Source organism: Anastrepha ludens, chromosome 3, assembly GCF_028408465.1.
Source record: "Anastrepha ludens isolate Willacy chromosome 3, idAnaLude1.1, whole genome shotgun sequence".
Classification (NCBI taxonomy): domain Eukaryota; kingdom Metazoa; phylum Arthropoda; class Insecta; order Diptera; family Tephritidae; genus Anastrepha; species Anastrepha ludens.
In genome coordinates this window covers 48,908,117-49,196,474 of record NC_071499.1, presented here as the reverse complement: position 1 = coordinate 49,196,474, position 288,358 = coordinate 48,908,117, and the positions used below count along the sequence as shown (strand labels likewise).

The window sequence follows — 288,358 nt, the reverse complement described above, 5'->3', positions numbered from 1 at the left end:
TTATTTCAAATATATATTAGCCAATGGGTGACCAGGAAACACGGAGACGTTGACTACTATCTCGCTCAAATACTGAGTGGCCACGGCTGTTTTTTGGAGTACCTCCATCGATTTAATCTGGAGAACACCCCGTTCTGCTCAATATGCAACAACGCGATAGAAAGTGCTAAACACGTATTCTTCTGCTACGATCGTTTCTGAGAGGAACACATAACGCTTGAAGCACTTCTGGGTGGTAAGCTGTGCACGGAAAATCTAATCACTAAGATGATCGCATCAAATACTTGCTCGCACCTTTGATGATGTTTCTGACATTTTGATTTAACCGCCTTAAAAAAAGCATAACATAACATAACATAACATAAAATAAGATAAAACTAAATAAACTGATATAAAAAAAATTTAAACATAATAAGATCAGGTGAAGCAAGATAAGTTACGCATTACGACATAACAAAACATAAAATAAGACAAGATAAGATAAGGTAAAATAAATTAAAGTTAAATAAAAAACAATAAGATAAGCTCAGACAAAATATTGGGTTAGCGAATAAGTTCGTAGCGAGTTTACCGAAGACTTTTATTTAAACAAAATACAATAATTAAGTCAAAGAAGATACGGTGGATGCAGAAGGATCTTCCATTCGAGCTCTTGGAGTGCGGTTTTGACGACTTCTGCAACATGGGGTTTGGCGTTGTCGGAAGGAGTATGGCTTGACTATGTCGATCAGGTTGTTTCAGGTGAGTAGCCTCATTCACGCGGTGGAGTTGGGCAATGCAGAGTTCCTTGTTGACCGTGGTATTCTTTTCGAGCAGTTCCCAGTGAACCATGCCCTCCCAGTCCCACCAAACACATATTATGATCTTCTTTGGAGGAAGATCCGGCGTGACTCTCGGCCTTCGCGTATCTCTGGTAGCCACCTAATCCTTTCTTTGCTTCATATTGATGTACATATATGCACCATTTGTCATCTCTCGTGACGATTCGGTACGAGATGCGGAAAAGCAAATTGCGGGCGACTGTCTTTGTGTTTTTCGTTGAGCTTCTGAGGCACCCAGGCTCCCAATTTTTGATTGAGAATCTCAAAGGTCATTGAGAATCGTTTTATGATCGCAGTTAATTTTTTTCGCCAATTCACAACTGGTTTGGCAACCATTATCCTTCAAAAGTGATTTGAGATGCTCTTCATCAAATTCAGAAGCCCTTCCGCTGTTTGACGTGTCTTCGATGGTTGAACTTTGCAAACCTTTTTCGTGCTGTAGACTCGCCTATGACACCTTCTCCATACACGTCGCAAACGTTCCGAGCTGCTTAGGCAGCCATTTGACCTCGATGAAGAGCAAAGAAGAGTAGGTGTCGAAAATGTTGATTTTTGTCTTCCGGGTATTCCATTTCTAAGCCTCAAAACTAATAAAAAATGAAATAACTCAAAAACTCAATTAACTCAGTTTTGTAGAGCAGAAAGAGTTCTAGGGATTAAACTCTTACCCTTTGCTTTACAGCAAACAAATCGTTTTAAAATAAGAGAAAATATAAACGCTTTGAACTTAGTAGTAGTGCGCAGAATTATGTGATGAGTTCCGCTGGGTGTTTTATGCAAAGCTTAACTTCTTTCAAAAGTAACTATAAATCATCCTAATGTTATTTTTTATGTGTAATAAATCGAGTTAAAAAAATTTATTATTTTTCCTGAATTCACCAAATTAAATTTAACAAAACCTATATTGATTTCTTAAGCCTTTTCGTTTAATTACTTACTCGATAGACAGCTTACAATAAAATCTATCCCCTTCTGTTACAAATTCATTCGTTTCCATTAATTCATTTTATTGTTGGTTGCAGATCATTAGCGTTCACCGCAATTTAAGCAACTCAATTAGAGCATTGACTTACAATCCTGCAGGAAAACTGTGCTAATGAAGCTAAATGCTACTCGTGTATCTCTCACTATTCGCATTTTTTCCTGCAGGGTATGTTTATGCGTAGCGATGCGAATATACGAGTATAAGTCCCTACAAAGGCTAATTGTTGGGAGAGGAAATGAAGGGAAATGAAATAAAACTATTTGTAAGCTTTTATTGAAATAAGCTCCTCATACAAATACATAAACACCACATGTAACAACAACTTCTACGACAAAAATGGGTGCTATATTGTGGCAGTAGTGAGTAGTGAATGGGGTATCCAAGGAATCCGAAGATGGCAACAAACACTGATTGTAAGCCAATGGAAATTGCACATTAATTGAATCTTAACTGCATTTGGTTGGCTGTAAGCGTACAAATACCAACGTATGTTTGTTCGTTTGACCTGACGGTGTGTGCGTGTGTGTGCGCAATTGATAAAACAGCTGCATCAGCATGACTAACCCCATTAAAATGACTGCCGGAATGCTGAATGAGAGTAATTGTGGTAGGAGGAGATAGTAAGAAAGGAAAACAAACAAAAAATATAAATAAAGAAAATATTATGAAACCGATTGCTGGATATCAGGAAAGTGGTAAGGAAACAGTGAAGAAGAAGAGAGTAGCGGAAAGTATGCAGGTAGTGTTAAAGTGAGAGCAAATGCTTAGAATATGAAAGAGTCACGCTGATTTACACAGACTAACCACGTTTGGTGGCGCAAATTAAATCTGTATTAACAAAAACAACAACGAAAATATGTACGGAATATCAATGAGCCTAATTAAAAAATGACAGCGCTGGAGCTCAAGGAAGCTACTTAAGGCACATACACTTATACATACATACATATATGTATGTATATAGTGTACATGCGTTGTGTGTTGCAAACAAAAGTGACAACAATACACATATAAATAAGATGAGAGACAGCCATTAATGAAAGCGAAAGCGGTCGTTGAGGCATCAAGAACAAAGCCAAAGTAGAAAACACGACAGAAAAATTCACCAGACAATACCCTAAATCGCTATACATATATTGGTGTGACAGCGCCCAAGTAGAGTTGAAAGGATACTGCAGTCAGGCAAGACAAAAGAGCAGCCAGAGCACCAGTGACAGCGCCAGTGGCTGCTAAAGGACACTGCCATTTATGCGAAGACGAAACAAATGGCAATGCTGTCGATGCTTCGTCGAGCAATTGGTGAACGTTGACAACGTGACCAACAAATCCCACAAGCGACATGGTGCGCCAGCCACTTTTCAGCAGTATTGCTTAAATTGGCTAAAACTCAAAGCGGAAGCAGCTGTACAGCGAAGACGATGCACTGTGGTAGTTTGGTGGCAAAAAACTAATTTTTTGGTCAATGAATTTAAAAATATGTCAAACTAGCTGCACCCGGCGCGCGTTGCTACGCCAAGAACTAAAATAAATTTAAGAAAAATAACTTTAAAGAAAAATCAGTACACAAATATTCAATTCATTTTAAGCCATTGCATTGATTTTATTTATTTCGAAAAAATTGTGATATTACAAAGTTTAGTATCAATGCGATGTTTATTGAAGGGCTGTGGGATACACAATATTTCTTGTTTTTCCATCTGGTGCGTAGACGAATAAATCAGAAGGTTTTCAGACGCCTGAGCAAGCTACATAGAGCTGTCCATGTGAGAAGCATGGATTCTCCAAATTTAATCCACACACTTGCAACGATTGTCCTTGTGCTTTGTTAATAGTCATTGCGAAAGCGAGTCGCACCGGGAACTGTAAACGTTTGAGTTTACAGTTTATTATCAAAATTATCATTGGGATACGTGGCAACAGTACGTCTTCACCTTTGAATTTTCCAGTCAAAATTGTTGCCTCGATAACATTGTTCATAATTTTCTTGACCGAGAGTCTGGTTCCGTTGCAAAGTCGTGGTGGATTTATGTTTCGAAGAAGAATGATGGATACGCCAATTTTCAATGTAAAAACGTGCGGCGAAATGCCTGGTAAAGCAAGTGAATTCAAGAATTCAGTTGGATGGTTGTCGCCTTTATTCTCCACAGTATCTATAGACTTATATGTTGTCGTTTCACTGGGTATTCAATGCTGAATGGTGAAGTTGATGGTATTGACGGCGATGTTTTTGGCTGGTAACATAGCACGTGTACTGAGCCACTGGTGGTTTTTGTAGTTTTGTGCAATATTTGGGAAAACTTTTTGCACCAATTCGTCAATGTTTTCTGTGATCTTACAGAAGTTTGCTGGCAGGGTGATACATTGTGTAGATTCATCAAATTCCATTGAAATTTTGAAAAAAAATTATTGGATATTGGAAATGGTATCCAATAATTGTTTTGCATAATTTCCAGCCGATGCATCCCGTTGTAGTTGTATACGCATTTTAGTTTTCAAAGTCAATTTCTGTAAATGACGCCATAGAACTGATGATTTAAGACATGCATTAAGTTCATCAGCGAGTGTTGAACGTGGTACTCGTATAATGAGCAGCGTTTGTCGAAAATCACCAGACAATAATATGAGTGCGCCACCGAAGATGCGTCTATTTGTTCTCAAATCTCGCAGTGTACGATCAAGCGCTTCCAATGCATTTTTGTGAGACATTGTACATACGTTCCATATGATAATTTGACACGTTTGGAGTACTTTTCTCATTCCAGAGTTTTAGCTGATGTTGCATGTTGGTGCCTTAGTGTTTTGCAAATTCAACGGCAGTTTCAATGCTGAATGCGCTGTTCGGCCGCCATCCAAAAGAGTTGCCGCACTTCCAGATGATGCAGTAACCAGTGCAATATCATTTTGTGATCGTATGGTTGCCGAAATTAGTGAAAGAAGAAAAGTCTTGCCTGTACCACCGGGCGCATCTATGAAAAACAGTCCACCGCTTTGTTCTGTGATTGCACGCATAATTCTGTCAAACGCAATGCGTTTTTCTGGAATCAGCTGCGGAAGATTTGTTCTAACGAATGTCCCCAGTTAGTCAGAATCATAGTGTGTTTCTCGTTGCAGTTCACGATAGAAAAGGTTGTTTTCAGATCGGTTTGAAACAGGCACTCCCAGTTGCACCAGTGCCTTATTAGCTATTGTCAAACATTTGTCTTCGTTCCCTCTGTGTAAGAATACATGGTCATACTCATTTTTATGACAATCGGGGGACGGGGCAGAAGTTGCTACTCTGCAGCGCCACCTGGTGACGAGTGGCGTGAATGAGCATATTCTACAAACCTTCTCCGTGGAAAAATCCATATCTATACCAATTTTTATAATAATCGGTCAAGTAGTTTTTGACTTCATCGATGACATACAGACAAACATTCATTTTTACATTTTTTTTTTAATTTTTGTTGTTTTTATTTTTTGGTATGGCCTTTTCTTCGCCAGGCCTCTTTTTTGAAGTGTTTCAAAAGATGCGCACGAATCAAATGTTAATTATAAAATATACCGTCTGCGATTTCCATTGGGTAAAGTAAAATAAGTTGGCTCGGTCTTGATCGATCTTCTTACTAAAAGTAAATAATGGACACCAAAAATATTGGTCGGTCTAAAATATTTAAGACATCAAATTTGTATAAGCTATCAAAGTAATTTTTATTTTATTTTTTCTTCATTAAATCGTTAAAAGACCGCATATCAATTCTCTTTGTTATAAAGAAAATGCACAATTTAATTCTAACTTCTCTCACTAGGCGATCAGTTTTTGTTATAGTATCTGTTGCTCTCTGCCAATGCATTTTAAACTGCTACTCATTTTTAATTCCTTTGTGGTTTTTAGCAATTTTCTTTTAACAATTGCCCAATATTTTTCAATGGGTCGCAATTCTGGATAGTTTGGGCAGTTGTGGCCCCTTTGTAATATATAATATTTACCTCATAATTTTCATACCAGCTCATGGCAAGACGTCTATAATGACACGATGCTAAATCGGGCCAGAACAGAACTGATTTTGTATGTTATTGTTTTTGCAAACCGCCTTCAAATAAATTTCGTGAACAGTACTTTATAGTACCGGTGGAACGTTTTGATTTTCATACCACACTGACAGATGGCTTGCCAAATATTTTTAGCGATATTCTCCAGCCTTTTTAGCTTAAATACACCTGAGACTCCTCCTCTTTTCGTTGCAGTACAAAACTCAGCGTACTCAATCTAGGTACTTGTATTTAAAGTCTGCTGTGGCGTATTTCGTGTCCATATTTAGGGAAGTCTTGACTGTATAGTTTTCGCGCATGTGTTTTATCACACTTATTTTGTTTATCATTTCGATTGGATCCTACCATCTTTTCGTAAGCCTTCACTTTTGCATACTTCTTAGACGTATCCCTCCGACATATGGGTCTATTTTGTAGCATGTGGAAGTGAAAGGTTACCTGTTTTCGAAATAATGGCACCATTCTTTGGTTTTTGTTTCCGACGCAAATCCTTTTTGCTACCATTGCTAAGCCTTCGTTCCATCGGAAAAGTTTCATTAAATTTTTTTAACATTTAAGTTGCCTTACTTTTCGGACTATTTAAGGTTTTTGCTATGCCACTGTGCGAAAAGTGAAAATTTTCTTGCTTTTTGCGCACACTTTTCTCGGTGAGCTCACATTTAACCGAACACATTTTGAAGAATACGTAGAAGTTATGAAAAGTGAATACGCCTATTAATAACGTCAACAATGTGTCAACAATGAGTAAGCACAAGCGTATAGTTTTTTTCGTGTCCATTCTTTAAATGAACAGTGAAATACACAAATAGGCGTGGTAGTTGTCCGATTCCGCTTATCTTTAATGCCGTCATTATTAAAGAAAAGAGTAACTTATGTACAGATTTTCGTTAAGAAATTGTCATTTATTTCCGCTGAAATTAAAATATGTGTTTAGAGATTTTTACTGCAGATTCAAGTGGAGGTACCCCTAGAGAGTGTCCGATTTCATACAAAATTCCATCGTCCTATAAGCATTACTTCTATTTTTGGCAACATAATCTACGAAGCCATGCCACTGTGCGAAGACGACAATGGCGGGCAAAATGCCACCATGAAAACAGTGAGCGGTAGTTGATTTAATCTATGAATGTCCACGTATATATGTGAATGTGTATGGGTGTGTTTTTGCTGTACTCTAATGGGTGAGGGGTGATGGATTTTCCTTCGCCGCAGAGCGGGATTTGTGATAAGATATGAGTGGAGATGTGGCAAGCTGAGCGCACTGTGTTGTTTTTAAATTAATGTCGCTTACAGCAGCCGGAGGAGTATCTTTCGGATGTTTATGGTGCTAAAGTGCAGTGATTTATTCATATGGATAGAAAGGAAAATATTATTTAAAATCAAGAAGGACCAGCGGATCGACTCTTTTCAAAGTAATTTTTCGCATAGTATACGTACCCGTATATTAGCAAAAGCAGATAGAGAGCATTTTGCGTATTTGAATATAACTAGAAAAGTTAATGAAATTCAATTATTGAACTTTGGAGAAGTACGGGAACGAAGAGTAGCTATGACATGTTTTTATGTTTTTCACGAATGGCAATTGCTTCTTTAATATTTTTAACAAAAAAGAAAAAAAATACCAATAAAATTTCTTTCTAACAACCGTATTTTTTCCAAAAAAATAAAAACAATTTTATTTGTAAAAATTAAAAAAAAGGAAAATATTTAAAAACCAAGCACCATACCAACCATTTTCAAAAACAAAATCTGAAGGAGGTGGGGACTGTACACTTTTTACAAATCAAAGTTTAACAGGTGTTACGAATGAATGGATTGCGCTATCCAGAGATGATTAACGAATTTGTATGGCCGGAATTGGATGGGATTAATCTGGACAACGTTTATTTTCAACAAGACGGCGCTACGTGCCACACAAGCAACGAAACCATTGATCTTTTGGGGGAAAAGTTTCCGGACCGTGTTATCTCTCGAAGAGGTGATCACAATTGGCCAATTCTTTCCTTGGGGCAACGTTAAAGAGAAGGTCTACGCCAACAGCCCAGGGTCGATTCAAGACCTCAGAGATGGAATTCGTCAGGCTATCGAGGACATAGGCAGCCACTTTGCAATTCGGTTATTGAAAATTTCATGAAAAGGATATTGTCCTGTAAGCGTGGTCGTGGTGGTCATTTGCCTGATGTTATTTTCCACTATCAACGGCATACCTCCTCTTTATAGCGAAATAAACATCCGATCGTTTATATTAAAAAATAGCATTTTTCGTTGAATATCAAAATAACTCCTCTAATTTTAAAAGCCTTTACAAACAAAATTGTTTCCCAAATATTTTTACCAAAAAAAAAAAATTTTTTTTGAACTATAGTATTTTTTCCTAAAGAAAATTTAATATTAAAAAAAAGAATAGAAAATACTTAACTTCAAAAACTCCACAGTAAGACAATCGTATTTTTTCTAAAATATAAAATTTTTTTTTTAAACAATCCTATTTTTCCTAAAATATAAAAATTTTGTTTTTAAAGAATCGTATTTTTCGTAAAATATAAAAAAAAATGTTTGCTTCATAAATTTTAAGTTGCTTATTTTTTAGGATAAAATGTAGATGTTAAAAAAATTAAAAAAAAGAAAATTTAAATTTATAAAAAGAATCACAAATATTTAACTTTGAAAACTCCACACAAAAATTTTTAAAAACATAGCAAACAAGTTGGAGGGGGGTATCGAACTCTTTTAACAAATGACTTAACAAAGATTTTCAACAAAAAAAGGAAATTTTTACAAAAAGAAAAAAAAATATTTTTAAGAACCGTATTTTCGTATATGTTCCAAAAAAAAAATCTTTTAAATTAAATTTATCCTAAAAAATAAAAAGATTTAAGTTTATAAAAAAAATTAAAAATATTTAACTGTAAAAATTACACACCAAAATCTTCAAAAAAAAAAAATGCAAAAACATCTAGTCTCCCTTACCCTTTTCACAAACTAAAGATTTTCACCAAAAAAAAAACGAAATTTTTACAAAAAAAATTCTCTTCAACAATCGTATTTTATCCTAAGAAAACAAAAAATAGTGAAATATTTTCCATAAAAAAGTTTTTCTTAAAAAAAGAATCGAAAATATTTAATTTTAAAAACTCCACACCAAAATTTTCAAAAACAAAATCTGAAGGGAGTGGGACTGTACGCTTCTTACAAATGACAAACAAAATTGTTTCACAAAGATTTTTTACAAAACAAGACTTCTCTTCTCTCTTCTTATATTTTCTCTAAGATTTTCAATAAAAAAAAGGTTTTTTTATGAAATTTTTACATACAGTAATAACAGTATTTTATCCTAAAAAAATAAAAAATTCTAAAATAATTTCCAAAAAAAGTTTTTTTTATATATTTGATCCTAAAAAATAAAAAAATTAAATTTATTAGAAGAATTGAAAATATTTAACTTTAAAAGTTCTACACCTAAATAAAAAAAATCTGAGGGATTGGGAGGGGCGACTATACATGTTTCTTAAAATGGCTTTTCAAAAATGCAATTTATAAAAATTATGAAAATAACTGAAGATACTTAACTTTAAAATATGACCATCGATTTTTCAACTTTCTTTAACGACTATAAATAATAAATACTTGGATAAATTGGCAGGGAATAATTCAATGGAATTATGCATTTCTCCCTCAATCAAAGTTTTCTCAAGATTTAGCCACCTGCAGCTGTTCACTGTGTTTTAATTATGAAGAGATGGCTGAGTGGCAAGGGACTTGGTTTGAATCAAGAGCTCATCACTCAAGTAATGCCGATTTACAGGGTCTAGAGTAATCTCATTGTAAGGGGGGAAAATAGGAAAATGTCCAATTTTAAAGTATATCGAACTGGTCACCATTGAAGTATACGACTTCGTTTTGGCAGGAGAGTGCTTTAAAATAATTTTTATGGACTTTAAAATAATTTTGCATGGACAACCTTATAGCTGTTTTCAGATGTAATTAATTTTAAAATCATGCTTAGAAGTATCCAAATGCAATGACGCTGTTGCTTTCATGTTCTAAATACAAAAATACTAGCAACTCAACACACAACAAAGTTGACCGAACAACAGACCAGAGCCTGGGTAACCCACCAGGCCACATCCTCAAGCAATAAGTTGATCGAACAACAGAGCAGTACTGGGCATTGCCCCAGCAAAATATCTAAAACTCACAATGACAGCGCATGGGTACAGCTTTATGAATTTAGCCTTAGCTTGAGAGTTGAGACAAATTATTAGTTCAGCTTACAGGATTAAGCGCGTAGCTTAACTTAAACCAAGTTTGATTGAGTTGAACGTATTCGTACCAATTTGGAGCTAGACATACTTCCTGAAAATGGCTCTGATATGACAATTTTCTAAATATCAAAAAAAAAAAAATCAAATCTTCTTTAAGTTCATGGCAGCCAACAGATTTTCGTCTTTACTCGCCAATATGGCATATATTTATTTCATATGCTTGCATCTCTCTCAATTGCGCTCGGTTATTAAAAACAACCGTTATATGGTAAAAGTTTAAACACCCCAGAGTACTAGCGCGCCGGGTATTGTAAAAAAAAGCCTGAATAAATGATCAAAATAAACAAGAAAAAGTGAAATAACAACGCATCAGCATATAACCATTAATCACGTATACGCCATGGTTGCCAAGCAAAGCAACAAGACAAAAAAAAAGTACACAAAAAGCCATACAGCAACAGCCAGACTTTGGCGTTGAATTAAACCGCGCATATGAGGAGCAAAAGCAAATTGTATGCTATCTGCCCTACTCACTTGCTCGACTGCATTTTTTTGCACGGCCACTCTCTTCTTCACCACTCCTCGGATCTGCTGCTATTTAGTCGCTTCTTTTCAGCTGCAACTTTCAGTGGGTTGCCTGCTGAGTTACCCTCGCCGACTGCCTGCTGCGTGAAAGAAAAAAACAAACCCCATACTTTGGCGGTGCCAGTGGCGTGCACCCCTACAGAGTGCGTTTGCTGGTGTGCCTGTGTGCTTCGAGGCCACCTACGGTGTTTTGTTTGCGCACAGACGTTATTGGGCCCCCACTTCGACGCAGCGTGGCTTTTCGTCTTAGTTGCGCGGTAGATTATTTTAATGATTTCATATTTTTTTGTGTTTTTTGGTTTTTTTTATTTTGGATTTTTGTTTTGTTTTTGTTGATGTGATTTTGCGCATTTTTTTGTTACTTTGTGATGGACAGAAAATTTATGACACTTACGTTATGTGACAGCATTTATGCCATTCACCACCGATACACGCAATTCACAGCTGCTGCCGCTGTTGTTGCTGCCACTATCGTTTGTTAGTGGCGCGTCGCCGTTGATTGCGTGTCCTCAGGCAATAAGCCAGGTTTTCAACAGTGAAATTTTTCAATGAGTCAAAAAATTATTTTGAAAAACTCTAATTGAAACGGCATGAAATTAGTGCAGGGTTCTGCTTAAATGAGGTGTGGCAACAAACATACATAGGCACATGTAATGGGGAAGGCGTGCTTTTCAAAATATATTTATTTATAATAATTTGCAGGAAAAATACCTGGAATTTTTCGAATGAGTTTCCGCTTGACTTTACTTAGCGCGCAATAATGCATGAAATTTGCGTGGGTAGTGAATTTCTTGAGGCGCTGATAAGTCGCTTGCTAATTTTAAATGGAATCTGCTTTAAAAAATTCCTAGGTATGTTTTTTTTTCTGTTGCGTTCCTTATACCTGGCGCACAATAAAATTTCAATTCGCTGTGAAATCAAGTGTAAATAAAATTTCGATTAAAAGCAAATCAAATTAACTGCTCTGTGATTGCGTGCGTCAGCCACTCACCTACCCGTGGCCTGATACGAGGCATAGATAACCCACCCACCTGTCCACTCAGTCAATCAGTTGATCCACCTACTGTTGGCACATTACTGTTCCCAACGTGTCAATTCGCATTTATATCAATAAACTCACAGCACAATATGTGACATTTGCTGAAGTGACAGTTGTCGCCGCCATTGCGTGTAAGTTTGTGCTTGGCCGCACGGTTGGCATTGTTGTAACTGTTAGTGTTAGTGTTCATGTTGGTGTTGGCATGGCGCGAGATATTTCTGTTTGTGGTTGCCTTGGTGGTGGTGATATGTTTATTTCACTGTACGTTGTAGTTTTCACCAGGGAATATCAATTCCATTATATCTGGGCGTTAAGTGATTGCTTTTATTTATTTCGTTTTCCTTATGAATGATTTTGTCAGCCTTATTGCGACCTCTTTGTGAATGGGTATTTTAATGAAACACTTAAATAGATAAGAATTCACACTCTGAAATTGCTAGGGACTTTTTTTAAGTAAAAAGTGAATTCATTCTTGGTATGTCTAGAAGGAAAATCTTTTGAGAAATAAATTAAATGGTTTAAAACTGATTTGTGCTCGATCTTTAGCTCCTGAGCGATGCTAAGATTACTAACACAATGGTAAACTTGGATTATTTCTGTGATTTTATCGATACTTTCAACATTGTCTTTAACATCGAAAATGCCTGAACGGAATCGATGAAACCAAAATTGCACGTAATTACCTGTTACAGTATCGACCCCATAAACACCATTCACAATTTCAGCGGCCAGGCTTGCATTGTCGCCTTTATCAAAGAAACACTGTAAAATGCACCAAATGTTGCCTTTGTTGACTTTCATTGTTAACAACCTGTAACTCATAACTGAATGGAACAAAAAAAAAAAGAGCAAAATAGGTTTTTAGTGCGAAATCTAACCTGGACAACGAGCATAAACTTTAAACTGTTTATTCGATACTTCACGAGATATTGATCATTACAGCCAGCTACCGAGAAAATAATGGATATGTTTTCCCTTATTTGATGAACACATTTTGTAAAAAAATGGGTGTTTTAACTACGCCTCAACTACTAAGAATTCATGCGTTACAGTGGCAGTTGTGAAGCTGCTGAAATAGAGCTGCAACATCGCAGCGAATTTTTCTGAGCTACCCCACTTTCTCGACGCTAAGATTCAAATGTTCTACTTCAGACTTACCACCACTACTGGGAGCCTCCTCCTCCTATTTGTGGCGTACGCCTTGATGTTGTTCCACAAATGGAGGGACACACAGTTTTAAGCCGACTCCCAAGGGCAGATATTTTTTAAGAGAAGCTTTTTCATGGCAGAAATACGCTCAGAGGTTTACCATTGCCTACCGAGGGGCGACCACTATTAAAAAAAAACATTTTCTTCATTTTGGTGTTCCACCGAGATTCGAATCTACGTTCTCTCTGAATTCCGAATGATACTCATGCACCACACCATTCGGCTTCGGCGGCCGCCAAAGGCTGAGAGCCACATAGTATTGATAATATCTCAGCCCAGGAATTTTTTCATCTGCTCAAAGTGTTAGACAATAACAAACTAAATGAAGTTGCAATTAGGGCCTTATATGCCCTCTACTCTTCGCAGTAACTCATAAGCACCCACTTCTCTCAATAAACCTTGGCTGACACTAGATTGGGGTGATCGCATGTGCCTCTCTTCCGGGCGCACCATGCCGAAATGGTTATCGTTTTCGGTAAGAAGGCATAATGGGGTTTCTGCATATGGGTCGCAAAAACGACGAGGAGTCATTGAACTACATGACTGGTCTGTGCATATAGCTATAGTAGGCTGCGCTACAGATATCTGTTAGAATGCCCGTGAGCATTCTCGGTTTATGTTTCGGAGGTTTATGAGGTGCTTAAAACTGTTTGTATTACATCCCTGTATAAACCTAGGCTGGCGCATAATTTAGTAAAACTTCCAGTAAGCTTCCTCTGGACAGCAATCAAACACTCTCTCACTCCATTAGAACACCGGCGAAGCGAATACCGGTGCAGCCACTTCGGTGGAACTATTTTGGTACATTAAACTTAATTGCTTCCCAACATCTGCCGCATTTGTTCACCAGTAGGATCGGCAGGCCGTATGCTCTACGAGGAGATTGGGATAGTAGTAGATAAGTAAGAATTGGCGCTTACCAGGAGTAAGTAGTTACACGTATTCGTACTAAAACTCTGAGTATTAGCTTGTGCGCTGGCCCTGGTACATGCCACATAAAATTAGCCACTAATCAAAGAATGAAAAAAAGATCGGATTACGAACTCTGCAAGCGAAGTGAGCCATACTGCTCATTAGTTTCTCCTCCACTGGTATTTTGGACTTAAAGAGGGTCTGTACCGAATACATTTACAAGTACCAATTCGAGGTCTTGATATTGCCTAGTTAGTTAGTGGTACTGGGCCAGGGTGTACAGCGAACTCTGATGTAGTTTAACCGCGAGTCTATAGTTGAAGGCTTTTTATAAATTTTGGCAATTCCTCGGACATTTTTTTCTATATTACTAACGGATTTAGAGTCCCACCAATTAAGTGCGTGAATTTTCGTCTTGCGAGAGCTGCACATTCACAGGAGATGCACTCTGGTGCCTGATTGCCCAGCTCGCAAAAACGACAGGCGCTTGATTCTATTAGTTCTAGTAGTTCTAATGATAACGAAGACTACAGCACCTCATATGGTATCTAATGAAAGTTCGTTAGTCCTCTTCTTCGCATTTGAAACTCTTCCGGAAGGAAGGATAAATTGTTTTGCCTGCCTCTGTGCTGGAATTTCCACCCAGTGTTGAATGAATTCCATGTCTTCACATCTTCCTGAAAGATTTTCATTATGTTGGCTTGGTGAGCGCGCGAAAAACTTCTGGTTAATAGAATTTTGATGGGGCACTAGTGAAGATTTTGGATCTTCGTTGGGCGGTATCTCGGTAAAGTTCTTGCTCTACGAGTCTGCATAAGTTGTCTCGCATACCTTTTGCTACGTGGTTAGGCTTATCAGAGTCGTGACTCTTGCTTTTTTAAATTTATCAGAAGTTCCATTTTCGCTAAAACACACTCCAGCCTTTTCAATAAACGCTTAGTTATTGGTTAATATAACGTGACTCTTTTTAGGTCCTGGTGCCCATTGGTCGAATTCCAAAGATGAGTGCGCAGGAAAAGGGTCTGACAGAAATTTTAGTAATCGAGTTCAAGCATTTAAGTCTCTCTAAGATGTCTGCTTTCACAAGTTCGGGTGGAGGCTACAGCTTTCATGAGGACTGACTAATCGGGTGTGAAGGACTATACATATCAACTTCTCACAGAGTATGCAAGCAGCTGCCCTGAACTGGTGAAGGATGGCGTTATAATCGCGTCCATGTAGATGAGCGACCTCTATTAGAAAATCCTTTTTTTATAGTACGTTTCAATGGATTTTAGGTGTTAATGCTAGCTTTCGAACCAGTAACCAAATGAGTGCTTGTTGTGCTCAAACCCACTTGACTACGGCAGCTGTGGACCTATTTATAAATCTGTCTATTCAAACCATTTCTTGCCCGTTTCCACAAGGAATCAACCCTCAACAGCCACACACTGAATTCTGTCCTCCATCAAAGTTGTTTCTGAATTGATTTTAGTGAAGCGTCAGTGATCTCTTTAAACAAAATCCACTATTTTTACTACTATTCTGCAAATTACGTTTACCCACATTCTTGATGAGATTAGTACGAACAAAATCAAACTACAGAAAGATGGAATAGCAGTACGTAGCTGTGCTGAATTAATCAAACAGAAAAGAAGAGGAGATCACACACATACAAACATACATCGAGGTATGTGGCTGTGGAAATATAGAAAAATGCCATCCAGGCTTACCGAAATTTGTCAAAGGAAACTGTCAAAACAAGGAGAACAAAGGCGGAACACATGCTGCTAAAACCTTCCTACATAAATATAATACCTACAAATGTATACGTAAATATGGTATGTACTTCATGTACCCAGTAAACCTAGTAAACATTCTTGTGAGTTTTTTCAGATCACTGAAGATGGTTCAGTCTTCAGATTTCTATATCTTCGAATATTTGGCATAAGCAGATTTACTCGAAAAATACTCTTTCAGTAAATGGGCGAGTTGGCATAAGTAGTCATTCGCAATTCCGCCAAAAAAGTCAAGATCCCTTATATCCCATAAAAAAGGTTCTTACACGCTTTCTTGTGCGTTTGGCCGAGCCCCTACTCCTATTTGTGGTCTGCCGTTGATGTTGTTCTGCGAATGGAGCGACTTACAATTTTACGTTTAATCGAATGGCAAATGGTGTTTGGAAAGGAGGTTTTTCGGGAGGCGACCGCTTTAGAAAAAAACTTTTTTATCATTTCGTGTCTCATGTAAAGAGACCTTTGCGCTTAAGGAGGGTAGTCAGGCCTTTCGGCTATAGCGACCTTCTTTATACAGTACAGTAAGCTATTGAAGTTCTACTAATCCCTTCATTCTACTGATGATTTCACATTGTACTAAGGTGATTCGACATCATTCACCTGACAACTGGTGCGAAGAGTATTCAAAGTAATGCCCAGTCTCACTTCTTGTATGCCTACGTGTTTCTATGCCTGAAAGTACACCGACAATATTTAAAAGCTGCGACTTATTTAGCCTTAAATCTTTGCTCGAGCGCTTCCTATCCACGCGTGGCGAGAAATTTCTCGTGACCTTGCACATTGGTGTACTTGTCCAGCATTTGCTGACTTGTTCGGAAGCCCAACCTTTCTGAAGCATACCATAGGTAGTGAAGGAGAACCCAATCCTGTCGTTTCCCGGGAAAACCAGCTCATGGGTTCCCTGTTTCTCTAACTTATCAGCTCAGTACTTTCCTGTCTTTTTTCTGTGATCAGGGATCCATATAAGCCTAATTTTAAAGTATTAGGTTTCAGTTTGTATTCCTCATGAACTGAGAAAGGCCTTTTGCATCAATGTTCGCTACCTGATATAGAGTCTCTAAGAAAGGTTTTCCTTTAAACCTAAGTCCGAATTCGTGTGGAAAGTGAGAAAATAAGACATTGCTTTTAAATTCTTGCCAGTCTCATAATTTCTGTGTATTTTTCGAAGAGGCACAACCAGCCCAGATGCATGTTTCCTTACGAGTAATCGGCTGTGCCCTTTAAGAGCTCTGATAAAAGCATATAACTTCCACTCCAAGCTATTGATGAAATTCACCAGCTGTGTGAAATTTAAACCTCCTATTTTCGTAGCTGTAGCAAAAAAGTTAGAGCCCAGAAGTCTGAATCTTAGCTCGACCAGAGCAGGGCAGTCGAGTTGAAGGGAGATGATTCTACTTCTTCCTCCAGACAGTTTCTGCAGAAAGGAGTTGAAGCAATCGCAATTCTCACCGCACGGATATCTAGGGGACAGTGTCTGATAAGGATACCCACCAAATTTGAGAGCTGTGGCTTTTTCAGCCTTAGAAGTTCTTTTAAGCGCCCCCGATCTACCCGTGAGTAGAAAGATTTCATGACTTTGCTTGTTTGTGTATTATACCCAGTGCTCGCTCAGCGAACTCGAAACCCACCTGTCCAGGGGTAGACCATAGGATATCAACGAAACCGAAATCTTTTCATTTCGCGGTGGAACCGTTTCCAGGGGCCCCTGTTCAGCCAGCTTATCAGCCCAGCAGTTTCCTTCTATGCCATTGTGACCGGGAACCCGGAATGAGCCTAATATCGGAGTATTCAAATGCCATTGAGAGAAGACTAATTCGACTAATTTAGAACGCATGAAAAACGAGGCCAGGGGTATAATTGGCGCCTGACTATTAGAGTAGGTATTTTTGGATTTTATAGTAGTTAATTACAGAAATATGAAACTAATCTACTGCCTCCTTAGTTGCGGCTACTTTCACTTGAAAACACTACAGTGCTCCGGAAGCCTACATTTCAGCTTAATGGGGAACTACCCGCAGAATACTCCCCCAGCAACTATTCCATTCAGCTTCGTGCTATTTGCCATGGCGTTTTTCCAAAAGTAGTTCACACATATTGACGCAAAATTATAAATACATTATACACTACAATTTTTTTTTATATAAAAGTTTCAAACTTTGTACAAAAATTTAAAAAACTTTGAAAAATATAAAATTAAATTAAATTTACCACAACAAAGCGAAAGTTTCAGGTGGCTGTTGAATACCGCGGAATTTTTCTTTTCGCTGATATGTCATGCCATTTCTTCCATGCAAAGTCTTCTGATTAGGGCGGGTCGATTTAAAAATCGCTCATTGCTCTGTGAAAATCGTATTCTAGGGATCAAAATAAGAAACTTTGCCGAAAGAACCATACCTTTAAAACGAATTCTGATGTCCCCCAATTTGGGTCGAACGAAAAATCCCACTCTGACCCATTTAAAGTGCTCCAATTGAGTCCAAATGTATGACCGACCCCCACTAACTTTGGACGCCCGATCCATCCATGCCAGTGGCACACCCCCGGGAATTCCCCTGGGGGGTTCCCCATACAATCATTTCAAAATATCACCATTTTTGGCCTTTACATGAGAAAAGAAACTAAAAAGTTTGACCCAAATTGGGTGACATCAGAATTCGTTTTAGAGGTATGGTTCCTTCGGCAAATTTTCTTATTTTGATTCCTAGAATATGATTTTCACAGAGCAATGGGCGATTTTTTTGCCTCCCCACAAATTGACCCGGCCTAATGCTGATACTCTTATTTTTTTTAATTTATATTTCTAAATTGGCAGCTGCATGCTTTGTTTGATTCTATGACTCCTCGTAGAGTATGACTCAGATAAAGATTATTTAGCGCTCTGCATTGGCTACGAAGAAACATCAAAAATAGTCTTTCGTTGGATAGCCGTGAGCCAAAAATCGTTCGTCGCTTTTGCAAGAAATTCTTGAAATCATCTCTCATTTGCTAGCTGGGTGTATAAAGTAAACACACGCGCATTTATAATTTATATTTTGTGCGTGTGTCAATTCATGATTCCCGCATGGAAAGACATACAAGTCTATGGGCAACTTCCTGTCAATGAAGAATGGCTCAAAAAAATCGTTTCTTGGGTAAAAGCGTATGCGTATGTATGTATGTATGTATGTATGTATGTATGTATCTAGGTATGTATGTGTGCCTATGTTAGAAAAGCGCATCAGCAAAAATAATGAGGTGGCGCAAATTATTGTAGAAGAAAGGAAGCGCCTTTGTCAATCGCAAAACAGTAATCACAGTGACAGCAAGCAAATGACGTCCATATTTGTTTTGAAATTTCGCATACATACGCACATATAGTTATATTATATTTGATTGTATGAGTGAACACCGCATGCCTGGAAGACCGATAGCCGCTCTAAACAACTTTGTGTTCTTGGCAAATGTCATTTGGTTGCTGTCACTGTGACCGAGATTAAGAAAAATGTGTCTGCGTTAATTCAGATTTGTTTCTGCGTGATGTATACAAATAAAATTGTCATTACGTTTTTATTTATTTGGATGGAAGAGGAAAGAGTCCGACAAACGAAGAAATTGATAAGATACAAAAGTTGTATTGTCTAAATTTCAGTAACTTTTGAAAAATAAAATAAATTGAAATGAGCAAAAGTCAGTTTTTCTTGGTACATTTTACCTTTATGAGAAGTAGGAATTATTTTTATTATTTATACGATTCCGTACATGTGGCTGATTCGACTGGAGTCGTGCATGCAAACCAAGTTTAACGAAATCTTGCTGATGGCTTACCGCTCTCTCTCACGAATGGCTCGGATGATACTCGCTTTGGTGGAATGCATTGTTTCTGTGTTGTCATGCAATGTATAAACAATTCACGAAAAGTTAATGGAGCTGCTCAAAATTTCTATTGTTTAATAGGATGTGCGGCATTCTGATGAAATTTTTCCAGGGGATTTCCAAAAAGTTGTTAATCACGACTCAATGAGTGCAATAGGCCTCCCAACCGTTTTTTTGAAAAACACAAAAATGGGCTAAGTATCAACTTCAAAGTTTGGAGCGAAAATGTAGTGAATTTTATGCTACTTCACAAGCTCGTACTTATTTGAGATGAATCATTGGCATGGCAGAAGCACAAATATTGGCTTAAGGGGATCCGGTGGTCTAGAAATTTCAAAAAATCGACTTTTTGTTTTTTCAATATTTCAAAAGTATAGTATCTTCAGAATATACTGTGAAATTTTCATGCTGAAATTCCCAGTGGTATAGTTTCTACAGCCCATTAACTAGGTTGAGAGCGGTCCGCGCGCTCCTGTACCTCAAAAGTTAAACTCATTTATCTCGAAACTATTTTTTTTCGGCCCGGTGTTGTCAATAAAAAAAATTCTTCAGACGAATCATATTATTATTTAAATTATTTCATATTTTTTTTTATTAAAAAACTGAAATAATAATCCGATTTTTAGAGTGTCAAAGTCAAAACAGCGCCCTTTTGTCAATTTTTTTTCATTCTAATGCGGGACATAGCTACAGTTATACTGATTAATAATTTGTTTGGTTTTTGTGTTCCACATAAATAGAAGAGTCAAAATGGACAACACCGTTCAGGTCCAATTTTTCGGGAGGGTGAAATTAAGCACCATTTTTTAAATAATTAAAATTAAATAAATTTGATCTTATTTTCATTTTTGTAATATATTATATATAAAAGAAGATAAATAAGAAGTCTAAAAAATTTAAATATCTTTTTTAATTTTTTCAATGTAAAAACAAAAATTTCTGCAAATACCCTAAATTTTCGAGCTCTAGACAACCGTGACCCCTAAAGAAGCAGAACGGAGAAGTGCTCGACTGGCCGCTGAGTCACCAGGGCAGGTAGAAGTTAAAGTCAGGTGCGAGTACTTGGTTTTGTCAGCTCAACGTTGAAGTCTTAAGAGTGGGTGCTTAAGAGTTAAAAAAAGGCATAATTATAGCAAGAGTTTTTTATAGAGTGTTTTTAGGCTCATGGCTCATATTGTGAGCTCAGGAGATCCACTTGAAGTAGTTACCTAAGCGGGATACATGTATACTAAGATGACGCCAAAGAGGCATTTAACCCAGCAGGTATACAAAAAAGTTGTGTTGTAAATTGTTCGACTGTACATATATAAAGGGTGATCAATTTAGAGGTATCGGATTTTAAATTGAAATAAAACAGCGATAATTGAAATTGAATGCGCAATCTTCATAACTTTTGTGTAGAACTATTCATGACATTTATTTCTTAGAGATAATCCCTTTCAAATGTTGGCCGCAAACTGATCATCCGTAAATACCACATTTGAATGATTCGCGACTCGTTGGAGGATTTCAGCCGGTTGGCTAACTTTAGTAATGTTGGTTTTCAATGCCCCAATCGAAGCTGGTTTATCCACAAGCAATTTATCCCACAAATAAAAGTCCAAAGGTGTGATATCATACGGTTTTGGTGACCAATCCACTGGTCCGAGACGAGAGATAAATTGCTGACCGAAACGACGATGCAGCAAGATGGCAAGATGGCTAAGGCGTCTTGTTGGTATCAAAAGTTGTGTAGATCACTAACTTCCATTTCCGAGTAAAATTGTACGATTTGTAGACGTTGTTGAGTCGGACAAGTTCCGGTGCAACAGATGGCCACAGTGCATTGTAGTCTCGATAAGGTCCTCCTGACTCCCACTAGAGAGAGTCTACTCATCCAGACCACTGATGCATAGGTGATAATAGGTCTTATCATAGCCGTGTAGATCCATAGGACCTTGCTAGGAGAAAGACCCCACGTTTTCCCAAAGACACCTTTGCACTGCCAGAAAGCTGTCAGTGCTTTGGGTGTCTTTGTTTCAACGTGTGATTTCCATAGGAGCTTACTAACGAGGATTACTCCAAAATATTTAATTTCCTTGGATAGCTGGATTGTGACTCCTTTTAGCTTAGACAGAACGAGTCCATTAAGCTTCCTCCTTCTGGTGAAGAGGACAACACCAGTATTGGCGGGATTTGCCGATAGCCCATTCGCACAGCACCAAGTGTCAATCCGATCCAGAGTTTTCCGCACTTTCTTGCAGATGTTCATAAGCGAAGGGCCTGTTACCAAACAAGCAACATCGTCCGCATATGCTTGTGCGTAGACTCCCGAGTCGTTTAAGGTGGTGAGCAGAGGATCGATTACCATGCACCAGAGCAATGGAGACAGCACACCGCCTTGTGGGCAGCCTCTATTAACCCCAGATGACACCAGCAGATCTTCCTCTGTTCGCACCGAAACTACTCTTTGGGCCAGCATCGAACGAATCCAATTTACTAGCACCCGGTCTACGCCGTGCCTACTAGCAGAGCTACACATACTGTTAAAAGTGGCATTATCAAACGTCCCCTCTATGTCTTAAAAGATGCCTATAGCGTAGTCCCTCCTGTCGATGGCCAGCTCTACCCTAGCAACAAGGTTTTGCAGTGCCGACTGGCAGGATTTTTCACTCTGATAGGCATGCTGAAATGGAAACAGAGGGTGAACCTTCAGCGACCTCTGACGTATGCGCAATTCCACCAGTCGATCGAGACTTTTCAGTATAAAAGAGGTCATGCTGATGGGTCTAAAGGTTTTGGGGCAGGTGTAGTCGTCTTTTCCAACCTTTGGGATGAAAGCGACCCTCACCATCCTCCAAGAGCGTGGTATGTAAGCCAGTGCCAGACATGCCGAGAAGATTTTCTTCAGGGCTGCTATCACGGACTCTGCGCCTTCCTTCAGCATGGTAGGATATATGCCATCTGGTCCGAGCGACTTGTAGCCGCCAAAAGATTTGATGGCAAATCGAATGGCGGCCTCATTCACCACTGATCTGACAACGAACCAGTCATGCCGAGAAGGTGTAACATAACAGGTAGTTGTCTAATAAAGGGTCTAAAATACTCACCATAAGACACAATCATGCGTTGAAATGTTTTGCAAAAACTGCTACTGAAATCTTATGCCAAGCTTCAACAGCATTGAAATCCCTTGCCTCTATCTATGCAGCTTATAAGTATGTAAGTCGAATAATCCAACTCAAAATTATTATAGTTGCTGCTTCTCGTACAAGTATATCTGTGGGTAACGTGAACACCTACATACATATACACATATGAATGCACAAATACATACCTATTTACAGGGGGGGCAAGTAAAAATGCGAGTAGTTGATATTAATTGCGTCCGCATTCACATGTCTTGCCATCAAAAAAACATCCGTTTGCCGCCTTGTGGTAAAGAGTACGTATTGGGAGGAAAATAATGACTCTGCATGTATTTGTTTGGATGAACATCGAAGCAATTGTTATACCTATGGAAGTAAGTTCACAGGCTATGCACGTTGAGTGCCACAATGACTTAACGCTAATTCCGCCACTGATCCTGATTGATGACAGGTCGTGTCGACCGGAATTGCTTACATTTCCCTGTCTACTCTTTTGTTTGATTGTTCCCATTAGCTTCCCATTTTCCCGTTTCCCCATTTTTTGTGGATTCTCCTGCACATGCAGTGGTCATAGATGTAAATTTATCACTTTTCGTAATAATAAAGAAAAAGAAAAGAAGGCTTGTCGATAACCCATAGCAGAACTGGAAAAAATATTTTTGGAAATTATGTTTATCCTCCTCACTGTGGTCCTCAAATCTGCGTGCGTGGACTCAATTCAATCCTTGCAACTGCTCTGCTTGATTTCCATTTTAGTAAACTAAAGTTTATTTGAGAAAAAAATTTCGCATAGTCCACTGTGGAAGATAAACTAGGCCTTCACCTTACAGGGTCAAATATTTCCACTAACTTTGCACTTTTTCAACCTGCTTGCACCACGAAATACTTATTTCCGATCCACTTTAAGACTTATTTAACTTTGTTTGCGTGTGATTGTCGTAGGAACTGCTCATAAAATACTAGACAACAAAATAAAAAGGATAGCATTCTTTAACGAACTCCCACACCTTTTTTTCTTATGCAACTCGAACACTAAAGCACGAAAATCGATAAAAAAATGTATACTGGTAAAATTAGCCTTTATGTTTTTCTAGATTTTCTTTTTTAATTTTTAACTTTCGTTATCCATATCCAAATTTTTTTACCGCTATCCCTTTACCAGGCTGTTCAATAAGTTTTGCGGTGCGATAAGAGAGGACGTTGCTAACAGCCAAAATGTTTTTTGTTATGTTGGTACACTCATCATATGAACGCAAGTAAAGTTTCATTTCAGTCTGTCAATTCATTCTTTGTTTACAAGCCTTTTAGGTCGACGTGTCACAGTATTTTCTACAGTGAAAAAATCCCGCATCGTGCAGAGAGAGTTTTTATTTTTGAGAGGCTTAAAAGCAAAGGAGAATGTTGAAAGTGTGCAAGGACTTTTCGCCGTCAATTAGTGCAGTAGAATACCAATCTTTCTGAGTTTAGATGTAGTCATACGAACCTTGAAGCCGATCCACGTCAAGGATGTCTAAACAACAGCAAACAGCAACCACACCAGAAATTGTAGAAAAAATTCAGTATATCGCATTGGAAAATCGTCGAGCGACTGAAATAGATTTAGACTGAAATAGACATGAAAGCCTTAGTCATCTCATTGGGCAATATTTTGATTGAAGTATTGGGTTTAAGGAAACTGTGTGCACAAAACGTTTTTAAAAGAAGGTTTCAAAATGCCTTCGCACTTACAGCGACCGTCGCCTACAGCGTCGTGTGGTGTGGCTACTAAAACAATAGCTCCCCCTCTTTTAGGGAGACTTCCTTGCCGGAACTACTTTCTGCATTACATCGGCAGGGCCCAGAACGACGCCCATAAAATGCACCAATTTTATTCACTCACGTCTGGGTCCACCATATTTGTGGCCAGCTTGATGCTATTGGCTCGTCTTAGAGACATAACTGTCTGTGAGGTTACGTTTTGTTGTACAGTGTCGTGGTTTATCTTTTTTTCTACGTAAAACGTCTTCAACGTATCTATTAATGGCATTCCAGTTATCTTCGCGTTCAAGCATCGCGCCGATTACATTGGTCGGCCTCATGTCGCCAATCTGCTCCCTATTTTCTTTATGGCATTTCTTTCCATGAACCATCTGTCGCAGTTAAAGAACAAGTGTTCCGCGCCATCGTTCGGTACTTCGCCACTGGGGTTAGTTACCTTCGTTTTTTTTTTAACTGCGTACATGAATTTGGTCGAGTTTAACAAAGCGCACAAGTCGCTTTTTTATTGTGCTGATCGGCGCCAGTTGGGCACACCAAGTGAAATCAAATTCTTCTCCGCCTGATCATTCTAACGCAATTGAGGCCTTCTTCTTCCTCGGTCTCCACTAGCTGGTATAGTATCGAATACTTTCAGAGCCGGAGCGTTTGTATCCACTCGGACGACATGACCCAGCCAACGTAGCACATCGCTCCATCGCCTGCGATATTCGCCGTCGCGATCTGGGAAAGGAACAAAAATCTTGCGCAGAATCTTTTTCTCAAACACTCCAAGCGTCGCTTCATCGGATGTTGTCATCGTCCACACTTCTGCGCCATATGTTAGAACGGACATGATGAGAGTCTTGTAGAGTGTTAGTTTTGTTCGTCGAAAGAGGACTTTACTACTCAATTGCTTACTTAGTCCAAAGTAGCGCTTGTTGACAAGAGAGATTCTACGTTGGATTTCAAGGCTGACATTGCTATAGGTGTTAATGCTGGTTTCTAAATAAAGACTGTTTGTTTGATGACAGGAGGTACTTCGTTTTAACCTCGTTCACCACCAGATCAGTACCACCAGTTCAGTTACTTTACCCATGCGGTATAGGTATTTCCGGAAGTAGCCGTGGCTGGAGAGGAACTGAGTCATGAAATAGCCCACTTCCCCGAAGCTTCTTTGAACCCATTTAGCTATTGTAGGAATGAGCTTCGCCGTCCATCTACCACTCGACTCAGTATCCCATCGGCTTTGCCACCGCTGCATGGTTTGGCATGTCCGTTCCGCGGCATTAGTGGTGGTGTGTTTTTTTCTAGAGTCACATGCATCCGCTCGTTCTCGGGCCATGAGGTCGATAGGTATCTGACCGCTGATCACAAAAACTGCTGCCGCCTGAGACAGTGTGGTAGGCTGAAGCAACTCGGAGTGTCTCTGTTCGTTGTACAGCCTCCAGTGATTTGCGCTTGGTTTTGTAGTTTAGCGCATCTCCCCATATTTCGCTGCCGTTTTGGCTGATTGCGTTTGTGCTGGACATGATCAATCTTCTTTTAATCTGAGTCGGTCCACTGATGTTCGCCATTAGTCTGCTGAGCATTCCTGTGATCTTCGCTGCTTTAGTAATCGCGTGCCATATCTGGGCTCAGAACGTAAGCCTGCAATAAAGTTGAATGCCCAGGTATTTCATCAGCTTTTTGAGTCACTAGGGTTGAATCGCCCTGCTGACTTAAAGTCGCATGTGGCCTGTCATGTCATCAGGACTACTTTGGTTTTACATTTGGCGAGTTCCCGGCTATGGTACTCAAGCGAGTTTCGATATGAATCTGTTAATCTATTAGCGTTCGCCCTTGGTGGCATATATTCCGTACTGCTCCGATTACTGCACATGGTCTGCCTTTTAAAAATTATAAAAAATTACAAAAAGGGATATAATAAATCAGCAAATCATTTTACCATTAAAAATACTCTTATTTATTAATTTTCCTAATTTGAAAATCGAGCTACATAAGAAAACATTGTGGCAGTAAACAATAAAAGTTGATGCTGTCTAGTGTAATCGGTTGTATACCACAGTAGATATAAGAATACTTTCACAAGTAATATGGCAAAGGACCACATTTACCTATACATAAACATGTGAGCTGTACTTTCACCTAATCCTTGTTTGGTCAACAAAACTTTTATGCCGCTAGATTTAGCACAGGTACTTACTTATACAGCTGCAGACATACTCGCATACTCATATAACTTTAAATGGTCCGGGTAGGTTTGTGGAGCAGCGCCATCGCCTGGTAAGCTCTCATGGCGACCCGCTCCACCTGCGTTAAGCGTTAAGCGGAAACGAATTTACGCACTTCCGCTAAATTGAATAAACTAATTTTTCGTGCATTTGTGCGTGCTCAAGCGTATGCTGGGGAGTTTGTAACGTAAACGTGTACGCTTGTGTATGAGTGTGGGCGTTTATTTACATATAAGTGCCCTGCAGGAAGGCCATTTAAGGAGTGGAAGACGTACGTAATACTGGAAATTGTCAGGGAAGTGCCTTTCGACTTCTATCTACATATCTTGTCAAGCACGGGGCTTTTTATCCCTTTAAACTTTCTCTATTCGTGATTTATGTTTCTATGAGTGGTCAGCTTTTCAACGATAAAATTAGGATTCCTACCGAATTAACAGGTAAACTGCGTGAAAAGACCTAAGCACAGGGACTTATTGACAAGTTCTCACAACTTATTTCAGACTCAATTTATTTTAACAATTTCTTATAATAATTCTTCTATTATAAAAGTCTATAAATAAGAATTTCAAGCTTCGTGCAGATTAACAAAAGAAAAAAAAACTCAAACAAATTTCCATCAACATTTTAAGTTTTAAAAATTTTCGGCGCGAGTTCGAGGTTGTAGTTTTATTGCAATTTAATATTTTTTAGATTTAATTAAAAAAAAAAAAATATTTGCTGTTTGTATAGAGTGTTTTCTTCCATATAACAAAATGTCAAGCATTCGTTATATAAAAAATGTATAACACCGTCAGCAAGAAAAAATTGCCAAAAATCTCTCCAAATTTCTGTGAGGTCTTCCACAAACCATGTTCTTCAATTCTGACCACAAACTGTAGTCGAATAGATTCAGATCTGGACTTACAGACGGCCAATATGATGTGGCTATAAACCCAGGAATATTGTTTTTTAGCCACTGTTGGATGGTTTTTGGTTGTTTTTGATTATGGGCTGGCGCGCAATCTTGCTGGAAGATCCAACGATTCGCATTGCAAAAAGTACTGCTGAACTGCTTCACCATATCTTCGAAGACATCGCTCTGGTACACTTTTGCCCAGTTTTAGCATAGACTTAGTCGTTTTGTTTATTAACAACTTCTTCAACAGTAAATATTTTCTCATCTGTGAGAATAATATTTTCATGGCCGTTGACCGCGTGCCACCGAAGAAGCTGCTTACATCTGTCGAGTCTAATTTTCTTCAAGCGCTTTGTCCTAAGAGGACCAGTTGAGCGACGCAAGGCTTTCATGTCGAGTTCATCTTTAATTAGTTCTGGCATGGATTTGGTCGATATATTAATTTCCCTGTACATGATTTTTTGCTTTCTAAGGTGGTTTCTGTGAATTCTTTCTCGAACGGCTTTTATGCCTGCGCTGGTTCGAACCAGTTCGAACGCGAGGACGACCACTTATTTTTCTGTCTGACTTCAGATGTTGAGGGGAAAACGATTGATCATGCGGTAAACAAACGTTCTTGAAATATTCAGTTTTTTTCAGCAACTCGTAACTCTCACAGTAAAATTTGCCACTGAATTTGTGGCACACCTATACAAGGTCCGGCACTCGAAGTGTAACCAAATTCAGACCGCTCGCCCAGCTAAATGACAGTTCAGAGTATTGTTTAAAAGCACGTGGATGCATTTTGCCGAGAAGAAACGCGAGAATAAAAGTGTAGTTGCATTATATTTGGCTTTAAAATCATAACCAGCGATTGTGCGTGAGCTCAAGCACCTTAAAGTAATCAACATTTTTGTTTATCGCCCCATTACTCGTTACGATGATACTGGCAGCATCACCAAACGTCAGGGAGGTGGTCATCAAAAGACTGAGAGACAAAAAAAATGGTGAAGAACTGATTTGCGCGAAATCCCCGACGAAGGGCCAATCAAATGGCACAAGAACTGAAAATATCTGACTGTAGCATCCGCCGCATACTGAAAAATGATCTCTAAGTTAAGCCTCACAAGATCCAAAAGCCGCATGATCTTACACCAAAGCAGCAACAGTCAGACTTGAGAGAGCGAAGGAGTTACTTCGCTTGGCCGAAAGTAGTCAATTTCCGAACATTGTGTTTTCTGAGGAGCAAATTTTTCAAATTGAGAAATTCGTAAACTCCCAAAACGATAGGGTTTATTTGATTGACCGTTCATTCGAGAATTTTAGTCATCAATTGGCCACCAGAAGGCAGCACCCGCCACAGGTGGACCGCAGATGAGCGCTCTTCAATAGTTTTCATCGAGCCTGGCGTCAAGATAAATGCGAAATATTATCGGTAAAGTATTCTGTAAGTTGCTTTGAAGTCGAGGGCAGACAAACATTTCGGTGGCAAACCATGGCCATTTCAACAGTACTTGGTAACGTTTCACAAAGCTCGAGTGAACCAAGAATAGCTAAAAAACAAGGATCCGAACTTCATAACGTGCACACAATGGCTCTCAAATTCACCAGATGCGAATCCGATGGTTTATTCTCTTTAAGCATTTTGGGGAGCAAGGTCCGAACTATAAGATTCACCAGTCTCGAGGCGCTGAAAAAAGCCATTGTCCGCGAGTGGGCCAAAATACCTGCAAGTCGAATTCGGGCAGCTTGCGATTCGTTTCTGGACCATCTCAAGGTCATAGTCAAGGCAAAAGGTGGTCAAATCGAGCAAATTTAAATTGATTCTTAATTTTGTATTATTTTCACACATTTTTTACTTTGAATTGAATAAAAGTAATTTTCCAAACTAAATTTGTGTCCTTTTTAATTGGTTATACTTCGAGTGCCGGATCCTGCATGCATATACGGTTTCCCAGTTTGGTAACCTTTTCGCTTTACGCCACTAACTTACCATAAAAAATCACTTTATCGCTTTCCAGCGCACATTTAATTCAAATTATAAAAATACCCCAACCACCGCCCCCGCATGTGCCAACATATGCAATTTTCTAATACCGACTTATCGATCATTTACAGTGTCTGAGTTGGAGTCATAAAATGGTAAATTACACTACCGGACACACGTTTTCGCACGCCTCCTTTAATGGCTTAGAATTTCCACATTAAAGTAATTACTTGCGCCTCACCTGCATGGCATATGGGTAAATACGTAGATGTATATATGTATGTGTGTGTGTGTCACGGCGACCGAATTAATAAAACAAAGTGGGCATATGAAATGGACACATGCACATCATTTCCTTTTATATATGTGTGTGTGTAATTTTCCGTGCAACACGCAAACCGCCGATCCAGCCATTCCTTGTGGAAGGACAGTTGAATGGAGTTGAAGTAAGGAGGCAGGTGGTAAGCGTGGTGAATAGTTGTTTTTGCTTTTGGTAGCGAAAGCGACAAACTTAAATGTCAGCAATAAAACTTTTATCACCGTAGTTCTTTAAATATTTACGGCGTTACAGGAGTACTAAATAAAATAGAAACCACGCACGCACACAGACACCGCACATGATATGTACATACTCGTATGAGTATTGTGTGTGTAGAGGTGTATTCAGTGGTGAAGCGAAGCCACATAACAACACTTGGCGCAGCGCTGCAATAAAAGTAAAGTGATGTCGTAGGTAGCTTTTTGATAAACTTTTATTAGCTTAAGATGGGCTTGTGGGCCCGGTAACTACTGGAATTTCAGGTGATTGCAGCGCTGTAATCCAGACGTGGTCATAATCATGATTGTGTTGTGCCACATGGGTGATTCGTGTGATTTATAATTTCTGTTGGCTATTTTTTTTATTTTTATTAGTAAGCAGAACTTTGATAAAGTTAGGATGCGTAAAGAAATCAACTAAAGCCGCCTTTAGGAAGCTGGAATTATTTAGTTATACAAATGAAATGAATGAAGCAAGAATAAGTGCGTGGGAGTGAGTTGAAGTGCACGGACGAGGGTCTGGAAATAGTTGAAAGGTGAAAAACAGTGGATCACTTTACCAATAAATAATTGCTCATGAACTACAAGATTACCTTAAAAGGGGTGGTCGATTTTGTTTTAGTGGAATTTCATTTCGAACACATTTTGCCGTGGTAAAATTAGAGGCTGTTTGCCATACTGAGCATTTCGTGCATCAAAAAATCAATTAAATACGTGGGAATAAGTTTCCGCCCTCGTAAAAGAAGTGTCGCTGCTGATACAATTTTTGTGTTCGCTCTGGTAGTATACTGGTGATTCGAAGGTTTATATGTGAGGTCTCGATCGTAGTAGTTGATATTCGTTTGAAGCGTAAAGATCATTTTTTATCTGACGTCAAAAATGTATACGTTCGTCCTGAAAAAACAGCATTTACGGGAAGTCAGCTGCATTATTAACTTTTAAAGAAAAGTGCAGCTCAAACGTCTCATATATTAATCTATATTTACGGTAATCACACTCCATCAAACACAACTTGTAAAGAGTGGCTTCGACGCTTCCAAAGTGAGTGTGGAAGATCGCGAAGGGGCACTGAAAAAAATTCGAAAATACTCAACTACAACAACTACTGAATGAAGAAGCATGATACGCTTGATGATATGTCTAAAGAGTTGGATGTTGACAGATCGACCGTGGGTAAACGTTTGCACACAATGGGAGTGGTCGAGAAAGCAGGTATTTGGTGCCACATCAATTAAAGATGAAGCATATCGAGAGACGTTTGGTGACGTGTGAAATGCTTCTTGAACGGCAGAAAAGAAAAGGTTTTCTGCATCACATCGTCACTGGCGATTAAAAATTGATCTATTATGATAACCCTATGCGTCGAAAATGTTGGAGCCAGTCAGGTTAACAAGGTCCATCGACCGCAAAAAAAAATCCTCATGCTTCAAAGATTATGTAGTGCATTTGGTGGGATCAGAAGGGTGTCATCTATTATGAACTCCTTAAACCATCTGAAACCATCAGAGGCGATCGTTACCGACTGCAGTTAATGCGTTCGAATCGAGCTCTCAAAGAAAAGCGACCGGAATGGCACGGTAGACATGACAAACTAATTTTGCTGCATGCCCTCCCGCCGTATTCCCCGGACATTGCGCCTTCGGATTATTTCGTTGTGGATTCCGATCAAGGCAGTCAGTCTTTATTGGAGAGCGGTTCACTTCTTGCGAGAGCATCTCAAACTGGCTCAATGAATGGATGAAGTCAAAAGAACTCGAATTTTTCGTCAGAGGAGTCCGTATGCTGTCTGAAAGATGGAGTAAAGTTGTAGCTTCCAATGACACACACTTCACGTATTATCATATAATATTTAATTATTTAAATAATTGGTAACTAAAAAAGGATGGAAACTTTTTCCCATACCCAAAAGTGCTCCTAAAATGCCAAAATTTGAGATGGATTGGTCATACTCTGCGCCAAGACGAAAAGGCACTGGAGTGGAATCCTCTTGCGAATGTTGTCTAGTGGACCAAGGGAAGCTTGGAGACGAACAGTCGAAAGGGAGCGAATTAAAGTACATTACCAAGAATCGCACAAGAGGTCGCGCAGGCGTGGTTAATGCCATATGCCCCACGAGGGATTGAGTACAAGAAGAAAGTGAAGCAGGTTACGGGGCACTGGAGATACCGAATGGTCCTTTACTCTCAGATTGTTAGGTATTTAAAAAATGCTAAAATGGGGATGTCGCATTTTTGCAGCTACGACAAAAGTTGTTAGTGGTGAAGCTCAATCACTTGGTGTGAGTCCGAAAAGGCGGTGCTTTCTAATAATAGTATTTTATAATGAGAGCTCTCGCAAGACGACTGGAGAAGAGCTTGGTGATTGAGGTTACATTTATTCTATAGCCCATGTGAGTTGCCTCGCCCATCCATTACTTGTTTATTTAAAGAAAATCGTTCAAGTGCGAAGTCATACCGTTGAATAATGTTGGTAGTGTAGTTCATTCCTTTCCACGCCATTTGCGGCACAGTTTCCAGGGATTTTCTTGTGTCTGAGGAGCCATAAGGCGTTCATGACATGCTTCACAACCAGTTCATTAGCTACCATCCAGCAGGTGCTATTACAATATGGGAAGATTAAAGGCTTTCCCGGAGCGATTTTTCATTGCATCAGTTCCAGTTTAACTTCATATCGAATGTCATACCAAGGACCGCAACATTTTCGACAATCAAAACTACAGGTATACAGATATAAATACTTTAGAAGCAAAGCACAAAATGTAATAGAAAATATAATAGTATCAACGAATTACCATTAGGAAAGATGTCAATGAAAGTATTATAATCTAAAACAAAACAAAGCAACCCATTTTATGATTTGATGAGCTCACGTATTTAAAATTGAAAATTTCACTTTACTTTTTGAGAAAAGAAATGGGCAAACAGTGAATTTAGTGTATCGACAACAATTCAGGATTATTTCCTGCTCCATAAAGAGAACAACCAGAAAATAATAACTTTCACAAATACATAAGTATATACATACCTATATGAACATATCTATATAAGCAAACGTGTAGCCAACTAGCAGTGAAACCTCCAGTAGCTCCGGACTACTTTCCTACCAGTTTGCTTCGTAGCTGAAGTAGTTCGTTCTATGTTTTTTGAATGCTAGTATTGGGTATTTTTAGCATGGCAATATTCGATACTAAATGTCAATCATCAGCCTATGCAAGGAAATTATTACCATTGAGCGAACTGCTCAGCCACTACACCGGCTTTATGGCAGTCAACCGCCAATCACAAGCCAAGGTGAGCGAAAAAAAGTTGACAAAAACTTAGTGAACAATACATTTTGGTTCGGCTTAAATATTTTTTAGGAATTTTTTATATAATTCCTGTGCAAAAATAATTGCGTACAAATTTTGCTTACACTTAAATATAATTTTTTTAAACAAAAAATATTAAACACAAAATAGGAATTTGTTTCCAGTTAAATATTACTAAAAAAAATTGTTTCAAACGCTTTAATTGTGCAAAATTTCGCTTACGTGTAAAAAAAACTTAAGAATTTCTTTAAACAGTTTCTAGTAAATAGTTTTTACTACGCAAAAATTTTATTTTTAAGCTAAGACTATTTTTAAATATGATAGAAAAAGGACAAATAAATAAAAAAAATTCCAGTTTTTTTAATAATTTTGTTAAATAGTTTTTATAAATAAAATAAAGTTTTATTAGTACGTAAGGACTATTTAAAAAAAAATAAAAAAAATTAGTTCAGTTGAAAAATAAACGTTTTTTAAGTGGATTTCATTGTAAAAAATAATTACTATTTGGTGAATAAAAAAAAAAAAAATAAAATATAAAATAAAATAATATAAATAAAAAAGTAAATTTTTTATTGGGTAAAAATTTAATTTGTTTTCGAAAACAAAAAAAAAAAAAAAATGAAATAAGAAATTTTAGTTCAGTTAAAACAATTTTTTCGAGAATTTTTTAAAATAATTTTTGTTGCATAAAAATTTGATTAATACGTAAGGAGCATTTTTAAAATAAAAAAGATTATGTATATTCTAGGTATAGTTCAGGTAAACAGGTTGTTGCATAAAAGTTTATTTATACGTTAGTACAATTTTTAAATAAAGTACAATTATATATCTTTTGTTCTGTAAAAAGTTTATTTACCGTAAAGTCAATTTTTTGAATAAAAAACAGATAAATACACAGAAAAACTTTTTTTATCTTGTAAAATATTTATTTGAACGTAAAAAAAATATATTTTAATACAAAAAAAAAATAAAAAAGAAATTTTTCGTTCAGCTAAGAAATTGTTTTAGATTTTTTTAAATTACATACATATTTTCTTTATAAACCAGGTCTTTTTTTTTTAATAAAAAAAGGATAAGTAACTTATAATATAACTTATATAAAAAAAAAATATTATTTTAGTTAAACACTTTTTATACTAATATAATTTTGTTATTTAGTTTTTATTGTATACGAATTTACTTAGACGAAATACAAGGTTGCCCATATTCGACGGACCCGACGGATTTCGATGACTCTTTGGGCCCATTCCAATCGACGAGGCTTGTCCGCAGGCAACAATCTTTGCGTCAATTGAAACTTATACGGGAATAAATGCAAATCAATGCGGATAATTCATTGTAAAGTGGTCCGAGCAATGCCCAACTGCTGAGAACGGCGATTTTGGGATGTCCTTGGGTACGTCTCAACACTGCCCCATGCAAGAGCTATATTCTCATCCGATCGCATTAGAAAGAGTATCACCAGTCGAAAATCTTTCGTACAACGTTCAATGGTGTTCTTAGAAGGCGCACTTTTCACATTATTTAATTTTTTATACGGACGTTGAGTTTTCACAATTGACTTCTTTTGCTGAATGTAAATTTCAACAATTTGAGAGAACTCACGTGGCATGTACTGTTCCATGGTAAAAATCTGCTTGGACTGACGCTTCCAACGCGGAATGCCATTAAGCGATCTGACGTCTCTGTCAAAAGATACAGGGTTGTCAGATTGGTCCGTCGAATATTGGCAAACCTGTACTACTTTTTAACTTAAGAAACACTAAATCAAAAACTTTTTTTCAGTTACAATATATAACAATTTTTTTTTAATAACTTTTGTTTTGTAAAAATTTTACACGTAACGAATACGAAAAAGTATGAATAAATAAAATGAATTCTTATAGTGTAAAAATTTTTTTACGTGTAAGACTACTTTGGAATAAAAAAATGATGTAATAAATTTTTAGTTCAGTTAAACAAAATCTTTAAGAATTTTTTAAAGTAGCTTTTATTACATTAAAAGTTTAAACTTAAGTCTCTTATACGTAAGGACAATTTTTTAAATAAAAAAGGATAAATTAATAAGAGATTTTTGGTACGGATACATTTTTTTAAGAGTTTTTTTTTTAAATAGTTTCTGTTGCATTAAAGAAAACAGTTTTTATATAAAAAGATTAAATAAATAGGAAATTTTTAGTTTGGTTAAAAATAAAAATAAAAAATTTTTTATTGTGTAAATTTTTTGTTATTAAATTGGGACTCAAACATTTTTTTTACTAAAATTTAGCAACTCAGATATTTTTTCATTAAAAACCGAGTGTTAGACGAATTAGTATAGAAGGCACAACCAAAGTCTTTATAACTTTAGAATCACTGTGAATTAAAAAATATTTTTTTAAACTGGTGTCATCTCTGGGATACACTAAAAACTGAAGGCTTAACGAATTAGTTCATAATGGACAAAAAAACACATTAATGGACTAAATCCACATTTATAAGCATTTTTTTTATCCCTAACCTTTGGAGCATGACGTGTATTTACATTAAGAGAAGAATATTTATTTCACATGCACCTAGAACGGGTAATTTTGCAACTGGTACAATTCTAGTCCCTTTCGTACTAGTATGACTTCTTCCATCAAGTCCTAACTAACTGCATTGTATATATAATATTTGCGCATTCATGAGCATAGAACGGGCACGCCTGCAGGTCACACAATATTGACTGAGACCACAAAAACACAACAGCAACGGGGGTATGCACAGACAAAAGTACCCCTGTACGTGGGAAAATATTATATTAATTAACCAATGGGAACTTTCTGCACCTGTAGCGGTGCAACCAAAAATTTTGACTAACAAAACATTTTCCACAAAAGAACTACTTGCTTTCCGGCCTCCTCACACACCTAAATACACAAACATTCTAATTAGCATTCTCTAACTCTCTCGTTTTGCCTCTTCTTTCTTTACAGCGTGCGGCGTGTCTGGACAGCAGTTGAAGGGCAACCAAGAGGATCCGTGCAAGGTGAAAGGACGCGTGGTTGGCGATGAAGTCTATTGCGACCGTTACTGGGAGTGTGTTAGCAATCAGCCAGAGCTTTACGATTGCCCCAATGGACTCGTCTTTGCTGGGAAGCATCGTGGCGTTACAGAAGGCTGTGATTATCCGTGGCGCGCCAACTATTGCGAGGGCAAGCAATTAGCGAGTGAGTAATGGGGTGGTGCAGAATAGAGGGGCGGGGGACAGCGAAGAGGCATAACATTTAAGGGAGGTGGCGCATAATGTCAGGTAAATGGCGGCTTCATGAGTGGATGTGTCGTCGTTCGGTGAAATTTTATGTTTACTGTTGACGCTGTTGTGGTTGTCACACACACACACACACCCGAACATACACGAAAATTCGCCGACCAACGACAACATACGCATATGTTGCATTGGATCCACTTGCTACACGCGTCATTTGAGTATCACTATGTGGCAAGTTGTTTGACGCCGCTGCGATATGCCACTGCTTTGCTTCGGTGCTACTGCGCTTTTCCACCGGCGGCAAATATTCTGCTTATTAAAAGTTTTGCTGCATTGTTGTGCAAAAGTTGCACGTTGTGCGCTGTTGCAACATGCAACTCACTTAGTTCAACGGTCTAAATGCGACAACCCAAAGCAATCGATGCGAGCCAATATCGATGCACACACACACGCGCACATACCTACAGTTGCCAGTTGTATGGTAAGCAAACAAGAAGATGGCTGTGTGTGTGCGCGCACCTGAAACACTGTTGCCCTCGATTGTGGTCGCTGTGCGGTTGTGTGCGTTTTTCCGGTGTGGATTCCACTTTAATGGTTTCGTGGCGTTTTGTGTGCGGCATTTAACGCAGCAACCAACCGGTGTGCAGCGGTGCGACGTGCGTTTTTGTGCACCGGTGTGGCACGCTTTGTGGCAATGACATCCGCACATACGACTGGTAAACACAAACTGCAACATGCACTCGCACACACATACACACACACATGTTGAAATATACATTTCATTTTACATATTATCATGTTTTGTCTTGTTTGAAAAGTTTCGCTCACAAAACCGCAGCGACGATTTTGCAAAGTTTTAGTTGCATATTGGAATTTTATTGTGGCATAGTTGAGCTAATTGCGGCGGTGCATGCGCGTGTTCATGCACCACAACAATGTAACAACAAATATGAAAACACAGTTATACTCCCGTTGAGCCGACAATCACCACTTTTGCTTCTGTTATGTACACACACATACATGCAAATATGTACAGTTATTATTATTATTTGCTAGCTCGCTTTGCAGGGGTAAAGTCCTGGGGTAATTGAAATGTGTCGAAAAAGGTGTTTACTGTTTAGCAACAACTGACAAGAGTATTTAACGCCACTGTTACAGTTAGTTTAATAAAATTTGTTAATAAAACGAATAGCAAATGCATCCATATTTATTTGGGAATGAAGGGGGAAAAACATTTTTTCGAGCAAAATATTCAGACTAGGCTCTCGCACATTTCACCTGCACCTACTGAAGGGCGTGTCAGCGAAGCAATTTATTTTACAAAATGTGAATACATGCCGATTTCATTTGAAAAGTAGTGGCTTGTGTTATTTTTATTGTAATAGACGATTGTGTCGTTACGTTAGTTTATTCATGCAGCATCGAAAACAGAAAAAAAAGCTTCCAAAACAGAAAAAATGCTTCCCAGCCTCCATGTAAGGACTTCCTCTGGCGTAGCCCCACATATTGGCTCCAGCTTTTAGCTCGTAGCCTTAGATCTTCACTTTTTCCTTTTTGATCCTATGAAGCCTTTTTAGCAACGCGGCTGCATTGCCGGCCTCTCTGGCCAATGCATCTGCTACTTCATCCACTTGACTTGTGACCATGAATAATATTTTTGAAATGCAGTTCGCTTGCATTGAGAATTTTAGATCAATAGAGAGTTGCACGAAACATAAATTTTTTGTTATTGTATTGAGTTTTAAAAATCAAAAATTAATATTTTTTATATACCACTTAAAACGATTATTTCCTAAAATCTGTTAAAATTTTTCAAGCTATTCATAACACCGTGTTACACAGATTCTGTCCTATGAACCAAATATACTTTTTCGGAAAGGGGATAAAAAATAAAAATATACGTGTATCGGCGATATATAACTTTAAACGAGCAATTCTTGTATGCATATCTGTATAGCCACACGATCTGAGGATAAGCTTAACGGATTTGAATGAAATTGGGCACACAGATAGTCTATCACATTTCTAGACTTTTCACCTAGGTGTTGCCACTGACAATGTTTCACAGGGTTGCCACCTGTTCGAAATTAAAAAAAAAATTGCATGAGATATGCCGATGTGGGTATCAAAAGAAAGGTATTTCACTCCGCATTACAATAGAGATATAAAACCCCGAATTGTTTTATTAATTTTATTATACAATATTAAAATTAAAAATTGTTACATTAAAAATTTTAATGATTTTAAAGAAACTTAGGCCTTTTATTTTTGCGTTTGTAAGCATTTGTGTCAGTGTCGCGACAAATAGACCAACAGTATTCGCCAAGCATATGCGTAATGCCTTGTGCTTTAAAGCGCTTTTCAATAGCCGCAATGTCCTGATAGAACCTTTCGCCATGTTCATCGGTACAAGCTCCTAAATCACCAGGGAAACAATCTAAATGATTGTGAAGGAAATGGATCTTTTGCGACATTAACATGCCCATTTCGCCATATGCCGAAATCATTTCTGCAACAATATTTTTATAATTGTCTGCTCGTTTGTTGCGAAGCCTATCCATGCACATTGTTCTAAAGCGTTCAATTTTGATGAAAATTCATAACTTGCAACTATTTTTTTTATCTGCGGACCACTGAAAACACCTTAAATTATACACATCATTAAAAAAATAAAGTTACTAAAAGTCTTCGTAAAAAAAATACATGAATGAATCTTTGCGCCGCTCAGTTTCGGAAAAATATTGCGCAAACTTGCAATCGCCTCGCCCTCACGATCCAGTTTTTTAACAAAATTTGATACGACACCGAGCTTAATGTGTAGTGATGGTAAAATGATATGAGATGGCTGCACTAATGGTCGATTTTCTATACTTTCCACGCCTACTTTGTAGCATGTTCGCATGTTCCACTTAAATTCAGTGTAATGCTGATCTCTTTTGCGACCTTCCCATGGTGGGCATGGGAGCACTGGTGGGCTCTATATTTTATATAATACATAAAAAAAAATTCTGACGTTCACATGAAAATCGCCGATACACGTGTATTTTTATTTTTTCTCCCCTTTCCGAAAAATTATATTTGGTTCATAGGACAGAAAAAAAGTTCGTTTTTGTAACGCAGTGTAATAGCTAAAGTCTGCTTTACCTCAATATCTATTTTTATTTTTCTTAATATTTAATTTTGCGTTAAAGGAAGTTGGATTATGACTAGTGCTCGAAGAATTGTTCTTGAGTAAGAACCGAATAGGTTAGACTTGAGCGTAATCGCCTACTGAATGCAAGGTCTCCAAAGCGCTCTGGATCTTAAAAAGCTCTATTGTCTGCATGGATTCAACAGAACAACTACCAGCATCCTTATAGGTGTTATAACAGGTCAATTATCTGCATTTCATGTAGAAGTATCAGCATTTTTAACAGGCGGCATAGGTGACAAAGTAGGAATATGAGTATGTGCAGCAGCGTTAGCATAAGACGACATATTTAAGTTGATTGCAGTGGAGTGAGCAGTGCCGGCCCTCACAGCAGACTGCGAAGGTAACGACAGAGCTGGCAGAGACGTTGAGGATACAGTAGCAGAGCTCAATATTCTTAATACACCAACTACATTAGTATGTAATAGCAGGGACTACATTAGCAGAGCAGACAGAATGCGAAAATCAACTCTCACTAGCACAGATACCACTAGCAGCGGCAGAATTCGAGCCTGCCTTCGCACTCTCTGTAACAGCGATAGTAGTCGATCGAGACACAAATGCAGCACCATTAGCGCTGGAAGCAGCGGTAACCGACCAAGCGTAAGCAGCATGTGAGGGGAGACTCGCACTAACAGCAGACAATGCGCAAGCAGTGACAACGACAGTATATTTATTAGTTCGGATGTTAATAAGGATATGTTAGCTTCACTTTTTGCGAGTTTGATATGCATTGAAATTGTATGTGTGCTTGCAGGGCATCGAACTTTTGCAGTAGTGGTTGCTTATCTTCATGCAGAGTTGCAACGGTGCATTCTCACTCCGAAGAGTGGAAATTTCTTTGATAACTGTAAGCAATGTAACTTGCTGCTTATTAGCAATGATGAATGTTATTACGATTGTGTTGTTTTTTTGAGTGTCGGATGAAGCAGTGTTGGCGACAGCTTTCCCAACTCACAAATTTGATGAGAAAAATGAGCGATTAGAATAACTGCGCTCAGCCATGCAGATTTTATAAAAGAAAGGCACACAGCACCTTTGATTTATTTCGATCAACCTTTTGTCCGCACAAGCAGGGCTTATTAATTTGTATACCACCAAGCAACCAATCAGTTAATGTCTCAATTTAAAAACTCAACACCATACTTATGAAAATAAAGTAATTAGAATATTAACACTCGGTAGGTAGGTAGGCGAAATGGTTGAGGTGTCACTCTGGCACTCCTCAAGTAGCACCAAAGCGCCATTTTGATACCATTATGAGACCTCCAACAGGCAGGTATTTACAGCCAACCAGAGCTGTTGATAAAATGGAGAAGATTGATGGGACTTAGCTTGACGCACTGCCCCAGGTTGTCGAAGAAAGGAGCACCCAGTGATCTTATTCGTCTAGCTGCCAAACCCGGACATGTACAGAGAAATTGCTCAGCAGTCTTCTTCTCTCAAAGGTCCCCACAGCTTCTGCAATGGAGGTTAAATGGTAAACTTAGGTTTTCCGCGTTTGTGCCGATCATCAGTGACCGGTAAACAGAGCTACGGGTATGGAAATTGAATGGCAAGGAGTCCTCCGTATATTGTATTGGGGCCAAAAGGCTTTCGAAATAGCACATGAAGAAATGGGGTTCCATCTTTTCTGCGCTTTGCTGAGAAATAATTTGTGCAGTTCCACCTTAACAACTGTCAGGGGGATGCCGATGTCCAGGTAGGAGGTCTCTGAGGCGAATTCAGTCCCCTTCCTAGCAAGCTCATAAGCAATTTTACTTCCCTGTATGTTCCTATGCCCTGAAACCCAGATCAGAAAATGTTACTTTCACACCCAAGATATTTGATCTCCTCCTTACAGGAGTTCACTAGTTTAGACCGGCCCCATGGTGCCATCAGAGTCTTGATCGCGGCCTGACTATCGGAGAAAATGTTAATATCTACGTCGCTTCCACGCTCCTTAAGCATTTTGCATGCCTCCATGGGTCGCAAAGACTTTTGCTTGAAAAACACTAGCAGTATTCGACAACTTAAAGCAGATATGTAGATAAATTGGCTGATTTAGAGAAAACCATTTCATCTTGCAACCACCAGGGAAGACGGCCCAACCTTGCCTATTTGGAAAGATTGCCCTAGCACGACCCTCCAACTCTAGTTTACGGATATAGAGATCTGTTCGAAGTTAGAATAAATACGGTGTTAACTGTCCGAAAATGCCCTTGAGAGATTGTCTCCAGAGGCCAACCTCCTTTAATTTGAGCTGCGATGGAAGTAACGTAAAAGTCTATGGCAAGTAAGTGCAAAGGGATATTCAGGGCAGCGCTGTGACAAGTTCTACATGCTCCGGTGATGCCAATGCATGCAGTCCTTTGCACTCTCCCCAGTTTAGTGATATTATAGCCCTTCTGAAAAGCTGCCAACCAAACCAATCATCCATACGTTAAAATTGACAAAATCACTGCGTTGTATATCCACAGCACGACCTGCGGCTTAACAGTATAACTCGATCAACAGTATCACTCGATAGTCGCTACTGAATAGTAACACTTGAGTATTAAAAATTATTCGCAAACGAGCGGATCGATGAAATGAACACCTCCGTACGTTATGCCAGTTCACTTCACATATAAGTGAATGTCCTGCACTTCAAAGAAGCCGTGGATCTGGAAAATTTGCAAAATGTCTCACTGAAATAACTAATTACCAAGATCTATGTGGCTTAAGCAACTTAGTTAAGGGACGCAAATCAAATGCTAGTATCACAATGAGCCTTAGGACCATCGAATGTCTTGCGTTAGACAAGCAACCTGGCTAATCTAACCTAAGCTAGGAGACGAATATCTGCTATTTACTGAATATACCTGCACGAATTCTCATTTATATCACACTGTCGCTGCTGGCATATTGCGAAAGCAAATTCTTTGAAAACTTAAAAGTGAACGATTTTTTCTGTTTGATTCTTTGAGTCCGCAACCATAAATCAATTCGAGGTGCAAAACCAGCACAACAGCTATAATTACATTGCAGCCTTAGGTGTACCACACACATTGATTTGCGTTTTCAATTTCCAAGTTTGCTTGTATGATTGGAGCGCTCTTTTTACGATCTGAATACGCACACAAATCTTTCCGTACGCTTTCAGTAATCCGGTCAAACACGAAGAACCACTTATGATTGCATTTTTCACGTAGCTTTTCAAAGGGAATGCCAACTGTTTACATAGCTATGTGAAGAAACAGCAATAACAAAAACAAAAATAACAAAAAAAAAGTCCAAATACCCAGTTTAACAGCAAAAACCAATTTATGAGTGTGGAACACCTAAGCAGGACACTGAATGTTAAATTCTACACTACAATCGTAGGAAAATGTGTGGTGGAGGTGAAAAGTGCAGCACAAAATTGATATGGGTAACGGTACAATAGCTGCTCCGGATGCATAGCGGTGTCTAAGAGCATCGAATTACCTACAGCCAATTCATTAACGAAAGCCGAAACAAGCTCATTCGGTGATATGCTGGGGCTCTGGTGGCATTCTGTGTGGTTGGCTAGCAGCCAGACATGCCGGCCGGTGGTGCTGTTGTTGCTTTGTTAGCCTCTTATTTAGCAATGTCGTTCTAGGCGTGCGATGGTTTCATAAATGCCACCAATTACTCACGCTTTATGGCCTACACGCACGAACACTTGTTTTTTCCAAACTTTCATTCAATTTTTAATTCCCTTTCTCACTTTCAGATGGTCCCATATCGACAGAGCATTGCGACTGGTTATATGGCATCTTCGGCCATGAGACATCCTGTACACGCTATTGGACTTGCTGGAATGGTACCGCTACAGAGCAGCTCTGCATCGGCGGTTTGTTGTACAATGAGAATGCCCACAGCTGCGATTGGCCGGAAAATGTAGATGGTTGTCAGAAGCATCGTAAGTATACTTACTTGAGTATTGAAGTGTTGTAAGGAACAGAGGGTGAGTAAGGTATACATATATGGTGTGTGTATTCCTTTGTATTTGCTAGCTGAGCAGATTTGATGATGTTCCAATGAGCATTTGCGTCCGATCAAAAGAGTGTTAAGTTTTAAATGATTCTAGCCGGTAGTGGTGTTGCAAAGGCGTTGAGAGTAAGAGTTCAATTGCATTCTCAACACTGCCGGCACCTATGGCCAATGCAATATGACAATAAGGCAACATGGCAACGCAACAAGCAGGCAATTAAATGTTTCCCAGACCAGCCGGTATTGCTTTGATATCCTTTGCTTTGGATTTTCCTTTGCCATAGCGAATTAGCAAAATCCAGCTTGATTAAGAAACACTTCTGTTCATACATATGAACTCGTATGTGCGTTTATGGTATATGCGAAGCTGCTTAGTTGGAGTGCGATTCCCCTCGATTTTTAATTCTGTTGCAAACATTGTTCTAAGGTCTAATACATTGGACCATAAGGTAGTCGCCTTATTTGAAATGGTGTTTAAAAGCGTGTAAAACGGAAACGAAAGAAGATTTTTGAAGTGAAAACTTCTTTAGAATCGTTGGGAGTGATTTGAGACTCGATGAAACGAAAAAGCGACACTAAAAAGATACATACATATAGATCTTATAGAGATGGCTCATTTTTCGTGCATCCATATCCATAGGGAGTTTTTCGGCGATAACGTAACTCGCATCGTCAGAGACGGTCCGGAATGCGCAAGCGACTCTTAGTGTATTCCATCGTCATGCCTGTTCCAAGTGTCGTATGTTAGATGGTTTAGCTCACGTCCAAATGAGAGCAGCATAGAGAACAACAGAATCGACCACCTTTGGCAGGAGGCGTTTTCTTATAGCTTGTACACACTCGATATTTGGCAGATTTCTTGAGAGCGCTCCATTTATTGCAGCCGCGTTGGAGTTCACAGTAGTTAGAAGCTGGTTAAAGCTGATTCGTGCATCATTCAAGACATCCAGGTACTTAATTGCCTCTTGCGACAGTATTTCGTGACCGCCAATCCGCATTTTCATCTGTTTCCTGACTTTCCGTGCGGTAACGAGGACCGCTTCCTTTCTTGGTGTTGCTAGCTTTAGTCCTCCGTCCCATAGCCAATGCTGTGCTCTTGCTGCTGTTCTTCTTCTTAATTGGCGCGATAACCGCTTAAGCGATTTTGGCCGAGTTCAACAGAGCGCGCCAGTCGTTTCTTTCTCGCGCTAACCGACCCCAATTGGACACACCAAGGGAAGCCAAGTCCTTCTCCACCTGATCTTTCCAACACAGAGGAGGCCTTCCTCTTCCTCTACTACCGCCAGCTGGTACCGCATCGAATACTTTCAGAGCTGGAGCGTTTGTACCCATTCGGACGACATGACCCAGCCAACAGATCCGCTGGATCTTTATTCGCTGCGCTATGCCTATGTCGTCGTAAAGCTCATACAGCTCATCTTTCCATCGCATCTTGCTTCTGCATCTTTATATTTGTGCTGCAGATTATCTAACCTCTTATCCCTCACTACTAGCGCGATGTCAACGGCATAACCTAACGGCAATGCTTCTTTGCTTGGCAATTGTATCCTTCGCACTCCATCGTGCATAGCATTCCACCGCGTAGGTCCTAGAACTGATCTTTGTGGAACGCCACCGGAAATTTTGTATGTTCTTAATCCGTCGTCTGTATCGTACTGCAGGATTCTGTCGCTAAAGAAGCTACTAATTATGGACATCAGGCAGCCAGGTTTTTTAAGGGACTGCAGTATGTTCCGCCGAGTTGAACGCATTTGTGACGTCTAGTGTGATGACTGTAGACAACTTCATTCGTGAGTCTAATGGTTTCGCGTGCAATGTTTGTCACGATTCTGAACGCATATACTGTTAGTCTTGGCCGTCGAAAGCCATATTGTCTGTCAGACAGGCCAGTTGGATATGCCAAGTATTCTTGCAGTCGGTTGCATAGAATGCGCTCAAACACCTTGTCTACTTTATCGAACATATAGAGGAGCCTTTATGCTGAGGGTTAAGTTTCAGGTTCCTTATTTGAGATACGCTTCATACACATTCGCAAACGTATCAAGTTTTTCCTGTAATGCTGTCTTAAAGACGATATTGGGTGCGCCATCTGGTCCAAACTTCTTCCGGTGTAACAGGCGGCACTGCATCGATCGTAGTCCCCATAGCCCGTTTATTTCTTTCTGTTGGGGGAAAAGCACAATCACTACCTGTATAAGCAACGAGTCAGGCAGGTCGGTTGCGGTGCATGAAAGCCTATGTACGTATGTATGATCCCATGCCATTACATATATATGGAATATGACATAGTTCAAAGGTTCCCCGCAGCTTCACATGTTGGGGCGGATGCTGGACCTGGTTTGGAACAAAAATAGTGTTGACTGTAATTTCGTTTTCAGGTTGCTTGCAATTGAACAATTGAAAGTAATGAAAGCTGTTGTGCAGAATTATCTGCAGTAACATTCTTCCTATACCCATTTGAGCAGAAAAATTCCTGGTGGACACGCCTTAAGTGATCTACATTCTGTCAACAAAGAAGTACCGGGAATCGTTCAATAAAACGCAAAATAATTGTTTAATCAAAATTTATTTTGTTGCCTTCAAAATAAGCTCTATTCGAAGCAATACACATATGTATGTATGTCAACGATTAGTCCAGTCATCCAAGCACCTTTTAAACGCATTTGAAGAGATCTTCTTCAGCTGCTTCAGCGAATTCCCCTTAATCGCCTCTATCGACTCAAAGCGCCGTCTGCGTAATGGCAATTTAAGTTTCAGGAAAAGAAAAAAGTCACGGGGGGCTAAATCCAGTGAATGCGGTGGTTGCTCGATGATATTTGTCAAGTTTTTGGTCAAAAAAGTGTTCACAATATGAGCCTTGTGAGACGGTGCGTTATCGCGGGGCAAGACCTATGAGTTTTCTTTCCCAATTTGTGGCTGTTTCCTACGCACATTCTCTCTCAAACGTCGCATAACTTCCAAATAATATTCTTGATTTAAGGTAGAACCATTTGGAATGAAATCCGAGTGCATAACATCACGATAATAAAAAAAAAAAACGAGTAGCATGCCTTTCACTTTTGACCGACTGTAACGTCGCTTTTTGGGTTTCGGCTCATATGGATAGCGCCATTGAGCCGCTTGTGGACTGTTGATTGTTGTGGAAATTGATTCGTGAGACACGCTAAGGTCAAGCGCTACCTCCCTCAAACTTAAATGAAGGTTTCCAGCACCATTTCCTTGACTTTGTCGACGTTTGACGCTTTCATCCGTTGTAGACGTTGATGGGCGACCAGATCGGGGCAAATTTTCCACGACCCTCTGCAAAAGCTTTATACCACGCGTAGACCCGTGTGTTTGATAAATCACACTCGCCATAGACTTTCTGCAACATTTTCAACGATTCGGCACACGAAGTCCCGTTCAAAATACAAAATTTAAGAGAAATTCATTGTTCGATATTTATATCCATAGTGAAAATCGCAGAGCACACCTGTGTTTGACTGATATAATTAAATGCCAAAAAACAAGCTAATTGACAGATTACGCTCAAACTCTGCGACACTATAGAGGACTGTAGGGCAGTTGTACCAACATTCCAGTAAAAAAATGTAGACATACTTTTATGTGTAACGCGCGCTTTTTAAACGAACAATTCCCGATATTTTTTTCATAGAATGTATATTCCAGTAGTTCCAACAGTAATTGCTTCCTGACTCCAAGCAATGCAATTGTGATGCTAAGAATTAGGAGCAGCTGTCCCATGGCCGGCAAAAAATGGCTCATAATGGCCCATCACTCGAAGGCAGACCTCCGAAGGCAGAGGCAAACCACCTAACGAGTAGATATACTACAAATATATACATTTTTTGGACGTTTGCACTTTGTACATCACCACATTGTCTCCCTTTACATATGAATACTCTTACCATACAGTTGTCACCCATGCACTGGCCATCACCACCCGTTTGGCTTAGGTCTAGTGCACATCCATCCGTAAATGTATTTAGTAGTGCTTATTGTCATTAACTTGTTGCACCCGATCTAATGATTTCCATTTTTGTTTTTGTTTTTATTATTCCACAGCCCTCTGCAACGATGATGCCAACGGTAATGTCCCACTGGGCAAATCGTGCAACCGTTATTGGCAATGCCAGGGCGGTTATCCACGCTTGCAACGTTGTCCCGCAATGTTGGTATTCGATCGGCATTCGTTGCGTTGCGTCGTACCCCCGACGGAGGAGTGCGATATACCCACAACGCCAGCGCCACTAGATGGAGAGGGAGAGAACAATAATGTCGGTGGCGGTCAGTTCTCCAAGGACGAGCAAGAACGGAAGGTAAGTTTTAGTAGTGATTTATGAGTACGGGGTGATATTTGCATACAGAGATGTATGTTGTTGTTTTTGTTGTTGTATTTGTTGTTATGTTAACATGTGCATGCTTGTGTTAAGCCAACGGCGACAGTATGACCACTGAACTGCACTACTTTTGGCTACTCAAAATTGTTGGTTGCTCACAATTGTTCCGTGGCTGCCCTGGAGTGTACCAACATCTGCAGTTTTATGGAGTTAAATTTGGTTGTTGTTGGTGGTGCTGGAATTATGTTTGCAGGCTTGTGTTTGCTTGCAGACAGCACATTTTGTAGGAATGCATTAGCATATTTTGCGTGCAACCAATGATTAATTGTTCCAGCTGGTTGACTTCAGTTGCGCCCAATACTTCTGAACCCCGGCCATCGCTGCACGCCAGTACAGTTCAATATTGGCTGTTTGGTGGCGAATTATGGTACATATCTATCTACCGCTGTAAGAGTAAATATTTTGCAATTGTGTCCACTGGTGTCTCTCAAGCGTGATTTTCGTTGATGGACAATTTAATGGGCTTGTTTGCCAATCTGCATGCATGCAAATGTGTCTCTGTGCATGTGTATCCAAATTAGATGCCACTTTCTGCAGTGGCCGAGCGTGAACCAATTTGATGTAATCCAAAAGTTATTTGTTCGAACTATTTAGAATTTTTTTTGGCTAAAATTTATGCATTACTATAATTGGCGCTTACACTATTTTGTAGTGCGCGTCTTGATATTTTTGCACAAATGCAGGGAGCTATAGTTTTATGTCACCTCCGCCGTATAGCAGATCGAATCGCAGATGGATTTTTATGAGGGACTTTTTCAGGGCAGAAATACTCGCGAAGGTTAGCCATTGCCTGCCGAGGAGCGGCCGTTGTTAGAAGCATTTTTTTCATTTGGTGTTTCGAACCCGAATGGTAGTCACGCATAAACCCATTTAGCTACGGTAGTTGCTGAATTATTATTTTGAATAAAACAAGGCTTAAGATCTTCTAAAGCCCCATACAGCTTTGAGTTTCAGTCAACAGAGTTTTATACTAGCAAAAAATGTTTCCGTATGCGCCTAATGGCGTGAAATATTTTGAGATTGCTCTAAAATACCAATTCAATAGCTCAACCGAGTTTTTGTTCATATATTTCATCTCTCTGGCTGGTTAATAGCAAAAGTTTCAGTAAAATTTCTTAAAAAATTTCCTTCTCTACCTGATCTTTCCAACGCAGAGGAGGCCTTCCTCTTCCTATACTACCACCAGCTGGTACCGCATCGAATACTTTCAAAGCTGGAGCGTTTGTAACCATTTCAACGACATGACCCAGCCAATGTAGCCGCTGGATCTTCATTTGCTGTGCTATTCCTATATCGTCATAAAGCTCATCGTTCCATCGCCTGCGATATTCGCCGTTGCCAATGTGCAAAGGTTGAAAAATCTTGCGCAGAATCTTCTAGTGAAGATAAAACCTAGAAACCAATAAAAGGCCACTGGTCAACTGGAAAACAGTTTTTGCTTAATGCGGAAGTACGCGCAGAGAATGGGTACGCAAGTACATGAATTCTGCAAAACCTGTCCAGATAAGGAAGAAACAATTAGGCACCTTCTGTGTCATTGTCCTGCTCTTAGCAGGCGTTGGTTTCCTATTTTAGGTAGACAAAATAATTGGAAAATCTCATCCCTGCGGAAATCAGGGATCTTCTAAATTTTTGAATATATATAAGGACTTCTTACAATACAACTAGGGCAGCGTTTGACCCAAGACCCTCAGTTCTTCTGCGATTTCCGTTTATGGCTTCAATTGACTTCAAAACGTTTTCCTTGATGTGGTAATTTTAATTAAAAAAAACGAGGAGAAGTCACACGAGGCCATGCTTAAAGAGATTGGTGCTTGGGCGATTAAATTAGTTAAGTTTTTGGTCAAGTACTCTAACACAATGATGGAGCGATTACGCGTTATCGCTGTTTTGGAACCAGTCGAAGAACCACACGTTGCATAATATTCTGAATGAACTTAACAGATATTTGACCCGTTGAACCAATTTTCATTGACTTATACGACGACCTTTGAGAACAAGCTTCTTAATTTTAACGATGTTTAAAAACGACCAAAATTAGGCAAATCAACTACCACCTCTCGGATCTCTTTGAAGGCTTTATACAATCAAATACCTCTGTTTTTGCCTACGTGATTGCTAGTATTTTTGTGTAAAACTCCTTTCTTCGACCACTTAGTCCTTCTCCTCAATTGTAGTACGAAACCTTCTCTCCCAATTAAAGTAAGGAGTCATGTAGTCTGTGCAACCTGAACTCCACTTTCCTCAGCAGGGGGGGGCACTCCACATTGTCAGCAACTTTGGCTAACCTATAGAATTCATGTACTCTACGCCTTTGTGCTCCTAGTTCCTTGTTCCACCAAGGAGGCTTCACCTTGCGTCTATTACGTGTTGGGGGGCAGGATATTTTTGTAGGCTTCAAAGAGAGTAGTTGCAAACAATTCAATCCCTTTCTCAAGTGCGGCGTGCGACCTGTATTTCCGTGGTATCATTGGTGTTTTTGATAGTATATACCGATACAAGTCCCAGTTCGTATTCTTAGGGTTTTTAAAGGATATATTTTTGTGGTTTGAGCGGAATATAATCTGCAAGCTTATGTATATGTGATCAGAGAATGAAGGCCTACTAAACACTTCCCATTCCTGTAACATGCTTGCTTGTGTAGAGTGTTAAATCAAGTACATCCTTCTTGGTTGGCCCAACGTATGTTGGTTCTTCACCTCTATTAGCTATTTCTAGACTACTCTGAAGAATATAGTTAAATAGTGACTCACCTCGGTCGTTTATGCCTGCACTACCCCAGACCGTGTGAGCGCAAAATCTTCTAGTGAAGATAAAACCAAGAAACCAATAAAAGGTCAACTGGAAAACAGTTTTTGCACTTGACATTTTTTTGTTGAAAATTTTAGTATAAAAAAATCCAATTCGAGCTCTTGGAGTGCGGCTTTGATGACTTGGGCAATTTAGGTATGAGTGTGGTTTGACCATCTCGATCAGGCCTTTCCAGTCGAATAGCCTCATTCACGCGGTGGAGATGGGCAATGTAGAGCTGCTTGTTCCCCGTGACATTCTTTTCGAGCATTTCCCACAGCACCATGCCCTCCCAGTCCCACCAAACACATATCATGAACTTCTTTAGATGACGATCTGACTTGACTCTCGGCTTCGGCGTATCTCCTGGCGCCACCCACTACTTTCTTCGCTTTATATTAATGTACAGGCACCATTTCTCATCTCCCGGAACGATTCGGCACAAAAAGCACTGCTTATGACCGCGTGTTGCTCGACCCCCACCAATTCTCTATCGATAGATTGAATGAGTTCAAAACGTTCAGTATGCCCTTTCTTCCTGAGCTTTTCTGATCCTGTCCCGTTATATATATTACATCTCGGTTACTCTTCATCAATCTGAAACAGTTAGAAAGTAGCATAGAAAATCGTTTTTGTCGCTGTCTTTATTTATATTTATATTTAATATTATCAGGGGGAGATTGACTGTTCCTTTCTTCTAGAAATTATTAAGGTCTTTCCGCAATATCCGTTCCGTTTTAATCGGTGCAGAACCAATTATGTCTGCAATGCTCCTATTGCCGGCTCTCTTCATGAACTCAATGGGATCTCGAATTCTACTGAATTTGATTTTTTAATTTTTTTTTTTTTGTTTTTTTTTTGTTAAATGTACTTTTGTAGTAAGTGATCAATAAGAATAATCGTTTATTGATTTCAGAATAAGTAAATCACAATCAAGAGAATACAAAAGGTTGCGTTTATCGCGGTACCATTACTCGGTTGGCGGGGAATTTCATTTTATTTTTCATTATCATTCATGTTTCCATTAACCTAACCTCACTATTCATTTTTATTTACAAAACACTTTGATATTCTTAAACTCTCTTCTTACTCCTGCTCCCTATATGACCGCCAAAGTCATGCTCATTTTTTCACTTTAACCTACGAGATTTTGTGTTCTAACATTCTTGACTAAATATTCAGCTCTCATTTCTAACAGTTACAGTTATTGGATTTTATGCTGTATAAATTTCCCATAAACATTAATTGCAATTAGTTCTGGTACATTAAAATGGTCGAGACGTTCAGTACATAGAGAAAAGGAGCGAAAAACAACTGTAGCTTTTAATTCACTGAAGCTTCCGCTTACAAAATTCTACATGTTGCAACATGCATACACTAGTGCTCACATAACTAAGTCACTTCATCCTTTTACAACATTTGCAACATTTTTAATCGGAATTTTTTTCCTTAATTTCTTAGCTCACAAGAAAGAAACGACTGGCGCGCTTTGTTAAACTCGGCCAAATCGCTTAAGTGGCTATCGTGCCAATTGAGAAGAAGAAGAATTACTTATCAAAATATATTTCTTTGTATAATAAAACCTTATGAATCAAATTTCCAATCTCTGTACAAAAGCCATAAAAATGTGACAAACTTCCGAAAACTAACCTCAAAGCCTTAAACTTTTTAAGCAGAATTTTCAAAAAACTTCTCGGTATGCAGTTTCATATCCCATTCAATTGCAATATAATAGATCGCGTAGATTTTTGACAATTTTTTTTTAATCCGCCGAATATGGGCTTTATGCGGAATCCAAAAAAATTTTGCAAAAATCAGCCCCTAACTAATGGACAAACTCTCAGTATTTCATCCAGCCCAAAGTACTCAGCAGTATTCTTGGACTACAGCCTTAGTTGGAAACTGAACACTGAAGAACGGGTAGGGAAAGCAGAAATTGCTTTGCATGCCTGCAAATGTATGCTTGGAAGAAGATGGGGTCTTCAACCTAAGTATACAAGTAATATATATTATGGTCGTATTAGCCGGTTATACGCCCAATTTTGTAATACGGATCGGTAGTTTGGTGGCAAGCTCTTGGAGCTCTTGCAGAATTTAAAGATTAGGCTGTGTAATTATGGTAGCTGGGAGGCTCATATCCTAAGGAGGTTCGTAATGCACTGACACATGCTACTAGGGTAAATCTCCATTTAGATAAGATGGCTACCATGAGTGCATTTAGGTTAAATGAAGCGGGTTGATGGAGGGAAAGAACTTATGGTCCTGACAGTCAATTATTGCGAAAAACTCAGTTCACTTCGGGGATGACTGATTACTTCATCCCAATGGTGACATTCAATACGAATTTCGGCACTCTCTTTCCATCTATCGAGGAATGGAGTAAGGGAGTTTCTGTAAACAACTTCGGCACCACAGTCTACACAGATGGTTCAAAAGTGGATTGTACGTTTGGAACTGGTTTATATTCCTATAGACTAAAAATTGAAAAATCGGTGCGCCTTCTTAAGACTTGCAGTGTCTTCTAAGCGGAGGTATTGGTAATAACGGCAACTTGTAGGCTACTAATTGCAGACTTCTCTTTCAAGAGGAATATTGCTAATCTTTCGGAGAGACAAGCTGCAATCCCGTGACTGAATTCGGTTACAACAACCTCTAAACTGAGGGAACAAAGCAGGAATAGCCTACCACTTTGCGTGTAAACCATGAAGTTATCTTAATCTGGGCTCCGGGTCATTGGAGTATTGAAGGAAACGAAAAAGCAGACGAACTGGACCCACAAAGAACTGGGTACAAAGAAACTTCGGAGAAGTAAACTACTTCTTAATTCAGTTCCGCTCGGACCACGGATACTTCCGAGATACCTATACAGCATGGGCAAGGTAAGCGATCCCAAGTGCATATACTCCGAAGAGCCGAGTGATGACTCTGAACACACGCGTTTTAGATGTGACAAATCGCGCGGCGTAAGAGATGCTCTCAGGAAGCAGATTGCCGATATCGCACCGAACAACATAATCAGCAAAATGCTCGAACGCGAGGACAGCTGGAACGCGGAAAAGAAGTACATCGAGAACGTATTACGAAAAAAAAAATATAGACCTCGACACCGTGCAACATAGCGAAGCCGCACAGATAGAGACTCAGGAAGACAAGCCTATAACATGAAAGCTGGCTACAAATATGGTGGACCCAGATGGGGGTGAATAGAATTGGTGCATTTTATGGACGTCCTTCTGGGTCCTGCCGAAGTAATATAGAAAGTAGTTCCGGGAGTGGTGTCTCCCAAGAAGTAGAGGAGAAATCGTTTTAGTGGCCACACTACACGACGCAGTAGACGGCGATCGCTGTGAGTGTGAAGGCATTTTGAACCCCACTTCGCCCACCAAAAAACAAAAAAACAGTTAATAAACTAAAATTTATATAAATTAACTAAAAAAATTTACAAAAAAAAAAAACAAAAAAAAAAAAAATCAAAAACAATTAATTAACTAAAATTTATATAAATTAACTAAAAAAAATTACAAAGAAAATAACAATTATAAGATGATAAGAGGCTCAATGTGGGCACAAGTGTACTTATAAAGGGTGGTTAAAGTTCAAGAGCCTATGTTGAATGTGAACCACACCTAAACGTCCACGACGCCGTTGGACTTCTTTCTTTGGGGTTATTTCAAAGAAAAGGTATACGTCGATGTGCCAGTAACAATTCAAAGGATGAGATAATTCGGCACATTAACGGCATAGAACTTCAATTATGCCTCAGCGTCATCGAAAATTAAGATCATCGGATGGAGGTGTGCTGCCAGGGCCGCAGCGGCCATGTGGCCGATATTTTGATCCATGCGTAATTGAGCTATACCAATACTATCATAATAAAGAGAAATGAGAATAATTTCCTAAAAAAGTTGTATTTTATTTAAAATCAACACCGGCCCTTAAAACTTAACCACCCGTTATATTTCATGCCTCTATGTAACGATTAACTACTGCCAGTCGCATTGTGAATATGTTGATTAGACGCTTCAAAACAGCAGCGAGTGAGATATGTATGCCGCGAAGCATGTTTACATGTCTGCCGCCGATTATAACTGCTTTGGCGCAAATTCTCAATTCACATTTAAATTCTTCCGCATATTCGCATCCACTGCCAGACCAACGATTGTGCCCACAACAATAGAAGAAACGGGGATGAGTTATAGGTGAAAACAGCAACGCAGCACTGTTCTTTGCGCGCCAGCAGCAGTGATGTCAACGCCAACGATTCGCCAAGGCTGGCACAGCAGGTTTCCGTTGTGCCAGTCGTCTGGCAGCAACAGCTGCCACACTCCAACGCTTCAATGGTTGCGACAGCGATTACTGCTAATATCAGCATTGCAACATTTGTTATTGATGACAACCGACTTAAGAGCGATCGAGGGCATACAACGTGTGCAACATGCAACGTGACTCATACATGCAACATGCCACACGGCACATAGCATATTTCCTGGCGGCTGTGATGGTAAAAGTGAGCACTGAAAAGTTGAAAATAACTGATTCCATGCTGTGCAACAATTGGTAATGCCACAGCGTAAATATGCTTGTGGCTGTGGGAGTACCTATATGTGCGTGCATTTGTTGGGTATCCCGCTGTCATCTATGTGTGTATGTTTCTTGCTTCCTTATTTCGTGTGTGTATTTGTGTGTATGCGCTTGTGGATGCTGTCGTGCCTTTACTTGCGTTCACTGTCGCATTAATCGACGTTTAATCATGTCAAATACTGGAGACGACTTCAATGGCAAGCAACGGTTTGCAGAGCACAGAATTACATACGAAGAGTGAACCGTAGTGGCAGCAGCAGTAGCAGAGGTGGGGAAGTGGATTAGGAAATTACAGCTACGTTGTTTAGGTAATACAGACCTTCATTGCACTTGGGCCATTCCAAGGTAATCAGTGATGCATATCTTGATGTATTTGTGGTATGCACTTTTGGGACACATTTTTGTATGTATAAAAATCTGGTGTATAATTGGAACTATGGGAGTAAAATTGACTTTTTGGTTGGAAGTAGATTCCAGCGAGTATATTTGAACCGCGCTGAGAATAGTGCCGGAAAATATATTCTGGCCGGAATAAATAAGGCAACGGGCGCATAAGCAGAACTACGCCAAATCTGGAAGTCACAACAAATATCCATCCAAACAAAACTGAGACTATTCAAACCAAACGCCATTTCAGTACAGCTCTTTGGTTGCGACGCCTGGCTTGTAATCGACCATCTAACCGGGAAAATACATAGCTTTGTAAACAAGTGCCTTCCGCGTATTCTTAAGTTGTCATAAGCAACGATGATTTATATAAAAAGTGCAGCTTGGAACCAATAGACAACTCCAGCAGATTACGAGAGTGGAGTTGGATAGGCCACGCACTGCGAAAGGATGCTACGGAAGTCTGCCGGCAAGCACTTGATTGGAGCTCCCAAGGAAACCGCAAAAGGATCCGTCTTAATACTATATTACAGTACATCGTTACCAACAGAGATCGTTGAATGCGAGAAATCGTGTGACGAATGAAACCAGATCCAGGTGTGAATTCTTCATTGAGGCCATATGCTCCAATCGAAGATAAAGGAAATGATGATGATAACGTTTGTTAGTCTGTTACGGATAATTTCACAACCAAGGTTAGTAAATTGTTGGTATTTTGATAATTTTCGTGGATACACAGATGAGCTGCTAAAAAGTAGACAACTATCAACCATCGAAAATTCGGTTCCAGCAGGAAGTTCTGTTCAAATTATTAGTAGGTACTCGTACTTGACCTCGAGTGAAAGCATAAGTTCCAACTGGTTTAAAGGAGGTGATTTGAAGTAAGACATTTTTTACTTTCTCCGGAAAAGTGCCGTCTCGGTCTTGCCGGGGTAGACTCGCTCCAAAGTAGATATATATATAATATATTAGGCCAGGTCGATATGTGGGGAGGCAAAAAAATCGCCCATTGCTCTGTGAAAATCATATTCTATCATATTCATCAATCGTCTTAATATTTTCGAAGTTACATGCAATTTTGAAGAGACGTTTCAGAGTGCTTGAAAGTACAAAGCCGGCACAGCGCTTACATGGAACTCTGTCCCTTTTATGCAGGTGCCTATTATAAATGTTCCCTTCTAATGTATTTAGATGCGTAAAACAGTATTGTGTTAATGTTGTTTATATCTGAAAGGTAAATTGTACTTAAAACTAAGACATTATACTAGGCATGCATGGAAAGCAGTCAGAAATGCAACTATTCCTAAAATGTTTGCTTATTAGCTTAACAAATCCATTGTTGACTTCCTTTTCAGTCTGTTACAGGAGGTGGGATTGAGTTTCTGAAAATTAATACAAATTTGGAAATAAGACGATTGTAGACAGGAGTGCACAACTTTCCAGCTTGTTCCTGGGCCGAGCTCCTGCCCCAATTTGTCGAGTACGCCTTTATGTTGTGATACAAATGTACAACTTAATGTCAGCTCCGAACGGCAGATGGTTTTATGAGAATTCTTTTTATGGCTGGAGAGCGTTTTCATGGCCTCATTATAGACCATCATTTTAGCTAGAACGAGAAATGAATCCTGGGTTAGCCTGAAATTAGTCCTCAAATGGGCTCTGTGTGATGCGGCATGCAACGAAAAGTCCAATTCATCTCTGAAGATAATTCGTGGCGTCAACAAATAATATTAGCTTTCGTATCTGCGCTCAGTTCACTTAAAAGCAGTTCTCAGTTCACAAAGAAGCATAGTAATCTTTTCCTCTATAGTACAAAGCTATGACATTGTAGATACCAGTCATCAGTTTTTGGCACTTCTTCGAGATAGTAACACCTCCTAAAGTGATTGTGGAAGACCCCTAATCGTTATCGATCTTTGCCTATAGAGCGTTTGTCCATACCAAGAATCACTACATAAGAATTTGACCTTTTAGTAACGCCATGACTGCAATGATATTTCTCCTCGACTCTGGGAGAGCAGCTCTTGCGATTTTCTCATGCTTCACTTTAGCCGTAAGTGGTTCCCTGTGTTGCCGGTACTAACATTTCTTCTCTTCGTATACATTGCTTTGAGTAAAAGTTCCCTAATTCTGATTGGAAAATAAGCACTCAACCTGCCAAACCTCTTCCAGATGAATGAAAGTTGCACGAAAGTATTCGTTCTTTCAAACTCATTTGCCTACTCTCCTACCAGGTGTTAGAACCAGATCCGCGTATACTGGAAACCTAACTGCTCTAACGTCTCGTTAAGTAATCTGAAGCAGTTTGCTACTATTTCCAAATGGATCACGGCATAGTGAAGCGCTTTGTATGCCTTTTGGAGGTCTGATTGTTTCTAGATCTTATTTGCTGTAACAACTGTTAGTCGTAGACTGTCAGCAGCTTCTTAAATTTTCACTAGATCGGCCTCAAATACGTTGCAGTGATGTATTGAAGGCGAACTGCCGCTTGTAGCGCTAACTGCTGAGAGTAAGCATCTCCGCCCCCACTGCTCCTTAGCTTGGATTCATTATTGAAGAACTGCATGTAGCCATCAGATCTCTGCAGCTCTCCATCGTATGACTTGCCATTGGTTTTTTCGCTCCTCTCTTCTTCCAAGTTTGTCTCACATTTCGTGACCTGCCTTGTTGCTGTGCCATAGTTCCCTCATCAGGTGGCATGATAGTGCGCTCAATGCAATCCGTAGCAAGAACGAGGAACATCTCTGAGCTTAGTATAACTGAAGTTACATTTTTGCATAAAATGGCCCATAAACGTTCGCGCAACAGCAACTATTAGCTTGCCACGTCGCGACGCCTACAACCCCAGGCGTGTTGAAGCATTGTGGCTTATAAATAAAGTTGTTGCGCGCGTCAGTGAAATCTTCCACTCACTGCCTCTGTAGCTCTTTTTGCTTTTTCTTGCAACTCACTGATTGCGGCGTCTCGGATGACTTTAACGAAGATGAAGATGACGATGCCGATGACGATGAAGACATAGCTGGTTAGTGGCATGCCGCTGCCTTTTTATTGCCTGCAGCTATCGCTCGTCTCGTCTCACTGCGGTCGCAATTTTTTGTTGTCGTTTTGGCGCTGAATATGAAGAGAAATTGAATTTAGTCGAAAAGATGCTGCCAAATGCTACCGGCGTGTTTGAGCGCGCCAAAGCTTTTGAGATTTCAAAGCGTCGCTTCGCGTCACAGCGTGCCACAGCATAGGACCTATGCGAGTAATAGGATTTCAATTGTACAAATGGTAAGCGGAAGTGCAGGTAAAAGGAGGCTGAAGGAGCAATATGTATCACTACCTGAAATACATACATAAATATAAAGGGTAATCAATTTGGAAGTATCGGATTTCCAACTGAAATAAAACAGCGATAATTCAAATTGATTGGGTAGCCTTTATTACTTTTGTGTAGAACCATTCATGACATTTATTTGTTAAAGATAATCCCTTTCTTATGTTGGCCGCAACTGCACCGTAATTCGACCATCCGTAAACACCAATTTCGAATGACTCGCTACTCGCTGGAGTACTTCGGTCGCTATCTCGTGTGTAACTTTAGTAATTTGGGCTTCCAATGCCTCAATCGAAGCTGGTTTATCCGCAAAGCATTTGAACTTTACATACCCACACAAATAAAAGTCCAAATGTGTGATATCACACGATCTTGGTGGCCAGCCCACTGGTCCGACACGAGATATAAATTGCTCACCGAAATCCATTGTTTCACGGGCTGTATGGCAAGTACCGCCGTCGTCTTCTTGTTGGAACCAAATGTTGCGGAGATCACGAACTTCAATTTTCTTCTTCGTTTATCATGGCGCGATAGCGTTTGCCATTCTCTGTTACATTGGCGCCAGCCTCGTCTTTGGGGAAATATGGGCTGATAGTTCCTCCAGCTCATAGGGCGCACCAAATGGTTGTTTTCAATGGATGTGATGCTCTTCTTGAATGGCTCCGGGTTGTTCTTTCGCCCAAATACGGCAATTTTGCTTATTGACGTAGCCATCAAACAAAATTAGACCACGAAAAGGGTCCGTTGTGAGCCGCGGGGGCTGGGCTACATTTCCCTGTCCATATTAAACAATCCTGAGCTTTAGACAAAACGTAAAAGGTTGTTGATACCTAAAGTGTATAGATTCTCTATATTCGTTAAGAAATAGGATTTTAAAAATCGGTTCCTGGCTCTGGCTAGAGCTGGGAATGTGCAAAAAAAGTGTTGAATTGTTTCCAATTCCTCCTCATTTCTGCAACTACGACAGAAATCATGCGTGTAAACGCCTAATCTCTTTGCATAATTTCCTATGAGACAATGTCCTGTGAGGGCCCCTACTAGGGTACTGATTTGAGGCGAAAGTCTGTCCATTATGAAATGTCAATGAATACTGAAAAAAAGTATGTAATTAGATTGATTAAGTAGTCACGCGTCATCTGTCAAGAAATCCCCCCTTTATCAAAAATCCCAAGTAGCTTCAATCTGATCACCCTTTGCATACACCAAATCTCGATTTGTATGCATTTACTCGCATTAGTGTGCCGGTTGTAATGCTTATGATGATTGTAGCAACAACATCAACTCGCGATATTATCGCATCAGGTGAGCAAAGCAATAATTTCACAGTAAGACTTCCACGTAATCTCTGCTTCTCCGTCTTCGGCTCGCACTCTAATTCTGTTTGGTTGGGCGGTCTGATACTCAGCAAGAGCATCGTGCAAGGCGCTGCTGCGTAGCAAAAATAAGAAAATGCATAGTTGTTGCTTGAAGGCAACTGCAGTTTATATGCATTACTCGCGTCTGAGCTGTCTATAGTATTACGTCGTTACTTGCTGTGAGTAGCAGAGCTTCTCGCAACCTTTCATTTTGTGAACAAATTTGTGATAAATAAACGAAGCTGGTAATGGTAGTTAGAAGGAGTTGCTTATAAATTCTTGAAAATCAGTTTTTTTTCGTAAGCTTTGCTTGCATTTTTCATATATTTTTTTCTAATTGCCATTGCCATTGCCATTCTTCTCATCATCATAGATTATCCCAATGTGTGTTTGTTATTATCCGTATTTAGAGTCAATATGTATTTATATTCCAATCTGTACACGCATACTAACACATGCACTTATGTTATGCTGCCATCTGTGTTTATATTCTGTCGGCTTTGCTTCGTTGCTACGCAAAAACAAGTACTGTGCCATTTTTCTTGAGCTGGCCTGCTTGAGTTTCTGGCTGCTCTGCCAGTTGCTACGGATTATTTGTCGGTACTTTTGCGACTTATTCGTGAGACTAGCAAATTTCAAAGCACGAATTGATTTTATGTCACTGTGAGTTTGAATAGAAAATGAAGATATTTGATATCAAGTATAAGGATTATTTATGGTAAATGTACGGTAGTATACCGGTGAAGTATTAAATCTACTTATGCAGTTGCTATTTATGGACAATAGAGAAAATACAAAGTGCTTAAAATGCGTTTGGTGATATGGCGGCATATACCAACCAACCAAAATATCCTGAAAACGGCTATAAAGTCAACAGTGCATATCTGCATATTTTTGGGATAACAAAATTAATGAAATACCGTTAAGGAGTTGTCAGAATTCGAAGCGCTATTTTTTTAAAGAAATTTGTTAGGATACCCATAGTCACTTATGCATCCTTAGCATGGTCAAGCAAAGAAAATCAGTAAACGAATTAAACAAACTGCATCGCCTGATATGTGTTGGTATTACAGGGGCTATGAAAACATGTCCTACTGATGCATTGGGTGTGCTACTGAACATACCACCGCTTCCAGTCTTGATTGAAAGGGAAGCTCGCTCGAGTGCCTTAAGATTAAAAGGTATATCTAAACTTAAAAGTGGGGATATGAAAGGACATTTAAAGATCTTAGAAGACTTTCTACATAGTCACATTCTTCACAGGGATGATATACGATCACCCAAACCAATACTCTTCAGAATCTTCCAAGTTATAATTAAAGAACGCACAGACTGGAGAACTAATTCTATCACTTTCAAGCCTGGCTCCCTGCTATGGTTTACTGATGGGTCCAAATTGGAAAATGCTAGAAGAGGGGCAGGAATCAATGGGCCTCAATTTAAAAAATTGATTACGATGGGACTCTACCCAACAATATTCCAGGCAGAAATACATGCCATTGAAATATGTGTGAGAGAATGTCTTAGCAGGAAAATGAGAGGTACTCACATCTACATACCTCAACATAGTAATACTAGGCTGGATTCCGGGACATGAAGAACATAAGGGAAATGAAATGGCTGATGACCCTGCCAAACAAGGAGCAAATATGCAACTTACTGGTCCTGAGCCTTTCTGTGGACTCACAAAAAGCCACATTAATGAATTCCTTAGGAAATGGGAAGAAAGGAAATTTGCTGCACGCTGGTTAAACTGTGCCGGTCAGCGTCAAGCCAAACTATTTGCAACATTCAAAAATGATTTTGCGATATGCATGGGAAGCTCGTCCCGATATCTCCCAAAAACAAATGTGATTGAGTGAAATTTTTCTATTTAGAGCGCTCAAACTTTGAAATTAAATAAAACAAACAGCTTAAGTCATTTTGCGGCAACCTTTTTGTTCCTTTCTCTATGGTATTATGTGAAGAGTATGATTTGGGGTTGGAAGTGGCGTATCCTTGTGCGCCACTTTTGGATGACAGCTATTGACAGCGAAGGCGGCTCCTTGCGGATCTTCGAAGAAATAATGACTGATGATACCGCCGTTAAATTGTTTTGAACGAAAGATTCTATGAAACAAATATGTGGACTTGTACGATTTGAAGACGTTGCTCACCGCAGTCGGTACAACGACGAGCTAGACCCACTCATCAGGGATGCAAATGTAATTAGGTACATCAAAGCGCAACGGATTCGATAGAACGATCGTCATATTCTATGAATGAGCAACTCTAAAGCTATAAGAAAGCTCTGCGAAACAAATCCACAAGACGACAGAAGAAGAGGCTAGCCGAGAAAACGTGGAAGAGACGACATTGATGGCGAATTTGAAGCAATGGGCATAGCTGATATTAAACGAAAAGCTGATGACCGAGTGGCGTGGAGGCGAATTGTAACGGATACCCAGTGGTTTACCCCGAACTGTGATGTTTTGATGATGATGATACCGTCGAATTAAAGTTCAGAGCCAAAAGTGATTCATACTGAGTGTACAGGGTGAACGATATGAAGTGTTACCTATTCAAAACACCATACTTTTTTTGTGTGAAATTAGTTTTTATTGATTTCAAAGACAAAATTGTTCAAAAATGATTACAATTTTAACATATATTCACTTTAGCGCGATATGACCACCTTTTGCCTTGACTATACCCTTCAAACCGTCAAAAAATGAGTTGCATGCTGCACGAATGTGATCTTGAGGTATTTTGGCCTATTCTCGCATTATCGCTTTTTTCAGCGCATCCATATATATATATATATATAATTGGCGCGTACACCCGTTTTGGGTGTTTGGCCGAGCTCCTCCTCCTATTTGTGGTGTGCGTCTTGATGTTGTTCCACAAATGGAGGGACCTACAGTTTCAAGCCGACTCAGAACGGCAGATATTTTTATGAGGAGCTTTTTCATGGCAAAAATACACTCGGAGGTTTGCCATTGCCTGCCGAGGGGCGACCGCTTTTAGAAAAATGTTTTTTTTTTTTTTTTATTAATTTTGCTTTCACCGAGATTCGAACCAACGACCTCTCTGTGAATTCCGAATGATAATCACGCACCAACCCATTCGGCTACGGCGGCCGCATACTTTGGGTAAATATGTACAATACATTTTTTTTTTTTCTTAATTTTGGTGTTTCACCGAGATTCGAACCGACGTTCTCTCTGTGAATTGCGAAAGCTAGTCGCGCACCAACCCATTCGGCTACGGCGGCTATACTGGCATATTTTTTAGTCCTCACCTTGCTCTCCAAAATGGACCAGATGGAATAGTCCATCGGATTTGCATCTGGCGAATTCGAAAGCCATTGTGTGGACGAAATGAAGGGTGGAACATGATTTTTTAACCATTCTTGGTTCACACGGTGCCGAGTCCTGTTGGAACGTCCATGGTCTACGTCCGAAATGTTTGCGTGCCCACGGCTCTAAAGCAGCTTCTAAAACATTTTCCCGATAATAAGTCGCATTCACTTTGACACCATCCTCGATAAAAACGATTGGAGAGCGTCCATCAGCGGTCACTGCGGCCCAAACCATTTCTTGCGATGGGAAATTGCTTCGAGTGGCCATACGTAGGCTCAAATTCTCGTATGAGCGTTCGGTCAAGTAAACACGATCGTTTTGAGTGTTTATGAACTGCTCAATTGGAAAATTTTTTTCATCAGAAAACACAATGTATAGGAAATTCGCACGTTCGTGCAAGCGCAACAACTCCTTTGCTCTTTCGGACCGAACTTTTTGCTGAGGTGAAAGATCGTGTGATTTTTGGAACTTGTAAGCCTTGACGTTGAGCGCATTTTTCAATATGCGTCGAATGTTGTCTTGCGATATTTTCAGTTCTTTGGCCATTTTTCTTCCACTTCAGAGTGGATTTGGTTCAAGTCGAGCCTTAACTTTCCGAACCATTTCTGGTGTAGTGACTGAGGTCACGAACAATGGCTGGTTGTGATTTTCCAGCCAAATATAACGCAATCACACTATTACGTTTGAATTCCATCACAGAAAAAAAAATTCAACAAAACTGAGACGCAAATGCTTTTGATGGCTTATAAACAATTTATTGAACTGTCATTAGAACAATTTTGACGTTGATGAGCTGTTTCACAAATACAAGCAGTTTGAAGGTGGTAACACTTCATATCGTTCACCCTCTAGAGGCAACTGATGAGTCTCCCTTCGATTTTCGTCACTTCAAATATGGCAATTGTGTTCGTTTACAAAGCAACCTAACCCGAAATTAGCCTAATCGCTAAAAACACTTTTCATTAAGTGCGTTTGGCGGATAAACCACTGATTTTGAAAGTAAATTTTAATAATTTCAAAACCTCTGTGAATCGCACAGCATTGCATTATTAAATGTCAAGGCTAAATTTGGTAGTTCTAGCTTAAAAAAATTACGTCTTTATACTGTCAAACTTCGAGTGCATTTACTTACAAAACCATTTACTTAGAGATGTTATTATTCTGTAGTTATTCTAGCCATTCTTGTTATTCAAATACCCTTCGATTATTCATAATTTCGTGAACTTCTACATTCAATTTTTATTCACTTTGATATTTTCAATATTTTTTGCTTTGAGTATTTGCCCCACATTTCTCAAGAGCTTCCATCATTAAAGTTCTACTTTGTCTTTATCTTAAATCTAATGAAGCATTGACTGCAGAGATGAATAAAATATTTCCTTTTGTGAGCTCATGGTAACCTTCAACTGTCGTTTTGCATGAACGAAAAAAGTTATACGTAGACAAGTGCAGTGAATAAATAATAATAACAAAAAAATGAGAAAATGTGTCAAGCGACAAATACTTAGTTACAAACAGCGACCTGAAACCTCATATATACACACACATATATGAAGAAAAGATGAATTTTTTTTCTGGCAAAGCAGACAAGCGGGAAAACTTGTAGAGATTAGAATAAAGAAAAAATGCGCCAAATGCAGTAAATGAAAAATCAAGGAGATAATAACACGAACATGAGTATAAAAGTATTTATAAATAACTACAGCTGTATTTAATAGTTGGTTCTAGAGAGAGAGATAGAGAGAGAGTGAGAGAAAAAGAGCGAGAAATGGGGCTGAGCATACATGCAATGCACCCACCCACACACACACCGCTCATAAATGTAAGCATTGGCCGTGTGGTAAGGCTACTTCCTTCCATGCGAGGTACTTACTGCCCTGACAGCCTACCGATCGGCGCACAGCATTCACGTTTTCGCTCGAATAAGCAAGATATTGCTCGCCGCCACCCGTATACGAAATACCAAGGAAATATGTCAGCATGGAATTTCCTGCATTTGCCGCTGATTTGAACGAATCAATAATTGAATGAATGAGATGAGCGTATAAATACACAGGGGAAGTGGAAAATGTGAAAAAATTTATAGAATTCAACTTTTCAATTCAAACGCACACACTCACACACACATATATATATAAGTGTAATTGTATTGAGCATTGCATTGCTGTATAGAAATCCAGAATTGCAACGATATTTACAAATATTTCATATTGAATAAAATGAATGCCTTTGGGTGCTGGCAGCAACATCAAGCGGCAGCGAATACAAACAAGGGCAGTAGCTGCCCTGCAAGAAATTCTGATGCGTTTGTGCTCCTTTTTCGTTAATTTTTATTTTAATATAAACCGTGAATTTTATACGGCGAGGGGCTAGAAAATATCCACTAGCAGCCGGTTCCCATGGCAGCCGGGTCTACGTTACCGAAATGACTCGGGTTTTTCCCGACCAAGGACTGCCGCCCTAGTAAACTAGCCGTGTTTACTGAACAGTATCCATTGTCGCATGCATATTTGGCTTGCTCCATAAAATCTTTGCATAAGTACAACGAATTATTCGTACAGTAGGTAGGTGAAATGGTTGAAGTACCAGTCTGGCACTCCCCAAGTAGCACTAAAGCCGTTTTGAGCCAGCTAAGAGCTTGGAAATTGAATGACTGGAGTCTGTAAGACCTTCTGCGCCTTGCGGGGGTCAAAGGGTTTTCAAAATAGCACACAAAGAAATGGAGCTCCATCTGATCTGTGGTTCACTGAGAAATAAGTTGTGCAACAACTTTAACAACAGTCAGGTGGGTAACGCTGACCGGGCAGGAAATCTCTGAGACCAATTCAGTCGACCCCTTCCTGGCAAGCTCATCAACAATTTAATATCCCGCTATGTTCCTATGTGTTCCTGGAGCCCAGTTCATAGAAATGTTACCTGCACACCTAAGAGACTTCATTTCTTCCTCACAGGAGTTGGTCAGCTTGGATTTGCAGAATGACGTCGTCAGAGCCTTGATCACAGATTGACTATGGGAAATAGTAGTGATATCTTCCGTGCGCCCGCGTTTTGTGCAAACACTAGCAGTATTCGGCAGTTTTAGGGAAATAAATAAATTGGCTGATTTAGGGAAAACCCCTGCTTCGACTCCCGATTCCATCTTAGAGCCGTCAGTAAATACAGAGGAACCAGCATCGGTACAGATTATCGTCTCGGTCGGGCACGGCCCATATACTCCTTATTTGTGGATAGAGAGATCTGTATGAAGTTCAGAGAAATGTGGTGTTAACGGCCTACAAATGCTACTAAGCCACTTGAGAGATTGCCTTCAGAGGTTAACCTCTTTCAATCTGAAATAACGTTAAAAGTCCATGGAAGGTAAATGCAAAACGCCATTAAGGACAGTACTGGTACAAGTTGTAAATAGCAGTCTTTTGTACTCTCCCCAGTTTAGTGATATTATAGCCCTTCCGAACAAACCAGGCATCTGCACGTTAAAATTGGCAGAACCACTCCGTTGTACAGTCAAAGGACGACCTGTGTAGAAAGCTATGCTGATCTTTTTTATCCCATTTTCAAGAGCCATTCCAAGACAAGAATCACTCCAAGATATTTAATTTCCGATGAAAACGGGGGATTATGGTTATTTAATCTTGGAAGTCTTAAGTGTAGAGGTTTATATTTTTTGGTGAGGGGCACCAGCTCCGTTTTATCAGAGTTGACTCTGAGGCCGCAACAGGCAACCTTTTCAAAATCTCAGCCATGATTGAGGAAAACGGCTCAGCTACCATTAGGACCAAGTTATCGGCAAGTGCTACTACCTCAGCCCCATCCTTATTTAACATTATCAGAACTTCTACCCAAAAAAGAGACAAAAGGACGCCATCCTGCGGTGTCTACACGTGTATGAATCTAATGACTTACGACCCTCCTACCATCAAATTGAGTTCTTCCTTCAATGAGTGATGAAAATTGAAATGGAAATTGTGCAAGCGATTGGCTTTAAATACACGAGAAAAAAATAGTAATAGGAATCCGAGGATAGAGTTTGGTAGAGAGGCAAAAATAAGATGTAAGTGCATAGGCAATTTGAAAGTCCACGCTTAATTTGTTTTTATGGGCCATTATACGAGTAGTTTTCATCCTCTTACACATTAGGAAACATTAGGGTAGGAAACTGTGTTATTCCAACATTTTTGTTATGTGATGTGTTCAGCAATTCTACGAAAAACATAACGGAGAACACTTATATGGGAAGATTTAGCCCTCTAACACTCCTTAATAGGTGTATCTTTCTTGTCTCCTTTGTGAGTGAGGGCAACAATCATGGCAGTGGGATGTATGGGTTGAAATGTAATATACAACAAAAATGTTTGCCACACAAATCAATCCACTCCAGATTCTTCTTCTTAACGAGTTTAACAAAGCGCGCCAGCTGTTTTTTTCTCGAGCTAACCGGCGCCAGTTGGACACACCAAGTGAATTCAAGTTCTTCTCCACCTGATCTTTCAACCGCAGAGGAGGCCTCCTTCTTCCTCTGCTACCAACAGCTGGTACCGCATCGAATACTTTCAGGGCTGGATCATTATTTGCTGCACTATGTCTATGTAGTCGTAAAGCTCATACAGCTCATCATTCCGTCGCCTGCGATAGGACCAGAAATCTTGCGTAGAATCTTTCTCTTAAACACTTCAAGCGATGCTCCATCGGATGTTGTCATCGGCCACACTTCTGCGCCATACATTAGGACGAGCATGATGAGAGTCTTATAGAGTGTTAGTTTTGTTCGTCTTGAGATAACTTTACTACTCAATTTCCCACTTAGTCCATAGTAGCACTTCTTGGCAAGAAAGATTCTGAATTGGATTTCTAGGCTGACATTGTTGTTGGTGTTAATGCTGCTTCCTAACACCAACTGCTTGACATTCACCCAGAACTGAATTACAGAACCTGCCTGATTGCAGTCACTTACGTCACTCGTGACATCTGTGGCGAAGTGGCACGCAATTGGCGATATTTTACTATATTAGTTCTGAACCAGACCTTTACTTTCACTACTTTGTACAGGTTTTCTCTGCAGGCTATGCTTGCGAGTGTAAATGTGCGTGTTGGGTGTAGAAAGTGGGCGTTGTGGTGTTTGGAGGCGTATCCAGTTTGTTGGCTGTGAGTAGCAGGAAGTTGCAACAGCCTTAGCTAGCGGCGCATTTGTTGGAGGGGAGGCCAATACGTCAGCCTGGCGCTCTAACTGCCAACTTTGCTACTACGCCGCCAAGAAAGGTTCTGAAATGAAAAAAAAAAAACAAAATAAAAAAACTGTTGCCTCACGCCACCCGAATAGTTATATCGTCTTAACCCTACTAACTGCTTTCCATGTATTGCGATTGTTTGCTTGTAGTTGTTGTTGTTGGTGTTGGTAAAGCCTTTCTGTACTTGCCACCATTACATGACAATCTGACAGCATTTAAATGTTGCAAAGAAGTAAAATGCAATAACAACAACTCACTTAACTGCCTTTCCTAGCCTTTTGTGACAGCAATCGTCGGTGATGGCGATAGTAAGCGGAAAAATTTCTCAAAAGAGAAAATTTTCAATTTCCGCTTCAAAGCAACGCTTATCACCGATTCTAGTTCAATTTTCTACTCTATACCAGATTGGATAGAAGTTCGGAGTAGTCGGAAGTGAGCGAAATGCATGGATATGTGTCAAGGGAAGCCCCAGGTACAATACGGATTTTAGTTTTATAAAAAGGTAAAAAAAATGGAAAAACGTATGCGTTGCTGGTGTTGACAGAGGGGAGGAGAATTAAAGGTGAGATTGGAAGCCAGGGTCATGTTCGCATAGGAGTAGCAATAATTTGGGTCGAATGTTTTCAGATGCTAACTGTACGAATCGTTAGTTTTGCTGCTTTTCTGAAAATATTCTTCTATACGAAACTTTTTTTTTTGTCTTCCAAAGATCTTAGCATCTGATAAAAGTCATAAAAAAGACTCTGGCGTCTTCTAGTTAAATTGGAAGTCCTCGATACTATTTTGAATATGAAATACATGTAGGAATCGGTAAAAAGACTAGAAGTGGTCAAGTTTACTAATAAACATTTATCGACAATGCAACTCTGTTGTCAATAGTAATATATCGATGGAAAAAGAAAGAACTAACACGGGTTGGATCTTCCTCTTTGAGTTTGGTAAACGTTTGGTTGTCGCTAAAAATTGAATCCAATTATATTGAGTTAATCATTTGTATTTTCATAGTTATAAGTTTTCAAACATATTCATTAATAAACCTTTCACATAAAGAAACATTAATTCAAGTGCATTATCGCTTCGTTATAATGAATTCTATCGTCTTAAATTAATAACCCCACAAATTTGGTGTCAGAAGTGGGATAGACGATGAAATCGTGAAAAACTTAAAAAAAAAAATGAATATTGAAAACTAAAACATACAAGACCGTCGAACAAAAATTGCCGAGGATATTGCAAGATATATTTGTGAAGCATTTCTTATAAATCGTTAAACTTTTAAGAAATTGCGAAATTTTATGCAATTGTGGCAGTGGCAACGAAGCAAACTGGGAGAGAGAGAGAGACAACTAGTCGTGTTGGCATTTGGCTGGGAAGCACGAACAAAAGGAGAAACTGCAAATTTTGCGTGGCAAAGGCTGGAAACGAAAATTTGTAAGCAAAATCATCGGAGGACGTCTCAACTTGGTGCGACACTTAGAGGAAAGCAGATCGGTGACGTCAGCAGCGAATGCAGAGCGTGTGCAAAGAGAAGAAAAATAAGAGGAAGAAATTGGAGTGGTAACACCAAAACACGTGTAAGGTGTAGAAAAAAATCGTATTGAAATTTTATCCGAAGATATTTTAAAGTTTAAATATTGATTTGATAATACTGTTAAAACTAGATGAAATACTTGAAAATTAACGTAACGTAAATATCAACTTGATGGTTTCGAATTAGCATCGGCAAATGTTAACATTACATATAAATTGAGAGTCTAGTTGGAAAAAGTTAACATAACCTTAACAGTTGTGGAATTGAATTTGAATTCCTATTTGAAGTACATACATTTTATAAAAAATTCCAACTAAACATTTAACAAAACTATCATAGCAAAAACCTTTAAGTTAAGCATTTATAAAACTGTTTATAAAAATAATTTAATATTTCAGTACATGTAAAGCACAAGCACAAACGAACACAAAATGAACAGAGACGAAATATTGGCGTGTACAGTTAACGAGTTAAAAGAGAAGTTGTCGGCATTAAATTTATCAACAACCGGTAGAAAACAATCATTGCAAGACCGATTATTAGAGCATTATGAGTTGCAAGTCGATGATGAAATCCTTGATAGTTCAGTAGAGGCTGTAGGAGCAGTACGATCAACTTTTACTTTACGTGATATTGAGGATTCGCTTTCACAGTTTAATGGATCAGGTCAGCCATCTGTTGAACAATGGATTGAGGAACTTGAAGATAGCGCTTCCGCTGTGCAGTGGAGTGGTCTTCAAAAATTCATATATTCAAAACAACTGTTGAAGGGTGCAGCAAAAATATATGTCCGTAGTCAAAGTGGCATTTGCGATTGGATGTCATTAAAGTCAGCGTTACTTTCAGAGTTTGGTACAGAAGTTTCTGCAATAGAAGTACATCGTATGTTGAGAAATAGGCGTAAACGACAGAATGAGGACTATCGCGAGTATCTGTATAGCTTAATGGAAATTGGAAAGCCCGTTAGATTGGATGAGACAAGTTTGATTGAATATTTCATAGAAGGCATACCAGATTCGAGAAGCAACAAGAGTAATTTGTATCAGGCCAAGACAGTTCAGCAGTTAAAAGAACAGATTAAAGTGTATGAGAAAATCCGAAATAGTCGCCCTCAAGCATCTTCTTCAGAAAAGTCTCAAGGTGAAAATAAGGGAAAAATAGGTGACAACAACAAGGGACAGCCTAAAAAGTGTTTTAAGTGCGGTGATCCGTCCCATTTGGCAAACGCTTGTAAAAAACCTGCAAAATGCTTCAAGTGTGATCAGCCAGGGCACAAAGCAGCAGATTGTTCAGGACCACGAGTTGTAGTCAAGCAAGAAATCAACAATGCAAGCACTCTTTCAAACAATAGTAGTGGAAAATGTATTTCCAAAGATATTACCTGCAAGAATGTACTTTTCTCAGCGTTGATAGATACAGGATGTGACCTTTGTTTGATTCGAGATGATATTGTTGAAAAATTGGGAAATGTCGAATTACAAAATGAACAGCATTGTCTAATAGGTATTTGCAACAGTCAATTAAAAACACTAGGAAGCTTTGTTACAGAAGTTGAGGTTGATGGTAAGCTTTTGGAAATTACCTTTCATGTCACAAGCAAGAATGATATTAAATACTCAGCAGTCATCGGAAATAGTGTGTTGGACGTTGTAGACTTAGTTGTTTCCAAAAATTCAGTACAATTTCGCCACAAAGGAACCGACGAGTTAGAGAAAATAAGTACACTAGAGTTGTCAGATAAAGTTGCAGAACAAGACTTCGAACTATTTCAAGAGTATAAAGACTTATGCTTATTTGCTGCAACGCAAGATGCTGAGATTGATTTATCTCATCTTGATAAACCTTTAGTCGAGACAATCAAAACCCTCATTAGTACATATTTACCAGAAAACAAAAAGAAAAGCCCTGTTGAAATGAAAATATTGCTCAGTGATGAGTTTCCCGTGTTTGAACGTCCAAGACGTATGTCATACTCTGACAAGTGTATCGTTGACACTCAAGTTCAAAAATGGCTAGACGATAAAATAATTCAACCCAGCTCATCGGAGTATGCTTCTCCCATTGTTCTCGTTCCCAAAAAGGATGGTAATAAAATACTATGTTGTGACTACAGACGCTTGAATGCTAAAATTGTAAGGGATAACTTTCCAATGCCATTGCTAGATGACGTAGTTGAAAGATTGCAGGGTCATAGGGTATTCACAACGCTTGATCTTGCGAATGGATTCTTTCATGTTCCAGTCGAGCCGAGTTCAAGGAAATATACAGCTTTTGTGACTCATAGTGGTCAATTTGAGTTTCTTTTCGTTCCTTTCGGCATATCGAATTCACCAGCTGTGTTTTCACGCTATGTTCACGCAGTTCTAATAGATTTGGTACAAGATGGAACAGTAGTTACTTATATGGATGACCTCATTATTCCCTCTAAGGATACGGATGAAGGCATTCAAAAATTGAGACGTGTTTTAGCTAGAGCCGCAGAGTTTGGTTTGCAAATTAAGTGGAGCAAGTGTCAGTTTCTAATGGAAAAAGTTGATTTTTTGGGATATATAATTGAAAATGGCACAATAAAACCATCCAAGCCAAAAACATTAGCCGTTCAAAATTTTCCCATACCAAACGATAGAAAAAGCTTACAGCGATTCCTTGGCTTGACTTCATATTTTAGAAGGTTTATAGAATCGTATGCTTTAGTAGCTAAACCCTTGTCAGATCTACTTCGTAAAGATGCAAAATTTCAATTTGTCGAACACCAGCTGGTTGCGTTTAGTCAGTTAAAGTCAGCATTAGTAAGCGCTCCAGTACTGAGCTTATACAATCCAAAAGCAGAAACCGAGGTACACACAGATGCTTCTGTGCATGGCTATGGTGGTGTACTTCTGCAAAAGAATGCTGATGATCAACTTTATCATCCAATTCAATACCTTAGTCGCAAAACCAAACCAGCAGAAGAAAAATACCATTCTTATGAGCTTGAGGTGTTGGCAATTGTCGAGGCGTTGAAGAAATGGCGAGTCTATCTTCTTGGTATTAAATTCAAAATAATCACAGATTGTAATGCTTTCGCAATGACAATGAAAAAGCGAGGTGCTATTCCTCTAAGTGTTTCGCGTTGGGCACTATTTTTACAAGATTTTAATTTTGAAATCGAACATAGAAGTGGAAGCAAAATGAGACATGTTGATGCTCTGAGTCGTGTATCTTGTCTTATGCTAGAAGATTCAATGCATCATAGACTTAAGCAGGCACAAACAATGGATGATTGGGTCCGAGCAGTGATGACAGTCTTAGATAGCAGCACGTACGAAGATTTCTATATTAAGCATGGTGTTTTATATAAAGATCCCATTAAGGAACTTATAGTTGTACCATCGCTTATGGAAGAGGAAATTATTCGATTAGCTCATAAGCAAGGGCATTTCTCAGCAAAACGGACTCAAGAAGCAGTAGAAAAAACATTCTTTATTCCACAACTATCAACGAAAGTGCCTAAAATTGTCAAGAGTTGCGTTGAATGCATTGTCTCGGATAGTAAAGCAGGAAAGAAGGAGGGATTTCTAACACCGATCAACAAAGAAGATAAGCCGTTAGGTACTTATCATATAGATCATGTTGGCCCAATAGAGCAAACTAGCAAAAATTACAACTATATTTTAGTAGTAGTGGATGCTTTCTCGAAATTCGTTTGGCTTTATCCAACCAAGAATACAGCGGCAGATGCAGTTGTAGATCGTCTTAAGAGGCAGGCAGGAGTGTTTGGTAATCCAAAGCGCATAATCTCAGATAGAGGAGCAGCATTCGTTTCGAACCAATTTAAGGAATATTGTCAAGGGCAGGGTATACAACACTTGATGATAGCTACTGGAGTTCCTCGCGGTAACGGACAAGTAGAACGCATCCATAAAATCGTTATACCAATGTTGACCAAATTATGTCACGAAAATCCTTGTAATTGGTATAAGCACGTTGATTCCGTACAACAGACAATAAACAACACGTCGCCTAGAAGTACTAAAATATCTCCGTTTAGATTGCTTACAGGTTTTGAAATGAGATTAAACAAAATACCGGACTTACAAGAATTTTTAGATGAACAAATAATTAGTGAAATAAATCAAGAGAGGGAAGAAGTTCGAAAAGAAGCACTGGAAAATATTGCAAAGATACAACAGGAAAATCGTAGGACATTTAATAAAAATCGCAAGAAAGAATTAAAGTACATTTTAAATGAGCTAGTAGCTATTAAACGTACTCAATATGGTACCGGACTAAAGATAAAACCTAAATATTTTGGTCCTTATAAAATTACAAAGATTAGGGCACACGGTAGATACGATGTGGAAAAAGTTGGAGAACATGAAGGCCCAGGTAAAACCACAACTGTGGCGGAATTTATGAAGAAGTGGGTTGATTTGGAAAATGGTTCATTCGAGTCGAACGAAGCGTCAGGATGGCCGAATGTAGGAATCGGTAAAAAGACTAGAAGTGGTCAAGTTTACTAATAAACATTTATCGACAATGCAACTCTGTTGTCAATAGTAATATATCGATGGAAAAAGAAAGAACTAACACGGGTTGGATCTTCCTCTTTGAGTTTGGTAAACGTTTGGTTGTCGCTAAAAATTGAATCCAATTATATTGAGTTAATCATTTGTATTTTCATAGTTATAAGTTTTCAAACATATTCATTAATAAACCTTTCACATAAAGAAACATTAATTCAAGTGCATTATCGCTTCGTTATAATGAATTCTATCGTCTTAAATTAATAACCCCACATACATGCAAAAAAGTGGAACTGAAAAATCATAAAAAGAAAACAGAAAAAACCAAATCCTCCCAAAAAATAAACAAAAAACCAAACAAAAGTCAGAAAAAAAACGAAAAACAGATTAAATGCAGAAATGTGCTAAAGATTTTCTTTTATGCTGTGTGAAAAACTTAGGCGATATCTGTTACTAGTATCTCATTGGATGGGCCTTGATGAAGGCTTTTATGCGAAGATCTTCTCTAATTAGGCATAAACAGCGTAGGAGCAGCGCGCAGAAGTTTAGTCCTCCGTTCCACCTTAGATGTAAGGAACGCTTTCAGTAGCGAAAGATGGGCGGATGGCCGCCTTAGAGCTAAAGTTCAAAATTCCGGCATATCTACAGCGCATAATGAGCAATTACTTATATGTATATATAATTGGCGGGTATACCCCTTTTGGGTGTTTGGCCGAGCTCCTCCTCCTACTTGTGGTGTGCGTTTTGATATTATTCCACAAATGGAGGGACCTACAGGTTCAAGCCGACTCCGAACGGCAGATATTTTTTATGAGGAGCTTTTTCATGGTAGAAATACACTCGGAGGTTTGCCATTGCCTGCCGAGGAGCGACCGCTATTAGAAAAATGTTTTTCTTAATTTTGGTCTTTCACCAAGATTCGAACCTACGTTATCTCTATGAACTCCGAATGGTTGTCACGCACCAACCCATTCGGCTAGCGCGGCTGAAAACTCGTCTATCAAAAGCCAAAGGGTTCTCGTTGTATAGACGTCTCATCTGGAGCGACAGAAGGGTCAATTTTCGGAACTTTATGACGAGATATTCAATATAGGTAGAAATGTCCGATATAACCTTTCTAATCGGAAACGCACTCGATATCCCAGCAGTCATCACAGCCCGACACTTTAAAGAAGTTCGTAGAAAACCTTTCTAAGTTATGAAACGGACACAAACGTGATTAGATTCACGTGGCCTCAAATTAGCCACAGAGAAAACGGAGCTCATACTTCTAACACAAGGAGCACATTCCGTTAGAAGTTAACATGCAAACTGGACTCAAGACTAAGCTTCTGGGCCCGAATAAAGCACGCAGCAGAGAAAGCCGCTAAGATGACATCCCTACTCAGTAGACTGATGACAAACATAGGGGGTCCAACCCAAACGAAACGGGAAATAATGATGGCTACCATACTCTCCGTTCTCTTATAGGGAGCTGAACTGTGATAAACGCGTTAAAGGTAAAGCACTGATGCAAGCTTTTTACATCTGCCCTGGCAGCACTGAGAGTTGTGTGCGCCTACCGCACAGAATCAGGGCCAGCTGTTCAAGTAATAAGAGGTTCAATACCGATAGTCTTATTAGTGTTTGAGAGGAAAAAGTTGTTTGCTTTAAAGAAGGAGGCGCGAAATAAGAAAATAACAAAACTCGCGGCAGATGGACGGCTAGGCTTATAAAAGACGTCGCCCCATGGAAGAGCAGGAACTTCGGTGAAGTGAATTTTTATACAACCTAAATGCTTTCGAAGCGATTGTATATCCGGAAATACCTGCTCAAAATAAAGAAATACGATCATCCCACATGTATATACGGGGATGCCGCCGAGGATGACGCTGAACACACATTCTTCAAACGCATGCGTTGGAAACAAGAAAGTCGCTGGATAATGTAGTCGGTCACATATCCACTGAAAATGTAATCGACAAGATGCTAAGTAGCGAGGAAGCGTGGGAGATCGTCAGTGGTGTCGCAGAAGGAATTCTCCGGATAAAAAAGCGGAACCTGGATGCAAGCACCTAAGTATAGAACTTCGTTATGAGGAAGCTGGAACGCCACTCTGGAGAAACGCGAAAGTGGTTCCAGAGTGGGCGACGGCTCTAAACAAGGCGGAGTTTTTTAGTCTCCGGGCATACCATGGCTGTGACGGCAGCTTTGTTGATGCATTAGTCATTTTCCACCCCCTTACCCGCACAAAAAAAAATCTCTAATTAATCTTGACATGGATCTGATCGATACATTTATTTCCCTGGGTATGATTTTCTGCGTTTTAAGGGGATATTGCATACGAAGCAAAGGAAAAGTAAGGGAAGTTTTTTTTGCGATTTGTTCCTGCCGGATGCACTGTACAATTTGTCACAGAATTTATTGCAAGACTAAGAGTAAAAGGTGGTGCAATAATAAAAAAATTATAATTTTGAGTGATGGACTTCTTTATTTTGACTTTCACGCGCGCCATTGCTTGCCTGTTTATGTACTGCAGCTGTTCCATTCAGAAGTGTCAAATATGAGTGACGTACGATACCAATTGCAAAAATTATAAATATTCCGATAGGCTGACTAATTTTGCGCCACCTTGTATTTCAGGTTATATTAAATCACGAAAAGTACTACACTTTTAATAGGTCGAGATTCTACACATTACAACTCTTCTCAATCAGTACCCAATTTGATACGTAACTAAATCTTTATTAGTATCTGCCACAGCTTTTGATACATTTTCGTTGTTTTTTACTATTTCTTTATCTCATGTCATTGGAACTAAGTATATCGCTTTTGAAAATCATCAATATTTTGATATTCGCTGTTTGCCACAAAAAATATTGCATGCGATATTAAATAGTAAATCGTTTGAGACACCCTTCACTTAGTTTCTCTCGCTCTATTTCCTCAACTCGCTCTTGGGATGTCGCATTAAATGTGACATAGTTTGTTGCTGTTAAGTAAATATTGGAATAAAAATGTATTTTATTGATTGAAATCAAAATCACAAATGTAGCGAGTGACGTTCACTGTATGCAGCGCGGCAGTGAGGGAATACTTTTCACCCGCTGCTGAATACTTCCACCCTTCTCACTGAAATGCCAGATGTTTTGTAAAATTATAACCATATTGTGGAGTTAAGCAACCAGTTCTGAATTTATTTTGAATGAGGAACTGTGCAAATGAAATGGGAATACTAGGAAAAAAATAATACTAACCAAACTGCATTTATTTGTGATGCAAACGGAAATTAATAAATGGAAATTCAAGGGCTTCACAAAATGAAGTGCCATTGAATGTGCAGAAAATTAATTTGTGGTATTGATGAATAAAAAGTATTTACTCATAAATAGTGTTTTTTTTAAATTTTCTAGTGAGTTAATATTTTTGCTCTCTTTTAGTCTTGTGCAGAAACAAAAAAATATATATGTATATTTGTTTTCAATACAGTGCGTTAAATAACTAAAGCAGTGGGATTTATGGACAAGTTTTGACAATTTATTTGTATCGAATTTAATTATAATAAATTTCTTACAAAAGTGTTGGTCATTCGTCTACGTAGACCTTTTAAATCCAAGTTTAAAATTTTGTCCAAATTAAAAAACAAAATAAAAAAATTTCATCAAAATTTTCAATCAGAATTTTTAGAAAAATTTCTAGTATACAGCGTCATTGCTAGGACTAAGTATGATAAACTACAAATTTCAAGTGTCTCAAAAATTGCGTTAAGTTAGGTTAGATTAGCCTGGTTGACATTAAGCCACGCATACACCTTTTGGTCCCTAGCGATACCAGATGAAGACCGACCTCTATGAATCCTGAAAGTAGACATCATGTAATGACTGTCAAATATCAATGACATTTGAAACTTTTACTTGCAACTTGAACTTTATTGTATCGAAATTCAATGGACTTGAACTGCGAAATTCGGTCGGACATGACAGGTAGCATCAGTTTTGTTCATCTGCAGTCTCTCTCAGCCTACCAAGCTCGCTTGTGGGTTAGAGTAACCCGTTTGCTAACCATAGTTTTGAAGGCTGCAGAAGGGAGTAGATAGTATGGTATGGTATTGTATGGAATGATATTTTAACTCATACTTTAGTAATGCATGGCCAAGCAATTGACATTTCGTAGGGCATCGCCGTGTTAAAAGTACCACTACTAACATGAAAAGAGATAGAACACGAACCGCTTGAGCTGAAATTGTATCTGCACCAGAACACTACCAGTTCACAAATCGTATTTTTCTCTTCAGGGGCTTATTCGCGTATCTATAGCAATCTATCGTATCTATCATTAATCTACATATTTACCCAGCCAGCATTTCGGTGATTGAGTTTTTGTTGAATGCCATACTGAATCAAATTTGGCTACCTTTGGTGACTAAATATTGTACTTGTGAAGGAAGAGCGGCACAACATCAAAGGAGAAAGGACGAAAAAGCATGAAAAATACCGAGGTGTAAGCACCGGCACTTTTCCGATATTGCTGCTACTGACTATCATTTCTTTCAATCGATGGCTTTGGCTGGCCAACAGTTTAACTCTAAAAATCTTAAAAAAAAAAAAAAAAATTTGATCGATTTATATTTGGATCACCCTAAAAGACGAGTAGTTCTCGTGTGCAGGATTCAAGGGCTATATAAAGGATGAGAAAAGTAACGACAAACGACGAACGAAACGTTGCGTCGATACGTTAATATCTGATAATTATTTTGAAACACTGACTTAAATTTTGAGGAAAAAATGGTGGATGAAAAGCTAATTTAAAAAATACTACTTTTCCCCCTCTAAAAACTATTTATTTTTTGCCATTTATATTTTATGGGTTTTGTTATTTATTTTTTAGGAAAAAATAAATAAAATTGTGCATACCATAAAAAGTTGCCTTCTTTGCATTTTTTGCGAAAAAATTGTAAAAATTGAAGCAAAAGTAGAATGAGAAGACGTATTGGTGGAGAATTTAATAGGGAGCATATCGAATAGAGAATACCGGAACTTTGAACTGCATCGGCACATAAAGCTTAAATCACTCAAGAGTGGTTCGGGCAAAATATTTAATTTTTTATTTCTGCTGACGATTGATCCTCGGTCAGTGCATATTTAAATCCGCTCCCTACATATTATGTTCTTAGTTAGAGGATGTGGCCTGCATAGTTCGCCACTGCAATTCGAAGATTCTCAGGCAAACACTTATTGCAGCAGCGTCTTCTGTATCTTTGAATGCCAAAAATGCTGCTATGGCTCGATGGCAGGACCGAGGCTCTTATGTATTATTAAAGCAAACGGCGATCCCTTTTTTATACTTCCAGAAATTTTATGAACTAGTAAAAAAGTCAGTCAAAAAGTTTTCCTGTAAGAACAAAGACGGCGAACTGGTGACTGACGTACAGAACAATCTTAAATTATGGAGGGAACACTTCTCGAACTTATTAAACAGTGACAGCTGCGCATGTCACCGAGAAAGTGAAGATCCCGATACCCCAATCGTTGACGATGGAATTGTCGTTCCGCTGCCCGATCATGACGAGGTGAGAATAGCGATAACGCGGCTAAAGAACAACAAAGCCGCGGGCGCCGACGGACTGCCGGGTGAGCTATTCAAACATGGCGGCGAGGAGCTGGTAAGGTGCATACATCAGCTTCTATGCAAAATATGGTCGGATGAAAGCATGCCTGCCGATTGGAATTTAAGTGTACTCTGCCCAATCCATAAGAAGGGCGATCCTGCAATTTGTGCCAATTACCGCGGGATTAGTCTTCTAAATATCGTCTATAAGGTTCTAGCGAGCGTATTGTGTGAAAGGCTGAAGCCCACCGTCAACCAACTGATTGGGCCTTATCAGTGTGGCTTCAGACCTGGAAGGTCTACCATCGACCAAATATTCTCAATACGCCAAATCTTGGAAAAGACCCATGAAAGGAGAATCGACACACACCATCTTTTCGTCGACTTCAAAGCTGCATTCGACAGTACGGAAAGGAGTTACCTGTATGCCGCGATGTCTGAATTTGGTTTCCCCGCAAAACTAATACGGCTATGTAAGATGACGTTGCTCAACACCAGCAGCGCCGTCAGAATTGGGAAGGACCTCTCCGAGCCGTTTGATACCAAACGAGGTTTCAGACAGGGTGACTCGCTGTCGTGTGACTTCTTTAACCTGATGTTGGAGAGCATCGTACGAGCCGCAGAACTTAATCGCTCAGGCACAATTTTTTATAAGAGCGTACAATTGTTGGCGTATGCCGATGATATTGACATCATCGGCCTTAACAACCGCGCTGTTAGTTCTGCCTTCTCCAAACTGGACAAAGAGGCAAAGCGAATGGGTCTGGTGGTGAACGAGGACAAAACGAAGTACCTCCTGTCTTCAAACAAACAGTCGGCGCACTCGCGTATTGGCACCCACGTCACTGTAGACAGTTATAATTTCGAGGTTGTAAAAGACTTCGTCTATTTAGGAACCAGCATTAACACCGATAACAATGTCAGCCTTGAAATCCAACGTAGAATCTCTCTTGCCAACAAGTGCTACTTTGGACTAAGTAGGCAACTGAGCAGTAAAGTCCTCTCTCGACGAACAAAACTAACACTCTACAAGACTCTCATCATGCCCGTCCTAACGTATGGCGCAGAAGCGTGGACGATGACAACATCCGATGAAGCGACGCTTGGAGTGTTCGAGAGAAAGATTCTGCGCAAGATGTTTGGACCTTTGCACGTTGGCAACGGCGAATATCGCAGGCGATGGAACGATGAGCTGTATGAGCTTTACGACGACATAGACATAGCGCAGCGAATAAAGATCCAGCGGCTACGTTGGCTGGGTCATGTCGTCCGAATGGATACAAACGCTCCGGCTTTGAAAGTATTCGATGCGGTACCAGCTGGTGGTAGCAGAGGAAGGGGGCGGCCTCCTCTGCGTTGGAAAGATCAGGTGGAGAAGGACTTGACTTCACTTGGTGTGTCCAACTGGCGCCGGTTAGCACGAGAAAGAAACGACTGGCGTGCTTTGCTAAACTCGGCCAAAATCGCGTAAGCGGTTATAGCGCCAATTAAGAAGAGAGAGAGAAGAAGTAAAAAAGTCAGACTTACATACAATGAAATCTAAAAATTTGTGCCTTAATTTCTTGCAGTGTCCAAAACCTAGAATTCCTAAAACAGCTGTTGTTTAGACCACCCTGTATGTGTTTGTGTGTACGTGCAAGTGTACCAGCGCAGCATTTCGAGTTTCATCTCTAAATCTACTTACCTATAATTTTGGTATTGTATTTATTTTGCATTTCAGCACTTTTTTATTATTCTTCTTCACATCTGTGTGTTTTGCAGTTGCTGCAGTTACTTGTGTTTGTGTGTGTGTGTGGCATTTGATCGTAATTTGATTGGCATTAAAATATGAACGCATGCAACACGTTTCCATTTTTATTCTGCCACATTCAATTTTGGAAACTCGGAATTTGAGTGAGTTTTGCCGCAGCTGCCGCGAGTCGCTGAATGGAAATTCGCTTAATATTGACTGTTGGCACAATTTGGCGAAAATACTGAGTACTTGTCTGCTATTTTATTGACACTTTGATATAATTTATGCAGTGCTAGTTTGTTCATACGCGTTAAAAAATAACAAAAATAAAATTAATTTTTTTCCATTTTTGAAATAAACAAAATTCACAAGTTTGGTTATAAATTAAGTAATTATTCAAGGCAAAAAGTCCCATAACAATGGCATTTGATACTTTATTTTTATATAGAATGTTCCGCGGAATCGGAATGGCTTACAAGATATTTTGTATGTAAGTTCCCTTTTTTGAGCTTTAAACAGAGTAAGGCTACTCAATTTTCTACACCTTCGTCCTTAGTCAACCGAATTTTAAGTTATTTTCTTTTGCGACAATCATCTTTATTCAGCGTAAAATTTAACTTCAGGTTGATGCATTAACAGTGGCTATTTTTTGTCGTGTTAACGTACATTGTTTTGGTTTTTATGCGACTTTGAGCAAAAAAAACTTGCATTTTTGTATATACCTTTCGCTTAATATTTGTAATTTTAAATTTTCATGGAACTCGGAATCCACTGCCATCACTCGGAATCCACACTTCACGTACTATTTTACAGTTCTCGGGTGTGTTTTACCAAAATATATAGGATTTCTCTATCTTGGTAGGCTGGTAGATTGGAATGATTTTCGGTAGTTAATCAGTTTTCATGAAAGATTATACCTACTGCTGTAGCTACATATGCGGGGCCTGTCATGCTAACTTTTCTTGTAATTAAAAATAAATATAACACCTATGCTCAAGAAAATAGGAGCGCGACGAATTACCAAGTTTGAACTTTATGTTTCCACAATTCTTTTTTCCTCTTTTTTATAAAAGTATAGTGAGGTCGCCTCTAGGTAGGCATTGGCAAACTTCCTAGTGCATTTCTGTCATGAAAAATCTCCTAAATAAAAACCATTCATAGTCCACTTAAAACTGTAGGTCCCTTCATTGAACAACATGGAACTTCATGGAACAACATCAAGACGCACACCCCAAATAGTAGGAGGAGCACGGTCAAACTCCAAACAGAAGTGTACGGGCCAATTATTTATTTATTTATGTATTTCAAGTGCGTTCTTTTTACAATATTGGCAATATTTTTCACGCCAAACTATTTTTATTTTTTATAAAAAGATAGTTCTTTGGAAGAAAATTCCTAGTATCGTATACAAAAAAAAATTGACAAAAATCAATGCGATTTCCGATCAACTTTAAACTTACGCTTTGTTGTACTAAACTTGAATGTGTAATAAAATTGTATACTCAGAATTTTACAAAAAAATCTTAATCAAAAGTAGGACATTTTTTTATATTTTTAAAATTTGTTAAATCGCTGTGAATTTTGTACACATTTGGAATTTTGATTTACAGGAATTATTATACAAAAAACCATATTTTTATAAGGAATGGAAAAAATAAAAATTAATTTTGCTTGAAAAATTTTCCGAATATTTTAAAAAAGATTAAGTAACTGCATTATTGGATATGGGAATAAGTTTCCGTCCTTTCTTAGCCAAATTTATGAATTATATAAACAATTAAATAATACATGAATACATTGGAAGCTACAACTTTACTTCATCTATCAGGCAGCATATGGATTCCGCTGACGAAAAATTCGAGTTCTTTTGACTTCATCCATTCATTGAACCAGATGATCTCGTAAGAAGTGAACCGCTCTCCAATAAGGGCTGACCGGATTGATTGAAAGTGCAATGTCTGCGGAATACGGCGGGTGGGGCAAGATTTCCTAATTCAGTCCCTCGAAATATTTTTGGACCGATTTAGCAACGTGTGGCCAGGCGTTTCATGCAGCAAAATCAGTTTGTCATGTCTACTGTCCCATTCCGGCCGCTTTTCTTTGAGAGCTCGATTTAAACGCATTAGCTGCAGTCGGCAACGATCGTCAGTGATGGTTTCAGAGAGTTTAAGGAGTTTCTGATCCCACCAGATGCACTACATAACCTTTGAAGCATGAATATTTTTTTTCGCGGCCGATGAACCTGGTTAACCTGGCAGGCTCCAACATTTTCGACGCTTAGGATTATCATAACAGATCCATTTTTCATCGCCAGTGACGATATGATGCAGACAACCTTTTCTTTTCTGGCATCCGAGCATCTCAAGTCACCAAACGTCTCTCGGTATCGCTCCCCTTCAGTTGATGTGGCACCCAGTTATCTGCTTTCTGAAACGTTCCCATTGCCAGCAAACGTTCACTGACGGTTGATCTGTCAACATCCAACTCTTCAGATATACCGTCAAGGGTTCGACATGCGTCTTTATCCAATAATGGTTGTAGTTGAGTATCTTTGAATTTCATCGGTGCCCCTTCGTGATCTTTATCACTCACGCCTGGTGCCTGATTTGGTGTCAAAGAAGTTCTTGAGCTAGATTTTAAGGATCTCTTTGTTATCGAAAGTAACACCCTTCGGCCCTCAAGAGTCGTACTTGAAAAGAGATACAGTGTGGGGCTGCCAGAGGCTCAATTGTGGTCAATCTTTAAAAATGAGACCGCCAGACATTGTTTTCTCGAGTCCTGTAAGTTCAGGCTGAACTATGCTGTTAGACATAATGGCCTGATGGTAACATTGGTTAGCAAAGGGGCTACTCTAATCCACAAGCGAGCTTGGCAAGCTGAGATAGGCTGAAGATGGACTAAGCATCCCATACAATGTACTCTACCCAGCTTGTGAAGAGGAGGATGAGACCGCGAACCACTTTCTGTGCGTCAGCCCACCTTCGCTCGAACCAGGCGCCACCTTAGCTTCTTGGCACCACGAAATCTACTCAGATTTCTTCGTAGATTTAAAAGAAATTAAAATGGAATCCGAGTGCAATACAATGGACTTATTGGTGTCTGAGTGCTGCACTTGCTAGTTGTCTCGACAAAAAAAAAAGCAAATAAAAGAATTGTGTGGACATTCGATTTGCATATGTTGACCTTTGTCTTCACAGATAAACTGGTAGAGTTTTATATTTTTCTTAAGCTGGCGGAAGCTCCAGCGCTTTTTTCTTTGTTTCTATGTCTTTCTTTGTCCCACCATCCATACTATTCTGACTTGGAATCAACAAGCTTAATATTCTCTCCTTCAATGACGACATTTAATTATATGAGTATGCTGGTGTTAATTTGGCCTTTGTCTTCTGAATGTTTAAAATGTATTAAAAATTTCTAAACGTTTTTGCAGGGTTATTTAAGGATGTTGAAAATGTATTAAGCAAAAAGTAAACCCTTTTGCTACCCAGGAAACCGAAGCTGACCAAAACTTAACCAGAATTTATTATCAGTTAGAACAAAGCATTCCGAAGCATTCATCCCTTTTTTTGATGCAGAAACATACCAACATATGCAATTTAAGCTTTAGACAAATGATGTGCCTTTTTTTTGGAAAAAAGTTGGCGCACTGAAGACAAAATTAGCCATTCCAGCAGCCGTCTTCCATTAACTCATCCTTTGCATACAAATTCATGTACAAATGACATAAATTAACACCAATTAATTAACGAAAACAACATTTTATGAAGTCAACAGCAACAAAATAATATGCAGTAAAACAGTAAAAAAAAGAAGAAAAAAAAACGCATACAAAAAAAGTAAACTCAAGAAAATTAGGAAGAAAAAAATTAAAATGAAAAACGGAGAAGACGTTTTAATTAAACAATTAAAAAGGAATGCCCGCCGCCATTTTTGTCATTTTTGCCACTTGCAAAACCGGAACAAAGTAAAGGTGGCAGTGGTAGTGGCAGGAAAGAAAAAATGAGCGACTGTGGCATTTGACTACGACAGCGGATGTACTTTTTTAACTAAAACACTTATCCCTTGGCATTGGCGTACATTTTTTATGAAATACTGCAGGTTGCCTTTTGAGTTGTGCTCAAAGGCAGATCAAGGGGGGGTAATTATGCATTGTAGGAGTAATAAAGGAAGAAGTCAGGCTTAGAGAGGCTAATTATCATATTATTTGCTGTAGATAGCAAATATGCCACCTTGATCAAACAGTTCTCGGAACAACCGCTAAGTGACGCTCTACTATAAATCAAACTATTTTGGTTCAAAAGCCTTAAAACTATTAGGATACTGTTTCAAAATGCTACTCCAAAGGAAACAGCCGTCTACGAATGGCCTGAACGCTACAGAAGAGACGGTGAGTCCATCGAGGATGACGGACGTGGTGGCAGGCCGTCGGTATCGAAAACTGATGAAAACATCAATAAAGTTATAGAAAAGTTGATCAATAACCTCAAATTAACCATCAGAGAGCTGGCTTGAGGACTTGAGTATTGCTTAGGGATCCATTAAGGAAGTAGTAGGTATAATTTCGGTTTGTGCCGTGTTGTTGGGGTCTACCGTGTTGGTTTGAGAGGACCTAAATTTCATGCAAAACAGAAACCGCGTTGGTATCGCCACGATTTCCAAGGCTAAGTCCAACCCAACATTAATCAAACGCTTCAGTACTGAAACGTGGGTTTATGAGTATGACACGCAATCCAGTCATTCGGTGAGTGAGTGGGGAGATCCGAATGAGCCAAGCTCAAAACAACCACGTCAGTCAATAAAGAAAGCGATGTCTACGATTTTTTGGATTACAATGTTATTGAACATCACAAATTTTTGATAGAAGATCAGACAGTTATTAAAGACTATCGTTATAGTTGGGCGTTGTGAGACGCTTGCGTGAAGCAATTCGCCAAAAAAGAAAGGATTTGTAGGAAAAAAACTCTTGGATTTTGCACCATGTAATGCAGCTGCGCCCAATGTCATCAATAGCCGTGAATTTATGGCCAAGAACGAAACGAAACGAATACCATTCAACAGCCATCGAGTTCTCCTGATATGGTTCCCTGCGATTTTATGCTGTTTGATCGAGTCAAAAACCTTCTAAGGGGGAAGGAGCCTTAACTGCCGAAAAGAAGCAGTGAAAAAATCGGAAACGGCTCTGATGGCTATACTGAAAATAGAAGTCCACAGGCCTTGCGAGAGCTGGCATAAGTGCGTTGCAGTTGAAGTTGAAAAGAAGTACTTTGAAAGTGATAATCTCACTTTTGAGGAATAAATTTCTTTTTGAGTTTTCTGAATATATTCCGGTAACTTTTTGATCGAGGTGGTCTATGGTTACACATGCAATTTTTAATAGAATTATATGTTTACTATTCGAAAAATGTTGAAAATTTTTTAATGAAAGTAAAGCTCTTACCAGGCCCATATTTCTCCATTATTCAGGCGATGTGTGAGTTCCTCGCCAATTAAATTGTTCACCATTTGAGCCAAATACAATATCGAAAATTTTACAGAAACAAAAACAAAAAAAAAAAAAAACAAAAACGAGGCACAGCGCAAGTATCGGTCGCATACATGAAAACAAATGCAAAATAATAGATTTAAATCTGACGAACAAGTCGCATGGGGCAGATTTTCTAAGCAACACCTCTCAAATAATTACTAATAATTAATTCGTTAAAAAACAGCTGACAGTTTTTTTCTGTGCGATTCCACAAATTCCGAAATTAAACGTTCCACGACGGTGGAGCCTTAGGTTAGGTTAGGTTGAAGCGGTTGTCCTCAAGTTCATAGCCCATTGTGATGCCGTGTGATGAGCTTTTCCCAATCTCTTCTAAAACTAGTGCGTGCTTTTCAGAAATTTTAGAATATCTCCGGTTTTTGCAGAACTGAAATCTTCCAATTCATTACAAAATTTTCAGCCTAGAATGGTAAATTTCCGTGTGAATAAAGCACGACAATGGCACAGAAGGTGCAAGATTGTCTCTTCCTCTTCCTCATCAGACAACTGCTACAGAAATCATGTGCTTGCACACCCATCTCTTGGGCCTGCCTAATTACTAGGCAGTGCCGCGTTATGACTGCAATCAGTGGGCTAAGACTGTGCTTATTTTGGCTTGGCAGAGATTCCGTGCGTTTAGCATTGAGAGTCGGCCACAGGTACCGGCGAATTTGCAGGTGGTTTCATTACACCATCTTTCATGCGTTGCTCTTACAATTTCCTCCAAGATAAGCAGTTTACCTGTTTGTAAGGCTATGCCTTTGTCATTGTTGATGTACTCATCGGTCAATTTGGTGCCGAGTCTCGCTTGTTCATCGGCTCTGCAGTTACCCTTCATGTTGCGATGACTAGGAACCCGCGAAATGATTCAGCTATCTCTTTAAGAGATGTGTGGCATTTTATGGCTACCTTGGAGGTTGTCGACTGTTTTGGAAGGGATTTTATCGCCGCCTGGTTGTTAGTGAAAATATAGATGTCATTTCCATATATCGCCTCACACTGTACCAGTGTCGAGGCTTTCATTATTGCCAACAGTTCAGCCTGAAAAAGACTACAGTAGTCGGTGAGCCGAAAACTGAAGGAGATCCCCAGATATTCGGAGAACCTACTTCCACCCACCCTGCCCTCGAGCTTTGAGCCATCTGTGTATACATGGATAGACTTGCCCTGTCTTACATCGTACCGTTCTCACTCTTCCCTTGCTAAGCCTTACTGAGCAGAAATTTCAACAAGATTCGCCATTCTCTGCTTTTAAACTCTGCAGAAATTATCGACGTTACAGTTCTAATGCAACTAAAATAACACCCTATACAAGACTTTGAAGGCTATTTTCGTACCATTGACCAACAGGTAAGCACTTTTTTACTTCCTCGGCCCGGAGCCCGTTCGACCACTCTCCTCTGCAGCCATCAAAGCCAAGGTTAGCAAAGGGGTTACTCTAACCCACAAGCGAACTTGGCAGGCTGAGAGAGGCTGCAGATGAACAAAACTGATGTTACCTCTCATGTCCGACCGACTGTCCCAAATCCTCCTGTCATTAAACAGAAAGGACTGCAGGCAGCCAGTTGGACAGATGACGGGCCACTTTCTTTCGGCACAGCATATGGAAAAGGTAGGCATCCCAGACAGTGTACTCTGCCCAGCTTGTGGGGAAGAGGATGAGACGGCGGACCACTTTCTCACTTTCTGTGCGTCTGCCCTGCCTTCGCTGGTATCAGGCTCGAGGTCTTTGGCACTGATGTGTTAAGAAGCGACCACCTTGGCTCCTTAGTACCACAAAATCTACTCAGATTTCTTCGGAAGTCGAGTGGATTTAAAGAAAATTAAAAAGGGAATCCGAGTGCAATACAATGGACTTAATTGTGTCTGAGTGCTGTACGTGCTTGTCTGTCCCGACAAACGAAAAAAACAAACAAGCACTTTTTTTATTTGCTTAAGGGGGAGGGAGCCTGCTTTAGAGGCTTCAAAAAATCGATTTTTTGTTTGCTTAAATGTCTTTCCAAACTATCCAAGAATGTGTCCTCAAAATTTCTGAAGCAAATTTAATATATTTTCGGAGTTATAGAAGAAATTTTGAGCAAGCGTCGAGCAGGTATACGAGCGGCCGGATCGCTCGAAGTGCGATTTCTCGGTTTTTTATTTATAGGGAAAAAGTTAAACATCCTATCGAAACGAGATGACACATATTGTGTTCGGAATTAAATTCTCTTCTAGTTGAACCTAAAAAACCTTAAGAAAGTTATGATTAACTCACTTTTTAAACAATCTAAAGAGAATTTGTTTTTCCAAAAAAATTAATTTTTTTTTTATTAGCGAAAAATAGTTGAATTTCCCACTTTTTGTTTAATTTTCTTGGTTTAACTAGAAGCTATACTATAGCAAAATAAAAATTTTTTGGGTTTTTGGTTTCAGATGAAAATTGCGACCAGCATCTTTCCCGCCGCACGACACAGGCACACCCGAGGCGCCTCGGAAAAATGCTTACCAGGCATAATATGGCATATATTTTAAAGAAAAAATTTGAGAAGACTGTTGAAAAAATATAACAATAAAACCAAAAAGTTTCGTTTCAATCGAATATTTCTTTGCTTCCCAAAAAAATCTACGAAAAAATCGATTTTTTGAAGCCTCTAAAGAAGGTACCCCCTTAAACACTACACAATTTTGAGAGTTCGGCAGTAAAGGACCTACCTTGACTCCATTAGAAATACTCATCTCAAAGTATATTTTATAAATTTTTATTTTGGAAGGTTACGTACTTGGGTAAAGTTAAATAATTCCGAAGCTTCTAAGAAAATATTTTATTCCTTCTTGCTGCAATAGAAATCCCCTGCAATGTATTGAGCCCCCCTCTTAACATGTCTACGTATACGCCAGTGCCTTTTTGTATGTATTTGTATGTGTGTATGTATTAGTGTTTACGTAATTTAATTTTTTTAATTTTTTCTCCACAGTATACGACCTATGTAGCTCAGTGTTGTGTCGCGTTTGTTATTGTGTTGGTCCATTGTTTCTGTTTTTTGTTTGGCTTTCGGCGCATCCGGTTACATTGTTAAACCGTAATTGCTGCCAACACTTTCTTGCTGTTGTATCCTTATTGTTATTCCACCATTTTTTTCCAACTTCTTCTGCTGGTCAGTTTGACTGGCTACCTGGTGGGTTGGCTACCTAACAAAATATTTCTTAATTTGTATCCTTTTACCAGCTCTCGTATTTGTTGTTTTTTGTTATTGTTTTTGTTGTTTGGTCACACCACCTTTTGTGTGCTACCTTAATTATATTACATGCTTGTCTCAATTTATTTCATTTCTTGCTCATTCGCATTTTTTCTTCTTCTTTTTCTTTTCCTTCCATTCGACGCTTCCTCTTGGACACTTGATGCTTCAGCTGGCCAACGAAGGTGTGCCGCCACTGCCATTGCAAGGCAAGAACTTTCAACGTGCTAGAAATTAGAAATTCCAATTCAAACGCGCAGAAAAGAGTAAAATGAGGAGAAGAAGAAGGAGCAAAGGGGAGAGGAAGTAAGCGAGAAGACGAGAGAGGGAGCAACGCAGGAAAGCAGAGAGGTGTGCGGTGAGGTGCTATGACGACGATGAAGATGGCAAACAGCCACGACAGTGGCTTCAAATTAAAATGCAACGAAATCAAATATGTTTGTAGTATGAAATTAGTGTAAGAATAGAAAAAGGCGGTGATGAAAACATAAAACAACAGCAAAAATGTACACAAAATCAAAGCAAAACAAAAAAAAAAACGAAAAATTATAATGACAACAAGAAGCAGCAGAGTTCGTTGAGAGCGCAAGCGAGGTTGGTAATGTGAGGCAGCATTCAAGTGGGGCTGAAGCGAAATATCAGTTACGGGTTGTGTGAAAATTTTGTCTAAATAAATTTTTCTATGCAATAGAAGCGACAAGGATGTGAGAGGCGGCGCGGTTGGCGAACTGAAGTGGCGCGGCAATTAGTTTTGAATGCTTCAGCGCGCCTGAGACATGTCCAACGGAGCGGATAAATTCGAGCCACAGATGCCTCAAATGGCTAAACAAATAATCAGCACAAGTTGCGCAAACAACAATAACAAGCGCATACATACACGCATAAGGGACACAAGCAACTGATACAGCAAGCGGCAAGTGGGAGGAGGCAAGTAGCAAGAGGCAAGCAGCAAGAAAAGGCGCAGAGATCAAAAGCTATTGGAGTCGCTTCGCATTACAAACACACACAAATACACCAACAACAACCAAGTCAACGTTTGGCATGTCAACTTGCTAGCCATCCTCTGCGGCAGTCTCTAAATTCAGCTCATCCGTTGTTATCAAATTTTAACACCATTTTGGCCGTGGCTTGTGCAACATCATTAGTATACCACATTTTCAGCATCAGCGAATGTCACAATTTACAAATACCCTCACATAAATTCATGCACTTCAGCGCACTTATTTGAGAAGAAACTACAACAACAAAAAATATGGTTATTTGGGGAAATAAAGTCCAAGAGGAAATTCTATTTATAAGAAGTTGCACCCATTTGCCATTTTCGGCATAAATTTTATACTAAATCGCTTTTTCTATTACTACTCATAATAAATTTGTATGTAACTCAACTGTAGAAGTCACAAAATATTTTTCATGAAATTATGTAAACATTCAACATTTTCAGAGACGTTAATGTTTGTCACTAAAAACATTTTTTTATCTTTAGTTTAAATAATTAATTGTAAAAATGCATGATTTTGTAATTTAATGAGACGTAAAGTGTTTTCAATAAATATTTTAATTAAAACAGAAAAAAGTCAAGTCTAAAATTGTGGTATATATATATATATAATTGGCGCGTACACCCTTTTTGGGTGTTTGGGCGAGCTCCTCCTCCTATTTGAGGTGTGCGTTTTGATGTTGTTCCACAAATGGAGGACCTACAGTTTCAAGCCACTGTATACTGAACTATTTAAGTTGATGAATGTGTCCGAAGACCAAATGGTAAAAAAAATTTCGTGCATTCCGCATATGGAGAAAATAGGCAACATCGCCAGGGAGAAAAAATTGTCAAAAGTCAGCCGCTTCAAAATTGTACTTTATTGTAAAGTAAAATTTTTTGTTTTAAATAGTGAAATTTAATGGGCATACATTTGTTTAATTCTATTTCAATGCTTGCAGTTTTTATGAAAAATAGCTGGAACTTTTTAAAATCTTTTCCAGAGATTGAAGCTTTGCTGTCTATGATACCTTCTGTGGAATGAACTACAGTACTCTTGTTATATTGGCACAAATCACCCTGTAACTTGGCCAAATTTTTGTTAAATTTAAAAAAACTTTCATGCAGGCTAACAAAACAATATATTTTCTTTAAATAATGAAATTAAAATAGTAAGATTTCAATCTTAATGTAATATTATTAATTAAAAAAAAGGAACTTCAATATCTGCGTCAACAAAAGTCTAAGTACTCTTACAAAGTATTATAATATACACTTATTAACTATAAGGAACACTATTTTCATTACAACTTTTAACTTAGTATCTACTGGGATAACCCTTCATCTAAATCACCTCTCTGAGGCGATTTGGCATTGACATCACCATGTAATTGGGATCCATTGCGCACCACTCTTGGTACAATACCCTTGCATGAGGTTTGTATTGCCTATGTGGTGCTTTCTTAGTTTTTTCCAGCACATTCCACACGTGTTCAATCGGATTGATATCGTGCTCTGTGGTGGCGTCTCCAAAAGGTGTGCAGTGTTGTACGCGAGGTACAGCCTGGTGTTCATTGTTTTATGTGTTTAGAGTCGTTGTCCTGCTGAAAATAGAAATCGGAACCTATTCCCCTATTCTCGGCGCTGCTCTTCATTTTTTTTTTTCACAATATCAATATATGTACACGTATTGGTCCATCACTCCGTCGATAAATTCAAAATTTCCGACTCCTGCTGCAGCTATGCAGCCCCAAACTATAATAACTCCGCCGCCGTGTTGTACGGTTTTTATGGTATTTTTTTGGATTTAGGGCTTTTTATGGTCTTCTCCACATGCGGAGACGCCCGTCTGAGACAAAAATATTGCACTTTGAAGATGATCTTCCGCCAGAAGTCAATTGGCTTGTCCATTTACGCTTTGGCAAGCTCTAAGCACTTCGTCCTATTAATTAAATTTACGTGCGGCTTCTTGCGAGGAGTGTAGGACCTAAAGTTATATGGTTTTATCGCTCTACGGACTGTTCCCGGGGGCACCTCCTTGTAAGTGCTGCGATCAAGCTCTGAAGCAATCTGCGCTACAAAATGGATCCCTGTCCACCAGTTGCCTTATTGTGTGCCTGTGACGATCGGAAAATGCAGGTGGCTGGCCGGATCTTTGGTATTTTTAATACGCCCTTTCGTATTTGAATCGCCCAAAGACAATCTGAATAGTAGATTTGCTTCTACCCATAATCCTAGCTATCTCTGCATAAGATTTTTGCTCCTTTGTGTGGAGATGCAGGATCTTTGCACGATCATCGAGTGATAACTCCTTTCGAGGCATTTTGTCTATAAAAATCGAATATTTTGTCCAGCGCAAGCAAAACATGCCAACTATAATGAATTTACTCATTACTGCACACATTTCTATCAAAAATCCTCGTTATTTCTGGCGCCAAACAGCGCAAGAAATTAAGAGTACGTAGACTTTTGTTGACGCAAATATTTGAGTATGTTTACATTCGTTGAAATAATATAAGACTACAAATAAAAGTTATCATTTTTCTTTTGTAGCTTAGAAGAAAATATATTGTTTTATTAGCGTACATCAAAGTTTTTTAAATTTAACAACAATTTAGCCAAGTGACGCCAAGTACGGTGACAAGTACGGTGACTTATCGGCCAAAATATCGCGCATCTGGTTAGTTGACCACGGGCATGGTGAGAAGATTTTCCAGCTGTGCTCTTCAACATACAGTTATTCGGCTCTGAGCGTCACTTGGGGTGTGTTTACAAAAGAACTGCGATAGTGTTGGTGATATAAGAAACAAATCACCCAGTGACACTTCATTGCTAACTGAACAAAGACCGATTGGACGAGTGTGTGAATATATGTGAAATGAGCGGCAGAATTCGGCTGCTAAATCTTCCAAGTGATGTGAGAGCCGAAGTTCTCCTCACAATTTTCTTTTTCACCAAAGTTAAAGAGCAAATCTCGTAAATCTATCATCTTTGGACCACAGTATAGATAGCTGGGTGAAATAGTGGAGGGATGAATGTGGACTGGCATTCCTAAAGCACCATGTTGATACCATTATGAGACCTGCAACAGGCAGATATCTGCAGTCAATCAGAGCTGTTGATGTAACGGAGAAGGCTGATGGGATTTAGGCTTGAATAAAGAAGCACCTAGTGACGTTAATCGTCTAGTTGCCAAACCCGGACATTTACAGAGAATGTGCTCAATAGTTTCCTTCTCGGAAAGGTACCCACAGCTTTTGCAATGCGAATTAAATCGTAAGCCCCGCGTTGCTGTTTGTTTGTCGGTTGTCCAATGATCAGTAAGTACAGCTACAAGTTTGGAGTCCCAATAATATCTGCGTCCTGCATCTATAGTACTCGAGCCACACACGAAATAGCACACGAAGAAATGGAGCTCTATCTGATCTGCGCTTTGCTGAGAAATCTGTTGTGCTATCCCCCTTTAACAACAGTCATGGGAGACCTCTGAGGCTTATTCTCCTCCTCCTTCCTGGAAAGCTTATTAGCAATTTTATTTCCCCATAGTCCTTCTATGTCTAGATCAGAGAAATTTTGCTTGTGCATCCAAGTGATTTGATTTACTTTTTACAGGAGTTGAGCAGTTTAGATCGGCACCATGTCGTCGTCAGAGCCTTGAGCGCAGCATGGTTGGTTTAATTGGTGATTCTTCCAGAATCCAACTAGCGCTTGCGCACCATTTTGTTGCCACATCCTCGTTACCAGCGCGTTTACCACTTATTTACAGCATGACTATATCCAGTCTGTGCGGTTCAGGAACCTTATCAGGTTGTTGCCATCTAAGCCCGACAGTTGTTCCAGACTCTCGAACAGCGGATTACCCAGGGTTAACATTCTGTCCTTCTAGGCAGGGCATTCGGAAAGAAAATGGAAGAATGCTTGTTTTTTCTCCGGTTGTTTACAACTGTGACGGTATGTGTTGTGAGGGATACCAATTTTGGCTGCTTGTTCTCCCACATACCAAAAGCCAGTTATGACTGCCGTTAGTCTCCAGGCGTCCCGTCGTTTCATGTTTATCAATGTTCATGGGTGCTTAAGGTTATAGGGTGGCCATAACGTTCTGCTAATTTTGATCGCAGCATGACTATCGAAAAAAATTTTGATATCTCCCTCGCTCCTTACGTATTTTGCATGCCTGAAGAATCGTAAAGACTTCTGCCTAAAAAACACCAGCAGTATTCGGCAATTTTATGGAAATATAAAAAGTGGCGGATTTAGAGAAAACAGCTGCTCAGACTCTCGATTCCATCTTGGAGCCGTCAGAGAAGACAGAAGTAACAGCCTCGGTAGACATTCCCTTACGCGTGTAAACCGCTAAAGTTATGAGTCTACATACTTGAATTTCAAACTTTGATTTGTACTGGAAAAAAAAATAGTAAATACATACAAAAGCATTTATAAATTTATATTAAAGATAAAAATTTCTTTTGCTGGCTCAAGATTGAGATGCCTCCATCAAAAACACAAAACAAAAAAGAAACCATTTGCAGTAATGTTGGCCAGTATTTATTTTGTTTACATGTCTGATTATTTTGCATTTATTTTTAAAAATATATTTTAAGGGTTAAGCTATGCAACTTAAGCTCCCGTCTTTGCTTTCAGCACACACTCACATACAAATTACATGTATACATACTTAATAACAATAACAATTCGGTATTAAAAGAATCCGCTAAGAAATGCGAGCGCACATTAAAACTCAGTGCGACTATTCCAGCGATGCTGCATTCACAAATTAAATTAGTTTCAGCCCTTCGGCGTACAACAAAAATGCAAAGCAGCTATTTACGCGTAATTCAACGGCCTTTCAACTGCGCTGGCGCCCCCCAATCTGCTATGCACGCTAGGTAGGACATGGGGGAGATAAACAAACACAATAATCAATAAAACAACAATGTGGTGCGATTATATACGAGGGTGGCTTTTGCTTATTTATTTGACAAAAGTGATTTTTTTTTTTTTTTTTTTTTTGTTTTTAGATTGTCTGTAGTTAAAACGATTTGACAGATGGGCAGATTGAGCAGTTCCATGCCAAGTGATTGAAGTATTTTGTTCATTGCCGGAAATTTTTGTGAAAATTGGTTTATTGTAGGCCTGCGCATAATAAGAAGTAAACTGAAAATATTTTGAAAAAAAAAAGTTTACATTATTGAGAATTATTCAATGTTGAAAGCTATGGTGTAGAGTTTTTCGAAGTAAAATATATTTGGTTATTTTAAGTATTTTTTTTAAGTTCAAATATATTAAAAAGAATTTTGGTTTTTATTTTTTTTTCTAATTTTTTAAGTTCAAATACATTCAAAAAATGTATGAACTTGGTTTTGTTGTTTTTTCATATATTTAAATAATAAATTTTAAAAAATGTATGAATTTGGTTTTTTTATATTTTGCTTTTTCTAATTTTTTGGTTAAAATACATTTAAAAAAATGTATGAATTTGGTTTTGTAGTTTTTTATTTTTATTTTTTTCTAATTTCTTAGGTTAAAATGCATTCAAAAAAATTTATGAGTTTTAGTTTTTTTTTCTAATTTTTTTTTAGGTTAAAATATATTCAAAAAAATTTATGAATTTGGTTTTTTAGTTCTTTTATTTTTTTCCTAATATTTTAAATTAAAATAAATTTAAAAAAATTTTTGAGTTCCTGTTTTTATTTTTTTCTAATTTTTTAGGTTACAAAACATTCAAATTTATTTTTTAGGTTTTTACTTTTTTTCTAATTTTTTGGATTAAAATGCATAAAAAAAAATTGGTGAATTTGGTTTTGGTTTTTCTAATTTTTTAGATTAAAATGCATTAAAAAAAATTGATGAATTTGTTTTTATTTTTTTTTATTTTTTTTTCTAATTTTTTAAGTTAAAATACATTTAAAAAGTTTATGAATTTTGGGTTTTTTATATTTTTAGTTTCTAATGTTTTAGGCTACAATGCATTCAAAAAAATTTATGTATTTGATTTTTTGGTCTTTTTTTTATTTTTTTCTAATTTTTTTTAAGTTAAAATACATTCAAAAAAAATTATGAATTTGGTTTTTGTTTTTTTACTTTTTTTATTTTTTTAGGTTAAAATACATTTAGCAAAATTTATGAATTTTTATTTTTTTTGTTTTATATATTTTTCTAAGTTTTTGGTTAAAATACCTTTAAAAAATGTATGAATTTGGTTTTTTAGTTTTTTATTTTTTTCTAATTGTTTAGGTTAAAATACAATACATTTAAAAAATTGTATGAATTTGGTTTGTAGTTTTTATTTTTTTGAAATTTTTTAAGTTAAAATACCTTAAAAAAAGTATAAATTTGGTTTTTTAGTTTTTTTTATTTTTTTTTCTAATTTTTTAGGTTAAAATACTTTTAACAAAATTTATACATTTTGTTTTTTTTTCCTTTTTTTAGATTAAAATGCATTCAAAAAAATTAATGTATTTGGTGTTTTAGTTTCTTATTGTTGTTTTTCTAATTTTTTTAGGTTAAAATGCCTTAAAAAAATGCATAAATTTGGTTTTGTAATTTTTATTTTTTTTTTAATTTTTTAAGTTAAAATACATTTAAAAAATGAGTTTTGGGTTTTTTATATTTTTTTCTAACTTTTTAGGTTAAATTTAAATACATTTAAAAAAATTTATGAATTTTGTTTTTTTTTTGTTTTTATTTATTTATTTATATTTTTTTTTTCCTCAAATTCATTGTTTAGGTATTTTTTTCCAATTCTTTAGGTTAAATTACGTTCTAAAACATGTATGATTTTAGTTTTTTTCTAATATTTTAAGATGAAATACATTTTAAAAAATTTATGAATTTTTTTTTTGTCCTTTTTTTCTAATTTTTTAAGTTTTTAGATTCGAAAGTTTCGACTAAAAACTCCCTATTTGTTTACAATACCGGGAATTGTTCAATCGATTTCGGACAAATAAAATCAGCCCTAGTGTTTTGAAACAAATATTAGCGCATAGAGAAATACTCAAAGGTCAGCTAGAAGAGACGCCTCCGCACGAAGTAAGTAAACTGAGGTGGAAAAACAAATCAGTGCGATTTCATGTTGTCCTGCAAGTCATTTAATTTGTATTTTTACGCTCGAACCACTTTATTTGTGCCCATTTCCGCTGGTATTTCATAGCCGCGTGGCATTCGGTCGGATACGTGGCATTCTGGCGTAGAATTAGCTCTTACTTTTAGCATTGTTGTTGTTGCTGATGATGCTTTTCACTGTTGTTCTTTGGAGCCACTGTTTATTTTCTACTTTTCTGCGTTTTGCCTGTTGGCAAGAAAATTAAATAAAAGTAATTAAATGGAATAACAGAACTCAAATAAACAAAACCAAGAAATGCGCTGAGGAGTAGGAGGAGAAAAAACGTCAGCAGGAGATAGTAGCTGTAGTCAGTGTACGACAAGCAGTCAGTGTTATCCGCAAAATGTCAGTGGTCCGATCTGCTAGTATTCCCATGGCGAATGATGGCCAGGATATATGACAAGGAGAAATAGAAAGAATTTTTTACGTTAAAGCAGTGCGTGTGTATGAATATGTACACTGAGGAGCAAAAAGATAGCTATAGTTTTTGTTGAGATGGCAACTCTTAAATAGTCAACGTGTATTCTAGTTATTATAAATTCTTTTTTGTTAAGCTTTTCTTATTTACCTATATATGCACAATATTGAATAAACGTTTTACTTACTCCGCTTTTATATCTCGAAGAAGAAAGACGCATTTAAATAGTTTTCAAAACGTACTTCATGCCAAGGAGGATAGACTTCCAGGTTTGGGCAATCTGTTATGGTGAAAAAGAAAATTGTGCGAGCAACTTACGCCTCCGGGTACTCGGCAGCCGAATTCTGCTCGCTCATTTCACCCGAATTCACATACTTGTCCAATCAGTCGTTGTTCAGTTAGCAACGAAGTATCATTGGCTGATTTTTTTTTGTATATCACCCACACAATCTCAGTTTGTTTGTAAACACATCCCAAATGAAGTCTACCCATTCGCTGATTCTGTCAAATTCACTCAGAGCCCCGAATAACGGTCTGTTAAGGAGCACATCTCTAAAAATCTTTTTACCATGAGTCGTTGTTCAGACGACAACGTGGCGCAATGAGCGTACACTGTGTCGCTTTTTTCGTATATCACCAAAAGAATCTCAGTTTTCTCGTAAACTAACCCCTGTTATGACCCTTGTGATGTCAGCCAATCAGCGGATGCCTTTAAAAGCGCTGAGAGCCGTTTAACGGTCTGATCTTGGGCACACCTTCCGCAATCTTTTCACCAAGACTTTTTGCAAAAAAAGTTGTTTTATATTTTTTTTTATAACAAAATGCTGGCTCTGTATTTCACATAAATGTTTTTATGGTTGAAAGAGGAGCACTAAAATTTTAAGTTTTAATATGAATAAAATAATAAAAGCGGAGCAACTTATCAACTTAAGTTTTGGGAAAAGGAAAAAGTCACAGGTGGCTAAACGCCTTGAATATGGTGGTTGTTCGATGATATTTGATGAGTTTTTGGACAAAAAAGTATTCACAATATGAGCCTTGTGAGACGGTGCGCTATCATGGGGAAAGATCCATGAGCTTTCTTTCCACAAATCGGGCTATTTCCTACGCAGTTTCTCTAACACGTCGCATAGCTTCCAAATAATGTTCTTTACTAGCTTAAGCCCACGGCCCCGCTCGCGTAGGAGTAGTTTTGAGGGATTTAGGATATGTATATAAAAGAATTACAAACAATAATTTCATAGAAAATATTTTTTTATTAATAACCATAATATTACAATAGCCGGCATCCGTTGCTATGCCTTGTTGAATAAAATCAAAACAACCAATCAGAAAAATATCAAGCAAAATTATTTTTATTAATTTTTTATCTGAAACCGTTTTTGAACTTTGCATTTGAGTCATAGTTGAACAGCTTATGCGGATTATGAAGTCTAGAGTGTGCTATAAATAGTGGGAAGTAGGAAAAACCAAGATTTTTTAGATTAAATTTAAGCAAATATTCGATTATTAGTGACGAATAAGAGTTGTGGCGTGGCCTGGGGGTGGTGGGAAGGGAGTTCCATCATGAAAACATGCCTATAACCTTCATTGGGTGAAAATATGAATGTATACAAATTTTTACGTCATTTGGTGTTGTGGTTTCGTAGTGATGCGCGCACAACGTACAGACATTCAACTTTATATAATAGTATAGATTTACCGTAGAACCATTTGGAACGAATTCCGAATTCACTTTTGACCGACTTTGACGAGGTTTTTTGGGTTTCGGCTCATATGGATAGCGCCATTCAGCCGCCGGTTGACTGGTTTGTATGTGTAACTCATATACCCACGTCTCATCACCTGTTATCAGGCGCTGGATAAACGTTGGGTCCGAATTCACTTGCTCAAGCATGCCTTCAGCCACCTTCTTCCTTATTTTTAAAAGAAATCCAACACACTAAGCTCAAGAGCTACCTTCCTCAAACTTAAATGATGGTTTTTCAGCATCATTTCCTTGACTTTGTCGACGTTTGACATTTTCATCCGATGAAGACATTGAGGGGCGACCAGATGGGGGCAAATCTTCCACGACTTCTCGGCCGTCTGCAAAAGTCTTATACCACTCACAGACCCGTGTGTTTGAGAAAAGCACACTCGCCATAGGCTTTCGGCAACATTTTCAATGATTCGGCACACGAAATCCCGTTGAAAACATAATAATACAAATTCTTTGTTCGATATTTTTATCCATAGTGAAAATCGCAGAGTACACCTGTGGTTGACTGATATAATTAAATGCTAAAAACAAGCTAATTTGGCAGATTACGCTCAAACTCTGCGACACTATAGAGGACAGTTGAACCAACATTCCGGCAAAAAAATTTAGACATACTTGTATAGGGTTTTTCAGTAAGAGCGCTTCAACTTTTGAACTTTTTTGAATAAAACACAAACGGTTTGACTTTTTTAACTAATTTTTTTTATTATCGAGTTTGAACATATACATTTAAGTATGAAATTCGATTTCTTTTGCATGACCACCGCGTGCACGTTTTACGAAGTCCAATCGTTGAACCCTCTTTTGCATAAATCGGCCGAAATTCCAGCAATTTCGCGTTCAATATTGGCTCTGAGCTCACAAATCGTCGCCGGCTTGTTACTGTAGACCAATGACTTCGCATAACCCCAAAACGGGACGGCTTGTTAAATGGACCGTAAAAAGGCTGTAATGCTCTTAAAGTAGCAGCAACAGAACGATTATTTTCATAAAAAATTTGCACGATTTGCAATCGTTGCTCAAGTGTGTAGCGTTCCATGATGAAATGTATACTAATGAAGTTTACAAATGACAAGCGAAAAATAAAAAATATTGCGTCGTTCGCCCTCCCTATCGGAAAGAAGTTGAAGCGCACCTATTGAACAGCCCTATATGTGTAACGCGCGCTTTTTAATTGAACAATTCTCGATATGTTTTTGACAGAGTATGTTAAGGAAAACTCCCATTATATATTCTTCACAGTGCAGCACTTTCTCTATCTGTAGCACTCTTCTGGGAGAGCCATTTCAGTGGACTTCCTCGGAATGTGCTAAAATTTTTAAAAAGCCTTGAAATATGGGGTACCTCAGTAGGCTTTGCACGATAGATATCTTTTGGTGAAAAAACTGCTGTGAGAGTCCATCATACAACGCAGTGTATTGATTTTAAAAGGCCGCTTCAAAATTTTGATAGTCAAGTTTTATTCCCACTTCTTCCGCAACGTTGCTCACAGACCATGATAAAATTAAAATTTCAAATTTTTTCAGTTGATTCTGCTCCTACATAAACGTGACGAAAGTTTAAAAAGCATAGCACTTGAACCAATATTTTCGAGAATATTTCGCACTGTTGACTTATGCTACTTTTGTGCGCCTCAGTGTACGTGCTAGCCATGAGACGAGACAATTTTTCTGTAGTAGCACTCTGCTTTCGCTCCTCACTGCCCTCCTGCCCCTGCGGCTGTTGCTGGTCTGACATTTTGCCCCCGATTTATATGCGCTCCGTCATTTTTGTTGTGCTACAGTGAAGTGTATCAATGTGGCAAGTCTTTGTAATTTGTATTAATTGACAACTAATTGTTTTCGCCTCTTAATAATAGTGTTGCCGACGCAACCAAAGTAACAGTAGCAGCGCTGCACAGCAACAACAACAACAAAAGTATGGAACCTGCAATAGGCCCGTTTCAGTTAATAAATTTTGTAAATATTTACGAATAGGTGAGGCGTGCAGACAGCAGCTGAAGCTGGAGGTAAATAACTCGATATGTTGCCACCGTGAAATGGGCAGTCATGCGAAGCTGTCATTGACAGCAAATTATTGCCGCTATTCTCCTATAGGCGACATTATTGTAATTACTATTCTGTTGTTTGCCATTGATCGACCGACCGGTCAATGATGATTGGAATTGGCGAAATGTTCGATGCTATTAAATACCATTAAATTTTTTGTGCGATGCTCATCTTGATATAAATATTTTCTATTTTAAGCAGACAAATATGGCTAATTACAGCATGCAACACACATTTTCAGTATAAAATGGAACTGTAAACTTTGTAGTAAAATAACCCTCTTGGTACCATTCCAGCATCCGCAATTTGTTTTTTCGCTGAATGTTTATGTCAAAAACAAAAAAGAAAAAAAAATGCCCCTACTTCTTGCAAGTTTACTTAATCAATACCTTTTTTATTGTTCTCGATTCTTAAATTCTGGAAAACAATGTTCCTAACCTGAGAAATTTAATATAGGGTTGTTCAATAGGTGCGCTTCAACTTCTTTCCGATAGGGAGGGCGAACGACGCAATATTTTTTATTTTTCGCTTGTCATTTGTAAACTTCATTAGTATACATTTCATCATGGAACGCTACACACTTGAGCAACGATTGCAAATCGTGCAAATTTTTTATGAAAATAATCGTTCTGTTGTTTTTATGAAAATATCGTTCTGTTCCAAAAAATGATCTTCAGTGATGAAGCTCACTTTTGGCTCAATGGCTTTGTCAACAAGCAAAATATGCGTTACTGGGCAGAAAGCAATGCACACGTGATTCATGAGGCACCGTTGCATCCCGAGAAAATCTCTGTTTGGTGCGGTTTACATGCCGGCGGCGTAATTGGCCCATATTTTTTCGTTGACGAGAACGATCGCCACGTTACTGTGAATGGAAATCGATACCGCGTCATGATAAACGATTATTTTTGGCCGCAATTGAATGGTATGGACTTAGACGACATGTGGTTTCAACAAGATGGGGCCACAAGCCACACAACACACGCTACAATTGATTTGTTGAAGAGTAAGTTCGATGAGCGCATTATTTCCAGAAATGGACGGGTCGAATGGCCGCCGCGCTCGTGTGATTTGACGCCTCTAGACTATTTTCTTTGGGATTATGTGAAGTCATTGGTCTACAGTAACAAGCCGGCGACGATTTGTGAGCTTAGAGCCAATATTGAGCGCGAAATTGCTGGAATTTCGGCCGATTTATGCAAAAGAGGGTTCAACGATTGGACTTCGTAAAACGTGCACGCGGTGGTCATGCAAAAGAAATTGAATTTCATACTTAAATGTATATGTTCAAACTCGATAATAAAAAAAAATTAGTTAAAAAAGTCAAACCGTTTGTGTTTTATTCAAAAAAGTTCAAAAGTTGAAGCGCTCTTACTGAAAAACCCTATACCAGTTGTCCGTCGTCAGAAAATTCTGTTAGGTGCGCAACTAAGTTCGCGTTGTTTTTTTGATGAAAATACAACTTTAATCGGAAAAAAATGGTTACAAGTGAATCATTGAAAGTATTGCCCCTCACTGGCTACTACTTTTTCCCATCTTTCTGGTAGATCTCGTATACCGTCGCGATAAAACTGTTCATCTTTGGAGGCTATCCACGGATCAAGCCATTTTTTGATGTCTACATATGAATGGAACTTCTGGTCAGCCAGACCATGTGCCATCGATCGGAACAAGTGTTAATCCGACGGCGCAATATTTGGAGAATATGGCGGGTGGGGTAGAAGTTCACATTTCAGTGTTTCCAGGTAGGTTTTAGCAGGCTTGGCAACGTGAGGCCGAGGGTTGTCATGCTGTAGAATCACTTTTTCATGCCTCTCCGCGTACTGCGGGCGCCTCTCGCGCCGTGCTCGGCTCAATGGGATCAATTGATACCGATCCCCAGTGATGGTTTCGCTTGGTTTTAACAGTTCCTAATAAATAGGGACCAACTTGGTCCCACCAAACACATAGCATAACCTTCGCAGCGTGAATAGTCGGCCGAGACGATGACGTAGAACCACGACCGGGAAGTCCCCATCATTTTCTTTTCTTTGGATTGCTGTAATGAATCCATTTTTTATCATCCGTCGCGATGCGATGAAGAAAACTCCTCCCTTTTTGCCGCTGGAATAGTTGTTCACAGGCAAAAAAACGAGCATCCCTTGGCTTTAACTCATAAGGAGCCCAAGTCCCCTGTTTCTGAATCATTCCCAAAGCATGCAATCGCTTGAAAAAGGATTGGCGGGTAACTCCTAATACTGAAGCAAGCTATTTTTGCGTTTGACATGGATCCTCATTGAGCAATGCCTCCAATTCAGCGTCTTCGAAGGTTTTTGGCGTTCCTTCACGCGGACGGTCGTCAACATCACCGTAAAAATCACCGTCTCTGAAGCGACGGAACCAATGCCGGAACATTGTTTCACTTAAAGCAGCATCTCCATAAACTTTTTGTAGCTCTCGATGCGCTTCAGCCGACGTTTTTTTTCGAATGAAAGAGGAAAATCAACACTTCCCGCAAATTACGATTATTCGGCACAAAATCGGACATTTTCACAAAACCAAAAGTTTATGATACCGAAACAAAATCACTAATGTGTCGAAGCAGTTTGTTTATCAAATGTCTAAGCTTGGTTTATGACGTTTAGGTTATGTTAGAATCGACTAGCACACACTGCTGGCGGCATCAAACAGCGGGAACTTAGTTGCGCACCTAATAATTACACCGGCACACAAAAAAAAAAAAAGTGGGGAGTACTTTTGACTAGACCCATATATTGCCCTATGTATTTTGACGCGCTGAATCCGAATTCGGTGTCCGTTTTGCCCGTACACCCCCAAAATTTTGATTAAATAGGCTAAAACCGTGAAAAACCGTGAAAACCGTGAAAAACCGTGAGAAATCGCTGAAAATCGCCTTTTTATACGTTGGTAAATGTTAAAAAGTTTTCTTACGAGTGTATTATACCTGATTTCAGTCGAAGAACATTCTACACAAACCATTGATAGAACCTTCAAAATATCTGCTACCACCACTGCATATTAAACTAGGACTTATGAAACAGTATGTTAAAGCTTTGGATAAAGAGAAAGACTGTTTTCGATACTTGCAAGAAAAGTTTCCCGCAATAAGTGATGCTAAGTTGAAAGAGGGTATTTTTGATGGTCCACAAATTCGCCGACTTTTTGAAGATGCCAATTTTATTACAAGCATGGACAACACTGAAGAAGCAGCTTGGCGAAGTTTGAAAAATGTTTCTCAAAACTTTTTAGGAAATTCGAAAAGTAAGGATTACGAGAATATAGTTGACGGGTTACTAGAAAATTACAAAAACTTAGGTTGTTTAATGAACTTAAAATTGCACTTCTTACACTCTCCCCTCGACTACTTTCCTGAAAATCTAGGAGATTAAGAAAAAAAGAAGAACAAGAAGAGAAATAGAAATCCATTACATAGATCGTTTGAAGAAAAAAGAGTACGTTACAAAAGAAGAAGAACAGTGTAAGAGCAGCATTTCTCACATATTTTTCCATCTCTATCATAAGCACTCAATGAAAAATAAATGAAAAAAATGTATCATTTTCTTTATGCAATCACAGTCGCATATGTACAGTTTATGCAAAATCTGTAGTTAAAAGCAAAACGAACACCTAACTCGTATTAGGCACATTAAAATGAACTAAAATCATGTATAATACACTCACAAGAAAACTTTCGAACATTTACCAATGTCTACAAATGCGATTTTCAGCAATTTTTCACGGTTTTCTCGGTTTTTCGCTATTTAATCAAATCTTTGGGGGTGTACGGGCAAAACAAACACCGGATTCGGATTCAGTGCGTCAAAACACACTGAAATCATGTATAATACACTCGTAAGAAAAGTTTTTAAAATTGACAAACGTCTATAAATGCGATTTTCAGCGATTTTTCATGGGGTTTCACGGTTTTTCGCTATTTACTTAAAATTTTGGGGGTGTACGGGCAAAACGGACACCGAATTCGGATTCAGCGCGTCAAAATACATAGGGATATATGGGTCTAGTCAAAAGTACTCCCCACTTTTTTTTTTTTGTGTGCCGGTGTTATCATAAACTATCAGTTACGCGAAGTCAAGTATATACTATCTCTATACAGATAATCTGTTACTACTTACCGTTAATCCAAAAATAAATAGTAAGAAAAATATTATTTGTTTAAATTTTTTTTTAAATTTAATATACTATCCATACCTTTTCGTTGTGGTTGGCACATGAAATTATGTGGCCCACTTGGGATGGTTCGCGATAAAATTGATTGGGAAAGCACTGAGAACATATTAGCAATTTGTAGTGTGCACTTGAAAATGATGCAACTCTTTTATACGAATAAGCAAAATAAAGTAATATAAATGATACATATAATTTTGTATACAAGCTCGTACAGTGGCATCAAACTAAAATGGGATGCGCCGGTAAAGAATTTTGTGTCGTTGGGACTACTTGTAGTAAAACACGTATGAATTCCTACACAAACCTACACTCTATGGGCCACATTGTGTACAGTGACCACAAAATTTATTCGTACACTCACAGTTTTTAAACGAATACACGTGATATATAGCACGATTTATACAAAATAACAAAATTTTAATATATTCGTAAAAAATAACATTTTTCTTCAATACTAGCTGTACCCGGCGCGCGTTGCTACTCTGCAGCGCCACCTGGTGGCGAGTGGCATCACGGAGCATATTTTACAAACCTTTTACGTGGAAAAATACATATATATATACCAATTTTTACAATAATCGGTCCAGCAGTCTTTGAGTTCATCGATGACATACAGGCAAACATTAATTTTTATAAAGGGTAGTTAAGTTTCAAGGGCCGGTGTTGATTTTTAATAAAATAAAATGCTTTCAAGAAATTACTATTATTTGTCTTTACTATGATAATACTGGTATAGCTCAATTACGCATGAAGCAAAATATCGGCCAAATAGCCGCCGCGGCCTCGGCGGCACACCTCCATCCGATGGTCCAAATTTTCGATGGCGCTGAGGCATAATTGAGGTTCTATGCCGTTAATGTGCCGAATTATCTCATCCTGTAGCCCTTGAATTGTTGCTGGCTTATCGACATACACCTTTTCTTTCAAATAGCCCCAAAGAAAGAAGTCCAACGGTGTCAAATCACATGATCTTGGCGGCCAATTGACATCGCCGCGACGTGAGATTATTCGGCCTTCAAATTTTTCGCGCAAAAGAGCCATTGTCTCGTTAGCTGTGTGACAAACGTCCTGTTGAAACCACATATCGTCCACATCCATATCTTCTAATTCGGGCCATAAAAAGTTCATTATCATCTCACGATAGCGAATACTATTCACAGTAACTGCCTCACCGGCCTCATTTTGGAAAAGATACGGCCCAATGATGTCGCCGGCCCACAAACTGCACCAAACAGTCACTCTTATTGGGTGCATTGGTATTTCGGCAATCACTCTTGGATTATCATTCGACCAAATGCGGCAATTCTGCTTATTGACGAATCCACTGAGGTGAAAATGTGCCTCATCACTGAAGATTATTTTCTTCACGATTGACATTTTTCATGGTAAATCCGCACTTCGTCCCATTTTGTCACTTTCAATCGGGATATTACGCGCAACATTCGATCAGCCCAGTTTTTGACTACTTTTCCCCAATAATTCTGGTCATGTGGCGTCTATTTTTTTTAAATGCAAAACACACTTGGCATGCTCCCGAAATTGATACAAAAGTAGGAAAATAATACATTATTATGTACATCTGTACGTATATACCATGGTGGTCCTTAAATATGGGAAGAAAATTTATGCATTGAATTTTCCAAGCCTCAACCACTACGTCAATGCAACGAGGATATCGAAGATATTACAACTCGAGTGATTCCGAAATTTAACTAAAAACACAGCAGTAATTTTTTTTAATTTTATTTGTTTTATTTTCATTTAGTTTTAATTTAAACTAAAAACACAGCTTTTATCGCCATCGATTCCTGTTTCCCAGTCTGGAGCATAGGGCCTTAGCTTTTAATTTAAGCTGAAACCACAGCTTTACATATTTCCTAATTTTACAAGAAGAAGTCCAAAATAAACAAGACTGAACCAAAATAGAAACCACTTTGTTCTGATAACTTCAAGTTTCTTCTTCTTAATTGGCGCGATATCCGCTTACGCGATTTTACCCGAGTTTAACAAAGCGGGTCAGTCGTTCCTTTCTCGTGCTAACCGGCGCCAGTTGGACACACCAAGTGAAGCCAAGTCCTTCTCTACCTGATCTTTCGCCTGAACGCCGGAGCGTTTGTATCCATTCGGACGACATACATGGCCCAGCCAACGTAGCCGCTGGTTTTTTATTCGCAGCGCTATGTCTATGTCGTCGTTAAGCTCATACAGCTCATCGCCTGCGATATTCGCCGTTGCCAACGCGCAAAGGTCCAAAAATCGTACGCAGAATCTTTCTCTCAAACACTCCAAGTGTCGCTTCATCGGATGCTGTCATCGTCCAAGCTTCTGCGCCATACGTTAGGACGGGCATGACGAGAGCCTTGTGGAGTGTTAGTTTTGTTCACCGCTCTCGGTGACTTTACTACTCGGACTTTACTACTCATTTGCCACTTAGTCCAAAGTAGCACTTGTTGGCAAGAGAGATTCTACGTTGGATTTCTAGGCTGACATTGTTATGGAAGTTAATGCTGGTTCCTAAATACACGAGTTTATTTATTCAAAATAGTCCTCTCTGGCCTCGATATACTGTTTTGCGCAATCTAAAACTTTTCGAAGAGTGTTGCAGGTCACTGACCGGAAAGGTCTTTCCGGCTGGATATCGGTACACTCCTTTTGGATGGCTTCTATGGACGCGAAACGTTTTCCTTTCATGGCCAAATTCAATTTTCTGAATAGCTATAAGTCACAGGGAGCCATATCAGGAGAATACGGTGAGTGATTGATGATTAAAATACGATTTCTAGTCAAAAAATCGGTCACAAGAGTGGATCGATGAGATGGTGCAATATCATGCAATAAGCGCCAGCTTTCACCTTCACAGTATTCAGGGCGAATTCGACGAATGTGATGCAATAAACGCTTCAAGACGCTAAGATAGAAAATTGCATTGACGGTTGGCCCATTGGCACGAACTCCTTGTGGACAATTCCCTTGAAATCGTAAAAAACAAATGAGCGTCAACTTGATTTTTGTCTTCTCCAAACGTGAGATATTGGGTAATGCCTCGTCTGGTGCCTTCCATTCGACACTTTGACGCTTAGTTTCAGGTTCATATTGGAAACACCACGTTTCATCACCAGTTACAATGTTGTAAAGGAAGTTCTCGTCTCTTTTCTCGCTTCTTTGATGAGGTCTTTCAAATGTTGAATTCTGAGCAATTTTTGGTCCTCAGTTAACTTGTGCGGAATGATACGTGCACAGACTTTTCGTAAGCCCAAATGATCAGCTAAAATGTGATAAGAATTTCAACGATGCTTTCGGTTCATTTTTGATAAATTTACGAACAATTTCGATTGATTTTTCGGTGATTACTGATTTTGGGCGGCCCGCATGTTCATTGTCATTTATGTCCTCACAATTATCTCTGAAACGTGTAAACCACTCATGAACTCTAGCACGAGACGACAATCATAGCCACAAACTTTTTTCATCAATTCAAATGTTTCGGTAAACGTTTTACCGATTTTAAAGTAAAATTTGATATCAGCTCTTTGTTCGAAACTCATTTTTGTACCGATGACACAAACATACTGACACTTTAGACGCAATAACTTCGCTTCCACTCAACCGAATGTCATCAAGTTTTCACTGGAAGTCAGCTAGGAATGTAATTTTCAACGCACTCAGTCATTAAAAAGATGGCGCCATCAAAAACATTTTTATGACGCCAGTCTTCTTTATTTTGGACTTCATCTTGTATATTTACATAGTTAGTTTTAATTTTGAACTTTGAACCCTGAGCAATACACCTTAGCCCTTTCAAATTGGGATCAAAAATTTATACGTGATATATTTGACTGTGGTATTCTCGATTGAGTTTTTGAGACTGAAAAAAAAAATAAATGTGAATTTTATTTAAGCACCACCCTAACGCAGACATACATAAGTAAATATTTGTCAGAATCAAACAGAAGCTCTTGTGTTGTTGTTAGCATTATTTTAAAAACTAAGTAAAGTAGTTCTTTAGTATACAGAATTAATCCAATTAGTGTTTGCCGTGTGGCGAATCTTTACTAATAATTGCTGATAAAAATAAATGACATTCGCGTGTCATTCGAGAGTGCAAATAGCAGCATGTGAGCGGGCGTCAAACGCTCTCAACAAGCCGGCAATCAGTGCAGTCTGCAGTGCACGAAGGAATGAATGAACGGGTGAGTGTAATCTTCAGTGCTTCTTCAAGTGCGGCGATTGTTTCGATTATTTGACGTACGCTTTCGAGGGCACGGTATGGGGGGCTGAGCAGTTACAAAGCGAAGAGGCCAAAGCAAAATTCACAATGACAGCTGAGCAACAACTGAACAAGTGAACAGCTGAACAGCTGAGAAAGCGCAACAGCACTCGCAACCAGTTCATTGCACTGCGTTTGTGGCGTACCTGCTACATACAAGCCGTACAATTCAGAACCCAATTCCCCTTTATGTTGTTCTCCCACAGCCACATACATACATCCATATACGTATTTCATTGCCACTTGACATTTCTCGTAGCATTTATTGTAATATTTTCTGTTTGTTTGAATATTCGGCGCGAATTTAGTTGCTTATCGCTATCGGAGCTGATAAGAAAGCTGCGTCAATAAATGTCAGCGTAAATACCGAGTCAAATTCGGTTGTTTAACAAAAATAATAACAAGTGTTTTTATTAAAAACAAAAACAAACATAGTATTCCAAGTGGTGGAAAGGGCGGCTGGGTAAGTGAGCACCACAAAGTTAACGAGTGTAAAGAACAAAGTTAAAATAAAATATGTGTGAAAGCAATATAAATAATAATCAGTGGGCACAGTGCCGGCGCCTTTGCAATCAGTTGACGCGCTCTGCTGCGAGAGTGAGGTACAAGTTTTTAATATATTACATTTACTTTTGTGCATTGTTGTATAATATTTTGTTTGGTAAAATTTGCACCAAGTTCAATGTTATCGTTGCTTTTGATTTGATTGTACACAAAGAAAGGTACGAAAGTGTGGCATGTTTGGCTTACACCAACAAATTTGTTCTGCGAAAGTGAATACGCATTTAGTTTGTGGGAAAAATTGATGAATTCGGTGACGAACTTGAAATCCATTGGGCGGTAATTTACAAAACAAAAATGCAATAAAATAAAAATAAAACATCACGAACTCGTTTCCAAATATATTGCCGTATTGGCAAGGCAAACCTTCTGATTCTACTGAGCATCAAACTGCGACGAAAAGAGAGAAATTATGGATGCACTTTTAGTCGTTATCGCACACTTTTTTCGTCTGAGAAGATCCCTAGTGAAATTTTCCGAGGAATAGTTTGGTGGAGCATTTTGAGGCTAAACTTTCCATTGCTACCACATTTGGATGGGGACCGGAGGGGGCGTGGCACCGCCCAAATCGCGCGAATTTTTTGAATTTTCTTGATATATAAATTTTTTTTTTTATAACATCTATATACTATATATATGAGTATGTTTATTTAAAAGCAAATCGCGCAATTTTTTTATTTAAAATTTTCACAATATAAAGGGTGGTTAAGTTTCAAGCGCCGGTGTTGATTTTGAATGAAATGCAATTTTTTAGGAAATTATTACCATTTCTCTTTATTATGATAATATCGGTATGGCTCTATTACGTATGGAACAAAATATTGGCCAAATGGCCGCCGCGGCCTCTGTAGCACACCTCCAAAGACCACCAAATGCAAATAGTTCCTTATCTAAAAGGTGGTTAAGTTTTAAGGGCCGGTGTTGATTTTAAATAAAACACAATTGTTTTAGGAAATTATTATCAATTCTCTTTATTATGATAATACTGGTTTGATTCAATTACGTATGAAACAAAATATCGGTCAAATGGCCGCCTCGGCGGCACACCTCCATCCGATGGTCCAAATTTTCGATGACGTTGAAGCATAATTGAGGTTCTATGCCATTAATGTGCCGAATTATCTCATTCTTTAGCTCTTAAATTTTTGCTCGCTTATTGACGTACACCTTTTCTTTAAAATAACCCCAAAGAAAGAAGTCCAACGGAGTCGTTGACGTTTAGGTGTGGTTCACATTCAACATTTGCCCTTGAAATTTAACCACCCTTTTTAAAAATATTTTGTTTTTTGTAACATTTTCACTAATTCTAAAAATACGTTGCCGACCAGTTTTCCCAATCCATTTTTCCCAAAACTTTTTTCCCAATGCTTACTTTTCCCAAAGGCAAATGTTCCCAAATTTTTTCATCCAAACTGTTTTTCCCAAGACTTTTTTCCCAAAAGTAATTTTTCCCAAAACTTTTGTTCCCAATAAAATAAATTCTTTAGAGGAGTTCTACGCAAAAATACGGTGGATTGCGTAGCCGGAGCTGGACTGATGAGGGTTATTTTTTTGAAGCGCGGCCGAAGGCCGCCCACGCGAAAAGGAGTTCTACGCAAAAAAAAACAAGTGTGGGAAAAATAGGATTTTAATTGGATTGGGAAAAACGGTTTTGGGAAAATTGGTTTGGGAGTTATTTTATTGGGAACAAAAGTTTTGGGAAAAATGACTTTTGGGAAAAATGGATTGGGAAAAGTGTACGGTAACCCTAAAAATATAATTTTATCAAAAGCAAAAGGTCAATTTAACTCTTTTAAAAGCTAAAAAAGTTCTATCGAAACTCATTCTTGTTTTTTTCTGGTGAAATGGTGCAGGTTCTTTACTTATACGTCAAAATATTAATTTACAGTGAATAAAAACCATTTTTTTAACAATTTGAAACAGTTTATTATGTTTCAAAAACATAGTTTATAGCTTTAATTGAGGGGTTAGGGGTAGTCAGAAGCCCGAAAAAATGATGATTTTCAATAATTTTTGTTGCTAGCCAGTTGCTTTATTTTACAAAAATAAAAACATAGTATTAATACGTCGGGTTTCGAATTGACTTTAGCAAAATTAGAAAAAAAAACATTAATAATTGTAAAAGTTATCGCTGTTTATGCCTGATCGAATTTTTTTTTTTTTTAATTAACAATAGGGCGGCCTCAGGAAATTTTTCAAATTTTCGAAAAAAATCCGACAATTAATTGTTTTAAAAAAAAGCGAAATTTTTGAAAAAAAAAAATTCTTCGATCGAGTTTTTTATGTTTTTCAAAAGCAGTATAAATTTTATTGAAATGTACCAAGCGGTTTTAAGTTACAGTGATCAGCAATTCAAAAACCATAGTTTTGAGAAAAACGCATTTAAAGTTTTGCTATCGAGTCCCGAAGCGCCCGAGGGCCTTTTGTTAATTCATGAACAATTCGAAAAGTATTTAGTGGATTCACTTCAAATTTTCACACAATATTTTTAAGATATTATACTTTTAGAAAATGCAAAAAAAAACCAATTTTTTGAAAATTCTGACTACCCCTGACCCCTTAAGGGGTAGTTTGGTTAATTCGTTGTAAAACAAGCATATTTTTCGAAATTTTTTTTGTCGACACGGTTGATTTATTCAAAATTTTAAAATTACTTCATTATAAAGTCATATTTAAAGAATATTGTGTGAAATTTTCATTGATTTTTATGAAGAAATCAGTTGGTGGCAGCGAATCTTCGCGGACGTCTCATAAAAAAGTTTTATTGCGGTGTCCCTCAGAACTCATTACTGGATCAACTAAAATCAAAAAACCAAATTGATTTCATCAGCTAATAAAGTTTCGCAGGTAACAACGTCGAATTTTTTTTTTTTTTTTTTTTTAATTTTTTAAAGCGCTTTGAAGTCAAAACACCGATTTTTCATAAAAAAAACTTGAAAACTTTGTTGTTTTAAAATATGACAAAATTTAAAAAAAAAAACCTCGACGTCATTACCTCGTGGATAAAGTAAAGAAACAAAAAAACCAAATTTGAAAAGAATCGGTGCAGTAGATATGAATCTACAGTGGACACCGACCGTAAAAAAGGCAAGTGTGAGAAAAACGCGTTTAAAGATTAGGTAGCTATTTTCGGCAGCGTGAAATCCGGTTGGAGAGGTAGATACTTAATCCTTTGTGTCTTTGTCAATTTTACTCTAATGCACTTCAAACTTTCACACAATAATCTTAAGATGTTATAGAATAATTAAAAAAAAAAAAAAAAATTAAAAAAAAAAAAATACCATACTAAGCTAATAAACGGTTCTCCTCATTTCATCTTAATGTCACATCTCCTAATACAGGGTGAACGATATAAAGTGCTTGTATCTGTAAAACAGCTCATGACATCAACGTCAAAATTGTTCTAACGACAGTTCAATATATTGTTTATAAGCCATCAAAAGCATTTGCGTCTCAGTTTTGTTGAATTTTTTTTTCTGTGATGGAATTCAAAGGTAATAGTGTGAATGCATTTTATTTGGCTGGAAAATCACAACCAGCCATTGTTCCTGAGCTCAGTCACCTCAAAGTGAATAAAATGTTTGCGTATCGCACTATAAAACGTTACAATGATACTGGTAGCAAAGCCAAACGCTATGGAGGTGGACCACAAAAACCGCAGCAACGCCAGAAATGGTTCGGAAAGTGAAGGCTCGACTTGAACGAAATCCAGGTCGAAGTGGAAGAAAAAGGAACTGAAAATATTGCAAGACAGCATTCGACCCACATTGAAAAATGAGCTCAAGGTCAAGGCCTACAAGTTCCAAAAAGCACACGATCTTTCACCTCAGCAAAAAAAGTTCGCTGCGAAAGAGCAAAGGAGTTGCTGCGCTTGCACGAACGTGGCGAATTTCCTATACATTGTGTTTTCTGATGAAAAAAATTTCCCAATTGAGCAGTTCATAAACACTCAAAACGATCGTGTTTGCTTGACCGAACGCTCATACGAGAATTTGAGCCTACGTATGGCCACTCGAAGCAATTTCCCATCGCAAGTAATTGCGAAAAGGAGGGTCATGAATGTTGTAATGGCAAGTGTGGGTGGGAGTGCATAGTCACCCAGTCCGGGATGCTCCAAAGTGCCAGCCAGGATTTCACCGTGACCGTAATCCGTGTTTGACTACTTACTTAGAGTGTTCAGCCTTGTTGCCGCATTGCGTGCGATATATTTTGCCTGCAGATCTACCGAAGGTGTGGTGGAAATAGCACCAGTTATAAGAACAGATGCTAGTATTTGAACCTTGCCAATTCTTTTGATGTTCACCCCCCTTCTCAAGGGCATTCCAACATATTACAATACCTTAGTAGAGTACTGGTCTAACCACTGCTGTGTAGACCCAGAGTATAAACAATTTTGGGTTTGAACCTCCAGTTATCCTTCCGCAGGAGTACAACGTTATTAAAGTTTTGCCTAGTCTATCTGCGACTGTGAGCCCCCAATAGAGCGTCCTATCCAGAACAAGTCGTAGATATTTTGCCTTTTCTGTTCCTCTAAGTGGTTTCTCCGCTAGGAATATTTGTTTAATTGCAGCTGTTTTATGTTTCCTGTTAAACTTCTAGTCCTCGACTTTTACACCAAAGTGATTGCCTGTTGAGAGAACTTTGACGAAGATCACATAATGTTGTTTTACCCGATATATTTGTATCAATATCATCGGTATATGAAATTATCTTACCTCCCATTTTTTCAAACTCTTCAAGAAGATTATTGACAGTCAGGTTCCACAGAAATGGAGAGTTCACCTCACCTTGGGTGTACCCCTGAGTGGAAATTTTTTAGTGGATGTGTCACCCAAATTTGCGCTTATCGTTCGCCCAGTTAGCATGCGTTCTATTAACGAGAAAGGCAACCTCGATGTATAGAAAGGCAGCGATGGTGTATTTTTTATAGTGAAGTGATTTCTCAACTGTGTCAACCAGTGCATGGAGCGCTGTTTCCAATGATTTGCCTTTGCTGTATCCATTTTAGGGCGATGATTGCTTTTCCTTTGATAAAGCTAACCTTTCCTTTGATATGCACATCTAGCAACCGTTCTAAGGATTTTAACAGAAAGTTTGATGGGCTAATTGGCCTGAAGTCCTTCGTTTTCGTATGGGGGGTTTTCCCTCCTTTGGGAATGAATACCAATTTTACTTTTGCTCATTTATTGGGGATATAAATAAGCCGAATCACCACGTCAAAAGGTAAGGCGCATTCATATCTTTTGTAAGTTGCAGATCAGCTTGGAAGATTCCATCTGGCTCCGGCTATTTATAAGGTTCGAAGCTGCCAATGGCAAATTTTCTGTTGTCCTCCGTTATAAAATCTGTTGGGGGATTCTCGCAATGAAGTACCCTATGATCTGAAAGTACCGGGACTGTTTAAATAAAACAAAATTTCAGGCAAAGTTATTTTATCTCCTTCAATATATGACGCGTCTGAAGCAACACACATGCGCCAACGTTTAATTCAGTCCTCCATGCACCTCTGGATGGCCGACGAAGGGATGACCTTCATTTCCGTCGTCGCATTCTCTTTGATCTCCTCTATCGACTGAAATCTCCTTCCATGAAGTAGTAACTTCCACTTGGGAAGCAAAAAGTCGACGCATGGGGCCATATTAGGTGAATACGGTGCTTGTACGATGGTATTTACTTGGTGATTGATCAAATAACCCAGCACAATTAGGGCTAGGTGCGATGGCGCGTATCATCATGCAAAATCCAAGAATTGCTTGCCCACATTTTCGGCCAGCCAGGCAGACACTAATGATCCAATGGCCCTAAAAAGTGAAAGCAGTGTGTCTTACAGTCCTACCAACATAAGAAAAAAATATCGACCGGTTTCCACGTGTGCGGTTCGCTTAAATTAAACATTTCCGCTACTTTCTGATCATAGGGTACCCGCTGTCTTCGTTACAGAGACAGCCTGCATTAGGAATTCCAGTGATTCTTCACTGCTAGTTGTCCAATTGCCGTTGTCTTTTATGAGGTGGCTACGGTTGCTGGGGCTCGTTGTTACAACTTTCTGGAGTCTACTGGTCATTCCCGATACTCTCACCACTTTTTATATTTTGACAGAAGCCTCGCCAAGACGCTGTTTTTGCTGCCCTTATGCCATACTTAAATCTACCTTGACATTCTTTGTATCCGCCCTACCTTCACTTATCAAAAAAAGTCGTTGCACAAGAGAGATCTTCGCTTCACCAAACTTTTTTACTATACCCATAAAAATTTATTGCTCGTTAATAATTTTACAATATTTTATGCACTTTCAATATCCTTTCTAAATTCATGCGTAATCTTGAAATAAGCTTTGCCTTTCAAACAAAGAAAACATTTCAATTTCCATTTAGGGCAGTCCGCTAAAGCGAAAGATGAACAGAGGAGCGATAAAACACTTCATGTGTGTGTAATTAAGTTTCTTTGTCTTCGCGATTTTATCTTCATTTTTATCTCCATTTTTGTCTTTTTGGTTTTTGAATATGGCAAAGTGTTCCTTGTGCCTCAACATGTGCGCCTCGCACTTAATGTAGTTACTTTTACTTTAATTTTTATTATTTTTATGATGCTTTTAAAAACACTTTTAAGACTTTTATGTGAAAAGTTTCTGCCGTTGGACGGTTGGCTACTGAGTGCGCGCTGATCTCTGCTCGAGTGTAAACAAAGCGAAACGAAATTTTAGAATGCGGCAAAGTATGCAGTAGGAGAGTCTGGTTTATGCGCAGTTTACGCCAATTTCGATGCTCACATACACTCACACTCACACACATTTTTACAAAAACTCCTGTATTATATTTACAAATGTTACGTTACTTTTGACTCCCTTGCTGTGAGTCAGCCAAAATGTTGCTTTCCCCTTTTGTTCTCTCACATTCGAGTTAATTTCGGGTGCTATGGCGGGGAATTGAATTTAAATTTAATAATTTAAAACTATCATAAAAGTTATTTTTATGCGTTTTTATGAATTTTTGTATGCCGGCAGTTCTTTTTCTTAGCTTTAAAGGTCAGCGTAGGTCAAGTTGGGTTAAGCCAAGGTGGGTACTGAAAATTTTCTTAGCACCAATAGGTCTGCAATGATGCCATTTGTTATAGTATATGAATCCGAAATCCCTATTCCTTCTCTAATCAGTTCCCTGAGCCAATGGACCTGAGTAGCAGCCACATCTGCAATTCTAGCGCTGCGTTCAGTTCATTCAAAAGCTTTGTAACCAAAACTGATGTTACTTGTCATGTCCGTCCGACTGTGTCAGATGCTCTTGTCATTAAGCAGAAAAGACTGTAAGCAGTTGGTTGGACTGCTGACGGGCCACTTTCTATGGGCGAAGCACACGGAAAAGGTAGGCATCTCAGACTCAGTGCACTTTGCCCAGCATGTGGAGAGGAGGATGAGACGGCAGACCACTTTCTGTGCATCTGGCCGGCCTTCGCTCGAATCAAGCTTGAGGTCTTCGGCACTGCTGCGTTAAGAAGCGACCACCTTGGCTCCTTGTCACCACAAAATCTACTCAGATTTCTTCGGAGGTCAGGTAGATTTAGAAAAAAGAACATTAAAATGGGAACCCGAGGGCAGTAAAATGGACTTAATTATGTGTGAGTGCTGTATCTCCTAGTCTGTCCCGACAAAAAAAAAGTTTTGTTTAGCTTTTTCTTCGTCATAGCAAAAAGGTAACTAGCAATTAGATTTACTTACTTGCAGAGTGGCTGAACAGTTCATGAACGCATTGTGTACTCAGGTGGTAGATCGGCAAAAGAGCAAAACAGCTGAATTTGGCAAACATAAAAAGTAAATATAATATTAAACGAGTGTGTGACCCTCCCGAGAATGGTGTCCTCCTCCTAATGTGTCCTCTTTCTTATTTGGCCACTTTTTCGGTAGTTTTTTAATATTTTTTTTTAGTTTTATCTCGGCTCCATAGTTACCATTTTCGCGCAACGAAGTGCAAATAAACCTTGTGCGCGGACTTGCATTTTGGCTATAGTAAATTGGCTCGTCATTGGCAATTGAGTGGTAAAGTCTTCGCCGTCGCATCGTATGGCGTAGAAGCTTGAACGGTGACAACATCCGATAAAGTGTTCCTTGGAGTGTTTGAGAGAAAGATTTTATGGAAGCTGTTTGGACTTTTGCATGTTGGCAACGGTGAATATCGTAGGACATGGAATGATGGGCTGTATGAGCTTTACGTTGGCTTAGACATAGGTTAGATTAGAGAAAGAAGGACATCACGTCAACTCAACGAGCATTGGACTAGTGCGCAAACGTGCAAAGTCACGAGATCCTTTGGCCACGGCTAGATCGGGGGCGCTGGGGAGAACTTATAAGACTAACAAAGCCGCAGCTATCTAATTTGGCAGGTATCCTTACTGGACATTGTTCGTTAGGTGTCTATGCGGTGAGGCTTGGGATTGCTTCAAGTCGAGGTGGAATCATCTGAGCACTTTCTTTTCAGCTGCCCTGCTCTCGTCGGGCAAAGGTTTAAACAACTGTACTCTCAACCTTTCACACATCTGGTGAAATTCATCAGTAGCCTGAAGCGGCTAACACAAACGTAAATCGCCACTGTTGGTCGTCATCCTCTAGTCCAAGTCCCCTTTTTTCCACCGGTTCCCTGGTTCCCTTCCTTCTCCTTTTCCCCTCCCCTCCTCCTGTATCGTATCACAACGGATAAATTCCAAATTTTCGATCCAAGGGGGCCCCTAGCAAGGGCAGCCATTTAACCTGATTAAGATTCATTTTCTTCGTTGGCTACGTCATGTCGTTTAAATGGATATAAACGCTTCGGCTCTGAAAGTATTCGATGAGGTACCAGCTGGTAGTAGCTGAGGGAGAGGAACATCAGATGGACAAGGACTTGGCTTCATTTGCTGTGCTCAGCGCCGGTTAGAACGAGAAAGAAACAAATGGCGTGCTTTGTTAAGCTCGACCAAATCAAAAAGAACAAGAATAATTTGGCTTATCAAATTTACTTCAGCGTAGAAGTGTAGCAAAAGAGCGAAAAGGGCTAGTCCAGTCAAGTCTATATCAAATGTGTTTGTTGATGTTTAGAGAAAATCTGTTTTTTTTCCATGCCATTTTAGTGAAGTGGTGTCTTCATAGCGCGTTGTACCGATCCTTCTAGCCTATATGCAGGAAAGTGCTGCCTTTCTAGCCAAATCAGTCTAATCTAAACTAACAACTAATTTATAAGGAGCCTGAACAAAATTTGGTTGATTCGATTAGGTGACTTTTTGAATCTTTGGATAGGTTCGTTAAAACGGGTTTGAGGCAGTTTTCACGAGCTAACCAAAGCAATGAAACATAACTGTATATTTTTGGGAAACCCAGATATTACACCCAGGTTAGGTTAGGTAGTAGTTAGGTAGTTGCCTAGAAGGTGTGCCCACTTGGACGAAAGAAGTTTGTTTCATCCTTTGTGATACCGTTGCAAGAGGGGGGAAAGAGGTGAAGGAAAAGGACGAGAGGACGAAAGAGAAAGGGGTGGGGAGGATTGAGTGTTTGTGGACTATGAACGGTGACTAGTCTGCGGTTGTGTTAGCCTCTTTATGCTGCTGATGAAATTCATCAGATTCTTGTTATCAAGATCTGCTATATCAGCAGGCGCAGAAAAGAAGTGAGAACCAAGACGCTTAAATCTTAGTCCCGCGAGAGCTGGGCAGCTAAGAAGCAGGTGCTGAGATGATTCCACCTCATCCTTCATACAGCTGATGCAACAAGGTCTGGAAGTAATTGCGCGTCTCACGGTATGTGTACCCCGCGGGCAGTACCCCGAGAGGATGCCCATGAAATTTAAGGGATGAGATTTTGTCATCCTCAGAGTATCCCTCGAACGCCTCCAATCCAAACGTGGCCAGAAGAACTTTGCGACCTTACACGTTCATGTACTTACCCAGCGCTCGCTGAGTTGATGCAAAGCCCATCCTTACAGGAGTAGAGCGCAGGTTGTCAAGGGGATCGTGATCCTCTCTGACAACGACTCTATGTAACAAGATTGGCTTTATTATGGTGTTATAGAGCCAAAATACAACTCTAGGCGAGAGGCCCCATACAAGGCGATTGTTGCCTTCCGTACTCTCTCCTCAAGGTTGGGCTTCCATGTTAGCTTACTGTCAAGGATTATACATAGGTACTTCACCTTGTCAGAAAACACCAACGAAGCGTCGTGAAAAGGACGAGGATTCACCGATAAGCCGCAGTCCGCTGCCCATCGAACAACTACCTTCAGATACCCCTGCATTAAATCATAAACTTTCCTCTAACAATTAATGCCAGCTCCTCTAGCAAGTAATTGATAACAAAGATCCAGAGAAATGGTGAGAGAACACCAATTTGCGGCGTGCCCCTGCTTAACTGCCGGCGGAGAGAGACGCCGCCCCACTCTGCCACGACCGTTCTGTCGCTAAGCATTCTGTAAATAAACCTGGAAAGGTCGACTCCAACCCCCAGCCTACACAGAGATTTAGTGATTACCTCCGGGAGAACGTTGTTAAAAGCCCCTCAATGTCGAGGAAGGCACCAACTGCGCGTTTTTTCTGATGTAGAGATTCCTCAATATCTTTAACAATTGTGTGCAGGGCAGATTCCACTGATCTGCTCTTACAGTAAGCATGTTGGGTGTGCGACAAACGCCCCCGAGGAATTCCGCTACTTATGTGTAGGTCAATCAGCCTCTCAAGGGTTTTCAGCAAGAAATATGAGATACTGATTGGCCTGAAGTCCTTAGAGGAGACACGCGAGCTCTTGCCTGCCTTGGGTATGAAGACAACCCTCACGGCCCCCTATGATCTCGGTATATAGCCCTTGGCTAAGCAGCTCGCATAGATAGGGCTCAACCAACGGCATGATACCTCCACAAATTTGTGCAGTTGGGCAGGAATGATGCCGTCAAGACCAGGTGACTTGAAGCACCTAAAGGAGTAAATGGCCCATGTCAGACGACCAGCGCCGGTCCGGAATGCAAATTGAAATGCTTTCCCGGCCGGTGCTGCTAGGCGCTGGGCTCGTCGGAAAATGGGCGTCGAGAAGTAACTTCAGTGACTCCTTGCCGCTCATCGCCCAACGTCCCAATTCGTTTCTTAAATACCCCAAGGGAGCGGAACTCTTCGTGAGTACTCGTCTAAACCTGGAGGACTCATGGCAGCCCTCTACGTTGTCGCAGAAGCTTCTCCAAGAGTCCATCTTAGCCTTCTTATTTTCGGACTTGTATTTATATTCCTAGCCCTGCTTTATACCGCCCGTCATCGTTCAGGAAGGCCGTTGAGGCCGCAGCTCATTTAGCGCTACTCAGGGTGCACCACACGGAGGCGATCTGCCCTTCACCCCGATATTAGACCTAAGCAGTTTTTAATTTTTAATAATTAAATACGGAACTTTTGTAAAAAAAAGTCTTAAACTACAGCTACGAATTATTAATATTAAAAAAAATAAATATTAAAGCCCAGTAATTTAGTGCTTGATCGATGAAGAAGGGCTGGTATAAACAGTTTTGTCAAAAGTCCACAAAAAAAAAAATACCTTGAGGTTTACTTGAAATTTTTTCTTGCAGTCATTAACAAAAACCAAAGAAAGCAGAAGCCAGTGCAGGTTTATGAAGAAGAATTTCTAAGAATCTTTAATTGCTGAAAAAATCGCTCACGTGCCACTGATTACCAGCAATCAGCAACCGTCAGTCGGATAATATAAAACTAAGCACACACACACACACAGATACACTGGGAGTAACAAGTAAATCGAGACAATAATAATGCCCGCAGTTACAAAACTAGCCACTTTCGAAGAAATTCTGACACTGGCCAAATCGACGTATCATGAAATTTTTGGCGCTGATCCAGAAGTGGCCTGCTGTGCGCCGGGACGTGTTAATTTGATTGGCGAACATATCGACTATAACGACGGCTTCGTCTTGCCAATGGTGAGTATGAAAAAAGTATAGAAAAACTAAGCACTTAATTAAACCACACGAAAAAATTGAGGCTTGCCCATTTAGCAATTAAAAAGAGGCAAGCAAAATGTAATTATTAAAAAACATTGAAAAAAAACTAATTAAAAAAAGGAGTGGTGGAAAAGCGAGAGGGAGGAAGGAAAATCAATTTTTCTTTTCCTAGATTAAGCCTTTCATTTTCCTTTGTCTCATTTTCTTCACCGTCATACCCAACTCAATTAAGTGCCTTAATTATTAATGTTCCTTGCCTTATTTTGCCTTACAAAAAATCTTTCCTTAGGCACTGCCTATGGTGACGCTGGTGGTTGGCGGCCGTCGTACGGACACTAAGGCTTCGGTGTTTACGCACTGTGGTGGATGTGATGATCCGAAGCATGTGGAATTCTCACTGAACGACTTGAAGCCGGAATTGCCAAAGTAAGTAGCCTTATTTGCTTAAATATCCCCAACGGGGTTCGAACACCTACAATTATGCTACGAAATTCTAAACTTAAGTGCGTTCATTATTATTACACTGCTGTCTCGCAAACACGAATGCGCATTATGCCGGTGTATGTGTGTGCATAGGTATGATTGTTGATGCTTGAAATTACGGTGGCGAATGCTGCACAAGTTTGTCTGCCGGCCCTGCGGCATCAAAAATTGCTCGGACACTTTTATCGTAGTAACTGTCAGCTGTTAGTGGTTAGCTGCTAGTTGGCATGTTTGTGTTAGTGCGTTTATTAACTCGACCTCGACCGCCCAATTTCATTGTGCTGCTGCTTTGCCATATCACACCTTCAACTCTTCCTTTGCGCTGGCATCGAGTTACTTTTCTTTCAGAAGTTTGCAAATTGCCGTTGGTGCCCATCACCTGTCGTTGGTTTGTGGTTGTAAGTGACATCATCCCAGGATAACTGGAAATAGTGTGTATGGGTGTGTGTGTGTACTTACTCAAATGGCATTATCGTGGTGAGGGAAAAACAATAGCAAAAAGGTAAGATGAAAATGATGCACAGTAAGGACATCAGCAAATATGCAGCAGCGCTTCAAAAAGCGGTAGAGAGACATGCAAATTTAAGTCCATCCGCTTTTGTGAATTCGACGCCTCACTGTCCCACATGCTAATGCAACCTTTTGAACCGCAGAGCCCCTTGGAACCCAAAACAGTTATTTTCCTTTCAGTTTAAATCCAACAGTGCTGCTGCTCTTCAGAAGTTTTTTTTTTGTATTCCTTCGAGCATTTTCCTAATTTCTTGGTGTAGAGAGATAAATACTTAGTTCTTGCCACACATTCTGTGACAAGTTTCACAATGCATACAGCGAAAACAAATTCGTAGAAAAAAGTTCCGTTATTTTTGCTTTTGTTCGTATGTATTGTCTACTAATAAATTATACTCAGCTTCGTGGCAAATTCCGCTTATTAACAATGGAGTGGGAAGCTAAGGAAAATCGCAATGCAATCATTCGATTAAAAAGTGTGGCAAAAATGCAAGTGAGATTTACGAATTGCTGAAAAAAAACTGAATATTTCTAAAATGTTTGTTGACCGCACGATCAAACGTTTTTCCCCAACATTTCTGAAGTTATAGACAGAAAAAAGTGGTCGTCCTTGCGTGGCTCGAACCAGTGCAGCCATAAAATCAGTCCGAAAAAGAATTCGCCGAAATTTCCTTAGAAAGCTGGACTTGATTGTCCAGTTAAATAAATGCATCGACCAGATTCACGTCAGGACTAATTGAAGATGATCTTTACATGAAAGCATTCCGTTGCTGAACTGGTCACCTTTTGAAAACGAAGATAAGATAAAGTTTATTAAGTAGAAAAACGTTACAATATTTATGCTATCGCACAATTTACAGAATATGATATAAATCTTAATTCTACATCATTATATTTGTATATTTATCACAGGTTTCGGTTTTTTAAACGATTCTTTCTTTTTTCGAAGGAAAAAACTACTATGAAAAACCTCCGCTATACATCTTACAAGCTAGGGTTAATCTATACGCATTTAAGTGCCACGGCCTAATTGAACATTAAGAAAGTTCAGTTATTAGCAGATTGTCCGAAAAACTGGAACGAATTTTGAATCTTTCAGTCAAATTTTGTATTTAATCTGACAAAATTTTTTGTTTTTGATTCATCATGAAGCTTTCTGGTGGAGAAATGCCATGGGAGTCGTAGCATCATTTTGAGTACCTTATTTTGGCAGATTTGCAGTTTCTTAACATGCGACTTTGCGATATAACTCCCCCAGATATCGTACGGTATTGGCCCACGGAATATCATAACTACCTAATTTCAAACCTGTACTTGGTATAAAGCAATGACTTCTTTTTCTAGTGAAAAAGATAGCTTGCGTCTTACAAATGTTTAATTTTATTTTCCAAGTACACAAGTAGTCTGCCATGTTTTGTAGTGCATCTTGAAGTTTGGTTACGATTTGGTTACCAAACGCATGCGAATAAAATATGCCAATGTCGTCTGCATACATAGCATATGAACAATTGGCTAATTTGGGAAAATCAGAGCAATAAATAATGTACAGTAAAGGACCAAGTACCGATCCCTGGGGAACTCCAGCGGGTAATTCGATCATGTCAGAGTATTCGTCATTCAGAAACACGCAAAAGTAACGATTTTTTAAAAAGCAATTTATGATTTTTGCTAGTGGTAACGGAAATTTTAAATTTATTTATTTGTAAATAAGACCATCATGCCATATCGAATCAAAAGCTTTCTCAACGTCAAGAAGCATTAAACCGGTTGACTTCTTGTGATCGAAGTTAGATTTGACGTGATTATAGATTCGTTTAATCTGATGAGTCGTATTATGATGTTGTCTAAATCCAAATTGCTCGTTTGGTATAATGTTATGGGTGTCTAGGAAAAGGGATATTTTATTTTTGATAATTTTTTCAAAAACCTTGCTTAAGCTGCTTAGAAGACTAATTGGGCGGTAGCTATCAGCTGGGTTTGCTGGCTTGCCAGGCTTGCGAATTAGAATTATTTTACCTGTTTTCCACGCATTAGGGAAATATTGCAATTTGATGCAAGAGTTTATCAAAAAAGTAAAATATATCACGGCCTCTTTAGGTAGGTGTCTGAGCATAATATTTTTTATGTCATCATGCCCTGCAGATTTCCTCAGTGGTGCATCATACAGAACATCCTGAACATAATCTGAATCCACGTATTCGATAGTGGAGTGTGTACTTCTTGCGAATTTAGTTGGTTTATAGTTGTATCAACTAAATTTGAGACGAGTGGAGATCCTAGTTGATTGGACACCTTATGATTTTCTAATAAGTTATATGCAAACAAATTTGCTTTTTCGTGACTTAAGATTAATGTCTTATTTGACTCACACAGAGGTGGGATTTCTGAATGTTTTCTTCGCATTATTTTACAAATGTTCCAGAATGGCTCACTTCTCTTTTCAATTGAACTAAGTTTCTTATTCCAGCTGGCATTTCTATACTGAAAGATCTGTTTGCGGATTTGCACAGAGTTATGTTTTACTGCTTCGTAGTCAGAGAGCTGTCTGTAATGACTCCATTGTCTACGAAAATAGTTTCTAGTTTTTATTAAATTTAAAATGTATTGGGGTAGTTTGAGAAAATTGGTCTTCAAAGTTTTAAGTGGGACTGAACTTCGTACTGCTGCTATTATTTTTTCACTCACAAAGGTTGGTTGACCAAGTACATAAAGAATTTTTTAATGAAATGAAATTTAAATTGAGAACAAATTTTACCGGTAGGTGATCGTAATCAAATTTGTTTATCGTTAAAGGCTGAGATATATACGTGGGTATATTCGAGAGTACCAAGTCAATATTGGATGGGGAAAACCTACTAGACGAAGGTATATATGTTGAAATTAAGAAACGATTTGAAGAAAATTAGACTCCACAGATGAGAAAATTTTCACTATTAAGGCAGTTTTAAATAAGCAAAACGACAAACTCTGCAGGGTCCGGCACTCGAAGTGTAACCAATTTCAGACCACTCGTGCAACTGATGCACGCATACCAGCTGTCTGTAAGTTGGCTAAATGACAATCCAGAGTATTTTTTACAAGCGTACGAAAGCATTTTGCTGAAAGCAAACGCGAAAAAAGAAAATCAGTAATCGATTTCAAAGGTAATAGTTTGATTTCATTATATTTGGCTGGAAAATCCCAATGAGCGATTGTTCGTGAGCTCGAGCACCTCAAAGTAAATAAAGTTTTTGTTTATCGCACTATAAAACGTCCCAATGATACTGGTAGCATTGCGAAACGTCATGGAGGTGGTCATCGAAAGACTGCAACGTCACGTGAAATGGTTCGAAGAGTGAAGAAGCAACTTGAGTGAAATCCCCGACGAAGTGCCAATCAAGTAGCGAAAAAACTAAAAATATCTGACCGTAGCAACCGCCACCTACTAGAGAATGATCTGAAAGTCAAGCCTTGCAAGATGCAAAAGACGCATGATCTCACACCAAATCAGCAACAAGTCAGACTTGAGAGAGCGAAGGAGTTGCTTCGCTTAGACGAAAGCGGTTAATTTCCGAGCATCGTGTTTTCTGAGGAGAAAATGTTTCAAATTGAAGCAGCTCGTAAACTCCCAAAACGATAGGGTTTATTTGATCGACCGTTGATGCGATACTTTGAGTCACCGATTGGACACCAGGTGGCAGAACCGCCACAGGTAATGGTTTGGGCCGCTGTAACCGCAGACGGGCGCTCTCCAATCGTTTTCATCGAGCCTGGCGTTAAGGTAAATGCGAAATATTATCGGGAAAGTATTCTGAAGGTTACTTTGAAGCCGTAGGCAGACAAACATTTTGGTGGCAGACCATCGACGTTTGAACAGCACTCAGCATCGTCTCACAAAGCTCGAGTGAATAAAGAATGACTAAAAAACAACGTTTCGAACTTCACAACGCACTCACAATGGCTTTCAAATTCACCAGACGCGAATCCGATGGATTTTTCTTTTTTGCCATTTTGGAGAGGAAAGCCCGAACTAAAAGATTCACCAGTCTCTCGGCGTTGAAAAAAGACATTGCCCGCGAATGGCCCAAAATACTTGCAAGTCATATTCGGGCAGCTTGCGACTCGTTTCTGGACCGTCTCAAGACCATAGTCAAGGCAAAAGGTGGTCATATCGAGCAAAAGTAAATTGATTCTTAATCTTGTATTATTTTAACACATTTTTTACTTTGAATTGAATGAAAGTAATTTTCCAAACTAAATTTATGTCCTTTTTAATTGGTTACACTTCGAGTGCCGTGTTCAGCGTGGCCACCATCCAGCCTCCGTAATGGTTTGTTGGGGAGTGTCTTGGAAAGGCGTCACATCTCTTCATTTCTACGAAAACGTGGGTTAAGACCGAGGCAAAAGTGTACCATGATGACGCCTTAGAAGGCATGGTGAATCTGCTGGGCAGTACTCTTTTCAATGGAGTCCGTTCGATCTTCCAGCAAGATTCCGCTCCAGCCCAGAAGGTAAATCCCACGCTGAAGTGACTAGAATAGAGATAGGAAAGATAAAAGGTGGATGGTTAAAACAGATAAATTAGTTTGAGGTCACTCTTCCACAAATCTCTTGGATTCATTGATGAATTTAAGAGATCCGGAAGAGGAAGAGTATGAACTTTATCCATACTCAGTATATCGCAACCCAATATCGTAAGTCTGATGAAAAGCGCCGAACAGCTACAGACAAAATGCTGTGCAGTGTCGTCATTCTCAAGACAGGATAGACATATCGGGCTGTCCACGACGCCCATGGTAGCCATATGTTGACCACAGACGATGTGCTCTGTGGTTACACCCCCCAGTACTCTCAGGTCCTTCCTGCTGAGTTTTAGGAGACAGGTCGGTGTTCTCCTGTTTAGTTCTTTCACAAAGCACTTGACTACTCTGCACGAGTTCAAACCAGACCAACGTCCTCTATGGGTAGACCTCATGAAGTCGTTAATCCATAGTTGAATCGATGCAGAATTGACACCTAGAAAGGGTTCAGGTCCTAGTGGCATACTTGCAAAGCCTTCATTTGCCAATTTATCAGCTAACTCGTTCCCTGTAATACCACAATGACCAGGCAGCCAACACTTTATTGTGTTTTGCAACACTGTTCAGTTTTGTCTAACATTCACCGACTAACTTCGAAGAGCAGCGTGGGTTAGCAAGGGCTTTCAGTGCAGCTTGACTGTCACTACAAATTCCAATACTGTTGCCTCGCCACTTTTTCTCAACTAGCCAGTACGCCACATTTAAGATGGCATAGACTTCCGTAAGGAATACCCTGACCATCTACCCCGTGGCATAGGAGTACTAAGTGTCTTCGCCTAAGCACCATCCAGACCCGCTTCCATCACTGGTTTTGGATCCGTTGGTGTAGAAAGTGCGCTGATATCCTGTTAATAGGTTCTCTGGATTTAACAATTGATCTCTATATGGGATCAAAACGACATACTTCCTACCGAGGCTAACGACAGGCACCCGATTGTCCACCGGCATCGAGAACAGTGTGGACCGCTCTGACAACTGTGGGTATATCTGACAGAGTAAGCACTGGTCACTTCATTTCCCTAGACTCCGTTTAACTTGAGCCTGTACGCCGCCTTCATTGCTTCCCTTCGAATTTGAAGATCTAGAGGTTGCAAGTTCAGAATGGCATTAAGGGCATCACCAGATGTCGTACTCATGGCACCTGCGATACCCAAGCACACACGTCTCTGTAGCCTTTTTAGGGGTTTTACTCTGGAATTAACCATTGTGGCTTTCCACCATACTACAGCAGTGACTAAAAACCAATATTCCTGGGTTGATAGTTGAGGAAGATTAGCGAGCTGGAAGTCCAGATGTGAACCCATTGGACTACAGTTTGGAATGTGAACTGGAGAACACGACCTGTCGAAGACCTCACAGAAATTTGGAGAGTCTCAACGAAACTTTGGTGTGAGCAGCGACATATGCCATAGCTGAATGGACTAATCCTTTGAAGGCTTATGTAAAAGCAAAGTATTTACTACCTACCATTTAGTTTTCCAAAAATTCATCTCTTTATCGGAACATTTGAAGATTTGACGCACCGGCTAAAGGGTAGCTGCAGCGATAGTTTTGCATACCTACAGTTAGCATATACGAGTATGTATGTAGCTGTCGGTATTTGAGGTATGTGGATGTTACTATATATTTAAGTAAAAGGACAGTTGCTGCAATGCCATAAGTTTTCCACTCGCACCGTAACTGTGTATGTAAAAACGAATTTCGAAAACTTTTTGCTACAACTAATCTGATGGTAATGCACAAAATTTGATGCCACTCCGGGGAAGATTTCTTATGCACTATTTTCAGTCGCATAATATTCAAACAGGGGGGGCGGTGCCTTAGGTTAATATATTTGTAAGTATATATATATATTGAACTGATGTCCAGCAGCAACTACATAGAAGTGGGTAGATATAAAGAAATAAAAACTTCGCGATTTTCAGAACCATTTAGATGTTCATAAGATTCTGAGTGCTCAAATTTTTACTCTTCTTTGATAGAGTTATTCGAAACGCCGCTTTTTGAAGAAGGTTAGTAAAAACATATTTTTATCCTAAATACAGCAAAAATATTTTTTTTTTAGATCTCCATTTATTTGATGCAATCTGTTATAACAATAACAATAAGTACTATTTTTAACTTTGGGTAAGAACTCCCAGTTCGTTACTTACCAATGAACATCATATAACATACAGGGTGGGCCATATAGCGATTGCTTTTTAAACCACCTATTTGTTTGAGAATGGTAACACAAATGACATGTCAAATGTGTTCATAATTTACTTAAAGGTTTGACATTTACGAAATGGGACGCTATACGCTTGAACAAAATTGGGAAATATTGAAAACCTATTTCCAAAGTGGTGAGTCTTCTTCTTCTTCCGCGGTTACAGTAAATGGCGAGCGTTACCGTGACATGCTCAACGAGTTTTTGTTTCCAAAAATTGAAGAGGATGACATGGACGACATTTGGTTTCAACAGGACGGTGCAACTTGTCACACTGCCAAAGTTCACTCGAACTTTTGGCTACCGTTTTTGAAAACCGAATATTCAGCCGAAATTCCGATATCAATTGGCCGCCTCGGATCTGTGATTTAGGCCCGTTGGACTATTTTTTGTGGGGAGCCGTTAAGGACAAATGCTATGCGAATCATCTAGAGACGATTGATGCTTTAAAACACGAAATCGAAGTTGCCATTCATGAAATTGGAGCCCAAACAATCGAAAATGTGCTTAAAACTTGGGTTGATCGAATGGCCAACTGTAAAGCCATTCGTGGCAGTCATTTGAACAATATTATTTTTTATTCATAAATGACAATGTTCAATCTTCAAAATAAAAAAATAAAAAATATTGAAAAAATATTGATTGGTTTTTTTTTATAGCGATTCAAAAATCAAATTTTACATGGCTCACCCTATATAATTGTTTTTTTAAGAGCTTGCAGGTTGTGCGAGAAGATAACAACTTTGTCTGCGCGCGCCTGATGCGCAACGTCTAAAGTCTTTAACAATGCCCATAACTCTCCAAAGGTGGATGATGTGCGACATTCTATTTTAAAATCTTTTTGTTCTGATGTCAACCTCCACAGTCAAGACCGCAGCATCAGCAGCAAAAACATCAACGCCATCAGGTAAACAGTGATGTAATTTTTGTGTAAAAGTAGCTCTAATTTCTACTGTGGTCACTTTGCTCTTAACGTCCGGCAGGTTGTGTGTGCCAACGCATAAGCTTTCTACAGCCTCGAAGGATCATCAATTTAGGTGTTGCTAGAAAAATCTGAAATTTTTTTTTATGTACACAGTTGTAACTGGATTTTGTGCCAGATTTATGGGAAATTGGGTCATACATTTTAATATTGAATTCTTTTAGCTTTCTGATTTCTTTGGCTTTGAGCCACATTCCCCTCTCAGCGTCTCTTCTGTGTGGCTACGCACGACTCCTACTTAACATCCTTTAATTTGTTTCAATTTTTTTTTTTCACATGAAAGGCTGTGAAACTCCGAACTCTGTTGCACGCCTCAACTTCCTTACAAAATATTTTTACCAATTTTCTGTGTGGCTTTTAAAAAACTCTCCAGCATTGCCCAAAAGGCCATATGATTCCATCAACTTGTTTGCATATCAACTCCATGGCACCAATGGCTACTCGCCACAAACAAGTGAAGACTTTACTATTTAACCTAGCTTACGTATGTACGAGTACATATCTTTGGGTAGCAGCCAACAACAACAACTTGTTTCATATATTTGATAACTTGGAGAGTGGCTCTTCTTGACTGATAGTCAACTCATCTGCAAACTGGCCAGAGACATCTGCTGTCAAGTGAATGAAAGGAGAGTGGCTGTCGTGCAAACAAATAAAGTAACGACCAAACGGTAAAGCCTGAAATGTGTTGTTGTGTTTGTACACTAATACATATGCAGAGCAGTGCATGCATTGTAATGAATGGAAATTTTGTAATACAGTATCTTACGTAACTATGCAGACGCTGTAAACAGTTATGTTTTTGCTATTAATTATTTCTATTTAAAAGCTTTTAAGAGCTTCTGAAGTGAAAAATTAGAAATATTCACTTTTAGAAGGCAGTCAACTCAACTTAGCAGGCCGCAACAGAAAATGTTATGCTAACAGAGAGAGAGTGAGAGAGATAACAGGCGCACCCAGAGCTGTCACTGCATAAGCAAAGTAAACGAGATCTGTTAGTTCAGTTTGATTTGACGGAATCTTTAACAATTCAACACGATTACGTTTCGCTTTATTTTTAAAATAAACAATTATTTAGTGCTGCCAAAAGTTCTGTTACAAGTCAACTCCGTTATAGATATGAAATTGTAATACTGTTGTTAATGAAGCTGGTTTTAATTATACAACTATTAAAAAAACAGTTTCAAATATTCATTCGAAATGGCCATCATTCGCTTATACAGAAGCCTTCAAATGATTAGGCCTTTCAGCTATTACAGCACGCACGGTTTCCATAGATGTTGACGTCGCTGCTCGAATCAAAGATTGTTTGAGACTCCAAATTTCTGTGAGGGGTTCGACAAGTTCTGATCTCGAATTCTGACTACAAACTGTAGTCCAATGGATTCAGATATGGACTTCCAGCTCGCTAATCTTCCTCGACTATGAACTCAGGTTGGTTTTTAACCACTGCTGCGTGGTTTTTGCCTTATGGGCTCGAGCCATACCCCCTTTTTCGCAGAGATGAAGAGATGTAACGCCTTTACAAGACACTCCTCACCAAACTATTACGGAGGCTGGATGGTGGCCACGCTGAACCCTTGTAACAACATGTTTTGCGTCTTTAGAAGCTTTAGCATAGAGTTTGTCGTTTTACGTGTTAAAAACTTCCTCAAGAGTGAAAGTTTTCACATCTGTGAAAATAATATTTTCATGGTCGTTGACCGCAGAAGAAGCTGCTTGCATCTGTCGAGTCTAATTTTCTTCAAGCGTGCTGCCAAATGGTGACCAGTTGAGCGCCGGAAGGCTTTTATGTGTAGATCATCTCTAATTAATCCTCACATGGATCTGTTTGTTACATTCATTTCCCTGGACATGATTTTTTGCTTTCTAAGGGAATTTCCTCGAATTATTTCTCCAACGGCTTTTACGGCTGCACTGGCTCGAACCACCCAAGGGTGACCACTTCTTTTTCTGTCTGTCCCTTCAGACGTTTGGGAAAAACGATTGATCGTGTGGTGGAGAAATATTCTCCAAATACTGAGTTTATTCTGCAATTCGTAAATCTCACTTGCTTTTTTAATGGTTTAAAGCCAGCTCTGGTAACAATCTATTGCTCGCAAAACTGTAAGGAGGAGGGGTCGCGACTCGACCCAGGACTTCAGGTCCATGGGTCTTATCTCACTTATCCTAAAGGTGTATGAAAGATTGATTGATTATCATATCCGAGAGTACATCGAATCAAATTTATCTCCAGCGCAGGACGCTCACTTGAAGGGGAAATCCATGGGAATAGCCTTACATGAGGTTGTACGGGCTTTGGAAAAAGCTCTGGAGGGCAAAGCATCCGCCTTGTTGGTCCTCATAGATATACATAGAGGGTGCTTTTAATAACGTTAGTGGTAGGTAGTAGAATACGCCGATAACTTAGTTGTGATGGAATCGGAACCTTTCCCTCAATCATGACTGAGATTTTGGAACGCTCATTTCAATCAGTGTATCCAGTCTCTATGTCAATCCTCAGGACGTGCTTTGGATGTACAAAGTAGTGGCTCTGCCAATTTTAACGCATGAATGCCTCGTTTGGTGGGAAGCTCTTCGAAAGGGCTGTAATATCACCAAACTGGAGAGAATGTAAAGGACTGCTTGTATTGGCATCACTGGAGTATATAGAACTTGTCCCAATACTTTCCTTATTGTCGTTTTCCACTTATTTCCCATAGACTTCCACGTTATTTCCATCGCTGCTCAAAGTGCAATCAGGTAAAACGAGGTTGGCATCTCGAGGCAATCTCTCGAGGGTTTTGGGGCGTTTCTAGGCAGTTAACACCGTGTTTCTCTGAGCTTTGCACAGAATTCTCTATGCGCAAACTACAGTTTTAGGGTCGTGCCAGGGCAAAGTTTCCAAGTAGGCAAGATTGGAACGAGAGGAAAATCTGTACCGAGACTGTTACCTCTGTCTTCACTGACGGTTACAAGGGGGAATAGAGTTGGTCTAAATCAGCAAATTTATCTGTTTCCTTAAAACTGCCGAATACTGTTAGTGTTTTTCAGGCAGAAGTCTTTGCCATCCTGCAGACATGCAAAATGCTTAAGGAATGTGGGAGCGAGGAAGATATGAACGATAGCTTAGCCGTCATCAAGGCTCCGACGACGCCATGGTGCCGGTCTAAACTGGTCAACTCCTGTAAAGAGGAGATCAAATCTCTTGGGTTCGCAGGCAACATTTCTCTGATCTGGTTTCTAGGACATAGGAAGATAGAGGGAAACGAAGTTGCTAAGGAGCTTGCCAGGAAAGAGTAGACTGAATTGATCTCAGAGACCTTCTATCCGGTCATTACCATCCCCCTGACTGTTGTTAAAGTAGAATTGCACAACGTATTTCTCAGGAAAACGCACAAAAGATGAAGCTCTCTTTCTTGATGTGCTATTTCGTAAACCCTTTAGCCCCAGTACAATAGACGGAGAACGCAGAAGGTCTTGGAGACTCCGCGCCATCCGATTTCTAAACTCGTAGCTATGCTCACCGGTCATTGAATGATCGGCACACATGCGGAAAAGCTGGGCTTAGCATTTAACCTCTATTGCAGAAGCTGTGGGAACCTTTCCGGGAAGCAGACTGTTGATCACTTTCTGTGTAAATGTGCGGGTTTGGCAGCTCGACGTTTAAGGTCCTTTCTGTGCCTTTCTTCGACAGCCTCAGGCAGTGCTTCAACCTTAATCCCATCAACCTTCTCCGTAACATCGACAGCTCTGGTTGGCTGTAAATATCTGCCCGTTGGAGGTCTCGTAATTGTATTGAAACGGCGCTTTAGTGCTGCTTGGCGCGTGCCAGTCGGGAACCTTAGCCATTTCACCTACCTACCTACCTAACTCGCCTGCGAAGGAAATGCTTGATATTTCTGGTGAAAATGGACTAGAAATGCTTTTGATTGTCTTGTTTTGTTTGCAATTCTACATCACCAGAGATGAATATAAACAATTTTGGAAAACAGTAAGAAATTTTATAAACAAATATTAGCATTTGAATTCTCACTTATTTAGGGTATGCAAACTTCTGTCCGATACTATACTTAAGTGCATGAGCTCCTTTCCCACAATTCAACTACTCAACTGTAAGATCACAAAGGAAATGGAAAAATGAGCTCAAAGTGTTTATGCAATGAAGTGAGTTTGTGTGGATTTGTGCTCGTTTGAATGCTGGCCTGAAAGTATGTAAGTGTGTAAATATGTACGATCAATGTAGAGAACTTGCAAAGTAGCCAAAAAATATGCCCAACAAAGAATGGAACGTTCATCAGAGGCGAAAAGCAAATTTTCACTTCCAGTATTTTACTTAAGTGCGCTTCTGACAAAAACTCATCCAATAGATGGAAGCTTAGCTTTTGGTGGTCACCTTCGTGTCAACTCTGATTACGGTTATCGCTGCACTCTTTTATATACTCATATACTCATATACTCACAACCTCACCTGTCTACTTACACATTCACTATTCACATTTTTGTTTTTCAGATGGGCCAACTACGTGAAAGGTGTTATTTACAATTTTGCTACCGAACTGAAGTTGGAGGGACAATTGCCCGGCTTCAATGCAGTATTTGCATCCAATGTGCCAGTGGGTGGTGGTCTATCATCGAGTGCGGCAGTTGAAATGGCAACGTTGACCTTTATGGAACAGTTGACTGGCAAACAACTTGAGAGGTGAGTGAATTTGCAAAAAAAAAAAAAAATGTAATATAAAATCAATAAAACAAAATGAATATAAGCGCAAGCAGACACGAATACATACAAAAGTGTTTTACAAACTGGTCGACTAGGGTTTGGAATTTTGTTTAATTCAGCTATAAATAAAAAAAAAACGCATGAGTATTTTCCAAAGAATCTGCTTTCTGTGAGAGCAAAACTTTGCCTTGAAACATTTGCATTCAAATCACTTCCATGACTGGCTTTGCCGTAGCCTTTTCTTGCAACTATTGTACATTTAAGCGAGCCTCGGCACTCATTCATCTGACCAATGACAACATCGATTTTATGCTTTAAATCTTGCGTCATCTCTGTAGGGCGTGCGTAACATTTATACTTAAAGGCCCCCATCAAAAAATTGAGTCAAATCGTTGCTCCTAAATGGCGTATGAATCTCACCGTTTCCACTGAATACTCGATGTTTGAATACAACTGAAATGTTTTTATGGCTTCCCCCACTTATTTCTGGCAAAAAGCGTTCCCTTTTTGACTCACCCATAAATTTTTTTTTTTTTTATTGTATTATTTCCCTTTTTAAATTACAATCTGTTAAATTTTAACAATAAGTAATTATTTTTAAAGTAGTATTGGAATTCTTTGTTCTCTAACCAATGCTAGATATAGTAAACATTCAATTTTGCTTTAGATTATGCTACATTATATTATTTTCTAAGCGATAATTATTATTTTTTGTTTTTTCTTTTTTTGCTTTGTTATATTGTGAATTCTGTTGGAGTTAATCGTTTTAGTCTTCGTTTTCCCGCTTTCTCCGATTGTAGTAGTTTGCGCATTTGTTCATTTTGATGATTTGTTAGTCGTTGTATATGCTTGAAGCTGTATTTTCTAATTGTGTCGATGTTGAGGTCGCTGTGGATCACGTCGTTTGGTATATACCAGCCTGCTTTTGTTATTGTTCGAAGTATTTTAGATTGCGTCCTTTGAATTATTTTGATATTGGTTTTTTTGCTTTGCCCCAGATTTCAATGCCATATTTCCAAATGGGTGAGATTATAGATTTATATGTCACTACTTTGTTGTTAAGGCTTAGTTTTGAATTTTTAGCCAGTATATGTATTTGTCTGAACTTGTTTTTGATTTCAGATAACTTTTGAGAATGGTGAAGTGATTCCGTGGTAATATTTGACTGAGCTTATGCAGTAGTCCTTTATGCCACACCCTGTCAAAAGCTTTTGCAATATCCAGGTAGACAGCTATGCAGAACCTTTTATTTTCCATATCATTTGATATTTTGTTTATAACTCTGTGGACTTGTTGCACAGTTGAATGCCGTTGTCTAAATCCAAATTGATGGCTTGGTATTCTATTTTTTTTCTATCAGAATTTTGTCTAATCTGACAAAGAGTATTTTTTCAAACACTTTTGAAAGAATGGGCAAGAGACTGATAGGGCGATATGATGTCGTTTCTGATGCAATTTTACCTGGTTTGGGAATTGCCGTTATTTGTGCAACTTTCCAGAGGCGTGGGAAGCATTATGTCCTTAATATGCTGTTGAATATTTGTCGTATATATGTAATTGCTACATCAGCTAGTTCTTTTAGTATTTTACCATTAATTAGATCGAAGCCCGGTGCTTTTTTGCTGTTCAGATTTTTCAAATGATATCTGATTTCTGCTGAGATTGTCATTTTCATTCTCTTTTCTGGGTTACCCGTATTTACATTTTGTTCAATGTGCTGATTGTTTTTTTCGTTTGAGAATATTGTTTTAAAGTGTTCAGCTAGTGTGTTTGCCTTCTCTTTATTGGGCTTTGCCCAAGTTCCGTGTTGTGTTTTGATGGGAGGTTTATGTGGAACTGGTTTGACTAAGTTTTTAGTTGCTTTCCATAGAGAATAATTGTTAACTTCCGTAGCCCCCAAGTTATGTATGTAATTCTCAAGCTTCTTATCTTGGTGTTGTTTTAATAATGTTTTTAATAAAGTTGTTGATTTGTTAAGTTTTGCCTTATCTTCAGGATGTTTAGTAGTTTGCCACTTTCTACGGAGTTTCTTTTTTGTTGAATTTTTTGTTTGATATGTATTGGAATAGACTCTTTTTGTTGAATTTTTATATTTGCTGTCGAAAGGGTGAGGGCTTTGATGATGGAATCGTTGAAAGAAGCTATTGCTGAGTCAATCTCGTTTTCCGTGTTTAATGAAATATTTATAGTCAATTGTGCTTCCACACTTTGTCGAAAATAATTCCAGTCTGTTTTATTATTATGTAGTCCTCTAAAAGTTTGTTGGTGCAGAGTTCCAAGAATTGTCATTAGAAGTGGGGAATGATCCGATGATAGCTCCAAACATGACTTAATGGTGAGATGGGATTGTGGAATATTTTTAACAATACATAAATGAATTAAATCTGGTTGTTTTTTGATATCTGTAGGCCAGTATGTCGACTCTCCGGTGCTTATGAAGTGTCCATTATTTTCTCTTATAGCGTCTAGTACGAGGGCACCTTTTATATGTCGGGATTAGAGAACAAAAACAAATGTTAATCATCGAAAATCACTTTATTCTTTTTCAAAATATTCTCCATGAAGATCTATACACTTTTGCATGCGTTTGAACCAATTGTCGAATCACTTTTGCCACTCTGAATGAGGTACCTCCAAAACATGCATTCTGAATGCCGCAACCGCTTCTTCAGGTGTCGAAAAACATTGACCTCTCAGTTTGTTTTTAAGTACGGGAATAAAAAGAAGTCATTCGGTGCCAAGTCAGGACTATACGGCAGATGACCCATTAATTCGATGTTTTGGGTGCTCAAAAATGCAGTTGTTTGAACCGATGTGTGAGAGCTCGCATTGTCCTGGTGAAGAGTGATCCGTCTTTGGCGATTGGTTTTCCTAATTTCTTGGAAAACAACTGGCAAACAAATGTTTGTGTACCACTCAGAATTTACTGTTCTGCGTTGTTCTAGTGGTACGGTTGCGACATGTCCAGTTTTTCCGAAAAAACAGGCGACCATTTGCTTGGAAGTGCTTCGTGCGCGAACAACTTTTGTTGGATTTGGCTCATCTTGAAACACCCATACAGTCGACTGCTGTTTACTTTCGGGCTCATACGCGTAAATCCATGATTCATCACCTGTCACGATGTCATATACGTGTTTCGAAGCCCCGCGATCGTATTTTTTGAGCATTTCCTTCGACCAATCGACACGAGCCTTTTTTGAGCGATTGACAAATTGTGTGGGATCCAACGCGAACAAATTTTTTTGACTGTCAAGTGTTTATGCAATATTGAATGTATGCTGGTCCCACTAATGCCTAAGATTGTCTCAATCTCACGATAGGTCACATGACGATCTTGCAATATCAGTTCGCGCACAGCATCAATGGTTTTCGGAACAACAACTGATTTTGGACGACCTCCACGAAATTCGTCTTGGAGTGAACTACGACCACGATTGAATTCACCATACCATCGATAAACACTGGTCCTTGATGGAGCTTCATTGCCAAAAAATGAATTAAGTTCATCCATGCAATGTTGCTGAGTTAATCCACGTCGAAAGTTGTAAAAAATAATCGCACGAAAATGTTCACGATTTAATTCCATTTTTGGACCGAGATGAATCTTTTAAGTTACTGTAAACAACACAAATAGCGCTGGTATTTCAAAACGTTCTGAGTACGTAAAAACCAAAAAATGTCAAACTTTACGATACAGCTGTCAGTTGCCAGATTGCAACACCATGGTTGCCAAATCCCGAAATATAAAAGGCACCCCTCGTAATTTTCGGCCTTTCGAAGTTGTTAACCTTGATCCCCAAATAGAATTTTTTGCATTGTAGTCACCTCCAGCGATATATCAACTTCCTAATCCGTTTAAATATTCCAGCTATTGATCTTTTGTGTTATTGAATTTTGGCGGGCAGTATACTGCTGATATTGTTATTGGTCCATTTGAGCTATTTATTGAAACTGTCGTTGCTTGTATGTTATTTTTTCTATAACCATCAAGTTCGTGGTATTTAAATGTTTTTTTGATGATTATTGCAGTTTCTCCGTGAGCCTTGTTATCTGGGTGATTTGTGTAGTGTATGTTGTAATTGGGTATATTTACAAAAGTTTTATGAGTTGCACGAGTCTCGGATATTAGCATAATATCAATTGCTTTGTCTAGAATAAAAGTCTTGAGTTCTAGTTCGTGATGCGTAAGTCCGTTTGCGGTCCAAATTGGTATTTTTATTTTACTTAGTGCGACCATCTAGCTTCGATACCAGTATGGTTACAATGTTCATCATGGTGGCATGGTGGTATTAGGGTTCTTAAATCCTTTTGTTAATGTTTTGGTTGATGTTGCTTGTGCATAAGAAACGCCTGGTATAAGGGTTTGATTTGTATTAGTGCCGAGATTTTCCTGGTGATGTTCATTATTGCCTTGTTCTTGTGCGGCGTGTCGGATATCTTTGTATTTGGAGTTTTTTGTAGATTTCGCATAAAATTAAAGTCAAAAAGTCGATCATTCAAAATTCAAACTTTAGACGTACCGCCCTGTGTATCTGTGAATCTGTGACAAAAAATGAGAATTAAGAAGATTTTACTGTTATACTAAATAATGCATATCCATAATTCAACTTTTATTGAAATGGATTCTTAAGTACTTTTTGCTCAAAGCTTCCCTAACAACTCAGCAGTTTACTGCTTTACCGGAAGAAAGTGTGATGAACTCGATTTATGCGGTTTTGTCGAAAATTCGGTACCTATGCGCTAAAAAAACAAACTAAAAATATTAGTAGTTATATCTTTTGCCATTTTTCTCCTCTTTTGCCAGTTTTCTTTTATCTACACATTTTTTCAAAGGTTGCCTTGTTTTCTTAATTTTGACATTCAGTAGTTCCTTGAAACTGCAAATCTGTTGATTTTCCCACAGGATTACTGATATGTAGTTTCTTTAGATATATACATACGTGTGTGCATAAGTAAGTGTTATTTTTTTGTATTTTTGTGTTTTTTAGCAACAAGAAACGTGCTTTGGTATGTCAAGCTGCTGAACATAAATTTGCTGGTATGCCTTGTGGCATTATGGATCAGATGATTTCCATTGCGGGCCAAAAGGATCATGCGCTGCTGCTGGATTGTCGGTAAGTAATGCGATTCATTTGGGGTTAGTCAAGTAAAAATAGAGTTTGGCAATTAAAAAATACCAAATGCTTAGTTTGATGTTCAAATGTGAAATGTGGTTGGCAGGCTTGCCTTGCGATGCGCTAAGCAGTGTTTGAGTTTTGGGGTTGGGGGTAGTCAGAGGCCCGAAAAAATGATGATTTTCAATAATTTTTTTTGTTAGTCAATTGCTTTATTAAAAAAAAAAACGAAAACATAGCATTAATAAAGCGGGTTTCGACTTGGTTGGTTGGTTGGTTGGTTTGAATGGCGATTCTTCTAGAAGCCAACTAGCGCTTCCGCACCATTTTCTTGCCACATCCTCGCTTCCAACTTGTTTAATGGTTATTTGCAGCATGACGTTATCCAGTCTGTGCCGTTTAAGAACCTTATTAGGTTTTTGACATCTAAGCCAGACAGTTGTTCGAGACTCTCGAACAGCGGTTTGCCCAGGGTTAACATTCTGCCCTTCCATAGGGCAGGGCATTTACAGAGGAAATGGAAGATTGTCTCCTTTTTCTCCGGTTGTTTACAACTGTGACCGTGTGTGTTGTGAGAGATGCCCATTTTGGCTGTTTATTCTCTCACAGACCAGAAGCCAGTTATGACTGCCGTTAGTCTCCAGGCGTCCCGTCGTTTCATGTTTATCAATGTCGACGACTGCTTGCGGTTATAGGTGGGTCATAACGTCCTGCTGATTTTGCATTTCGTCTGGCCTCTCCATCTACAATCTGTGTTTCGGAGGTATTTTAGGGAAATTGCATTCTTGACTGCACCTAATGGTGTGACTACCGGTACTGCAAGAACGTTATTCATGGCAGATCCCCCTCTTGCCAGTTCATCTGCTTTTTCATCACCTTCTATGTTCCGGTGTCCCAGGACCCAAATTAAGGTTACTTTATGGTTTTCACTCAAGGTGCTGAGACTATTCCTGCTTTGCTCTACCACTTTAGAGGTTGTTGTAGCCGAGTCTAGCGCCTGGCTTGCAGCTTAGCTATCCGAAAGAATAGCTATATTGTCCTTAAAGAGAAATCTGCAATCAGTAGCCTACAGGTTTTCCCAATTGCCAGTACTTCCGCCTGGAAGACACTGCTGGTATTAGGAAGGTGGAGAAAGAACACTCCCTTGGGGACATCCTTGCCTGGCGCTGACTGTGATTTGTTCGTCACCGCTTCCACCAGCGGTTAACAGCCTCTTAGAGAGCAAGGAATATATCCATTTTACAATGTGTCGTTCGGCAGAAGAACATATCGAGCCGAAAGTGGCATTATCAAAAGCCCTCTCAATGTCCACGAACACGCCCATTGTGTATTCGTCAGCTTCCAGCTCAGCTTTAATCTTACTAACAAGATCGCGTGAGGCTGATTTACATGATTTTCCACTCTGGTAAGCGTGTTGATTTCTACCAAGTGGACTTCTCGGCAATGCCCTCACTCGAATGTGTTTCTCCATCACTCGTTCTAGACTTTTCAACACGAACGATGGCAAACTGATTGGTCTAAACTTTTTACTATGGAATAGTCGTCTTTTCCTGGTTTCGGAATAAATACAACTCTTACGCGTCGCCATTGGGATGGTGTGCAACAAAGTGCAAGACAGGCTGTGAAGATCCCTTTCAGGGCCTCAATCAGTTTGTCTCCTCCTTTTTTAAGCATTGCTGGTTATATTCCCTCAGGTGCAGGGGACTTAAAGTTCTCAAAGGAAAACAAGGAACACCTTATCGATTCGTTTGTCACTATCCGACTAGCAATATACCAGCTGTACCTAGAGGTTCCACCGTTGCTACCGTTATTGTTCATGCCACTCTCTACTTCTGAGAGAGTTCTACTACAGGGGAAATGGGTTTCGAGTAGAGCATTAAACGTTTCCGATTCGGAAGTGGTGTATGAACCGCGTACTCTCTCCGCTAATTTTAAATAACTGAATTTCATAGTTGTCATATAAAATTTCAATACTGGCGACCCTTCAAATATCGTTACTATTTCGCTGTCACTTTAATGTCGAACAAACAAACAGAAAAAGTGCCGCACATGACCTCTCGTAACCATCAACATTTTTTCTTATCTGCACTCTATACTCGTATATAATTTAATAACTTCCCAAATGCAGCATAGCTGAGTAAGTCACACACAAATTCAGTGCAGCCATAAAACCACAACGCATCCACAAAGTTCGAGCCATCGCGCAGCTTTTGTCTACCACATAAACAGCCAAAATTCGCTGATAATGTGCGAAGATTTTTTGTGTTTTTTTTGTGGGAGCAAAAAAGAGCGCAGCAAAATTAAAAAAAAAAAGAAAAATAAAAAGAAATATATCAAAAATGAAATAAATGCAAAATTATACAAAATCAACTAATAAAATAATAAAAGATGCACCACACTGACTGGCTGTGTTGCTGCAGTAAAAAATTGTGATGTGTGCTTTACGGGTATATGGAGAATTATAATAAAAAATAATTGTAATAAAAACAACATTTGCGCGACAGCCAGCAACAAATTTACGACAATAGCGTCAGCTGGCTGGCAACCGCAGCAAAGTAGCGCACACATACACGCACACGTACGTAGGGGCATGCACATACACACTCTCGCTCCTCTCATGCGACCCCTCATAAATACTTATATGACTGTATGTGTCCATGTTGCAAATGCCAAGCTGCTGCTGCTGTGGCTCTGAAATTGAAAAAGTTCCACGCTTTTGTGGTGGAATGTAGAAAAATTTTAGCTACGCATACGCGTACATATGTATGTATGTATGTATATATGTATGTATGTATATATGTATGCACGTATGACTGTATGTATGTATGCAAGTATGTATGTATGTATGTATGCAAGTATGTATGCAGTAATAATAATACCGCGCATACGACTTGACTGTTAGCAGCAAATTTTTTATTCAAAAGTGCTTTTGTTTAGGTTTTCGGTTTTTTTACTTGCTTTGTTTTTGCATTTTATTTATATAAATAAATTTGTATGCGAAACAACATTGTCTTGGCAGACAAAATGTCATAAAAATGTTGCATACTCGTTGGTATAAAAAATGTTGCACTGCCAAAAACAGGCATTTACGGTATTATAGTGTGAATATTTGGCAATTTTTTCCAGCAGTTTACGATAGAGATAATAGATAGATAGTTGAATGAAATGTTGTTTGATGGGAAGGAGCCTAAGCTGATTTTAAAAATATTAAATAAAATATTTAAATTAAATTTTATATTTAGGGGAAAATTCCAAAGATTACTGGGTATTGAAATTGATAAAATTTGATTATTTCGACTGATTTAAAGCTCCTATCAGCGTTTCAAAAAGTGCAATTCCTTTGCTGATCAGATTTTGTGATTGCACACATTGAGATGAGGGAGCAGATAAATTATTTGCATTGGAGGACACAGAAAGGGGAGCACTTAAACTAATACACACACTGTGGGGGCATTAGAAAAAATATTCAAAGCAGCTAATAAAATTATATTATATATCTATAAAATATTTTCTAGATATATTTATATATTGTATTGTATAAAATTGGCGCTTACACGTGTTTGGCCGAGCTCCTCCTATTTGAGCCGCGCGTCTTGCTGTTGTTTCACAAATGGAGAGGCCTACAGTTTGAAGCCAACTCCGAATGGCAGATATTTTTTTATGAGAAACATTTTCATGGCAGAAATACACTCGGAGGTTTGCCACTGCCTGCCAAGGGGAGAATGCTTTAGAAAAAGCTTTTTCTGCATTTCGGTGTTTCACGGAGATTCGATCCTATGTTCGGCGTATTCTTTTCCGAATGCCTTTTATGGCTGCACTGGTTCGAGCTACGCTTCTTCTTTTTGTCTGTCACTGCAGATTTTGGGAAATAACGATTGATCGAGCAGTACAGAAACATTCTCAAAATCAACCCCTACAATCCGATTCCATTGTTCACCAGCGAAATTTCCTACGAAAGCGAGTATAGTTTATAACATTTCTGTTCAGTAAAAGTTAGGTTAGGTTAGGTTGATATGGTTGCCCAGGGAATGGGCACACTTGGATGAAGAAAGATGCGTCGTTTGTGATGCCAATATGAAGGGGTGAGGCGGAAGAGAAAGACCGATGGGAGGCAGGGAGAGGGCGGGGAGAGGTGGTGCTGGGATGGTTAGGAGCGTGCGGATTACGAACGATGACTATGTTTGTGTCGACCGCTTTATGCTGCTGATGAAATTCGTTAGATTTTTAATGTCAGCACCAGCTATATCAGCAGGCGTAGCAAAGAAGTAGGAGCCAAGATGCCTAGATCTTAGCCCCGCCAGAGCAGGGCAGCTAAGGAGAAGGTGCTGAGATGATTCCACCTCATCCTCCATACATCCAGCGCAAAAAGGACTCGAGGTGATTCCAAGTCTCACAGCATGCATTCCTCGCGCATTGTGTCCTGTGAGAGAGCCCACTAGATTGGAGAGCTGATATTTTGTCAGCCTCAGAAGCTCGCCCGAGCGCCTTCGGTCCACACGTGGCCAGAAGGATTTCGCGACCTTACACGTTTGTGTACTTGCCCAGCGCTCGCTGAGTTGGTGCGATGCCCATCTTTCCAGGAGCAGACCGCAGGTAGTCAGGGGGGATCCCAATTCTCTCCCTTCGCGGGGAAATCACCTCGCATGCCCCTTGTCTGGCCAGCTCATCCGTCTCACAGTTTCCAGCAATGTCGCTGTGACCAGGAACCCAGATGATGCTGATGTTAAAGAATTCGGACGCAGTCGAAAGCGATGCCAAGCATTCCTTGACCAATTCCGAATGCACCGTCATAGACCCGAGGGCCCTTATTGCCGCTTGGCTGTCGGAGTAAATATTTACTTTCTTGACCGTTAATATGCATTTGAGCAGCCAATCAGCTGCCTCCTTGATTGCGGCTACCTCTGCCTGGAACACACTGCAGTAATCCGGTAGCCTGAATTTGAGTCTGATGGGGAGCTCCTCGCAAAAGACTCCTCCGCCAACCTTTCCTTCCAACTTCTATCCATCAGTGAACAAGTTCACCAGGCCCTGGCCCAAGTGTAGCTCTCCGTCCACTCTTCCCTTGACGGAATATAAGTGGAGTAAAATTAAAAAGAAAGTATAAATAAATCTGTACTTAGACTACGCAGAAAATTTTACGCAAGGGTCTTGGCTTATATGCCTATAAAATACGTGCAAGAACTAAAGCTAAATGACCATCGTTTGCATCTCATTTTTGCTGATTGGGCTCATTTAGATTTCTTATTAGGTGCACAACTAGGTAATCGCTGTTTTTTTTGATGAAAATACAACTTTATTCTGAAAAAATGGTTACAAGTGAATTGAAAGTATTGTCCATCGCTGGCTACTATTTTTTCCCATCTTTCTGGTACGTCTCGTATACCGTGGCGGTAAAACTGTTTATCTTCATATCATTTTGATATCTGCTGGTCAGCCAGACCATGTGCCATCGATCGGAACAGGTGATAATCGGACGGCGCAATATCTGAAGAATATGGCGGATGGGGTAGGATTTCCCATTTCAGTGTTTCCAGGTAAATTTTAGCGGCTTTGGCAACGTAAGAACGAGCGTTGTCTTGCTGTAGAATCACTTTTAAATGCCTCTCCGCGTATTGCGGCCGCTTCTCGCGCAGTGCTCGGCTCAATTGCATCAATTGAAGTCGATACTGATCTCCAGTGATGGTTTCGCTTGGTTTTAACAGTTCATAATAAATAAGACCAATACATAGCATAACCTTCTCAGCCTGAATATTCTGCCGAAGCCACGACACAGAAGCAGGACCGGGCGGGTAGTCCCCATGACTTTCCTTTCTTTGGATTGCTGTAATGAATCCATTTTTCATCACCCGTCACGATGCGATGTAGAAAACCCTTCCGTTTTTGCCCTTGGAGCAGTTGTTCACAGGCGAAAAAACGACGTTCACCATCCCTTGGTTTTAACTCATAAGGAACACAAGTCCCCTGTTTCTGAATCATCCCCAAAGCATACAATCGCTTGAAAATGGATTGGCTGGTAACTCCTGATACTGTAGCAAGCTCTTTTTGCATTTGACACGGATCCTCATTGAGCAATGCCTCCAATTCAGCGTCTTCGAAGGCTTTTGGCCTTCCTTCACGCGGACGGTCGTGAACATTAAATTCACCGTATTTAAAGTGACGGAACCAATCCCGGCCCATTGTCTCACTTAAAGCAACATTTTCATAAACTTTTTGTAGCTCTCGATGCGCTTCAGCCACCGTTTTTTTCGAATGAAAGAGGAAAATCAACACTTCCCGCAAAAGACGATTATTCGGCACAAAATCAGACATTTTCACAAAACCAAAAGTATCTGATACCAAAACAAAATAACTAATGGTCGAAGCAGTTTGTTTACCATATGTCTAAGCTTGGTTTAAGATGTTTATGTTATGTTAGAGTCGACTAGCACAAACTGTTGGCGGCATCTATTGACAAACAGCGAGAACTTAGTTGCACACGTAATATAATTTTTTGAATTATTGAAAAAAATAGTTAAAAATTGGACTGATCGATTGGACCACGGCGGACATATGCTGGATATGATATTCGATATTGAATGAGATGAAATTTATATAAAAAAAGTTGCTTGAAATAAAAAAAAATCATTCCAATATATTTCTGTTTTGTATTACCATTTCAAGTTCTTAAGCTCGTAAAGAAACATCCGCTACATATAATTGGCGCACGCATTCTTCGTTAGAAGTGTTGTCGATCTCTTTCTTCAATTAGTATTGTACATATTGATGTTTTTCCGCAAATGGAGTTACCTACAATTTTACGCAGCCTCCGAAGGGCAGATAAAGCTTTTCATACCAGAAATCCATTTTGGAGGTTTGCCATTGCCTGCCGAGAGGCCACTGCTATGGAAAAAAGCCTTTACTAAAGGATGGTTAAAGTTTAAGGGCCGATGTTGAATGTGAACCATACCTAAACGTCAAGTTTTTTTGTGCATTTCATTCGACATTTTTCAATATCAGACTAATTCAATTTAAATCGTAGAAAGATACACAATCGAGTATTTTTTTTAAAATGAGACCGGTCAGGCAGTTACTGTGAATAGTGTTCGCTATCGTGAGATGATAACGAACTTTTTATGACCCGAATTGGAAGATATGGATGTGGACGATATGTGGTTTCAAGAGGACGTTGCCACTTGTCACACAGCTAATGAAACAATGGCTCTTTTGCGCGAAAAATTTGATGGCCGAATAATCTCACGTCGCGGCGATGTCAATTTGCCGCCAAGACCATGTGATATGACACCGCTGGACTTCGTTCTTTGCGATTATTTAAAAGAAAAGGTGTACGTCAATAAGCCAGCAACAATTCAAGAGCTAAAGGATGAGATAATTCGGCACATTAATGGCACAGAACCTCAATTATGCCTCAGCGTCATCGAAAATTTGGACCATCGGATAGAGGTGTGTCATTTGGCCAATATTTTGTTCCATACGTAATTGAGCCATACCAATATTATCACAATAAAGAGAAATGATAATAATTTTCTAAAAAAATTGTATTTGACTCAAAATCAACACCGGCCTTTGAAACTTAACCACCCTTAATTTGGTGTTTCATCTCCACAATTCGCTCAGGCCCTACCAAATATAATAGTAGTCACGCAGAAACTGTCGTACATGTGCACGTGAACAAGTTTAGATAGAAAAATTATTAAATATTAATAAAATTCTTGTTTCTGTTCTGTCTTAAATTGAATCAGAAATTTCTTAAAAATCCATGTACTCTGTTACTCATTGCTCTATTAAGATTTCTAAGGCACTTTCGAATTTAATTTTATCTTTTGTATGCATTCCCAAAAATTGCAACTATACTCACATATACATACACACACATCTGTTAGTTTAGTGATGTGCTCTATTTTGCAAATGTTGTATTTTATTGTGTGCCAACAATTCAAGTTATCATAACAACTTCTATAGATACGACCACATTTGGCAGTGCGCAAGTGAACCAAAGGCCTTGCAGTACCAAAATTAAAACTGACTTAAATGCATACATGTACCGTTACGCATGTAATATGTGTGTGCTTTTGGGTCACTGTATGCATATAAACTGCAAAAAGTTGGAGTGTCTCAAAGCTAATGGAAAACTAATTTATTTCGGGGTCCTACTGCTCCGCTTTCAATACAAGGAAATGCGTTCAAGCGGCTCCTTCTGTTTATATGGAAATGTTTATACCACTAGTGGGAGTAATTACTATTTCCTAGTGAGCTGAGTTTGCTATTAAACAAATGTAGAATAAGTATCGGGTGTTTTTTTAAGAGATTGCGTTTTTTCATTGTAATATGGTGGATAATTGTATGGCTTGCAGTGTTTGAATATGATATCCGGCGTATGTCCACCGCGGCTACGAATTATTAGGATGAGGAATAAGTTCGTGGCGTTTTTACCGCAGACTTTTATTTAAACAAAACACAATAATTATATCAATAAGCTAATCAATTAAATATTCGCTGTTGCTGTTTACAACCTCTTCCGACTTCTGGACCAATTTGTTGATGCCGTTCACCAAAAAACACCTGATCTGGTGTCAAAGAAGTTGTTGAGACAGTTTCAATGACCTCTTTGTTATCGAAGGTAACGCCCTTCATATGGTTTGACAGCGGGATATTTGAGCGGAAAAGATAGTAATCGGTCGAGGCAAGGTCCGGAGAAAACAGCGGATGCTGTAGGATCTCCTATTCGAGTTCATAGAGTACAGCTTTGACGGCTTATGCAACAAGGGGCATGGCGTTGTCATGAAGGAGTATTGTTTGATCACGTCGATCAGGTCTTTTCAGTCGAATAGCTTCATTCACGCGATATAGCTGATCAATGTAGAGCTTCTTGTTGACCGTGGTATTCTTTTTGAGCATTTTCCAGTGCACCATGCCCTCTCAGTCCCACCAACTATATATCATGATCTTTTCTGGATGAAGATCCGGCTTGACTCTTGACTTTGGCGCATCTCTTGGAGCCTTTCTTTGCTTCATATTGATGTATGGGAACCATTTCTCCTCTCCCGTAAAGATTCGGGACAAAAAGCGATGTTTATGATGGAGTGTTGCTCGATGGCGGCCGAGATGTTGAGAAGCAATTTGAAGGCGGTTGTCTTTGTTTTTTTGTTTTTTTTGGTTGAGCTTTGTGAGGCAGCCAGGCACCCAAGTTCCCAATTTTTCGGTAAACCCCATTGAATGAAGGTGACTGCGAATCGTTTTATGGTCGCAGCTCATTTTTTTCTGCCAATTCTCGACTGGTTTGGCGTCCGTTCTCTTTCAAAAGTGATTTGAGACTCTCTTCATCCAATTCAGAAGGCCTTCCACAGCGGGGCTTGTCATCGACGCCAAAGTCGCTAATTTTGAACTTTGCAAACCATTTCCTTGCTGTAGACTCGCCCATGACACCTTCTCCATGCACGTCGCAAATGTCCCGGGCTGCTTTGGCAGTTTTTTGACCTCGATGAAGAGCAAAGAAGATCAGATGTCGTTTTTTGCCTCCTGTGTGTTCCATTTCTAAGCCTCAAAGCTAATAAACAATTAAATAACTTAAAAGTACAATTAACATAGTTTCGTAAAATAAAAATCATTGTCAACTCGCTGTAAAATAAAAGAAAAAAAAGCTTTGAATTTATTCTCCAATATATAACGTCAACAGCAGTGAACACGGTATTGACATTCACTGCCCATTTGTGGATTCCGAAAAACCTTTTGATAGCACCGATAGAAACAAACTGCTTGTAATACTTCGTTCGCAAGGAGCGCCGAAGAAATTCACGCCTTTGGTATCAGTGACCCTGGCAGGAACAATATCCAAGGTGGTGATACAAAGAAAACTTCAGACTAATTTGATGTTGTGTCAAACAGGTGTACAACAAGGAGAGACACTCTTTACCGTTCCTGGAGCTACCATTTTCATGAACAGCGTCCAGATCTGCAGCTGTGCTGACGACGTTGCTTTCGTTGCGAGGAGCCAACGCGCACTTGCTGACTGTACGCTGGAGCTGATAACTAAAGTAAAACCAGCGGCCTGGAAGCTAATGTCGTTAAGACCAACTATCTCGTCCGGTCTTTAACCGTGACACGCTATGGCCACCTGAAGGTCGGCTCATATATTTTTCACAAAGAGAAGAGCCTTAAATACCGTCGTGTAAGCCTTAGCGGCGCTGCAGGTTCCCTAAGTAGTACAATGGACTTCATGACTGAGTGATTGGACTTATCCAGCCCCCCACAAATCTAATCTAATCTAGACCCCCTAATCGGAGTGATAAACTAGAAGCTGCTAATAGAAGCTGTTTTGCTCAGCTGAAACTTCTCAAACATAAATTACTATCGAGGTCGGGTATGCTACAAAGCTACAGGACGCTCATAAGACCAGCAGCAACATAAGGCTGGGAAGCGTGGGTACTGACATCAAACATAAAGAACTACCTTTTCCGTTTTGAGCGTAAAATCGGAAGAAGGATATTTGGACCGATAAGTGAAGCTGGTGGATCTTACAGAATCAAACACAATGTTGAGATCGAATAGGTGATATCAGGTCAAAAGATTGTGCGTTTCGTCAAAGCTCAGCAGCTGAGATGGTTTGGACACCTACAAGGGATCGACGAAAGCAGAACAACGAAAAAGACCTTCAAATCTCTTCAAAAAGCGTGGAAGATAGTTAAGAAGATGGGCAGACGATGTTGATGCTTATACTTTAAATGCTAGGAGAAGCGACGTAATGAACCGAGTCGTAGCTGTAATTGCTAGGGTGATGATGATAGCAGTGAACATTTGTATCCTCCTTATCGCGTGGAATCACAACTCTTCATCCAACTTGCAAAGTTTCAAGATAGTTAAAAAATGTATTGTACAATAACACAGGCCTGCAAAATCTCGCTTTTTTCAGCTTCTTAAACCGCTATGGGTGTTTCCTGAAGGTTTTTTTATGCTGAAAACGAATATGACCTTGAAAATGCTCCAGCACGTCAGGATTTTTGGCTTGGATTTGAGGTTAAATAGTCAAAAAATGCAGATTTTGGCAATTTTTTTAATTTTTTATATTAGTCGCAAAAATATTTTTAAAAATGGATTTTAAAGCTGAAGACTAGTACTTTGCGATGCCGTTGTGGAAAATTAAAAAAAAAACTTTACCTTGCTCAAAAAAAAATTAAAAAAATGGCCAAAATCTGCATTTTTTGACTATTTAACCTCAAATTGCCAAAACTCCTGACGTGCTGGAGCATTTTCAAGGTCATATTCGTTTTCAGCATAAAAAAGCCTTCAAGAAACACCCATATCCGTTTTAGAAACTGTGCCTCGCAGGACTGTGAAATATATCCGATACATTTTGGTACATAAACTTTATTTTTACTTAATTGTAAAATGTGAAAAATTGATGGGTGATATAACTTTTTAATAATTTTTTTCGTAATCAGGACACCAAATGACAAAGTAATTAGTTAAAATTATCGAAAACGTTTTTTGGTTATTGGCCTGTGTAATTATCACAAGACTAGTCCTTTTAGAAAATTGTACAATTCTTTTCTGCTAGTTTTTTATGTGCAAGTGCGTACATACATACATTCTTACTTCGTATGTGTGCGTACATACATTTTTATTACCGTTTACTCTATATGTATTTGCTTAATAAAAATCACTCGACTACAAATATTCGTCTATAGAACTCTAAGCAACTCTGGCAAAAATTTTCCAACATTGCAATTGCAATTGAATATGCATGCAACACTCGCATCATGTAAAACACATATGTATGTATATGTACGTATGGGTGTGTGTGTATGTAGGAAATGCATGCATGTATAGATATGTACTACATAAACTTATTTCAACTTTGCTGCTTTTGCATAACGCTATGTGTGGCATTTGTGGTGGGAGATGAGCAGTAAGCATTGGAATGTTTAAATGTTTTTGTTGTTCAACAATTTCCACTTCGAATGGTCTGCATATCTGTCCCTGCAAATTAGTATATGTGTGCACAACAAAAAGTAAATTATTATTTTATAAGCTTCGCTCTAAGCGCTGCTTCTACTTAGATGAGCGGAGAGAAGCAAGCAAAGAGAAGAGTATACATGTAGGGTCGCACTCATTTGCAAGCAGCGCATTGCCAGTAGGGAGAGCATCTAACGGGGTACTGTTGCTGTTTTAGTGAGTTAAGATACACGAAATGGTTTGTGTTTCTCAATTGGATCGTTGGGGGCTACACGAAGATAAAGTAGAAAGTATTAGGCGCACATTAAAAAAAAAGAAACAAATAAAACTATGCGGATGTGGGCTGTGAGTCTAAGAAGGTAAAAAAAGCTCTATCGTTCTGTCTTTCTTTCTGTAGGCTCCTTTTACCTTTAACATGCCAAAATATTTGTCTGCGAAATATTTGTTAAACGAATATTTAAGATCAATAAGCGTTGAAACTTGTGAATTAGCTTGAATTATTTGAATTAGGGAATTGTATTATAAACTTGGCTTCTGATTACGAAGAAATTTTTTTTTTAAAAAGCTCTTCCAAAAATTCTATTCGAAACAAACCTTGCTCAACTTCTCTACGTTACATGTTAATTTTAATTAAGTCATACGATGGTTTGATTTAAGAAAGCTGTCACCTTTTTAGTATCTTCTGTTTTTCTAAAACTTGAGACACAGTTTTCTCCCTTAACCGTCTTAGCACACTCATATCATTTTGATCGACGCCTTTATGACCAGCCCATATTAACGCCTTGTTGAAAATTTCAACTGCTTTAGTCGGCTTAATTTTCTGCAGTTGCTCTGATACGCTGCCATCATCGGATTCGTCCTCTTGTTGATGATCGTCATCTGCATTGCCCTCCTCGATATCTTCGTTCCATTCATGAATGCCTGGTAACGTGAACTCTATCTGAAATTTTTAATAAAAAAAAGTTTTTTTAATAACCCACATACATATCTTTGAGCATATCTGCGAACACGAACGAACTAAGGGATTTAGAATACTATGGAGATCGACGGCGTTGCTCATCAAGGTGCGAAGTTCAGCTTCCCATTTTTCTTTTAAAACCGCCAACGGAACATTATTTTCGGGATCGTCATGGTTTACCGCAAAACTGAAAATACTGTTCCACCACTTAGCTAATGTTGCTTCACCAACACGAAACCAAGCCGCATCCAAAAGATTTATAGTTGTTTTTAAGTTAATTTTTTTCAACGACTCCAGCAAATCAGACTTTGTCGCTGCTATTGAAGCTAGAAGGCTTTTTCTGTAATGCAACTTAGTGATTTTTATTGCATTCCGATTCATCGGTTGAATGAGGGGAGTAAGGTTTGGTGGCATAAACATTGCCGAAATTTGCCCATTCTCCGTTTCATTTGAGTGAGAAGGAGCGTTGTCGATTAGAAGGAGAGCTTTAACTGGTAAGGCTTTCTCCTTTAAAAACGATGCAATCTTAAGAAACCACCAGTTAACCGTAAAAATCGGACAAAACTTAAAAGAAATTTAACCTGTGGAACAAATGACTGATGAAACCATTGCTTGAAAATAGCCGACGTCATCCAGGCGGATTTCGAGCTCTTATAGTTGGTGGGACACTGAAAGTTTTTAAAGCAGTGTGGATTCTTCGCCTTTCAAATTACCAAAAGCTCAAGCTTATGGGATCCAGTGGCGTTTGAACAGCATAAAAACGTGATTCGCTGCTTCTTGGACTTTACCCCTGGGGCTCTCTTCTCCAAACTTGACGCTTACGTTTTCTCTGGCAAAAGTCTCCAGAATAACCCCACCTCATAAGCATTATACCTATAACTGATTGTTGCGGAACTCCAATTCGGTCATTTTAGCTTTAAGTTTTTCTTTAAACGGATCCACTAGTTATGGTTGCGAAGACAGTTTTTCGCCTGATATTTTAAGAAGACGAATACCGTACCTGTTCTTGAATCCTTGGAGCCATCCATCACTAGCAAAGAAGTTTGCTTCATTTACTTTGAATTTTGCAAGCAGTGTTTGCCTTTTCTTTTGACATTAGAGCACTTACTGGCCAGTTTTTATCTCACATTCGGATAAACCAACAAGAGCTGTCTCCATTTTGGGCAACTCTGAAGAACGCAGTGTTTTTCTCTATCCAGGTCCACAATACGTGTTGTTTACGAACTTTAAAATCACTTGCTTTTTCGTTTTAATGTTAAAAATTGTTGATTTAGCAACATTATATTTCTTTGCTAAAATCGTCACAGATGAGAATTTTTTTAAAAAGCCGAGAATTTTAGCCTTTTGCTTTAATGTCAAACACACGGGTTTTTAGAGCTCCTTTTTACCAGAAAACATAAGACGAAACAAACAATATAAACTACATTCAAGTAATTGTAACGTTTATTGTTCATGTTATAGAGCTTTTTCGGTTTGTTCACGTTTTAGAGTAGTCAATGCACAAAAATGTCTGTTCACGTTTTGGGCTGTTCACGCTTTAGAGCGTTCACGTTATCGAGCGTGCGCTGTAATGGAAAACAAAGTTCAACAGCTCACGATATTTGGGTGTAATGGATAATGCAGAAATCTCTTAAGCGATAAGGGGTAGTGATGAAGCCCGAAAAAGTGATGATTTTCAATTATTTTTTCCTAGTCAATTACTTTATTTTACAGAAATAAAAACATAGCATTGATACATTATATTTCGACTTGACATTAGCAAAATTAAAAAAAAAATAAGAATTGTAAAAGATATCGCTGCCCGTTTCTCCAAAAGTCCCTTGCGGTGATCATCACAAGTCCTTGGAGATCCATTTAAACATTTTTAAATTTTTATTATTTTTTTCAAAATTAACAATAGGCGGCCGCAGGAAATATTTTTCTGATTTTCGAGAAAAAAACCGACAATTAATTGTTAAAAAAAAATCAAAATTAAAAAAAAAATCTGTTTTTTATGTTTTTCAAAAGCAGTGCAAATTTTATTGAAATCTACCATGCGAGTTTTAAGTTACAGTGATCACCAATTCAAAAAACATACAATAGTTTTGAGAAAAACGCATTTAAAGTTTTGCTATCGATTCCGGAGCGCCTGAGCGCCCTTTGTTAATTGTTAAATAACTCGAAATTATTTGACGGATTCACTTCAAATTTTCACACAATATTTTTAGGGTACTACGCTTTAAGAAAATGCAAAAAAAGTCCCTTAATTTGAATATTCTGACTACTCCTAACCCCTTAATCCATCATCAATTACCATTTTCTTCAATTGGTGCCTATCTGGCCACTGCCAAACTAGTTTGCGTTTACCGCAAGAGCTACGCATTTGGAGTGCGCCTCATAATCCAAATTTTACCTACAAGGTGTCCCCATAATCATCACAAATGTGCCTCAGTAAATAAAAATATACTCGTACACACCTACATGCAAGTATACTCGTATCTCCAACTACTAGACTCGTATACTCACACACCTACTGCTTTTACTCTACACATTTTTCCACTCTGCATGCTTTGCATTCTCAATAAAAGATTCACTACTTTTGCTAGTCTAGCAGGTGATACTGGTCACAGCGCTCCATTACAGTACACTGCTGCTGCGCTGATTCGTTGCAACTCTTCACTCTTTTAGCCTCCACTCTCCCGCTCACACTGCATCTCCTTTTTTCAACGCCTTGCTTTGTCCGATGCTGTCCAACATATGCGCTTAACTAACTTCATTTACAGCTTTTTCAATGTAATTCCTTCTTCTGCAACTCTTTTCAGCACTGCCTGTCGCCTGCTCCTCTAAAGTACTGTTTCCGTTCTCTAATTTCTTGTCACCTATTTATTTCACATGCATTTTTTGCTTTTGTTTTTTTGAATTTTTCGTTTTTTCTTCTACCTGCAACTGACAATGCTCCTAGTGCTTCGAGTGGTTTTGTGGACGTCGTTTGTGTGCTGCTTTGCTTAAATTCCGGCAGACGGAAGCCACATTTCATGGACAATGGCCAAGTATGGCAGAAATATTGTGGACACACATACATACGCACATACATACATGCTTATGTATGGATGAAAATAGAGATTTTGTTGTCGTAATTGAAATACATAAGTATGTGTGCAGTTGAAATATATATGTGTGTGTGTATACTTAAATGAATGCTTTGCAAAAAAGTTGAAGAGAAGTGAAGCGGAGTGTGGTGAGCTGTAAGCGGTTCGCCTGGCAATATTGTCCAGGCATATGCACACATACATACACCTACGTGAATGTGCCAATGTATGTATGAAGATAAGTAACACACATACATATGCGCTTTAAGTGTAGAAATATGTCAGTCTTTCGCACAACTATTGGGTAAATTGCAAGCAAAAGCTGTCTGCATCACCTGGATTTTGTTGTTGTTGCATACTTGTTTGTATGTATATACCTAATTGCGTTTTTGCTATAGTTTTTAGGATTCTGATTTCATTCTTCGCCTGAACAAAGTTATCCACAATCGCTGGCTAATTTATGAAACAGAGGTGGCGGACAGCACCCGTACATATAAATGCTTACAGTCCGTTTCATCTGATTAGAGGCAATCCTTTTTATGGAAGAAAATGGTTACTGAAGCAACCGTACTTAATGTAGTAGTCCAAGTGTTTCGGATGATTCCAGTGAAGACTGTATGAATATATATATATATATATAATTGGCGCGTACACCGTTTTTGGGTGTTTGGCCAAGCTCCTCCTCCTATTTGTGGTTTGCGTCTTGATGTTGTTCCTACAGTTTCAAGCTGACTCCGAATGGTAGATATTTTTATGAGGAGTTTTTTCATGGCAGAAATCCACTCGGAGGGCGACCGCTATTAGAAAAATGTTTTTCTTAATTTTAGTGTTTCACCGAGACTCGAACCAAGGTTCTCTCTGTTAATTGCGAATGGTAGTCACGCACTAAGCCATTCGGCTACGGCGGCCGTCTGTATGAATTATTACATAAATAAGTTTATGAATAAATTTATACAAATTCTCCCGACAGCCTAATGAAAATTAAGACCAATTCGTTTTAATGATTCGAAGTGAAGCACTTTTGTTTTCAAATTGGTTTCCATTCTTATAAACCTTACAAGCAAACCACCCCACAGATTTTCAATAATGTTCAGATCTGGGGAATACGATGATCAAGCGCTGACCGCACTTGAAGTGTCTATAGATGCGTTATCCAGGTGATTTTTTTTTTTTGGCGGTAAGGTTGGGTTAAAAATGCCTTCGCACCATATAGTAACCGTCGCTACTACGTGTTTGGTGATTCCACTAAAAATAACCCTCCTCTTCTCTTGGATTTTCCCCTCCAACTCGGCATTGCTTCGAGGTAGAGGACCAAGACGGCGTCCTAAGAAGGACTCTTACTTACTCACCCTGCGTCCAGGGTCGCCTGTTTTGAGAAACCTATGCTCAATGCTCTTCAGCATAGCTTTCCATTTCGCGCTTCTTTTTTCGGATAATATCCTCCACAAAATTTGCGACGGCATTCCATTTTTTTTCGTCTGTTATCATTTTCTCGATAATTTCTTCAGGTGTAAATACACCAATAGCTCGCTGCAGACCTGTTCTCTCTACGTTCCACCTCTCGCATTTAAAGAAGGTGTGTTCCGCATCATCATACTCAGTATCTCCATATATGCAGTTTGGTTGGCTCACTTTTCCCATTCGCCACAAATACTTGCGAAAGGACCCATGTCTGGACAAAAACTGTGTGACGTAATAGTTAACCTCACCGTGCTTTCTTCCTACTCACTTTTTTAGATCGGATATTAGTCTCGCTGTCCATCTACCATACCGTTCAGAGTTCCATCTTGCCTGCCAAAGTGTGAATGTTGAACTCTAATATCGGAGAAGTGTGGTATTGGGATTCCTGTGTTTTTTGCCTCCCATCTCCGTTTACGCTCTTGTGCTAGAATATCTATAGGGATGGTTCCGCTGATAACTAACACCGCTGCTTCAGATACTGTTCTGCATGACGAAGCCACTCTGAGAGCACAGGTGCGTTGAACAGATTGCAGAATTTTCCGCCGGCATTGCACCCTCAGCGAATCTGCCCATATTTCGCATCCGTATAAGAGAATCGAGTTCGTCGTGCCCATTAAAAGTTTTCGCTTGTACTGCGTTGGACCTCCAAGGTTTGCCATGAGCTTACTTAACATGCCGCTTACCTTGGCAGCTCTTGTGGCAGCATGGTTTATATGCGCCCAGTAGGTTAGCTTTGTGTCTAATTGCACTCCTAGGTACTTGACCACTCTTTTTGTTGATAAAGTGGCATCAAGTACTTGTATGTCTACTTCTAATAGGATACGTCTGTTCGTTAGAAGGATTAGCTCTGTTTTCTCTGATTGATTGATTGATTTAACTTTCTTTTGGCTTCGTCAGTGTTTCGGGCGATTATTACAGCTGCAATGTCATCTGCGTATCCCACTAAATGCACATCCTCAGGCATCTCTATTCGAAGGATTTCATCGTAGCTTATATTCCAGAGTTCAGGTCCAAGTACTGATCCTAGGGCCGCCCCTGCTGTTATTTGTTTAGTCTTACACCCTTCTCGCGTTTCGCATAAGAGCACGCGATTGCTTAGATAGCTACGAATAATCTTGAATAGATTATTCGGGATCTCGAATGTTACCTTTAAGGCTTCAATTACGTCGTTCCAGCTTAAACTGTTGAAAGCATTTCTAATATCTAGTGTGACTAGTAATAGTAAGCGTTTGGAGTATCGATTATCTGCCTGGGCATGTTCTACGCTAGCTATTACATCTTGGATGGCTCCTAAGGTAGATCTGCCACTTCTAAAACCATGCTGGCTGTCAGAGAGGTCGCCACTGTTCTCTACGGCTTCGCTAAGCCTATGCTTTATCAGTTTCTCAAAGAGTTTTCCTGCGCTATCCAGCATACATAACGGTCTATAAGCGGACGCTAATGTTGGGTCTCCCTTCCCCTTACTGATTAGTACCAGTTTTTGTTTTTTCCATATTTCTGGAAAAATTCCTTCTTTTAGGCATGTGTTGTACATGTTTAGCAGCAAAAGAGGGCGTTCGATTGCCAATAGTTCCAATATTTCTGCAACTATGCCATCAGGTCCTGGCGCTTTATTGCATTTCATTGCATTTGCAGCATCCATAAGTTCTTCTTCTGTGAATGGGACAGGTTCCGTTGCTTCATGCTCGAGTTCTTCCCTCTCAGCACAGTGTGTTGGGAAGAATGTGTCAACTATTTTGCTTACCACTTCGGTTTCCATATCAGCAGCAAGGGATTTGGCTCCTAGCTTTTTCATAACGATTTTGTAGCCCAACCCCCATGAGTTGTTGTTTAGATCATTTCCTAGCTCTTCCCATTTGTCTTTTTTGCTTTGGCTTATAGCTTTCCTCAATTTTTTTCTGGGTCTCCGGACCCAATCTTCTGGCTCTAGTATACTTTCTACGCTTTATTTAGTCTGCAGTTAACATCTTCATCTGCTCTGCTCTCTGCCGTGATAGTATAGCCGAGGTAGCAGAAGCTTTCTACAAATTCCAACGGACACCCGCCAGCCATTATATGTCTTGCTTTATTGTGGTTGATTCTTCAGCCCGACAGTGCTTGCCAGCGTGACTAGTCTGTTAGTCTTCACTTGTATGCCAATGGGTTTGTGAGAGACGGGACAGATGTCATCGGCGCAGTCCAAGTCTCCAAGATATCTGGTGAAACTCCACACGATGTCTCTCTTGTGCAGGGTCAATTGGCTCATAACATCGTCCAGGACGATGTTGAAGAGCGGCACTGCCAATTCGGAGTTCACCTAAAGGGCTTTGATGAGGCGGATTTTCATAGCGCGAACTCACTTTCGATTCAATGCCAGCCATATTGAGGCTCGTTTGATTGTGTCGAATACCTTTTTAAAGTTAACGGACTGCATTTAAAGTAGGGAGCGCCACTCAAGTGATTGTTTTAAGGACTAAGTCCAGATTATTCGTCTTTTAAGGAGCGTTCGATACATTGGAGTCTACTTTGTATGATCGTGGCTAGAATTTTGTTGGTTTTAAAACATTCTTTCAAACAATTTTTTCCACTTAAAAAAAAGAAAGACGCACAAGTAGGTTAGGTTGGCAATAAGCCACGCATAGACCTTTTGGTCCCTAGCGATACCAGATGGAGACCGACCTCTATGAATACTGAAAGTAGACATCATGTCGCTTTCGGCGAATCTAAGCAGAGATGGGTGATCCGCTTTTAAGACGTCGTCTAGACTCTCAAACAATGGAGCTCCAGGCATTTTAAACGCATGTTTGGTAATGCCGGACAGAACGCTCAAATAAATCCCTTCAAAATTTATTGTGAGACATGAAAAACTGAACCTGGAAATGCAGAGTACGGTACCTTTACTTTACGAGTCTTATACTTATCATCCAGAGTACGAATCTGTGCATCCCCATTATCTGTATAAAATATATCCAATATGCACTTACACGCTTTTTGTCTAACATTGCATGCCTGCAGTGGGTATTAACTCGTAAGAGTATATTTGGCCGAGTGCTACTCGTACAGCAACTCTTAGCAGGCTGTGTGCATTTGGCATGGCCCCAGGCAGGTGCCAACATTCATAATTTATCATCGACACAATCTCTGGGCGATGCATTTTATTCAATTTGAACATTATGCCATTTGAATATAGGGAAATACGAGTATAAAGCAGAAAGGGTGGAATGGCAAATGAGTAATGGCAGCTTAATGGATGGATGGATGGATGGATGGATGGTGGCTAGGATGGGGCTTTCGTTGTTTTGGAGCGCCAAGGGAAAAAATTGGCATCTCATATACGAAGGTATATGAAAGCAAAAAAGTATTGTGAAGAGCCAAGTCAAAGTGCTCATAGTCGCAGCTGCAAATTGACTAGCGAGTGTGGGACCGCGAATGAGGCTGCGGTAGTTTCCCTCACTATTTTCATTGTGTTGAGCTTCAAGCAGAGCGTTCGCTTTTATGCAGATCGTTGCTGTATAAATATTAGCGGCATTTTCCGCAGATTGTTTGAGTGTTAGCAGGCATGTAAAGTATGTTTGTAGATATATGTAAATCTCGGTATACAAAACTAGATTAGTGACTACATACTTACCCGCATATCTATGAGTTGGCATTGAGTAATCCTTTCGCATTCTTTTTTGTTTTTTTTTTCTTATTCCAAATACAGCTCACTGGATTCATTCCAAATACCATTTATTGGCGGCTCCAAGGATTTGGTGGTTTTAATTTGCAATTCAGGTGTACGCCACGAATTATCACAAAGCGAATATCCAACCAGACGTAGACAATGCGCTGAGGCACTCAAACTAATGGAAAAGATGAGCTATAGAGATGCCAAAGTGGATAACTTGTCAGGTAATTAATGTCGCTTAAATCACAAAGCTGATTATTGTTGTTGGTGTTGATGTTGGTTGAATTGGCAGCGGGACTTCTGTTACGCTGCTTTTAATTTAACTGATTATTATAGAATTTTGTTATGTTACTGGATGTTGAAAAGCTGCCGCAGGCAAATGGTGCTAATAGAAGAATGGAAGAGCGGTAAAGTAGTGCAAAAATATTTGGTAAGCGTGGATGCTTTCTAGGATGCAGGAGGAACAAAAAACTTATTTTTTTTTTTCAGAAAAAAATTAGTGAATCAAATTTTGAAAATTTTATTTTTTATTTCGGGAGCTTTGCGTTTCACTCAGTAGAGTGTGCAACTTGCGTTATATCTTTTATGTGATTGTATGCGTACGAAGGTGGTTCAAAAGTAGGTACTGTACTCAATGAAACCCACAAAACGGTTGTATATAAAAAAAAGTAAGACATATATTTTTTTAAATTAAGCAATCGGTTGATATGAGGGTTACTATTCTAGCCCTGGGCACCTCTAGCGCGGCAAGCGCCATCTGACTTTTGACATATTCCACTGTAAATGCAATCAAAACGTTTTTATAAGTGAGACTTTTTACTGTTTTTACAGTGGATTTAATAATTAATCTCAGCAAAAAAATGGAATTAAAGCGCGCACATCTTCGAGCGATTAATTGGAACAATTTTCCACTTGCATTACGAAGACAAGAATGCATCGTTGAACCAAAAATAGTATGCGGCGAGCAAACATGTCATTCCCTAGGTTAGACCTTAGGTCCTTTGTGGTACCACTGTGCGACACGGGAACCTCATTCATGTTTCTTCATGGAACTATTTTGTGGCTCTTATGAAGCGCAGGATTGGTGCCATCCCCATGCCGTAAGTTCTGTAAGAGAAGTGAAAAGGTATTTACCTAGAAAACCTAGTCTGATTTCAGCTAAGACTGGACAATTGCAAAGGATCTGCTCGACTATTCCTTCCTCTTCCTATTCCTCATCTCTACCACTTCTAAAATATTCGTGGGAGAAAACTTCTAGACTCAAGGAATGTCTGTCAAATAGCCAATGACCGGTTACAAAGGGTGGTTAAGTTTTAAGGGCAGGTGTTGGTTTTGAATAAAATACATTTTTTTTAAGAAATTTATGTAATTTCTCTTTATTATGATAATATCGGTATGGCTCAATTACGTGTGGAACAAAATATTGTCCAAATGGCTGCCGTGACCTCAGCGGCACTCCTTCACCCGATGGTCAAAAGGTTCTATGACGCTGAGGCATAATTGAGGTTCTATGCCGTTAATGTGCCGAACTATCTCATCCTTTAGCTCTTGAGTTTTTGCTGGCTTATCGACGTATGTCTGCCCGGCATTCCTGTGCAACCTTTGATCTTAGTGTAGCTGCATTCATTGGTTTAGCAGCCGTCTGGTTATCCGAGAATATATTTATAGTAGGTTTTGTTACGGCATGCCAAATTAGATACGAGGTGTGTCGCGAATTTTGTTTTTTTTTTTTCAAAAATTATTTATTTATCATTAATATCTATTGTGTCCCCTTCAAAGTAATCCCCATGAGATATTATGCATTTGTGACAACGTTTTTTCCAATCTTCGAAGCACTTCAAAAAATTATTTTTTTTATCTTGTTCAGCTCATCCTTCGATGCCGTCTTCATCTCGTCAATCGTAGCGTAGCGTCGTCCTTTCATGGGCCTCTTCCGTTTCGGGAACAAGAAAAAGTCACAGGGGCCGGATCTGACGAACACGGTGGCTGTGGCATCATTAGTGTTTTGTTTTTGGCCAAAAAGTCGCGCACAAGCCACGATCTGTGTGCAGAGGGGTTATCGTGATGCAAGAGCCAATTTCTGTTCTTCCACAAATCCGAGCGTTTCTGGCGAATTGCTTCGCGCAAATTGCGCATAACTTGCAGGTAATATTCTTTATTGGCCGTTTTACCCTGTGGCAAGAACTCATGATGCCCAACGCCCCTACAATTAAAGAAAACGGTAAGCAAAACTTTTACATTTGAGCGAACTTGGCGCGCTTTTTTCGGTATTGATTCGTGCGGCAGCTTCCATTGAGATTATTGAGCTTTGGTTTCCGCGTCATAACCATAAACTCACGATTCTTCAATAGTTATGACCCTCTGAAGCAAATCTGGGTCGTCGCGGACAGAGTCCAACCTCCCATTAGCAATATTCATGCGATGCTGCTTTTGGTCGAAATTCAGTAGTTTTGGTATGAATTTTGCGGCGACCCGTCTCATGCCCAGATCATTGAAACAAATCGAATGGAACGATCCTCAGCAATTGATATGTCTAGGTCCTCAGTAACTTCTTTAACGGTGATTCGACGATTGACCAATACCCTTTTCTTCACTTCATAAATTTCGTGCGCTCGGGTGTCCGGCATGCTTTTCGTCTCTCGCATCTTCTCGGCCTTCTGAAAACATTTTGTACCACCGATAAACGTTGCTTTGGTCCAAAGTAGCTTCTCCGTATGATGACACAGTCAACATTCGGAATGCATCCGCGCACTTAATTTCGTTTTTCATACAAAATTTGATACAGATTCTTTGATTCATCTTTTTGAATAGGTAAAAGTCGAAGACGCGCCGAAACATGTGCAAGCAAAGCAGCTGTCAACAATTAACTGAACATTAAAAATTTACCGAACTCGCCGGAATGTGTGAGAGACATGAGTACCAACATATCGCCGCAAAGAAATCGCAATTCGCATATGCGTAAACTGCGAAAATTCAAAATTCGCGATACTTTTTGAGCACACCTCATACGTAAGCAATTATTTTATAGCTAGAACTTCTGCCTGATAAACGCTGCAGTAGTCTTGTAATCGAACGGATAGTTCCAGTCGTAAATCCTTCGAAAATACACCATAGGCAAACTTATCGTCTAGCTTAGAACCATCTGTATAGCCCTTCTCTGTGGCTTTGGTGTTTGCCCCTCTCTTCGTGACGGTATACTCGTCTTGAAGAGTCTCTCGAAGGTGAGTCTTGAAACAAAGTAGGTCATTTCTTATTTGTGACTATTCAGAGTATGCAGCCGCGCGGTCTTTCCATTGCGCCATGATTTCAAGTCTAAGCATCAAGGCGGCGGCCACGGCTTTCCCTACCAACAGGGAAAATGAATTTTCTCGTAGTCGCTGTTCGCTCACCAACTTTATTATGAAAATAATTTTGCTTTTTAGGGAAATTTATCATTTATCAATTTAACGCAAAAAACGTTGTTCCTTTTTTATTCACCTTAATGCGTTCGGCTGCCTCATTCAGGTGCATTTAAACGAATATGAATTTTTATTTTTGAATAATATTTGAAATGCAACGATTTAAGTATAACAACAACAACGAAACTTGGATTTTATTTCCGGTCTAAATTTCCGTTAGTTTGACAACCAATACGAGTTAGAAGTTGTTATGAGCCGTGCAAGCCAAGAGGGAGAGACAAGGAGGTGAAACTAAAATTAGCCTTCCGTTGGGCAACTGGGTCTGGCCAGACTTTTTCCACATTGCACGTGAATTTAACGTATTTTTTATATATGTGACCTGGTCTACGAAAAGGTACCTTACGTGCGAAAACAAGTTTTCGAGAAAACAGCAGTTAAAGTTTAAACTTCTAAAAACCTTTGTAACTTTCTCTAAATATTAATATTTTTCAATCCGGTTTGGATTATTTTCTTCAGCATAGATCACAGTATCAATAAAATCACAGAAGTAGTCAAAAACATTTTTTTTATATATAAAATATATAAATAAATAAGAAAAAGTTAATGGAAATCGCAGAATTCATTTTAAAAAATAAGTTAGCTTTTGTACCGACATCCAAAAAAAACTTTTAAGACCCGGTGACAAAAATTTTTCGAAGTACTGAATACGATTCTGGTGTCAAATTTGAAAAATTTTAAATGGCATATCCAAGATGGCGCTCCAAACCTAGAAAAAATAATTTAAGTTTTCCAAATAGCAACAATAACTATAAATAAGTGACACATGTTTGTAAAGGTTTTTAAAGCCACTGGCTACGAATATGATGTCAAATTGACAATTTTACAGTTGACAGCTGCGCTACGTCTCCTTATTCTACTTCGTAGCTTTTCTGTTACTACGTTTATGTAATCATTTCTGTTAGTCTTTTGTTCACAAAATAGTGAAAAATGAGTGTTGACGAGGAGTTTAGTGCCGTTTACAGTGAATATTTTCCTAAAAACGATGAAGACAATGATGTTAGTTCGAATAGAAGATGATATGGAAAAAGCTTTCGTTGGGATAGATTTATCTACTGTGGAAAAAAAAACATATTGGATCCATCATTTAGAATCTTTTAAATTTGATATTGGATTCGCAATTAGCGACACCAAAAACCCCTAAGTAACGAGTTTAGAAAGAATTCGATGCATTTTTTTAAATTTGTCCGTCATATTGGATTAGCTATTTTCATTTTTTTAAATCTTACAACAGATTCGTAATCAGCGACCTCCAAAACCAGCAACGCCAAAAACCCCCGTGTATTGAATCTTAAGAGGATCCGTTAAATTTAAAAAAACATGTCCGACATATTGGATCCGCCATTTTGATTTTAAATAATCTCACTTCATATTCATATGCAGCGACCTCGCAAACCGCCGAATAACAGTTTTTAAATATTTTAATTAACTTTTGATGTTGAAACAATGCCACAATTCGTGACAAAAATTTTGACAAATCCTTAAAAACCACCATTTATAATTATGAATACATTTTTTGTAACAAATTTTTTGAAAACAGGCTTCAGTATCGTATTCATTACACCTCAGACTGTCCAGGAATGGTTCAGTTTTTAATTTTCACAAATTATTGTCTTCGTTATTCTAATTTGTATCATGACAAAAAAATCAGTCTTTTTCGTATTTCTACAATACTTTTCTTTTTTTTTACTTTTAACAAACTTTTAAACAAATTATGACTTCCTGGTTTTCACCATTTTAAAGAGCCTTTCACATACTATTCGAATCAACAAAAAAGTGAAAAATGATTTTTTGACACGTAAGGTACCTTTTCATAGACCAGGTCACATATTATACCTAACGACTTCAGCTTCCTCCTAAAATATATTTTTTTATCGATTTATGGATATAACCTTTTAAAAGGTATCCTCGAACATTACGAAAACAGGCCAACCGAAGTGGGTGCCCAACCGAAGGTTTTAAAAAAAGATTCCACAGGAGGATTAAGAACGCGTTCATACGAATATGCCAGCTGATGCGTTGTGGAGTATAGAACAAAATTTTCATTTGAAAAATAAATTTTGAAAGAGAAAATGGTTCAGCACAAAGTGTCGAAATATTTAAAATTTTGTTCAGCGAGACAATGAAATAAATAAAAATTCAGTATAAGTTGCTTTATACGTGTACTATGTACTTAGGTATTTTACCCACCTAAGCCCCTTAATTATATATTTTCAAAGGCATTAGAGCTTCCTTTGAGCAAAAACTACCCTTCGACATGCCTTACTCAACTGACTGCTAATGAAACACAACACTTGCAAATCAAATTTGCCTATGACATTCGATTTAGTTTCTCGCAAATAATAGGTGACAAAGTTGACCCTTGTGCAGGGATACTAGACAAGTACATTAGAGCGGGTCGACCAAATAGTACGTTCAAACTCTCTCCTTATTTGAGTGCTCAAGGGCAGAGTATCTCGAAACCAAACAACAAAGGCTTAGCTGGGTCACCCTGAAAACAGTAACATTTTTTTTGTTGTTTTTAGTGTGTGTTTGTTGTGGTAAAGCGCTCGACAATTGCTATCTTTTAATATTAAAAATAATTGGCGCTTTTACTCCTTGTTTATTACTTGGCCAAGTTTCTTCTCCAATTTTCGGTGGGCTTCGTGATGTATGCCAACAGATGGACGGGTCTACAGTTTTTGCCGCCTTCGAGCGGCGGGTGTTTTTCTTGTGAGGAGATCTTCCATGATAGAAATACTCTCGGAGGCTTGCCACTCCCTGTCGAGGGGCAACCGCTTTTGAACATTTTCTATCATCTGGTATTTCGAGCTCGGGTACTACCGAACGGCGGTCACGCACAAGCCCATTCGACTACGACGGCCAGAGCTTTTCTATTTGGATATAATTCATCTTCGACGAGTTATTTCGCTAGTGAAAGCTTTTGTTCAGATATTTTTTTAGCTGTTGAAGTGGAAATATAAAAATATAAATATAAAAAATAAATATAAAAATAAATAAATATTAGATGAAATTTCTCCCGGGCTTATTATTAAATTTCCTTATTGTTACTGCATAACAAAAATTTTAAAAATAATATAAAACTAGAAGTACCCTTAAAAGTTAGGGCTCTAACACATTTTTTATGAACTTAATTTGAGGCGGCTGCCGTAGCTGAATGGGTTGGTGCTTGACTACCATTCATAATTCGGAGAACGTAGGTTCGAATCTGCATGGATGAATTAGCAAAATGAAGGAAAAGTATTTTCTAATAACTATCGCCCCTCGGCAGGCAGTGGCAACTCCGAGTGTATTTCTGCCATGGAAAAGCTGCTCATAAATAAAAATATCTGGCGTTCATAGTCGGCGTAAAAGTTTAGGTCCCTCCATTTGTACTATTTTATATATAAATACATTTATATAATACATTTAACTATCTTCTGGGGTCAAATACTTAGGAGTAATACCTGATTGTAATATGACCTGGAAGACGCACGTTGAGTAGAAGGTCTCTCGAACAATAAAAGTCTTCCGGCAGTGTAAGAGAACCTTTGGCTAGACATGGGGTCTAAGACCGGCGATAGTCCACTGGTTGTACATCACCCTGATTAGACCCATTATCACATACGCCTCTGAAGTCTGGTAGAAGGCTACAATGGGTAATTCCAGAGAAAAACCCCTAAACAGGCGACAGAGAAGTGTGTGCTTGGGTATCACAGGTGCTATGAGTACAACATCATCATCCCTTAATGCCATCCTGAACTTGCAACCTCTAAATCTGGAGGGGAGCAATGAAGGCGGCGCACAGACTCAAGTCAAACGGAGAATAGGGAAACGAAGAAAATACAGGCTACATTCAGATTTGCCGCCAGTTGTCGGAGTCGTGCACACTGTTCTCGATTCCAGCCTTACGTTAGCTTTGGTAGTATGAAGTATGACGTTTTGATCCCAACAGAGGTTAATAATTAAGTCCAGAGAACCTACTAACGAGATTCCAGCACACTTTCTACACCGACGGATCCAAAATCAGCGATTGTGGTGAATATGAATGGTACTTAGACGAAGACCCTAAGCCTACGATGCAGGACTGATTGCTATGATATTCTTGACAGAAGTATATGCCATCTGAAATGTAGCATACTGACTAATCGAGAAAAAGTGTCGAATTTTTAGCGGCAGTCGAGCTGCACTGAGATCACTTGCTAACCCACGCTGTTCTTCGAAGTGAAGAGGTGAATGTTAGACAAAACTGAACAGTGTTGCAAAACACAGCAAAGTTAGTCTTATTTAGGTGCGTGGACATTATGGTATTACAGGGAACGAGTTAGCGGATAAATTAGCTAATGAAGGCTCTACAAGTATGCCACTAGGCCTGGAACTCTTTCTAGGTGTCAATTCTGCATCGATTCAACTATGGATTGACGACTTCATGAGGTCTACCTATAGAAACCGTTGGTCTTAGTTGAATACCTGCAGAGTAGCCAAGTGTAATCATAGGGCGCAACGCCTTTGGTCAGTATATGGCTACCTTTAGAATCATTGTCGACCCAATATGCCTGTCTTGTCGTAAAAATTAGAACACTGCAGAGCATTTTCTTTATAGCTGATCGGCGTTATTTAAAATCAGACTTAGGCTGTTGAAGTGTGATGTTCTGAGCATGGATAAAGTTCATTCCCTTCAACTTCTGGATCTGTTAAGATTTATCAAAGACCCAATATGCCTGCCTTGTCGGAAAAATTAGAACACTGCAGAACAATTTGTCTGTAGCTGTCCGGCGTTCTCTCAAACCGGACTTAGGCTGTTGGGGTGCGATGTTCTGAACATGGATAAAGTTCATACCCTTCATCCTCCGGATCTCTTAGGACTCATCAATGAATCCAAAAGATTTGCGGAGGAGTGACTTCCAACCAATTTCTCCGCTTACCATCCGTACTATACCTACCCTGACTCTCTATTACTTCAATACGGGTGTAGTACAGTTGGCTTCCTGATTGAGTGCTTGGACTTGTCCAACCCCCCACAAATCGCATTTAATTTAATCTAATCCCTCCGTGTGACGCACGCCACAAATAGGAGGAGGGGCTCGGCCAATTATTTATTTATTAGTTTTCATTTAAAACTTCTTCGACAAGAAAGTAGTAGAGTTTCGAAGGTTTAAATTTTTTGATGAAAAAGAAAAATAAAAAAATAAATTTATAATACATTTTCTCTATAGTGGATTTTGTTTTTTATCTGTTTCATGGCTGACCCATCTTAATGTATAAGTAAATGTATTGCTGATTACCTTACAAAAGCAAACCTTTGATGAAATACGTAAAGCTATGTTACATGCATTACTGCAGGACCCTCCCCCTTCACAGATTGCAGTTGTGAGCAAAACTTCATTAGGCAAACCTTTGACATTTGAATCAAGTTTGTGGCTTCCTTTGGTTTACAAGTCCATTTAAACAGGTTTATACCCATTTGCTAGCTAACTTTCAAGAGCTGATTTGCTTTGAGGTCATTCGAATTTATTACTAGTGGGAATAACAGGTATATTTTTTTGTAAGAGCAGAATAGTTTATGTATGTAAGTGCTTTTTTGTGAGATAAGAAAATGACGAACTTTGTCAGAAATAACTTGAAATCAATAATAATAAATTATGACAAAATCAGGGAGCCTTGCTGATATTTATTCTTCTACCAACTGATTCAACCACGCTTACGGAAGAAGTACGCAACAAGTAGCGGAATAAGTAGCATTAGCGTAAGTGATGGGCAAAAAAAATGTGTAATTTCTATAGGCGAACTTTAATGTAAATGGACCAGTCTCCGGAGCCGCTCCCGTACTGCCCAATCGTCAGCCAGTTGCTGTATACCAGTAGCTCCAGACCAATCGCAGTGCGTACTTCGCAAAGCTTTCAGTACACGTGTCTAAGATTTGTAGGTTCTAGGAAGTAGGTTATCGCCACCGCTGCATTACAATGAAGATAGCGAAATAGATGCTGGGGAATAATCGCCACCTCTGCATTACACTTCGTACGCCTTTCGGCAGTCCCTTCGGAGATAGTTAAATACATGCAGGAGAACAGTTACTATTAACAATTAATAATATTAGTGCTGTTATTAGTTTTTACTACAAGGTGAAGTCCAAAATAAACAAGGCTGAGCTAAAATAGAAACGGCAGGAGCTTTATTCTGATAACTTCGAGTTTATTTATTCAAAATAGTCCTCTCTGGCCTCGATACACTGTTTTGCGCGATCTAAAAACTTTTCGAAAGAGTGTTTCAAGTCACTGCCCGGAAAGGTCATTCCGGTCGGACGTCGGTACAAGCCTTTTGTCGACGTTAAGTTATGTGTTTGATATACATACACTTAGCAACGTGGTTATCTGCTACCTGGTGCTGCTATCTGGTGCTTGATGTGAAGCAAAAAAACCAATAAGAAATGAATACTGAATACTGCCGTCTTCACAAAATAGTTACTTTATTTACTTTTTTGGCGATTTTTACAAGCTTGACGTCAGGCTCCCTTCCAATACAAAACAAAGGAACCAAATGAAACAAAAGGAGAAGAAATTACATGCTTGGGAAAATTCAGTCAATGGTGAAAGACACCCTTGTGATTTGTGAGATTTAAATTGAAAAAACTAATGAAAAAAGGTGCCGTTCGTTAAATGGCGAAGGCTCAAATTATAACAAAGCCTTCAAATGCAGTTTTTTTGCGTTTTTATTCGGAAGACGCAGTTGGTTTGGTAATTTCTATTGCATTCGCCTACTTTTCCTCTTCGCAAAGAAGTACTTACCCTTCCTGTTGTTTGTTTATTCATGGAGCCTGATGACGCAGCGAATTTGGAAGACGTAACCTTGTATTCTATGATCTTTGAAGAAAGACTGAGTGCAATGATAGTTTGCATTATTACATTAATTGCTTGATATTTCCGAGCCGTTTGAGAAACTGCAAAATCATTTGAATAAATCATTATTTTTGAAAAGAAACTTGGACGAGCGAGAATGGGGAATACAATTTCAAAGCCATCCAACGTTTTGGGCATTTTCGTTCCGCGAGAGAGAAAAAACATATAACGTAGAGGAAAAGGAGAGAGAGAGCTATACCTTATATTATCTTTAGGCTATTTTTCCTGAGTTTTTCCTTGTGGTTGCTAATTTCTAGTGAGAAAAAACACTGCCTACTTTTTGGCGCTTGTTTGTTGGTGCAAACTTGAAGAAAATACAGTTTGTCAAGAATATCTTTGCATAGTGAAGAACAATTGTAAATTTTAGCTTTGATCGAGAATTCCAACAACAAATAAAAAAGCAAAAAAGAAATTATTCAATACATTTTTGTAAATTTTGTCTATTTGTATTCTCTGCAAATTTTGTGAATTTGTTTAGATATATTTTCTTTCTCTCTCACTCTCTCATTCTGTCTCGGATCTCTCCCCTTTCTTTGACTCCCTTGAAAGTGTCACTTCTGTTATGTGTACTACGCTACACGCACTTTTTTTTAGTATCAGGGCAGCCAATACCTGTAATTGATGCCTTCTGTCCATCTTTTACTTACAAAATTATCCAATAAAAACATCAGCTGAATCCGCGTAACAACCGTCTGTCACACTACAATTTGAATCAGAATTACTGCCCCGTTACTCCGGATTAACACACACATCATTCGGGAAACAATTTTTTCTAATAGCGGTGGCCACACGGTAGACAATGGCAAACCTCCAGACTATTTCGGCCTTGCAAAAGCTCTTGATAAAAAAAAAATCATCTGCCGTTCGGAGTCAGCTTAAAACTGTAGGTTCCTCCATTTGTGTGGAACAACATCAAGATGCACATTTGAATCGCGACTGCATTTTTTTTACTTGTAAAATTCAAAAATATAAAACTTCAAAATATATACAGTGGCAGATAGAAGCCTACATATACCCCTCCCTTTCATTGATTACAAAGTAAAAACACTTTGCTTAAAAATGTATCTATGCAATTTCATTTGAAATCTTTTTCTAATCGACATAACTAAAACAAGTCCATTCTTTAACATAAAACAACACAGTTATGCTAAAAAACCGCAAAAACAAATGACAAAAATGTACATACAGAACCGGTTTCCTTGCTTGTACTCTGATATCCTATGTTGTGATAACGGTAAAATACCGTTTGTCTATTTCTTTCCTTTTCTTATGTTTGTTGCTTTGCTAACATTGATTTTAGTTGCAATTTGAATACTTAAGCATCTACAATGGCTCCTAAAAAAGAAATACCAGCTGACGTTAAAAATGTAGTTATTCAGCACAGGAAGGAAAAAAAACCATTTGTCGAAATTTCAAAAATCTTAAACTTAAGTCGTGATAGTCCAGACCATTGCAAAAAACTTTAAAAATAGTGGTTCCACCGAAAATAAGCCGCGCAGTGACCGCCCGAGCAAATTATCTCGCAGAGACGTCAGCTTGATTCTAAAAGAAATGGACAAAAATCCAAAAGTTTCTGCTCCGAAATTGGCCGAGGATATAGCAAGCTCATCCAAAAAGTGTATTCATCCCAGAACAATTCAAAGAGCTCTGAAGAAAAACGGCGTTCATAGTAGAACACTACGAAGAAAGCCTCTTATATCTGAAAAACCGTAAACTTCGCCTGGAGCTCGATAAAGCACACAGGGAAAAGGGAATGAATTTTTGGCAAAAAGTTTGGTTTACAAATGAGGCGAAGTTTAATATATTCGGTAGTGATGGAAGAGCAAAAGTGTGGAAGAAAAAAAATACTGCACTGAGTCCGAAGAATTTGGTATCAACAGTGAAGCATGGTGGCGGCAATGTAATGGTTTGGGGAGGTTTTGCTGCATCTGGAGTTGGAAGATTAGTATTTATTCAAAGTAATATGGATCGTTATAACTACAAATCACTATTGGAAGTCAATCTGAAATCTTCGGTGGGTGATTTGGAGCTTGGTTCAGGTTGGGTCTTTCAACAAGATAACGATTCAAAGCACACGGCGAACATTGTGAAGGATTGGCTACTTTACCATGCTCCAAGGCAATTAAATACACCACCGCAAAGCCCAGATTTGAATATTATTAAACATGTCTGGGAAATTTTAAATCGAAAAATTTGGAAAAATCCGATTAGAAGCGCTTCATTACTCAAAGAGTACCTCGATGCCATGAATGCTTCAAGCTGTAATTGATGCCAATGGTGGACCAACTAAATACTAAGAAGCAATATTATTTAGAGTTAAGTGAAGTTTTTCACACTGGAGTAAGATATTTGTGTACTGTACCTATGTAGTAGAGCTGTTGAAACATCGATGTTTGACCACATCGATGTTTCGATGTTTTTCAGAAAAAAACATCGATGTATCGATACTACATCGAAGTATATTAATATAGTACATTTTTTGATTCTCTATATAATATATATATCTTTATTAAGGATAACATCCTTTTTCCAAACTTAAAACTATAAAACAGAAGTTCAATCATTCAACTTAATACTATAAAACAGAAATTCAATCTTTTAAACTTAATACTATAAAGCATAATTCAATCTTTTTCAAGCTTAAAACTATAAAACAATCATTGCTGTTCAGAGATCCACTTGTTCCGATTGATAAAAAGTAGCACGTCAACATGTTTAAACTGAAGCGAACTTCTTTTTTCGCTTACAACGATTCCAGCCTTACTGAACATACGTTCGCTTTCTGTCGAAGTTGCTGGAACGCAGAAATATTTTTTGCAGCAATGCTCAAATGATTTATCAGATGAGATCTGTAATAATAAAATTTAATTAATACACATATTTAAACGCTGGAATTGACAAGTAAAATACAACCTTCCAATAATCTAAAGGGTTGGAGTTTGATTCCAAATTGTCTAGATTAAAATATTGACGAATTGACAATATGGAATCCACTGTATTAGTTTTATGTTTCAAACTTTTGTTTTTTTCCAAAAATTGAAAAAGGGATGTCTGCGATGTGGAGGTTGATGTTGGCAGGCGTGGTTCGTCGCAAGGGCGAGACTTCTGTGCGTTGAAAAAAGAAAGCTCGTTTTCCAAGAGTTTTTGAGCTTCAGTGATGTTAAATGGTGAGTGAAACGCTTCTTTTTTAAACCGAGGATCTAGCAAAGTTGCCACTCGAGGAACATTGCGAATTTCATATTGCAGTAGTCTGGACGATATGCCCTCCAATAAGCAATTGCAGCTTTCGCGACCTTCAACTGTTTTTAGGTCATTTTTTAACAATTGCAAATTATGCAGAAGTCCGCAAGTTATAGGAATTATTAATGATACCGTGACCAACGTTCGCGAAGAAGTTTGCAATGTTGCACATTCAAAAGGTTGCAATAAAATTTTTATGTCTTTTAAAATTAAAATTTCGTCAGCCGAAAACGGGGCAAGTCCCTTTGGGGTTGAAAGAAGAACACTGCTTATAGCATCATTTGTTTTAAGAATTCTTTCAATCATATGAAATGCGCTATTCCATCTTGTAGGACATTCTTGCTTTAAACTGTATGGCTTCTCTGTATTTTGAGCTTCTTTATACTTGGCGTAAGCTACTGTGCTTTTCTTAAAAAATCCCACAATACTTTTGCATTTCCCCATAATAACTTTTATTTTCTCTTGATTCAGGCATTGTTGAACTATTAAATTAATAACATGCGCAAAGCATGGCACATGTCTTTTTTGCAATATCTCACATGCTTTTATCATTGTTCTTGCGCTATCGGTAACAATGGCTGCAACTTTGTCCATAACTTCCCATTCAATTAGCACTGCACATAGAGAGTTCGCAATGTTTTCTGCAGAATGATTTTTCTCATTCTGTAACTTACTAGTCGAAAGTACTGCTGTGCGAAGTTTAAATTCTGGATCTATAAAATGGCAAGTTACGGTCAAATAAGCCTCGTTGGCTCGAGATGTCCAACAGTCGGTTGTCACAGCGCAATATTCCACTTCTTGCAAAATGCTTTTCAGTTTCATTCTCATGTTCATGAATAAATTATTATAACATGTTGAAAGCAATGTTGATCGTGAAGGCAATTCGTATCGGGGATCCAAAGCATTTACAAATTGCTTAAATCCCTCGTTTTCTACAATGTAAAATGGACGTAAATCGGAGCAAATGAAATTTAACAATGCGCTGTCCAAATCTCTCTTCCGTTTCGATGAGGCTTCATATTTTTTATCCAAATAAGCCGCCATATGTCCTGAAGCCTTTGGCAACTCACTCACCGTTAACGTTGGGTGTACCCGCTTTAAATGTCCCGCCATGTTGGTGGTGTTTCCGCTGGTTTGATAAATTTTACCACATTTTAAACATTTGGCAGTCTTGCCATCCGAGGACTTATTAAAAAAATTCCACACATTGGACTGACCATATCGCGCCTTTTTGGCTTGCGGCTCTTCCTCTTGCTCTTTTTCTTCAATGGTTGCCGCACTACAACCTACATACAAATGAGACAAAACACAGAGGTTAACTTGTAAAGAAGGCATCAGTTAATATATATATGTACATACCTTGCCCATTTGAAGCTCTAAGATATTTATGCATTATAACCACTGCCTGCCAACACCAATAACTCCAAAAAATAACGCTCTAGCTTTTACTGCGTTTTTTTCTCAGTGATGGAAAAACTGACAAAAACATCGAACATCGGAGAAAAAACATCGATGTTTTTTACGAAAGGAGAAACATCGATGTATCGATACTACATCGATGTTTCGCATAGCTCTACTATGTAGACTTTTGTCAATGTTGGTTTTAGGGTTTTTTGCCATAGCTTTGCTATTTTATTAATGTATGGATTTTTTTAAGTTTATCACGATTAGAAAAAGCTTTCAAATAAAGCTGTGTAAACACATTTTTCAGTAAAGTTTTTGAACTTTCAATCCAGTGGAAATGGGGGGGGGCGGGGGGGGGGGGGGGGTGGGTGTATGTCGACTTCTGTCGGTAAACTGTACACCGAACAGTGGGCCAAGTGAATTGGCTACATTAATACCTCTCTGAAATCTACCAGCGCCTGAATTCATGTAACTACGTCATAAACACTAGGCATCATTCGCATTTACTATTTACTATATTATTTGCCGTTTTATATGCAGCACAAGTTTTAGCTTATCGCACTAATGAATTTGTTTTCCAATGTCAACTTTGTACTCTTCCCTAAATAACTTCACAGCTGGTCATGTTTGAAATAAAGCCAAATATTTATTAAGTCAAGCACCAAACTGGATTAAGTAACGTATGGATGTGTGAATATGTGTTTTGTTTGCCCACCCGCTTGGTTGTGCGCCAGAAAATATGCAACATGAAATTATAAATATTTTGTCTACCGCCAGCGACACAGGCCACGTACAATTAAATCACTAGCACTGTTTGTCCCACTGGCGTACATATGAATGTGCACAAATGCAATGTAGACCCAAGAGGAAAATTGCATTCATGCACAGAATAAAATTTGTATTTAATCGTTGTGTCTTTTCTAGCGGATCATTTTCTTAGAACCACATTCCGATTATTTGATATGGCGGGGCGCTCCTACAACTCACTGTATGAAGCAACTGAGGCTTGGTTCGCCCAGAATAAAAATATTATTTTTGGAGCTTTCGTAGAATATAGAGTGCGATAGATAACTATGTATAACACAGGGATTTGTGGCAAGTTTTTAAGTTAATTTTAGTAATTTTTTATACAAATTTTTTTCATTCTCTTACAATCTAATCATTTAAATCTAAATTTCACAGTGCGCTCAAAACATCACTCGATTTTCATTAAAAATTCAATAAAAATTTCCTGTACACAGTTTTTAAGTCCATTTTTTCTGATAGAAAATATTGAAATATTGATGGAAATTTTCGTTCCCAGTTTTCCAGTTTCTAATTGCCTGGGTGCTCAGATCCATTACAATTTGTTCAAGCCATTTCAGACTTGAACGTCTCTGTGTTTGAGGTGCAACGAATTTGTATGATTCGATTGATTTCTGGGGGCTGTCACCTGTCATACGCATAATATGACTCAACCATCGCAGTCTTTGGGACTTGACGTATTTGACAATGTCCTCGTCATTCCGTAGCTACAGAAATTCTTCATTGTAGCGTATCCGGTAGATACCATCTTGCAGTCGTAGTGGACCAAATACCCTTTGTAGCACTTTTCGTTCGAATATTCTTAGATACGATTCATCTTTACATAGAAGTCTTCGTCCAGCATTCGTAGCCATATTGAAGGACTGACCTTAGTATTGACTGATATTGACGTAGTTTGCAAACGCTCGTAAGAAGCTTAGATTTTAATAGTTTGGTATGAACAAAATCCTGCTCTGTGTTGTGTCGTATGAGCTATTGTCGTTTTTTTGTGGTTAGGTTAGGTTAAATGGTAGCCCTAGCTAGGGTCACTCTTGGATAAATATTCAAAAATTCGTCCGTTGCTATGCCATACAGGGGAGAGGAGAAAAGAGAAGGGAAGGAAGAAGGAGTCTTGGGATTAGAGACGATGATGACCATGCATTTACGGGGACACCAACGGTGGCTGATTTACGTTCATAGTTAGCCGCTTCAAGCTACTGATGAACTTCACCAGATTTGTGATATTTAGACCCGCTATGTCCGCAGGCGTAGCGAAAAAATCAAAGCCCAGATGTCTAAATCTTTGCCAGACGACAGCAGGGCAGCTGAAAAGAAGATGTTGAGATTCCACCTCATCGACAGCATCTGCAGAATGGGCTTCAAGCAATCACAAGTCTCACCGCAGGAAAACCTTATGGGCAATGTCCGGTAAGAATACCCACCAAAATCGCTGGTGGGCTTTGTAAGCCTTAGGAGTTCCCTCGAGCGTCCCCAATTTACTCGTGGCCAGAAAGATCTCGCGATCTGGCACGTTTGCGCACTAGCCCAGCGCTCGCTGAGTTGACTCGACGCCCATCTTTCCAGGAGCAGACCACAGGTTCTTAAGGGAATCCCAATCCTCTCATTTCGTGACGTAACCGTCTCCTGTTCCCTATCTAGCCAGCTCATCAGCCCAGCAGTTTCCCTCTATGCCGCTGTGACCGGAAGCCCAAATGAGCCTGATGTCGAAGTATACGAATGCAATCGAAAGAGAAGCCAGACATTCTCCGACTAATCTCGAACGCACAAACAACGAACCCAAGGCCCTAATTGCCGCTTGGCTATCGGAGTAAATATATATTTACTTCCTTGACGGTAATTACCGAGGTAAGCAACCAATCCACTGCTTCCTTATTTGCGGATACGTGCGCTTTTAAAATACTACAGTGGTCCGGAAGCCTCAATTTGAGTTTAATGGGAAGCTCCTCACAGAATACTCCCCCGCTAACTCTTCCGTCCAACTTCGAGCCATCCGTGGACATGTTTGCCATGCCTTGGCACCAAATGTTACACCCTGCCCTTTCATCCCTTGAGTGAATATGAGTGGAAAAAAGGTCTGCTCGGACCTAGCGTGGGTGTACAGTGATCCAGCACCATAGGGATGAACTCAAAATTTTTAAGAATGCTAGAGTGCCCGTAACTTAAGTCTAGCCTATGGCCCGAACATCTTAGTCTGACTGCGGCGCGTGCAGCGGTAGTTTTTCTTACGATGTCCACGGGTGCCACATTCAGCATAGCATTAAGCACTAGAGTGAGTAGGAGTGGTACGGAGCGCCCCACTGATTCCAGCCCTTTGTACCCTCTCCAGCTTCTTAACTGATACCATCCTTTCTAGCGAGTTCCACCAGAAAAGGGCTCCGTACGCAAGATTGGTTTTATAATCGTGTTATAAAGCCAAAAAGGGACTTTAGGTGAGAGGCTCCATCTTTTGCTTATAGCGCCCCTGCAACCATACAAGGCGACTGTTGCCTTCCTAATTCCCTCCTCAATGTTTGGCTTCCACGTAAGACCTCTGTTAAGGATAAGTCCCAGGTACTGCAACTTGTCAGAGAGCACCAACGAAGCGCCCGCTATTGAGGGGAGAAACACTCTAGGTATTTTATATCCTCGTAAATAAGACGAGCTCCGTCTTCAGAGCATTTATCGAAAGGCCGCAATTTGCGGTCCAATTCACAACTAGATTCAGTTAATCCTGCATCAATTCCATCGGAGTATCTAAAGACTTGCCTCTAACAATAAGTGCTACGTCATCCACGTATGCAATCACCTTGCAGCCCCTCCTCTCCAGCTCCTCCAGCAGGTCGTTAAGTACGACAATCCAGAGTAGTGGCGAGAGAACACCGCCTTGCGGAGTGCCTCTGTTCACTTGCCGGCGGAGAGAGGTGCCGCCCCATTCTGCCACGACCGTTCTATCGCTAATCATCATATGGATAAAAATTACCTACATATATTTCCTAAAAAAAATTTCGAAATTAAATAAGGAACAAAAAAAAAAATATCAAACCTTGTCACTGAATGTCTACGCGATAGTTATTTAACGCAATGCAGTTCATTCTTAAGGTCAGTGGCATTTGACAAATGAATCGTTAAATGGTTTTTTCTATCGATTTACAGAAAAAATCATAATTTAAACTGGCTACTCTCTATTGGAATAGTAGCCAATGCGAGCTGTCACTGCCTTCAAGTTTTACCTCTCTCTGCAGGGTTTGTCTTCACACTCGCGTACGAGTGTATGTGTTCGTGTGCATGCGAGTGTGATTGCGCCATATCCCGCAGCGTTTGTTTTAACACTTTGTCGCTTTGTCATTTGTTGCATTCATTTGCGTCAACGTACACGAAGCTAGCGTGCGCTTCGCATGGCAAATGGTTTCGTTTGCGCCTGTAAGCATGCAACAAATAAATAGCACACAGCATAGCACATAACGCAGGCTATGTGACATTAGGATACTCGCGTGTGTGTGTGTGTGGGTGCAGTGTGAGAAATCAAATGCGCGTCCAAACAAAGCAAACTATTTATATTCACAAGCGTTGCATGTGTGTGGTTTGTGTATGTGTGTATGTGTGTGCGTGTCCCTATAGATGTCGTTCGGCTACAGTTTATTTATTTATTTCACTTACATGTCTCTTCGGGCGAATGACCGCCTCAGCGGGATAACCATTCGCACCCAGCGGCTGGCAAATGAAATGAAATGAAAAGCAGCACCGGTTATTTTTATTGCTATTACTGACGCTGCTGCTGCTGCTGCTTATTTTCTTCTTCCTCTTATTTTTGCTCATTAAATTCAACGATGTTTGTCATTTAATTTAAATTAAAGTGTGACATTAAAATGCAAAGGTATTTCCATGCACGCACACACACACACATACATATACAAATATATATTTTTCACTGCTTCGCTTGAGTCAGTCAGTCAGTTATTTGCCTCGTTGGTTGATTTCATTCAGCGAGAATTTTATATTTTATATTTTCTTCTTTTTTCTTTTTTTTTTCTCTCTCCCCTCTTACATCACTCACTTCCTATAAACTACACGCAGCATATCACAAATCTTTGCTTGCTTCGTTGCCTCGTAGTACAAAAAGAGGAAGAAGCAAAAAAAAAAAAAAAATCCATTCAATTCATTTGCATATTCAACAGCGATTCAATTGCAACATTCGCTTGAATTGCACTTAATGTAAAAATTACGCAAAATACTTGTAGAACATTTCGTTGTTGCTGTTTTTGTTGTATTGTCGTTAGAGCGCCTGAAAGCACACAATGCTTTGCACGCGCATTTGCTATGACTCACATAAATACCTAAGTAGTAGCCTATTGGCTGTTGCTTGAAGGGTCTTGAACGCAACCGTATCCCCCCTGCGTTGAGTTCGAATTTGAAGTGGTCTGCGGATGTCTGTTTCACATTAACCTTCCACTGCCACCACCCACGTGGTTTCGCCTCCAATTCAGCGCTCTTTTTAATTTATAATTCCAGCTGTGGCATTGCGCCCCCACAGGCAATCATGTTGCCTTTCACCCTTCGCAGCTGTAATGAAATTATTAGACATTCAAGTAATTCTTTGCATGTATATGTGGGTGTGCGTGTATGAATTACTGCATATAAATCCCCACTTTTTCGCGCTGCAACATTTGCATGGCTGAATGCTCGCTGATTCTGTGTAAAAAAGTACTTGACTTTTATTGTGGCGACAATCCAAGTGCTGGTGTTTTTGCAATTTGTGCTTGTAAATTTCTGTTGATCGCATGTTTTGTTCATCTTAATTCGCAGTAGGCATTGGGGAGCCATTTAAGTAGAATTTATCTTGAATTATAGAAACTTGAATTATCTAGAATTCTTATGAATTGCAGAGGAATTTAGTGGAGCTGGTCGTAAGTATTTTTTGTATACAAGAATATATATGTAGGTGCCAATTTTTTTTAGTTTTTATCAAAAGATTAATATTATATTTCTTTTATTGGACCAGCACCACCGATAAGTTGTGAATAAACAAAAAAACAATTAAAAAAAATGGTCAAAAATTAACTTGAAATTTATATACAAACATTTTTTAAAATTAAATAAATCAATAGTCACCCATTTATTGTGAACAAAGGTCTATGTATCAGGGCAGTCCATAAGTTCGTGCGTATTTTACCCATATTTTCACTTTTGTACGATTTTTGCATACAAAAAATTATTCGCGGAATATTAAGGAACTATTTATATTTTCTTTGATATATTGCGCATTCAACAAGTGATTTTAATCGCTGATAGAAGCAGGTGTTGCTAAAAAATAAAATGGAATCATCGAACGCGTATAAAAGGCATATTTTGTATTTTTTTTATAAAAGTGGTAAAAATGCAACAACTGCTGCTGCAGAAATAAACACTGTCCACGGAAAGGACACCGTGAGTGCAAGGACTGCGCAAAAGTAGTTTTCAGAATTCCGAAGTGATAACTGCGACGTGGAGGATGCTCCGCGCGCGGGTCGTCCTGAAGTCTTTATCGCCGACGCCTTGCTCGAACTCGTGGAAGCTGAGCCAAATTTGACAGTCGATATGATAGCTCAGAGGTTAAACTCATCGCATGGAACAGTTCACAGGCACCTGGTTCAGTTGGGAAGGGTTTCAAAGCTGGGAAAATGGGTACCGCATAGACTTTCCGTCACCAACCTTCAGCAGAGAGTGAATGTGTGTTCTCAGCTGCTGCAACGGCTTGAAAATGAAAGTTTTTTGAACCGTATCGTTACTGGCGATGAAAAATGGGCCCTTTACAATAATCCTGTTCGCAAACGCCAATGGTTAGATAAAGATGAAACACCCGAACCGACCCCTAGAGATGGCCTTCACCCCAAGAAGATGATCCTGTCTATTTGATGGGATATGGCCGGTATTGTTTATTATGAACTTTTGGAACCAAACCAGACGATAACTGCTGTTTATTATTCCCATCAGCTATCAAACTTGAATGAGGCACATAACAAAAAGCGACCGTCTTTAGTGAATAGACGCAAAGTTTTGTTTCACCACGACAACACAAGACCACATACCGCAAGGCAAACATTAGGCAAGCTGAACGATCTCGAATGGGAGCTAATGCCGCATCCACCATAGGTACTCTCCGGATATTGCACCTTGTGATTATCACCTTTTCCGTGGACTTCAATCCCATATGAGTAACAAGAACTACTCCTCTAAAGAAGCTATAAAAAGGGATATCGAAGCGTATTTTGGCTCCAAGGACAAACAATTTTTTGAGCAGGGAATTAAAAATTTGCGTAAACTTTGTGAGGACTTCGTAAATAATGAAGAAAAATATATTGTTGATTATTAAATACTTTAAACATCTCTTTTAATAATTTTAAAACCACCTTCAAAAAGCGCACGAACTTATAGACTGACCTGATACAATTCATGCAATTTCGTGGTGACTACTCCGGATAAATGTGCTGGTACGTCATCGTGGTGAAACAGTACCTTATTTTTCGCCAAATGCGGTCGCGTCTCCTTTAATTTGTTGTGGAAGCGGTCCAATAACTCGCTGCAGTATAGGCCAGTGACCGTTCTTTCCCTAAAAAATCCATGAGGGAGACGCCTTTCGCATCCTACAAAATCGCAGCCCTGCCCTTTTCGGCCGATGGGACTATCTTCTTTGGAGCAGATTCACCCGGCGAAATCCACTGCTTTGATTGTTGCTTAGTTTCTGGTGTGTAATGATAAATCCATGTTTCATCAACGGATCTCGCTTAGATTGCTCCAGACACTGCTTCGAAGTTAACAGCTGCATCCGCTTGTTGTTGCTTGGCCGACATTTTTTTCATCGCCAACTTATCATGTCAAATATTAATTGCTGTTCTGGTCAACACACCTATAACCTCTGTTACTTCGCGCATTTTAAGCTATATCCACTTGTAAACTACTGATAGATAGGGAAACCATCAATACGGTAAATACAGGTTGGCAAAACCTCTGAACATGCGAACTAAGCAAGCAGACAGGACCAAAATGGAACAGCGGTCGATCAAAAACCTTACTAAGATTAAAAGAGAAGCTATAGGAAAAATGATAGGGGTATTAACTGGTCATTGTCTGATAGGCAGCCACGCTAGAAGGTTAGTACTCCCGTACTTCGATTTCTGTAGAAGCTGTCTTAATACAGAAGAAGAGGAAACAGTCAGACACCTTTTATGTGAGTGTGAAAGCTTAGCGAAAAGGAGGCTCCGCACTCTTGACATGGCATCTTTAATTGATGTAGCGGACATACGAAATTTGCTCGTCTATTAAAGCTACCGGATGGTTTGAAAAGGAACCCATAGGGTAAGGATAAGTTCCAGTGGCATCACAATGGGCCTATGAAAGGTCTAAGAGTGTCGCTACGACAACCACCCAACCTACCTACCTACCTACTTCACGCACTTTGTCATTAACATTTTGAAGGATTTCCTCGGTAACCACGTCTGCCGGGCGTCCTGGTCGCTCCTCATCAAAAATGGATGTTCGCACACGTTTAAAATCGTTGAATCATAGATGGCAAAGCATTCCCATAGACATCATTCGACTTTGCGTTTATCTCTTCGCTTTTTTTTCATCCAAAAACAAAAAGCAATTTTCCGCTTTTTCGATCTTTGCGCAAATCACGAAACTAGTTTTACTCGAATAGCTGCCAAATCTTAACTCACCAAACCATCAGTTTGAATTTTTTTTGGCCATCGTTTTATAGATGGCAGCACACGATACTAATACCAACTTTCCTCAGGAACGCCCTCTGTCATCAAACACGGGTACTTATTGAACCACCCTCGTACACATCAGCACATTGAAGCCTCATTGGCAAACCCAATTCATTAGGTAAAAACTCAAAATATATACATAATTCGTCGTTCCTGTCTGTGAAACTGGCTGCTTTTACATCTCTTTCCTATTTGACAGTAGAAGTAACTCCGTATAGCAGCAGCAAAAAGTGCTTACTCCATAAATACAAATTTTTCTAAATTTCTAATTAAGTGTTCGAAATTCTCCTCCTCCTTCTGTCTGCCAGCATCTTAAGTCCATCTAAATGTGATTTTCAAACATTTCCCTACATTTTTCGAATAGTTTGCCCTTTCTCTCTTCTCAACTCACTGTATGCTCGCAATACTCTTGGCTTTCGAACGCTGGGCAGCAGATTTTTTTACCTGATGCAATGAGGCATTCTTTATCGGATTACCATAATTTTTCTTTTTTTTTGTGAAATATAAACACTTTTACAAAAAAAATTAAAACCTAATGCATTTTTTCGGTGTGAAAAACTGAATTTTTTCAACCAAGCCACTTCGAGCTGACAATTACTTAAAAATAATTCGAGCAATATTTTCCAATATTTCTACGAAATTTGCACAAAGCCAATTTGTGTATTAAAATGAAGAGAAAAACTATTTGTATGAATGTTCGTAAATGGTTATTACAAATTGCCAAATTACACTTTTACATCGCACAATTGATTACAACCAATGAATTCCACACAAAAAAACAAAAAAAAAAGGAAATAAAAATAAAAGTGACATGGAAATACCAGTAATGAACTGCTCCATACAAATTGCGGACATTTATGATATTTCAAATTGTTAAAATGAAGCATAAAACCAAAAAAGAAGTTGGAAATATACTCGTAATAAAAGTGTGGAAAAGAGGTAAAGAAACTGATATGAGCTGGCTGAAAAAAAGGAAGAGAATTAAAATGAATTTTCGTGAATATTTTAACACCCGCACACATACATACCTGCATACGAGTTCTGGTACATATTTGAATTGGATGAATATATTTAACAAGAAAAGAAACAAAAAAAGTAAAAAATTTTAAATATATGCTAATATACTAGGTTGTTCGATAAGTTTTGCGGTTCGATAAGAAAGAGCATTGCTAATAGCCAAATGTTTTTTGTTATGTCTGTACATTCTTAGTATGAACGCATGTGAAGCTTTATTTCAATCTGTTAATTCATTCTGTGCAGTATTTTCTACAATAGAAAAAATCAAGCATCGTGCTGTGATTGAATTTTAATTTTTGAAAGGTTTTTTAATGGCAAAGAACTTTTCGACATTAATTAGTATAGCCGCAAGATGGGTTGCTGGATTTAAACGTGGTCGTACAGCCCTGAAATCGATCGACGTCAGAGACAACCAAAAACAGCAACAACACCAGCAGTCATCGAAAAAAATACAGGATATCGTATTAGAAAATCATCTTCTTCTTCTTTATTTGCCAATTCGATTCCGAATATAGGCGATCATACAGTTTATACAATATATATTACAATTAAATATCGGATTACAAAAATATTTTACGTTTAATATAAATTTGTTATAATTTCATGATAAAGGTCTCAATTTCTCGCTGTCTCCAATAAAGTTCCTACATTGCCCATTCCAGTCCCATGTCTTATATTACTCAGCCAGGATAGTTGTTTTCTGCCTATGCCTCGTTTGCCTTCTATTTTTCCCTGCAGGATTAGTTGAAGTAACAGGTGGCGCTAAAGTAATCCTCCTATCAGAAAATGCTATAAATTTTGCGATTGGCCCCTAATGTCAGTTCTGTTTTGACATTTGTGTAGTAAACACATGCGAAATACACGTTGATAAACAATGTTACGCTACACTGCTCCAGAACGCGGAATATTGCTGACTATTTATTTGACCTATAATCGGTCGGTGACTTTGGCACAATGTGATTTAGTAGAAGCCCTAAGCATCTCATTGGGCAATGTAAGCAATATTTTGACTGAAGTACTGGGTTTCAGAAAGCTGAGTGCACAATGGGTGCCGCATTCGCTAGCAGTAGAACAAAAACACATTCGAGTGCGACTTTTTCAGCAACATTTACACCGCTTTTGAAAGGATAAAGTGGATTTTATCGACTCCTTTCAATACCTTGGAAGTGAGATTACGATGGATGCTGGTGCAAAGAAAGACATAGAATCCAGATTAGCAAAAAGCGCAGGAGCTTTTGCCAGCTTACGAAAAATCTGGAACTCAACCAGCTTATCGGTGAATACAAAATTGAACTTGTACAAATCCAATGATTTCACAGTTCTTTTATACGATTGTGAGATATGTTTAGTAGCGACAGCCTTACAAGCTCGTTAAAAGCCTTTATAAATAGAAGACTGCGTCGCATTCTCAAAATTTGGTGGCCCAACACTTGGTGGCTTAACACTCATCGAACCAGTCACTACAATATTATAAAAAGGCGTAAATGGGGTGGGATCGGCACACTTTGCGTAAACCTCCCGGTGAAATCTGTCGCTACGCACTTGAGACTGGAATCTCCAGCGGAGCCGGAAAACGTCGTGGCGTCGTATTGTTTTGAAGGAGGCAGAGAATGCTGGAAAATCATGGCTGGAGATAAAGGAGTTAGAAAAAAAGTCGAACTCGGTTCAGATGTTTCATCTCGGTCCTATGCTCCCACAGGAGTTAGAGGAAAATGATGATGAAGTGAATTTTGGGCGTTGATTCATCACTATGGATGAAACTTGTGTCTATCGCCATGATCGCAAATCAAAGCAAGAGGCTAAAGAGTAGTGTGAACCTGGTTCTTCGGATTTGAAACGAATTTATGTTCCCAAATTGGTCAAGAAGGGTTAGCATCAGTTTTTTGGGATGCGAAAGGCATTTTGTTTGTGGATTAATTGCAAAATGATACAAAATAAATTCTGAATATTATTGTAACCTTTTAGACCAGCTGCAGGAAAAAATTTATAAAAAAAGACCCAGTTTATAGAAGAAAAAAGTACCATTTTTCATCAGCACAAGAACATTTTGGCAATGGCTAAAATCCATGAATTAAAGTTCGAATTGTTAGAGCGGCCACCCCCAGCGACTTCCTTCTGTTACCAGATCTAAAAAAATGCATGCGTGGAAAGCATTTTACATCAAATGATGAAGTTATAGCAGCTATGGAAGCGTGTTTTCGGACCCTTCCAGATTCTCACTTCAGGGATGGAATTCATGAATTGGAATCTCGTTGGAACGAGCTTATTGATGTTCAGAAAGATGATACAAAAAAATTAAGTGTATGTACATATTTTAAACCATATAATTGCGCTTTTCTTACTGAACCGCAAAACTTATAGAGTAATCTAGTCTGTGTACAAGGGTACCTAACTACACGTGAAACATGTAGACCCATTTTGAACGTTTTTTCCACGCTTTGTATTGTTAACAGTAACTTGAAATAGTTTTAGTTTTTATTAAATCCAACAGTTACCCACTTCCCGCCAAAGCAACAAAAAGATCGTAGTCCGCATGACGCAAGGATAATTTTTGTTTTGGCGCTGGGCCAAGAAAGGCAGAAGTTTGATAAGCAATGAGTTAGTGAAATTATACGGCTACAGGAAAAATTCATTAGATGAGTGAAATTCAGAGACGCAATATCATTAATAATTTATTGAGAGAGGATAATGTCGTTTGCTTGATGGTAAAAAGCGAATCCTACATGAACGGAATTTAGTCCATTGACTCTTGTCGTTTTTGCGACCCATCCCAGGAGACTCCAATGCAGGAGAAGGTTGATGTATCTCGGTCATTTGCAGCCAGAAGAAAGGGACATGCGCTCAGTCCAACATAGTGCCATCTTAAGTTGAATACGGCGACTGATTCTGGATGAGGTGCTGTAGTGAGTAGATGGCACAAAAGTCCATTAGGTCGTAGTGCAAGCCCCCAATAAATGTAAATCTAAATCTAAATCTAGCGGATCGCGATACTCTACGGATGCACAGAGACGTCCACCAGCTGTTAGTAGCTGTTCTAGTCTTCTCCTTAACTTGTGAAAATAGGGAAGTCAGAGGGGCTTGTGTGCGTGGGCTCGATACACAAATTTATGTTCCAGACTGTTTTTTCGCTAATATTGATAAGAGCAGACCAAAGTGCAATGCGTATATAACGTTGGGTAGAGTTCGATAAAGAAGTTTTGGAGATATAAAAATTTACCTGCGAGTGGGCGGTGCCACCATTATTTTCAAAATTTTTAATCAAACGCATTCTTTTTCGTTTGATCATTTTGAATGCCCTAGTAACATGGGGCAAGTGCTAGTCGTGCAACTAATTCCGTTGAGCCATCTAATTTGTCAAGTTTTCTTATCACAGAGGGACGGTTGGGCAAACGGGCATGGCTCAACCAATTCGTTATATCATTCTGTGCATTTTGGTGTTTAGATGTTGCTTACCTTTGGCAGTGGGAACCGGTGATAATCAAAGCAATTACAGCTCGGAATGAGCTTAACAATCGCGCTTCATACGACTCGGTTCATTGCGTCGCTTCTCCTAGCATTTAAAGTATAAGCATCAACATCGTCTGCTCATCTTCTTGACTATCTTCCACGCTTTTTGCTGCCCATAATAAGAGCGTTGAAGGTATGTTTCTTAATTCTGCTATAGTCCATCCCGACTAGAAATTTTGGTGAGGCGGTGACTAGGTGCAAATAAGGCAGACCGCATTCCAAATTTGCGCCTCATAAGGCAGCCAAACTAGACCCAAGACCCGAAAGGTATCGCCACACATCTGCCTCATTAGGCGCAGGTTCGAAAAACCGAACTTCGGTAATACTCCGGATGCCCTTCTACAAATCAGTTAGGGATTCCAATTTATACCTAAGTGAGACACTGCCACAGATTTTCGTGACCACAACCAAATTTGGTATTGTTCTGGCATGCCAATCTTTGCCTTGCCTAACGTGGACCAGGCCCAAGGTAATAGTGAGGCGTGCCTTAGTAAGGTCTGCCTAATTCAGGCCTAACTGATTCTTCGGCATGCCTCACTGTAATTCTAGTCGGGATCCTGAATAGATGTCCAAACCATCTCAGCCGCTTAGCTTTAGCGAAACGCAAAATCTTTTGACCTGATATCAGCTGTTCGATCTCATAATTGTATCGGATTCTGTAAGATCCATCAGCTTCCCTTATTGGTCCAAACATCCTTCTTAGGTTCCTACGCTCAAACAAGAAAAGGTAGTTCTTTATGTTTGATGCCAGTACCCACGCTTCCCAGCCATATGTTCCTGTTGGTCTTATTAGCGTCCTGTAGCTTTGTGGCATACCCGACTTCGATAATAATTTATTTTTGAGAAGTTTCAGTTGAACAAAATAACTTCTATTAGCAGCTTCTAGTCCATCATTCACGCCGACTAGGTGGTCTGCAGCGCTGCTAAGGTTTACACCCAGGTATTTAAAACTCTTCGTTTTGTGAAAAATATATGGTCCAACCTCCAGGTTGCCATAGCGTGTCGCTTAAAGACCTAACGAGGTATTTTGTCTTACCGACAATAACTTCAAGGCCGACTAGCTTTGCTTTAGTTATCAGCTTCAGCGTACATTCAGCAAGTGCGCGTTGGTTTCTCGCAACGATAGCAAGACTGTCAGCATAGCCGCAGATCTGGAAGCTTTTCGCGAAAATGATAGCTCCAGGGTCGATATCGCTGATTACAAAATTTAAAACTAGGTTATATGACTGAAGCGAGTGACTATCCTTGTTTCGCACCTGTGATAACATCAAATGAATCTGAAGTTTTTCCTCGTCTTACCATCTTGGATGAGGTTCCTGTCAGGGTAATTGATACCAAAGATGCGAGTTTCTTCGGCACTTCGACGAAGTGTTAAACACAGATTGTTTCTATAGATGCCATCAAAAACTTTTTTAAGGTCCTCAAATAGGCAGTGAATGCCAAGACCTTGTACACAAAATTTTTCAAAAATTTTATACAATACCTAAATCAGGAGTTGATCCATTCGTTCTGAATCCATATTAGTACTCGCCCAGATAATCCTCTGCCACCTGATTTATTATCTCGAGTAAGCTAGTGAATACTTTATTGGCCGAAAGATAAAGATGCCTCGGAAATGCTTGCAATCACGTCAAAGCGAGCTTCGAGCGAGAGTTCGTCTATTGTTGTATTTATTAGAGTTGAATGGACTCATGGGGCGACAAAAGGCACTACTGGGCAAAATAATATATAAAGCAGCCGGCTGAAGCAGCTCTCGACTCTTGAGATGCTACCATGAAGTTCATGCAAACATACGAGTAAAGAATCATATTTTGAATGCTATTAAAGTCAATTTCAGCCACAAATTATTATTTTTTACTATTCAGTTCATAAGATAAATAGTTACCCTCGCACAATTCATCATTCCTGCAGGCGGAAGTCGCTAAAGCGCACTCAAACCAAGCTAACAATGCTCTTATGTGCTTGCGTTGGTTTTGCTGGATGAGTGAGGGAATAGCATTTGCCACTTGCAACACGCCACATGCCGCTTGCCACATGCCGTATGCCGTTTGCCCACTTGCCACCTTTGGCAGTGCAATCAAGTGTAAAAAGTGCAACCTCACAACGCTTGATTGCGCATATTTTTGTATATAACATTTCCACATTCTCCCGCAGCTGAAGCGTTGTGTAGCCACTTATGCTTGAGATTGCGAGCATTCATTCAGTATTCTCCTGCCACATGCCGTAACACCAATATTACCGCTAGCGGCGCTATAGCCAGTGAGTGCAATTTTTCTAAATGACATTTTTTCGTTGTTGACTTCATCACTTCATCGTTGACACCACCAACAGACGTTCGCCAAGCGGCTACATACATAAACGAGTATTGTGGAATGAGGCTGTGGTTAGGTACGAATGAGGCGCTTCAGTGGACTGCTCGCACATGTGCGTTTGTTTGCCTGTGTGTGTGTGTTTTTGTTTTTTTTTGCTTGTTTTTGTTTGCTGCGACATCGTCAGCTACGTACGGCTCATGATTTTGCTGCCGTTATGCCCTCATTGTCACTTTGGCAATTACGGCCAACAGCTTTACGAGTGCCAGAAATTAAAATGATGATGACATGGCATGCCATCAGCCATCAGCCATCAACCATCAAGCAGCAAGTATCCGCACGTCATCCTCATCGCCAGTCGCAAATGTAATAATATGGGTGTGGAATAGAAATGAGCAGATACAGCTAGGCAGTGAGACAGAGATAGAGAGAGCGCGAGCAGGAAGGTGCGACGTAGGGCCTTAAGGGAATCAGAGCAGTGAACGCCAACAGCTTTGGGACAGTCAGCTTGTGTGGCGGTAAGGCAAACAAATTTTTCGGATATCTTCTGGATATAAATTTTTTTAAGTGGTGATTTTTTGTTTTTATTTTCTGTTGCACATACAATCCCTGCGCTACATAACCAAGTGCATGAAGATGTGTCCTGCTTGTCTGCAAAATCATTTGTTTGCGGTGATAAATAAAATAGCGTCGGGGCACTTCAGGCAGTTTGGAGCATGAAAAATCAGCACTCGCTTCTGCTGATAAGAAGGCAAACTCTTTACGAGATCGTACCTTCCAGTATGTGAATATGTAATAGTCCATGCGGTGGCATACTATCGAAGGAAGGAATGCGGTATCTTATGCTCGGATGTGTTTGTATACTCGAATTATCAACTTTCTGTTGACACAAACACCGTCATGTTGTGCCTTGTAGAACGCTTGTCCCAGGGACAGTGTGCGCGAAGACGAAAAGTGGCTTAAATTTAAAGTAGTGGAAAACCATGGCTAGGATGCTGGGTATGACCGCTAGATCCATGTGCCACCTTACACGCTTGAGAGCCCCGGTAAGTTTCGTGTTCTTTGTTCGGCAAGTATTGGCTAAAAATTTTCTCAATAGCTGACGAGTAACGGAAATAATTTGAATAAATATAGGATTTGTCTGCAAAAGTGGGTAGACAGAAATGCAGAAGAAGAAGGATATGAAGAAGAAGAAGAAAAAGAAAAAAAGTCAAAGAAATTTAAAAAAAATTAAGATGGAGAAAAATAAAAAAGGAACAGATAAAGGAGAAGAACGAGACGAGAAGAAAAGGAAAAATGAGAGGAACAAGGAGAAGAATTAGAAGAGAAGGAAAAAGAAGAAAATCTGGAACAATGGATTCAGGAAGAAGAAAAAGAATAACGAGAAGAAAAAAGGAGATCAGAAGAATGAGAAGAGAACCAAAAGAAAAATGAGAGGAAAAAGGAGACGATTGAGAAAAGAAGGAAAAAGAAGAAAATTAAGAAGGGATTGAGGAAGAAGAAGGAGAAGAAGAAGGGGAAGGAAAAACAGGAAAGGAGAAAGGAGGAGAATGAGAAGGAAAGGGAAAAGAAGAAGAAAAAATTATGAAGAAGGGATTGATGATGAAGGAAAAGGAGAAAGAGAGGAAGAAGGAAAAAAAGGAGAGGAGAAAGGAAAATAATGAGAAGAGAAGCAAAAGTAAAAGTGAAGAGGAAAAAAAAGAAAAAGAAAATTAAGAAGAAGGAATTGAAGAAGAAGATAAAGAAGAAAGAGAAGACGAAGGGAAAGGAAAAAAAGAAGAGGAGAAAAGAGAAGAATGAGAAGGGAAGGAAAAACAGAAGAGGAGAAAGAAGAAGAATGAGAAGGGAAGGAAAAAGAAGAAGAAGAGAATTAAGAAGAAGGCATTGAGGACGAAGGAAAAGGAGAAAGAGAGGAAGGAGAAGAAGAAAAGGAGAGGAGAAAAGACAAGAATGAGAAGAGAAGCAAAAATAAAAGCGAAGAAAAAAAAGAAGAAAAAGAATATTAAAAAGGAGGGATTGAGAAAGAAGTAAAAGAAGAAAGGGAAGAAAGCGAAGAAGCAGAAAAATTTGGAAAGGAAGAAGAGAAGGTAAAGATGAATAAAAGGGTGAAAATGAATAATAAAATGAGAGGAACCAAGTGTAGGAGAAGTAAAAGCCGAAGAGGGAGAAAAGGTTGAACAAGAAGGAGGAGAAGAAAAAGTAGACAATTAAGATAAAGGAAGAAATTAAAAATATGAAAATAAGGAAAAGAAATGGAGAACAAGAGGAGTAAAATAAGAAGAAGAATAAGAAAAATTAGAAGAAGAAAAAGATTAAAAATATGAAAATGAAAAAGAGGAGAAGAATAATGCACAAGATAATGTGGAAGAAAACTTATAAGAAAGAAAAAATAAGGAAAAAAGAAAAAGGGAAGAGGAAGGATAAGAAAAAGGAGAAAGAAGAGAGGATGATAAAGAGGAAGAAGGGACAGAAGAAGAAGAAGGGCAAGAAGAGAAATAGTAAGAATAAAAGGAATAGGAAAGTTAAAAAATAGAGGAAGAAGAGAACGAAAAAGTATTATAAGAAGAAAAGGAAGAAAAAGAAGGAACAGAAAAATTAAGGAAGAGAAAAAGAAACCGAAAAAAAGGATAAAATTAATGAGAAGAAAATAAAAAAGACCGAAAAGTTGAATATTACAAGGAATAGGAGAAGAACGGGAGGAGACGGATAATATGAAGAAAATTAAAAAAAATCAAAAGAAGACAAATGGGAATTAAGTGAGGAAAATGAAGAAAAAGCGAATTATTGAAAAGTTGAAAAGAAAAATTAAGAGGAAAGAAGAGCAAGAATAAGAAGCGAAGAAGAAAAATAAAAAAATAAAAAAAAGAGGGTACAGAAAAGGAGGAAGAGGAAGAAGAAAACAAAAAAGAAGAAGAAGAATAGATACTAGGTGGTAGTAAAGAAACTGGAAAAAGAGAAGAAAATTAATGTGAAGAGAACGAAAAAGAGGGAAAAGACATAAAACCAAAAGAAGGGGACAAAGGAATAAGGAGGACGAAAAGCTGAAGAAAATATGGTAAAATGAATTGAAAAATAATGAGAGCAAAGTGGAAAAATAAAGAAGAAGAAAAATATTGAAAAGATAAAAAGAAAAAGAAGAGGAGGCAAAGAAGAATAAGAGAAGTAGAAAATGAAAAAAACCGAAAAGTTAAATATTGGAAGGAATAGGAAAAGAACAGGAGAAGAAGGATAATATGAAAAAATTTAGAAAAAATCAAAAAAAGGAAGAAAAATGGTAATTAAGTGAGGAAAATGAAACGAAAAAACAAGAAGAAGGCGCGAAGAAGAAATATAAAAAAAATAAAAAAAGGAGGTATAGAAAATGAGGAAGACGAAGAAGAAAACAAAAAAGAAGAAGAATGGATATTAAGTTGAAAGTAAAGAAACTGGAAAAAGAGAAGATATTAATGTGAAGAGCATGAAAAAGAGGGAATAGATTTAGAAACGAAAGAAGGGGAGAAAGGAATAAGGACGAGGAGAAGCTGGAGAAAATATAGTAAAATGAAGTAAAGAATAATGAGAGCAAAGCGGAGAAAATAAAGAAGAAGAAAAATATTGAAGAGATGAAAAGAAAAAGAAGAGGAGACAAAGAAGAACAAGAGAATTAGAAAATGAAAAAGAAAGATAAAAAGAAAAGAGGAGTAGAAGTGGAAGTGGAAGAAGCCGAATGAAGATATTGTTTAAGCTCTAAGCGTTATTTATGTAGCATTTCCTTCCTCTAGCACAATCGCTCACCAGGTTTATGAAATAACTTACAGCCTTGTCGTGGGCTCGAAAGGAATACAGTGTACTTTCTCTTAAGCGGACACCTAAGGTATTTGTGAGCTTATGAGAAAAGTGTATAAAAAATTAGTATTATTTTATAGGAGAGGGAACGTGTTATGGGGAGGGGGGGTTGGTTCTCCGCTCAAGAGAAGTAAATTAAAAAAAAAAAAATGTTTAAGGATAAACAACAAAACCGAAAAAAGTGACCGCTAATGAGAAGTGTTCGCTTAAGAGAGGTGTCCGCTTAAGAGAGGTGTCCGTTAAGGAAAAGTACACGGTATACCCTTCTCAATAGCAGCAAAACGTCTCCTCTACCATCCGAAACCATTTAGCACTAGCAATTAAAAAACCAAGTGCGTGTAGCGTAGTGCACATAACAGAAGTGAAACTTCCAAGGCAGACAAAAAAAGAGGGAGAAGGGGAGAGGGGGAGACACAACAGAGAATGAGAGAGAGAGAGAGAGAGAGATGGTATATCCAAATAATTTTACAACATTTGCAGGGAATACAAATAGACAAAATTTACAAAAAACGGAGAAGGGTCGACCGGTGTAGGTAAACGCTGGACACCAACCCACTACTCCGAGCGTTTATCACTCGCACAAACGCAGCGATTCCAGGACCGTAGCAACGGCACAAATTACCGCAAGGAAATACCGATAAATCTTACACGGGAATGGATAGCACTTTATAGTACGCGCAAGCAGTAGCCAGGAAACGGAAATAAGCGCCAAAAAGTAGGCACAAAAAAAAGCGCCAAAAAAATTAGGACCAAAAAATGCCCCAAACAGTAGGTACCAAGGAAATATTATATAACGCCAAAAAGTGGGCACCAAAAATATATTTCCTACAAATATGCACCAACAAACAAGCGCCAAAAAGTAGGCAGTGTTGTTTCTCACTAGAAATTAGCAACCACAAGAAAAAACTTAGGAAAAATAGCCTAAAGTGTATCTAAGATATATATAAGCTATCTCTCCCTCTCCTTTTCCTCTACGTTATAACGTTTTTCTTTCTCGCGGCACGAAAATGCCCAAAACGTTGCATGGCCTTGAAATTTTACTCTCTATTCTCGCTCGTCCATCGACGCCTAAGATGTTTCACTTCAAAAGTAAACTGGCTCACTTCTAAGCTCAAATTAATTCCGCGCACCCTTCAGTAGAAACGGGCTTTCTCCCAAGTCCAACAAAATGGTGGCTAATTAAGAAAACGTATATATATTTCATGGTTGAGGCCCTAAGAGGAAAAAACGCGCATACCTGTTACTTTATTTTTTTTTTTAATTTTTTGGAAATTAAAATTTGAAGGAAGGTTTTTTATCGGCTACTTAAAACTTATAATCATAAAAGTACAAGTAGTTCTACGGATTATCTACCTCAATCCCTAAACTAAATACTTATGACCAAACAAAAAATATTTAAGTAATGAATAATTCATTTATTACAAACGAAAAATAGTTTGACGCTTTCAAAATATTTCTGAATTTTTTCACCACAACTTCCCCACCGTTGACTGACTATTCCTTTTCTCAAAAAATTTCAATTTCTGCAATATTGTCATTGCTGATGACACGTCAGCGTAATTTGATGAGAATTTTGTTGAGCTTTGTTTTCAAATGCCGAGATGTTTGGAATTTGAGGTATGATTATTACATTTTACTTTGCTCTCACTTTACAATAAAAACTGTCTTGACTACATAACCGCATTGCAGCATCATTTTTGTATGTCGGAAAAAACGGAACGAAACCTAGCTAATAAAAAAGACCCATGGCAAATATTCCGCTGCTGCTTTCTTCGACTACTTTTCCGGCCTTCCAATGCCATACAAGCAAAAAATTAACGCTACCACAAACAAAAGAAACCGAAAAATGAGAATTGTTCGAAAAAAGTATAGCCAACTTGTCAAAGGTAATAAGCCTGTCGGCGCATACCTCTTGGCCAAGGTATTTTCACGGCTGATGCAAAGAAAAAATTAAGAAGGAAAAAACATTCGCCTATAGCCGTAGCGCTTCATTGAGGCGATAAATTTTTACTTCCTTTCGCCCCTTGCCTTTTGTCGGAACACTTCGACGGCGCTGTTGTCAGTAAACCGCAAATACCTGCAGAATTTGGTTGCACACATAAGTACACACGTACACATACACGCAAACATCCATGTGCACGTATTTCTCTTTGTGCGATTGAATGAGTTCCGCTTTCTTTGCCTGCTGCTGCTGCTGTTCTGCCCTTCACCGGAAGTGAAGAGTCATTCGCCTGCAGCTCGTGGCACCAAAGTAATTTGGCAAGGCTAGCCAAGGGTGGCGAAAAATATAGCAGCAGCAGGTGAGCAGGGGAAAGGCGAGAATGAATTCGCGGCAAGCAGCCAATTTAGCGTACAAATTGGCTTCATAGCAAATAGAGCGCCAGTGACAGCATTCGCCCAGTAGCGGCCAGCTGCCATGATATCAAAGTAAAAGCTAAGACGTAGGGGGTAGAGTAGAGTAGTGTGGGTAGAGAAGCAGTGAACAAATTACAAAAGGCATATGAGAGATGAGGAATGAGGGACGAGACAACCTGCTGTTGATGGGGCTATCGTAGCGACAATGCCACCGCCGCTGCTGGTATTGTCCAACGTTGATGCCAACACACCGGAAAGGTGTCACACGCGCTGATCTTACATTCACATGCATACACACAAGCGTACATGCGAGTACAAACACATGGGAAAATGGAGCACCTGCCTGCCTACTACCAACGGGGGCGGGGACGGGGGCTGCGTGTGGGTGTATTGCATTTTCTCTAGTCTGCAATTCAAATTAAAGCTAAGGCAATTTTTGCTTGTCACTTTTCGCTCGATGTACCTTTGCACAGCGCAGCACTGTTTTTAATGTTGCCACATGAGGTTCACGTAGTAAGTGTTGCGATTTATGCGCTCAACTCAGCTTTCGTCGCTTCTTTGCCTTGGACGGTGTGTGTTTGTGTGCTTTCATGTGCATGTGTGTGTGTGTGTGTGTGTTGATGTTCTTACGTGGCCATCCTCTTTGTCATATTTTTGCTGATTTTATGCTTACTCCCTGCTCCTACATGGTTTCTTACATCCATGCCACATTTATCCGCATACATTCATATAAACGATCGTATGCCTGAAGGTCCATGCCTGAATTCTGTACTCGCCTGCATGCACAAGAATTTCTCAAATCATTCACAAAAAATTGCAAAATTCCAAAAGCCATCAGCGCAGGCTCTAGCGTACAGTGGGGAGATTTTGTCCCTGGTGTTATTCGAAAATAATTTAAAATGTTTCGCTGAAAATCACTGATTATTGAACTTTGGAATTTTAAAGAAATCGATATAAAATGGAAAACAAAGAAAGATTTGACAATCTATTCTACTATATAATGAAGCTCGTGTTTGTTCAATAAAAATATTATAAAAAAAAAAAATATATATATATATATACTAGGGCGGATCGATTTGTGGGGAGGCAAAAAAATCGCCCATTGCTCTGTGAAAACCATATTCTAGGGATCAGAATAAGAAATTTTGCCGAAAGAACCATACCTCTAAAACGAATTCTGATGTCACCCAATTTGGGTCGAACTTTTTAGTTTCTTTTCTCATGTAAAGGCCAAAAATGGTGATATTTTGAAATGATTGTATGGGGAACCCCCAGGGGAGTTCCAGGAGATGTGCCACTGGCATGGGTGGATCGGCCGTCCAAAGTTAGTGGGGGTCGGTCATACATTTGGACTCGATTGGAGCACTCTAAATGGGTCAAAGTGGGATTTTTCGTTCGACCCAAATTGGGGGACATCAGAATTCGTTTTAGAGGTATGGTTCCTTCGGCAAAGTTTCTTGTTTTGATCCCTAGAATACGATTTTCACAGAGCAATGAGCGATTTTTAAATCGACACGCCCTAATATATATATATACAATATAATTGGCCCATACAACCTTTTTGTGTGTTTGGCCGAGCTCTTACTCCTCTTTGTGGCGTACGTCTTGATGTTGTTCCACAAATGGAGGGAACTACAGCTTCAAGCCGACTCCGAATGGCAGATATTTCGTTTTTGTGAGGAGCTTTTTCATGGCAGAAATACACTCGGAGGTTTTGCCATTGCCTGCTGAGGGGCGACCGCTATTAGAGAAAACTTTTTCTTAATTTTTGATCTTACACCGAGATTCGAACCGACGTTCTGTCTCTGAATTCCGAATGGAAGTCACGCACCAACCCATTCGGCCACGGCGGCCGAATTGGGGAGTAGTCGGTTCAAAATAGACGCCAGTTATGTGAAAAAACCAGGTGCGGGACTCTATTTGACGCAAGCCACAAAGTTATTTCCACTAGCAAAACAAAAATAATAGTAAAACTTTTTGAAACACTTTTCTTGTTTTCGGAAATGCATGAAAAGTGTCTTGTAGAAATTTATTGAACTAACTTGTCGATGATATTATTAGGCTCCGAAAGTAACCTGAAGTTAAATGTCATGTGATTTAATGCCTTCGTATTGGTTTGTGCTTATGAACCCTGAACTGTGATATATTGCCCGAAATGCTTAAAAAAGTAGTCGAAAGTTCTGGGAAGTGAATAACTTGCCTTACATGCTCTTCTTGTGAACATAAGACGGGATAATTTCAAGTCATATATATGACGAGAAAATTTCTACCGATTCGAACAAATAATCGCATGCTCTTAATACTGCCATTTTTGGCTTCAATGCACTATATTAAGCATCCTAAGAAAACCGTGTTTGTGCAACAAATTTTTAACTAATCTAAGAATTATTTGCGAGGAATATTAGCGACACCTTTACATCGCTCACTTCTCAATGATTCGGTATTTTCGCTTTCTATAGGGATTTAAAAAGTTGAAGAAGAGCAAATTTTGCGCACCATTCCATTCGCTTTGGAAACACTGTCTTGAAATACGGCCGCATATACACAATTCATCTTTGCTTACCTTGCCAGAGTTTTTATCTTTTCGTTTATTTACAGTACTTTTTGAGCACCCACATTTTCGTTGGCTTCTTTTCAAGGATTTGGTGTGAGCAAAATTTATTCATCGTTGATTGATGCTTCAACATTTTTTTTACTTGTCTACTGTGGATACGCTTGCTGACATGAAGCGCCATAATCAAAGCGACTTCATAAAAATTGGAATGTTTTTATTGAGCTTCGCATGAGTTATGCTTCAATAAAAGTTACCTGCCTTTAAGTTCTATCAGATTTGTAATCATTTTTTATACATACGTAACTTTGGAAAATCACTACGAGTGGCGGTGTTTATGATTGAAAGTTATTTCCATTTAAATATTTACGTCAGCAGTTAATAAGTACTTGATTACATCGGCCCTGCCACGTAGAGAAATGCTATTTTGGCTACAATCCTTTCAATTCGTCCTGTCTTTCCTGTCTCATTCTTAGGTAATTTGCTCCTGGCATACCAGCTCCTTTTCTCTGCTCTACCGCCAGCTGAGTTTGGCTGTTGATTACTTTGGCCGCTTGCCAAAGCAACGATTTCTCGTAAGGACACATTCAAAGTGCCGAAACAAAGGCGGTGCGGAAATTTGCAATAAAAGATAGTTTGAGTGAGCAAAGAGAAGTTTTATTGACACTGCATTGCGACCCATTTTCTTGGAGAAAACTCGCCGTAAAAGCGGCGGCATTTTATGGTTGCATTGCTGCCTGATTATGCTTTTGTTCTGCAACCATGAAGTTATCCCGTTGTACTTATTAGGGCTGGCGTTGACAGTAAGCAGGGCAGTGCAGGTGACAAAAATATCTGGTTCATAAATACTTTTTTTGGGCAAATGAAGAATAAGAGATTGAAAAACATAATTTCTCTTTTCTGCCTAGTTATTTTAACTTTATACTTTCATAACTTAAAATCAACTTAGAAAAAGTACGACAGCTTGACAAAAAGTAGAGACGAAATGTGCTTGGGTGGCTTTCATGACGGAACGTACACCTTTAAAGAGTACAGCATTCTCTCCTCGCAGACAGCTCTGTTAAGCGGACATTTCCCTTAAGAATTTAAAAAATTTAATTTGTCCTTAAGTGGACAACCCTCCCACAACATATTATTAACTTTTTTACACTTTTCTTATAAGCAAACCTTTTTCTAGTCTCTTAGGTACCCTCTCAAAAGTATAAATTATTTACGCCTTTAAGTCATCTCTCTGAATTTGCGCGGACTTTTCAAACAACCCTCGAAAGACGTATAATAGAAATCTGTGAGGAATGTTTTTTTCGTAAATTTTAACCCACTATATCTCTCTGTTATGAGTACTTCTGGACGATTCTCGCAGAAGGGACAAAAAATACCCATCTAATGAGGAGTTAGTAATACAAATAGAAAATCATAAAAACTATTGCAATGGACTAAAATTATAGTGGAACTAAACCTAATTATTCCGCTTTTCTCTAAAACATCCAAATATGTTTTTAATAGGGCTCTAAGTTTTCCGAAAGTAAAATTGTATTTATTAATTTCACATAATTTTAAATAGATGGTAACTCGCTCAAAAACAATTTAAGTAATTGTAATTTTTGAGATTGGTGGCAACTCGCTAAAAAAACTGTCGTATTAGATCTTCCGTTAAACCTATCGCTTGAAAGCAGTATTGTTAAAATTTATTCAATTAATTTCCATTATGAAATTACATAGGTGGCAACTCCCCAAAAAATATTTGTTACTTTAAGCGCTCTTTAATAACTTGCGCTTGATACCAGTGATACAACATTTTATTTACTAATTTGCCTTGTTTTTAAATAGGTGGCAACGCTATCCAAGAAATAATTATTGTTTTAAGCGTTCTTTAAAGACTTGCAGTTTTATACCAGTAATACAAAAATCTATTTATAAATTTCTCTTGTATTTGAAGAGGTGGCAACGCTATCCAAGAAATATTTATTGTTTTATGCGTTCTTTAAAGATGTGCGATTTTATACCAGTGGTGCATAGTTTTATTTATTAATTGGCCTTGTTTTTAAATAGATGGCAACTCATCAAAAAAAAATTTTTGCTTAGCGTTCCTTAAAAACTGGCGTTTAATACTAGTGGTGTAATATTTTACATAGAAATCTTCCAAATTTTTAAATAGGTGGCAACTCGCACCAAAATTTTTTTTTGTCATTGTCATTTTTTTGTAAAAACTTGCATTTGACACCAATGGTGCGAACTTTTATTAATCGATTCCTCTTGTTTTCAAATAGGTGGCAACACGTTCCAAAAAAAAATATCGGTACAAGGATTTCTCAAAAATATTGCATTCGATAGCAGAACTGCTAAGTTTTATTTAATTTATTTCTATTATAAAGATAGGGGGCAACTCTCTCCAAAAAATATTTCTTGTTTTAAGCGGTCTTGAACAACCTACATTTGATACCAGTGATGTAAAATTTTATTTATTAGTTTCCCTTGTTTTTAATAGGTGGCAACTCTCTCCAAAAATATATCTTGTTTTAAGTGATGTTCAAAAACTTGTGGTTTTATACCAGTGGTGCACAATTTTATTTATTAATTTACCTTGTTTTTGAATAGGTGGCAACGCTTTCCAAAAAATATTTATTGCTTTAAGCGTTCTTTAAAAACTGGCGTTTAATACTAGTGGTATAATATTTTACTTAGCAAACTTCTTTGTTTTTAAATAGGTGGCAACTCGCTACAAATTTTTTTTTTTTGCTTTTATTAATTGATTTCTTTGGTTTTCAGAAAGGAGGCAGCAACTTCCAAAAAAAAAATTATCGGTACTAGATTTCTCAAAAATGTTGCATTTTATAGCAGTATTGCTAAATTTTATTTAATTAATTTCCATTATACAGATAGGTGGCAACTGTTTCCAAAAATTTTTCTTTTTTAAGCGTTCTTTAAAAACTTGCGTTGGTACGAGTGAGGTAAAATTTTATTTATTAATTTACCTCGCTCTTAAATAGGTGGCAACTCGCTGCATAAAACTCTTGAGAGCGAGGATTTCTCAAAAACCCTTGGATTGATAGCAATATTTTAATACGTATATTGTATTTTTCTGCTTCGTTCTACATTTACTTTTATATTCATAAGCACATATACTCTCCAACCCGTTGATAAGATAAAATAAGTAGTAAATTAATAACATTTCTGGATGGTGTAGTCAGCTGCTACAACAACAACAGCAACAACCGTGTTTATTACACAGTGCGATTTTCCTTAAAAACAACAAAGTTTCACATTTTTAATTAGCAACGGGCTCAAATTTTCTGTAGTAAGTCGCTCAGTTGGCCACCAATGCATGTGTATATGTTTTTCTCAACCAGTGAGCATACAAACTAAAAATTCCCATTTTCGAATTTTTCCAATATCTTCTGAAACTTGTATCTATCATCATAAATCCACAGACATTTCCTTAGGCTTTTGTCACATATTGGGCGGCTCACTTCCCTGCTAGCCGGTCGGCCCTTTGGCCATTGCAACGCCTAAAATGGCACATTTCCGTTTATCTGTTATTGGCTGCTGCACTAAATCGAAAGATTATCTATGAAAAGCAAGTATTGAAAACTCAATTGAATTCTTAACAAAATGCAATCATTTCATTTTTCACATTTTCTGTAGTTTTCATGTGGAAAGTTCCATTTGGCTGGCATTGCTATTAATGCATGTGTATGTGTGCGTGTGCTTGAGAGAATTTCTGTTGGCTGGCTCACGACTTCTGGCTACTGATAATCGCATTTCTGGCAAGAAGATTTTTACACATTGATTATGAGTTGCATGCAACGAGTATTGCATTGTTGGTAAGCTTTTTTTTCCTTTTTTTTTGTTTTGAATTCGCTTGAATTACTTTACGCCTCTGCTCGTCGGCTGGTAATTGCGATATTATCGTTGCATTTTGCTATTCTTTTGCTGTAATTGAAAAATGCATTTTTCGTTATTAAATTTTTTTGCTTGGCTCTTTTTTGTTTTGTTAACTCACCAAAGCCTTCTCACACAGCTCTCCTTTTGATTTTAGTTGATAATTCTTTTGTGAATTTATTATGCTTAGCGGTGCACAAACTTTGTTGGCTTACAATTTAACACAAGAAAACTTTCAAAAACAAAAAAAAGAAAGTATAAGAAAAAATAAGCCACAACTGAAAGCTGTTTTATAATCCTTTTAATGGAATTTTTGCTTTCAATTAAGGTAAAATTTTAAAACCATTTTCGCGCATTCTTTTGTTAATTAGGTGTAATGTGGCTTTGTGCTATAAATTCGACTTTAGCTGCCTTTTTTCGCTTTTCCACAACTATGGCTGAGTAGAGAGTAGAACAAGCAGAAAATAAGTGAAAAAAAATGTGACTTAAGAATAAAAGAAAGGAGTAGCAGCAGAGAAGTGTGTACGGAAATCATTAGGTGTGAATACGCAATTATGCCGCCACATCAGATTGGCATTTCCCCATGCGCCTGCTACCTCTTGCTACGTCCTTTACCAACCTAAGCAAGATAGAATGCATGTAGGTCTAGGTACTGCATGTATCGGCTGCAAGTGCGCCTATACTTTCTGCTGCTGCTACGGGCATATATACATCTGCTCACAGTGCCCACCACCTAGAGTAGCAATTACTGGCAGATTAGGAGCTACTTCAGACCATTTCAAAGCCATGCAATTGGCAGCTGTGGCATTGGACGGAGGGGTCGTCTACCTGAACTTAGTTCACCTTACTTTTCATCCGCTTGTATGCATTCTTGCATTAACCCATGCAAGTTGCAACTATTGAATGCAAAGCGAAGCTGTTTTCTTTTTTTTTTTCTTTTAATAAATAAATGAAGAATAGCACCGGCAAGCGGGAGGCAGCGTACTTTCTTTACATTACTTTTGCATTTCTTTGCAAGTTTGCGCACTTTTTTTCGCAATTCCTTCACTTTTCCAGGCGCATTCCGTGCACGGGGGCTCGAAAGAGTTGAAAGAGCGCTGCAACTCATTAAAAATGTTACTCATTCATAGTTATTTTTTTAATCATTAACCCGTAGGCAAATGCATACGCACATACACACAATATTGTGCTTAAATGAAATTCTCATGTATGTATGTATGTGTACCCACACACAAGCGCACACTTGGTGGCCTGGTGCTTGAAATTTCGCACTAACGATGGTTTCTTTGCGTTGATTTAATTACAGTGTTGCAGTCGGAACCGATACTGTTACGTCGCGCCCGTCATGTCATAACGGAAACGAAACGAACACAAGATGCAGCCGAAGCCTTGAAGGCACGCGATTTTACAAAGGTGAGTGCATCCCCCTTCAGTTATACTTTTTAATTAATACGTAACTACAACTACATAAATATGTACGTGGATATGTATGCATGCCTATGTTGGCATGTGTGTGTGCGCGGTTATGAGCTTTTTGACGAACAAGAACACGAAACTAGCGAAATAAATTAAACTACGTTATATTTTCCATTTATATTTTCAATAGTCTCTGAAATTTTTTGCATTTGACATTTTTCAGTTGTATTGGCCTATCATTGCCTTTGTCCTATAGAATTTTTCTAATATACTTCCTACCATATACGCAATTTAGGCCGACCTCAAAAATATGCGCCAGTCACCGTTAAAACTAGGTAACTAATCTGTCGTACCGTACAGACGTGTTTATTGATGGATCCCCTTGTTTTCGTTATTTTTAATATTCGAGTGTTATTAAGTACGGTGGGAAATTTTTAAAATTGAGATATTGACTCCAAATTGATCCATAATTATTATTGGTGATATATCAATTAACACTAGATTGCCCAAGGAAGTCATTTTGACTGCCTCTGTAGTTTCAATTAGAAAAAAAATTACGTATATAATGACACAATTTTTTACCGTTAGAGCATTTTACGGTTTCTGCCACATGATAATTTGTCGATTTGGCAGTATACTTGATAAGTTGCAGTTGCTCAATAAGCTTAAGTAGTACTTGTTATTCGAATCTTTATACAGTCTTGTTCTAAGAAATTGTTTATTTTATGTCTTTTGTTCCCTAAATTCATGAAAGAAATGTCGAATAGAAGTGAGTTATTGGAAAAGCTAACGAACACAAGTGAAGAGTGCTCCGATATAAAGTCAGATGCAACAAGTTCTGAACTATCATCTGAAGATGAAGTGGATTATATTCAAAGTGAAACATCTGACACTGAAGATAGTGATGAAGAGTCGATCACCAATGATGAAAATAAAAGTGTCATCAATATGCCCAGGAAAAGGTGAAGGGTGCTAAATAGTGCAGACTCTGATGAAGAAATTGAAAATATCTTTCAGGAGACCGAAACAGCTGCCGACGGTACTGTATGGTCAAAATTTTACGAAGGTGGTATTCCTGGAAGGTTACCATCTACTTGTCTTTTCAAGGGTGTGAAAAGCCCAACAGGCTATGCAAAAAGGAACATTATGGCAGATAATCCTATAGTGCATTCTCGTTGATAATAGATAACTATGTTATCAAACATATAAAAAAGTGCACAGAAGAAGAAGGCCGCCGAAATTCGAGGAACGATTGGATAACATCAGTACCAGAAATACGTGCATTTATTCGGATTTTATATGGTCGTGGAGCTTACGAAGCAAAAAATTTAAAACTGAGTTATTTATGGTCCGACAGAAGTATGGTTTGACAGAAGTAGCGAAAGAAGTAGACGCCTACAAACAAATAAATATGCCTTGGTTTCGGAAATATGGGACAAGTTCATTGAAAATTGTCAAGCGTGCTATCAACCAGCCCAAAATATCACAGTTGGCGAGCAACTATTTCCGTCAAAAGCCAGGAGCAGGTTTACCCAGTATATGCCTAATAAATGTTAGTAGCAAATATATTTTAAATGGTTTTCCTTATTTGGGGAAAGATGAACAACGACCATCGTCAATGCTTCTCAGTGAGCACGTTGTTCTGAAACTTGTCGGGCCATATACAAACTGTGGAAGAAATATCACGACCGACAACTTTTTCACTAGCTTGTCACTCGCGACATAGGATAAGACGCCTCGTTTTTCCACTCTGCTATATAAATCAGAGAATTGTGTTCTTACACTATATAAAAGCAAACTAAATAAAAAAGTAGCTGTTCTAAGTTCTAAACATAAATTTGTGAAAATTGATAAAAGTAATAAAAAAATGTTACCGGAATCTATACAATTTTAGCAGCACAATTTTACCAGCACAAAATGGGGAGTTGATATGACGAATCAAATGGCCGGAAAATACAGAGTAAAATCTAGTTCTCGTAGATGGCCCCTCCAAATATTTTTCAATATTTTAGATTTGGCTGCAATAAATGATTGGATCCTTTACAAAAAAATGGCAGGAATACAAACGCAACGAAAAGAGTTCTTGTTTCAATTGTCAGGTCTGCAAGACAGAAAAATTCATCAGAACATGAAGACCCAAAAAGATCAACTGCAACATCATCAAATGCAACCCATTCTAACAAACGCAAAATTTGTCAAATACGACTTTGCCACAAAAACAAAACAAATAATATATGTGCAAAATGTCAAATATATGTTTGCGGAAGATGTACACATAAAAAGATTTCCACCTTAATTTGCATAAAATGTGCAAATAAAAATGAATAAATTATTTTTTTTTCGAGTGAAGTAAATTTTTTATTGTTAATATGTACTACTAACTGTAAATAATATAAAAAATATTAAAAATTAACTTTAAACAAATTTCTTTACACATTAGTTATTTTTTCATAAGGCAGTGATTTTGACTGCATTTGGGCAATATAGGTATATACTAACTTTCAGTCTTTCTAGTGTTAATATGCCTTGTTTGTTTTTCTTCATATATATATATATATATATTATTTTTAAATTTAAAGTTCATTTTTACATCAAGCATTTGCCTCAGAAAAGCATTTGCATAAAGAAAAGGTTCCTTAATTTTTTGCGAACAATTAAGTAATTGCTTTTGCTATTCAAAAGAAAATAATCAAAAACCTGCTAAACGTTACACCTTTGTATTAATTTCCAAGCTTAACTAATTTTCTTCAACAAAACTAATGAAAATCCGAATATCTACGAGCAACTTCAATTGCAGCAACAATAAAAAGCGCAATAGCGCATTTGGCATTTCAACCTTCAACGACCTGAACGCCAGCTTAGACTCCACCTATATAAGAATAACTACAAGCGAAAAGGCATAAATGTGTGTGCGTGTGTGTAGTTGAGTGCATGCATGTATATGTATTTGAGATTGAGGCTCTACAATAATTGCAGCACATTCAGTGTGAATGGTACATGCAAATGATGTACGTACAAGTACAAAAGAGCAATGCTCATTAGCTTCAAATTACATACGTTTGACCCCACATGAACTGCATTGCTGACGGCAAAAACTCTTTTTGTAACGAATGAAAATGTATGCTTGTATGTATGTGTATATGCGGCTGCGCTGGCGTTTTTGTGAATCACTTTAGTTTTTCGCTTTGCAAGTAGTTTGAACTGAAAGTGGGGGAAAGTGAGTGAGAGAGAGAGAGAGGGCGACCGAGAAATAGTGAAATAAATGAGGGGCAGGCAGGTTTGGTGATGGAGGTGGAGTAGGATGTGAGATGTGGAGAAAAATGTAGGAGCTCTAATTTTCAGCAGCAGAGGCGCGTAGCAATGTGAATGGATTGGTAGAATGAAATTTTGACTGCTGCTATTCGGTAAAAATTAGCGCTACTGAGCCTTTGTGCAGGCGCTTCAATTATGGCACTTGGCTCTCGGTTCGACTATGCGCAGCTGTTCATTGCACTGTTCGTTGATTATGTGAGTGCAATGGTGGCGGGTTTTTGTTTTTTCATGGCAATCGTCTTGTATTTGCTCGCGCCATTCACGCAATTCGTGTAATTTTAAATGTAAATGGTAGAAGTGATTAAGAATGGAAGAGTATAAAAAATCTAAGCGCATACAAAAATATGATATCGCTCGGAAATGTGAGCCGTGAAAGAAAACAAAAAAATTATGCAAAGGAAAAAATTTAAACTTGCTCCATGCAAATGCTTGCCAAAACAAAAAAAAAAAAAAAAAAGAATTGAAGAGAAATCTATTTTTTGGCAATGCATTAGAAACTTCAATGCGTCTTATTTGTGAGCCTAGAATGTATCAAATGTCTGGACACATTTTGGAAAATGTCGCTTATCAAAAAACCAAATTACACACGGACATAATTAGTGCAGAATTTATATTTGCAACATTAATAAATATCCTTCGTATAGTTTTTATAGGCTGCGGAATAAATAAATACAGCCACTTAAAATATTTATATTTTTATTTTTATTTAATACCAGTCGAATAAATTTGAATGTTGCCATAACCCGGCGCAAATATCCGATTGTGGACATGAAACATCAAATTGGGTAAAAAAAGTTTTTTCTGATAGCGCAGAGGGGCGTGCGCCACTCCTTAGGCTTATTTTTGCAATGAAAAATATTATCATACAAATCATTTGCCATTCGTAGGCGACATAAGATTTTTGGTGCCTCCATTTAAAGGACCAAATCAAATTTCATATCACAAATTATTAGAAAAGCTCAGCAAGAGCTCGAGTCCCGTCTCACTGTCGCTTAGAATGGCTATTCGCTCTTTCCGGGGGAAGAAGCTTGGAAAACTATACCTTGGTTTTCGAGCCATATATCAGGTCAGTCCATAAGTTTGTGCGTTTTTTAAAGGTGGTTTTAAAATTAATAAAAAAGATGCTTAAAGTATTTATTAAACAATAATATATTTTCCTTCATTATTTACAATGTCTTCCCAACGTTTAGGCAAATTTTTAATTCCCTGCTCAAAAAATATTATGTCCTTGGAGCCACAATACGCTTCCATATCCCTTTTTAAAGCTTCTTTTGAGGAGTAGTTCTTGTTACTCAGAGGGGATTGAAGTCCACGGAAAAGGTGATAATCACAAGGTGCAATATCCGGAGAGTGTGGTGGATGCGGTAGCTCTCATCTGAGCTCGTTCAGCTTGCCTAATGTTTGCCTTGCGGTATGAGGTCTTGCGTTGTCGTGGTGAAACAAAACTTTGCGTCTATTCACTGAAGGCGGTCGATTGTTGTTAGGTGCCTCTTTTAGGTTTGACAACTGATGGGAATAACAATCAGCAGTCATCGTCTGGTTTGGTTCCAGAAGTTCATAATAAACAATACCGGCTATATCCCACCAAATAGACAGGTGAAGGCCATCTCCAGGGGTCGGTTCTGGTGTTTCATCTTTATCTAACCATTGGCGTTTGCGAACAGGATTATTGTGAAGCACCCATTTTTTATCTCCAGTAACGATACGGTTCAAAAAACTTTCATTTTCAAGCCGTTGCAGCAGCTGAGAACACACATTTACTCTCCGCTGCAGGTTGGCGACAGAAAGTCTATGCGGAACCCATTTTCCCTGCTTTGAAACCTTTCCCAACTGAATCAAGTGCCTGTGAACTGTTCCATGCGATGAACTTAACCTCTGAGCTTTCATATCGACTGTCAAATGTGGTTCAGCTTCCACGAGTTCGAGTAAGGCGTCGGAGTTAATGACTTCAGCACGATCAGCTCGCGGGGCGTCCTCCACGTCGCAGTTACCACTTTGGAATGTTGAAAACTACTTTTGCGCAGTCCTTACACTCACGGTATTCTCTCCACGAACAGTGCTTATTTCTGCAGCAGCAGTTGTTGCCTTTTTACTACTTTTGCTTTTTTTTTCCTTTCTTTCATAGGTATGAACGTTGCGAATGTACAAGGCTGTTGCATGTGGCGGTAATTGTTTTTCTTCGAAAAGCATTCAGGCACATAATTTAAAAGTTAATTAGGCAATGAAAAAAATTGCCTGAGAATACGAGAGCTTTTACTATATGCCTCCAATATGTTTGTTTGTGTTTTTTTTTTGATTTTTGACTTGATAAATTATACATATAGATAATATTCTCAATTGAAACAACAAAAAAAAAACTTTTTAAGAAAACTGTCATAATGCATATTAGTCACTAGTACTTTCATCTTAAATTGGTTTTATTTCGCCCCCAGAGAATGGGAGAAAACTACCTACTTCAGCTGCAAAGCAAACTCATGGTAAGTCTTTGTAGTTCCGAACCAGTTATTTCGAGTGCAAATACAATCCATGGGATGGTGTACCATATTCCTATTTCACCTCTTCATCTCTTTAGCATCTGCAATCCTTTTTTCCCAGCGCTTTTTTATAATTGCCGTAATAAATACGAAAGTGATCGACTTTATCAGAGGCAAACGAATGCACTGCATGCCTTCGTAAGTTGCGCCGCGTTACTTCTGTGAAATTTGGTATGCAAATATGAGGCAACTTTTATTCGTACAAAGGATACAGATTAAAGTACCAGCGTCTGGTAATCAGTACAAGTATCAGGAAAAAGCAGCTGTGGGTGGCAGCAGGGATAAGTGGATATGTATGCCAAGATGCCAGTCTATTCAAGTTTTCAATCAGCGAATTTTTGCAACGGTTTCCACTGATTCCCGTGTAAGCGCTGAGAAAGGAAAGGAGTGATTTCCCCATTTGCGCAGCTGCTATTTACGCCTTTCGAAATTTCATGGTTCAACGCCATGGCAATGGTAGCTTGCACTAAAGGCGATGTGTGTCAAGATATACCAATACAAAATGATTGGTTTTACTTCCATTTTTAGTTATTTTGGTTAATCTTTCTCGAATAGAAAAATTTAAATATACAAAGTTAGCTTCATGATTGTTATTGTTTTGACTGTTGAAAGTTGTTAGGTACTTTGATGGAACTGACTGTTGAAAGTTGTTAGGTACTTTGATGGAACTGATACAGGGTACTCTAGTTGTGAAATGGACCGCACATTGCCCTCTCTCGATAAGTTCTCTGAAGACGGAGCTCGTGTTATTTACGAGGAAATACAAAATACGTAGAGTCTTTCTGCCCTCAATAGCAGGCGCCCCGTTGGTCCGCTCTGACAGGGTTAAGTACCTGGGATAAGTAGCTGATATAACTCAATTATAAAGCCAATTTTGCTGCCCGTAAAGGATAACATCAGTTAAGAAGCTCGTCAAAGGTCTGCCCTCATTGGAATCAGTGGGCCGCTTCGGCTTAGTCCTACTCTAGCACTAAACGTTTTGATGAATGTGGCACCCGGGAACATTGCAAGAAAAAACTGCTACTGTATGCGCCGCAATCAGATTGAGGAGTTCGGGTCATACGCTAAACTTAAGCTACGGACACTCTAGCATTTTTAAAAGCTTTGAGTTCATCCCCATGGTGCTGGATCATTGTACACCCTTTGGAGGCAGGGCATTGAAAACATGTTTACGGATGGCTCGAAGTTGAGCGGAGGAGTTGATTGAGGAGTATTCTGCGCGGAGCTCCCCATCAAGCTCAAATTTAGCCTTCCGAACCCCTCTAGTGTTTTTCAAATAGAAGTAGCCGCAACTAAGGAAGCCGGGGATTGGTTTCTCGCTTCTGTAATTGCTGTAAAGGAGTTGAATATCTACTCTGACAGCCAAGAGGCAACTAAGGGCTTGGGCTCGTTGTTTGTACGTTCGAAATTAGTCAGGGAATGCCTGACTTGCCTCTCGATTGCATCGAAATACTTCGATATTAAGCTCATTTGGGTTCCCGGTGACAGCGGTCTAGAGGGAAACTGCTGAGCTGATGATCTGGCTAGACAGAGCACATTGGGGACGGTAACATTGCAAAATGAGAGGATTGCAGTTTCCTTGAGAACCTGTGGAAAGATGGGCCTCCCGCCAACTCAGCGAGCGCTGGGCTAATGCACAAACCTACAAAGTCGCGAGATCTTTCTGGGCGCGGGTAGATCGGGGAACTTCAATTTAATGGTAGAAGGCAATTAGCAAATGAGATTTGAAATACCACAAACAAAGTCCATTCGGAGACATTCCAGAAATTACATCGCGTATGAGTTGAGTAGGAGGGAAGCTGATCTTAAATCACTCAACTCTGCGCAGTATGTGGGTATTTCTTTACCAAAAGGACGTGGCGAGATGAAGACACATGCGTAACGTTGGCTACTTTAGCCGCAAATAAATAAAACAAGGCAAAGGAACTGCTTAGCCTTTCCAGAGAGGATGGAAGATGGAAGGTGGAAGGTGGGCTCTTTTACGTATATAATCGGTCATTTGCCCTTTGGCAGACATTCCTTGAGACTAAGAGTTTTCTCCTATGAATGTTGTAGAAGTTGAAGAGATGAGGAAGAGGAAGAAATAGTTGAGCACGTCTTTTGCAATTGTCCAGCCATAGCTTCAATCAGAGTATGTTTTCTAGGTAAATACTTTTTCATTTCTCTTACAGAACTTACGGTGTAGGGATGGCACCAATCCTGCGCTTCACAAGAGCCACAAAATGATCAGACGAAGAAAAATTAATGAGGTTTTCGTGCCGCACAGTGGTATCAAAATGCTACTGAAAGGTCTAAATGAGTTGGTCGTACAGATCGACTACTACTATAACCTAACCTAACCTAAGATCTAAATGAGGTCCGTGTACTTCGCAGAGATCGACAACAGATGTACCATTGAACCGACTTATATGGTAACTAAGCAAGTATAGCCCAGAATCAATATCGGTCGATCCATAAGTACAGTAGTTGACATCATCATCGAGCATTATCTAATGGGTATATTTGATAAGCGTAAGGAGTTTCCTTGATTGACTTCTGCCGTGAAAAAGCATTCAACGCTTTCTCAGCTACTATCCGGCTTTTGCCAAAACCCGATATCGCTGTTGTTGCTCCTTACTAGACTCTGTCAGTGCAATGTTGCTACCAGTCGTCTTCGTCTAGCTTACCTAAGGGTAGAACCAGGAAACTTGCTGTTTCGACAAGTGGGGTCCAGAGGATACGGGGTGCTAGATGAGTAGGTTTGGTGGAGCATGTGAAAAGGTGGTTAGTATCGTGCAGAGTGCCTTCACATGCTGGACATATGTTTGGTATGACGGAGTCAATTCTGAATAGGTAGGAGTTTATTCTGCTACAGTATCTAGAACGTAATTTTGCCAAGGTTACGCGGGTCTCTCGGTGTAGCTGGTGCTCTTCATCTGCTGTGGGTGGTATTTTGACTTCGATTACGGCTTTCAGGGGTGATGATCCCCATGGTAGCCGGTTTTACGTTAACGGAATGATTCGGGTTTTTCCCGACCAAGGGCTGGCGCCCCTATCAAATAACCCTATCTAGTTCACCGTACCGATATCGCTGTCTAAACTCTTACTTTATTGAATATCTCGCATATTTAGAATCACAGCCATTCATAATATTTCATTGCGTTTTATAGAGACGAAATGGTTTCAAAACTCCCTGGGAGAGAGATGTTGAACCCGAATTAGTGGTATTTTAATGAGCTTCTAAGTAAGTAGGCCCTTCTATATCCGCATGGAGGGTGGCGACCTAATCCCACCGGTACAATTTGTCACAACCATTGCAAGCTCATATGCACTCTGACTCTAATCTGCCACCAGCTACAGCTCCTTGCCTTGCAATTAATAAGTGAACTAAGAAATCTTGTATTTGCAGGTGTTAGCTAGGAAGTTGTTTTAAAGAGTATCCGCTTATAAGCTCAGTTGATTCCACTTTGACCAAATAGTTAGATGCTTTTGATTAGATAAAATTACTTAGACCCCACGTACCCATAGTAAAAGGAGTCAGTTTAAGTTTGAATTCTATAGTGGTTAGAAAGCTGTGCAGTGCTTCTAAGGCAGCCTAGTTGCCACTACAGATACACAGATCGTAAAACCTTTTCTATCCACCTATTCTCCTCTGCTTATGTCACCGATATATATCATACTTCCAAGCAAAGCATGAGAGAAGCAACTTCGAGATACTATTTTTGAGTTATCAGTAAGGATTCTTTAAGGATTCAGTAGGGCTCGATATTGCAATTAAGCCATCACTGAATCTCCCGGACCCAACAGTGTAATGTTTCCTCGGCATTAAAAAGCATTCAAAGTACGAAAGTAAAGAGTATTTCTAAAGTGACGCTTTATGTCCTCTCTGACATTTCTCAAGTAGACAAATGTAAAACTTTACACGTTAGAGCAACGCATTAAAATTATTGAAACTTATCATGAAAATTATCGATCTTTAAGATAAACTTATCACAAAATTCGTGGTTTCTTTGGTGGAAGTAATAGTCTGATTGAGTCGACAACTCAAAGGTTGGCGAAAAAATTTCATCAGACTTTTTCTGTCAAGGATAGAAAAAGGACCTTCAAAATCGATATCTCAACGTTCGCAACAATTAGACATTCATGAATGAGTCGCACCGTCCATTACCCAGGAATTGAAGATTAGCCAGAAAACGGTTAGGAAATATTTGCATACGGATAATTATAACTAAGTTAATTTTATCGTTGAAATAACGGGGAAAAACGCCGAGTGTTTTCACTTCACCTAAGGAAGAAAGTGTTATTTACCTGGTAAGTGGAAATAAATGCCCAATAAGAAAGCTTCAGTGAAGCAATCTCGCATTTATAGAAAAACTAGCATTTATTATTCAATATTATGGAAAACACTATAATACACAACTACATATACCACTTTGATCAAAAAGTTCCCGGAACAACCGCCAGGCGACGCTCTAAGCCAACTGATTTGAGTTCTGTGTTTTTTTCTGCTTGGTTACCACACATCTGTGATTAACATTCCAACAATCGTATCGCCATTGCTTGATATTTGAAAAAGTTACGCCGTCGTGCGTAAATCTACCTCTGCAAGAGATTTCGATTTTTTACAGTCTTAAAAATGGGTTTGATTTTGCAACAACGGGTTTTTATTAAATTTTGTCTTAGAAATGGATTCAATGGTGCGAAACCTTAAAAATATTAGGAAACTGTTTCGGTAATGGTACTCTAAAGGAAACAGTCGTCTACGAGTGGCCTGAACGCTACAGAAGAGACCGCGAGTCCATCGAGGATGACGGACGTGGTGGCGGGCTGTCGATATCGAAAACTGATGAAAACATCAATAAAGTGAAAGAAAAGTTGATCAATAAACGCAAATTAACCATCAGAGAGCTGGCGGAGGACTTGGACATTGCTTATGGATCCATTCAGAAAGTAGTAGATAATGATTTCGGCTTGTGCCGTGTTGGTCTCACAGAGCCTGAATTTCATGCAAGAAAGGAAACGCGTTGGTATAGCCAAAGGCACGATTTCCAAGGCTCAATTCGACCCAACATTCATCAAACGCATTATTACTGGAGACGAGACATAGGCTTATGAGTATGATACGCAATCCAGACATTAGGAAAATGAGCGGAATGCTCCGAATAGACCAAGTACAAACAAACAAAAAAACACGTAATTTTCAATCAAAAAAAGAAAGCGATGCTCATTGCTTTAATGGATTACTATTACTATGAACTATTACTTCTTCTTCTTCTTCTTTTTAGTTGGCGCGATCGCCGCTTGTACGATTTTTTCAGAGTTTAACAAAGCGGGCAAGTCGTTTTTTTGTCGTACTAACAGGCGCCAATTGGACACACCAGGTAAAGCCAAGTCCTTCTCCATCTGATCTTTCCAACGCAGAGGAGGCCTTCCTCTTCCTCAACTACCACCAGCTGGTACCGCGTCGAATACTTTCAAAGCTGGAGCGTTTGTATCCATTCAGATGACATGACCCAGCTAACGTGGCCGCTGGATCTTTATTCGCTTCGCTATGTCTATGTCGTCGTAAAGCTCATACAGCTCATCGTTCCATCGCCTGCGATATTCGCCATCGCCAACGTGCAAAGGTCAAAAAATCTTACGCAGAATCTTTTTCTCAACCCCTCTAAGCGTCGCTTCATCAGATGTTGTCATCGTCCACGCTTCTGCGCCATCCCTTAGGACGGGCATGAGAGCCTTGTAGAGTGTTACTTTTGTTCGTCGAGAAAGGACTTCACTGCTCAGTTGCCTACTTAGTCCAAGTAGCACTTGTTGGCAAGAGAGATTCAACGTTGGATTTCAAGGCTGACTTTTTTGTCGGTGTTAATGCTGGTTCCAAAGTATACGAAGTCTTTTACAACCTCGAAATCATAGCTGTCAGTAGTGACGTGGGTGTCGATACGCGAGTGCACCGACTGTTTGTTGGATGACAGGAGGTACCTCGTTTTGTCCTCGTTCACCATGGGTCTTTTCAAAGATGTGGCGTATTGTGAATATTTGGTCAATGGTAGACTTTCCAGGTCTAAAGGGTTCAATTAGTTGGTTGAAGGTGGGCTTCAGCCTTTCACACAATACGCTCGCTAGAACCTTATAGGCGATATTTAGAAGACTAATCCCACGGTAATAGGCACAGATTGCAGGACCCCCTTCTATGGATTGGGCGGAGCACACTTAAATTCCCATCGGCAGGCTTGCTTTCATCTGACCATATTTTGCATAGGAGCTGATGCATGCACCTTACCAGTTCCTCGCCGCCATGTTTGAATAGCTCGGCCGGCAGTCCGTCGACGCCCGCGGTTTCGTTATTCTTTAGCCGCGTTATCGCTATTCTCACCTAGTCGTGGTCGGCTAGCGGAACGACAATTCCGTCGTCAACGAGAGGGGTATCGGGATCTTCACATTCTTTCTGACATCCGCAGCTATCACTGTTTAACAGCTTCGAGAAGTGTTCCCTCTATAACCTAAGTTATGCTCTGGATGTCAATCACCAGATCGCCGTCTTTGTTCTTAGAGGAAATCGCCCCGGTCTTCTTACAGGAAAAGATCAAAGACGGCGATCTGGTGACTTAGACTATTACTACTATGCCCAAATGTTATGAGACGCTTATGTGAAGAAATCCGGCAAAAAAAAGGATTTGCAGAAAAAGAACTCGTGGATTTTGCTCCAAGGTAACGCATTGTCGCGCAGTGCCATTTTTATGGCGAGAATGTTTGAACAAGAACGAAACGAGTATCAACCAACAGTCATCGAACTCACCTGATATGGCTCCCGGAGATTCTTTTGGTGTTTTTGTTTTGTTTGATCGAGTCTAAAAACTACTACAGAGAACGCGTTTTAGTAGCCGAAAGGAAATAATGGAGGAATCGAAGACGGCGCTGATGGCTATATCGAAAATAGAGTTCCAGAAATATTTCGAGAGTTGGATCAAACGCTGGCATAAGTGGGTTGCAGTTGAAGTTGAAGGGAAGTACTTTGAGGGCGAGAATCTAACTTTTGAGACATAAATTTGTATTTTGAATTTTCTGAATACATTCCGGGAACTTTTTGATCAAGGTGATACCACCTTGTTTTTTGTTTTTACTTCAACTAGTTTTTGACTTTAGTCTGCCAATTTGGAGTAATTAATGACGACCACTGGCCACTTCGGCTGTTAAATGCCTTTAGGGCAACAAGCGAAAAACACTTAACATGAATACGTGAACCGTTAACTGTTATGCAATGTGGGAAGAGTGATTTCGAAACACAACAACAAAGGGAACATTGCATTAAGCACAGACAAGAGGCGAGAGTACGAGAGTACGAGTGGGTACATAAGAGGGAAGAGTGAGTGAACAGCAAAAGCAAAGCAGTAGAAACAAAAGAAAGATTAATTACCAGTTTGGCCTGTCGTATGGCCCAAGGGTCACGCTTCTACGCAAATGTACACACACACATTTAAATGAATGAGTAGAAAAATGGATATGCTCATACCTACTCGTATGAATATTATATGTATGTGTGCATGTACATATAATGAGCTATAGCTTAAAGTGAGCGCAAACTTATGCTCATACATTCTCATACATATATGAATTGATGACTGTACCACCTCTACACTAAATAGATGTAGACAGGAGTTGAACTGATTCAGATAACCTGGGAAAATAATAAAGTCTTGATTAGGGTGATATCGCCAGTGCTCAATTTACGAGAGTTCAGACTAGAATTACGCAGTGCAACAGCCACTTTCAGGATGATGAGAATTTTCTTTGTGTTTGAATTTGCATAACCCTGAAAAAAATGGCTGTTGTCCCGGAGCAGACGCAAAGGAACATTCTGGTTTTTTTTGTGGGACAACAACATAGTTCAGCCTGCATTTACAGGTCTCGACTACCCTTGAAGTGGTTGGGGGGCTGTCCATGAGCGCAGCTTAGCTGTCACGGTAGACACATATAGACCTGACATTTTCGCTTAATTTCCCTTTCTCTTAATATGGAATGAACTGCTCCCAGTTTAAGAATGCCTTATGAAGAGACTAAATGTATTCTTTTGTACTAGAATGAGTATAGGGTGAGGCTAGTCGTTATGTAAATTATAAATTTATATTAGTTTGGGGAAAAAGAAAACCATTTTTTTACCTAAAATACAAAACTTTATTTAAGATGTTTTGGATGGTACGACTCGGGTCAAATATGCATTGTTTTTTTATTATATAATTTGTCGCCATTTTAGAAATAGCTTTGTACTACTTTTTTCATAGAAGTCTTGTTCCTTATTGGCAAAAAACTCTAGCAATCGATTTTCACACTCTTCTCTTGATACCAATTCCTTATCACTCAGGAAGTTTTGTAATGAGAGACAGAGATGGTAATCGCTTGGTGTCTGCTCCGAACCAAATGGTGGATGCATTAAAACTTCCCAGCCAAGCTCCGGAAGTTTTTGGCGAGTCACTAAAACGTGTGTGGCCTTGCGTTGCCTGATGGAACACAACACCTTTACTGTTAGCCAATTCCGGCCATTTCGTGTCAATCTTCAGCTTCAAATGTTGTACAATTGTTGACAGTGGAGATTTGAATTTAGTAAATGAATTTAATAAATTACTCCAGTCAAGTCCCACCAAATACACAGTAGAACCTTCTTAGCCGTTAGTCTTGGTTTAGCTACGGTTTAGGCTGTTTCAACATGCTTTGACCACAATCGTTTTCACACAATAATGTCCCATGGGACCGATTTCTCATCCCTGGTCACATTCGTGTAGGAAATGGGTATATTTTATTTCGTTTGGTACTGGTTTCGCAGATCAAAATTCGATCATTATGGTTTTTTGTTTCAATTGTTGTGGCACCCAAACATTTTTCTCTTTGTGGACTTCCATTGTTAACATCCTCTTACGAACAACTGAATCGAACAAACAAAAAACAGAATCTCAAGCTATAGGCTTCACACTGTGCCATTGTCATCTCATGCGAATGAAGTTTTCTTCTAAACTTTCGTACGTTCAAACTTCGAAGAAGCGATTCAAAATTGTCGAATTAATACCCAATTTGTGTCCCTTGAAGATAATGGCACAATATTTAGTACAGGAATGGAATTAGTAGTTAAAAGCCTCCGTAGAATCTGGCGGGAGTTCTCCGCACCACTCGCCTCGAAAAGCTAGGTATGAATGCTTTTAATATCGGGAACGATATTTTGTTTTACTGCTGTGATGACCGCTGGGTTTGCCTCAAATACTTTAGTTTTGAAGCGCTTCCACAGAAAAAAGTCTCTCCTGGGTAGCCAGGACGAAATGGCTTACTACTTTGTTGAGGAAGAAATCACGCAATATAGCCAAGTCTAAGATCGCTCCTCAATATTTTATGCTCAATAGTTTTGGGAAGTCCCAGGGCAGACGCATCGTGTAAACTTGTAGCGACGAGTTCAATATTTTCATTTCTTCTCGATGTCCGGTTGGGTACCGGCCATGGGCTGTTTGCCACCGAACCAATTTGTCAGCGAATGAAATATTCACTTGGGGCATTACGTAAACGTTGAAATGTGTTCAAAATCTACGACGAACAGTTGCTCTCGAATCATTGGCTCTGAAAAACGCATCGATTGCGAACGCACGTTGCTCACTCGTCTACTGTGACATTGTGACTAAATAGTCCGCATTAATAACTAAGCTAATGCGGTTCCCTTGCCGCTCATACGATTGGCGGCTTTAAAATTAAAACCCAATTCTGGCACCTGATACCCAGTATTTACAAGTGTATTACTTTTCAGACCTCTCCAAAGAAGAGCTAAAACCACTCTATTTTGAGGGATCTAATGCGTCAAAGCATGCTGAAAAAATATTCCTTGTGAAATTGTGACATAAATGTTTCAACCAGGTATTTCACACAAATAAGTATTTGAAGTTTTTTTCTCACTAGCAAAAAAGATAACATCACAGCAGAAATGCTGCTTCGACTGTTTTAAAATAGCTTTCACGCGCAGAGCGATGTTGGCTGCACCGCTGTTGCCAGCGAACTGGGACCAGTTTCTAGGGGAAGGGGAAGGTCCAACGATCATTTTCCCCCACCAGCCGATTCGGTTGATCGCTTGGGAGACGCTCCTCGCGGGAAGGCTCATTACTTTTCAATCAAACCCTGTAGACCTTGCACGTATTTAGGTTGTACGGACAACCCATTGAAGATTTCAACAAATTTACCTACTTAGGTAGCCGTAGCCGAATGGGTTGGTGCGTGATGAAGTTTTTTCTAATAGCGGTCGCCCCTCGGCAGGCAATGGGAAACCTCCGTGTATATTTCTTCCATGAAAAAGCTCCTCATAAAAATATCTGCCGTTCGGAGTCGGCTTGAAACTGTAGGTCCCTCCATTTGTGGAACAACATCAAAACGCACACCACAAATAGGAGGAGGAGCTCGGCCAAACACCTAACAGAAGTGTACGCGCCAATTATTTATTTTTTTATTTTTTATTCGCTTTTAAAGCCATATTACGGCTAACTATTCTATTTAGACTGCCTTTGCGGACTTCACTTCACCCGTACTTGTTTCTTGCCATGCTGGTATTTATACTCGTACACTATTTTCCTTAGCTTTAATAAAGTAACATAAAACGCATTTGCGTCCGTGATGCCGCTGCTCAAACACACTTTTGTATCATACACAACCGACCGTAGGTACAACTAACAATTTCGCACGTCTAAATGTATGCTTGTCTGCGGAAAAATGTATTGTGTGCGTACGCCTCTCTCTCTCACTTTTCTAGTAGCCACAGATGGCAGTTGTGGCTGCGGCAATAATAAAAGAAAGCTAATTTCCGCTTCCGTTAGTGGACGTGTGAGTACAAGCCCATGAACACATAAATATGCACATTTTTATAACTTCGTTTTGCCTGCTTGATATGGTTGTGGGTGTGTGCGTGTGTCTCAATTTCGCTACAATTTTCTTTTCTTCTTTCGTTTCGTGTGTTCTTGTATTCTACACCTACTACGACTACCCGGAGCTGCACAGTACATTGCTCTTTCTCGAGTTTTGCTCTAGCTTTCTAGTATTTCTTGGTGTTGTATTACTTTTTTTTGCTATACAGCTTCGCATGCCTTTGTCAAATATGTACGTGTGGGAAATATAATAACCTATCGCCTTGCAGTTCTATTAATGTTCAATATTCTCATCAACTGCTGCTCGTGTGACCGTAATAGGTGCCTTACACTGAACAACAAAAACAACACCTTACACTCTCTTTAACAATTAAACACAAATATACTCGTAAATGTATATTTGTACGTTGTACGACGAGGATAAAAAAGGACGCGAAATAAGTCTTTCGTTTGTATACCCTTTTGCGGGCAATAAATCTAATTGAAACATAAGCGAATAGTTATAGCATGGCTTTAGGTTAAGTTAGCCAGTTAATCTGTGTAAGACAATATATTTGGTGGCCCATTATGACACCTGCATTTGATTTCCATCCCCTAACTAAGTTGCCCCTCGGCAGGCAATGGGAAACCTCCGAGTGTATTTCTGCCATGAAAAAGCTCCTCATAAAAATATCTGCCGTTCGGAGTCGGTTTGAAACTGTAGGTCCCTCCATTTGTGGAACAACATAAAGACGCATACCACAAATAGGAGGAGGAGCTCGGCCAAACACCTAATAGAAGTGTACGCGCCAATTATTTATTTTTTATTTATTTAACTAAGTTTCTTTAGCCACTTGGATCTTTTTAAGAAGGAAACTGGTCACTCCAGTGAGACATTTTGCAAATTTCTCAGGCCTTCAAAGGAATAATCGCCAAGATATTTGACATCTTGGCTTCTTTGAGGTACAGGACATTTACAGAGGAGGTGTTATACCTAATAAATTACTTCTTCATCTTCAGAACTCTGCAGAAGTCTTTGTGAGCTACAGCCATCCTACAGGCTAGGGTGTCAATAGTGCACTTTCGCTGTATAACTCCTGTGAGGACGCTGGTAGTTGATCCCTTGTATCAAAGAAAAGACTTTGTCTTTTTAAGATTCAGTTTTGGCCAGAGCGCTTTGGAACACCCTGCAGTTAGTAGTTAGAGACCACCTTCTTTTGGTTTTCGCGATTACTATGGGTCAAGTCAATCTCAGTGTACAGTTCGTTTAGAAGAGTGCTTATGCCCTCTACCACTGACTCAAGCTCTGAGCCTCTCCTTACTCATCCACTCTTTCATTTCACTCCACTCCAGAGTGGCCGCGGACCCAACAAAGTGTGGTGTTGTGTTGTAGGACAAGCGAGAGCGACCACCTCCATTCTTTTATAAGCATGACTTTATTGACTCTACTCTGAAAGACTACCTTATCTTAGTCATAGACGCGTTGGAGTTCATTTTTTCAATTACAGCCAGCTGACTTTTCCAGCGAAAAGTTGTCACTAAAGCTGCTACTGAGCCTAGAAATTAAAAGGAATTAATTTCCAGTCCACTCCATCTGGTATCGCTAGGGACCGAAAGGTCTATGCGTGGCTTATTGCCAACCAGGCTAACCTAACCTAACCTAATTTTAGTCCATTCGTAGGTTGTGATGTTGATTAAAAAGTCGCTTCGTCATTAAAAATGATTCACAACACATTTGCCTACCGGCCGGGTCCAGTAAGATTTTATTGTATTCCCATATAAATATCTGATGTTTTTAAACACTGTAACTCCGCTTTATTTATTTCTATGAATCTGTAATATTTTAACAATATTTGGTTTTTTTTGATAATTTGTATTGCTAATACAAATTTTCTAGAGGAACTGGAGTAATTTTTTTTGCAATAGACACAAGTTTCAGAACACCAAAAAAGCATAAAGAACGATTTGATATGTTCAATTTAGGGAAATTAAACTTCTGTACCCACTAACCTGAGGTTAGCCAAAGCCACTGCTTCTAGCTAAAATATTTTTAAATACATTGGAAAACAGCGGAGGTCATTATAGTATTTAAGCCAAGCAAAGCCGCTCACGACGTAACATCATACAGCCTTATGCCACTTCTTACAATTCTATCAAAAATGGTGGAAAAATTATTGATTGAAAGGGCCAGTACACTTATTGGGTATGGGAATAAATTTCCGATGTCGCAGCTGATACTATTTGTGTATTCGCTCTAGCAATATACTGGTGATTTGAAGGTGTATATGAGTTTGTGAGGTCTCGATCGCAATAGTTGACATTCGTTTGAAACGGAAAGATCCTTTTTTTCTGACGTTATAAATGTCTACGTTTGTCTCGAAAAAACAGCATTTGCGGGTAGGCAAGCTTCATTAGTACCTTTTTAAGAAAAGTCCAGCTGAAATTTGTCGTATATTGATCAATATTTATGGTAAAGAGTGCTTTCGTGCCTTCCAAAGTGGCAATTTCGACGTGAGTGATAAAGATCGCGAAGGGGCACTAAAAAAATTCGAAGATGCTCAACTACAAAGGATGATGGATTAAGACGCATGTCGAACCCTTGATGATATTTCTAAAGAGTTGGATGTTGACAGATCAACCGTCGGTAAACGTTTGCACGCGATGGGAATGGTCCAGAAAGCAGGTAACTGAGTGGCACATCAATTGAAGGAGAGAAATTACGAGACACGTTTGGTGACGCGTGAGATATTTCTTGGAAAGCAGAAATGAATAGGATTTCTGCATCGCATCGTCACTGGTGATGAAAAATGGATATATTATGACAACCCTATGCGTGGAAAATGTTGGAGCCTGCTAGGTGGACTAGGTCCATTGACAGCGAAAAAAAAAATTCATGCCTCAAAGGTTATGTTGCGCATTTGGTAGGATCAGAAGGATGGCACCTATTATGAGCTCCTTAAACCATCTGAAACCATCACTGGCGATCGTTATCAACTGCAGCTGATGTGTTTGAATCGAGCTCTCAAAGAAAAGTGGAAAAGGCCGGAATGGGACGGTAGACATGACAAACTGATTTTGCCACATGACAACGCCTGGCCACGCGTTGCTAAATCGATCCAGAAATATTTAGAGGGACTAAATTGGGAAATCTTGCCCCACCCGCCGTATTCCCCAGACATTTCATCTTCGGATTATCATCATCAGTTTAATCCGATCAATGCAGTCAGCTCTTATTGGAGAGCGGTTCACTTCCTACGAGAGCATCACAAACTGGTGCAATGAATGGATCAAGTCAAAAGAACTCAAATTTTTCGTCAGAGGAGTCCGTATGCTGCCTGAAAGATGGAGTGAAGTTGTAGCTTCCAATGGCACATACTTCACATAATATCAAGTATTATTTAATTGTTTAAATAATTCGCAATTTTGGCTAGGAAAGGACGGAAACTTATTCCAATATCCAATATAATAATAAAAAATGAAAAAATTATATTGACGCACCCATTTGAATTCCGCGTGAAGCATTCGACTATTGATCAAGTTCATAGGATAGTTCGAATAATTGAAAACGTATTTGAAGAATAAAAACTTGCTCTGCGGTATTCCTTCATGTCACCAAGGCATTCCACAAGGTATGCCACTATGGGCTGCTAATGAAAATAAATGCGTTACTACCCAAGCAGTACTCCATTGTCATGCATCAAGAAAATTAAAGCAGGGGCTCCCCACGGAAGCGTACTTGGCACTTTCTTATATTTGCTCCTTGTGATCTGCGATGCAATCCAAACTGCGTAACAGCTATTTTCGCTGCCGATACAGAAAATGATATTCTTTCAACTTCTTCCAGAACAAAATTAAATATGTTCCAATATATATAGCAGGGGATGACTCTAGACGAAAAGCTAAGATGGAACGCCCATGAAAAGAAAAAAACAAGGAATGGAATTATCGTTTAATTAATAATTAAATAGTTGTTTTCTCTTTAAATTTGTAACAAAAGAAGCTTCACCTTGAAGACCTGCAGCTCTTCGGATTGATCTTCAGCAGGCTTTTACATTTGCGCCTCATGTGCAACTTGTACCTTTAACTACTCCACCTTCATTTTATGGGTGTCATTTCCTGCCACCATGCTCGATTATGTATCTTTCCATGGTTCAAATTGAATTAATCTGAAATTGAAAAATATCAAATGAAATGCGGAAAAAAACTTGACGTTTAAGGGTGGTTCACATTCAACATCGGGACTTAAAATTTAACTGCCCTTTAGTTTGACTTTGTTTGTTTTTCATACGTCTAAATATCTCTATTTGTAAACTTCTATCAAAATCTATCTGGTTTGTAAAAAACGTGCTATTCACACGCCCATTATAGACTTTAAGTTTCGTTCTTCCGCCCATTCGTATAATATTTTTTGCTGCTTTGGGTTGAAGGGTATAAAGGCAGGCAGCTATTGAACCTTCTTTTGACTCGCTTCATTTTCATTTCCGGCAAATTGACATGTTTGTAATTGCAAAAAAGAAAAAAGGAATGTTGCAAGTGATATGTAATATCGTTTGAGGTTATTGCTGGTGGTGCGCTGGTGGCTTTGATTGACCTAACCGCGGCGACTAACAAAGCAGTTATGGTCAAACGCTTGACTGACGTTTCACAATTCCAATAAAATTCCTTGCAAATGCAATCACTTTCAACACTTTAATGAAGATATTGAATCGAATGCGAATATTTAATATAAGTCTCATTGAGCGATGTGTTGGCCAAGCAGTGCGCATTGGTGGCTATGGAATGAAAATAGTGGGTGAGTATTTAATGATTGTGTGTAAAAGAAAATGATTGGAGTATCACTTAGCGACATTTGGTTATCAAACGGGTATTAAGCGGGGTAGGTAACTATACACTTTAGAAGAATGCTGATGATTTGGGTGTACAGCAAATAGTTTTTTTTTAAAACAAAGAGTGATTAATTTAGACGTATTTTGTGGGGATCAAAAAGCCGTTTATCATGGCGCGATAGCATTCGCCATTCAGTGAATAAATATGGGCCGATGGTTCCGCCCGCCTATAGGCCGTACCAAACTGTATTCTCAAAGCATGCAATGGCTGTTCTTGAATGGCTTCGGGTTGCCTTTCAGCCCAAATACGGCAATTTTGCTTATTGACGTAGCCATTAAGCCAAAAATGGGTCTCATTACTGAACAAAATTCGTACACCATAAGTTGGCCAGAGCGCGCTTTTAACAATGCGTCGATTTTCGTAAGGCCAGTAAGATTTTACGATTTATAAACATTGTTGAGTCGTAAGTCTTTTCATGATGAAATGCCAATGAATTCTGAAAAAATTACGTATTTAGTTTGACAGTAGTCACGCGAAATCTGTCAAAAAATCCTATTGGAAAAAGTACCTCCAATCTGATTACCATTCCCAAGTACACCTCGGGCACCGACACATATTTTTTCGAAACAAAGGTACGCCAACGGAATGTAATATAGATGAAGCGATAATACTCGTATGAAGTGGCGAAAAAGTAATCATTCGATTTTGTTTTGGAATAATTTTTTGACGTGATAACGTCTTATAATTCGATTTAACAGGCTGCACGCACGAAAAAATGTGTCGTTACCTTGCTCATTAGTGTTACCTTGCTCATATGTAGTTACCTTGCTCATTAGTGTTACCTTGCTCATATTAGTGTTACCTTGCTCATTGTCGTTACCTTGCTCATTGCATTGAATGAACTGCAAGCGAAAGCGCGGAACGAACGACAAAGCAAACAAAGCAAACGAACGGCAACGTTCGACATCTTGCTCTCTCCTACTTAAGTGATGTATGTATATGTATGTATATGCGCATATGTATGTACATAGATAAATTCACGTATTTGTATTTGCATATGCCTTCTTTTTGATTATTATTAATTTGATTTACTTGAAGAATTTAAATTAAAACCAAGTTTGTTAATAATACCTGTTGCTTTAATGTTATTATTATTAATTTTTTTATTATATATGAAGGAAAAAATGTATGGTAATATTTACCACATACCTTATAAGATATGTTGTATACTAATATATGTATATAAACATGCATATACATATACAATTTCGCGCAATTTTCAAAAAGAACAAATCTATATGTAAAGATGCATACAAGTCATATGGACATATCAAATATACGAATCTATTCCGTACGCAAGCTAATGTGCTTGAACTGCAAGCGAGAGCGCGGAACGAACGACAAAGAGCACAATCGGCCCCCGCGTTCGGCAACGTTCGACACCTGGCTCTGTCCTACTTGAGTGAGCATACATAAATGTGCATGTATATGCGCATACTATATGTATATAAATTCACATATTTGTATTTGCATATGCCTTCTTCCTGTGTGCATGATAATGAACCATTTCTCTGTTGAGAATAGGACGATGATAGAAAAAGTAGGAAATGAAAGGGAGCGTTTCGAGTGTAAAGTGTTTTGAAAAAGGCAAATCGATGATGGTGCCTCTTAGTGTTGTTGACTTATTAACGTCTGATGCACAATCGAAATCGAAGATGTCTTTCATGAATTTGATAAATGTTTCGTCATTTTTCACGTTTGTGTAAATGTAACTTGACCTATTCCATTGCAATTCCATTTACCTCCTCCTCTATATCCATACAAAATATCTATCAAACCAATAAAATTAAAATTTTGTTTTGAAAATTGCAACCATTCCATCAATATTTTCTTATGACGTTGTCACGTTAAACTATCGTCAGTAAACCGACTTTACAGACACCTCTTTTTTTTTTATTTAGAATTTTTTCGAGTTGGAAATCTTTCATTAGACCTTTGCGGGCTTCAGCTGTGTGGTTCACAAGTGTCAAATATGACTAACGTACGCGTGCATAACTTGTAGCACTACCGATATGGTGATTAATTCTGCGCCTCCTTTTATGAGATAGTGAATCTATAAATTACACTGTTCAACAAAATTGAACTTTTTATAATATACAATAAAAAAATCTAAACTTTACAAATGCAGCGAAAAAGTAAATTGACGAAACTTAGTGATATTAAAGATTACACTGTGCAACAAAATTAAAAAAAAAAAAAATAGGGTCAAAAAATTAAAAATAACCAGACAAAAGTTCAAGTATAACATGAGGAGTAGTGCACATCTAGCTTACACTGCACAATCAAATCCATTTTTTTTTTTCATAAAAAAAAAGAAATAAAAACACGCGGTTTCGCCAATGGAATGCAACTAAGGCCAAGGGATATTGCGAGGGGTGGTGGTTCTGGATTACACTCTACAACAAAATCCAACCTTTTCCAAAAAAACGTGGTTTGGCCAATGGAATGCAACTCAGGTTAAGGCCACTAAGGCCAAGGGATAATGCGAGGGGTAATATATTTCCAGATTACACTCTACAATAAAATAATACTTTTTCCAAAAAAAGCATGGTTTCGCCAATGGATTGCAACTAAGGTTAAGGGATAGTTCGAGGGGTAGTGTATTTTCCGATTACACTATACTACAAAATCCAACTTTTCCCAAAAAAAAAAGGAACAGGGGTAGGATATTTATATGAATTTTGAAATTTTATGAGAAACACTTTTGGACTATAATCAAAATTTGCTTTATGTGCAGAAGCAGGTTCATATGCTTTCAAAAAATGATTCTTGCAAGAATCCACAAAAAATGGTTGAGTGTATGTTTTATATCAGATAAAAGAATTTTGTAATTTTTTAAGAAATGGTAAACTTTGAACAACAACAACATAGCAACTGAAGCCTCTTTACTATATATATGTATGTATATATAAATAATTGGCACGTACACTATTTTTGGTTGTTAGGCCGAGCTCCTCCTTCTATTTGTGGTGTGCGTCTTGATGTTGTTCTACAAATGAGGAGACCTATAGTTTCGAGCCGATTTCGAACGTCAGATATTTGTTTTTTCTTTTTTATGAGGTGCTTTTTCATGGCAGAAATAAGCTCGGAGGTTTGCCATTACCTGCCGAGGGGCGACCGCTATTAGAAAACACTTTTTCTTCGTTTTGGTCTTTAGTTCGAGATTCAAGCCTACGTTTTCTCTGAATTCCGTTCGGCTACGATGGCCACCTGTTTACTATATATTTTCAAATCTCCACTTCAGTGTCACCTATCGGACCCAAATATATTTGTAAACCATTTTCTCTGTGAGTGTCTTGCCTTTGCTAGAGCAAGGCTACGAATTTTGGGTTCCGAAGTCATGAGAATGAGCCAAATTCGTTCTCTCGAACTGGGTGATATTTTCAGATTTGGTAAAGAGTCAGGAAAATTCTCACAACGCTGGCTATATCTGTCTCTGACTATATCTGTCTCTGACTATATCTGTCTCTGACTATATCTGTTTCTGTCTATATTCTATGTTATCTCTTTCTTTGTGCCACTTCTTTCCTTTCCTCCTTGACTATCAGTTCTTTTACGTTCCAGAGCTTTTGAGAAGAATGAGCCTTTTACCCTGAATGCTTTAGGAGTTATGTAACTCTCGGTGCTTCTTGGCTCGCCTTTTTCAAATTTCAATTTCAATCCCCGGCAAACCTAAACCAACACACCGAAATTTCATGAAAATCAGTTCAATCGTTTCGAAACCCGCAGGCAACACACAAATATGAAAACATAGAAACATCTTTTAGGGAGTTTAGTTTCCCAAGCTTAACAGCTGATTTTTGTTTTATATATTTTTTTTATATTTTATATTTTTATGTAGCATTTGAAAATGATCACCATGATTATCAATTATTTACAACCGACCTTATGGGGACCCTGCTCGCAAGCAATTAAATTAATTTTAACTTTCACGCTATATCACATATTTGCTTTACAAACACACGCCCACACACACACACACACTAACAGTTATTTAAACATGTATGCACACTTTTATATGGACATTTGTACTTACGTATTTTTCCATTGTTTTTATCTCCTTTTATGTGTCGCTCTTCCGGTAACGCATACGCCATGGATGCCTGCTACGTGTTCCCAACGCCGTGTCATTAAATACTGCTGTTGCTTACATTTGGATCGCTATTGCGCCGCTACACTCTACTTCACTGCACCACACCCCCGCATCTCTGCTCTGCACTTCCACCACCATCATCATCAGATGGGCGCACTAATGAAAGAGTCACATACATCTCTACGTGACGATTTCGAAGTATCCTGCCGTGAATTGGATGTCCTGGTCGATGCGGCCATTAATTGTTCTGGTGTTTTGGGATCACGTATGACCGGCGGTGGCTTTGGTGGCTGCACTGTTACGCTGCTGCAACGCGATGCTGTGGACGATGTGATAGCGACGATGCGTACAAATTTCAATAAAGAATTCAATAAAGATGCTGCTGAACGTTTGGGATTCTATACGTGTGTACCCAGCAATGGTGCGCGGCGTGTAGACTTATGAGGTATAGTGATTAATGAAATGAACGATAGCAAAAAATGGAAATAAGTAAATAAAAATGTTTATCGATATTTGGAAAAAATTAAATTAAATAAGAATAAATTTGATGAAAAAATTGTAATCAAAAAATGTAATAAAATATAATAAAACCTAATTAAAGTTCAAATTTTGAAAATTGCGATTTTCAAATACATTTCTTCACTTCATATTTCAAGGTGAATCTATTGAAGGTGGTGTTTATGAATCAGCTGATTTTTTGTTTTTCTTTCGCCGGGTCCATGTGGCTGTCAGCTCAGAATGAAACAAGGCGAATTCATTATTTGGACTCTTCTTTGCCAATACTTTGCTTTGACATTCGAACGAACAGAACAGTGTCGTTGGTCTAGTGCCAACACCTTTGATTAATACGCTTGCCCCCTTTTCACAATTTATTTTACGTCTCTAATCCTTTGAAACTCTGATTTTATAATGCGAAGACTTGCACCAAAGCTGAGAAATTAAATTGTGGAAATTTTTTTCCAACACTAGAGTGCAGTGAAAGTTATTAAGGGAGCCCATTTCTAGAGATCCACTTCTTCCTAGTGGCTTTGTGAATAAGAAACCTCATCGACAAATATCTTCAAGTGACTCAACATTTGCTTTATTGGCTTGGGGAATAAGTTCATAGCGTTTTTATATTTTCTACTATTTTTTCTTTTATTTCACAACGATTTGCTCGCTGTTTGGCAAAGGGTAAGTATTCGTTCGATTGCACTCTTTCTGCTGTACAAAGCTATGTTAATTCCATTTTTGATTTATAGGCGAGTCGTAGGCGAGTCTACAGATTGGAAATGGTTCGCGAAATTGAATTGAAAATTAAAATTTTTTTTAATATTCACATGATTTTTTTTCCTTGTTCACTCCTCTCGGGAGCATAGGGCCTCGACAAGACTCAATCTTGCGTTGGTTTTGTTAATCTGCTTTTGATTTCTGACAGGGTAGGTGATTAGCCTGCCGCTTCTAGTTCTAAATAGTGGGAATGCCCACCTGTCGTTGCTTAGGAACAACGCTTCTAACTACTTGGGGCGCCATCTGTGTGTCAAATTTTTCTGGCAGAAGGATCACACAGATGGTTGAGAACCTTGCTAAATTTCGTATGTCGGCGCTATTACCGCGGTTGTCCGCTTCCTCTTGCGGGCGCCACTGATACAATGTGTAACTGTATGGTTTTCTTTGTTTTTGCTTGTTTTATCAGCCACAATGCAAATAATGCGCTGACTATTGTGTCGGAGTAAGGATGGAAAGGATAAATTTTTGGGTTGATGAGTGAGATTTTTTTTTTTTTTTGTTTTTCGTTTTTGTTTTTTAGAAACAGGTAAAGTAGGTTAATTTGGAAAAGTGCGAGGACCGTGCTTTACGTGGGACTCGAACCCGCAACCTCTGGGATGGCAGGCTAGTGCACTTACGCTAGACTACCGAGGCCGCACACTCATATGATTAAATAAAACGAATTTCATTAAAACAATTATTATAACTTCATATCTATAACGGACTTAAGTCGTAACAAAACTTATGGCAGTACTCTAAGCTTATAGAGAAATCCTTTATTAATGCCATGAGAAGGATCAATCAGCATTGTAGCTATCCGATGTTACATTCGACATAACTGCAACACATTTAGGAGAAAATATACTTTATCTATTAGAAAATAACAAAATAGAAATATAATAGAAATCACATTTCTCTGCCAATCCCTGTGCTCTCAATAAACCTGTGATGGAACGGGCTTGGGCTGAACGTATGCGTTTTTCTTATGTCTGTATCATACTGATTGTTTGTATATTCAGTTATACTCAGTTTGTCCTTAAAGAAGCTTATGAAATGTTTAAACCTCTTTTCCTGACGCAGCTGCACATTTGGGTGCCAGCTTTCGTGCTTGTAGTTATGCCAGCTTACGCTTCGTTACCCATCTCTGCCTTGAGAGGAAGCATGAAGTGTATACTTGTAATATCGGCTTTTAAAGATTCTACATTAATTTAAATTTTTTGTGTCTAACTCTTCCAACTTTCGAATATATTTTATTAGGAACCAAGTTTCTGCCCTACTAACTTTAATACCATTAATTCGTAATGCCGTCGCATTTTATAAAACATTTTTGAATAGTTCCGTTTCATAATCATGCTGATGAATAAAGTGGCAATCCATTATTGTTTGAATCAAGCTTTCTTAAAAACCTTTCGTTTGAAAGTGATAAGTTTAAATTAAATTAAATTTTTGTGAATAAATCGCAACCCTATGACTAAACGCATTTGCAGTCATTTGATTGTATTATTCAAATATTTCCTAATTAATTTTAGTCTTTGTAGATACACCTTGTACATTTTTTTAATAGAATTTGTTTTTCCTTGTTCACTCCTCTCGTGAGCATTGGGCCCCGACAAGACTTGTCATGCGTTGGTTTCATTAATGCCGCTACCAGCCCTAAATAGTGGGAATGCCCACCTGTCGTTGCTTAGGAACAACGCCTTCTAACTGTTTAGAGCGTCATCTGTGTCTCACATTTTTCTGGCAGAAGGATCGCAAAGATGGTTGAGGACTTCGCTAAATTTTGTGTGTCTGCGAGATCACCCCGGTCGCCCGCTTCCTCCTGCTGGCGCCAGTGATCCAATGAGTAACTGTTTTGTGACAACTCTCTCCAAGAAATATTTGCAAAATTGAGCTGTTTCAAAAATCTCTCTTTTAGTGAGTTATTATAGGTGTATATATGTATTTAATTGGCGCATACACTATTTTTGGTTGTTAGACCGAGCTGCTCCTCCTATTTGTGGCTTGCGTCTTGATGTTGTTCCACAAATGGAGGAACCTACAGTTTCAAGCCGACTCCGAAGGGCAGATATTTTTATGAGGAGCTTTTTCATGGCCACATTACGCCAAATCCTGGAAAAGGCCCATGAAAAGCAAGTCGACACCCATCATCTCTTTGTCGACTATAAAGCTGCGTTCCATAGCCCGATAAGGGATTGCCTGTACGCCATCATGTTTGAGTTCGGTATACCAGCGAAGCTCATACGGCTTTGCAGAATGACGTTGAGCAACACAACTAGCTCCGTCAAGGTAGGAAATAACCTCTCCGAGCCATTCAGTACCGTTCGAGGTTTGAGTTTGTCTAAAAAATCTCGCTTTTAATAATTTATTACTTAACATCTTATTTAATATACTTAAATTTATTTTTGGTAGATAGGTGGCAACACCCTGCAATACAATTTTTTGGAATTTACCTGTCTAAGAATCTTGCGTTCGATAAAATTATTGTGAATTTTCATGGAAATAATTTCTATTTTTATAGAAGAGTGGCAACCCTCTCCAAAAAATGCTTGATAATTAAGTTGTCTCAATAACATCTCGTTTAATATTTTATTATACAATTCCTTAGTTACTTAATATTTTATTTAAGTACTTAATTTTCATTTTGGTTGATTGGTGGAATAAAACTTTTGTAGAATTTTGCTGTCTCAGAATGTTTTGTTCGACAATTTTTATGCAATTAATTTCCATTTTTACAAAAGGGTTGTGTCAACCTCCTGCAAAATAATATTTTTGAATAATTGAGCTTTTTCAAAAACATTTTGTTTGCCATACATTTATTTATCCATAAAATTTTATTTACTTAGGAACAGCGTTTAATTCCTGCATTTTGACGCACTCATCTTTTTTCAACCATCTGGCCGTGAAATAAATGCATACCTAAAATTAAGAGATTGAAAAATGAAAAAAGTTCAATGGCAACCGAATACTTATAAGCTACATACTTCCACATATATTCGTATATGTATGTATGAAAATACATATTTTTGTAAATTTCTTGCTCTGCGTCATCGTCCATTAAATGTTCATCTTGCCAAACAACACCAACGATGACATCATTTAATTAATGCAACATGCACCAGACGGAGCTTGCGAAATTACTATTTTGGAAAAAACTTAACAAAAATTAAAAAAGGAAAGCAATTTGAGGTGTTAAATTTTCATATTCATCAATTTCGGCACACAGGAGAGTATTTACGATTTTTGTGAATTTTTTTCTAATGCGAGGTTTTGTGCAAAGCTTTAAATAAATAAAGTGGCTGAAGACAAAAACGTTTGATTGCAAATACCGACAGTGACATTTTGTATGCAACAAAAATTTTCTTTATACAAAAATAATTTCAAATTCTATATAGAAAATTTAATATTTGAAAAAGAAATATTGCAGCTGTCATTGCCACAACGCCCTTGCTATTGATGTGGAGGCGCTGGGTGGCCGATGCTGGCTGCTAACTGTTAGCTGTTGGCTGCTCCAGCAACTCTTGTTGTGGTTGTTGTTATTGGCTCACAATGTGGCACGTTATGTGTTTGTTCTACGGTCCAGCGCGTCGCTGTGTCAACAAAAATTGTTGAAATAACAAATAAAATAGTCAATATTTATTTTGTTGCTATACAAATACGCCCAGATGATGGCTGCAACTCTAAAGTGAACACACACACACATACACATACACAGGCTAAAATACATAGAATCCAACGCATACCAACACAAATCCTACAAATGCCTTTGTTGATATTGATGTGTGCAACATGTTGACATCGCATACTCGTATGTATGTGTATGTATACACACACACAATTAAATACATGTACGCGTTTAGCTGTGTATGCTTACACATACACAAAGCAGTCGCACACAGGCTAGGCTGCCTTCGCCACTGGTGGTTGCTGGTTAGCGATGGGTGGGTGGTACTCCTCCTATTACATATCTGCTTCAGCAGCAGCCACGGCCAGCAGATTGGTAGACAAGTTGCATATACATAAAACAATTTAAATGCATGCACTCATACACTCGCATAATAAAGATAATTGAAGCGTGCACTTGTGGCAACATTCAATGATTTTTTGTTGACTGTTGACTGTTGACGAATGACCGCCATATTTATATGTATGTAATTACATGTATTTGATCGGAATGCGCGTTTGTGGCGTAGCCATGGAATGAAGTCACATAGCACAGGCAGATGCCCCAGGCAATAAGATTTTGCGATTCCACTGCATTATTTTAAAATTTTTGACAACTGAAATGTTGCTTATTTTTGCTCAAAATTAATTGCATTTAATGATCATCTTAAATACTCCACCGGCGGTTATAATAAAAGGTGATTTTTAGCTATTGTCTTTTTAAACAGTTGGTTTAAACAGCTGTCGCACGTTTCTTGTTTTGCTTCACTGTCAAACATCTTCAGTTTGGTCTATAATTTAACCATGAATCGTCTTACAAACGAACAACGCTTGCAAACCATTGAATTTTATTATAAAAATGCGAGTTCTGTTAAGAAAGTTTATCGCGCGCTTCTTCCATTTCATGGTCAGTTTAATCGACCCACTGAAGCGGCTATTCAATAGCTCGAATGACTAAATTTAGAACCAAATTTACATTAGTGGACATCAAACCACCAATACGCTTACGTAGAGTGCGAACTGAAGAAAATATCGCAGCTGTATCGGCCCGTGTTAATGATGACCATCAATTATCGATTCGTCGCCGTTCGCAGCAATTGGGCCTGTGTTACTCAACAACGTGGAAAATTATGCGAAGGGATTTAGGTGTGAAGCCTTTCAAAATACAGCTGGTGCAAGAGTTTAAGCCGAACGACCTAAAGCAACGCAGAATTTTTGGTGAATGGGCTCTTGGAAAGTTGGCCGAAGATCCACTTTTTTATCGAAAAATTGTGTTCAGCGACGAAGCTCATTTTTGGATCAATGTAAATAAGCAGAATTTTCGATTTTGGAGTGAAGATCAGCCAGAAGAATTGCAAGAGCTACCAATGTATCCAGAAAAGATCACAGTTTGGTGCGGTTTATGGGCTGGAGGTATCATTGGGCCGTACTTCTTCAAAGATGCTGCGAATCGTGACGTAGCAGTGAATGGTGAGCGCTACCGTGAAATGATATCCAACTTTTTTTTTGCCCAAAATGCAAGAGCTTGACTTGTATGACATGTGGTTTCAGCAAGACGGTGCTACATGCCACACAGCACGCGTAACAATGGACTTATTGAGAGGCGAGTTCGGTGAACATTTTATATTACCTGTCAATTGGCCACCCAGATCGTGCGATATTACGCTTTTAGATTATTTTTTGTGGGGCTATGTTAAAGCTCATGTCTATTCAGACAAGTCTGCTTCAATTAACCCATTGGAAGACAACATTAAAGCATTTATATGTGAGATACCGGCCGAAACATTGGAAAGAGTATGCCAAAATTGGACTAAGCGGATGGACCATTTGAAGCGCAGTCGCGGTCAACATTTGCATGAAATAATCTTCAAACATTAAATTATATAGAGTGTATAATCGATTTAAATAAAAATTGCATGAATTTTTCCGAATTTTACGTGTGATTTTTTGAAAAACTTTCCTATAGCTCTTAAAAAATCATTTCTTATCTGTGGTGTGATTGAAATCTTCTTTTTAGGGGTTTATGCTAATCTAGAGACCGAAAAAATAGAATTTGTTTGTTTATATTTTTTTATAAAAACTGCCTAGTCAATTCAAATTCTAACATAAAGTGTTTATTATACATCTTTTGGAGTATAAAAAAATGTTTTTTCTAGCTTCCATTAGAAACTTGACGAGTGGTAGCAGCTGCCAGTCGCCTCTGGTGTGGTGCAAAGTGTCTGTGGTCGAACCAATTGCTTCTGCAAATTTGGAAACATCATAAGTGCCTAAATTTGTTTTTATTATATATTACATCAAGTGACAAAAACTAAGTTATTTCTTACCTTTCAGCTGAGTAATTCCACAAGTTAAATTTGGAAAAAGACCTAGCCTCATTATAGAGCCAAATGGATGGCAAAAAGGTCAAGAATCCATATACCATTCCTAGAATTTCGTTACAGTTGGGTCCAAATTGGCGGAAGGAATAGCAGTGGCTGTCTTTTATCCGCGAATCGATATCCAAAAGTCTTTCAATTTGCCTAATTACTGTAGTATATTCCAAGCTGCAATCTATGCCGCAACAAAAGCAGCTGAATTAGCTTTGGAATTAACTTCTTTTAAGGCCCTTGTCTCATTTGAAATGGTGTTTTTGGGTGTAAAACAGAAACGAAAAAAAGGTTTTTTATTTTTGTTTTGAGTATTTGATTTCCTAATCCATTATTAAGGAATAAAATTTTTGAAGTGAAGAGAATGGAGAGTAAAATTTCAAGGCCATGCAACGTTTTGGGCATTTTCGTTCCGCGCGAGAGAAAAAAGATATAACGTAGAGGAAAAGAAGAGAGAGAGAGCTATACCTTATATGTATATATCTTAGATACAGTCTAGGCTATTTTTCCTGAGTTGTTCCTGGTGGTTGCTAATTTCTTGTGAGAAATAGCGCTGCCTACTTGTTGGCGCTTGTTTGCTGGTGCATATTTGTAGGAAATATATTTTTGGTGCCTACTTTTTGGCGTTATATTTCCTTGGTGCCTACTCTTTGGGGTGTTTTTTGTCCCAAGTTTTTTGGCGTTTTTTTCTTGATGCCTACTCTTTGGCACTTATATCCGTTTCCTGGATAGTACTTGTGCGTACTTTAAATTGCTGTCCATTCCGGCGACGGATTTTTTGGTATTGCCTTGCTCGGAGTAGTGCGCGTTGTTGCTACGGCCATACGAAGTTCGTTCAAAGAGTTATCAGTCTTCAAAAAATGGTCTTCCAGAAAGAGGTGTGTCGCTGGTGACACGGATTCCAGGACTCACTGGTGTCTGAAATCAAGAAGACAAAAAGTTTCTTCTTCAGTATGAATGTCGTTATCGTGTGAACTACGTTCTTAAAAAAAAATTGACAAAGTGGCGGACGTTAAAAGATGAAAACCCGTTTTTTCACCCTTGGTTTTACTTTAACCAACCTTTTTCCATACGTCATTTAAAGTTCATTTCACCAAAAGCGGTTCGGTAGAACCGGCTATATCTGTGTCCATTGTCCTTGTCAAGACCATTTTTTGAACGAACCTTGCATGGCGAAAGAAAAGATTTTTATTTTTTAACAATGGATCGGAAAATAAAATATTTAGAACAAAAATAAGAAATCTTTCATCGTTTCCGTTTTACACACTTTTAAAGAAACTCCCAAAAAAACGCAATCTCAAATGAGGCGAGGGCCTTAATACTCGTAAAAACATTCTCATGGATACCCAAGTGGCTATTAAAGCAATTATGGCGCCTTGCATTAACTTGAAATATGTTCAACAGTGCAGATCCAAAATGGATGAACTCTACCAAAATGGGAAGGTCACTATTTACTGGATACCAGGAAGCAAAGAAATATAAAGAAATGAGATAGTCGATGAGGTCACTAAGGCAGCTATTCGCTTGCCGAGATTGAGCATCTCAGACATACTCGTATACCCGCCACTCTTATTTCTGAAAGCGGAACTGAATGAGGAACCAGCTTTAGAAACGTAGTCGTATGGGAATACTCAAACTCATACAAAATTGTCAAACTACACTATACGGAAGTACCCTATGATCACAAAGTACCGGAAATGATTAATTTAAACGAATCGCTCACGTGGGAACGGGTCCATATTTTCTTCTTATATTAGTAGGACTGTAAGACGCACATCTGCCAGTTTTTAGCGCCATCGGATCATTAGTGTCTGCCTGGCTGGCCGGAAATGTGGGCAAACAATTGTTGGATTTTGTATGATGATAACGCGCCACCGCACCGAGCCCAAATTGTGCTGGGTTATTTGGCCAAACACCAAGTAAATACCATCGTGCAAGCACCGTATTCACCTGATATGGCCCCGTGCGACTTCTTTTATGTTTCCCGAGTGGAAGTTATCAATTCGTAGAAGGAGATTTCAGTCGATAGAAGAGATGAAAGGGAATGCGGCGAAGGAGCTGAGCCATCCCTTCGTCGGCCTGCTAGGGGTGCAAGAAGGACTGGGTTAAACGTTGGCAAATGTGTGTTGCTTCAGACGGGTCATATTTTGAAGGAGAAAAAATAAATTTGCCTGAAATTTAACTCTGTTTTATTTTATTTAAACATTCCCGATACTTTCCGATCATAGGTTATATGACTAAATAACCTTCCATCCATTTTCTCGTAGTTTGTGATGCGTCGTTAAAGATTTGTGCGCCCAGACGTTGTCATCATGGTACACAACACGCTTCCTTTACGCCAATTCTAGTCTGCTTCAAGAGAAGTTGTTGATATATACATATATGTTGATAATAAAATCGCGAACTGTATTGTTAATTCGCTGTATTGAATAATTTTCTTTCCATCGCGCCCAGCACCCAGCAAACCTTTCTTCCCTTTTAATCTGAGCTTAGCATTATATGTGCCGACTCATAGCGATTTGGCCTTGATGTTTTTCGACTGTTGCGCTTGCAGGTGATTCATATGTTATCACCAGTTACCATTCGCATCAAAACGCGTCGAGTTCTTTGCGTTTCACCCAAGAAGTGCTGTTATTAATTCAATTTAAAATACAAGTGACACTCATGCAGCAAACGCGTTTTCTTGAGACTAACCCTTTGGAAGTGATTCGAAACAGCTCCTAACTATTATTCACTTACTGGGCAACAGAGTAAGTGATCACATATCAGTTTGACCCAACGATTTCCACTATTTTATTGACATAAGTGATTGGCGGCCGCCGTGGCCGAATGGGTTGGTGCGTGACTACCATTCGGAATTCAGAGAGAGAACGTCGGTTCGAATCTCGGTGAAAGATCAAAAAATTACGAAAAAGTTTTTTCTAATAGCGGTCGCCCCTCGGCAGGCAATGGCAAACCTCCGAGTGTATTTCTGCCATGAAAAAGCTCCTCATAAAAAATATCTGTCGTTCGGAGTCGGCTTGAAACTGTAGGTCCCTCCATTTGTGGAACAACATCAAGACGCACACCACAAATAGGAGGAGGAGCTCGGCCAAACACCCAAAAAGGGTGTACGCGCCAATTATATATATATAATAGTATATATACATATTGGCTGAGCGCGGGACTCCCACTTGGCAATACACAGGTTCGAAACCCAGTGCACGAATACCCAAATCATAGCACGAGGTTTTTCTAATAGTGGTAGCTTCTCGGCAAACAATGGCAAACCTCGGAGTGTGTTTCTGTCATGAAGAGCTCCTCATAAAAAAATATCTGCTGGTTGGAGTCGGTGAAAAATTTTAGGTACCTCCATTTATGCAAAACACTAAGACCTACACTACAAATAGGAGAAGCAGGAGCTTGGTCAAAGACCCTAAAAGGATGTAAGCGGTTATTGGACTAGCAGAGTGGGCCTTATCTTAAGCTTCCACATGACCAGGCGGAAATTACTTTCTAGATGTTTTTTCCTATTCATTTCTTCTATCGTTTTTGTTTCGTTGTTTGTGAGATCTAGACCGATTTTTATACCTACTTGGGTTTTATTAGCAAAATGTGAGAAAAATGTTACAATCAAATTTATAATATTTTGCTCAAAATTTTAGTAGTGAAATTAGTTCTCAATAATAGACCGATGCAAACATTATTACGAGGTGTTTAGGCTAAGTTTCTACTGCAACTTGTGATTTGCGTATTCGATCTGTGCTGGTAAAAAAACTATTTTATGAATTTGTACACGAGCATACACCATCTGAATAACACATACACGAAATTATGCTCTTAGTAATCCTCCTCCTAATACAGCTTTTCAATGATCATATTCCCTCGACATAGCCTGACTTGAAACTGATCTATCACTCCACCAAGAGCCACGCATGTCTGCAAATGCGTGTAGCTACAAATTTGTAAGGTTACTTGCACATAGGCCATTATACCCTGAGGCCAGATGACCATATTAGGCGAGATAAATCATTTATACAAGTAGTGCGGTCCAAATGGATACAATTTTTTAATAATATTTTATTTTCACACTAACAATTTTTTTTTCTAAATTTTTTTCTGTAAGTCAGTATATAAGTAGTATACATGATGGAGAAAATAATGAGATGGCGCCTATCGTGGTCCCGTTACTTTGCCCTCAGCGAATTTGACAACGAGTTTTTGACAACGTGATTTTAGCTCCAGTATGGCCAGATTACCATTTTCGTAACGTGAGTTAGCATTTTTTTTTTGGTATTTAGTCTCGGAGTTTTAGTTCTTTCTTCATGATATTTTTCTAACCTGCTCTAATTAAAAGTAATGTTTATAATTTTATAAAATATACATTTTTTTTAAATTAGTTAAATAATTCACTCAGTTTTATTTAGCTTTACTTTTTTTTAACATCTGGTGGCATTGCCCGCGACTGCAGGTGTTGTTGGTGTTCTTCTGCTTTCAGCAGTGAAATCTCTCTCTCGCTACACCATTGTTGCCTAGCTTTAGATATAAAAACGCACTAAAATGCTCATTTAAAGAAAATGAAACACCAAATTTTTATTGAATCACTTAAAGAACTTTGTATGCGTGACAAAATGTCTTTAAAATGTGCGTTTTTTTTTTAAATAAATGTGTTGTGGTTATGTACAATTTAATTTATGAGTTTTTTTTTGTTAAGCGAGACTCTTTTGTTAAGGGAACGACTTATTTGCTGTATTGTTATGTATCGAAATAAGGAAGGTACTCTTTGTGTAAAAATGTCGTTATGGTTTCTTTAGTATTTTCTGGTATTTTGTGGCTTATTTTTCAATGAATACACCTCCTGATGCCCTATGTCCCACTAAGGATTGATGGCCGGAAGAAGCGACTACACCTCTTTGGTTTTAATCCGCATTCAGTAAATTCAAACGCTTTTTAAACCTTAAGAAGAGCTGAGAGAAGAATATTTAATATTCTTGCATAACCTTAAAAGGAGCAAAAAATTAAATTCACATTTTCAAAATATCAAATTTTATAAGAGCCAACTAATTTTCATTAGCACTAAAATCTTCTCAGAGTGAACTTTTTTAACCTTCTTTTGTTTAATAATATGGCACAGTTAATTCTTTTAACTTACAACTCCGGTACCTTTAAAATGAAAAAGAAGAAGCAAAGACGAAACTTCAAAATTTTCGCATTTTCGGTATAAAAAAGCACTAAACTTATTGCGAAGAGCAAATGGTGGGCAATACTGCACAACTCGGAAAAACGTGACGTCACGCACTCTCTGATGGGCGCAATCTTCTTTCTATCATTCTTGAGTAGTATACACCTACGTGGAGTAAACTGAGTTGCTTTAGATATGAAAAACGTTGAAAAATTATCTCATTTGCAGGTGATAAAGCTAGCACGTTATCGTCGAGAAGTCAATACATCTGCGTGAGGTGATAGTTTGAAGTGAAATTTCGAATGGAGGCCTCAGCATTGACCAATTTTTTTTTTTCGAAAATGTTGCTGGAAGTGCCATATCGCCTACTAATCCTTGAATATCGAATGTTTACATGGTATGACGAAATTGATGAAAACACTACCAAGATGGCTGTCTTCATTTATATTTAAGGATGCATGAGTGAAGTATGATATTTCATTAAATTGCTGTATTTATCTAGATCACAAGTGGGCCAAACTTCTCCTCTAACAATTGATTTTAGCAGATGCTTTAGTGGACGCCATTGGCAGAAACAGTAAGCTGAGTAAACGAGTACTTTTTCGAGCAGAATATTTGCTCATCGAACCATTTGAAATTTTCATACATAGCTGCAGAAAACTAAGTACGAAAATACGGCTTTGAAATAATAAAAACGAAAAACTCTGAAGATGAGCGTATGAGTAATCCGAGTGCTGTAAAGTGCAAATAATGGATTTGATGAAAGAAATGCTGATTTATGAATAGTGCATGTGATGGAAAATCGTCTTTGATTACACTGCAGATTACGAGCAGTACGAGCACAATGCAATGCGAATGAACAACAGGAACGGGAGGAACAATAGACAGCATCATACAGGAGACGTACACATCCACATCAGCGCATTGAGAAAAGTTTGGGCAATCCACAGAAATCATAAAAGAAAAAAGAGCACACACAAAAGGGAGTGAAAAGGCAAACAAAAACAATTGACCAAAGCAACAATAAATTTCAGCAAAGCGCATTACAGTACGAGTGTACAGCTGAAGGAGCATAAAACCTGAAATAAAGAAGTAAAACCAAAAAAACAAAAAAAAAAACAAAGAACGTACGAAAAATGGGATTAGAAAAAGTGAACAGCGACAATAAGCTTTGAACTAACGAAAATGCGACAGAACAAACAAATGTCAAAATGACTAATACAGACTCACAAATAGGCAAACAAACGAAAAGGGCAGTGTGCGAGGCTTGGGTGGTGGTGGTGGTTGTGGTGGATGTGGAGGGTGTGCAGTGCAAGTTGATTTGCTGGAAGGTGTGCGGCGGCAGAATTTAATGCGCTGTGTGTATGTATACGTAGAAGAGATGGTAGAAGAAAGCTAAATCAATAGAGGGCGCTACCGCTGCAGTAATAATAAAAAACAAAACATGAAAAAATAATGGTAACAATCTCAAAAGTTATAGCATACATTCGGGAGTTGTAGTTGTAGTTGAGAGAGCGAGCAACTACATACACAAGCAATTCAGCATACAAACCAACAAAAAGCGAAAGAAGACAGCGTAACTTGGCTGCGATGATAAATTTAGTGATTATGATGAGTTATTAACCTAGAAATGGCAGGCTAACAACAACAATAATAACAACAACAATGTAGCGCACAATTTGCAGTAAGTTACTAGTAAAAGCGAACAAAGTAGAAAAATAAAATAAAATAAAGTACCAAAAAAAAAAATAAATAAATAAAACAAAAAAAAAAAAAAGAAACAAACAAACGAAGCTGGTGCTAACCTTCTGAAAAAGGATGCAGAGACACACGTAAATTGTTTTTTGTTGTTTTTTTTTTCATGAGTGTAGGTGCATGTGTGTGTGTGTATGTGCATTATTTGCGCTTGTATGCTGCTGGTACAGCATCAGCGCGCAAAACAAATACGGATTAATAAACGTAATACCCAATTGTTGAATTTTACAACATGGCTGTAATGTTTGGCAATTTGTTGTTGTTGACACTATATCACGCGCATACACTTCTGTAAATATACGTACGCTTATGTAGGCAAACATTTACACTTGTGTATGTGCATGCGTGTATGCTGAAAGGAAGTACATTGACATTTATATTATATATCAAAAAATGGTTACAAATTTAATCTGCGCAATAATAGCCATCGCTAGTGACACATTTTTCCCATCTCTCAGGCAATTTGTGGATGCCGCGCCAAAAAAATTGGTCGTCTGTGGCCGCAAACCAATCATCGAGCCATTTTTCTGCTTCTTCGTGAGAATTGAAGCGCAGCTCGGAAAGTGCCTAGCCCATCGATTCAAACAAATGATAATCGGAAGGCGCCAAGTCTGGTGAGTAAGCCGCATGCACCAGCGGTTCCCAATCGTACGTCTCCACCAATTCCCGGGTCCCTCTTGCCAAAATGGCAGAGCCAATACGGACAACATCGTCCAAGTCTAACTTTTCTGGTCAAATTCAGCGACATTTTTAAAATTATTCAAATGAAAAAAAATAAATATGTCCAGTTTTGTATGTAAAGACGTTAAATAAAGAACCTCAAATATTTAAATATCGTTTTTCCTTTTTTTTTATTAAAAAATACTCCTGAAAATACCCAAAATTTTCGAGCTCTAGACCACCGGGACCCCTTAAAGCTGAGTATCACCGCAAGATTCTTGCCAAACCCCAAAGAACTGCTGGCCTCCGTGATGCTTCAGCGTACCGCACGGCAGCAGCAGTATAGATCTTCTAGCGAGAGAACGAAGAGAAATTTGGATGCTTGAAAAGGACTCGACAAACGCCATAGTGGATCACACATTCGCCCGTACTAATAGCGCCGACCAACAAACTAGAGCGCTCACACTACAAATATGGCAAGGGCGCTGGAAGCCAGAGACGAAAGACAAATAAATGGTATGGCAGAGAGTTCAGAGAGGTGAATCTATATTTTAACTCAGATGCTATATGAACATAGGGATTTTCACAAATATCTAAACAAAGTAGAGAAAACGGAAACCACTAAAGGCATCTACGGAGATGCACCTATTGACAATTCAGATCACACATTCTTCAAACGGAGAGAAGGAAATTAGATCGCAAACTTGTCGAAGGCAAGTCAGGTCTCTTAAGAGTAGACAACATAATCAAAAAAATTGTTAAAAGCACTGAAAATTGGCACCTACATAAAGCGAGTACTTGGCGCCAAAAAACTTGTCATGAACAGAGATGCTTAACCGGCATACTAGCCTTAACCTCCCTATCTAATTAGAAGAGGAGCTGTTAGCATGACGCTGGCTCCAAAACCGGCGATCTGAACGCAGGGAGCGTAGAAGGGACAGTCTTTATCAGAACGCCTACTTGGATGTTCTCTGTCTTCGATGGAATGCTACCATAGTTCCGAGGCAGAGGAACCATCCAGGAGAGGAAGAGTAGGGATTGTTTTAGCGGCACACCACTCAACGCAGCATACGACGGTCGGTGTATGTGCGAACACATTTTAAGCCCTACCTCACCGCCACAAACCAAAAAAAAAAGTGCTACTAAACACTTTTCCACCAAATTTTTTTTTTTTTAATTTTTGGAAGTAACCAGAGATCACACGGTGCGAAATCCTGAGAATACGGTGATGCACGGATTTCTTCGATCCCAGCAAATGCAATGAAGTTACTTGCCATTTTGGCAGTGTGGGTAGGCGCATTATCGTCGTATAAGAAGTGGGGCGCAGTTCCTCGTTTTGCCTATTTTTAATTAATTTTTTCAACACTTTTAGTAAGCAGTTTTCTGTATGTCGATTGGCTGTTACTGTCGGAGAAGAATCTAACAAAATAGCAGAAATAATTTTTGCACTGGTGAAGTATACCGATATCATCACTTTTGTTGCTAATTTTTGCTCTCTGATTTTCATAGATTGATTTGCTCCTTTCGAGCTCTATACCATGGACTGCTGTTTGGTTCTCGGTCAGACTTAAAAAACCAAGCTTCCTCACCTGTTACGATCCCATTAAAGTTGAGAGTCGCCGTTTTCGAATTTCCCTAAAAAAATAGTCAGCAAAATTTACTCTAGTTTCTTTTTGATATGCACTCAAAATTCATGGAACCCATCGAGCCGATTTATTGTGTATTGCCAATCATTAAGCAGTATTCACGATATTGCCACATCATTCAAGCCCAATTGACTACATACCATTTCTTGTATTATTATTCGTGGGTATCCGTAAATTTTTCGCTACACCAGGGCCACATTTGTTTATTTACATTTTTGGTTTTGCCGTTCCGTTCACTTATTTGTGATGTTAAAAAAAATGGCGATAATGTCGAAAATTTTGATAAAATAATAGAAGTTAGCCGGCATGTTAGAAGTCATAGCATCGCTCAGGAGCTAAAGATCGACCAAAAAACTGTTGATGTGAAACATCTATAGGCTCACTTGTAAACTGAATCGTTGGCGTGGCGACGCTTGCCGTGGGTCGCCACGCTATACTCAGGTATACATATATAAATTTTATGTGTAGTAGTATGAGAAGTGCTAAGCCAATTTCAAAGGAACAACTCACAAATGATGTGGGTTAAAGTGTGTTAGTATGTGTGCCATGTTAGAGAGACAAATGTAGAGTTGCTAAAGAGCGGCAAGTTGGATGCTCGTGAGTGCTTAGTAAATGTTGGTGCGTTATGTGTTTTTGAATGTGTTCGGTAATTTGCTATGTAGATAATAGGAATTCGATTACAGAGAATTCATGGGAAACTGGAAGGCTGGCTAGAGTGGGCACCTTTGAGGCGCGCTCTTTGTGCGAAAAAATGACGAAGGTCAGTGTTTGAGTTGAAAAATATCAAAAGGTCACAGAAAGCAGAGCCACAGCAGAAAGAAGTTTCATTACTCAATTATTTAAACCAAGTGGAACTATTTTGCAATGCCAAATTTATTCCTGTATTCATTCGAAATGAAAAGTGCAAACTTATTTAATAGCAAATTCGAGATAGGCCAGCTCGTAATGGGCAAAAGTTGAAATTGAATAAAAAGTTTAAGCCTATGGAGGAAGGCATATTTTAAAGACACATTTTGATTATCATACAAAGTGACACAAAATTAATCATGCTATCGGATTTATTATCAACCTCCTTGGGAGGTTGAATTAGTTTTAAAGGTGACACACAGATGGCGCTATTTATCACTTTATCGCGTTGGGAATACTGAATATATATTCATGACAAAGCCTCATCCCTAGGCTTTGTTTATCAGTATCTGTCATTTCGCTGAAGTATAAACAACGCAGTGTTTTTGTGCTCCGAGTATGTCAACTTTCGTGCCGTCGAAACGCAATTTGCGGGAAGCTTTGCTTTTCTGCTTCAATTTGAAAAAAAATACAGCCCAAGCCCGTGAATTGCTGCAGGAGGCCTACCCAGACCATACTCCGTCGATTTCAACATGTGAGTACTGTTTTCGACGATTCAAAAGTGGTGATTTTCACACTGAAGATAAGGAGCGTCTTGGCCAGCCCAAAAAGTTCGAGGACGCGGAATTGGGGAATTGGTAAACGAGGACTCGTGCCAAACCCAAGAAGAGCTTGCTGAATCATTGGGCGTTGATAAATCAACCGTTTGCAAGCGTCTAAAAGCGATGGGAATGATCCAAAAGCAAGGACATTGGGTCCCGTACGAGTTAAAGCTGCGCGACGTCGAACGGCGACTTTTTACGTGCGAATTGCTGATCGAGCGACAAAATCGGAAGGGTTTTTTGCATCGGGTGGTGACTGGCGACGAAAAATGGATCCACTACGATGACCCAAAACGCAAAAAATCATGGGGTTTGCCCGGCCACGCATCAACGTCGACGCCAAGCAGAATATTCACGGCAAGAAAATCATGCTCTGTATTTGGTGGGATCAGGTCGGCGTCGTATATTTTGAGCTGCTCCAACCGGGCGAAACAATCACGGGGGATCGTTACCGACTGCAATTGATGCGTTTAAGCCGGGCATTGAAAGAAAAACGGCCGGAAACGGTAAAAAGGCACGACAAGGTTATTTTGCAACATAACAACGCTCGGCCGCATGTTGCTCAACCTGTCAAAAAATACCTTGGAACGCTTGGATGGGAAGTGTTACCCCACCCGCCGTATAGTCCAGACATAGCTCCCTCCGATTATCATTTGTTCCGGCATATGAGTCTCAATTTGGCGAACCAGTGGTTCTCCTCGTACGAGGCTACCAAAATATGGCTTGAGTCATGGATAGCCAAGCAGCGGCCAGAATTTTGGAGAAACGGCATCCGGAAATTGCCCGAAAGATGGGCGAAAGTTGTAGCTAGCGATGGCCCCAATACTTCGAATAAAATATTTTGTACCGTTTTTTCACAATAAAGCCCCAAATCTTCGAAAAAAACCTTTAAAACTAATTCAACCTCCCAATTTTTTACAAATAGTGCAGTACGTCAATCATAATTGAAATTTGTGAAGTGTAGAGCTGCTGTATAAAAACAGACAAGCAATGGCGGGTGTAAAGGTCAAAAGTCATCACTCAATATAATTTCTTTATTATTATTGTAATTTTTTTAATTTTTATTTTATTTAACAATTTTCAAATACAAATTTGGATGATTAATTTTGCGCCACCTGAAAATTCAAAAATTCCATCACTCAAAATCATTTTCTTATTTAATTTTTTTTTTAATTTTATTTAATAATTTTCAAATACAAATTTGGATGATTAATATTGCGCCACCTGAAAATTCAAAAGTTCCATCACTCAAAACCATTTTTTTATTAAATTTTTTTTTATTTTTATTTAATAATTTTCAATTACAAAACTGGATGATTAATTTTGCGCCACCTGAAAATTCAAAAACTTTCATCACTCAAAGTCATTTTTTTATTTAATTTTTTTTACATTTTATTTAATCATTTTCAAATACAAAACTGGATGATTAATTTTGCGCCACCTGAAAATTCAAAAAATTTCAGCACTCAAAGCACACTTCAAAAAGAATTTCAATTGCAAATGAACAACAATCCAAGAGAATCTACTACCAAATATGGAACAACAATAGATGCTGTATTTGTGAGATATCTTGATAATATAATACTTTATCCAATACTTTCGTAACGTACTTTAGTTATCATCGACAGATCGTCACAGAAATACCGGCAGAGGAAACATCGAATATAACTATTACTGAAGTCACAGATGAAAATATTTAAATTGTGGCTTGATATTAATATTGAATTTTGATATCACATGTAAATAAATGTTTATTAAATAAAGTTACCATTTTCTGTAAGAAATTCGTAATACTTCATGTTTTCATTAGGCTATATTTAATTCCTGTAATAATATTACATTATCTTTTATGCATATTACTTGTACGCACACGATGTTTCACATCTGCCAGGCGTCCCATGACGGCTCACATTCTTTTAACCATTTGCGCGAAATAAAAAATTTAAATTATGGATTTCTTTTGCCCCAACCTAATATAATTTATCTCTGCGCTTATCACTTCCTACCTCAATTTTCTTCTCAGTGTCACTTTTCTATTTAACGCACAACTAGCCTTTGGAACATCCCGCCTTGTACAGGCGCAACGTGATGGCGAAATGAGTTATCGCCAATGCATGAACAACTGCACCGCTCTAAATTAAACTTCTGGCAATTTCATGTCTCACACAAGCATTTAAATGCATTGGGCAACGTCTAGACTCGTAACTCACCGTTACACTGGTTTCCTTCAACCGCAAATACTATTCTATTGAAACACAAATCAGTTAGCCAGCTGAACCGACAACCGCCATTCAATTACCTTCAATTGCTCTCCGCCACATTCAAAGGACACTCGACTCTACTCATTCACTAATAATTCCAGACATTCATTAAAACGCAGATGACTGAGAGAATAGCAACATGAAAAATGGACGACTAAATGCTTGTCAAATGCTATGTCCAGTAAAAGGCAAAAACTTAAAAAAACAAACAAATACACCAAAACCATAAACACAAAAAATTTCATACAACGAGCATTTTCTGGGCATTTCATACTTGGCCTTAAAGTGAATGGTCACTTCAGAGTCATAAAACATTTTTCTCAACTGCAGTTTAACAAGCAAACGGAGTCAAACGTACCAAAAGCAACAACAACAACAACAACAACAACCAAAAAAGTAGCAAAAACAAAAATAAAAACATGTACAAAAATACTTCGAATGTGGAATGCCTACCGACAACTCTGACATGGAGGCCAACATTTCAACTTGGCACAGCAACAATCAGCAACAAGGGGACCAGATATTCTGAAATGCATAAATGAAATTTTTATACAACTCTCTGAATGCATTAGTGGATTTCTTTGTTTGTGTTTTTCTTTAATCCACAGCCATGCAACAGACCTGCTGCTGACCACTGCAATTTACTCAACAACTAAAAAATGGCCAGTGACACAAGTGTTGCAGCAACGTTTACAACAGTTGCTGCCAGTAAAATAATTGCCAACTGCGGCGGCGAGTGGACAACAAACAAAAAGTTCGTAGCTGAAGAACACAAGAAAAATCGTTAGAAGAATTACGGGTCATAGAAAATAGAATTTGTAAAATTGTGAAAAACAAGTAGATAACTACACACAAAAGAATAGGCAAGGCGAGAAGGAAGGGGCATGGCCAGGAGGAAGGGGCATGGCGCTTTTTTAGTGGGCAAAAAACAACGGTAGCAGCAGGAACTTAAGCCCGCAAAGCTATTTATGCACTTAATGGAGTGTCCGGCGAGCAAATTGCCAACAATCTTAATAACAACAATAACAACAACTAACATAAATGACCACACAACCAGATCAACCAGCAAGAGCATTTAAAATTTGTAGTGGCAGAAGCAACATATGCGGTTTTTGTACACAAGTTAGTTGGTCACAAGAATGAGAGCTTTGCAATGATAAAAAACAACAGTTTAGTATTTAGTGTAGGTTTTTTTTTATCCGAAGGGGGAATCTTAGGTATCTAGTCAATATAGACGGCATGCACGATTCATACTGATCGCTAAGGGTGCACCTCATACGGGACCACGCACAGTCAGAATTACTACTAAACTGGACTTGCGAAAACGGACACCTACGTACACCTAAACCCTAACTCCGATCTCTGCAGCTTTATTTTGCCCTGCGTTACCGTCGTTTAAGCATTGCATCGCAGGACCAAGCGAGTATGCCAGTATGGCTCTTCGTTTATGTTTCTGTCTCCGTCTACCCTTCATTACTTCTTTGTCTTCTTTGTTTACTGCGTTCCCATTCCTTTTTCCGCAATTCCTGTACCGCATTTGCGGCCCATTCTCTTCTTCTTGGTCCACACCAACTTCGACTGCAACATGTGATTTACAATGTTGCCCGGGGTTAGTTTCGCCGTTAGTCGCCTGTTTAGGCGTTTGACTTTGTCGTACAATCTACCCAGTTCAGAGGCCATTATATCTGGTGGCATGATACCCGATATGACACATATAGTACTGCTTCAAACGACACTGTCGTTAAAGCACAGGCAACTCTAAGGGCACTTAGTCTAAAAAATTTTTCCGCCTTCTTCGCGTATGTTTTTTGTATCAGGGCTTTACTCCATTTGGGTGCTGCATACATGAGTGTAGACTGGGTAACTTAAGCCAGGAGCGCTCTTCTACTCTGAGTGGGACCACCGATCAGAAGATCTTTTCTTTTCAAGATGTGCATATACCTTGGAAATGACAATTCTTTTCTTGAAATGAATGGATGTATAGAAAATATCTGGATACGTTTATTGTGAATCTGGTGCTGTACTTCTCAGCCCAATGCGCACCACACAGAAAATTTAAGCTAGTTTTTCGATTGAAAGTATATTTTGCAAGTCGACTGGGCTCACGCTCGAATAAAACTTAATTTCAAGTCTTAGCTTATTGTTCCTACACCCGTGTTCAAATTAATAGGTGCGCGAGAAATTGTGAAGTCTTAGCGGGTTATATAAAATATTAATTTGTACTTGTGCCATGTTACATATCCGACTTAATTCTAATTCTTACAATAAAAATAACCACTACTTATAAAGGCTCTGCCATATAACTTTACGGAATTAAAAATGCTATAAAAAAGAAACTACTCATTATTTTTCCAAACTGTTTTTTTTATTTTGAAGTACAATCCTTCCGGTTATTGATGGAACACAAGTTCATTTATATGGCTGCCTCGGCTAGCCATGCACCATCCCATACGATCGGTCCAATTTTTCAACACATTTTCGATTGTATGCGGCTGTATTTCAGCTATGACATCGCGTATGTTGGTTTTCAGTGCATCAATTGTTGCTGGTTTGTTGGCATAACACTGGTCTTTGACGGCACCTCAAAGATAATAATCAAACGGCGTCAAAGCAAGTAACGCACAACCGCTTCATTCGGTGCTTTTCTTCTTCCCATTGCCGTACGTAATTTTCGTACACATTCTGCAACATTACCATGATTTTCAAGGTAATGTCGCAATATTTCCCAGCGTTCTTTGAGCGTATACACAGCCATTTTCGTTCAGCGGAGGAATAAAACTAATTTTCTGTCAAATCAGAAGACAGCTAAGTGTTACCATTCTTCAAATAATACCTAGTTCAAATCCGTAACGATAGATGGCGGGCCCTGTACTACCGAAGCCGCGCTACCGACGCCCGCTGCACTGCAGGAGCTCGCTGCGCTGCCCTACTGCTTGCGTTAGGTAAGAACTAACGCAAGACTACGAATTGGTGACTCAGGCCACGAGCAAGTTTTTCGTGTGACTTTTGTGGCTGTTTGTAAGATGATCCTGTTTGTAAGACAAACGATCACTCTGACTTAGGCCACGCGCAATACTTTGGTGAGGGTTTAGTAGCTCTAAGCATTTTGTATTGACTTATACATTTAAAATTAAAAAAAAAATAGATTTTTTTTAATTTTTTTTTCTTAATGTACATATACTTAAGAACACACACAGAAAATTTACTATCGTTCCAGTGAATATTTTCGAAGTTACACGCAAATTTGAAAAGGCATTTCACAGTGCTTGTAAAGTGCTTTTCAAACTTCAAACGTGTTTTTCTCAAAATGGTGTTTTCAAAGTTGGTGACCAACATTACTCGAGACCGGCTGAATCAATTTGTCTCAAATTTTAACACGAGCTTCTTAAATATATTTTTTAGTAATTAGTCGAAGATCCTTTCTCACCGATACATTTTTGTTTAAATTTTTTGTTAAACAATTTAAAATCGAAATTTTGGTCAAAAATCGATTTTTTTGTTTGAGAAACCGCCATTTTGCCAAGAAAATAAGTTTTGTTTATTCCTTTTGCTGAATTACTAGATTTAACATTACTTGAACGAAATCTGTTTAGCTTTTTAATTTCAGAGGATCCAGTTAAGAGATATAGTGGTCACCGTAAAACGTCTTTTGTGAGAGGAGCTCCCGGAGATCAGCTGTAGCTCCTTTCCAAATAAATATTTTTTACTAATACTAAGTTTTAAAATGGTACAGTAAAACGATAACATACTACTGTGGGCAAAAAGTAAGGTGAATTTGGTTGTAAAATGAAAAATCTTTATTTATTCTTGTAAATCAATTTCATCCCCTTCAAAATAATCCCCTCTCGATTAAATACACTTATGCCAACGATTTTTCCAATCCCCGAAACATGCCAAATAGTCCATCTCCGGTATAGCCATCAGCACCTTCTTCGATTCAGCTTTTATCTCCTCAATCGACTCGAAATGCGTTCCCCTAGGTGGTCTCTTGAGTTTTGGGAATAGCCAGAAGTTCCACGGAGCCAAATCAGGCGAATACGGTGGTTGCGGAACGATATGCGTGGAATTTTTGGCGAAATGGTCACGAAGAACGAGTGCAGTGTGAGACGTTGCATTATCGTGATACAAAAACCAAGAGTTGTTGGCCCATAATTCTGGTCTTTTTAGACGAATTGCTTCACGTAAACGACGCATAACGCTCAAATAATATTCCCTATTAGCAGTTTGGCCAGGTGGAAGGAATTCATAGCGCACCACACCACGAAATTTGAAAAAAACTGTCATCATGACCTTTATTTTTGAACGACTTTGACGTGCTCTTTTTGGTCTGGCCTCGCCTTTAGCATTTGAGCTTGTCCTGATAGTCTGAAAGCATTGTTTCACACATATCACAGCGACGACTTTTTTCCAAGAAATTGAGAGTTTTCGGTACCCAACGAGATTTGACTTTTCGTAGGCCCAAATGGTCTTTCAAAATGGTTTTCACAGGTCCTTCTGATATTCCGATCATATCAGTAAGGTCTTTAACAGTCAACCGACGATTTTTGAGCACTAACTCCTTCACTTTAGTGACGTGTTGGTCATCTGTTGACGTCGATGGTTGTCCGGAGCGCTCCAAGTCATCAACACGTTCTCGACCCTCTTTGAAGTCTTTGTACTACTTATAAACATTTTTCTGCGACATGGTCGAATCACCAAATGCCTTCTGCAACATGCTAAACGTTTCCGCAGCCGAAATTTCATTCCGCAAACAAAATTTGATGGCACTTCTCTGCTCAATCAAATCAGACATTGTAAAATAGAAAAATGCACTCTCGGTCGTTTGGTAAACACAAGCGTAAATATATTACTGATAATGACATTCACATGAAAGTTGGCCCAGATGTTATTAACAGTGCTGCCAACTCATGAAGAAAATAACTAGTGCGAAATTTTAATCCCGCGAAGTTTGACAAATAAATTCACCTTACTTTTTGCCCACATTAGTACCTGTAAAAATTTTTAGATCAATAAATTTAAAAGTTTTCTCAGAAATTCTGGAAAATTCGCTTTTTTTTCTACCCTCTTAATAGTTATTTTTTTTTTGCAATTAATTTTTTTACAATATGTTTTTATAAAATTACACTTTATATTAAATTATTATTAAAATATTAAAACTCCTATTAAGAAATTGCGAAAATTCGTAAAATTGAGAAAGTGCCAGCACCAATGCGTCTCTTTCGACTGTCTCATTCAAGTGAAAATATCGCAGCCTTGAGCCACAGTGTTGAGGAAGATCCGAATTTGTCAATTTCTCGACTTTCTCAAATACTTGGATACGGCCACAAGCAAAATTGCCTCATTTAAGCTTCTGCTAATTCAATGATTGTTTGAGATGCTTTTGCACATGCGCCGCTATGTCTTCTAGATCCGTGATGGAGCTATTTTTTTCGAAAACTCGGCTGGAAATGCGGTTACGCTCAAGGGATTACGCTAAGGGCCTTGTTAACAACTGATTTTTGGACTATTACTGATGATGTGGATACCATTGACAAGTTGTTTCAACAAAATCGTGCCCCACGCAAGCCAAACAGCCACCGAAACAATGATTTTATTGCAAACGAAATTTTTTGATCGCATAAATTCATGGAATCCAGTTGTTAATGGCCGCCGCATCAAGTAATGCGACTTAACAATAGTGGATTATTTTTATTTCCGATTACTTTGGAAATAGTAAAATGATTAGTGCTGCTGGTTTATTTAATTAACGTAAAAACGTCTGAATGGGTGAGAAAAATATCGATTTGGGTCAAATTCCTTTGAAACAAAAACCCATTTTTAGGACTACGTTGTACGTACGTGTAAAAAAAATGAGTTTTTTAGAATTAAATTTTTTTTTTCTTCTAATTTCATCGACCTACCCTCGATTGCAAACTCAAAATACTTCCTGTTACTAGAGCTAATAGGGTTGCTAATTGTATTTCTGGCACAACAATAAAAAAATGGAGACTGGTGATTGAAAACGGTTTCACTGTTTTTCAAAATATGCTCCATGGTGTTCGGCACAACTTTTTATTCGTTTCAACCAATTTTCGCAGCACTTTGCCTAACCTTGAGACAAGTTGCAGGGTCCAATAGCAATAAATATTTTTTTACTAAAAGGTGGTAATGCAAAATCTTATTAATGCGCGTCATATTAATGCACCAAGATGCTACACTCTCGCTTTATGTGACATGACGCGCACAGCATCGATATTTTATGGCATTATAACTGATTTTAGGCGACCTTTCCGAAATCCGTTGGTTAGCCAACAGCGACCACGAGAAAACTCACTGTGTCAGTTTTTTACGGAATGCCCCAACTAGAATTACAATGAGGCATGCCGAAGAATCAGTTAGGCCCGAATTAGGCAGGCCTTACTGAGGCACGCCTTACTATTACCTTACCAAACCCACGTTAGGCAAGGCAAAGATTGGCATGCCAGAACAATACCAAATTTGGTTGTGGTCACGAAAATCTGTGGCAGTGTCTCACTTAGGCATAAATTGGAATCCCTAACTGATTTGTAGAAGGGCATCCGGAGTATTACCGAAGTTCGGTTTTTCGAACCTGCGCCTAATGAGGCAGATGTGTTGCTATACCTTTCAGGACTTGGGCCTAGTGGTCTGCCTTATTTGCGCCTAATCATTGCCTTACCAAAATTTCTAGTCGGGGTGCTTGCCCGCCATACGAGTAATATGTTTTTATGTCATCAATGCATTCTTGTCTTCTTATGCAAGTCGAAAATTGTGCAAAATAATCGCACAGAAATGCTTGCGGTTTAATTCCATTTTTTGGCGAGATTAATTTTTAAAGCCACGGTAAATAACACTAATATGCATCACATAACAAAACCTTCTGTGTGCGTTTATGGTGAAATATGTCAAAATTTGCAATGGATCCGCAATATGGCGTCTGACAACACTAGCAGTGCCCAAGGCCGGAAATATAAATAGCAACCCTGGTAAAATACACCCAAAAATTGCAATAAACATCAATACCAAAAAACAGGATTTTATTCATTACAAATACAAGGTACACTAAATTAAGGATTCATTCCATATAGCCCAATTAGGCTATGAGTAATTTAATACAACTACATTCAAAAATTTTGCTATTTCCTGCAGCTAAATATCGAGCTGGGACATGAAAAGAAACTTTTTGTTTTAGGACCAGAGAGATTGGAAATACAACAACGATGACCGAAAGTAAAATCTGATGCAAATAGATGCATAAATAGAATCACATCTACATTAGGGTGATGTATAAAAACTTGAAGTACTGAATTTTTATTTTAATACACAGTCTGATAACCTCGAAAAGCGATGTTTCGGTTAGGTTGAGTTGAATCAGTTGTCCACTGTGGGCACACTCAGAATCATAGTCCAATGTGATGCCTTGTGATGTTGTCTTTATCACTCATAAAATCAGTGTGCAATTTTTAAAAATTTTAGAAGATCCCTGATTTCCACAGTACTCAGATATTCCAGTTCATAAAAGAATTGTCTACCTAAAATGGTAAATTTATGTCTGTATAGAGCAGGACTGGGGCGCACTAAGCTACGAATATTCGGCTTAGGCGTGAAGTCCGTATTGTTGTACGGAAATGAAACATGGCTGGTCTCTACAGCATCACTCAGAGTCTACAAATCCTTCATCAAAAATGCCTACTCATCAACTGCAGAATATTCTGGCCAAAAACCATCAGTAACGACGCGCTATGGAGCTCATCGAATGAGGAACCCATCCTAAAGCAAATCAAATACAGAAAGTGGCGATAAACAGGTCACACATTGAGAAAACCACCAGATAGCATCACGAGAATGCACTGGACTAGAACCTGCAAGGGAGCAACGAACGCTGTCGACTAAAAAAACACTTGGAGAAGGTCGATGTTGCGTGAACTAGCAAATGCCGACATCTCATGGGACGATGCAAAAATAACAGAACAGAAGCGTGTACGATGGAAAAGTCTTGTAGAGGCCCTATACTCCCGAAAGGAGTGAACAAAGAAAACAAAAAACAGAAAAATAAAGCAGGACAATAGTACAAAAGGTGCGAGTTCTTCTCCTCCTCTTCCTTGCCTAGGCAACTTCTGCAGAAGTCATGTACTCGCACGCCCGCGTTTTGCACTGAGAGTCGGCCCCAATTGTCTCATGATTCTGCAGGTGGTTTCATTATGCCATCTTTCATGCGCTGTTCTTACAATTTCCTCAAAGATAAGTAGCTTTAAAGTCTGTAAGGTTATGCCTATGTCATTGTTGGTGCACTCAATTGCAGTCAACTTGGCGCCGAGTGTCGCTAGTTCAGCGGCTCTATACACAATTACCCTCAATGTTACAATGGACAGGAACTCATGTTGCCTTTCCCATGTGAGTTAATAGATTCAGCCATCTCGTTAGGAGATATGCGACATTTCATGGCTACCTTCTAGGCTATTGATTTTTGTATGAGGGATTTTATTGCCGCCTGGCTATCTGTGGAAATGTAGAGATCTTATTCAGGTATTGCCTCACACTGCACCAGTCTCACGGCTTTTATTTTTTCCATCAGTTGAGCTTGAAAAACACTACAGTAATCCTGAGGCCGAAAACTGAAGGAAATCCCCAGATGAAGGTTAGGTGGTGATGGTTGCCCAGAGAGTAGGGCCCACTTGGACGAAAAAAGTTTGGTTCATCCTATACCATTGCAAGAGGGGGAAGGAAAAAAGGGGAGAAAGGGAAGGGATGGGGAATGGTGAGTGTTTGTGAACTACGGACGGCGACTAGTCTGCGGTTGTGTTAACCTCTTTATGCTGCTGATGAAGTTCATTAGATTTTTGTTATCAACACCTGCTAGAAGAAGTGAGAACCAATATGATTGAATCTTAGTCCCGCGAGAGCTGGGCAGCTAAGGAGCAGGTGCTGCGATGGTTCCACCTCATTCTCCATACAGCTGACGCCAAACGAACTCGAAAAAATTCCGAGTCTCACGGCATGTGTACCCCGCGAGCAGTGCCCCGTAAGGATGCCCACGACATTTGAGAGATGAGATTTTGTCATCCGCAGAATATCCAAACGTGGCGAGAAGGACTTCGCGACCTTACACGTTCGTGTATTTACCTAGCGCTCGCTGAGTTGATGCAAAGCCCATCCTTCCAGGAGTAGAGCGCAGGTTGTCAAGGGGATTCCGATCCTATCCTTTCGCGGGCACATTACCTCACAGGTCCCTTGTCTGGCCAGCTCGTCGGCTTCGTAGTTTCCTGTAATGTCACTGTGACCAGGTACCCAAATTATCTTTATGTCGAAGAATTCTGATGCAATCGAGAGGGAGACCAGGCATTCCTTAACCAGTTTCGAATGCACCATAATAGCCGCTTGGCTATCGGAGTAAATATTTACCTTCTTGGCAGTTATTACGTAAGTAAGTAGCCAGTCAGCTGCTTCTTTAATTGCGGCCACCTCTGCTTGGAACACACTGCAGTGATCCGGTAGCCTGAATTTGAGTTTGATGGGGAGCTCTTTGCGGAATACTCCTCCTCCAACCCTACCGTCCAGCTTCGATCCATCCGTGAACAGGTTAACGAGACCCTGTCCCCAAGTGTTGCCCCCGGTTCACTCCTCCCTTGGTGGGATATGGGTGGAGAAAGTTCCGCTTGGACTTAGCGAGGACACACACTGATCCGTCGACGAGGGGATGAACTCAAAGTTTCTGAGGATGCTTGAGTGCCCATATGTGAGATTGAGCTTATAGTCCAAGCCCCTCAGTCTGATTGCAGTACGTGCAGCGGCAATTCTGCCTGCGTTGTCTATAGGTACCACATTTAACATTACATTAAGCGTCAGAGTAGGAGTAGTTCGAAGCGCCCTACTGACCTAACCCAGATGTACGGAGTAGACACCTCCACCCACCCTGCCGTCGAGCTCTGAGCCATCGGTGTGTACATGAATGGACTCGCCCTGTCATACATCGTCGTCTTCAGCGCTTCCCTTGGGAGTAGAGGAGGGTCGTGAAGGTTGTAATGGCGAGTGCAGGCAGGAGTGCACAGTCCACCAGTCTGGGACTAAAGTGATATTTTTTTTGTGCCTTTAATTGTTTTCGGTTGATCGTAACAAATATTCAACTTTTCGTTTTTCGGACCTCCCTAATGATATATAATTATACATATATGTGTGTGTGCTTGTGTATATTTAAGAATTAAATGAGTAGTTACATGTCCGGTTGGGAAACTAAAAACAAGTAATTACTTGCACACTTCTGCTTCTCTCTAAATATACAACTACAAATACAACTACATGTGTGTGTGTGTATGAGTATTTCTATTGAGCACCACATTGACTGGCTTCTATTCGTATTGAATTGCCAAAGTTGTGTAGCAGTTTATTGTAATTGAAAGAGTTTATACAACAAAGAAAAAAAAAAAAATTCAACGACAGCAACAACGACAAGGACTAAAGTTGAATGTTGAATAAGGATACTTTTGAAAAATCTCTACAACTGATGCCACAATTCACTTTACGACTAAAACGATTTACTGCCAACGGTACAAGCTGCAAGTGCTGCGGTGCAAGAAGACGTACGCTCGGCAGGACACTTTGCTGCAACACCACCAAACTCCGCCACTGCTGCATTTATGTGTCCATTTTTGCTTCTTCCTTTTTTGTCAACTGTTGAAATGTGCAACAAGAAGATCCTCATCTCGTTTTTCATGCTTGAAACAAACAAAAATCTGCCCACAATTTGTTGTGGGCAAACGACATAAAACAAAAGTTGCAACCTCTTCCATGTTGCAGCAGTCAGTCAGGACGCCAAGCAAACCGTATTTGCTGACCAACTTTGCAAGCCACAGTCACAGAACGCAACAAATTACAAGGAATCGTTATCGAAGACAAACCGCAACGACCGACAAGTAGGCCGGCCGGTAAACAGAAGAAAAGAAAGGACACTCACCGTGGCGGAAAAAGGGAAATTAGGAAAAGGGGATAATGTGTGTGTGTGTATTTAGAGGGGAATAGCGAAGTAGAAAGTGAGAATGGTAAGTGCTTATTCAAAAGCAAACTCGGAAAAGTAGTTGGGCAGCAACCAATAGGCAATTGGGCGGACAGCTGAAAATTGCAGTTAGACAGAAATTTCCAAATATCAACAGAAATCCGGTACGTAAATATATATGTATGTACGGGTTGACTCGTTGTTGCCTTTTTCCGACATATTTTTATTTATTTCAATTTTGAAATAATTCTATAAATATTGTGAGTATATTTTTCAGTGTGAATGTGAGTGCGTGTGCGAGTATTTGTGCTTTTGAAGTATGTAGGAGATTTTTTTTACGAAATGTAAGCCTGATTTTGTAAACCTGTATGTTCTGTCAAAAAAGTAACGGGAATTGATCCAAAAGATACAAGACGTTCATAAAAGGTGTTTCAAAAGTGGTGTCTAGTTGTAATTTCTGAATAATTTCTAGACGCTACCTGGTTTTTAAGTCATCTTTGACATTTGTCAAATAGACAGATATAAAATTTTAGACTATAGAAAAACGCATTACAATTATCGAAATTTATAACGAAAATGGTCGATCCCTAAGAAAAACATATCGCAAACTTCGTGACTTTGTTGGAGGAAATAATCGTCCGAATGAGTCGGCAATCAAGAGGTTAATGAAAAAATTCCACGAAACTGGTTCTATTGAGAATATTGCTGCTGTAGCGCAAAGTACAGCTGAACAAATTTCACCAACGAAGTCTCGATATTCCCAACTATTAGGCATTCTTGAATCGGCTGTTTGGCGTATTTTAACTGAAGCCGTGTTTAAGGGGGGACCCTCGAGTTCGGGGGTGGTCTAGTGCTTGAAATATTGGAGTACTTTCAGAAATTTTTTTTACAATAAAAAAATTGAAAAACGATATTAAAATTATTTAATATTATTATTGTATTATTTAACTTCTTTTACATACAAAAATGAAAAAAAAAAATTTCATTTTAATAATTTTAAAAATGGCGCTGAAGTTGACCCTCGCGAAAAATTGGATCTGGATGGTGTTGTACATTTGGGCTCTTCTATTTATTTGGAACACAAAAATCAAAAAAAAGTATTAATCGGATGACTGTAACTATTTCCCGTACTAGAATACAAAAAAAAATTGACAAAATAGCGCGGTTTTGAACTTGACACTATAAAAATCCGGTTTTCTCAGTTTTTTATAAAAAAATACGAAATAATTGAAATAGGACTATGAATAAGTTCGTGCGGTTTTTTTTTCGAAATTTGAAACTTTATTGACGTAAAATGGTTACAAATTTAATATTCAAAATATTGTCCATCGCTTACTACTACTTTTTCCCATCTTTCTGGCAATTCACGGATTCCCTTTGTGAAAAATTCGGTCGGTTTTGCCGCAATCCACGAATCGATCCATTTTTTGACTTCATCGTAATTACGGAAGTGCTGGTCAGCCAGGCCATGTTGCATTGATCGGAAGAGATAGTAATCGGATGGCGCAAGGTCTGGACTATACGGCGGGTGGGGTAGGACATCCCATTTGAGCGTTTCTAAGTATGTTTTGACCACTTGTGCAACATGTGGCCGAGCATTGTCATGTTGCAAAATAACTTTGTCGTGTCTATCGGCGTATTGCGGCCGTTTTTCTCGTAGTGCTCGGCTCAAACGCATCAATTGTCGTCGGTAGACATCCCCCGTAATCGTTTCATTCGGTTTCAGTAGCTCATAATACACAACACCCAGCTGGTCCCACCAGATACACAGCATAACCTTCAGGCCATGAATATTCTGCGCCGACGTCGATGTTGAAGCATGGCCAGGGTATCCATACGTTGCCCGACGTTTTGGATTGTCGTAATGGACCCACATTCATCGCCAGTCACAATTCGATGCAAAGAACCCTTTCTTTTGTGCCGTTGAAGCAGTTGTTCGCATGCCATAAAACGGCGTTCAACGTCTCTTGGCTTCAATTCATACGGCACCCAATGGCCTACCTTTCGGATCATTCCCATGGCTTTTAAACGTTTGGAAATGGTTGATTGATCAACTCCCAAAGTTTTTGCAACCTCTTCTTGCGTTTGAGCCGGATCTTGATCGAGCAATTCCTCCAATTCGGTATCCATGAACTTTGGCGGCGCACCCTCGCGTTCTTCGTCTTCCAAGCCAAAATCACCACTTTTAAAGCGTGCAAACCACTTCTGGCACGTTCGCTCAGATAGAGCATGCTCACCATAAACTTCCACCAAGATACGATGACTTTCGGCTGCTTTTTTCTTCATATTAAAATAATGAAGAAGAATTCCCCGCAAAAACACATTATTTGGCACGAAATTCGACATTTTCAAGTGTGGTAAAAATATTGTTGTTTACGCTTCAAATAAAAAACTTATACTGACGTTTGTGCCTTACGACAGTAGCTCTCCAATGAATGTTTGGAAATGTGGATCGATGGAATAATAATCAAGTTACGCCATCTGTTGTAAAACCGCACGAACTTATTCATAGTCCTATAATAGGATTCTATTTCGGCCGATAGCCATTGATATGGTGAACAACATATTAAAATTTCAGACGATTCGGTTAAATATTTTTTTTTTGTTTTGTTTGACAACACCAGATCGAAAAAAGTCGTTTCGAGATAAATGAGCGGCAAGTTTGAGGCGCAGGAGCACGCGGACCGCTCTCTACCTAGTTACGAGGGGTGCCTTTTATATTTCGGGATTTAGCAACCCTGGTATTGCAATCTGGCAACTGACAGCTGTATCGCAAAGTTTGACATTTTTTGGCTTTTACGTACTCAGAACGTTTTGAAATACCAGCGCTATTTGTGTTGTTTACAGTAATTTAAAAGATTCATCTCGGTCCAAAATTGGAATTAAATCGTGAACATTTTCGTGCGATTATTTTTTACAACTTTCGACGTGGATTAACTTAGCAACATTGCATGGATGAACTTAATTCATTTTTTGGCGATGAAGCGCCATCAAGGACCAGTGTTTATCGATGGTATGGTGAATTCAATCGTGGTCGTAGTTCACTCCAAGACGAATTTCGAGAAGGTCGTCCAAAATCAGTTGTTGTTCCGAAAACCATTGATGCTGTGCGCGAACTGATATTGCAAGATCGTCATGCGACCTATCGTGAGATTGAGACAATCTTAGGCATTAGTGGGACCAGCATACATTCAATATTGCATAAACATTTGACTGTCAAAAAAATTTTTTCGCGTTGGATCCCACACAATTTGTCAATCGCTCAAAAAACGGCTCGTGTCGATTGGTCGAAGGAAATGCTCAAAAAATACGATCGCGGGGCTTCGAAACACGTCTATGACATCGTGACAGGTGATGTATCATGGATTTACGCGTAAGAGCCCGAAAGTAAACAGCAGTCGACTGTATGGGTGTTTCAAGATGAGCCAAATCCAACAAAAGTTGTTCGCGCACGAAGCACTTCCAAGCAAATGGTCGCCTGTTTTTTTCGGAAAAACTGGACATGTCGCAACCGTACCACTAGAATAACGCAGAACAGTAAATTCTGAGTGGTACACAACCATTTGTTTGCCAGTTGTCTGCCAAGAAATTAGGAAAACCAATCGCCAAAGACGGATCACTCTTCACCAGGACAATGCGAGCTCTCACACATCGGCTCAAACAACTGCATTTTTGAGCACCCAAAACATCGAATTAATGGGTCACAGTATAGTCCTGACTTGGCACCGAATGACTTCTTTTTATTCCCGTACGTAAAAAACTAACTGAGAGGTCAACGTTTTTCGACACCTGAAGAAGCGGTTGCGGCATTCAGAATGCATGTTTTGGAGGTACCTCATTCAGAGTGGCAAAAGTGCTTCGACAGTTGGTTCAAACGCATGCAAAAGTGTATAGATCTTCATGGAGAACATTTTGAAAAACAATAAAGTGATTTTCAATGATTACAATTTTTTTTTGTTCTCTAATCCCGAAATATAAAAGGCACAACCCGTAATATGCTGTAGAAGCTATAATATTGGGAATTTTCGCATGCAAGTTTCACAGTTATTCTTAAGATCCTATACTTTTGAAATATCGAAAAAACAAAAAATGGATTTTTTGAAATTTCTAGACTACCGGGTGCATTTAAGGTGGACTATTAAGTGGTGTCATTTCTCATATATAATTTTTAAGAGTCATATTTTGAATAAAAATATTGAAACTACAAAAAATCTACATATTTACATGTTTTATTTTAAAACAGCACCCACGCACGTCTTCTGAAAGGCCCTTTAGTGCACTCAAGTTTATTGTATCGTTTTCAATATAGGTCCTTTGCGAAACCACTAAACCAGTCCAAAAACAAAAAAAAAATTCAAACGTATTTCTCAAAACAGATTTCAGTTTCTTCCCCGAACTCTCTTTAATACCTACTGTCGACTGAAAATGGCTGTTTCGAAGGGATAATTTGAGTTTAGAGTGAAAAAAAATTGAAGAAAATAGCAGGTGCATCCCTCTTTTAAGGGCAGTATCGCTATTCTTTCGGATAGCCAAGGTGCAATCCAGGCACTGGGTTCAGCTACAACAACCTCTAAAGTGGTGGAGCAAAGCAGGAATAGCCTCACCACCTTGAGCGAAAACCATAAAGTCACCTTAATCTGGGTCCGAGACATCGGAGCATCGAAGGTAATGAAAAAGCGGATGAACTGGCAAGAAGGCGATCTGCCATGAATAACGCTCTTGCAGAATCGGTATTCACACCATTAGGTGCAGTCTAGAATGCAATTTCCCTAAAATACCTTCGAATCGCGGATGGAGAGACCAGAAGAAATGCAAAATTAGCAGAACGTTATGGCCCATCTACAACCTCAGACAATCCTCAATATTGTTAAACATGAAACGACGGGACGCCGGGAGACTAACGGCAGTCATAACTGGCTTTTGGTCTGTAGGAGAACAAGCAGCCAAAATGGATATCCCTCACAATACATACTGTCTTCAATCATACAATCTTCCATTTCCTCTGCGAATGCCCTGCCCTATGGAAGGACAGAATGTTAACCCTGGGTAAACCGCTGTTCGAGAGTCTGGAACAACTGTCTGGCTTAGATGTCAACAACCTGATAAGGTTCCTGAACAGCACACACTGGATATAGTCATGCTGTAAATAACTGGCAAACAAGTTGGTAATGAGGATGTGGCAACAAAATGGTGCGGAAGCGCTAATTGGATTCTGGAAGAATCTCCACTTAAACCAACCAACCAACCAATCAGCAGGAGCATATCGGATGAATAGGATGAATCGATGTTATTTGTTGAGTTCCTAAATATTAGAAATTGTCCTATCCACAGGATATACTCTTGCTCGCCCTCCACAGCGCGATAACTAGTGCACGTTTTTTGGGACCAGCTCTGTTATCCCGCCAAGGTACCCATCAAACAGCATTAACGGTCTTCAGGAGTTCGATATACTAACAAACAATAGAAAATGGAAGGAACTCTAATGCACACGAAGGCCTTTTATTTACATAAGCGAGAGGTACTGCATTCGGAGGAAGGGAAAGCCTCACACTAAAGAGCTGGTGACAACTAATCTGTTGCGCTTGCTGACCTCTTTTATTGCAGCGTCAGTCTCACATACATTTTATGTATGCAAGTATCTTTTTTTCTTGACAATAAATTTAATTTAGAGTATCCGGTGCCGTAACTTGGTGGCAGAGAAAGAAAAATACCTCCTCTGATTTGGTAATTCGAACTCACATCAGTTTGCATGAGAAAGAAAAAGAAATGGTTAGGAAGAAAAAAAAAAAATCTTAGTTACAATTTTACACTAAGAAAACATAAAATAGTAGCGAATGCTTCTTAAATAAGATAATCGAATTATTATTTTCTTTTTCTTTTCGAAAAAGTGCTAGATGGGGTTTAATATACTCTTGAAAATGTCAACGAATCACCGAACGTTCAGTCAATGCTGTTCAATGCAATGTATCAAATTCATATCTTAACTAACTTAACTAACTGACCAGCTAACTAACCAACTAAAGATGAGTTGATTCGTAGAAAACCTTTACCCTACATAAAATCCATTTAATGTGGAATCGCCCCGTAGAATGCTTGTTGGCCCATATTCGTTAAATTCACTTGCAAGCCAATCGTATATCCAAATATTCTTAATAAAATTGCATTTTGTTGAGAGCAAAACAAAATAAAAGTTGCAACAGGAAGGAGTAGTAAAACCACAGTACCAGCAATGATAACAAACACAACAACAATAAAAACAGCAATAGTCCATTCAAGTGCCAACAAGAGTAGAGCTTAGCTAAGTGCCCGGGAACGAAGCATCGGACGAATGGTCGAACAAACTGAATGAGCTGACAATATCGAGTACAAGCAGAACGAAAATTTATTGAATGCAACAAATTCAAAGGGAAAAACAGAATTTTCAATAAAAATATGCACACGTGTATGTAGGAGTACATTAAGGTGTGTCACCGAAAAAAAAAACAAAACAAAATGTTTCTGACTTTCTAAGTGAATTACCAAATTTGGCATATTTTATGAGTTACAAAAATATATTTTTCATCAACATTTTTAGTGGCGAAAGGATTCCAACTCATGACGAAAGATACCCATATATTAAAAACCTTGAACTCGCTTTTCTTTCGCAGGTAAAACTTGTTTCATGTCATATTAAATTTGCATGTTTTGGGCTTTTTACCATTCAAATAATTAAAACCGAAATATAGTTCCATACTAGGCAGGCCCTGTACCACTGAATTGCAATAAATATTTCTGTTGATTTAGGCCAATTAATTAACATCTGTGCATCGTTTAATCACCACTGTAATTTAAAAAAAAAATCGATTTTTTTTTTGCATTTTCTTAAAGTAGATATATTTAAAAATATGTAAAAAAATGTTCTCTTAAAATCTTGAAAATTAACGAAGTTATACGCAATAAAATAAGTGCAGGTAGTGAGTTACAACGGCCAATGAACTCTTTTTCTCAAAACGACTTTCCTGAAGTCGGTGGCCTCGATTTCTCGAAGACTTATGGACCGATTTAAATGTTTTTTTTTTTAATTTTTGTACATGTATTGGCTACAATCGTACTTAGCCGTTTTTAAAAATTCCGAAAACTAATATTTTTTCAAGCCTTTCGAAAACAAAAAAAAAGGGTAAAGACACCAACACATTTTTCAAACCTGCACCATTTTCTCAAAAAAAAAAAAATAAAAATAAAAAAAACCGCCACTTACAACGATAGCCATTGATGTATAGATTAAGAATTTTTTTGGTTTTTTGCTTTCAGATAATTTTTCACCGCTGTATCGTGGCCACCAGGGTGTATCAGTTTTTTATTACGTCATTGCACTAATATTATTGTAATAACAATTGTAATTTTAAATTTTTTTTAATACAAATTTGAGTCAGTATATTTGAAAATATGTTAAATAAATTATAATTTTTCCTATCCTCAAATAATCATCCCTACTTATAAAAAAAATTCTTGAAAATCACTGAATTTTCACGCGTTCACAGTGGTGTTCGCCTTAAAGCCGTGAAGCCGTGTGAAAAAGCTTTTTATTGTTAAATATGAAAATTCCGAGTCACCATAAAAACTGCAGAATCCTCCATTTTACAATCATAAAAATATGTATCCGCAGGATAAACACTATAAATTTGCAACTCTTAAAATTTTATTATTATTTAATAATTTGAAATTAATAAATTTATTTTTGCTTTTTTTTTATTCCAGATAACTTTCACTCTTACTTTATCTTTGAATATCCTTGAAATTCTCTGATAGTTATTTTTCAAAAAAATTTCATCCTGCTAACTTTATAACTTGGAATAAAAGATATATATCCTTTTCCAATTCTAGATAATTTCCACTTGTCCATTTATCATTTCGAATAATTTTTGAAGTGAAACTTCTTAGGCCTCGATGGACGAGTAAGAATGGAGAGTAAAATTTCAAGGTCATGCAACGTTTTGGGCATTTTCGTTCCGCAAGAGAGAAAAAAGATATAATTTAGAGGAAAAGGAGAGAGAGAGCTCTACCTTATATAGGTATATGTTAGATACCCTTTAAGCTATTTTTCCTGAGTTTTTCCTTGTGGTTACTAATTTCTAGTGAGAAATAAGACTGCCTACTTTTTGGCGCTTGTTTGTTGGTGCAAACTTGAAGGAAATATAATTTTGGTGCCACTCTCTCACTCATTTTCTCTCGGGACTCTTCCTCTTTCTTTGTCTGCCTTGAAAGTTTCACATCTGTTATGTGAACAACGCTTCACGCACTTTTTGAATTGATTATATACCTCCTGTAAGAAAAATTAAAAACCAATTTTCTAAAACTAGTTTTCTAAAATTGACTGTCAAGCGATGTAGGACATCACAAAATCCAGTTTTTCATTTCACCAAACTATTTTAGTGCGAGCCGTAACTTGATAAAATTTTAAGATACACTTGCTAAATCACTCCCACTCTGGTTTTCTATGCAGAATGAATCACCTTAATGTCCATATGTACGTATAAATATCTATAAAATATTTGCTGCTGTATTCGAAAGCGAGCATACTAAACTTTAATTAATACAGGATGCGCTTCAGCTGTATGTGAGCTCTATCGAAGCCACTTTGTAGGTACGAATGCATTCGAATTTGAGTGCTTCATGGATGCTCAAACAAACTTATAAAGGTAAATATGTATGAATGTGTGTTATATGAGGCATATCATCCCACCCCAGGTTCACTTCCCCCAGTGTATGTAAATATTCTTACGCGCGTGTTGTTTCTGTGTTTTACATGTTCCTACACTTCTAATCCCATTCGATGTTTATTTGCTTGGCTTGGTTAGCTGGTCGCCGCATGTCTCTGCTCGAAAGTTGTCTGATTGCTGAAATTTTTCCAAATTTATTTAATTAAAAGTTCAACTGCTCTTTCCAGTACTAAGCTGCTTGCGGTTATTCAGCGCAATATATCTGAATGTAACTACGTATTGAACTACGTACAGTAGATGGCTCTTACGGTTGTAGTCTACTATCAGACATGTGATAATAAGCAGCTCTAGGGCAAAACAAAAAAAAATATTTAGTACAGAAGTATTTACGAAAAATACTATATTATAAAGTTAATATCTAATGATTCTTTATGACCTCAGTGGGTTTCATGCCCTGATCAACCGAAGGACCCGCCGTTTTTTTATAATTTTTTTTTTTTTTTTTGTAGTAACTTGAATCTAATTGTTCCGACTTACACTTACTTGGAATCAGAACGCATGTTCTCTGTCAGTGCCATTAAACTATGGAATTCTATACCAACTACAATAAAGCTTATAAAACAAGCAAGGTGTTTTAAAACTGCAGTTTCTAATTATATTACTTCTAACCTTTAATACCCCTTTCCTTCTCCCATTCCCACCATCTTTCTCTTCTTCTCACTTACTACTCTAAGTTTTAGTCTATAAGTTTAATAGTTAAAATAGTTTTAAATCTAAGTAGAATTTCTATGTATACCATCCTCGTATTCTAGAATTATAAGAAGATGTACTACCACAAGACTCTGTCTTACTATGTACAAAACAAATCAAATAAATTGAAAATTGAAATTGAAAATTGAAACTTTTTCTTTGGAAACTTTTTCTTAGCCCAGCTTTTCATATGCCTTTTCAAAGGGTTAAGGTCCTTGATCCACTCAGTGCGTTTTTATTTCCCATTAAAATTAAAACAAATCTTAAAGCGTTCTGGTTGTATGCGAAATCTAGGAACTGCTGTTCTAGCATCCCCTTGGATGTCTTCTTTAATGGAAAGAAAGAACGCTTCCTCCACCAAGGAGGCTGTTGATCTTTTTGCGCACTTTTTTAGTTCCAATTTTGTACCAGCGTCAGAATCAATTAGATATAATAGAGATGATACTGCTTCTTCTGTTAATATTGTTTCCCTACAGTTAACTGTTGATGATATTTGGGATGATATTCAGCAAATCAAAAGTTCATGGCAAGTGGATGTTGACGGATTATGAGCTTTTTTTGTCAAAAAATGCTCTGCTCTTGCTTATCCACTTCTGCTAATTTTTAATAAATCGTTAGCTTGTGGACAATTCATAGATACTTGGGAAGTGACCTCTATCACACCTGTATTCAAAGCTGGGAATAAAAATGACATCGCGTACTACAGACCTATTTCCAAACTTTCAACGGTTGCAAAGCTCTTTAAGGGGACAGATACCTGTAAACGGCCATACTTTTCTTGATTTTCATTAAGGGGTTATACGCAGTTATGACTTTCAAAAAAATCGATTTTTTTATTGCATTTTTGTAATGTAGATATACTCAAAAGTATACGCACGAAATTTGAAGTAGATCTAAGCAATACTTTCGGAGTTATACCTAAATATGTAGAGATGCCTCGGCACGTTTTAAGGCACGTTCAACCGGTATTAAAACTTTAAACGTGTTTTTTTTTTTCAAAACGGCATTTTTTAAGTCGGTGTACACCATATCTCGAAAACGGCTTGTTTGATCGGTCAATCTTTAAAGATACATTTTCTAGTAATTAATCGTTCCTTTTGTAAATCTGATACTTATTTTCAATTTTATAATCAATTTACGGCCAAATTTTAACGCAAAAATCTAAATCATTTCTTTTAAAAGCTGCCATTTTGTGAAATTTCACTATTTTTATTAGCCGAACGATTAATTACTAGATAATCTAATATATTAACAAAATTTGTTTGGTTTTTTGATTTCAGATAATCCAATCCTGAGTCACGATGTACACCGTAAATCGTCTTTTTTTAAAGGAGGTTCCAGAAATCGCCTGCAGCGCGCTCTATAATCAACATTTTCATAAATAAAAAATTTTGTTACGTTCTTGAAGGATGCTTTTATAACCGCCAAAAATTTTCAAATCAAAATATTCTGAAGTTTGTTCAGGATAAATCCTTGACAACCCGTCTTTTATTTGCTTCATAACTGCGTATAACCCCTTAAAATTGTTTAAAATGAAGAAGTCAATATATTTTTTTCAAAATTCGCATACAGGTTATTCATACATTAAAATAATATAAACATTTTTTTTTTATTTTAATAATTTAAAATGGCGGATGTACACTCAATTCTTCCAGGAAGGTCGCAGCGGGGCTTCTCATTCGGCGGGCATTGTAGCACCGGCGTTAGAAACCTGAAAAAAAAAAACCCCAAATTTGTTTGGTCTATTAATATTATAATTTCTATATGAATTAAACAAAAATAGAAAAAAAACTTCGCAGAATAAAATTCCTGCAAAACTAAAAATGAATTTTGGGCCGAATTTTCCTTCTAGTTTTGCTTCGAAAAGAATACTTTTTCAAAAACTTTAAATTCACATAGAAAGTAATATCATAAAAAAGATGTATGCAAAATTTCAGGGAGATCGGTTAAAACTTTGCGAGTTATCGTCTACGCCAATTCGAAAAATGTAGTTTTGAGAAAAACGCGTCTAAAGTCGGCGACGTAACTCTACCTCTCCCAGCGCTTCAACGCAAAAAATAGAGTCGTCACGATTGACGATCTATAAAAAAAATTGTTTGACTTATTCTTAAAGGATTATACTCGTATTAACATTTTATGAGAAAAAAAATTTTTTTTTTCGAAATTTTATAGGTATCTGTCCCCTTAAGTATTTTTCAAAACAAAAATTATACTTCGTTGTAAAACGTCATATATCAAGTAATTAGCATTGTTTTATGGCTGGTAGGTCAACTGTCACTAATCTTGCTGTTTTCTCGTCGGCTGTTTGTACGTCGGCTTTCAATAATAGCCTTCAAGTGGATGCCGTTTATACAGATTTTTCCAAGACCTTCGATAAAGTCTGCTCAACCTCTACCTTAATCTCTAAACTAATAAGTTTTGGGTTTCACTCTACTTTCCTTAAATGCTTAAAGTCCTACCTTTTCAATCGTGAATGCGGAATTGTTGCCAATAATGAATCTTCTTATCCTTTTATTGCCGCTTCCGGTGCCCCTCGGAGCAGCACAAGGGCACAAATATTCTTTGTGTTTTTTACAATATTAATAACGTACGAAAATGATTCCATTTCTCTGAGTTTCTATTATATGCAGATGACTTAAAAATTTTAATTTTTTATTAGGCCTGTCTGATTCATATAAACTTCAATCAGATCTCAACAACGTCAGGAATCTACTTCAATGAAATATTTAGAAATGCTCTCACGTGTCATTTTCTAAGTCAAAGCATTTAATCTCTGCCTCATATTTTATAAAGAACTGACGTATAAATACTCTTAATGAAATTACTGATTCAGGAATAATCCTTGACTCCCCCTTTCAGTTTCTTAGTCATTTAACTTTTGTCATCGCCAAATCGTATTCTACATTTGCCTTCATGGGGCGGTTTTCTTCCGACTTTACGGATCCTTATTTTGAAGTTACGATTTACTTCACTCGTACGATCCAAGTTAGAGTATGTCGTCTTTATTTGAAGGCCTTATCATCAGTGCCACATCAATGGACTTGAACGCATTTGAAAAGAAATTTCTTCGTTTAGCACTCAGATCTTTGAACTTCACTGATCCGATTCCTTCATATAGTGCAAGGTCTGCATTACTAAACTTAAAATTGTTACAAAGTAGAAGAAGTAGGTATACTGTCACTCTGCTTACTTTTAGAGCGCATTCATTTTCACATACCTCGAAAAATCCTTCGGAGTTGTGATTTATTCTTCCTAGAGCGTGTTAGAACTGTTTATGCCTCGAAAGCATCTAGGGTTAGAACATTGAATGAGGTTACCCATATTTGAAGTTCTTTGGCTTTTGATTTTTCGCTATCTAAATTTAAGTTCATATTATCACTTGGTAATCTCTTTCAATAGTATCGAAACATGTATGCATATATAATTCTTACAAATACTCTTAGTTCTATGTAGTCTGCAAGAAACTTTGTATTCCTTGACTTACGAAATGAATAAATATATTGAATAAATATTTAAATCTCATTAGTTTCTTCGCGTCAGAATTCTGGTTAAGAAATAGATACAATCTGAATACCATTCCATTATGTGGAAGCGGAGAGTGAATGTTTCACTCTTTCCTCAACACAACTTTGATCAATCTGTTCAGGGATGTCTCGAGCATCAAACTGGAAGATGTGAATAAACAAATATGAAATGTCAAAAGTGTCATCCCAAGCTCAGGTATTTGTTTTCATGTTTCAAAGAATGCATTTCAAATCAACTATTTTCCTTTTTCTAACCCTCCATACTCCAGATGTAAAGGCCCAAAACTCCTCTGCAGAATCTTTCTCTCAAACACTCCAAAGGGCGCCTCATTGGATATTGTCATCGTCCAAGCTTCTGCGCCATTCGATAAAACAGGAACTATGAGAGATTTATAGAGTGGTAGTTTTGTTCGTGGAGGAAGCCAAAAAATGTATGAAGCTGCCCAACTGTGCAACATTTCACTCTACATACTACAGGCCAGCCCGCCTTGGCTATAACGATTTGGGCCCATCAAATACTTTCTTTATAAAGGGTTTTTCAATAAGGGCGGGTAGATGTTGAGAATGTCAATCGTGGCGTTTGCTGTGTGGCACGTAGCGCCGTCCTGCTGGAACCACATGTCGTCTAGGTCCATATGGTTCAATATGGGCCATAAGAAATTGGTTATCATCGTTGTGTAGCGCTCATTGTTGACGGTGACCGCCTCACCAACGTCGTTTTCAAAAAAGGACGGACCAATGACGCCGCCGGCCCAAAATCCACACCAAACGGTAACTTTTTGAGGATGCATTATCACCTGGTGAACCTCGTGTGGATTGGTGTCGTCCCATATACGGCAATTTTATTTGTTAACACAACCATTCATCCAAAAATGCGCCTCGTCACTAAAGGTGATTTTTCGCCCAATACTGGGGTTCTCTTCCAAACGATTCGAAGCCCAGTCAGCGAACAAACGGCGTTGTCTATGGTCATCAACTTTGAGCTCCTGGGTCAGTTGGATCTTGTACGAGTGTAGGCCCAAGTCCCGACGCAAAATTCGCCAAGTTGAAGTCTGCGAAAGGCCAAGTTCTTGTGACTTAAGACTTCCCCACAGCTAACACTATTTTGAGGTTATAAGAAAAGTACACCAGAAACAATTAAAAAAATGAAATTTCATTATTCGTAGTTGAGTTAGGTTAAGTATATTTGGCTGATCTGAAGAGATCTCACCTAGGCCACAAGGGTTCGTAGTGTTACCAGTGTTGTTGAGTCGTGTTAAACATAGTTCGTGATACATGTGTTGGCACGTTTTAATAAACAGTTTAATTGTAAAGAGTTCTGCTTAAAGCAGGGCAGGGGCAAAGGCGGTGTTCCCTCTCTTCTTCGGAAAAGTTACACGCATCGCTCCGGATCAATCCCATTTTAGCTGCGTGATTTGGAGTTAGAATAAAGTTGGTTCTTTTCGTGTTGCCAGTTCGTAGCATTATTTTTGCAATCCTGTCGAAGGTCGAGGCTTCCCACATAGACTGTGTTCCTTGTTAGAGTTAGTTCCTCTCCTAGCTCCGCCTTCAAAACTGAGAGTGAGGCATATATGTTCTAAGTCCTTATCCTAGGCAAGCGGGTGCCTGCCTTAGCAAACTCGTCAACCCTCTCACTTCTCTGTATTTCCTAGTGTCCAAGTACCAAGTAAATTGTGGCCTGTTTAATTTGGAAGATATCGTCCATCTTGGATCTACAGTGTTGCACACATTCCGAGCTTGTCATTGCAGCCATTATTGCTTTAATAACAGCTTGGCTATCGATGCTGTTGCTTGTGCGAGTGTCGAGGGGAGTAAATTCCACCGCTTATTCAACTGCTTTGGTTACCACATAGATCTCAGCTTGAAATGGGCTACAGTCATTAGGAAGCCTGAAAGGCTCTTCGAGATCAAACTGCCGCTCCTATTTCTTCCGTCATTTTAGACCGTTCCGAAAGCTAAATCCTTCTGTCAGCCATTTTGTTCTATTACAAAATCAGGACTCTTGCCAAAATTCACTTGTGCAATAACGTAGCCTTCTGTTTTACCGTGGCCTTCTGTTTAGGTCCTGCCTATTACTGTGTCCAAAAAGCCTTTGTGAAAATTTACTAGTCATCCTCAGTCTAAGTGCAGATCTTTTATCTAAGTTTCTTACTACCAATTTGATTGGATGCCACTCGTGAAGTCTTTCTATTGGCACTGTTGAAGTTGTGCTCCAGTGACAAATTCTAGCGCAAAAGGCTTAAGGCTAAAAGTGTTTGGAAAATTGTGAAACAAAAATTTGCTTAAAAAACTCTTCTGCGTACAATAATTTCGCCACACACTGTGCATAGCTGCCACCAGCCTCAATACATACGTACTTGCTTTCTGTGGCTACAAGTAACAACTCAAGTTTTATGGGCGCTCAATTACTTTTACTTTTCTGTTTTGCAACTTGCGACATTGTTTCGACAAGACGCACGTCTGCTTAAAATGAAGCAACATACCTGCTTATTAACTAAGTTTGGAAATTTAGCAACTTTTTTTGTCCGCATGTATGTGGTTTTGCTAAATTTTTGGAAAGAAGAAAATAAATAAAAACATTTATAAATATTTCAAATTTCTGCGATAATTCCTTTATGAGACACGAAGTGATGTTTCACAAAATATGTCAGCAAACGCAAAAGGAAAATTTAAGTCAAATTCAAGCAGTCTAGTCCCTAAGGGTTACTTGTACGAGTATTCACATCTGTAATGAGGAGAAGCCACAGCTACTAACGACAGACGAATCAGTCTGAACACCGGCAGAGAATCGCATTCGCTATGAGCACACGACGATTGGTTCTTTGAGCGCCAGCTTCAGAGACTCTCGTAACGACTCCTGCAGGAATGAGTTTTAGAGGAGAGGCAGGGACAGAATGCATTCTAAACGTTCCACGGTTCTCTTCGCATTTCCTATAATAGGCCTTACATTTTTGAAGAACCAGCTTTTTCGAGAACCTACATTTGTCGAAGTACAGTCTCATTGAAAGATCTGACTACTTTCGCGGTAAGTGTAACTGAAAACGCGTGAAAGTTTAAACAAAAGTTGGGCTGACATTTTTCAAATGTCTTTTCTTGTCTAACGCAGGAGGAATTCAATTTTGCAAAAACCGTCAGAGAAATTTTTTTTGTTTAGCTGCATAACAAGAATACCGAAAGAAATTTGTTAGATCTACGTATTTTACTTTCTTACCAAAACCAAAAAACATTAAATTGTGGCATTTTTCATCTTCTTGTTAATGCCTGTTACAACCTCAGATTCCTCATGCTTGAAAGTCCCAAGAACGGCTTTTTAATGGTAAAAATATTTGCATTCCAATTAATTTTAGTCATTTTACTATACCCTATGATCAAAAAGTACCGGGAAGGGGATGTTGACTTTTTTCTTCGATTGTGAAGGCGTAGGGCACCATAAGCACCTTCCAACGGGCCAGACAGTCAATAAAGAATATTATTTTTCCATTTTGGAGCGTTGGAGAGATTCTGTACGTCGCAAACGGCCGGAAATGTGGCCAAACAATTCTTGGATTTTGCATGATGATAACGCGGCATCGCACCGAGTCCAAATTGTGCTGGATTGTTTCACTAAACACCAAGTAAATACCATCGTGCAAGCACCGTATTCAGCTGATATGGCCCCGTGCGACTTCTTTTTGTTTCCCAAGTTGAAGTTACCACTTCGTGGAAGGAGATTTCAGTCGATAGACGAGATCAAAGAGAATGCGACGAAGGAACTGAAGGCCATCCCTTCGTCGGCCTACCAAGGGTGCATGGAGGACTGGGTTAATCTTTGGCACATGAGTGTTGCTTCAGACGGGTCATATTTTGAAGGAGATAAAATAAATTTGAAATTTAGATTTAGATTTATTTTGTGTTATTTAAACATTCCCTGTACTTTCTGATCATACGGAACTTTTCCTTGACCAGCATATTCAAATTGGATCTGGAAAAACTGAGAAATTAGGAAATTATTTTTCACGTACTTGTGAATGATCTTCAAGTTTAATCCATTGCTGCTCAGAGCGCTATTTGGTAGAACATGGCAGCATTTTGAGGCACATTTCTGCTTTCTTCTCTGTAATTCGTACAGATCTCTCCATCTGCAAACTGGGTTTTGAGTAGAAGGAGAGGTGAGTCTGCACGGGCATAGGTACCTCAGTTTTCACCGACGGATCCAAAATGAAATCTGAAGTTGGAGCGGGGCCAGCCACTATTTTAATCTCATTGTCTCTCAAACTGCCGAAAACTAGCAGTCTTTTTCAAGCAAAGGTCTTCGCGATCCTGCAGACATGCAAAATGCTTAGGGATCGCTATTGCGAGAGAGACATAAGTATCTCACGTCTCGAACGTGCCGGAAATATTTCTCCTATATGGAATAATACGAGACAAACGCAAAACAATGTTTGATGTTGCCCCAAGATCTGGTTCATCATGCGGTCTGGGCATATTGTTTTCAGCACCAGAGTATATTTCAAAATTGTAGGCAAATCCAGAAATGTCTGCCCATTTATGAGGTTTCATTGTCATATATTGCTTCATGAAGTGTTTCACTTTTGTTGAGCACATTTGTTCGTCTATGACCAGTTGCTTTTCCAATGGTATGCTTCTAAATTTGTAAAGAAGATGATTGATTAGGGGCCTTATTTTGTATAACCGATCATGCCCTTCTGTGGTATAAAAGAAGAATTATCATTGAAGTGTATATTCTGCCGCGGCGTCAAAGGCGTTGACTGGCATTATGACTTTTACAAAAGAAATGCCCAGTTTATCACTCCAATAATTTCTAATACTTGGCGCATGTACAATAGACATGTACACTACAATGGCAATGTACTTTTTTATATCGGACGGAGCATATTTGTTATGTTTCTCTAGATTATTTGTACACTGTACAAATTTGTCTGCTCCACAATGTTCGTAATAAGTTCATCAGTAAAAAAGTAACAAAAAAACTGGTATAGAGTCTCTAAACTTAATAATTCACCGTCTATTTCATCGTTGCCATAAATTGGAGTTGATCTTTTAATTGTAGATTTTTTTTTTCCAAATGATGTTTTTTTTGGTGCGTTGTCCAAAATCTTCGGTTGAAGGGGCTGCAGAATTACATTCCAATGACGGACTCGGAGCTAAAGGAGGCTGCGTGATTGCATCTATTTCTGTATCATCATCAGAATGTGCCAGATCAGTCGGAGCAAAGTCTGGGTCCTCTATATCGTCGTCAAAGCCATTCTCATCTTCACTTTCGTCGCTATTATATTCCAGCAAATATTTCGTAGGCTCCTCCACTGATTTGAATGGTTTATTCATTTTGGAAACAACTGAACAAGAGAATTAATAGTGGTCACACAAGTTGAACCAACTATGATTATAGGCACAATGTAGCCAAATGGCAACATGTAGCCAAATGGTAATTTGATAACAATTAAAATTATTTTTATATATACAACTGCTGCAAATGCAAATACATACCTTTTTATGTATAAACAATAATTTTAAATAACAATTGATGCTCTATTTATTATTTTACAACGCTTTTCAAAGTTCACACTTCACTACTTATGGACAATGTGTATACTCATGTCAAAAAATTGCGCCAAAAAAAGCACGATCAGTGAAAACACACGAGTCAACTTACGATTTCGTTTGAACAGTATGTAGCCAAAAGTGTACATCACGAACTAAACCGTTATCTGTAGTATATGCGCAATTATAGAACTTTTAATGCTATGTTGCCAAACGGCAACGCAATGCATTTAAGGGTTAAGGTAGCTGCGGATCATCTGCGTCAAATGTTCAGGTACTCTGAACCGTTTCTCCAGTGCTTCTGTCATATTCACCCACTTTGCGCTGAGGAAAGCGCAATGATTTGGTACCAATGAAGAGATAATAACTGCGGTTAATGCTGAGCTTAAGAAGACATTTTACGTAATAAAGATTAAAAATAAAAAATAATTTCTTTTTTCCTTCTTTCAATTCAATTACTCGTATTTCTGATTGTCCTCCCTATTATAAAATATTTTTTAACTTAAATGAATTAATTTCAAGAGATGTGAGGAAGACATTTTTTAACCGCATATTTATTTTCTTCTGCTACGGCTGACATTTGACTACTTCCTGTATTAAACATTTTTCTTCTTAACGTGTATAGAAGTATGACGTATGTATGTATATGTTTATCTGATTAAAAAATGAAGAAAAAGAAAAACAAGCTAAGCTTTTCCTTAATTAAAATGCTTCATTCTTATTAAAACACACTAATTCTACTCAATTGAATATAAAAAGAATGCCTACTCATTTCTATTAAACTTCAAAAGTGTGCTCACTTCAATAATACAAGCAAATGCACACCTGCAACCTTTCATAGTCAACAAAAAAAAATATACCTTAATAAATAGTCTTTGTAATTATTTTGCACTTTTTTTAAATTTTGATTGGCTTTTAATAAGCGCCTTAGGTGCCAGGACGGCCAAGCGCAACTGCCTTTTTCACTGCTTGCTAAGTCCATACGTCACTCAGACTACCCCCATTTGCACTCACAAACGCACCCACACAGCGCAGCCGCCTGCCTATTGCTTGCTCATTTGTTGCCTCATAGTTTCGACGACTTGCCTTTGTAGGCTACCAAATTACTTTTTAATACACATCAAATTATGTTTTACTACTTTTCTAGTTTCATACTTTTGCTGTTAATTTTTCTCTTTTTTTTTTTGGCTTGTTCTTTGTGCTTGAAGTTGGGGCGCTTTGCTGCAACGACGACTTCTTTTGCCAGACGTCTGTATTTGACAGTTCATTTCAAAGCGTGTCATTTTGATAGAAACACTTGAGTGTAATTTTGTGTGTGTGTGTGCATGCGTTAAATTATGAATGGGGCTGGGGAAAAAGAGCGTTGGTAAATGTTGTAATTTGTAGCTGAATACTTTACTTTCTATGAGTTTTCCCTGTAACTTTTATTAAGTGAAATTACGAAAATGACCTGCCATTAAGGCCATTTTGGGGAATGTTGGTGTTTCGTAGTTGCTACACAGCTGCTTGGCAACATAATAAATTACGAATAGAGAATGTAGTGATACATGGAAAGTTTAGCGTAAGTATTCGACATGTGTTTACTTTGAGGGTTTCAAGTGAATATGAAATGAAAACCAGTAAATGCAGCAGTAAGCCTTTGCAAACTCAGATGCAAACTGAAGCAATTCAGTGAAAAACAAAAGGTAGCTCTGTGAAGTAACAACAAGATTACATTACGCTCTTCGATTTTATTTCGAATTCAGTATTGTAATTAATTCTTTGTTCGCACCGATGCTGAGTTGCGAAAAGAGTTGGATACCCGGAAATGTCACTCATACGCCACCGTACTCACATAAGAATTTGCGTGCTTATTGGGGGGTGGTGCAAACCGCAAACAAAATAAGTGAAAAGTTTGAGCTAAGCAAATGGGTAGCTTACAAATATGGAAAACTAAAATGATTTTAATCTTACTGAAAACTGAACCTCAGTCGATTTTACCAGTTAGTCAGTTAGGGTTGCCGCCTGAGACTTTTGAAAAATTTATTAACATACAAACATTATTTTGTCTGCATTGCATTTATGCAAATGCAATAATTTTATAAGCTTTTCGTATTTTGTAGCACTTTTTTAACTACAAAATTCCCTTCACACCGAAAATTAGCTCATTTTAGAGAAAGTTATGGAATAAGATGGCCATAATTTGTATGGAAAACAACAATATTCACTTTTTGCGCGAAACTCGCTAGATAGTTAACCCCACATCAGCACTTACTGTAGATTATATTAAAAAATATCTGTTAAAACAGAAATATTAGGTGAATACCGCAAACTTCACTGTTAAATTTCACCTAACTTAGCGAATTTTTTGCCATCAACTGTCTTAACATCAGCTGTCATTTCGCGGTTTTACAGCTCAATTTTCATTCTGAAGCCGCCAATTACAGGTGCGCATTTAGCGATCCGATTTGCTAGATGCACTTTTGAAAACGAAATGCTAAGACAAGAAGGTGCCCACATGAGAAAACGGAGCAAAGTGAAAACAGAAATTAGATGGATGTTGTTAAGTCACCAGAAGAAACCTGCACCTCACAAAAACAAAACAAAAAAAAAAAAACCAAAACAAAGTGCTTGTAGCGTAGTACACATAACAGAAGTGAAGCTTTGAAGGCCGACGAAGAAAGAGGAAGAGACCCGAGAGAGAATGAGAGAGAGAGAGAGAGAGAGGGAGAGAGAAAGAATATATATCTAAATAAATTCACAACATTTGCAAAGAATACAAATAGACAAAATTTACGAGAAACGGAGAAAGGTCGAGCGGTGTAGGTAAACGCCGGACACAAACCGTGGCAACAACGCGCACTACTCCGAGCGTTTATCGACCGCACAAACGCAGCGATTCCAGGACTGCAGCAACGCCACAAATTACCGCAAGGTAATACCAATAAATCCGACGCCGGAATGGAGAGCACTTTATAATACGCACAAGCAATAGCCAGGAATCGGAAATAAGGAATCGGAAAACGTAGGCAACAAAAAAACGCCAAAAAATTGGGACCAGGAAACGCCCCAAACAGTAGGCACCAAGGAAATATAACGCCAAAAAGTAGGCACCAAAAATATATTTCCTATGAGTTTGCACCAACAAACAAGCGCCAAAAAGTAGGCACTGTTGTTTCTCACTAGAAATCACAGCAACCACAAGGCAAAACTCGGGGAAAATAGCCTTAAGTGTATCTAAGATATATATAAGGTATAGATCTCTCTCTCCTTTTCCGCTACGATATATCTTTTTTCTCTCTCGCGGAACGAAAATGCTCAAAACGTTGCATGACCTTAAAATTTTACTCTCCATTCACGCTCATCCATCGACGCCTAAAAAGTTTCACTTCAAAAACACAAACAAGGCTTACAAATAGAATTTCAAGCAAATTGATGAAAGTTTAGAGGTTTCAAGTAGGACCTCATATTTGAGAAATACCGCAAAGTCAATACATTTTCCAAATGCCATGACTACCTTACGGTAGCGCCGGGGTCGGAAAGCTCGGAAAAGAGGCACCATAAAATTAGAAAATTTTATTGCTGATAGCAGCCGCTTTGCAGGCAATGGTAAACCTCCGTGTATATTTCTTCCATGAAAAAGCTGCTCATAAAAAATATATACCGTTCGGAGTGGCATTAACTGTGGGTCTCTCCAATTGTAGCACAACATCAAGACGCATACCACAAATAGGAGGAGGAGCTCAGCCAAACACCTAACAGAAGTGTAAGCGCGAATTATTTATCTTGTACTTCCACAACAACCTTAATCTCGCAATATGGCTCTGGTTAGCGGATTTTTCTTTCCAAAATTTCTATCGAGGTAATATATGTAGAGGATGTATACCTAGTTAGAAGTAAATTTGTCGACCCCATTACTTTTGGTGAGTTTTTATTTAATTTTTACAAATTTTTTATTTATTTTTACCTAATTTTTTTATTTTTTTTTTAATTTCTTTATTAATTTTTTAATTTATTTTTTTACTAATTTCTTTTGTAAATTTTTTTTTTTTAATTTTTTTATTAATTTGTTTTATTCATGTTTTATTTATTTTTTATTAATTTTTTGACTTTTTCTGTTAGTTTCTTATTAAGTTTTTCGTTTATGTTATTAATTTTATTTGTTCTTTTTTTATTATTTAATTTTTTAATTTATGTTTTTTCCTAATTTATTAATTTTTTGTTTGTTTCTCAGTATGTTTGTTTATTAAGTTTTTTTTATATATTTTTTATTAATTTATTTTTTTATAAATCTTTTAATTAGTTGTTTGTAAATTATTTTTTTATTAATTTTTTTATTAATTTCTTTTATTTTTCTTTTGTAATTTTTTTAATAATATTTTTTATTAATATTTTGTTAATTTTTTTATTTGTTTTTTTTATGTTTTTTTGTTAAGCTTTTTATAGATTTCTTATAATTTTTTTTATTCTTTTTTTATTTATTTTTTATTGTTTTTTTAATTTTTATTTTGTAATTTTTTATAAATTTTTGTATTTTTTTTTATTAATTTTTTTATGAATTTTTTAATTTATT

At 38.6% G+C, this 288,358-nt stretch overlaps 2 protein-coding genes across 4 annotated transcripts; both read left to right on the top strand.

Annotated features, from left to right (window-relative positions):
- The first annotated feature begins 33,159 nt into the window (after window positions 1–33,159).
- Window positions 33,160–92,694, top strand: LOC128857488 (protein obstructor-E-like). The gene is made up of 5 exons (XM_054093242.1): window positions 33,160–33,259; window positions 36,234–36,467; window positions 43,414–43,602; window positions 47,739–47,992; window positions 91,334–92,694. The coding sequence occupies exons 1-5, from the start codon at window positions 33,160–33,162 to the stop codon at window positions 91,397–91,399; spliced, it is 843 nt and encodes a 280-aa protein (XP_053949217.1). The 3' UTR covers window positions 91,400–92,694.
- Window positions 92,695–112,087: 19,393 nt separating this feature from the next.
- Window positions 112,088–234,692, top strand: LOC128857895 (galactokinase-like). 3 transcript variants are annotated; one of them, XM_054093717.1, is made up of 8 exons: window positions 112,088–112,388; window positions 124,048–124,413; window positions 124,724–124,860; window positions 137,667–137,855; window positions 142,865–142,990; window positions 164,109–164,296; window positions 208,324–208,430; window positions 234,248–234,692. In XM_054093717.1, the coding sequence occupies exons 2-8, from the start codon at window positions 124,246–124,248 to the stop codon at window positions 234,542–234,544; spliced, it is 1,212 nt and encodes a 403-aa protein (XP_053949692.1). In that variant the 5' UTR covers window positions 112,088–112,388; window positions 124,048–124,245; the 3' UTR covers window positions 234,545–234,692. The 3 variants fall into 3 exon arrangements, with proteins under 3 accessions (XP_053949692.1, XP_053949690.1, XP_053949689.1); XM_054093715.1 differs by lacking the exon at window positions 112,088–112,388 and adding an exon at window positions 112,435–112,527; XM_054093714.1 differs by lacking the exon at window positions 112,088–112,388 and adding an exon at window positions 112,537–112,647.
- The last annotated feature ends 53,666 nt before the right edge of the window (window positions 234,693–288,358 follow it).

What these genes read in the sequence shown, in the direction of transcription:
- LOC128857488 (XM_054093242.1), top strand. Translation starts at nt 33,160, where the DNA reads ATGTCAATCATCAGCCTATGCAAGGAAATTATTACCATTGAGCGAACT. An exon ending in CGAGGGCAAGCAATTAGCGA is followed by an intron (nt 36,468 to 43,413) that starts GTGAGTAATGGG and finishes TCTCACTTTCAG; the next exon opens with ATGGTCCCATATCGACAGAG. An exon ending in AGATGGTTGTCAGAAGCATC is followed by an intron (nt 43,603 to 47,738) that starts GTAAGTATACTT and finishes ATTATTCCACAG; the next exon opens with CCCTCTGCAACGATGATGCC.
- LOC128857895 (XM_054093717.1), top strand. Translation starts at nt 124,246, where the DNA reads ATGCCCGCAGTTACAAAACTAGCCACTTTCGAAGAAATTCTGACACTG. An exon ending in ACTGGCAAACAACTTGAGAG is followed by an intron (nt 137,856 to 142,864) that starts GTGAGTGAATTT and finishes TGTGTTTTTTAG; the next exon opens with CAACAAGAAACGTGCTTTGG. An exon ending in GCGCTGCTGCTGGATTGTCG is followed by an intron (nt 142,991 to 164,108) that starts GTAAGTAATGCG and finishes TTCCAAATACAG; the next exon opens with CTCACTGGATTCATTCCAAA.